At 38.2% G+C, this 288358-nt stretch overlaps 1 protein-coding gene and 1 long non-coding RNA gene across 3 annotated transcripts; one reads left to right on the top strand and one right to left on the bottom strand.

Moving 5' to 3' along the window:
• Positions 1 to 76817: 76817 nt before the first annotated feature.
• Positions 76818 to 239164, bottom strand: KCNU1 (potassium calcium-activated channel subfamily U member 1). Of its 2 annotated transcripts, XM_050801679.1 has the most exons (27): positions 238889 to 239164; positions 235758 to 235877; positions 217436 to 217497; positions 216239 to 216329; positions 215121 to 215232; positions 214087 to 214162; positions 212744 to 212819; positions 207175 to 207345; positions 205514 to 205605; positions 202832 to 202942; positions 185531 to 185636; positions 184321 to 184403; positions 182795 to 182864; positions 182217 to 182369; positions 178576 to 178688; positions 178148 to 178219; positions 173458 to 173547; positions 173225 to 173322; positions 154561 to 154678; positions 112650 to 112746; positions 108891 to 109115; positions 107385 to 107574; positions 93880 to 93954; positions 90217 to 90356; positions 81777 to 81971; positions 79901 to 80019; positions 76818 to 77428 (listed from the first exon to the last, which is right to left on the bottom strand). In XM_050801679.1, the coding sequence occupies exons 1-27, from the start codon at positions 239081 to 239083 to the stop codon at positions 77023 to 77025; spliced, it is 3456 nt and encodes a 1151-aa protein (XP_050657636.1). In that variant the 5' UTR covers positions 239084 to 239164; the 3' UTR covers positions 76818 to 77022. The 2 variants fall into 2 exon arrangements, with proteins under 2 accessions (XP_050657636.1, XP_050657635.1); XM_050801678.1 differs by lacking the exon at positions 76818 to 77428 and having other exon boundaries at positions 79507 to 80019; positions 185531 to 185633; positions 238889 to 239108.
• Positions 239165 to 244155: 4991 nt separating this feature from the next.
• On the top strand, positions 244156 to 264249 carry LOC126961378 (uncharacterized). Its single transcript, XR_007728286.1, has 3 exons — positions 244156 to 244277; positions 263239 to 263321; positions 264015 to 264249. It is a non-coding gene; the product is annotated as an uncharacterized LOC126961378 (long non-coding RNA).
• The last annotated feature ends 24109 nt before the right edge of the window (positions 264250 to 288358 follow it).

Consider the following 288358-nt stretch of genomic DNA (forward strand, 5'->3'; position numbering starts at 1 on the left):
TCAACTTCATATACATATCCAACCTATATATATATATGCAACTATATAAATACATATACATATAAATAACCTATATATGCAACATATGTAAATACATATATATAATATATATAGTATATATGTATATATATACTATATATAATATATATATATATATATGTATTATGTATAGTATATATATGTATTTACATATGTTGTATTTACATATGTTGCATGTATAGGTTATTTATATCTGGTGCATATATATGTTATCTATACATATACATATATAGTATATGTATATATGTATATGTATAAATACTGTATATGTATATGTATATGTATTTACATATGTTGCATATATATAGGTTGGATAGAACCAACTTAATTAATTTTCCACCCAGTAATGGGTCATGACCTTCAGTTTAAAATTTGACTTAACCTCTCAATAGTCTTAGTTTTTTTTCCACTGAAGAATGGGCTTGTTGAAATAATCAAACCAATTGATACTCATGGAAGATTTCACTCACTGAGCACTTCATACATGTTACCAACTATTATTATTATTATTTTAAATTATAACCTACCAAAATTTATGCAACTAGTAAAAGGTAGAGACAAAATTTAAGCATGAAATTGTTGCTGTCTTTCCATTTTAGCACAGTAGGATCATTTAAATTTAATGATTCCTTCTTACCTCTCTTCATTCAATCAATATAGAAAATGTTTATTTAGGGCAAAACATATGCCAGATACTGTGATCGCACTGGGAATACAAGGCTGAATAAATTACAACTGCTATGCAGATGCGGCTTGAGTATCTAGAACTCTGATGCCCAGAATGGTGGCCACTAGCCATACGTGGCTATTTGCATTTACATTTAAATTAATTAAGATGAAATAAGATTAAAAATGCATTTTCTCATTCACACGAGTCACATTTCAAGTGTTCAGCAGCCACATGTGGCCACCATAATAATCAGCACAGACATGGAAAATTTTTACATCATAGAAAGTTCTAGAGAATAAACAAAGAGCCTTGTTAGAATGTCACTTATGCCTCAAATTTGAAGGAAAGAGAAAAGCCATGTGAAATGGACTTTACATGTTGAAGATACTTGAGAATATTTTAGACAGCATTTCTGCAGTGCCACCCCTGGTCCTGCTGCATGCTATTAAGTTGCTGCAAATGTAATTGTGGCTTTTGCCATTGAAAGTAATGACAAAAACCTAAATTACATTTGCACCAAGCTAATACTTTCAGTTTGCCCTGTTCTCACATACTTGGGCAGGTGTCCCTTGTGGCCTGCACCACTCCCTTTTGCTGAAGGAAGTGTCCCTGAAAATTCCAAGTTGCTCTACCTGGATTGGGAAAATAGAACACTACTCGTGATGAAACAAAAGGAACATGCCTGATTCCAAATACAGACTTTAGTACCATCTGGAGTTGTTGCCTGTCCAGCCCTCCCCAGCTGTCAGAGAGAATACATCCCTTTCTCTGGAGCCAGTGAGAGCCAGATGTAGCGGTGTCCTGGGAGCATCTCCTCCACTGGAGTGGAGGTCTCGGAAGTGCCTGCAAGTAAAGTGCTAGTGTCCTCCTGGGGAACCTGGCCTTAAAGATTGAGCACAGAGTTATATCCTCTCTGATCACCACTGTGTGTTCATATTCTAACAGGATCTTGATTGCTGATGAAAATCGAGCCTGCCTGCTCAGCCAGGGAACTTGATCTTCCTCCAGAGAACTTGACCCCCCTGCCTTCAAGGGGTTAGATTCCACTTTGGTGATTCACTGGCTGGACCTCACCTTAGCTTGGACAATTCTTCTTGGACCTGTGGACCTGACATGTCCCTGACAACTAAACTTATCAAAAGTTAGAAGCATCTATCATGATATACTCTCCCCACCTAAAAAGATAACCCTTGCATAGAAGAATTTCCAGAGAGCAGAAACAAGTCTCATTCAGGCTTGATGACCTGGTGTGGATGGGATTCACAGTATTTAATCTAAGGGAAAGAACAAGAGCTTTGGAAACCAGCCTGGGTTCAAAAGCACAGCATTTAGTAATTGTGAGCTTAAACAAGTTACCCATTTACTCTCATTAGTAGGTTCTTCAACCTGTAAAATAAGGATCAGAATGTCTATGTATATTGTTTAGGAATTAACAGAAATGTAAAGGGATTTATACATCATTGGTATAGTTTTCTTTTTCCTTTTCCTCCACATCCTCTCCTGGAGACTTACCTGTCCTGGCCTTGGCTATCTCTGCCCCTGAACCAGTTTTCCTCACAAGCTCTGGGTCTGGGGCCTTGCAAGTTTTGTTCCCTAGTCTCTAATCTTTAAAGAATAAAGAAAAATGTCTAGAGGCAGAGTGATAAAAAGGTTTCATCTAAGTGAGGGTTGGCATTAGATTCTCTAATGGAGTGTGACTAAAGTCCTAATCTGGGTTAGGACAGATGGTGGTTGTCTGTATTTTATGCTAAAGGGTAAGAATCTTTCAACTCTGCAGGCCAGTTCACCAGGAGTTTATGACCTGATTATAGGGGAGCAGATTATAGGACATGAACAATTACACATTTATACAATCAGTCTGCTTATTTACAACTCCATAGCAAACAGATATTTCACATGGGCATGCAGAACATAAGCGAACTCCCCCCAGAAGGAAAACATGAGAGGATTGACAGATGAGTGATGAGGTGACACTGCCCATTTTTCAGGTATTCAAATACCTAAGCTCTTCCCAGCTCCAGGATCTTTGCATGTGCTGTTCCAGAAATGCTCCCCTCCCTCCCAATTGCTTTTTGTACCAGCCCTATTCAACATTCACTTCTCAGCTACCTGTGCAGCCACCCCTGATAGCCCAATGTAAATCTCGCCTCTGCTCATTCTTCTGGATTATATAGATAAGCTTTATCTGTAATGTTTATCAGAATATGGGGTTACTGTATGTTCCTTTGCATGATTGATTACTTGTTTAATATTTGTTTCTTGAACTGGCCTATTAGACCACTTGCAAACAAGGAAGAGACCATGCTTGATTTTTTTTTTTTTCTCTTCTGTAAATACAACGTCTACCCTAGCAGCGTCACCCTTGGTCTCATGACATGCTAGCCCTTGAATGCAAGAAGGCTGTGGTCCAGGGGCACCTTGTTCTTCTTCTTCAGCTACTCACAAGAAGGGAGCTGAGGTTGAAGGGTGAATTAAGGTAGGTGTTGGTCAACAGTCGGGAGAGACAGAATTTTATAAGAGATGAAATTAATGTGTCAGATGATGACCTAGAAGGGAGTGGACTAGAAATTATGAGTTGTAGTGTAGTCACAACGCAGGAAAACTGTTGGGGCCAGCTTGCTATGGGATCTGCTCAATTTGCTGCATTTATCAGTGCAAGGAACACATTCCTCCCATCTATGTCCTCCTAGACTTGTGAATAAGAGTGTGCCTGGCTCAATATATTTCTTGATAGAATGGCAGAGTTCAATGGCTCAAATTAAACTGAAAGTAACAATTAAAAAATAAACAGGATTGCAAGAGTAGAACAAAGACTAGATGCTTTCTGAAGGCCTTTCCAACCAAGAATCTATGTGTGTTCCAATGACACTTTACATTCCTTCTGTTTGGCTCCTGTTTGCTTCTCTCCATGAGAGAGAGATTCCAAGTTCCAACTTAGGAAATCAGGACACATTCCCTCCTCATTGAATAGAGGAATTGGCAGAGGCCTCTTCCAAATAAAAATAGAGGCTCCATTTGGACACATCACTGACCCAGTTAACCCCAGCTCATTCTCAGTGATAAAGACAGATTCTCGGCAAGGTGAGGTGGCTCACGCCTGTAATCCCAGCACTTTGGGAGGCCAAGGTGGGTGGATCATCTGAGGTCAGGAGTTCAAGACCAGCCTGGCCAACATGGTGGAAAGCTAGCTCTACTAAAATACAAAAATTAGCTGGGTGTGGTGGTGGGCGCCTGTAATCCAAGCTACTCAGGAGGCTGAAGCAGGAGAATCGCTTGAACCCAGGAGGTGGAGGTTTCAGTGAGCCGAGATCACGTCCTTGACCTCTAGCCTGCGTGACAGAGCCAGACTCCATCTCAAAAGAAAAGACAGATTATCTGGCATTGACAGGACAAGGAGGTGGGTATAGCTACAACTGTGAGGGCCCACTCCAAAGCTAAATTCTCTGACTTCTTTGTCTCTTAAAAGCCATTTATTTGGTATTTGTATGTCTGAAGATGCCTCTACAAGGAGAATGATGAAAGTGCTGCCAATTTGTATCCTTTACCAACCACTGCCATCAAAGCTCCCTTTGGGACCCAGAGATGCAAACTTCTCTGTCATCCTTTACGATCTAGTTCAATTCCTTGGCCTTTCCTTCCATGATGGCTCCTTGCACCACTTCCAAACAAGATGTCCTCTCTCTTCTTTAACCTCCTAACACTTGTTGCACCTCTTGTTTTTCACTGGATCTTACTCACACATCACATTGTAGCTGCTCTTGCCTGGTTGAATTATATTTCCAGGGTATGTGTCCTTGTAGGCAGGTACCATGGGATTTCATAGAAGGCACTGCAGTAGACAAAGAAATGCTCCCCAGTAATGTCCAGGTCCTATCTCCTGTTACCTGTGGACACATTATGTTACATAGCAAAAGAGATTTTGCAGATGTGATTAAGTTAACCATCTACAGAAGAGAAGATTGTCCTACACTATTTGGATGGACCCAAAATAGTCAAAAGTGTCCCTGTAAGAGGGGGGCAAGAGGGTCAAAGTCAGAAGAGGTGATGTAACAGTGGAAGCAGAGATTGGAGTAATGCGGTTTAGCAATGGAAGAAGGCACCATGACCCAGGGCACACCAGTGGCTTTTAGAAGCTGGAAAAGGCAGGTCATAGATTCTCCTCTAGAACTTCCAGAAGAAATGCAGCTCTTCCAACATCTTAATTTTAGCCCGTAAGACCGTTTTGGATTTCTAATCTCATAAAGTGGAAGATGAAAAAAATATGTGTTGGTTTAAACTATGACATTCATTTTGATTTGCTACAGCTGCCATGGGAAACGAAGGCAGACATGTTTAGCAAACCCTGGACTGCCTGGATTCAGGTCTTGCAGGACATTCCACATTCTGATATAATTTTGAACCTATCTGGAAAACTATGAAACGGCCACGACATTTTTATGCAATCTACAGAAAAAGCGTGGTTACATGTGGAGAGCCCCAGAGGTGAGATAAGAATGCAGCCCTAGGCTGCTCTAGAACTGAGCAGAGTCTGTAGGCCCAGCCACACTTCTGGCTTGAGAAGCACTTGTACAGCGGCATGGAGATGTTTACAAAGGTCAGCTAGCTAGCTGTCACACATTTGGGAAGAAAATATAGTTTATAATTTAGCTTAAAGTGGGCAAAGCCTCTGCCACTCACGTCACGTGACCAGTTCCAGCCAAATGTGGCAGCCTCTTCTTTCCTCCTGGAGACTCTCCAGGACTTTGGTGGAGGCCACGCTGTTATGTGAAAGTCAAACGCCAAGCTGCCCACATGGTGAAGGAATTCAGTTCTGTCTGGTTCACGGTTGAGGGTTGAGATGGCAGCAGTTAAGCACATTTCCTCCAAGCCAAGGAAGTCCAACTCTGCCAGAGAAATCAAATTAAAACAGGAAGATGGAGAAATGATCTTCATTAAAAGCATACCTGCCACACAGTTGCTTCAAGCCAATTTGGCAAGGAACTTTGCCTCTCCTGCTTTTAATAGGTGTGAACTGATGTTTTATTTAACTGTCCACCTTCTCCAGGCTCCTGATTCTGCCAAAAAAATAAAGGTTTTAAAATTTATTTCTGATTTAGCTGGCCATGAGTCCAGGCTGTTTCCAGGGTTACAGCCTCAGGAAGACATTAGGAAGAATCCTTGTTTTTTCAGAATTAGATATTTCATCTAAAAACTCCTGAGTCCCTGTTAATTACGTTTGGAACCATTTGAGTTCTGTCCTTTGTTTGTTTTTTATTATTTTTTGATGGAGGACGCTTATTTTTCTTTGAAGTATTCTTTCTTTTTTTCTTTTCTTTCTTTCTTTTTTTTTTTTTTTTTTTGAGAGAGAGTCTTGCTCTGTTGTCCAGGCCGGAGTGCAGTGGTGTGATCTTGGCTCACTGAAACCTCCTCCTCCAGGGTTCAAGTGACTCTCCTTTCTCAGCCTCCTGAGTAGATGGGATTACAAGTGCCTGCCACCATGCCCAGCTAATTTTTGTATTTTAGGGGGCTTTTGACATGCGGCTTTGCCATGTTGGCCAGATTGGTCTCAAACTCCTGACCTCAAGAGATCTGCCCTCCTCGACCTCCCAAAGTGCTGGGATTACAGGCGTGAGTCACAGTGCTGGGCCTGTTTTAAGTATCCTTAATTTTTCTTCCCAGTGGTTATTAATCAATTTAAATGTTCTTACCTTTGTTGAGAAAATTTGAGTAACTTTAATTTTGCTATAAAATACTTGTTATCCTTTTTTTTAAAAAAAATTTCTTGTATATTATCAAATAAAGTTTTTGTTTTTTCAGTTATCTAATTTTTATTAAATCTGTGAATATACTCCCTTTATCACTTCTAGTATTGCATATTTTCTTTTTTTTTAAATTTCTTGACAACTAGTGGATTTATCTGTTTTATTCTTTGGATTTTATGAAGCACTAATTTATGGAGTTTAGTTTTTGTAAGTGTGAATTCATTTCTTATGTTTTCCCTAGATTTGTTTACTTATTTTTCAAATCTTTTGAATTAAATACTAATTATTTTTACCAATTCTTGTTTGGTAATAAGGTTGTTTAAGGCTATGAATCTCCCACTGAAAACAATTTTGTTTGCATTCATTAAGTTTGATTACAGTATTTTCTTTATTGTTATTTAATATTTAAATTATGATTCTTGACATTCTCATTGACTGGAGGTTTTTAGAGATTAAAATATTTAAGTTTGTCAATTATTTGTACTTCTGTTATTTATTTCTCATTGAGTTGCACTGTGGTAAGAAAAGCGTTGTTATCTTTGAAATTTACTTAAATTTCCTTCACATTTTGTATAATCAACATTTTTTTAAAAATGTAAATTTTTCACATAAATAATAGAAACCTTTATCACCTATGGGATTTAGATATATAGAGTTTGAAATGATACAGTATATATCGTAACTTTGCTGGTTATATCATTCAGAACAGGTATAATCTGTTTAGAACATTAAGGGCATTTTATATTTGAATTTGAACAGTGTTCCAGTTTCCTATACCTGGTGTGTTTCAGTAAAATTTTCACTTCATTTTAAACAGATTTTTATTTTATATAGTTTAATTTAATTTTATGTGGAACATAGAATGAAGGAGAGTTATACATTCATTGAGTGTTATGTCTTCATCAGTAAAATAGGACTCTTTTTGTCCCATTTAATTCTTTAATTTGGAATTCAACATTGCGAGACATAGCTATTGAAAATCTAGTTACTTCTGTTTCAGTTGTATGTGGCTTTACTTTATCTGTTACGTATTTGCTTATCATTTTAGTTTCAGTCTTAATAAATGCCTTCTTTATAGCTATGTGTTTTTGTAGCCTGAAGTTATATCTTCGTTCTAGAGTTTTTCTTTGAATAGGTAAGTTATTAATTACATTTATGTTATAAAATATATATTTGGTTTTATATTGTTATTTTATTTTCTGCTTTTATGCTTTCTCCTTTTTAAATATTGTTTCACATTTTACTTATTTATTTTTCTTTTAAAATATTTTTTTCTGTTGCCACATGATCTGCACTCACTTGTGTATCTTTTGCTATGTTTATGTTCCTTGTTGGGCCAGTTTTTTGAGAACTGTACATTTTCATCTAGTTGTGAATATTTGATGTGTTTAATTGCTAAAACATAATTATTACTTAATACAATTGAAAAGGTAAATAATATTAATTTTTGTCTATTAACAATGGAGAAACCAGGTGACTTAGACTTTAGTGTCTGGGTTTTATTATTATATTCACTTTCCTAGAAAAATTATTACTACATTATATGTCAGTCAGCATTTTCTATGTAATATACTTTGTCTTTGAATAATTTGATATTTATAATATTTTTCTTCAACATAATTAACAAAATTACTTCGGTCCAACACTGTGTTTATGTAGATTAAATGCTCAAAATTATGCTTTTCAAATAATTCTTTATTCATGACTTATTTTGATTAATTTTCTTAATTGGTTAGATGTTATCCTCAAGTAGGTTTTTCAGGGAATGCTATGCATCAACTTTTGAGTTTGCCTTTCTATTGTCAATACACATAAATAGAATTTGGCTGGATATACAAAACTTTATATTTTATTTCCCCTCCTCTTCAAAATTCTACAGATACTGTGCCTTTTTCTTCTGGAATACTTTGTTTTTGAAGATTTGTTTTGAAGTCAACCTGACTATTTTCCTTTGTAAGTTACTTTTGCCACCCTGCCTGTAGCATATTTTTTAAATGTTGTAATTAACAAGATTTATTAGAAAATATATTTAATTGTTGTTGGTAATTTCAATATTTACGGTAAATTCTTTCAGCTAGCAGTTTGAAATCTTCATTAACTTTAGGAATATTTTCTTATGTGATGTCTTTGTATACTGTTTCTGTCCCATTTGCTCTATTTTCTCGTGAAAGATTATTTATTAATCATATGCATGCTTATTTATTTATTTATTTATTTTGAAACAGGTTCTCTCTCTGTCACCCAGGCTGAAGGGCAGTGGTGTGATCTTGGCTAACTGCAACCTCCACCTCCTGGGTTCAAGTGATTCTTGTGCCTCAGCCTCCCAGGTAGTTGGAATTACAGGTACACACTACCACACACAGCTAATTTTCGTATTTTGGGTAGAGACAGGGTTTCACCATGCTGGCCAGGCTGGTCTCAAATGCCTGGCCTCAAGTGGTCTGTCCGCCTTGGCCTCCCAAAGTGTTGGGATTATAGGTGTGAGCCATCACACCTGGCCTCATATGCTTGTTTTCTGCCTATTCTCCATACATATTACTACTTTTAGTGTTTTGTGAGTTTTCCCTACGGTCTAGATGCCTTTGCTGTAAGCCTGCTCCTTCTCCAGTAATGACCCCTGCCCAACCCCTTACTAGTCGTAAAACCTGAATTCATTTAGAATCTACAAAATAGTCTTCATACTGCAAACTTTATTTGGTTTTAAAATTTTCTCTAAAATTTCAATTTGTATACCTGATTCTATCATTGTATTGTTAATTCTGATCTTTGCTAAATTTTTATGTCACTTAAATGCAATGGCATTATCATAATAAATTGTTTATTAATTTCTAGCAACTCTTTTAAAAACTCAGTCTACTAATTATCTCACTCAATTTGTTTCATAAAGTCCATTTTCTTTAATTTCTTTAAAAGCATGATGTTGTCTACATTTTCCTAATATTTTCTTACTAAATCTTATTCCAGAGGATGAATTTAATCTAAAACTTACAATTTATATTCATTTTTATGCTTTGTGTATATACATTTGTCATGCAGAATTTTTGCATAGCTTCTGTGTTTGCTTGCTTGTTTCATTTGTTTTCCTGTTCATTACCTTTTAATGACAGAAGCTCTTTTTGGCTATATTTGCATGACTGGAGTAGGTTCTTCCTTTTTCTATTTTTAGTTTGCTTACACAGTATTCTAATCCTCCCTTTATATTTTAAATGGAGTCTAGTTGGGGGATTGGAATGATTAATTCAGTTGTTCAGTAGTTACTGGGTGAGGAGGTCTAGCCATGGGCAGCTAAGGAACTTAGTGTGCAAATTCAGACTTCATATCGCAGTGGAAACACCTGTACTAGAGGTGTTTCTACCTCAAATCATGTTTCTACATATTAAGAAGAGTTTGTCTTTTTTGCAGAGGCAGCCTATGCCACCATTAGAAAGTAATGTTAGACAAAAAAAAATGTGGCGTGACTATCTAACCTTCTGTTCCAAAAGTTGGGTTTATAAGGCATGTTTGACCTCAGTGCAGAAAGAAAATCAGGGTAAGGTGTTTGCTTTTTTGACTGTAGCCTGTTCATATACCCCGTCTTCATTTTAATAAATTTGGGATTAGATTCTTGTGGAAATTATTATATAGAATTTCTTTTCATCTTCCTACAGCACTGCATAGATTTCTTGGAAAGTGGGTGTGGGTTGTCAGCCTTTGATGACTCATTTCCATTTGGACCAAATTGTATCTTATATGTATTTGTCAGAGTTTGTGACACAAAGTAAGATTATTCTCCAGGATCATTAATCACAATAATGAGTAAAAAAGTATTTTTCTCTATTTTGCTTATTTTTCATTCTTTTGGTCAATATGTAGGAGGGAGATTTTATAAATCTTCACTGAACATTAACATCTTACCCCCAAATTCCCCATGGGATTCTGCTCATTACTTTGCTAAGTAGCTATTAACACAGTAATCTGTAGTGTCCTCTCTCTCCCTTTATCGAATCTTATGCCTTTTCCTTTTTCTAGAAAAATAACTACCTCCCCTCGGTCTATCTGAAGTTTATGTATCACCCAAGACCCTATAGAATCTCACTTGGTATATGAAATCTTTTTTGAACAACACACTCCATAGTAATATCTTCCTCTGCAACATATTATATATGTGCTTACCATTTGAACATAAAAAAATGTAACGTTTGTCTATGTGTTCTATACTCTATTTTCCACCAACTATATTTTAATTGCCCAGTATGTGATTTTGCACATAACAGACTGCTGTAAATTTTTGATAGTTTATAACAACTGTCTTTAAAAAGGAAAAAGAAGAACTATCTTTTCAACTCCCTCCCCAGTAATGACCCCTGCCGAACCCCTTCCTAGTCTGAACACCTGGATTAGTTTAGAATCTGTGAAACAGTCTTCATTACTCCAAAGTTTATTTGATTTTAAGAATTTCTCTAAAATCTCAATTTAAAGGGTCATCAGTAGGCCAACTGTTTAAATATCTCCACCAGCAATGTAAATAGTGAGTCAAATTACCTATTCACTCCGGAGCCCTTTAATTCCTTCTATCCCTTCTTCACTCCTTCCCTTTTTTATTGTTCTCACTCACTTTATCCCTGTGGCAAGAAAAGTGAAATGAGACTGAAAAAAAATGCAGCTGATTAAGGCAGATGAATGGAGCTCAGGGAACTATCTTTCTAAGCCCAATCAAGTCTTTAAAACAGATCAATTTCATTTTCCATAGACAGCCTGGCACCTGAGGTATGGGTGACTTTAAAACCTCATTTGTTTGTGCTTTCTGGCTGAGCTTTAGGTTTCTAATGCCAAAAGGAATAACAGGAAGAAGAAGGAAGAAGCAAGGCTGTTAAAGCCTTGATATTTTCTTGATTCTTCTCACTTCCCTGAGAAATCTCTCGGTAAATCATTTCCACAGGATCTTTGATGGGGCAGTTTTGTGAAGGAGGTGACAATTTATAGCAAAATGAGTCAGAGAGGGAACGAAAGTGTTGAGTCAAATTCTATGCCCTATCTGCCACACACACACAGGGCAGCAGGGTAAGTCTGCTTCACACTGAGCACTCAATGACCCATTAGGTCAGGATCAATCTCTACGATTGCTGCTGCCTTTGGGGTTCCTTTGGTATAGTTCAGTTACCTGCTATTCCTCCTGGACAGAAAATCTTTAGCAATTTATATTCTACTCCTTTTATCTGTGTTTGTTCCTGCCAAAGGCCTGCTTAGGGTCTGGCACTCTTCCAAAAGTAGTATGTCCAGTGTTTAGAGCACTATCTAATTTCAGATGAGGGAAGGGGCAATGAGAAAGTGGCTACATCCTGTGGCTGCTGGTGCTTGCAGGTGGAGGAAAGGCCTGGAGCTTGTGGCATGGCTGCCAGCAGAGAATCTCAAGGCTCTGTTGACAAACCGTGTGTGTGGAAAAACCCCAAGCCCAGCATCAACCATCTAGTACTTATTGATGGCCTAGATGTCAGGCACTGCGCTGGATGCCTCGGATGCTCATAAGAGCTGGAGGAGAGGGGATATACACAAATAACTAGAGTAGGCCAATAGCATGTACTAACAAGAGTAAGATCAAAATCATATGCACATAGTCATAAGTAAATTTTTGTTTCGGGGGGAAGAACACATGTGAAACAAATGGTGAAAGAAGCCCCCAATGATAAAGTAAGATGCTCCACCCAACTAGACAATGTTGTTGTCTTTCTTGATCAGTGGTTAGAATTTTCTGACTTATCATTGCTGGCAGCCCCTCATATGGAAGATGTCATTATTAGGGGGCTCTGGAGAGATGACAAGGAAAGCAGGAGTCCCCAGTTGATTGATTTCGTGAGACTGTGGGAGAGAGGAAGCTGATTATGGATACTTCATTGTCAGCATTCTACCCTCCCAAGGGAAAACTGAGCTAAATATCCCAGGCAGGTCATAGGCCAGCAATTCCAATGGGACAATAGATGATATGTCAGAAGTAAGGAAGAAATCAGACTTCAGCAAATTGGAGCAATAAAGTGTAGTCTCTGCTGATTCCAAAAAGGCACGTCGAGCAGGTCAGGTCACAGTCACACTCAGGATCTCTTGAGCAACAGCATCTGGGTTATGTTATGAGCCAAAATGTACTGGAACTCTAGAAGAACTCTTCTGAGGCCTAGTAGGTGGGTTAGAGGTCCTGACTTAAAGTGTTTCTATCTCATGGCTTGATATTATTATTATTTATATCAAGTCTACTCTCTATTGCCCATTTCGTCATTAATACTCATGATCTTTTGCTTTCTTCCTTTTTCCTTTTGGTCCTGTCTTGTCAATTTGCTTAGAGCAGTCATTCTCAGGTGCTGTTGCCAGACCAGCAGCATCACCATCACCTGGAAACTTACTAAAATACAAATTATCTGGCCCCACCTCAGACCTACTAAACAAGAAACTCTAGAGCTGGGGCTCAGCAATGTGTGTTTTAACAAGTCCTCCGGGTGATTCTGATACAAGCTAAGGTTTGAAAACCATTGGCTAAGAATGAAGGTTATCCTAAAGTAGTAGGTGGCAGCTCTAAAAGAAGAAAGTAGACCTACAGGAGTTGTCAATGAATATTTAACAATATATTTCTGATGCTTCCTGTGATAGAGACTGCTAAGTTGCCTTAAAAATATTTGTTCCATTTTTCTTTCTTGAAGGAAGTTGTACATTTAGGCAGGCACGTTGTCCCCTGGCTAAAGACTAAATTTCTTGGCCTCCCTTGCAGTGAAGCATGGCTGTGTCTCAGTTTTGACCAATGGGATGCAAATGGATTGGTAATGTAGAAGGGAGCGTGCTTATTCACCTTTCTCTACACATCTTGCTACTTGGAAAAGAATGTGACAGCTGCAATTATGGCAACTGTCTTGAACCAAATGAACAAAGACTATAGACCTTGGATTTGGTGAAGCTAAAAGTAGGAAGAAGCTTGATTTCATCCTGACAACGTTGTAACTATGTAAGTCTTAGAGTTATCTAACTCCAAATTCTCTTATGTGACTGAGAAATAAACCTCTACCTAATTTAGATGACCTTTTTCTAAATCCCTGTTACTTAGAGACAAATATAATCCTAAATAAGATAATCCTTACTGAATCTGCAAAACAATACTTCTTTTTCTCTACTTCCTCAGTCCTTGAGAAGACAGGTGATTTTATATGACTCCACTAGTGGTCTCATAGGAATTCAGAGCATTTGGTAGAAAAGTGCATAATTCATCCACATGGTTTAGATTTTGCTTCTTGGCTGTCAAATGAAGCAGTGTGTAAAGGTAAAAATAATTTTCTCATAGGTTACTTTTCACAGCACACTGCAGCACAAGCTGCATTAACACCTATGGGAATGTTCAGCGTCTCAGAAAAAGGTTGAGAGTTGTTCTATTTGTTTTATAGATGAGCAAATTGAGCCTAAGAACAGTAAAGTCACTTTGGTTTTAGATTATGTAATTGTACTATGAGCTCCTTGAGGGTAAGAAGTATGTCTTATTAACATCTATGTCCTGCATGCCTATAAAAATGTGTGGGATATAGCCAAGTCTTCAATAAATTTTGTTGAACATGTAATTAAATGAAAGAGAACTAGGACTAAATTCAGCAGCCTCCTCCTTCAATTGATCTATTTTAGTGAAATAAATCAAGTAGAGATGATTTCTGGGTTGTCCGTGATTTTTTGGACTGAGTTTTAGCCTTAATTTTAATTTGGGGCACTTGGGGAAGACTATGGAGAAAGGAGTAGTAGGGAATGTAGAATTTCCAAACAAGAAGATGTAGTAACTTTTTTTTTTATCATGACAGCTGAAGGTCTCTTTATAGTCCTAATTTTGCCCATGATAAGCTCTGATAACCAAGGTGATTAAGGAAAGGTTGGTCTGAATTTCACTGGTTTAGTCATATTCTATTCTTTGTTGACTGTTGATTATGGGCTGTGTCAAGAGGAGAAAGATGTGATGCTATTAATCTCATCTTTAACCCCAATTCTGCCCCATCGTGGGCATATATCACAAGCCTATTCCTCCCATCATTACTCTGCAAATGGATTTCTCTTCATTTGTAGACTGTATCATTAACATGACACCACAATCAGCTTATTAACCTAAGTCCTTAGTGCTAATTGATGTCTCATTTAAAGGTATCTGGTTTCAATTGCTGGCTTTGTTACCTACTAAGCTGTGTTTATTTGGGTAACATATTTAACTTCTCTGGACCTCATGTTTCTTGTATTTAATATGCAAATAATACTGCATTTGCAGGGCTAGTGTAATAACAAAATTTTAAAAATAGCTTGAATTACCCATTGGGTTATTTTCCACCTTCATAATGCAAGCAAACCCAGATACTCCATATTTTACATTATAGAATAATATTTTATGTGGGGAAGAACTTCCCTAAGGTTCAAATTTGTGTCTCTGGAGGTTTATTTACCTTTTCCTCAAGGATTTATTACTAATTTGTACTCTCACAACCATTGTTCACTTTTAATTAAAGCACAAATCTAAACTTATAGGCTAAAATACTTTTAAAATGACACGCCCACAAAAAAAAGAGAGGGGTAGGAGAACTAAGCATGAAGAGTAGCAGGCAATCCACTTATAAGTTCTAGCTCATTCATTTGCATTCATATGACCAATCTTATTCAGTGTTCACTGGTTGCTAGATGCTGCAAGCCCCTGGGTATTGAGTTACATGAATGAGTGAGTCTTTGATCTCATGGAGCTTATAATCAGAGCATCTCCTTGCTTCAGTACCAACCTGTTCTTTGTGGTAGGGTTCATCTTTCTCTCACCTCCCAGAAACATAAGAAAAGTAGAGGCTTAAGAGAGTGAGGACCAAGGAAAGTTCCTGGGTAATTTCAGGCTGGTTCCAGATTCCTTCCTAAAACCTAGCTCTTCCACAGATACTTGACATTAAGGAAGTCTACTCACTTCAAGTAGAGACTCCACCCTCAACCAAAGGGATGTGGGCTACTCTTGATAGTTTACGTTGTAAACTGTAATGTAAAAACTGATGTAAAACATCAGGACACAGCCAACATAAACTGCAGGTTACATCTATTATGTCTTGTCCTGAGCTCTTCAGTTGCATAATCTGTATATAATGAATCTTAGTTCTATCCCTTATAAGATAATAGAATCCAAGTACCTTTGCTTTGGAGTCTTGGTCTTCTGTCATCTGTTCTAACATTGTATTACATTACTTCCTTACTTGAACTCTCTGTTGCAGCCTAATTGAGCTACTTGTTGTCCCTAAATCAGACTATGCGTTTTGTTCATATTTTTATTCTCCTCATAGAAAATGCTATTTCTTATCTATTTATTTAAGTCTTTGCTCTTCAATATCATCTCAATTTTTGCCCTGTCTAGGAGGACTTCCTTATCTAAATGAGCCCAGTCAGAACTCTTCTTGCTCAGTATTGATTATCACATCACTTGGTTGGTATTTATTTATGCTGCTGCATGCTGCTATTTATATGTTGTGGTCAAGTTAGTTCTCTGATTGGACTGTATTCTCCTGAAGGGAGATGGAGAGTTCTAGGCCATAGGTACAATGTGTTTCCTGTGAAATTTATAAATGTTGAAAATAAGTTCTTGATAAAATTTTGTGTTTTATTGAACACATAGAGTATAGAATTTTTTTTTTTTAAGTTTTAAAACTGTTTCTAGACAACCAAAGTGTAATAATAGCAGGGTCAGTGGACACTGATCCTAGTATTAAAAAGCAGCAGCAAGGTTTTGCTTCTAGTAATAGCAGAGTAGGTTCAATTGGGCCAATTCTTTCACAAATAACACTACTGATTCTGGACATAATACCAAAAACAAAAGTCACCTAAAAGCACTTAAGAATGACCTCAAACATAGAAACTAGAGTGCAGGGCAACATTTGGCAGAGGGGAATGGCATTGGGTGAATTTCCTGATTTTATGGCTCTTTGACTAGGTGTAGGCTTTAGTTTGGCCTCATGTGGAGTGGCTAAAACTGTGGAAACTTGTAGTTTTGCTGACTGAAGAACCAGAGGAATGACCACAGCAATTGGAAAGTAAGGGAGTATATTTTAGAGAGAAGATATTTAAATTCTGTGCAAAAATGACCCAAATATCTGGTTCATCACTGAACTACGTAAGTGCAGGGCAAACTTCAAGCATTTATATCTATAAAAAACTGAACAGAGATATCAGCTGCTTTTTACTATAGAAAAACAGAGTTTGGAGTTTGATTCCTGTCAAGTTAACTGTCTGCTAGGACCAAAACAAACAAACAAACAAACAACAACAAAAAATCAAGACTCTTTCAAGGAATATAAAATATATAAGTTCTACAATCTCTGTGACATATCATTACAATGTTCAGGATAGAATCCAAACATTGCTAAATGTGAAATTACGAAATGTGAAGATAGGGAAACATGGCCCATACTCAAAAGAGGAAAAAGAGCAATCATTAGAGGCCAACCTTAATATTACCAAATGGTGGAACTAGCAGAACAGGGTTTTAAAGCCACTATGCTCAGGGATGTAAGGGAAAATATGCTTTTAATAAATAAATAAATAGGAAATCTCAGCAGAGAAATATAAAATATAAAAAGAAACAAATGAGATTCTAAAATCAAAAAATAAACACCTGAAATTAAAAAAAATCAACTGGAGAGCAATAAGTACACAGAGCACTCAGATCTTGGTTATGAAATATAATTCTTCCAAAATGAATGAATAAATAAACATAAGCCCAGGGCTCTTTGGAGAAATGACTGATTCTAGTGCTAGGACAGAGAAAATACAATGTAAGCCTGGAGCATTTTGTGTATCAGAAAGTAAGGAAGGGTGTGCATGCGCGCGTGCGCACACACACATACACACACACACACAGACACACACGGATGAAGATTTTCAAAAGAACACAGGAGCCCACTGAACGAGCACCTACTGGTCAAAGCAATAACAATTTAAGTAACAAAACAAATAAAGTAGTATTGAGTTGTTACCTAAAATTCAAAATAAATATCCATGAGTTCGTACTGATATAAATAGATGATTGAATTAAAAATGCACAAGAGAGAAGAGACAAATCATACTTACATAAGAATTCCAAACACTGCATGTAGAAAATCTCTTCTTCAAGAGGTGGAGCTTACTCCTCCTTACATCCCCAAGGGTGGGCTAGATTTAGTCACTCTCTTTGAAAGGATATAATAAAATAGGAAAAGCAAAAAGTAGTAACTTTAAGGTGGAGAAACCTGGCAAACAGAACGTCAACCGATGTGGTGAAGGTTAACCACCAGTGGTGTCGTGTAGATACCACGTACCCTCGGGCATGAGCCAGCAAGAAGGATACTTCCTCTCTATTGTATCTTGCCCCAAACCCTAAAGCCCATTTTAATCATAAGAAAACACTAGACAAACCTAGACTGGGGCATTCTATGGGCTAACTGGCCAGTACTCCTCAAGACTGTCAAGGTCATTAAAAACGAAAAACAAAGAAAAACTATCATGGATCAGAGAAAACTGGGGAGACATGACAGTCAAATGTCAAGTCGTACCCTACACTGGGTGTGGAACAGAAAGAGGACACTAGTGGAAAGATGTTAAAATGCAAACAGATTCTAGAGTTTGGTTAATAGTAACGTATCAGTGTCAATTTCTTAGTTTTGACAAATGTACCATGGTAATGAAAGATATTAACAATGAGAGAAATTGGTTGGAAGGTGATAGCACACAGGGGAAGACTCTACTATTTTTCTAACTTTTCTGTTAATGTAAAATTATTCCAAAATAAAAACGTTTATTTTTAAAAAATCACTGGAGAGGCTGAAGAACAAATTGGAGATGACAGAAGTGTAAGTAAATTTGAAGACTGAGCAGTAGGAAATATACAATCTGAAGAACAAAGTTAAAAAAAATCCCCCAAACCAAAATCTTTCATAAATGCATAGAACCGGACACAGCGTGTGGCTCTCTTCCCTTTTGCGGCCATCACCAAAGTGGGAGCAGCCAAAACGACGTTCAATCCCTTTGTGACTTCTGACCAAAGCAAGAACCACCAAAGGCATTTCAATGCACCTTCTCACATTCACAGGAAGATTATGTCTTCCCCTCTTTCCAAAGAGCTGAGACAGGAGACAGAAATGCAACATTTGATCCATGCCCATCTGAAAGGATGACAAAGTTCAGGTTGTACCAGGACACTATAAAGGTCAACAAATGGGCAAAATAGTACAGGTTTACAGGAAGAAATATGTTGTCGACATTGAAAGGGTGCAGTGGGAAAAGGCTGACAGCTCAACTGTACACATAGGCATTCGCCCCAGCAACACTTCATCACTAAGCTAAAACTGGCCAAAGACAGGAAAAAGATCCTTGAACAGAAAACCAAATCTCACCAAGCAGGAAAGGAAATGGGCAAACACAAGGCAGAAACAATTGAGAAGATGCAGGAATGAAGTAATCTTATATACAGGCTTTCATTAAAACTTGAAGAAAAATAACTAATATCAAAAGGTCTAACAAAAATGAAGTGTCAGGATAGGAGAGAGAGAATGGAGCAGGAAAATAAAATTGAAGGAATAATGATTTAAATATTTGCCAAATTTGCTCAGGCTCAGTGGCTCTCATCTGTAATCCCAGCATTTTGGGAGACTAAGGCGGGTGGATCACCTGAGGTGAGGAGTTCAAGACCAGCCTGGCCAACACTGTGAAACCCCGTCTCTGCTAAAAATACAAAAATTAGCCAGGTGTGGTAGGCTGAGGCAGAAGAATCGCTTGAGCCTGGGAGGCAGAGGCTGCAGTGAGATGAGATGATGCCAGCACACTCCAACCTAAGTGACAAAGAGAGACTCCCTCTAACAAAGAAAGAAAAAAAAAAACTTTGCCAAATTTGATGAAAGACATAAATTTACAGATCAGGAAGTTCAATGAACCCCAAGCAGAATAAATAAAAACGCCCTCCCCCCGCAAAAAAATTACCACACATTATAATGAAACTACTGAAATCAAAGAAAAGGAGAAAATTCTGACAAAAGTAGAATGCTGTTTGGCTATGTACCTCAGCATTGGAAATCTTGCTGCAATACTGGACTCGAGGAGAGGGGAGAGAGAACACAGAATTTCTGAGCACATTAGTGCAAGCTGCATCTCTTGGTGTTTGCATGCATTCACTTCGCTGCATCTTGCTTTCTGTTTATGATCTGACTTGGGGACAAAGTTAATTTGCTATGTAGCAGTGGGTGTTCTCTGCTCTTACTAAGTACCATGAGTAAGGGAGGGGAAAATCAGATATTGGGCAGTAGAGTCTTCTCCATCCCATCTCTGGAAGGGTGAAGTTAATGTTCAGATGCTTCACAGGAGTACTGGAAGCCCTCCATGTATAAAATACCACGGAGCTTTCATGAGGATTGCAGGAATTCAGGGAGTATCTGTCAAATTAACCTCTTGTAAGGAAAATCAGGAGATCTGGGCTCTGGCAATACTCAACCTTTCCCCAAATCTTAAACTCCTATGTATTGACACTGGCTCTTGAGAAAACAAAGGACCTCACACATCTTACTCTACCTTTCCTTGTAGTCTTGATCTCTTTGGGTCTTTCCTTCTCCAAGTATATTATTCTTCTGGTGACACTTTTCCTTCCCACATGGCTCTAGGGTACTTAAGAGCCAATATGAAATGATTGGGCTGAGAAGGCTCTAAGGAGCAGGATGGGGCTGGCAGTAGGGGTGACCTTGGCAGGATGTAGCAGGCTGAAGATGGAAACCAGGGCGTTAGACAATCGTGGGAGGAATGAAGGGGAAGCCAACCTCCTCACAAGAGGCTGGTCTGTACTGCAAAGGAAGAATTCCTGACTTTGCTTATACCATCTTATCATCATTAGGTATTAGGTCCAAAGCTCTACTTCTTTGAATATGTATATTATGAATTCCATCCCCTATTCCTGCAATGACAGATTTGTCAGCTTCTGTGGATGTTGGCAACCAGGGAAAGCGTAGGAGAGAAGCCCTTTCATCAAGAGGGCACGCCCCTGTGAAGCTCGCACTCACCTCGTCACACATAAAACTTTTCCCATCAGCAGCACACTTTCTTCTCTTCCCCACCTTGTCTGCTGATCCCCTCTCCTGCCCAGTGACTCTCCTTCACCACCCAGACCGGAATGAAGGCTTCTTTCAGCAAAAGGGATTTTTCCACCTGGTTGACTTGATGAAAGCTTTATGAGTTGACATTATGTGAAAAAAGAACAAAGTGAAGTCAGAATGTGTGTGTGTGTGTGTGTGAAAGAGAGAGAGAAAAAGAGAAAGAGTGTTTTCAGGGGCAGAGGTTGCAGCAGCTAAAAAGAACTGCTGAAAACTTTATTACAAACTAAGAGACGTTAGGAGCAATAAATCACTCATGTGTCTGCCAAGAGGCACAGAAAACAGGGCTGGCTTTCAGGGAGAGCTGGACACGCAGGCACCTCCTCTGTTAACAGTGAGGGTCCAGTTGCTCCTTAAAGCAGGCGTGGGCATTGTTATGGACTTTTTCTTCTTTCTATTTGTCTCTCTTTTCTTAACCCAAAGAATAAATAACGTCACTGGAAAAGCACGGAATTTAGAAAAAGGCCATTAGCCGCCTGGAAAGTTGGGGCTCTAGTTTTCCTTTGTCTCATGAAAGAAAGTTTAAAAATTAGGCATAAGGAACCAGTTGCCTCAATCAGATGTGTGTGTTTCAATTTGCGTGTGTGCCTGCATTCCCGTGCGCGTGCACATGTGTGTGCATGCTTCTTCTTGGGTCTTCTTAATTTTCATAAATAGGGAAGATAAAATACTTGGCCCTTACATCGTTTCCGATCCCTTCCAAAGAAAAATGTTATGCTCATTTAAGTGAACAATAAGGAAACATATAGAAAAGATGCCAAAAATCATCCATAACTCCATCACCCAGAGATACCTACTGTGTTTTTATAACTTGGATTTATATGTCCATAACAGTTGTAAATATAGTATTTGTACTCCTGCTAGTGTTGACATTATTTTTGTGGGAGCCTCATAGAAGTTTGTGCAGTTTCTTTCACCACCTCTCTGATGCCCTCTGGAGCCATAAAAAAGGTAAATCACTCCTTGGTGGCTCGGGGTGGGTGATTCTTCATATGAACAATTTTAAAGGTGGCAACAGGGTTCGGTATTGGAAATTAGAAGGTATCATTTGCAGCTATTGTGACCAGAACACTCTTGACCCAGCCAACTCCATGGAGAGAGGCCTTCAGGGAGAAAATCCATCAGTGCCAAGGATAAAGCTGAAGTTTCTGGAGAGTGTGGTTCATTTTCCTTTTGAAGGGGAATCACTATTATTACTACTACTCCTATTACTAATACCACCCCTGAGTCACCCTGTAATTGTTATTACAATAACAACATTTACACTGCTTTAAAGTTAGGGAAAGTATGACATAAAGAGGATTGGTTGCAAGGTCTTACTAGGTGCTAAACGCAAAGCCAGATCTTAGCCAGTTCTGTCTATAGAGCCAATGCTTCTTCTGCTACCACCTGCCTTGTGGATTCACATATGACCATTTTAAAATCGCATTCACTTATGTTATCTCATTTAATTCCTATGGAAGTTCTTTAAATTATGCATGACTTATCCTGGGTTCTGTCCGATAGTATTGCCTAAGAAGACATGTTACAAGAAGGGTTAAGGGTGAGTCCGTGACCTTCCATTTCATGGAAAGCTCTCTTCCAGTATTGTAAAAAGAAAGAAAGAGAGAGAGAGAGAGAGAAAGAGAGAGAAAGAAAGAAAGAAAGAAAGAAAGAAAGAAAGAAAGAAAGAAAGAAAGAAAGAAAGAAAAGGAAGGAAGGAAGGAAGGAAGGAAGGAAGGAAGGAAGGAAGGAAGGAAGGAAGGAAAGAAAGAAAGAAAGAAAGAAAGAAAGAAAGAAAGAAAGAAAGAAAGAAAGAAAGAAAGAAAGAAAGAAAGAAAGAAAGAAAGAAAGAAAGAAAGAAAGAAAAAGAAAAAGGAAAAAAAGCAATGTGCTCAGACATTGTGGGTTATCTCCTAAAACTAGGCAGGTAAGGAAGCTGAATTGCTGCCTGCAAGGTTTATCCTAGGCTCTGCCAGCTCTCCCAATTCTCCAGTAGAGGTAAATTAGGGAGAAACTCCTGGAAGAGCTCTCTTAACAGACATCTTCACCATCACTTAACTCCCTGTCACCCTCCCTCCCATAATTACCAGCACTGCCAAATTGCCAAGCAAAGCTTTTCGCAATCAACATACAAGATTCCCTCCCTCCTCCTCCAGCCTGTCAGGCTGCAGTGCTGTGTTAGCTATGCCTGCATTCGCCCTGTTCTTGGTCTCTAGGGCGCTACTCTCTGGGATGCATTTTGCAACATAAGCTATTCTCCTGCTCTGTGAAGCACAGCAAAGAATTAAAGACAAGCCTGAAATTAGAGCTACCGCGGCACTGGGATTCAGAAAATCATAAAATCATAGGATTTTGTTTTAGCTGAAAGGGGCCATAGAGATCTTTTCAACCTGCTGATTTTACATAATAAGAAATAGGGAAGGAGGAGATGGAAAAAGGAGAATACAGAAATGTCCAGTACAGGTGGTGATGTTAAGTTTTAGATCATTAGTGGGTGACCAGGGTGGGAAAAATAAGAGGAAACATGTTAAGTCTTACTTAGAGTTTTCTAGTGAAAGTCTGAGTCTTTAATTCTCTCTGAAAGTGCCGTGACTTTGAAAAGGCTAAACATTTTTAGAACTATGATCTAAGTCATGTCATTTCCTTGCCCATCACATACCATTTTCCTCCAAATAAAGTGAGATGGCCAAATGCTTTCATTCTTTAGATGTGGGCAGAAAAGAAAAATGTCCCTTATGTCCCTGAATATCATAGCACATCAAGTTTGGCTCCTTTATTTGTGTTTTTAAGCAAAGCTGATAAAGTAAGAAAAATGCCCTGAGGGGCTCTTCTTTCTGATGTCTCCAAAGATAATAATAATAATTTAAAAATCTGAGGAATCTGAGAATCAAATTTTTTCTCCCCTAAAATAAAGGACTCAAGTACCTTTCAGGGAATATGAGTTGAAACAAGAGCTGCATTATTTATTCCCCCAGATTTTAACTCTTTCACCTGACCAGACCATGAAGGGCCTATCTCTTCAGAAACATCTCATTATCACCTGGAATTTTATTCCCTTTCCACTTCTCAATCATCAATCAAGTTTCCAGGATCCTTAGGGTATTAAGAACCATAGTTAGATCACTGAGGTTTTGAATGGTTTGCAAAATTCTATCTGTATGTGAATTTTCCCAGAGGGTCCCTAGCCTCCAGCACCTTCTCAAAGGGGTGTGTGATCCTCAAAGTTATAAACAAAAAGCCTGGATTGTTAGGGCTGAAGGGGCCCTAGCTCACACCTTCCTGTATTCATTGACTAGAGATGCCATAACAAAGTTCTGCAGTGTGGGTGGGTTAAACAACAGAAACTCATTTTCTTACCATTCTGGAGGCTGCAAATTAAAGATCAAGGTCTTGAAAGGGGAGGTTTCTTCTGAGGCCCCTCTCCTTGGCTTGCAGACGACCCTCTTATCCCCATGTCTTCACATAGTCCACCTTCTGTGCTTGTCTGGTTCCTAATTTCCTCTTCTTGTAAGGACATCAGTCATATCAGATTAAGGCCCACCGTGATGACCTCATTTAACCTTAACGATGTTTCTAAAGACCCTATATCCAAGCAAAGTCACATTCGGAGATACTGCAGGTGAAGACTTCAACATATGAATTTTAGGTGCAGGACACAATTCAGACGACTTCTTTTCTTTATTGTGTAAGTAGAAAATTGAACCTTGGAAAGATCTGAGAGTTGACCTTGAGGATATGGTAGAGCCAGCTTTTGAACCCAGGCCAAAGTCCATGCTCCCATATCTGTCTTCAAAACCCCTGACTTTTATTTTATTTTATTTTTTGAGACAGAGTCTTGCCCTGTTGCCCAGGCTGGAGTGCAGTGGCACAATCTCGGTTCACTGCAGCCTCTACCTCCTGGGTTCAAGCAATTCTCATGCCTCAGCCTCCCAAGTACTTGGGATTACAGGCATGTGCCACCATGGCCAGCTAAGTTTTGTATTTTTAGTGGAGATGGGCTTTCATCATGTTGGCCAGGCTGGTCTCGAACTCCTGACCTCAAGTGATCCACCTGCTTCAGTCTCCCAAAGTGCTGGGATTATAGACATGAGCCACCGCGAGTGGCCCAAAACCCCGTTCTTTAAGGAGTTCACAGTTTCAGAAAGATAGCCTGACACACAAACATCTCAGCAGCCATATACATTGCACAATGCAGTTCTATGTGCAATGCTGAAATGGGTAAGGGCTCGAGATTTATGGGGACTCAGATGATGGAGCAATCACTTCTGCCACATGTTCAAGGTGCTCCTAAGAGTCCTAGTCCATGGGTTCTCTCACTCCATAGGGAGGCCATGTGTAGTGATGAAAAGAAAACTGGAGAAGAAAACTGACATTCATATTCCCGATATGCAATAGCCCTGTGTTTCAATTTTCTGGAGATGTTCGAGGTGGGGATGGGGCCAATCGAGGCAGGGACAAGATGGGCTCCTTCACCCAGTGGAGGTGGTGCCTTCCTTCACTCAGACCTCGCTGACAGGTCTCTGATTCTACAGCCCAGGTCTCTGATTCTACAGCCCGATATCAGGAACTTGTTCTCGGCTTTTGCTTTTCTCAGGGTAATGAGCTTTCAGCCTAGCACTTGCTAAGACTAACAAATGAGGCCAATTGCAGCTCGCTGTGGATCACCTTTCAATAGTGAGTTGACAAGGAGAACAATGCATTTGTTTGCCACTGAGTCTTCAGGGAGGATCTGTCATTGCCGAGGTGAGTGTCAAAAGGGTTTCAGGCTTCCTGTGACTGTCAGAGGAGAGAAGAGGAGGAAGGCGAGTTCAGGCCTGCTGACACTTCTGGGTGGCACTTGCAGCCATCTTGCCCTCTTCGGAGTTTCTGCAGGAATAAACTTTGTTCTGGTTAAAGAGGCTTTTAATTATAATAATAGCATACTGCCAATTAGTGGGTTTTTCCCCCTAAAGAATAGTTCCCCTACACAACACTTACGCATTCATGGCTGCACAATGGGAGAGGAGTATCTTGGCTTCTATATATAGAAATATACATTTCTGCCTAAATAGAGCAATTGTTTTCACCTTCATTTCCCTGTTGGTATTTTCTGGGCTGGAGGTGGTCTCATGCCTCTTGGAAGATTTATACCAGCTATTTGGAAGGCAATGAGCAGAACAAGGTGTTCACTGCCAAGTCTCTGGCGAGGCTGCCCTTCTATTAGCTGGATGACCAGGTGGGAGGCCTGGCAGGGGTCTCAATTATTAGGAAATTTACCCTGAAGCACTGGGCATAACCCACTGACAATAACAGTCCTCTGTATTTCTCAAAGGACAGGAATTTGATGGCATAGGCAAAGCTGTACAGACACATGGGAAAGGGACTTGGTTCACATAAAATTTCAACCTTCGATAATTTAACTATTGGCAACCCCTAGAGGGAGGCCACAGGGGGCAGTGCTGAAATGGAGCCTCTTGTTCATAGGATATCTGTTTTCTTATGATGCTTTGAAGTGATTGTGATATTATTTGTGAATTGGGTATTATGTCATAGTTCCCACTTTCAGATAAAATTTCTATCAGGTTTCCCTATGACCTACTTTTTTGCAAGACCATTAATTTGAGTGTCTTACAATTCCTATCCAGTTTGATGTGACCACCTGCTTATAATTCAGGGATACATGCTTAAAAGAGAAACATTTAGAGAAAACAAAAAAGACCCTTTGAAGTCATTTAAATTAACCCCATACTTCCCCTCTCATCTATACCTTTGTGAGATCACAATCCAAAATAAGGTTTTTCTTCCAGATTTGATTGAAAGAAACCTCAGTATTTATGGATAAGAGATTCTTCACTATGAAAGAGGAAAAAAATACTGCAAAGACCTATGGAAAAGAATGATTAAAGACTGAAGGAGAAGAAACATCATTTCTATGATTTGCTCCTGAACTTGGTTCAGAATTCTTTTTGGTAGCCCTTGACCTGCATATCACAATTCAATTTATAGATTATTTATCCTGCAGGGGAGCCCCCCAAACTGAAGCTGTTGTGGTCCCATTAGTCAAGGGGTGAGAGTGCTCAAACTTTATCTCATTTTATAAAAAAGCAGAATTCAAAATCTGCTGAGATTTTGAATCACTTTTTCTCCCTACACCTCACCAAAGATAGGACTACCCAAGTAGCATTGTACGTTTGAAAAAGCATGTACTACAAATCTTCCTACCTCTAGCAATTGAGACACTAGTTAAAGGTTCTTTGTCTACTCTTTTCTGAAACTCTTTCTGAAAGAGTATTCAATTAAAAAGTCAAGAGACTGGCTTTGTGACCAGCTGACTTGCTATGATTTGAATAGCAATGAATGAATGTCTCCACCCAAATTTCTATGTTGAACCTAACCACAAATTTGATAGTATTAAAAGGTGGGGCCTTTAGAGGTTGATTAGCTTTGAGGGTTCCAGCTTCATAGATGGGATTGGTGCCTTCTACAAGATCTTGAGGGGGCAAATTTGCTTCTTCCACCTGATGAGGCTGCTGTGGGAAAGCACTGACTGTGACAAATGGGTCTTCACCAGACACTGAATCTGCCAGAACCCTGCTCTTGGACTTCCCAGCCTCTTGGACTGTCAGAAATGCATTTCTGTTGTTTACAAATTACCTAGTCTAAAGTATTTTGTTATAGCAGCCCTACTGGATGAAGTTATCACTGTAATTAAGATGTTAAATGGCTCAGTGTTTAAGAGTTTTCTCATCTCAAAATCTTTTTTAATTTCCCCCCAACTGGTGCAATTCACCCCTCTCCTCCACTCAATTCCAACTCTCTTTTTGTTAAGTTGCCACGTGCTGTGCCCTTTCCCTGTAAGGCCTCTCCATTTATTGTGAGTCCTTCCTTTTGGACATGGACTACCTTCTCCTCTGTATTGTTTGTCAACATTGGGCTGCGTCTGTCCTGCTGGATAAGAAGCCGCTGGTCACTGGCTCCTAAAGCCCTCTGAGCATGTCGAGGAGGGAGAGTTTTCATGAGTGGTTTCACGCAAACTGGCATCTGAGGCATCTAGGGTAAATGTGGTCAATCCTCATCCCTGGTGTCATCCAAACAACAGCAACAATTTTCTTCATCTCAAGATTACCACATTGCTCCTATTTATAAATAATAATAATAAATGTATCAGAAAGTGACATTGTAAGCAATAAGTCACTCTAGGATAACAAGTATCTTGGACACAATTGGTAGTACTAATTGAGGGACACAGCTAGTTTTTGTCAGGAGGTGGGGAATAATGTAGAAGGGAGTAAAATTCCATCTTTATTAAATCTTGCAAAAAAGTCTAGGCATAGAAATGAAATTGCGATGCATGTTGAGGCAGGGGTGGAGATGAAAATAATTAGAATTGACGTCTTCTCTTCTGAGCTCTCACCTATCCCTTACCAATGCAAGTAACTTCTAAGGTAACCAACTAAACAGGATTCCTGATTACTAGCCTGAGATGACTTCTGAAAGAGTAAGATGTTTACAATGCCGTTTGGAGCTGTTGGCTTCTCTTAGAACCGAATGGCCACCAGGGGCCTGGAGGACCTAAAGTCCAATGACTTCTTACAAAATCTGGAACTTGCTGCTTCTGGGATTAGGTGGCTTGGCCTTGGACAGTGGTGGATACATTGATTTCTGTGCTGTGATTCTAAGCTGAGGCTATAGCCTGCAATAGGAAACCCTTCTGGTATTCTTCTAAGCTGTGCCGACCTTTCCTTTTGCAAAAGCAGTGTTAACAATATGGCCAATCTATCCCACACAAGGTGGGTTGGCAAACTTTTTCTGTAGAGATCCAGATAGTAAATAATTGAAGCTTTCCAGGCCCACCATCTCTGTCACAACCACTCGACACGGCTGTTGTGGTGTGAAAGCAGCCGTAGACAATACACAAACATATGAGGGAGACTATATTCCAAGAAAACTTTATTGATAAACACCAGCATACATTTCACAACATTTCCATGGGTCATCACTTAGTTTTGTTTTGATTTTTGTACCAACTATTTTAAAATGCAAAAACACTCTTTGCACGTTGTCTGTACAAAAATTAGGCAACTGACCAGGTTAGCCTCTGGGCCATGGTGACGGACCCCTGCTTTACAGGAAAACTATTTACCATGGAAATCTGTTCCTTCAAGTGCTGGGTGCTTACACTGACCCTCACCCTGACAGCTGAATTAGGGTGTCTCTTCAAATCCGTGAAACTAAATAAATGAGGGCAGGCCTCTCTTACCATCCAGAATGCAGCGTGTGTGCACCGGTGTTATTTCATGTATCAGATTCCCGCACGGAAAACACTGTCACATCATTAATAATCTTTGGAGGAATACCTTGAAACTTGACTCGCTGAGGGCATGTTGCAAATGGGCTCTAATGGCTTTTATTTCTCATTCTTGTCACCTCAGATCTAATCAGCTGTTTTGTCATTTTTAATTCCTACTTGGAAAGATTCTCCAACTTCTCTAGCCTTTCAGATAAAGGCTCAGAGGAGAGCCTGAGGCTCCTAGGACTGGGAAACAGAGCAGAGAGATTAGGCAGCTTGAATGGTGGCCTTCAACTGTGGCTGATTCGGGAGGAATGGAGAGGTACCCATATCCTCAAATGACCCCTGCCCCTACATTCCACCTCTCTATGGAGGCTCATCCATGTTCTGAAATTTGGGGACAGGATCTTTCAGTCCTCAATTAGGAATAAGTTTCAAATCTCATATTGTTCTACATCAGTTAGGAAGAAGAAAAAGCACTGAATTAAAGAACTCCAATGTGTAGCCTTTTTTTTTTTTTTTTTTTTTTTTTTTTTTTTTTTTTTTTGAGACAGAGTCTCACTCGCTCTGTCACCCAGGCTGGAGTGCAGTGGTGCCATCTCGGCTCAGTGCAACCTTCACCTCGTGGGTTAAAGCGATTCTCCTACCTCAGCCTGCTGAGTAGCTGGGACTATAGGTGTGCACCACCATGCCCGGCTAATGTTTGTATTTTTAGTAGATACGGGGTTTCAACATGTTGGCCAGACTGGTCGTGAACTCCTGGCCTCAAGTAATCCACTCGCCTCAGCTTTCCAAAGTGCTGGGGTTACAGGCGTGAGCCACCATGCCCGACTGAAAATGTGTAGCTTTTTCTTATGCAGAGCACTTGAGCTCTGGTCCAGCTCCCACAAACCTGAATTTCTATGACCATCTCCCTGTGAGCAACCAAAGCTCCACTTTTGACTAAGACCTTACCTTCCATGGATTGTGAATGATGAAAATAATTCACTTACATAATTATAAATGATGTAAGGGATTGTGAATGATGACAATAAATTTCTTAAATAAATATAAAATTATAATTTAATACAAGATCCTTGAAAATAAATAAATAATGAATAAATAAAACTAATAAGAGCTAAGTGATTTTTAGCATTTATCACATCCCAGGCATGATGCTAAGCATCTTTCTTATACTAGCTCATTTAATCTTCAGAACATTATTATTTTCATTGTATGGATCAGAAAAAGAAACTCAGAATAAAGCGTGTAGTTTCTCAAGCTCCACAGCTGGTAAGTAGCAGATGTGCTTTACAATATGCAGATTCATCTGGCTTTATAGTGTATGATCTTCACAACCCCTTAGGTGGCTGTGTGTCTTTGCCAAATCATCCTACTTTTCTAAGCCTCCATGTCCTCAGCTCAGAAATGAAGTTTCAGACTATAAAATCGCCAATCTTACTTCCAAATCAAAATTCTAAATGTACAATTTTCACCCTTCTCTTTTCAGGAGGGGTACAAAACTAAATATGTAAGTTCATATGGTAACTTAGTGAAAAAGAAAAACCCTAAATTTTCAGGCCATGACACTTTGAGTCAGTGTTTATTTAGTAAAACTCTTACACCCTCTTTGCATAAACTGGAATACCATCGAGCAGTAATAAATAATGAGCGCTCATGCTCTGCTAGATGTGGGAAAGAGACAACATGGGGACCTGCTTTGATCTCTCCTTGCAGAAGCTTGTAAAAGATCCCAAAGGGTACACATAAATCAAAGCAAAGAGCCTTTCAATCAAAAATTCAAGATTCTGAATTATTTAAAAAAGCATTATGCTTATTACACTGTATTTATTAAATCAGAAAAATAGTTGCTACCAAGATTTTTCAGCAGGAGTTGAAGCTCTAGGTGTTTAGGAGTTTAGCAGAAACTTGTCTGATGAATTATTTAAACATGAGCATTTCTGTTTAATTCTGTAATCTAAAGTAACCAATTAACTAAAGTTCCCCATTCCTGGAGTGTTCCAATATTAAGTGTCAGAGATCTAGGGAAGGATCAGGGCTGGAATAATAAAACCCAAAGCCCTTCCCTGAACATTTCCAATTTTAAGGACAAAAGGCTGGAGCAATTGCTTTTCAACCAATTAAAACCAGAAATCTAGAGTTCATCCCGGCAGGGACATGGGGAATAGGTGGAGGATGAGATCTCTGAATCAAACCCAGTGATGTTATCCAATCAGCTCATAGAGAGAAACCACTACCAACCTTCCCAAAGGATATAACCTATGACATTATTATTATTTTTTTAAGTCAAGAGTTAAGTATCCAGCAGAAGACAACTTTCCCTCCCTGTCTAACAGGCCCTAGCAAATGACCTGTTTCTAACTTCATTTATGTGCCTCATTTTAGTCTTTCAAATATTGATTTTTAAAATATTCTTCAGGAGAAAGCCACTTGGGGACCTTTAAGTTGGGGTTCACAAATGATGCATACCCAGAGGCGTTTATTGCAGGATGGAAATATAGACTTTTTTCCTTTCCTCATTTCCCTCCACCTAAGTATCTCTTTATTCATTACTTTAATTACCTAATCGTAAATTTCTTTAGGGGGTTACTTAGAAAGAAAATTAGCATCAAAGCTTGGCAGTAAATTCAGGGGCTTTTGGAGACAGTCCAAGCTGTTTCACCTGTGATTAATTAGATGATTTTTTTTTCCTTTAAGTGCCAGAAGGCTGTTGAGGTCTTTAAGCAGTTACATGACTGCCGGCGGTGCTGCAATTATGATTGATGCATGCGTCTGGAGTCTGAGGCTGCAGCCTGGCTTTTGTTGGCGGTGTGTGTGTGTGCATGTGCATGCGGGCATGCGTGTGAGACTGAGGGACAGAGACAGACTTGGGTAGCTAGAGCTTGGAAAAACTCCAAGGGTTTTGAAAACGGTGAGGTGTCTCTTTAATATTCTTATAAGTGCATGTCTTCTAGAAGCTCGAAGCCAGAATCTTCTATCAAAATATTTCAGCCATTTCAGAAATGTTGGTTTAGTAGGCCTCTTCCTAATCATTGGTTATTGTGGAGTCTAGTTCTCTTTACGGGCGGATACACTAAGGAAGGCATATTTCCAACAATTCTTTTGCTACATATAAAGAAGAGTAGCCAAGCCTATTTTTTTTTTTTTTTAAAGATGGGGTCTTGCATGTTGCCCAGACTGGAGTGCAGTGACTATTCACAGGCACGATCCTTGCACACTACAGCCTAGAATTTGGGTTCAAGGGATCCTCATGCCTCAGCCTCCAGAGTAGCTAGGACTACAGGTGTGTGCCACCACACCTACCTCAAACATTCAAAGAGTCCATGTCTCTGTAACATTTCATACTGCAGAAAAACAAGAGGGAAGAAAGTGGTCTCTTTGGGTACTTCGTTGGTTGTAAAATTATCCCCAAACTCTAGCAATAAAGTCAAAGCCACCTCTTGATAAATTTGGGAAAAACGCAAATACTGCTAGTCACAATAAACATGCTCTCAATGATACAATATAGAAAATTGGTGATTGTTTTATTACTAGTTTCAGTTTATCAGTTTTTCTTTATTCTCTATGTGGAGGGAAGAATTCTGAAAACCATTTGACTCATTCATGGTAGCAGGAAGTTCAAAGTTTTTTACCAACTTTTGCTGAAGTCTTTATGAACTTCTAAGCCTCTAGAAATTGAGGTTATTTATTACCTAACATAGATTCCTCTAGCTGTCCATAGGATCCCATAGGATAAATGCACTTGCTAGCAATGATTTAAGCAGACCCTTAGAATGACCCCGTAGGACAGATGCACCTGCATGTGTGTTCTGAGCTAGGGAATGTGGGAGTGGCCAACCCAGAGATTTGTTCCTTATTTTTGATAAACATCTGAGCCCCGCGCCTGTCCTGTGGAACACATTCTATACAGGGGATTGAGGTCCCCAGTTTTGGGTTAAATAAAGATTGCCAGGTAGAGGTCTTTGGCTGGAGGGTGCAAAGTAAAAATGCCATAGAAACTGCATGATGTTTGCAGGTGGCCATGGTTTTCCTGGCTAGCCTGCTGTCCCTGGACCAAAGAAGGTGGATCTCTTGTCCAGTCCACCACCACTGGACTCTTTCTCCTTATATAAACCCAAAATAAAATCCCACGTCTCTGAGTCTCTTCTTCAGCCTCTCAAACCTGATGCCTTCCCTACTGAGGTTAACAGGGGTTTGACACAACACAGCTATGACTTGTTTATTTATTTATTGATTCGTTTGTTTATTTTTTGAGACAGAATCTCTCTCTGTTGCCCAGGCTGGAGTGCAGTGGCGCAATCTCAGCTCACTGCACCTCTGTCTCCCGGGTTCAAGTGATTTCTGGCTAATTTTTGTACTTTTAGTAGAGACGAGATTTCACTGTGTTGGCCAGGTTGGTCTCGAACTCCTGACTTTAAATGATCCACCCACCTCGGTCCCCCAGAGGGCTAGGATTAGAGGCATGAGCCACCGCACCCAGCCCCTATGACTATATTTAAACAATAAATTAAATATCTGGGGTTAGCCTATCTTCTGAGGATGAACAGAAATGTTTGTCACATGGGTTCCTTACAGAGATTTCCGCCATCCTGGTCAGTGCAGCCTTGAGTCGGGGTTGGCAAACTCTCTCTGTAAAACAGGGTCAGAGAGTAAATATTTTAGGCTTGTGGGCCATTGGGTCTCTGTTGCAAATTCTCTGCTCCTCTATGGAAGTGTGGAAGCGGCCATGAGGAATGGGTAATGGAATGGATATGGTTGTGTGCCAATGAAGGGTGTTTGCTGACCCTTGGCCTAGAGCACGACTTCTCAGACTTTAATGGGCATATAAAACACCCGGAAAGCTTCTTAAACTGTAGATTCCTATTCAGCACGTCAGGAGTGAGCCTGAGGCCTGTCTACCTAGGACACTGCCAGATGATTGTGGTGCCACTGGTCCGCAGATCTCCCTCTGTTACCCAGACTGGAGTGCAAGGGTGCGATCTCAACTCACTGCAACCTCCGCCTCCCAGGTTCAAGCAATTCTGCCTCAGCCTCCCAAGTAGCTGGGATGACAGGTGCCTACCACCACGCCTGCACCACGCCTGGCTATTTTTTTTTTTTTTTTTTTGTATTTTTAATAGAGACCAGGTTTCGCCATGTTGGCCAGGCTGGTCGTGAACTCCTGACCTCAGGTGATCGACCCGCCTCAGCTTTCCAAAGTGCTGGGATTGTGAGCCAACACCCCCGGCCTGGTCCTTCCTTTTTATATCCAGGGCATTCCTCATAACATCAAGGCTCAGAGAATAGACACGGGCTCTTCATTCATCATAAATATTTGCTGTAGGACAATGTTCTTCAAATCTATGATCTTCAAAATTTCCTCTAGCACTTCACCCCTTGGGGAGTGCCCAAATTTCCCTCTCCTGAATGTCACCTTCCTTTTGTCACCTTTAGGATTGGTCGTTGAGGGTCTCGCACTCCTAAATGGACAGATGGCTCTGGCCGTGGTGCAGCTGCACACACACCTCATCAAAGCCCTTCACACCAGCTTCGCTCCCTAACTGCTGCCCTTCCCCACCTCAGCGTGCAGGGCTCTAATGACCGAGCAGAGGGCCCTCTGGCCCCTGCCTAATTGGCTGCAATGCAACAGCTAATGTAGGTTGAGAGACCAATTAACTGGTCTTGTTTCTACCAGGGCTGCATCTGAACATCAATTATGCTAAACAGCAGGCTCTATTAAGACATTTCCCTGCCACTGTCATTTGCTATGGGACCCTTCAGGGCAAAGCAGAGAGAAGCTGCTTCTCCTTGCCTGCCTGAAGGGTTTCTCTCTCATTGTTACAGAGGGCTGGCAGTTGGGAGCACAGTTTTAGAACTAGAAAAACCACAAAGCAGGGAAATAGTCAATAATTGGCTCCTTTATCTGGACCTCAGTTTCTAGACCATGGGGATTAAGGTCCAAGAAACCAGAGAATAGGTTGGATGAGAGATTCTGGTAATGATTGGACCATTCCACTTAGAAATGGAAAATGCCAAGCACTGGGATGTTCGAAAGATCCTTTACCTAAAACTTACATAATAATGACTGAAAGCTGTGGGAAGAAAAAGATTGTATTTTCTTCTAAAGGTTTAGCTAGTTTTGAATTTCATTCCTCCATCATTTCATCTCATCTCAAGCTCCTCCTTTGGAAGGCACTTCTTGATTTCTCACATTCACACTTTGGTCTTTATGTAGCTCAATTTTATTTATTTATTTATTTACTTATTTATTTATTTAGAGATAGGGTCTCACTCTGTTGCCCAGGCTGGAGTGCAGTGGTGCAATTACGGTTCACTGTCACCTCAAACTCCCAGGCTCAAGTGATCCTTCCACTTCAGCCTCCCAAGTAGCTGGGACCATAGGTGTGCACCACCACTTTTGGCTAATTAAAGAAAAAAAAATTGTAGAGGTGGAGTCTTGCCATGTTGCTCAGGCTAGCCTCGAACTCCTGAGCTCAAACGATCCTCCAGCTTCCTTGGCCTCCCAGAATGCAGAGATTACAGGTGTGAGCCACTGCACCCAACCTTTGATTCATTTTAATGCGTCATTATTGTGTAGTTCCTTTGTACCAAACATGCTGAGTGATCCAACCAAGTTTAAGACACAATCCCCACCCTGGAGTTAACAGTTTAGTTGGAAAGACTGGACTAATTTAGACATCTACAGCTTAATCATTCATCCATTCAACAAACATTTGTTAATGATTAATTATATTTCAGGTGCTTTGCTAGGCTAGACACACTATTCCTTCCCTATCAAGGATTACTGCTACATGGAAAGCAGGTAATCAAATAAGCACTAGTAATGCTGTGTGAGCCATGCTATTATGACTTTGATGGTACAGCTACTCAGGGAGACACAAAATAGACAAAACACAACAGTACAATAAAATCATGTATGGGCATTATACCATTAAAATGTAATGTAGGTTTAAAGCAGAGTGTTATGACCTGTTCTATTCCCAACAGTGCTTAATTCAAACTTCTACTCCTCTACTTAAACTTTTTCAGACTTCAAGAGGCAACTGAAATTATCAGGCATAAACACCCTCAAACTCCAACCATTGAAAAGCTGTTCATATTTGCATTTATTTTCACGCCCTCCTTCAGGTCTTGTAGGAAGAGCTGTTATTTCTCTAGTTTAAAGCCATTCCTTCCACCTGTACCCTTGACTGACAATGCTCCTATCACCCCAAGGACTTTGTTGCACCTGGGATTCCCTTTCTCCTTCCCAAATGGCAAGTCCATCTGGATTGGCTCCTTCTTCATATCATAAAATTATGATCAAGCATGTTGTCCATCTTAAAGTTCTCCCCTGATCCTACACCTCCTTTTCTTTTCTTTTCTTTTCTTACCATCCAAGCCTACAAATTCTTGCTTCTTGACTTGTTTTCCATCTGTCCACCTCCCAGTTTTCCTTCTTCAAACAAACTGCAGCTTGGCTCCTTCTCTCCCTGCACTCCACAGAAACTGCTCTGGCAAAAGGCTCTTGCAGTCTTCTCACAGCTACACCAATCCTGCTCTCCATTGGACTGCATCTTCCTTGACCCCGACCCAGCATTTTGCATCCATGGCCATCTGATCCTCTAACTCCGTTTGCTTATCTTCCAGTTCTCCTCCTCCTCCACTGGCCAATCCTTCTGACCTTTGCTGACTCATTTCTTTGTGTGCCCTCTAAACATCATGTTTCCATGTTTCTTCTTTGGACATCTTACTTCATATTGTCCCCCAGCGATTCCCTCTAATCACCTGGTGTCAATTTCCCACCATCTTCTGACTTTGAAAATCCTTTTTGGTTAACCCTGTGCCTCTGAGCCTCAGCCTCCTCTACCTACTGCTCAGGCATCTCAACTTGCTCTAAACCTAAGCCATCAATTTTCCACCAAAATCTGCTACTCCTGTATACCCTGTCATGGTAAATAGCAAGACCACTTGAAATTTGAATATTTTTATTTTTTTTCACTTTGACACTCAATCAACCAATAAGTCCTATCATCTCTGTTTCACTAGCATCTATTATATTTGTCCTCTCTTCTTTATTCCTTCTGCTCCTGCCTTAGTTCAGGACTCATTAACCTTTGTTTGAACAAGGACATTAGATTACCTTCTAGCATTCTTGCCTCTGATATTTTCTGTAACTTTACACCCTTTCAGTCTATCCAATACATTGCAGCCAGGGTTGCCTTTCTAAAGTACAAATCTGGTCTTAAACAAAAGCACACTCAAAAGTTTTTGTGGCTGGTCACTTCCTACCATGGTTGTCACCCTGAAGGATTGGTTCGCTCAAGTGTTTGCAGGGAAAGGTGGGGAGAGAAGGCAATTTAGGGCTTTGAAGTATAGACATCCTTTTTCTGCCCCCAGCCCCTAGCTTAGTATTGTGCTGGCAAATGTTTAACAACCAGCTCCCCAAAAGTGAAAACAAAAACCTCCCACAAAATCCTTATTTGTAGATTTGGCTAGTTTCTATAATACAGACACTCCCACTGTGGTCAATTTCAAACTACCAGCACCATGAGATTTTGCAAGAAATGTGAAGTCAGCTCTAGTGCACCATTGACACCGCCTCCTTGACCATCCCAGGGCCTCAGCCAGAAAGACTCTACCTTTATCTGTCACATACACACTTGGCTTCCTCATGAGCTTGGGATGGAAAATAGGTTTTAAGTCATGAAAACTCTGATCAATTGTTAATAGCTGTCTAGAGGGCTCCAATGAAGAATTTCTTAAATTGCCTTCAGGCTCAGGGAGAGAGTGCTATGATCAATTAGTAATGTCTGCCATGGGCATGGAAAACTACAGTGGCTGCCTATGCTACGTATTTTTACTCCAGCTACTGTAAGTGCTAATGTGAATACAAGAGTCATTAAACAACTATAAAATAGTTTGAAAGCATACAAAACAAAGCCAGAGCTCAGTAGCCTAAAGTACAAAGTCCTCCATACTGGCCTAGGCATAATTCTTTGGTCTTAACTTTTTCTACCCTCCCCCAACACTCTAAGCCTTAATCATACCGAAGAACTTGATGAGCACTGAATACATACCATGCTTTTCCACAACTCTGTGCCTGTTCTTACCCTCCTAAGACCGCTTTGGGTGTGTCCTTTCATGTTCTTCCTGTGTGAAGAATACCCACAGGAATGAGCCCCAGAAAAATCTCTTGAGTTATCTGGATGCTCTAAGCAGTTTAGCTTTTAATAAGGACCTTTCCCCTTTGCTCACCAAACTCTTGCCTAAACCAGTTGAAGCCTGTAAGTCTTAACGATTTAAGCAAGAGAATGCAATGTTGTAATAGTTCAGTAGCTTCACTGCAAATGCCCTGTGGTTTGGGAGGACTTGTGGATTATCTGCATAAATGTGAGTGGTCTGCAAAGGCCTGGCTGCTCTTATCAAGAGCCATGATGTGACTTCTGTTGGCCTCTTGACATAAGTGTGCTGGTCTTTTCTGAACACGCATAGACACATAACAGGACTACATTCTATCCTGTGCTGTTCTTCTTTCTTCTCATCTGGAGAGATGGACTCCCAGTTCCCTCTTGGCTGAAACTGAAACTCTGGGATCAGTGTGTGTTGGGCCCTGCCTGCAGGGGTGAAAACAAATACCCCATCAGCGCCAGGGGACTCTCCTTCCTTCCCACAGGGGCCAGAGAGGTGACAATTGATAATAAAGTTTGCTTTCGCTTTGTACATATACGGCAAGTCTGTGTTTGCTCTGTAAGGGCACATTTGGAAGCTCTTAGTTCTATCTTCTGAACTTTATTACTAGTTTTTAAAAAATATTTAATTGACAAAGATTGCATATACACAAGGCATACAATGTGATTGTTCTATATATGTATCCATTGTGTAATAATTACTACACTCGAATTAATTTACATGTCCATCACCACCATGCTATACATCAGATTCCTTGAACTTGTTCATCTTACAACTTAAAGTTTAGACCCTTTGACCAATATGCCCTGACTTCCCCCACCTCCTACTGTCTAATAACCACCTTCCTACTCTTTGCTTGTCTGATTTTATTTTAGATTTCACATTTAAGTGAGATCATACACTTTGCCTGGTTTATTTCACTTAGCATAATCACCTCCAGGTTTATTTTTGTGGTTGCAAACGGCAGGATTTCCTTCTATTTAAGGCTGAATAATATTTCATTATTTTCTCTATGCATTCACAGATTATTTGTTTTTAAACAGACTATACTTACTTATGTTCATCCATAAAATGGGAGTAAGGGCAGTTTAGTTAATTTTTATGGTCGTTTTTTGAGCACAGAAGACACCACCTGTAAGTACTTAACACAGACACCAGGACACAGTAACTGCTTTAAAATACAATTGTAACAATAAAAATCATAACCATTATCATCTTTCAGAATTCACTTACAGGAAGGCTTTCTTTACCATCTTAATTAGAATTGGCCCCTCCCTTCTTTGTGCATCTGAAGAACACAGTACAGAGATTTCTCCATGGTAATTATTATTTAAAGTATTAACATTTATTAAAAATCAACTAAATGCCCAAATCATGCTAAGGATCACAGGTATGATCCTATTTTGTCCTCATTACAGATGTATGAAGTAACAAAACTGGAGGTACCGAAGGGCTAAGTAGGTAAAGATACCCAGTGAATAGATGGAAAGGTGGAGTCTGGAGGAAAGAAGTCCCTATTTCTACAGCCCATACTTTTAGGCACTATTCATTGCTACCTCCCCTTTGCATTGTGCTTGTTTTTGCAGACTGCTTCTCCACCATAAGCTGGGAGCTACATGAGGTGAGATAGCTTTTTTCCTCTTTAAAACAAGAGTTTTAGCATCTTGTGCCAAGCCTGCCATCATTCATAGAGGCTGAGGTAGAATAGAGGATTTAGAAAGGAGGACATTTTGTTACGAAGCCAACACTGTTCAACGATGGAGAGTGTTTACACCTTTAAAAAGATTGATACCTTCCTTATTTGGTGTTCTCTTCTTTAGACTGTCTCTGATGCGTTTTCAGGTGGCCACTACCAGATGAGATACCTCATCTGAAGAAAGAGAACAAGAGCTATGGGCTGGAAAGATGGAAGCGCTAATGTTTCCCTGGCCACCTCTGGTCCACCATAGAGGAGGCTTTGTACAAGCCCCACCTGGAACCAGCAGAGCCTGGATGGGCACAGGTCTTGCTGTGAACTGCACTGGGCTTCAGGAAGAGGCAATGCTGGGCAGAAACTCAATGCTACCTAATGAGATGCCCGGGCTCTGTAATCAGAAGATGGGGGGAGTCAGTGATCTCAGTAACACTACTCAGTTGCTTGTGCAAATGCCCATTTTTTCATACAGAGGACAGGGAGGTGCAATAAAGGGCTCCTCTTGGTCATGGGCTGACCCACCAGCGTGCTGGTGTCCTGTGGCTGGCTTGCCTAGAAGCAGCCTTCCCTGATGGCACTGTCTCTGTTCTCTAAAGCAATACACACACAACATTTTTTATTGCTGTGACCAAATGGATTACTCCTTTCTGCATGAGAATGTATGTCATTGTCAACATCAAAAACTTCCCTGCTTTACCCTGACAGCACATGCCTTATTGATCAGGTGCCTCTGAACAACTCACTCACACAAAGCACTTAAACCTGTGTGACTTCAAAAAGTAAGGTAAGACAAGCCATGTCGCGCAGTATAGCACACACCTAATATGATTATTTCTCTTCTTCTTGGTGATAATAGAATTAGGCAAAAACGGCCTTGACCCAGTAAGGATTTGCTCTTCAGAACGAAATCTCTGCTCTCCCTTGACTCACAATTCCCCCCGCCCCCCACCCTCCTTGCTTCTGAGTCCCTTGACACAGCCGCACTCATTTTTGTACCATCTGCTAAGTCCAGAGGTTTCTGAACTGTAAAGTACAACAAAACAATGAAACATGTGGCTCTACTATCTAGGAAGTAACTGATGAAGAACAACCTCCATCTTCATTTGTTAACTCATTCTCGATTGTTTATTGATCATCTCCCACATGACTGTATAAGTCAGATTGAGTATCTACATTTAATTTAATGAGTAAGACTCATAGCAACTGTCTCAGGACTCCCCATTTCTTACTTCCCCCAAGTTATCTGGATCTTGGGAAGAGGTAGGCCCTGCCACTGGTGTTCGTTACAGTAGTCAGTTACAGCTGATTGACAGTGGCCAAAAGACAGCCCTTGGAGGGATGACACAGAAGAGTTTTCAAGAGCTTAGCAGTGGCTGGGCGCAGTGGCTCACGCCTGTAATCCCAGCACTTTGGGAGGCTGAGGCAGGCAGGTCACCTGAGGTCAGGAGTTCAAGACCAGCCTGGCCAACATATCTACTAAAAATACAAAAAAATTTAGCCAGGCGTGGTGGCACATACCTGTAATCCCAGCTACTCTGTAGGGTGAGGCAGGAGAATCATTTGAATCGGGGAGGTGGAGGTTGCAGTGAGCTAAGGTTGTACCATTGCACTCCAGCCTGGGCAACAGGAGTGAAACTCCGAAAAAAAAAAAAAAAAAAGCTAACTAGCTCCAAGCATGGGGCCTGAACTTTTCCCCTGTGTGCCCGGCCAGGTAGATTATGCCTACACTTTACAAGGATCTTGCAGGACAGGCATATTGGTAACCTTTCTCAGGTAGGAAAAATGAGATTTGCAGAGAATAGGCTACTTCCTCAAATTCATGCCCCACAAAGCAACAGAGCCAAACCTGGAGCCTGGGCCTCTCTGACATTACAACCAGCTTCTTTTCTCCATCTTCCGTTTTACCCATTTCTGGTACTCAGATTTTTATCACCTCAATAGGAAGGTGATGTTTACCCAGTGGGGTTAGATGAGATTATTTGGGTTTGGGATGATTAACAGGCAATAATAAAATGGCTATAGAGTGAGGAGAATATTTGGGAATTGTTGGAATGACTTAAGAAACTAGGAGATTCTATTAACTGTGGAATTTTAATAATATGCTCTAAATGCATGGATTAATAAAAGGCATAAGTTCTGAAGAATATCTTCAAAAGAATAATTCTTCTTAGACTTCTTGGAGTACTGATTTCTTGAGGAGGACTAGTAAGATCTTCCAGAGGCAGAAGACTAGTAAGATTTCCTTTGAGTCTTCAATCAGAACACCATGAGTGAAGATGCCCAAATGGAGTATCTTTGATAGTAATAAAATAATGAGCTGCTATTATCCTGAACTGCTTTTGCTCATGTTTTCAGTGGTATAAAACGTCAGGACACATGTTCTGACAAAGAATTTATAAATTTATGGGTGAATTAAGTGAGAATTTGTAAAACTATGAAAAGTGCTCTTTTGGTATGAAACCTCACATGTATTATTCATTCATTCAACTAATATCTATTTAGCATCTAATATGCACTATTCTAAATATCAAGAATACAATAGCAAATGGGACAAATGAGTCTTTTACAGAATTCCACCTAAAACAAACTCAATTAAAACTTAAAATAATAACTGTTAGGAGGCCAGGAAAATTGCCCAGTTGTAAAGTGATAAACTTGAGTAAACTAAGAGGTAGTAACAATTTAATAGCGGGGCAATGAGTTTACAGAACCAGAATATATTTGAGAAATAGAAGTGACAGATTTGCTAATAGATTGGATATGGACATGAGGAAAGGAGAGGATAAGGCCTTTCTCCTTTGGCCTGAGCAATTGGGTACATGAGGGTGGAGTTAACTAAGACACAGAGTAACAGGGAAGATGAAGCCTGGGGCCCAGAAAACGGTGGAATTCATTGTTTTTTCTTGACCATATTGAATTTCAGATGCGCCCAACATTATGATGTTGATGTTGACATATGGACACATGGAACTCAGCGGGAGATGTAAGGGCTGAAATATAAATTTCACAGTCATTTGCATTTAGAAGATACTTAAAATTATGGACTTGGATGATATCACCAAGGAAGATAGTAAACATGGAGAAGAAGAGTCAGCCTTGCTCTGATCTGTGGAACATTCCAACTCTAGAGTTTAGATAATGGGATCTATCCAATATGTCTGGGAAGGAGTGACAAGTGAGAAAGGAAGAAAATCAGAAAAGTGAGGTATCATGAAAGTGGGCAAAGCAGTTTTCAGGGGACAATGATCATGGATGTTTCTTTGGAAAAAGCCCAGGGCTTATTGAGTATGCATTTTGTAGATTTACTGCCAAAGTAAAACTTATTTTAAGGCTATTTCGGGGTCCAGAACAACACAATTTCAGGGATTTAGTCAGCTGAGATAGTAGTTGCCTATTTTGCATTTTATGAGAATGAGGATGACCTCACAAGAAGTACTGAGAGCTCTCATATATCGTTCATTCTATTCCCATTTTTCAATAGAATAACAGGCAATAATAAAATGGCTATACAGTGAGGAGAATATTTGGGAATTGTTGGAATGACTTAAGAAACTAGGAGATTCTATTAACTGTGGAATTTTCATCATGACTCTAGATAGCATTGTGCTCATCGGACTCTCATCACCTGACTCTGAGTCAACTGATGTCCTTGCTTGGAGGCTCTTACAGCAGATTCAAGCACCAAACACAGGTAAAAGCCATGTGCAAAATCAATTGACCACTCAGGAGAATTGTTAAACTATTAAGGTGATTGGTCTTTGCTGTTCAAAATAACTGTCAACAAGGAATTTTATGATCACAAACATTCATTTCAATAATAAGGATGAGACATATATTTACAGAGATCCAAAAACTGATAGAATTTATCACCAGAAAATTGCTACAAAAATTTCTTAAGCAACTCTGAAAGAAGAAACATTATTACAGGAAAGTATTTTCAGATACAAGGTGAGGTGGTACAGAGAAAGTAAAGAAAATGAATGAATTTTTAGAAATGTACAACTTACAGAAACTGAATTATGAAGAAACAGAAATTCTGAATGGACCTATAACTACTCAGGGGAATAAATCCATAATCAAAATCTTCAAAAAAAAAAAAAAAAAAAAAACCAAAAAAGTGCAGGACTACATAGCTTTACCGGTGAATTCTACTAAACATTTAAAGTAGAATTAACACCAGTACTTTTTAATTACTTTCAAAGAATTGAAGAGAACAGACACTTCTAAGCTGATTTTTTGAGGCCATCATTCCCCGATACCAAAACCAGACAAAAACGATACAAGAAAACCATAAGCCAGTATTCCCGATGAACACAGACACAAAAAATACTGAACAAAATACTAGTAAACTGAATTCAACAGCACTGAATGGTCATATAACATGACAAAGCAGGATTTATCCCTAGGTGCAACATAACCCATCAATTAATGTGATACACCACATTAATGGAACAAAAGATAAAAATCACACGATCATCTCAATATATGCAGAAAAAGTATTTGGTAAAATTCAACACCCTTTTATGATTTAAAAAAACATCATCTCAGCAAACTAGAAATAGAAGGAAATTACCTCAACCTAGAAAGGCTACCTATGGAAAGCTTATAATTGACATTATACTCAACGGTAAAAAAACTGAAAGGTTTTTCTCTAAGATTCAAAAGCAAGGATGTCCACTCTTACCAGTTTAACTCAACATAGTACTGAAAGTCCAAGTCAGAACAACAGGAAAAAATATAATAATAAAAATAAATAATTGAAAATCATCCAAATTAGAAAAGAAGAAATTATCTCTCTTTGCAGATGACAGGCTCTTACACGTAGAAAACCCTAAGTACGCCACACAGGCAAAAAAAATTGTTAAACTAATAAATGAAATTAGTAAAGTTGCAGGATACAAACTCAACATAAAAAAGTCAGTTATAAGGCTGGGCATGGTGGCTCACACCTGTAATCCCAGCACTTTGGGAGGCTGAGGCGGGTGGATCACAAGGTCAGAAGATCGAGTCCATCCTGGCCAACATGGTGAAACCCCGTCTCTACTAAAAATACAAAAATTAGTTGGATGTGGTGGCACGTGACTGTGATCCCAGCTATTCATGAGGCTGAGGCATAAGAATAGCTTGCAACCAGGAGATGGAGATTGCAGTGAGCTGAGATCACGTCATTGCACTCCAGCCTGACGACAGAGTGAGACTCCGTTTCAAAAAGAAAAAACAAAAATCAGTTGTATTTCTATGAACCAATAATAAATTTTCTGAAAAGGAAATTAAGAAAATAGTATCATTTATAATATTAATATTATCACAAAGACTAAAATACTTAGCAATGAACTTGAGGCGAAAGTCTTATACACTAAAAATGTTAAAATGTTGATGAAATAAAATTAAGAAGGTACAAATAAATGGAAAGATATCCCATGTTCGTGGATTCACGGATTTGAAAAAATAATATTAAAGTGGACCTACTATCCAAAATGATCTATAGGTTCAATGTAATCACTATCAAGTGACATTTTTTACAAAACCAGAAAAAAAAATCCTAAAATTTATGGGAAATGACAAAGAAACCCAAATAGAAAAAAGGTTGCTGAAAAAAATAATACAGCTGGAGACATCATACTTCCTGATTTCAAAATATAATACAAAGCTACAGTATTAAAGCAGTATGTTGCTTGGACAGAAACAGACATGTAGAACAATGGAATAGTATAAAAAGCCTGAAAATAAACCCATGCATATATGAGCAACTGATCTTTCACAAGGATATCAAAAATACATAATGGTGGGGTGGGGGCTGGGGGAATGATAGTCTCTTCAACAAATGGTGTTAGGAAAACTGTATATCCACATACAAAAGAATAAATTTTGACCTTACTTTATATCACACACAAATTAACTCAAAATGAATTAAAGACTTACACATAGAACCTAAAACTATAAAACTCTTAGAAAAAAATAGGGAAAAAATCTTCATGGCATTAGATTTGGCAATGATTTCTTGAATATGACACCAAAAGCACAGGCAACAGAAGCAAAAATAAACAAATGGGACTAAATCAAACTTAAAAGCTTCTGCACAGTAAAGGAAACAAAATACAGAGTGAAAAGAAAATCAACTGAATGGCAGAAAATATTTTCAAACCATACATTTGATTAGGGGTTAATATCCAAAGTATATAAGGAACTCCTTCAATTTGATAACAAAAAACCAAATAACCCAATTAAAAATGGGCAAATAATTTGAATAAACTCTTCCTCAGAAAGGTCATGCAAATGGTCAACAGTTACATGAAAAGGTGCTCAACCTCAATAATCATCAGGGAAATGCGAATCAAAACAAAATGATATGTCATCTCACCTCTGTTAAGATGGCTATTATAAAAACAAAAAATTCAAAAAACAGAGATAGCAAATGCTGGTAAGGATGTAGAGAAATTGGAATCCTTGTATACTGTCAATGGGAATGTAAAATAGTGCAGCTGCTTTGGAAAATCAGTGTGGCACCTTCTCAAAAAATCAAAAATAGAAGTACCATATGATCCAGCAATCTCACTACCTCAATTTCAAAAGAAAGGAAAACAGGATCTTGAAGAGATATTTGCACTCCCATGTTTATTGCAGCATTATTCACAACAGCCAAGATGTGGAAACAATTTAAATGTCCATTGGTAAATAAATGGATAAAAAGAATGGTATATACATACAATAGAATATTTCCCAGTCTTAAAAAAGAAGGAAATCCTGCCATATGTGACAAGACAGATAAACCCTGAGGACATTATGCTATGTGAAATAATCTAGTCACAGATGACAAATACTGCTGATACCATTTATATAAAGTATACAAAATATTCAAACATGTAGATGTAAAATAGAACGGCAGTTGCCAGGAGCTGGGGAAAAAGGGAAATAGAGATTTGTTATTCAAAGTGTATAAAGTTGCAGTTATGCAAGATGATTAAGTTCTACATATCTTCTATGAAACATTGTGCCTATGGTTAACAATAATGTATTGTCCATTTAAAAATTTGTTAGGAGGGTAGACTTCATGTTAAATATTCTTACCATAATTAAAAAAAAATGATACAATGCAAATATAAAATGTTAAATCTCCAGTAAATCCAAAAACATCATCTTTATAAAATTATCGTAAAGATGATTTGAGATGTTTATAGAAAAGACTTATTAGAATTTATCTTAGAATTTAGAAAGCCATAAACAAAAATCAATCTCAAGCTAAAAACAATGCATAAACCACCCCCAGATAATCTACAAAACAATCACTTTTCAAGAAACCCATGGGGAGCTAAGTTTGCAAGGCACCTTGGTGCCCTAAATTCCAAAATCTGACAAGACCCTCTCAGCAAAGACAGGACACACAGATCTTTTCATCTTTGCAGAGCACAGAAGGAAGAAGTGACCCACATAATAGTAGGTAAGAATAAACATCCACATTTTGTAATTCTGAGGGGCAGAATAACATTGAAAATTCCTGAGAACCTCAGACACAAGAGGAGTCCACATGCACTACAAAATTATTTCTTATGGTCCTTCATCAGATGCTCATTCAAAAGATTGTGGACAGAGCGGAGATCTGAGAGAGACTCCTTGGAGGTGCACAGGCATGAGACCTCTCCTCATTCTCCAGTCCCTTTCTCTCTTGCAAAGTACAAACCTTTAACTGCTTGAGGCAAAGCAGAAAAACCTCTTTCCCACAAGGCGTAAGCAAAGATTCATTGTTCTGTGGTAGGAGCAGGGGAAAAAAGCCTTCTGACTCTAGGTAACAGGCTAGGAGACCTTCCTGTCCAGGGTCCCAGGAAAAGGTGAACTGATACTGAGATAAGAGAAGTCAAACCTGTAGGCTCCTAAGGGAGATGTAGGAAATATCCTTAAGCACAGTCCTCGTGCTGAGTAATAAGTGAGAGGCAAAGGAAAATGCATTGAGGGAAGAGTGAAAGAACTGTTTTCCATTGGGAGGGGAAAAACCTCCTGAGTTTGAGGATGTTGCACTGCTGCAAACCAAAGACTGGTGACCACTGGGGAGGGGCAGGAAGTGCTCTCTTGCCCAAGATCTCCCCATAGGCAGCTGGCAAAGTTTGGCAGCCATAGAAGGAAGGGAAAGTCATACTGAGAAAACCCTAACCATGATATCAAGTATGCAGTACCTGATTAAAACTGAGGTTGAAGCAAGAGAATCCAGAATCTCTGCTCCTTCCATACATATTATACCTATTAACCAGTAGTAGCATTGCTTGGGGGAAAGTACTGCTTGGGGGAAAGACAGCATAAAGAGAAATAATCTATGTAGTAGAGCGAAACAAGACCTACAAAAAAACTAAAATTGAAGTAGAAAAAAAGGCTTCAACACCCCATGCCCAACATTGACCACAAAATTACACCCCATGCCCAACATTGACCACAAAGTTACAATAGCTGCTGCTGGAGGAATTTGAGGTCCACAGGGCTTTCAGAGTAACTATTTCAACAACAAAACCCAAATACACTCAATTAACTAAACTCCAAACTCTTTACCTGAAAGAAAAATGTATGTGCTAATTTTCAACACAAAATTTTTGCAAATAATTTTCAACACAAACTTAGCACATAGGCCTCAGCCTCTGCTGTTCTACATACAATGTCTAGCATTCAGTCAATTACTTTGATTATTTTGAGACAGAAAATAATCAAAACAAAAGTAATTATCAAAAGATACAGCAGTCAAAGCCTAGAGGTTGGAACTATCAGATGAGGACTTCAAAATTACAATGATATGTATGTTAAAATAACTCATGGAAAAGATTAACATTGTACACAGATAGAAAATGTCAATAGAAAAAGGAAAGCCAAAGAAAGGAGTCAAATAAAAGTGCTAGAATTTAAAAAACCACAATATGAAAGATAAAAAAACTCAATGATTGGTTTATCAAAAGTTTGATACATGAGTGGAAAGAATAAGGGAATTTAAAAAAGAGACCAAAGAGATGATTTGATCTGAAACATAAGGAGAAAAATAGTTAAATAAAAAATATACAAACAAATAAAAACTGAACAGAGTATCCAAAATCTGAGGGATAATATTAGATAAATAGCATATGTGTAATTGGATACTGAATGGAAAACAGAAAACGAGGCAAAAGGAATATTTGACGAGATAATGGCTGAAATTTTCCAACTTTAATGAAAGACAACAGACCATAAATTTAAGAGTTTCAGAGAACTGCAAGTAGGGTAAACACACACACACACACATACACACACACACATAGACACACACACATAAACCCCTAGTGACATCATAGTTAAACTGCTGAAAATCAAAAATAAAGAGAAAGTCATGAAGGCAGCCAGAGAATAAAGAAACTCCATATCCTGAGGAATACAAACAAAAATTACAGCGAACTTCCCGTAAGAAACTATGAAACTCTGAAGACAATGTCTTTAGAATACTGAAATTAAATAAATAAACATTATTTTTGCCTTCCAATATTTTACTGGATGTCCCAGACAATGCCTTCAAGAAAAAGGTGTAAACATTAGAGAGGAATAAGTAAACCAAGCTTCATTCAAAGATGACATAAATATTGATGTAAAAATACCCAAGGAATCTGGAAAATGTTAATATAACTAATAAGTGAGTATGACAACATCACAGATACAAAGTTAATATACAAGAATCAATAGTACTATATTCTAGCAACAAAAAACCTATAATTCAAACGTTAAAAGTACCCATTACCACTACATCAAAAATTATGAAATACATGGGGATATATATGGCCATGATTTATACTCTAAAAACTACAAAAAAATGTTGAGACAAATTAAGAGTGAAATAAATGAAGGGGTATATCATGGTAATAAAACTTCAACAGGTTTAATTATACATATAATCAAGGTCCCTGAAGGGAGGTAGAGAACAAAAAATTCAAGAAATAATGGTTAAAATTTTTCTAAATTGGAAAAAAACTCTAAACTCACAGATATGAGAGACTCAATGAGTCATCAATTACAAGAAACAGGAAAAAAGCTATATTAAGACATTTCATAATAAAATTATTCAAAACCAGTGACGAATAGAAAATATTAAAAGCAGCCAGAGAGGAAGAAAATTTAAGGAAAAATATCATGTAATGATGGCCACTCACATATTCTACAATCCTGCTATTACATTTTTGATTTCTGGATATATATTCTTGTGATATTATTGCACATGTGTACCACATCAGTAAAAATGTATAAAACTGTTCACAATGATAAATAAAACAAAACAAAAATTTAAATGTCCATTGACATGAGAAGTGATTTTATTGTGATATATTCAGCCATTGGAATACTATACAGCCACTGGCATAAATGAATGAGAAATAACAAAACATCACAAATTAGTCTTAGAAACATAATGTTGAGAGAAAAAGGAAAGTGTTAAAACAACACAATAGAGTTTAAAACCCACCAAAACTAATTTTAAAAAACCATTTCAGAAACACCTTTAAATGTGATAAAATTGTATAAAAGCTGTGCAGAAATAGATGCAAGTTATTAAAATTTTTTAATTCTTGGGTTGGTTGGGAGGCTCAAGGATACTGACTATATTTTGTGTTTCATAATACTCATATCACTTATACTACTTTAAATGTATTCAATATCTTTAAAACATGATACAATGTAGAGAAATAGACTAAATTTATATATGTCTCAATGAATAGATCTATAATATGCTTAATAAAAATAGTAAAATTCCATTTTTGCATATTAAAAACACTGACAAGTATACATAATTCACAAATATATATGTGTGTAAAAGTTAAAAATAAATTAGAAGGGAATACACTAAATTCATGATAATGGTTACCTTTATACACATTTATTAGGAGGACAGGTTGGGATTAGGTTCAGGATCCAATAAAATTTAAAATTTTTTCTGTAATATCTTCTTTTATTTAAAAAATTGAAGTACAACAAAATGCTGATAACAGTCACTTACAAATGATGGAAGCGTAAGTGTTTTCTGTACTATTTCTAAGATTTTATTCTTCAAAATTAAAATCATAATAAATTAAAGATTCTATGAAAACGGAAATCTCGAAGTGTGGTTCCTAAGCCTGGAGTCTTTTTATGTTCTTTTTGTTCTCTCTTTCTCTCTTTGATGGGCCTTCCTTTAAATGTTATTATTCCTTAAAAATCTCTAAATGTCTCCATTAATATGTAGGCTTATGTCACTATCTTTTTTAAACAAACATTAACACTGGATAGGAAGAGGCCATTTATTAAAATGATTGTACCCTGGGGAAAAGGAAATATTCAGGCCTTTAAAAAATTACTAGCCTTTGCCCTTGCTTTGATTCTAGTTCCTAAGGCTCCAGAATGCCATTGTGGTCCCCTGGCCAACCTGGAGGCTTACAGTGATAAGGTAATAGCCAGAGTCCCTCTCTCATTGGCCCCAGTGGGCATGTGGACTCACCCCCACATGTAGTTCCTGTGTGTGTAGTTGGAACAGACATACTTGAGAATTGGCAGAATTTGCTCAATGGCACTCTGGACCCATGGATGTGAATGCTATCATGGTAAAAAGTGCTAAGTGAAAGTCTCTGGAATTTCCTCTCCCTACCAAAGTAGTAAAGCGGGAATAATCCCTCATCTCTGAGAGAGCTGCAGAAGCTAATGCCACAATCAAAAGCTCGAATGAAGTAGGGATTAGCAATACCTATTTAACTCCCACTTAACTCAGAGGGTGGCTTCCTAGAAATTGTATCAGCCCCTCAGCAGGTGACATCCCAGGGAGTTGTGCTGGCACCCAAGTGGGTGACTTCCCAGAGAGTCACACTTCACCCAAGTAGGTTTGTTTCTAGTGATTTTCACCTGCACTCAAGGAGGTGGTTTTTGCTCACAAGTTCCACCCATTGGCACCTTAACAACTTCTCTGGCACCCAGTGGGCCATAGCCACACCCAATGATGCCCACAGTTCAGCTTTGGGGGGCCTTGTGAACTTCTCCTCAGACCTATAAGACAGGTAATGCTTACTTCCTAAATATGCTGTTCTTCTATTCGTCAGACTTCTCTTTATCCCTCTTAACAGTTAATCCTTTGGTATCAGTTTATAATTTATTTTATTAAATCTCTTTTTAAGTTAGGGGTAAGACTTCCGTTCCCTATTGGACTCTGACTCATACAAGAAACCTCCAGATGTTTTGTTTATACTGAAAGCACAATTTCTGATAAATTACACTTTTCAGGGTATTTTTCCCAGTTCATCCATGTTGCCAAATTCATTATATAAACTTGTTCATAGCTCCTTAATATGTAAGATCTATACAATGTTTCCTTTCTGAGTTCTAATACTGATCATTTATGGCTTTGCTATGTTTTTCTTACTCAGTTTTGATAGAGTAAACCAATTCGATTAATGTTAACAAAGATGTAACTTTTGGCTTTGAAAATTTCTTTGTTGTATTATTTTCATTTTATTACTTTCTATTCTTTATAATTTATTTACTATCAGTTTCTTTGGTTTTGAATACCTTTTCTTTTCATAACTTATTGAGAAAGATACTTAGACTCTTAATTTTTAATCTTTCTTTTGAACGTAGCTATTTAAAATGATAAATTTCCTAAGTATAGCTTTAGCAGCATTTCTTAAATTTTGCATATATTTCATTGTAATTCAATTCCCAATGTATTCTAATTTCTTCTTTTATCCTTGCGTTTGTGGATTTTTGGAAGCATATTGCTTGATTTCAAGGCATTTCAGAGGTTTTCTAGTTTTTTAAACATTGATTTTTAGTTTAATTTTACTGTGCTCAGAAAATGTACTTTAAATAATTTCAGTCCTTAGAAATTCATTGAGATGTTCGTTATGATCCAAATATGATCAAATGGTAAATACCCCACATGCCCTTGGAGAAAATGTTTATTCAGCAGTTGTTGCATATCATGTTTTATATTTTTCCATTAGGTTGATTTATTCTATTTTGCTACTTAAATCTTACATATCTTTACTGATTTTTTCTCTTAAATCTATCAGTTACCAGGATATGTTTGTTAAAATGTTTTACCTTGTGTATTTATTTAGTTTTTCTGTCTCTGCTGTCATTTTTTGTTTTAAATATTTTAAGAACATATTATTAGGTAAATATCATTTAGAATTAGAATTTTTAAACATTCTCGTTGGATTAACATATTATTACAAAATGTCCCTGAATATCTTTATTAATGTTTCTTACCTTCAAGTTTGTGTTATTTGCTATTACTATACTATGCCAACTTTCTTTCTATTATTTTTATGGTATAAGCTTTTCTATCCTTTTTTTCAATCTTTTTGTGCCATATATTTAAGCTGTGTCTCATCGGCATTATATACCTTGGGATTGTTTATTCAATCTGAAAATTTTTATTTTTTGAGTAAATCGTTTATTTTTATTTTTAAAGCCTACCATCTTGCTATTTGATTATTAGTAGCTTTTTTCTTTTTTCTTTTTGTCTTTTGCCTTCTTTTGACCAATCAGTTTTTTCCATTTTGTTTTTTATAGTTCATTATGTATTCTTTTTATTATTCTTTTAATGCTTACCCAGTGAATTATAATGAGTATCTTTCACTTAATAAAGTTACTATGAATTAGCATTTTCACCAGTGTTCAGTCATTTTCCAGCAATGCACAAACGTTAGATATCTTTACCTCCATTTAGCAACTCCTATTTTTTTTATTTTAAATCTTACAAGATAATTACTATCATTTATCTTGGTCAGTATTAATTTGTGTTTACCACTTTTTTGCTTTTCATTCAGTACTGTATTTCCATATTACCATTTATGGTCTCTTCTTTTGATTAAATAATTCCCTTTAGTGTTTTTTATAGTATAAGTCTGAAGGTGATGAATTATTTCACTTTCTGTATTTCTGGTAATGTTTGTATTTTGCCTTTATTTATAAAGGATATTTTCACTGGGTATAGGACGCTGGGCAGTTAGTTTTCTTCTTTTTCAAACCTTTAAATGTTTTATTCCACTGACCTATGACTTTCATTGTTTCAATTAAAAAGTCAGCTATACATTTTATCATAGCTTCTTTGAAGACAATGTGTATATTTTGTCTGGATGTCTTTAAGATGTTTTATTTTAGTTTAATACAAAGACATTTTACCACGATGTGTTTAGGAGTTCTTTTTATTTTTCATGTTTGAGGTACAAAAAGATTCTTGAATGCAGGGATCGACGTCTTCAGTTTAGAGTAATTCTTGGTTAGTATTTCCATAAAATTCTATCCCACTTGCTATCTCTTTTCTGCCTTTCTGGGGGCTCTAATTCCATTTCAGGCATTATCACCATGTCTCTTACGCATATTTATGCATGTTTTCTTTTTTTCTTCATGCTATCCTCTGATTTTATTCTGCTAACATATTTTGCAGTTCTCTAATTTTACCTTCTTTTTTACCCAGACAACTGTTAAATGTGTCTCTTACATTTATAAATTTACTTCTTGTATTTAAAATAGGTTTTGGATAAATGATCATTTTCTGGTAAATTTTTCCATCTTGTCATCCAATGTCTTGAACGTGGTAATTAGAGTGACTTTAAAGTCCATGTCTTATGTGTGATATCTAGATCGCCTGTGGTCCATCTCCATTATCTATTTTTTCTCGGTTTCTGGTTTATTATTATTTTTTTGAGTTTATCTGCTGCTGCCATTCATGATAATTATTTACTTATTTATTTCTTGCAGGGGTAAAAAAGGAATGAGATGGTCAACATTTTTATAACTCAGAAAAGAAAAAAACAAAGCTTGCCTCCCTACCTAAAGAGTAAGTAAAGGCAGAGATAAGATTGAGACTAACCATTTTTATTGAGTGTTTGATACTGTGTATACAGAGCATAGAAAAGCTCTGAATAATGTTAACTTCTAGCAGAGAGAATTTATCTTATTTTTTTTCTCATAGGCAGTTACAGTAGGGATTGATCACCTTCACATAGTCAGGGAACAGGAGACATTGAACTGGATTTCGGATGTTGTGAGAACTGCTCCATTCCTAGTTTGATGTAGTCCTAAAGTAGGGCCTCTCAAGGACCCCAGTGAAAACAAGAGATGGTTTTGGGGGTCTATTCCCGTTTCCAGGATTTGAATGCCAATTTTCATCTTTCTAGCACTATGAGAAGGACAAAAGCTCTGCTTAGCTTTCTAGTTTTTTAGCTAATGCTTTCTTCTTAGGTGCTCAGCCTCTCATTCTGAACATATTGGGAATAAATAAATTCCTCAAGGAGAAAAGCAGCACAGGACCTGCTTTCCAGTTCTCTTCTCCTGAATCTAGTCCCCTCAAAACCTGGCTACCTTGATAGCCCACTGTCCAATTGTTTTTTTTCTCCTACGACCACGAGTCCACTGAAAACTAAGAGCCTTACAGTTCAACCTGATCTCTTGTCCAGTACCACGTACTAATTGGCAGATACCCTAAGGAAAAAGAGGCAGAGAATGGTGCGCTCACCTGAAAGTTTTTCTTTTTTCTTGGATCGTAGCCTTTCAAGGTCTTACCGACTTCGTTGCTCTCTGATTACTTCAAATAGATAATTTTAAAAATGCTTATCTAGTTCTAATTTTTTTCTAGAAGTGAGGGTTGGTCTGCTACAGCTACTCTATCACAGCCATAATCTAAACTTTAAAAGGATAATGTTGTCATATAAATACCCGAATTGCCAGTTTCTCTTAAAAATAAAAAATAAAAAAAAAATCTAGCAACACCGAGCCCGCATTCTTGCGTGACAGCAATGGCTAGAGGCAAGTAGCCCCTGTCCTTTTCATTTCAGTTATATGCTCTCCAGTACTCTTTTTTTTTTTTTTGTCTGCCTAACTAAGGGATCCCTGAGAGTAAAAAAAGAAGAGGGTGCATGATCAAACTTTGAGTGATTCCAATACCTAATTGTGTTGTAGAAAAGGAGAATCAAAAGTAATGTGGGAATGCATAGCCAGAGAAGTGAAAGAAAAACTAGACAATTGTTATATCGTGGAAGTCGAGGGAAGACAGTGTTTCAGGTTGGAAGAGGATCAACCGTATTGAGTCCTGCTAAGGCTTCAAGTCAGGCTAGCACTAAATATTCTAGTATCCTGAGTGACATAAATGTCATTGGTAATCCTAGGAACAGCATTCTTAGTAGATGTATAGCCAGGTTGGGTGGTTTGAGTAGTGAATCAGAGATGTTGAAATAAAGTAGTGAATGTAGACAACTAGTTACCAAGTTCGTGACGGGAAGGCAAGAGAAAGGATAGGGGCAGGAGAAAATACGTGTCACTGAGCAATAAATAGAAGAGTGGTCCTTCTTTACTGCCTCCTTAGCACATTAGCTGGCTTTTCCCACTTTTTTGCCAGATGAAATGCTGCAAAGACATTTTCTTGAAGGCAAAGAAGAGTAAAAGAGCTGGTCAGCATTTCCATAAAGGAGGAAGCAAGGCTCGCTGGGCTATCTGGTGGCTAATTTAGTTTGCTAGAGAAAAGAGTAAATTAAGGCAGAAAAAAGACTGACTCCCACCATCCACCTGACCCGAGGAGTCACTGCATCTGTGTTGTACGAAGTCATCTTTCCTGCCTTTAAAAAAGGCAGCACTCAGAAGACAGCAGCACAGGGACTGCCTTATTTTTTCTTTTCAAAAACAAGAGGAGGGCTGGGACATTTCCCCCCTAGCTTCAGGGATCTGTTAATTGGCTCCCCAGTAAAATTACAGAGGCAGCCTGCCTGATAATGATTGTAAATGACAGAGATGATCAGGTTTACCTTGGGACGTCCCCAGGGGACTTGCAGCTAGTTTAGTCTGAACTTAGCATCAGCTGCTCAGGTTCCTTTCTTCTCAGCATGCCGTGGCTGGCCTCATCCTGTAGTCTTTCAAACCTAATTAGTGTTAGGGCCTTTCCTCGCTGGCTCCCTCCTGTCCCCAGCAGCCCTTCATTCTTCTCACTCCCTCCTTTCCTTCTTACTGTTCAGAGCGCCCTGTGCATGCAAATCAAGGAACTGACTTGAGATGTCTTTTAGAGCTCCGGCTCTTGTGTTTCTTTGGCCTGGAAGAAACAACTCAAGTTTTGAGCTGTAAGTTGTTTTTCTTCCAGGAAAATATACATCAACCTGATTGAATTTTAACCTCCCTTAACTCCTTTATGGTTTGAAGGTGTGCAGCTTGAAAATTTAATAATTAATTGGAGGTGTTGGAAGCTATATGTCTTAGATAGAAGTTAACATGCCAAATAGCAGCATGTTGGTGGAAGTCGTTTCATTAACACCAAACCTCCAGATCTTTTTAATTTTTCAGAAACCACTGTGTGTGTGTGTCTATATGTGTATGCATATTTGTGTATATTTGTGTATGTGTATGTGTACTATATGATACATATATATTGCATATACACATTCACATGTATATGTTACTATGATGAGGTAGTTTTCATTGAAACCAAACCTCCAGATCTCTTTAATTTTTCAGAAACCACTGTGTGTGTGTCTGTATTTATGTATGTATGCATATTTGTGTATATATATTAGTATATGTATGTGTGCATGTGTATTATATGACACACATATGTTGCATATGTACATGCACATGTATATATCCCTTGAAAATATTACTTTTCAAACTTTAATGGATAAATCATTTATCAATCTTGTTAAAATCCAGATTCTGATTCAATAGGCCAGGGATGGGGCCCACTTTCAGGTAACATAGATGTTGCTGGTTGGGGGACCATATTTTGAACAGCACATCTTAAAGAGATTTTTACGTATTGCTTCCAGCTTCTTCATCTTACCGTAGTTGCCCTACTCTTCAGTTCTGTTCAAACGTTGCTCCAGTATTTCTCTAGGCTACTTAAACAATCCATTTGATAGAGGATGTTTTCCCTATTTCTCAAAATAACAAATGATTAGCTATTGAGCAAAGCGGAGTCTTGATTTGTGTTCTCGTTTCCTGTTCCAGACAAGTATGTTGGGAAATGTGAAGACTGATGCAAAATTCCTGTAGACTTTTGTCAGTTTACTCTGCCATTCTTTCTCTAATTTACTATAATAAATTGAATGACTAGCTTATTAATTTTTAAGATTTCATCTATTCCTACATATGCATGTAAAGTTACAAATTCACTTCTTTCTACTAATTTATATATATGTAACAATTTATTTTATTGTGGTCAAAAACACATAACATAAAATTTACCACCTTAACCATTTTTAAGTTTACAGTAAAGTGTTATTAACTATATGCACATTGCTGTGCAACAGATCTTGGGAACATTTTCATCTTGCAAAACTAAAACTCTATACCCATTAAACAAACTCCCCTTTACCCCCTCCCCCAGTCACTTGCAACCATCGTTCTACTCTGTAAGAGTTTGACTTTTGATACCATATATTTGTGGAACCATGTAGTATTTGTCTTTTTGTAGCTGGTTTATTTCACTTAGCTTAATATCCTCAAGGTTTGTCTATGTTGTAGCATGGATACAGTATTTTCTTTCTTATTAAGCTTAAATAATGTTTCATTGTATGCCTATACCACCTTTTCTTCATCCATTCATCTGCTGATGGACATTTAAGTTGCTTTCACCTCTTAGCTATTGTGAATAATGCTGCAATAAACATGGGCACATGCAATATCCCTTTGAGATACTGTTTTCATTTTTTTTTTTTTTTTTGGGTAATCAGAAGTGGGACTACTGGATTATATGGTAATTCAAGTTTTAACTTTTTGAAGAACCTCCACACTGTTTTCCATAGTGGCTACAACATTTCACATTGCCACTAACAGTACACAAGGGTTCCAATTCCTCCATGTCCTTCCCAACACTTGTTATTTTCTATTTGTTGCTTGCTTGGTTTTTTAAAGACAGGGTCTCACTCTGTTGTGCAGGCTGGAGTACAGTGGTGCAATCATAGCTCACTGCAGCCTTGATCTGGGCTCAAGCAATCCTCCCACCTCAGCCTCCCAAGTAGCTGGGACCACACCAGGTGCACAACAGGTGCACACCACCACAGCTGGCTAATTTTTGTTTGTTTGTTTTGTAGAGACAGGGTCTTTCTTTGCTGCCTGGTCTAGTCTCAAACTCTTGGGCTCAAGCGATCCTCCCACCTCAGCCTCCCAAAATGCTGGAATGAAAGGAGTGAGCCACCTTGCCTGTTGCACAATTCATGGTCTACAAAGTGATGTTTCAGTACATAAAATGTATAGTGATTAAATTAGGGTAATTAGCCCATCCATCATCTCAGACACTTATCATTTCTTTTTTGTATTGGGAACATTTAAAGTACTCTCTTATAGCTATTTGAAAGTATATAATAATGCACTGTTAACTATAGTCATCCTACAGTGCTATAAAACAATATAATTTATTCTTCCTATCTAGCTGTCATTTTGTACTTTTAACCAATTCCTTTCTACCCCACTCCCACCCCCTCCTTTTCTTACCCTGTGGTAACTTCTATTCTACTCTTTACTTCTGCATCTGAGTGAGAACATGAGGTATTTTTTTTTTTCATGGTTTATCTCACTTAAATTAACGCCCTCCAGGCTCAATCATGTTGCCATGAATGACAGGATTTTATTCTTTGTAAAAAAAATGGCTGAAGAGTACTTCATTATGTATATCTATCACATTTTCCTTACCTGTTCATCTGTTGATGGACACTTAGGTTGATTCCATATCTTGACTTTTGTGAACAGTGCTGCAAACAACATGGGAGTGCAGCCATCTCTACAACATACTGATTTCCTTTCCTTTGGATATATAACCAGCAGTGGGATTGCTGAATCATATGGTTGTTGTACTAGTAATTTTCTGAGGAATCTCCATACTGTTCTACATAATACGTATACTAGTTTATATTCCCACAAACAGTGTATAAGAGGTCCCTTTCTCCCTACACTCACCAGCATTTGTTGTTGTTGTTTGTGTTTTTGATAGTAGCCATTCTAAGTGGGTTGAGATGATATCTCATTGCGGTTTTGATTTACATTTCCCTGATAATTAGTGATGTTGAGCATTTTTTCATATATTTGTTAGCCATTTGCCTGTCTTCTTTTAAGAAATGTCTATTTGGATTATTTGCTGTATTTTTAACCTGATGACTTTTTTTTCTCTTGAGTTTCTTATATACTCTGGATATGAATCTCCTGTCAAATAAATAGTTGGCAAATATTTTCTCCCATTCTGCAGGTTGTCTTTTCACTGTGTTGATTGTTTTCATTGCTGTGTAGACACTTTTAAGTTAGATATAATCTATCTAACTATAGATATAATCTATATTTTTGCTTTTGTTGCCTGTGCCTTTGAGGTCTTATTTATGTAATCATTTTTAATACCAATGTCCTGAAGCATTTATCCTTTGTTATTTTAGTTGTTTTATAGTTTTGGGTCTTACATTTAAGTCTTTACTCCATTTTGAGTTGATTTTTGTATAAGGTAAGAGATGGGAGTCTTGTTTCATTCTTAGGCGTATAGATATACAGTTTTCTCAACACCGCTTGTTGAAGATACTGTCCTTTCCCTCATGAATGTTCTTAGTGCCATTGTCAATAATCAATAAGCTGTAAATACATGTATTTGTTTCTGGGTTATATATTTCATTTTACTGATCTATGTATCCATTTTTATACCAATACAATGCTTTTTTTGTTTATCAGACATAGTTTTGTAGTATATTTTGAGGTCTGGTAGTATAATGCCTCCAGCTTTGCTCCTTTTGCTCAGGATTGCTTTGGCTATTTGGGAACTTTTGTGGTTCCATACAAATTTTAGATTTTTTTTTCTATTTCTGTGAAAAATGTCATTGGTATTTTGATAGAGATTGCATTAAATCCCTAGATTGTTTTGGGTAGTATGATCATTTTAACAAAATGAATTCTTCCGGTTCATGAACGTGGGATTTCCATTTGCTTACATCTTCAATTTCTGTTATCAGTGTATTATAGTTTTCCTGATAGACACCTTTCACCTCCTTGGTTAAACTTATTCCTAGGTTTTTCTTTTTTTAGCTACTGTCAATGGGATTGCTTTTTTGATTTATTTTTCAGCTAGTTTGTTGGTGTATAAAAACACTACTGATTGTTAATGTTTTTGTGTCCTGTAAATTTACTGAATTTGTTTATCAGTTCTAAGAGTATTTTGGTGGAGTCTTCAGGTTTTTCTATATATATTATTATGTTGTCTGCAAACAGGAACAATTTTATTTCCTATTTTCCAATTTGGATGCTCTTTATTTATTTCTCTTGCCTAATTACTCTGGCTAGGACCTTTAGTACTATGTTGAATTAGAATGGTGAGAGTGAACATCCTTGTCCTAGTTTTTAGAGGAAAAGCTTTTATCTTTTCCCCTTTAAATATAATGTTAGCTGTGGGTTTGTAATATGTGGTCTTTATTGTGTTGAGGTACATTCTTCCTATACCTAATTTATTGAGAGTTTTTATCTTGAAAGAATGCTGAATTGTATCAAATATTTCCTGCATCTATTGAAACGATCGTATTGTTTTTGTTCTTCATTCTGTTGATGAGTTATATCACATTTATTGATTTGCATATGTTGAACCATTCTTGCATCCTGGAGATAAATCTCACTTGATTATCGTGTATAGTCTTTTTGACGTGCTGTGGAATTCAATCTGCTAGTATTTTTTTGAGAATTTTTGCATCTATGTTCATCAGAAATATTGGCCTGTAGTGTTGTTGTTGTGTCTTTATCTGATGTTAATATCAGGGTTAAGGTGGCCTTACAGAATGAGTTTGGAAGAATTAGCCTCCCTTCAATTTTTTGGAATAATTTAAGAAGAATTAGTGTCAGTTTTTTAAAAAAAGTTTGGTAGAATTCAGCAGTGAAGCCATTGGTCCTGGGTTTTCTCTTTTGGGGACTTTTTAAATTTTTTTTTTAGATGGTGTCTCACTCTGTAGCCCAGGCTGGAGCTCAGTGGCACTATCCCAGCTCATGGCAAACTCCACCTCCCGGGTTCGTGCCATTCTCCTGCCTCAGCCTCCCAAGTAGCTGGGACTACAGACGCCTGCCACCATGCCCGGCTAATTTTTTGTATTTTTAGTAGAGACGGGGTTTCACCACGCTAGCTAGGGTGGTCTGGATCTCCTGACCTTGTGATCCGCCTGCCTTGGCCTCCCAACGTGCTGGGACCATAGGCGTGAGCCTCTGTGCCTGGCCCCTTTGTGGACTTTTTATTACTGATTCAACTTTATTACTCATTATTGGTCTGTTTCAGTTTTCTATTTTTTCTTGGTTCAATTTTGGTAGGTTGTATGTGTCTAGGAATTTATCCATTTACTCTAGATTTTCAAATGTTTTGTTCTGTAGTTGTTCGTAATAGCCTCTAGTGATTCTTTCTATTTCTGTTGGTATCAGTTGCAACATTTTTCTTCATTTCTGATTTTATTAATTTGAGTTTTTTCTTAGTATAGCTAAAGATTTTTCAATTATTTTCAAAAAAAATTTTTTTAAATTATTATTTTACACTTTTAAGTGCAGGGGTACATGTGCAGGTTTGCTATATAGGTGACTTGCATGTCACTGGGGTTTGGTGTACAAATGATTTGGTCACCCAATAGTGAACATAGTTACCCAATAGGTAGTTTTTCCACCCTCATCCTCCTTCCACCCTCCCCACTCAAACAGGCTCTAGTGTCTATTGTTCCCATCTTAGTGTCCATGGGTACTCCGTGTTTAGCTCCCACTTATAAGTGAGGACATGCAGTATTTGGTGTTCTGTTCTTAAATTAATTCACTTAGGATAATGGCCATCAACTGCATCCATGTTGCTGCAAAATACATGAGTTTATTCTTTTATGGCTGCATAGTATTCTATGGTGCATATATACATTTTCTTTATCCATCCCACCATTGATGGGCATCTAGATTGATTCCATGTCTTTGCTATTGTAAATAGTGTTGCAATAAAGTATGTATTTATGATTTTTTTGGTAGAATGGTTTATATCCCGTTGGGCCTATAGCCAGTAATGGGATTACTGGGTCAAATAGCAGTTCTGATTTAAGTTCTTTGAGAAATCCCCAAACTTATTTCCTTAATGCCTGAACTAATTTACATTCCCACAACAGTGCATAAGCATTCCTATTACTCTGCAATCTTGCCAGCATCTGCTATTTTTTGACTTTTAAATAATAGCCATCTGAGTGGTATGAGATGGTATCTCACTGTGATTTTGATTTGCATTTCTCTAACGATTAGTGATGTTAAGCATTTTTTTCATATGCTTGTTGTCCACATGTATGCCTTCTTTTGAGAAGTGTCTGTTCATTTTCTTTGCCCATTTTAAAATGGGCTTGTTTTTATCCTGTTGATTTAAGTTTCTTATGGATTCTAGATGTTAGGCCTTTGTCTAATACACAGTTTGCAAATGTTTTCTCTCATTCTGTAGGCTGTTTATTATGCTGATAATTTCTTTTGCTGTACAGAAGCTCTTTGGTTTAATTAGGTCCCACTTGTCCAGTTTTGTTTTTGCTGCAATTGCTTTTGGGGATTTCATTATGAAATCTTTGCCAAGGCCTATGTCTAGAATGGTATTTCCTAGGTTTGCTTCCAGGATTTTTATAGTTTCAGGTCTTACATTTAAGTATTTAATCTGTCTTGCATTGATTTTTTGCATATGGTAAAAGGAAGGGGTCCATTACCAATATTCTGCATGTGGTGAGCCAGTGATTCTAGCACCATTTATTGAATAGGAAGTGTTTTCTCCATTGCTTGTTATTGTCATCTTTGTTCAGGATCAGATGATTGTAGGTGTGCAGCTTTATTTTTTGGCTTTTCTAACATGTTTCATTTGTCTATGTGTCCATTTTTGTATCAATACCATGCTGTTTTGTTTACTGTAGCCTTGTGGAATAGTTTGAAGTCAGGTATGTGATGCCTTTTACTTTGCTCTTTTATTTAGGATTGCTTTGCTATTCAAGCTCTTTTTTGGTTTCATATGAATTTTAGAATAGTCTTTTCTAAATCTGTGAAAAAAATGATGTTGGTAGTTGAATAAAAATAGCATTGAGTCTGTAAATTGCCCTTGGCAGTGTAGCCATTTTAGCAATATTGATTATTCTTATCCATAAGCATGGAATGACTTTCTATTTGTTAGTGTCATCTATGATTTCTTTCAGCAGTGTTTTGTAATTCTCCCTGGAGAGATCTTTTACCTCCCTGGTTAGCTGTATTCCTAGGTATTTAATCTTTTCGTGGCAATTGTGAATGGAATTGCATTCTTGATTTGGCTCTCAGCCTAAATGTTATTGATCTATAGAAATGCTACTGATTTTTGTAAGTTGATGTTGTATCCCAAAACTTTAATGAAGTTGTTTTTCAGTTCTAGGAGGCTTTGGGCAAATACTATGGGTATTTCTAGGTATAGAATGATATCATCAGTGAAGAAAGATAGTTTGACTTCCCCTCTTCCTATTTGTATGCCTTTTATTCCTCTCTCTTACCCAATTGCTCTGGCTAGGACTTTCAATACTATGTTGAATAGGAGTGGTGAGACAGGGCATCCTTGTCTCAGTTCAGTTCTCAAGTGGAATGCTTCCAGCTTTTGCCCATTCAGTATGATGTTGGTTGTGTGTTTGTCATAGATGGCTCTTGTTATTTTGAGGTATGTTCCTTTTATACCTAGTTTGTTGAGGGTTTTTAACATGAAGGGTTGTTAAATTTTATTGAAAGTCTTTTCCGCATCTATTGAGATGATCATGTGGTTTTTATTCTTTGTTTTGTTTATGTAATGTGATAGTCTCAGTTTTGTTTATTTCTGCTGTGATCTTTATTACCTCTTTCCTTCTCTAATTTTGGGTTTGGTTTGTTATTATTGTCTAGTTCCTTGAAGTGCCTTCTTACATGGTTTGTTTGAAATAGTTCTACTTTTCAATGTAGGCATTTATTTATTACTATAAACCTGTCTTTTAATACTGCTTTTTTGTGCCCCATAGGTTTTTGTATGTTGTATTTCTATGTCAATTTGTTTCTAGAAATTTTAAATTTTCTTCTTAATTTCCTCCTTGACTCATTGGTTACTCAGAAATATGGTGCTGAATTTTTATGTATTTGTATATTTTTGAATATTCTTGTTAATGATTTCTATTTTGTTTCCATTATGGTCAGAAAAAAATACATGGTATGATTTTAACTTTTTTTTAATTTTTGAGACTTGTTTTGTGTCATAACATATGGTTAATTTAGGAGAATATTAAAGAGAATGTGTATTCTGCAGCTATTGGGTGAAAAGATCTATAAATGTGTTAGGTCAATTTTGTTTATGGTGCACTTTAAATTTGGTGTTTTTATGTTCATTTTCTGTTTCGATGATCTGTCCAGTGCTGAGAGTGGGATGTTGAAGTCCCCAACTATTATTGTTCTGGAATCTCTCTTACTCTTTAGATCTAATAATATTTTGCTCTATATATCTGGGTGCTCTGGTGTTAATGCTTATATATTTTCATTTGTTATATACTCTTGCTGAATTGATCCCTTTATTGTTATGTAATATTCTTCTTTGTTTCTTTTTACAGTTTTTGATGTAAAGTCTGTTTTATCTGACATAAATGTAGCTACTCCTGCTTGCTTTTGGTACCCATTTGATATTCCAAGAAATATCTTTTTTTATCACTCCACTTTCAGTCTATTCATGTTTGTATGGTGAATTGAGTTCTCATAGGCAGCATATAGTTATGTCTGTTTATTTTTTCAACCAATTTGGCCAGTCTACGTCTTTTAATTGGGAAATCAATTTACATCAAAGTTATTGATAGGGGAGGACTTACTCCTATCATTTTATTGTTTTCTGGTTGTTTTGTATATCCTTTTAAAATTTCCTCCTCTATTATTGTTTATCATTGTGGTTTGGTGGTTTTTCTATCACAATAAGGTTTGATTCCTTTTTCTTTTTTCTTGTATCTGCTTTGCAGGTGAGCTTTAGATTTTTTTTTTTGTGTGTGTGTGTGTGTGTTTTCATGATGATTGCTATTGCCTTTTTACTTCCAAATGTAGGACTCTCTTAAGTGATTCTTGTAAGACTGGTCCAGTGGTGATAAATTCTCTCAGTCTTTGCTTGTCTGGGAAACACTACTTCATTTCTGAAGAATAGATTTGCTGGGTGCAGTGTTCTTGGTTGGCAGATTTACTTTCTTTCAGCACTTTGACTGTATAATCCCATTCTTGTTTGACCTGTAAGGTTTCTGATGAGAAAGCTGCACTAGTCTAATGGAGATTCCTTTATAAGTGACTTCACATTTTATCTTGCCATTTTTAGAATTCTTTGACTTTTGAAAATTTGACTAGAACATGCTTCAGAGAGGATCTGTCTGAGTTGAAGGTATTTGGAGATTTTTGCTGTTTCTCAGCAGATGTCTATCTCTCTCCCTAGACTTGGCAAGTTTTCAGCTATAATTTCATTATGTATGCTTCCTATGCCTTTTCCTGTCTATTCTCTTTCTGGAACTCATACAATATGAATATTTGTTTGCTTATTGGTGTTCCACAAATCTTATAGGCTTTCTTCATTCTTTTAAGTTTTTTTCTTTTTCTTTTTCTTTTACATCTGCCTGTGTTATTTCAAAAGATCTGTCTTCCAGGTCAGAAATTCTTTCTCTTGCTTGATTTAGCATTTCATATAAGCTCTGGACATTTTTATTTTATTCATTAAGTTCTTCTGCACTAAGATTTCTGCTTGGTTCTTTCTTATGGCATTTATCTCTGTTGAGTTTCTCATTTAGATCATGGATTTTTTTCCCTGATTCATCAAATTGTCCATCTTTATTCTCTGGTGTTTTACTGCATGTCTTTAAGTTTATTATTTTGATTTCCTTTTGTAGCATTTTGTATATTTCCTTTTATTTGTGATCTGTTACTGGATAATTATTTTGTTTCCTTGGTAGTGTCATGTTTCCTTGTTTTTTCACGTCGTTTCAAGAGTGTTACTCATTTGGAACTGGATTTTTCTTTATTACATTTCAGTTTCAAATTTCTGTCACACATGGCATAAATTTGAATATTACGTCAGCACATGATATGAGCTTGGGGCGTCAATTTCTCATGACAGGTGTTTTTCATACCCAGATTCCGAAGCAAAGATAAATGTTCTTGGTCCTCTTTTGGCCAGTGGAAGGAGGCTTTCTATTGCTTCTTGCTCAGATGGGCTAGTCCTTCCCAGCTTAAAGTTATATTGGTTCTCAGTTCTCATCTCATCTTATGGCTCCTCCATGACATCATAATCCCAGCCACTGACTAAACAGTCTTACATATTAGTCCTGTATCTCCTACAGACACCCTCCCTGGCTATGACTTCCCTCTTGCTTCTGCCTGGGAGTTTTCTTTCTTTTTAAATAACTACTATAGACCAGGTGTGGTGGCTCATGCCTGTAATTTCAGCACTTTGGGAGGCTGAAGTGGGCAGATCACTTGAAGTCAGGAGTTCGAGACCACCCTGGCCAACATAATGAAACACCATCTCTATTAAAAATACAAAAATTACCTGGGTGTGGTGACACGTGCCTGTAGTCTCAGCTACTCAGGAGGCTGAGGCAGGAGAATTGCTTGAAACTGGGAGGCAGAGGTTGCAGTGAGACGAGATTGTGACACTGCACTCCCCTCCAGTCTGGGTGACAGAGCAAGATGCTGTCTCAAAAGAAAAACAAACAAACAAGGAACTGCTATATATATATATTTAAAAGTTATTATAGTTTACCTAGCATTTCTGAGTGTTTCTAGCAGACAGAAAATCCATTTGAATCCAGTTAGTTACACTTCTGAAACCCTAAATGCCACACTGGTCTTTGAAAAATATACAGTTGACCCTTGAACAACACAGGAGTTAGGAGCCCCAACCCGCCACACAGTCAAAAATTCACATATAAATTTTGACTCCCTTTAAACTTAACTATTAATAACCTACTCTGGACTGGAAGCCTTACCAAAAACATAAACAGTTCATTAACACACATTTTTATATGTTATATCTATTTTGTACTGCATTCTTACAATAAAGTAAGCTAGAGTAAAGAAAATATTATTAAGAAAATAATAAGGAAGAGAAAATACATTTACTACTGTGTGGGAGTGGATCATCATAAAGGTCTCTTCCTTGTCATCTTCACGTTGAGTAGGTTGAGGAGGAGTAAGAAGAGGGATTGGTCTTGCTGTCTCAAGAGAGGATGAATAGCTGTATACAAGTGGACCCATGCAGTTCAAATTCGTATTGTTCATGGATCAGCTGTAAATCACATCACTCACTCCAGTACTTAAAATTGTTAAAGAACTTCTCATCACACTTAGAATCAAATGTAGTCTTTTTTGTCTATAGAGTCTTTATTACTTAGGTCCTGCCTGTCTTTCCAGTCTCATCTCATGTAACATTTCCTCTGGTTTATTCACTGTGCTCTAACAATGCTATTTCTTTCTTATTTTCTGCCTCCTTCAACTAGAATGTATGCTTCATGGAGAAAGCAACTTTGTCTTGGTTACTGCTCTATCCTTGGCATCTAGCACAGAACCTGATACATAGTAAGTGAAAAAAAATGTGTTGAATAAACGAAGATGGAAGTAATGCTCAGCATCTTCTAGTTAAACTTTATCCTTTTGCAAACAGTAAAATGAGCTCAGGAAGGTTTTAAGACCTTGCCCAATATTAAAAACAAACAAACAAAAAATCTGTAATGAGATATCCAAAGCATGTACTCAGGTCTCTTGACTTCCCTCTCCTATGTTCTATCTGGTGACTACTCTGCTGATCATAAAAAGTCTGTATCAGGGATTTTGAAAGATAATGAATAGACTATAGAGTGATCCATGTCCTCCTTCCCACTTACATGAGGAATTTTGTGAAATATATGCATATATAAATTTTTCTGTGGAGGAAGTCTGTAGCTGTCATCCAATTTTGAAAGTATTAAAGTGCCCAAAAACTTAAGAACTTCTGGTCCACATATTGTTTGTGAACTAAATTCCTTGTATGTTTTCCCTTGTCTTCATGTCAGTTCTTCAATTAACAAGAATGAAACAATTATTATGAATTAAATATCCACCATATTGCCAAAGAACCTGGTGTTTGTGATTTGTATTATAAAAATGTCACTTATAGGTGAAGAGTTGGGGTCTGGAGCTATAGAATTGTGTGGCACATAAATTTCAGGGTACTCTGCCAACTACATTTATCAAGGCTGACAATATGAATACTTACACACTGGCTGTAGTTGCAACAGATATTTCCTTAGCCAGATTTCCGGTACTCATTTCCCTAAAATACTGGATTTTGAATATCCATAGGGCCAAACCATACTTTCTTTCTCAGGAACATATTGTCTCTACTAAACCTGCTATGTGTACAGACTGGCCAGGGAAATAGGGAAAAGGGACTAATACTGTATTTGCAATAGATTCTGGTGGCACTTCACCCCAGGCCATGGACCCTCCTCCCTTCCCTGAGCACAGTCCTTCATTCAGAGGCACCCTCATCCTCAGTCCTTGATAGTTGGAATGGAGTGGCCAAAGCTGAGCCCATCAAATACTTTTAAAAATTAGGATTGAGATTTAGAGACAGTCAGTTAAAAATTTGATATGCCTAGAACTCTACCTATAAATTTGGAATTGCAGGAAGATATATCTTGCCATATATATGGAAAAGCAAAGTCTATCTGAAAAAGGGGGAAGGATGAAGATGACTTTGGTAGACTTCAAAAAAATTTTTTTAATTTCCTTGGTTCCTGACAAATTTCCTTACAATTACTCTATTTTCCACATAGATTGAGTTGATTTCCTTACAACTAAAGCTTAACTGATGCAAAATTGTATTTCCTCTGGATGGATATTTTTGTGTTTCTTTAGTTTGTTTTACTTTCTTTATTAGTATATTTCAAAGTATAATGTTTACAAGTGCTGGAGTGAAATAAACCAGGTCTGGATGTTGATTCAATCACTTACTAGCTGGATGGAATAATTTGGACATACTTATACTAAATATATTATTTGTTCTTTTATCAGAAATTCATATTTAACTGGGCATGTTTATTTGATCTGGCAACACTATCTGTGACATAGTTTCTTGCCCTGTAAAACAGAAGCAATAATACCAAATCAGCAAATATATTGTTAAAAATGTCAAGGATGTTATAAATGTTATGTAAAACAATTTATGAGAAATGGTTAATTATTTTCTTTCTCCTCCCACCCCCCTTCTACCTGTGTTGTATTGATAATGCAAGGACCTTGCTTACAAATTTCATCATTGTAAGACAACCAATTGGGAGTGAATACATCCTAGATATCCTGAACTTTTATTTACACTGTAAACAGTAACCTCTAGGTGAAATGACTTAATTGTAAGATAAGGTTTATAGAGCAGTGGATAGGTTTGTTTTGGATTATGAAATAGGGAAATGTTTCAGACCTTTTATGCAATGATGTCTCTGTTCTTGAATTAGAGATTTTGGAAGGTTACATACTTTAATCTATCTTATTTCACTCAGGCATCCCATCCCAGGATACTCTACATTCATTTTTATGAAACCTCTACTATGTTCCAGGCATATGCCCAGGTTTTATAGACAAATTGTTTTACAATTACAGTCACATGTCCCCATCTGGTGCTTCTTACCTCCTATAAAAAGAAATGAAATAAAAATACAATGGAATGGGGGTGGAGCAAGATGGCCGAATAGGAACAGCTCCAGTCTCCAGCTCCCAGTGTGAGCAACACAGAAGACAGGTGATTTCTGCATTTTCAACTGAGGTACTGGGTTCATCTCACTAAGGAGTGCTGGACAATCGGTGCTGGTCAGCTGCTGCAGGCCGACCAGCGAGAGCTGAAGCAGGGCGAGGCATTGCCTCACCTGGGAAGTGCAAGAGGGAAGGGAATCCCTTTTCCTAGCCAGGCGAACTGAGACACGCAACACCTGGAAAATCGGGTAACTCCCACCCCAATACTACGTTTAACAAGGGTCTTAGCAAACGGGCACACTAGGAGATTATATCCCACACCTGGCCGGGAGGGTCCCACACCCATGGAGCCTGCCTCATTGCTAGCACAGCAGTCTGTGATCTCTCGGCAAGGCAGCAGCAAGGCTGGGGGAGGGGCGCCCGCCATTGCTGAGGCTTAAGTAGGTAAACAAAGTTGCTGGGAAGCTCAAACTGGGTGGAGCTCACAGCAGTTCAAGGAGGCCTGCCTGTCTCTGTAGACTTCACCTCTGGGGACAGGGCACAGCTAAACAACAACAACAACAAAAAGCAGCAGAAATCTCTGCAGATGCAAATGACTCTCTCTGACAGCTTTGAAGAGAGCAATGGATCTCCCAATGCGGAGGTTGAGATCTGAGAACGGACAGACTGCCTGCTCAAGTGGGTCTCTGACCCCTGAGTAGCCTAACTGGGAGACATCCCCCACTAGGGGCAGACCGACACCCCACACCTCACACGGTGGAGTACACCCCTGAGAGGAAGCTTCCAAAGCAAGAATCAGACAGGTACACTCGCTGTTCAGCAATATTCTATCATCTGCAGCCTCTGCTGTTTATACCAGGCAAACAGGGTCTGGATGGACCTCAAGCAATCTCCAACAGACCTATAGCTGAGGCTCCTGACTGTTAGAAGGAAAACTAACAAACAGGAAGGACACCCACACCAAAACCCCATCAGTACGTCACCATCATCAAAGACCAGAGGCAGATAAAAACCACAAAGATGGGGAAAAAGCAGGGCAGAAAAGCTGGAAATTCAAAAAATAAGAGTGCATCTCCCCCTGCAAAGGAACGCAGCTCATCGCCAGCAATGGATCAAAGCTGGACAGAGAATGACTTTGATGAGATGAGAGAAGAAGGCTTCAGTCCATCAAACTTCTCAGAGCTAAAGGAGGAATTATGTACCCAGCGCAAAGAAACTAAAAATCTTGAAACAAGAGTGGAAGAATTGATAACTAGAATAATTAATGCAGAGAAGGCCATAAACGAACTGACAGAGATGAAAACCATGACATGAGAAATACGTGACAAATGCACAAGCTTCAGTAACTGACTCGATCAACTGGAAGAAAGAGTATCAGCGATTGAGGATCAAATGAATGAAATGAAGCGAGAAGAGAAATCTAAAGAAAAAAGAAGAAAAAGAAATGAACAAAGCCTGCAAGAAGTATGGGATTATGTAAAAAGACCAAATCTACATCTGATTGGGGTACCTGAAAGTGAGGGGGAAAATGGAACCAAGTTGGAAAACACTCTTCAGGATATCATCCAGGAGAACTTCCCCAACCTAGTAAGGCAGGCCAACATTCAAATTCAGAAAATGCAGAGAATGCCACAAAGATACTCCTCGAGAAGAGCAACTCCAAGACACATAATTGCCAGATTCACCAAAGTTAAAATGAAGGAAAAAATCTTAAGGGCAGCCAGAGAGAAAGGTCGGGTTACCCACAAAGGGAAGCCCATCAGACTAACAGCAGATCTCTCGGCAGAAACTCTACAAGCCAGAAGAGAGTGGGGGACAATATTCAACATTCTTAAAGAAAAGAATTTTCAACCCAGAATTTCATATCCAGCCAAACTAAGTTTCATAAGTGCAGGAGAAATAAAATCCTTTACAGACAAGCAAATGCTTAGAGATTTTGTCACCACCAGGCCTGCCTTACAAGAGACCCTGAAGGAAGCACTAAACATGGAAAGGAACAGCCGGTGCCAGCCATTGCAAAAACATGCCAAAATGTAAAGACCATCGAAGCTAGGAAGAAACTGCATCAACTAACGAGCAAAATAACCAGTTAATATCATAATGGCAGGATCAAGTTCACACATAACAATATTAACCTTAAATGTAAATGGACTAAATGCTCCAATTAAAAGACACAGACTGGCAAACTGGATAAAGAGTCAAGACCCATCAGTTTGCTGTATTCAGCAGACCCATCTCACATGCAGAGACATACATAGACTCAAAATAAAGGGATGGAGGAAGATCTACCAAGCAAATGGAGAACAAAAAAAAGCAGGGGTTGCAATCCTAGTCTCTGATAAAAACAGACTTTAAACCATCAAAGATCAAAAGAGACAAAGAAGGCCATTACATAATGGTAAACGGATCAATTCAACAGGAAGAGCTAACTATCCTAAATATATATGCACCCAATACAGGAGCACCCAGATTCATAAAGCAAGTCCTTAGAGACTTACAAAGAGACTTAGACTCCCATACAATAATAATGGGAGACTTCAACACCCCACTGTCAACATCAGACAGATCAACGAGACAGAAAGTTAACAAGGATATCCAGGAATTGAACTCATCACTGCAGCAAGCAGACCTAATAGACATCTACAGAACTCTCCACCCCAAATCAACAGAATATACATTCTTCTCAGCACCACATCACACTTATTCCAAAATTCACCACATAATTGGAAGTAAAGCACTCCTTAGCAAATGTACAAGAACAGAAATTATAACAAACTGTCTCTCAGACCACAGTGCAATCAAACTAGAATTCAGGACTAAGAAACTCAATCAAAACCGCTCAACTACATGGAAACTGAACAATCTGCTCCTGAATGACTACTGGGTACATAACGAAATGAAGGCAGAAATAAAGATGTTCTTTGAAACCAATGAGAACAAAGATACAACATACCAGAATCTCTGGGACACATTTAAAGCAGTGTGTAGAGGGAAATTTATAGCACTAAATGCCCACAAGAGAAAGCTGGAGAGATCTAAAATTGACACTCTAACATCACAATTAAAAGAACTAGAGAAGCAAGAGCAAACACATTCAAAAAGTAGCAGAAGGCAAGAAATAACTAAGATCAGAGCAGAACTGAAGGAGATAGAGACACAAAAAACCCTCCAAAAAATCAATGAATCCAGGTGTTGGTTTTTTGAAAAGATCAACAAAATTGATAGACTGCTAGCAAGACTAATAAAGAATAAAAGAGAGAAGAATCAAATAGATGCAATAAAAAATGATAAAGGGGATATCACCACCGACCCCACAGAAATACAAACTACCATCAGAGAGTACTATAAACACCTCTATGCAAATAAACTAGAACATCTAGAAGAAATGGATAATTTCCTGGACACTTACAATCTCCCAAGAATAAACCAGGAAGAAGCTGAATCCCTGAATAGACCAATAGCAGACTCTGAAATTGAGGCAATACTCAATTGCCTACCAACCAAAAAAAGTCCAGGACCAGACGGATTCACAGCTGAGTTCTACCAGAGGTACAAGGAGGAGCTGGTACCATTCCTTCTGAAACTATTCCAATCAATAGAAAAAGAGGGAATCCTCCCTAACTCATTTTATGAGGCCAACATCATCCTGATACCAAAGCCTGGCAGAGACACAACAAAAAAAGAGAATTTTAGACCAATATCCCTGATGAACATTGATGCAAAAATCCTCAATAAAATACTGGCAAACCGGATCCAGCAGCACATCACAAAGCTTATCCATCATGATCAAGTGGGCTTCATCCCTGGGATGCAAGGCTGGTTCGACATACGCAAATCAATAAACGTAATCCAGCATAGAAACAGAACCAAAGACAAAAACCACATGATTATCTCAATAGATGCAGAAATGGCCTTTGACAAAATTCAACAGCCCTTCATGCTAAAAACTCTCAATAAATTCGGTATTGATGGAATGTATCTCAAAATAATAAGAGCTATTTATGACAAACCCACAGCCGATATCCTACTGAATGGGCAAAAACTGGAAGCATTCCCTTTGAAAACTGGCACAAGACAGGGATGCCCTCTCTCACCACTCCTATTCAACATAGTGTTGGAAGTTCTGGCTAGGGCTATCAGGCAAGAGAAAGAAATCAAGGGTATTCAATTAGGAAAGAAGAAGTCAAATTGTCTCTGTTTGCAGATGACATGATTGCATATTTAGAAAACCCCATTGTCTCAGCCCAAAATCTCCTTAAGCTGATAAGCAACTTCAGCAAAGTCTCAGGATACAAAATCAATGTGCAAAAATCACAAGCATTCTTATACACCAGTAACAGACAGAGAGCCAAATCACGAATGAACTTCCATTCACAATTGCTTCAAAGAGAATAAAATACCTAGCAATCCAACTTACAAGGGATGTAAAGGACCTCTTCAAGGAGTACTAAAACCACTGCTCAGTGAAATAAAAGAGGACACAAACAAATAGAAGAACATACCATGCTCATGGATAGGAAGAATCAGTATCGTGAAAATGGCCATACTGCCAAGGTAATTTATAGATTTAATGCCATCCCCATCAAGCTACCAATGACTTTCTTCACAGAATTGGAAAAAACTGCTTTAAAGTTCATATAGAACCAAAAAAGAGCCCGCATTGCCAAGACAATCCTAAGTCAAAAGAACAAAGCTGGAGGCATCACGCTACCTGACTTCAAACTATCCTACAAGGCTACAGTAACCAAAACAGCATGGTACTGGTATCAAAACAGAGATATAGACCAATGGAACAGAACAGAGTCCTCAGAAATAATACCACACATCTACAGCCATCTGATCTTTGACAAACCTGACAAAAACAAGAAATGGGGAAAGGATTCCCTATTTAATAAATGGTGCTGGGAAAATTGGCTAGCCATAAGTAGAAAGCTGAAACTGGATCCTTTCCTTACTCCTTATATGAAAATTAATTCAAGATGGATTAGAGACTTAAATGTTAGACCTAATACCATAAAAACCCTAGAAGAAAACCTAGGTAATACCATTCAGGACATAGGCATGGGCAAGGACTTCATGTCTAAAACACCAAAAGCAACGGCAACAAAAGCCAAAATTGACAAATGGGATCTAATTAAACTAAAGAGCTTCTGCACAGCAAAAGAAACTACCATCAGAGTGAACAGGCAACCTACAGAATGGGAGAAAATTTTTGCAATCTACTCATCTGACAAAGGGCTAATATCCAGAACCTACAAAGAACTCAAACAAATTTACAAGAAAAAAACAAACAACCCCATCAAAAAGTGGGCAAAGGATATGAACAGACAGTTCTCAAAAGAAGACATTCATACAGCCAACAGACACATGAAAAAATGCTCATCATCACTGGCCATCAGAGGAATGCAAATCAAAACCGCAATGAGATACCATCTCACACCAGTTAGAATGGCAATCATTAAAAAGTCAGGAAACAACAGGTGCTGGAGAGGATGTGGAGAAATAGGAACACTTTTACACTGTTGGTGGGATTGTAAACTAGTTCAACCATTATAGAAAACAGTATGGCGATTCCTCAAGGATCTAGAACTAGAAGTACCATATGACCCAGCCATCCCATTACTGGGTATATACCGAAAGGATTATAAATCATGCTGCTATAAAGACATATGCACACGTATGTTTATTGTGGCACTATTCACAATAGCAAAGACTTGGAATCAACCCAAATGTCCATCAGTGACAGACTGGATTAAGAAAACGTGGCACATATACACCATGGAATACTATGCAGCCATAAAAAAGGATGAGTTTGTGTCCTTTGTAGGGACATGGATGCAGCTGGAAACCATCATTCTCAGCAAACTATCACAAGAACAGAAAACCAAACACCGCATGTTCTCACTCATAGGTGGGAACTTAACAATGAGATCACTTGGACTCGGGAAGGGGAACATGACACTCTGGGGCCTATCATGGGGAGGGGGGAGGGGGAAGGGATTGCATTGGGAGTTATACCTGATGTAAATGATGAGTTGATGGGTGCTGACGAGTTGATGGGTGCAGCACGCCAACATGGCACACGTATACATATGTAACAAACCTGCATGTTATGCACATGTACCCTAGAACTTAAAGTGTAATAATAAAATAAAATAATAAAAAACAAATATTTTAACAACCTTAAAAAAATACAATGGAATAACAAAAAATGTGATGGGGAGAGAAAGAGGGAAATATATACTAGTTTACTGTTTGCCTGTTCTGGGATAAAATAAAATGTATGATTCTTGATTGAAGGGGGTCTCTTTACTTCTTTCCTACGTCTGAGTAATTCTCATTTTTATCTTGATTGCCTGTATTTCCTCATCTGGGGAATCCAGCAAGAACTGGAGGACTTCCTTAATGCAGCACAAATTAACATATTTTCTACTCAAGGGAAACAGAGCAATGAACTTTCCTTACAGAAGCATTGATAATATATTTCTTTATTTATCACACAAGATCCAGTGGGATTAGACTTTTGTCTCATCTGAAACAGTGTGGCCTTCATGAACCACTAAGCAATGGGTAGAAAAATGACATGCTTCCATTTTTATTTTCTTTGTTCAAAGTTAGCATCTCGGGAGATGATTTGTAAGCAGCAAGTTAAGAGCACGTGAAGAATATGGGCAGGTCTATAGTGGCTCTGAATATGCAAAGGGGTCCTCATCAGAAATCTCATCTGAGATTTTCTTTCCATTTTTTTTTGCATTGTCACCTAAAGGTTTCTGGGATGTTATAGAACTGTTTGTTCTAATCTGATTCCGTGCTGTTTGCTTAGCAGAAGAGACGGAGTTAGTTCTTGACGGATAAGAATAGACTGGTGAATACGATGTCTCATCAACTGAATAAATGGTGGGAGGAAAATTTGTGTCTGAATGTGTCTCTGTTGTCTGTGATGCTTCTTTTACAATTTCATATGACTTTTGTGATGAGAACTCTTCATTCCTTTTATAACAAGCAGTGCTGAAGGGTATGGCACAAAACACAAGATCTGAGGGCAGCAGCTTGAACTCATTGGCTGGCCGGGTAATCACAAACCTGTAAGACAAGTCAAAGATAAATGCTGAGCCTCTGCAGCTGGCCAGTGTGGTGACAGGCAGTGACCCAAATAAAGAGGTCATTTTGCTAGGCGCAAAGAGGAAACGTTTTTGTTTTGCTTTGCTTCATGGGTTTCTGATTAATAGTAAATATCTATTTAGTACTTACTCCTGTAGCACAGTGCAAGAGGAGAGGTTCTGGAGTAGGAATGAGGGGGCTGGCTTTCATCCCTGCCTCTGAACCCAACCACTTCTGACTCTGGGCATGGTGTCCTCCCTCTCTGGGCCTTGCTGCACTCATCTTTTGTTCGAGTGGGAAGAGGGGGAAGACTGTGGTTTGGACTGACAGATGTCTAATGGCCTTAAAAATAGGTCTATTTGCTTTTAAAAGATACTATACTCATTAATTCAGCTGGCACAATATTGACCTCGTAGCCAAGCTTTGTCAACAGAAAGATGACATATATTTCAGGTATTTTCATCCTGACTTAGACCTACTCTAACCTAATGCTTATGCCACCAACTTTCACACAGAATGTAGCCTGGCCAATGGAGAAAAGCATTAGAAAAAAACAGTTTCATTTGAAACCTGACTGGCAAGCAAATAGCGAATGTCAATGAACCCTAAAGAATACCCAGAAGCCTTAACACAGCATCAGGTACACAGCAAATGCCCAAAAATGTGAGTTGAAGTAATGAGTGCAACAGTGCTTATGTGGGAACATTGAGGCAGGGTAGCCTTGTATGACTTTCATCCCGCATTGCCTCACTAGTGCCTCAAATGATCACCTCTTTCCTAGCATAGATCTCAAGGTACCACTGAACTTCCTTCACTGAACGACCTACCTACTTTTATCTTTCCCACTGAGTCCTCTGTAACCTCAATTCTATTCTTAAAAAAAATGTGCTGAACAAGATCACATATTCTGTTTAAAACAAAAATATCAATTTTCCCCCTGAGGTCAAGTATTAATATAAGCTGTATATTTTCCCAGTTATCATGTTGCAAGGGCTATACGGAGGTGTTTCGGGGAGGAGTGGAGTTCAGGCAGAGAGGGAGAGAGAGAGCTATTTCCAGAACATCAGTCCTCCCCCATTGTCTTGGTGGTGGGTGCTATAAAGCCATGGCACCTTCCTTCCCCATCCATCAGAGTCATCTGTAGACCTCCACGCTTATTTTGTCATTTGGCACTTGACATGCTCTTCCTTTCAAATTTTAGTGCAGCTATCTTTTTACATGCCTGCAGTGTCTATGTGGTTTACAACTCCAGCATTCAGACACATTGCTATGACTTCCAGTACCCAATGATCTTTACCTCCAAACCACTTTCCTGGCCATGTCCTAGCTGTTTTAATTCCTAACATCGTTCCACTTCTAAAATGTTACATTTCAATAAATCACTGCTGACTACAACTTCTCATCATACTTTCTCTCTCACTCCCTTAACTCTGAGTACATCCACTATTCAATGCATTGAGATTTCCAATCTTTCTTCTTTTACTGTATGGTCTAGGATTTCTTCACAAATCCACAATAAGCTTCCTCTTCCACTCCTCTCAGCAGTTAATCTAAACATTGACTCCTTTCTCAACTCCTGACAATATTTCTTCCATCTTTCTCTCAGCAATGACTGTGCACTGAGAAATCCTAGTGCAAAATAAAAATTCCCATAAACACAGCCCTCACCTAGAGCTAGATCTGCCTTGGCATCTCTTCTTTTCCTCCTTTTCTTCTGTGGGCCAAAAAAATCATTGCTGTTATTTTCTATTCAAGACCGCTCCACTTTGAGTAATTTGGCTTCCTTCTCCTTTCTCCTGGAACAGGTTCCATCGATCTATTTCCACTCTATTCCTTTCAGTTTCTACTTCCCTACTGAATCCTGTCCATTCCCACTGTGAAGATCTTAGTCTGGGCATACACGATTGTGTTGTCTCTAGACTGTAACCTCTCCTTTCCCTTTCCCCTCCACATATATTTCTATCTTACTCAGGGCTGTCAGAGTGGTCTTTCTTTAAATTGAAAGTCAAACATATCACCCCTATGATTTATATGTAAAAAGCATCATGGCTAGCAAAGTAGATCTCAATCAATATTTACCCAATGAATCCAGCAGAAAACAAGTACATCTTTCAAATGTGGATAGTGGCGTTCAGCTTTAGAAAGTTGTACAGACATGGATGAGGAGTAAGTTACAAAACTGAAATGAGCTGATTTAAAATCTAGCTCCACATTTCAATTTTCACTAGGGGACAGAGACTCCATTCTTCTTACATGGTCAATATTAATTGGACCCTAATTATTCAGGTCCCTCTTGTTTATACCCATTCCTTCTTATTCTTACATAGTTCTTTATTTCCCACGCACCCTTCCTTGCAACTATGGACCCTGAGCTCTGGAATTCTCTTTCACATTGAATAAAGTAGTTTTGGTTCTTATGCTTGAATGGGTGGATGGTGCTTTCTAATCTAGCACACTTCCCTTTTGTTTTCTGGGTTAAGCTCCTCTTCATCAATTATTCGGTATAAGCCAACACACAGGATTCCAAACAGATCTAATGAGCCACAGAACAGTTGTCCAAAGGTGTTTCTTGGCTGGAGAGAGAAGAGACAAAAATATGTCTGCTGGGCACTTTGATCAAGCAATTATAAGCACTCACTGGAGTGTCGTTTGCTTTACCTCGTAGTAGAAGCTTGGAAAGTCATTTCCTAATATCTTTGTGGCAGCACTGCCAGGTGGATAGGTAATTAAGAGAATGATTAGTTCTGAAACTCTAATCCCAGCGATTGTTTTTATCATTCTGGCTCTTTCAAGAGCTTCTGGTGTGACATACTGTTGTGCTTGTCCTTATTACCATTGCCATTCTGGTAACCACTATGAATTAACAATGAGCCACAGATTGCAAAATGGAGCTTTTGAGATATATAATGAGTTGGGATGTTAAATGACCTCTTGAGAGTCATCTTATCCTACTGTAAAACAGATCCCAGTCCCAAATACTCATCTGGACCTTATTCTCAGGCTATACCCAACAAGATCATTATGAATAGACAACAATTTCAAGCCCCTGCAGCAGTAAGTGGGCTCAGCAAGGTCAAAAGGGATCAATCCATCCAGTTCTGTAATTCCTCAGGATAAAGAACAAAGGGAGGACATGGCATAAATGGAGAGAGGAGGGAGAGGAGTGGGGACAAGTCTACCATCCTCTTTGATGCCAACAGGAAGTTGCTAGCAATAGTTTCCTGGGCTTATATACACTTACAAGTCCACGTGTAGGTGAGCAACCCAGGACTACGGAAATGTAAAGGACCAGACTACATCAAAGGAACTTCTGGAACGTAGTTCACACCTGAAATGCTAATGCACAGAACATGGGTCTTGCCCCTTTTGGCAGTACACATCGACATGCACCAGGTATAGTGTTCTACCCAGGGGTTTTGCTAATGTCCTCTGAATCAACAAAAGATGTTTCCTTGGAAAAGCCTGCCCCTAGCAGTTAACACTGGACAACTGAATGCAATGCCAATTAAAACCAAACCAGAAGGCACCACGTAGATTTCTCATTTCTTTGCTAGACCCTACTGTGATTCCCAAATGCCTGGATGCCCTGTTGGAATTTTCCAGAATTATTATCTTCTCCCTTGCTGTAATCTACTGTTTACCAGCTCCCTTGGCTAAGAAAATGCAAGTATTTTCCACTGGATAGCGCAGCCAGATTCTTAGACCCATGTACAAAAGTCTTCTGCCTGATTTCAGCTGACCTTATCAGATTTCTTTAGCATTTTAAGTGTGGGCAGAGTAGGCAGGCCCGGGGTCAAACTGCTGTAGCTGGGTCCCTGCTCTGACACTGATTGACAATGTGGTCTCTGGCAAGTCCTTGCTTCTCTGAGCTCCAGTTTCTTGATCTGTTAAATAGAATTAATAATAATGCCTACCATATAAATCCATGGACAGATTAAGTGGAAAAAATACTAAAAAAGACAAGCACAGAGAAAATACTCAATAAACATTAGCTGTTATAATTATTATGAATACCCTTGTCAAGGTACAAAGTTGCCAGGCCTCTCTGATGCTCCCTGTAGATTCGGGTTATTTATCTAGAAGATGGGGATAATAACAACTGCATTATCTACTTCTCATAATTATTATAAAAAATAAATATAACATATGAACACACTGTGATTTGTAAAATACTCTATGAATAACATAAACTTGTATTCGTTTTTTGTTATTTTTATTGTTATTATTTCTGTGCTGTGGGACATCTATGAACCCAAATAGCCTGGACCATTTTCAGAAGCTCAGAGAGGAAAGGAAGTGAAAAACTGAATTCTGAGAAGAGTAGACTCACGTTAACGTCTGATAAAATGGTTTGGTGTAAGGACAGAAGCCCCATTTTACACCGGTTTCTTCCAGACAAGAGCGTCGTGCAGCTATCTGCCACACCATAGACTTTATCCTTATCTAAATGTTGTTCCAGCTGAGAACTTACTCCTCCTGTCACCAGCATCTGAAGCAATTCCAGGACATGATAATTGTAGAAGGCCTGGAAAACAAGGACAAGCCACATACAAAGTCAGAAGAGCCAATATGTAAACTGCGGAGGGGTATAGGCTTGGAGATTTAGCGGGCATTGCTGTTTAACATGGACCTGATGGTGTAGAACAGTGTTTCTCATTATCATTATCTAATGCAGCTGAAGGATGGCAGTTTAACCTAACTGTGCTAGGTTAGGCCAAGTGCAGAGAAAACAATACTGACCCAGTTCCTGTTCCTTGGAGATTACACAGCAGATGAAGAAGAAATTGGATAATGATACTGACACCAGGGAGTCCCCTCTTCCCAAAATGACCAGAGGAGGTATATATGTCAGGCCACAGATACCCCAATCATCATCAATGTATATTTAAAAATACATATATTTACTGAGACATTCTGTAGATTTTCCAGTGGGGAACTAATGATATTATTGTCATCTACACTTGAGCCTTCTGGATGTGAATTTACTTTTAATCCTTTTGTTTGTGACCTACTTAAGGACACATATCGACATAGGTCTTATTAGTATTTGGATTTCCCATAGCTCTCATTATACTTTAGAAATTATAGGTGTTTAATAATTAAATGGATAGGGTTTCAGAATCTTTGGCATCCAAATTAAACCAGAGGAAGACATGGCAAACTTCTTATTTTGAAATGAGCTTGAGTCTGAATAATCCCAGCCATTTTAATAAAGTCTCTTTCTCCAGGATTGCTACCACATTCAGTATGGATCAGGCATTAGCATACATGGAGAAGTCATTGGAATATATTATCCACTAGGCTTTATTTTTCATCCTTCATTTTATCTAAATTAGACTTTTGCTTTATTAAAAATGAGAATTTCCATCTATATATATTATCTAAATGCAATCATTTTGTTTTTATAATAAACATCAGGAATAACTTCAATTGTTATTCATTTACCATTTATTTTCTCTACTTTCAAAATCAGGGATCCATCTTCTGAAACCTGGATTATCATAGGAACCTCTTTACTTCTTGTTCTGCCTTGATTTTCTTCTCATCTGCATCCCACTGTTTACAATGCTTCCACAGCAATTCCCAGAAACACAAATCAGATTATGACCTCCACTTCCTCAACCTTTTAGTATCCTCACATAAAACCAGGCCACCAAGCCCTCTGTCTCCACCGTGGCCTTCAAAACCTTCGGGATCTGATGTAGTCCTTCTTCCCAGGCTTGTTTCCTCCATGACATGTTCCCTCTGGGGCACGCTAGTCTATCTACAGGTACTTAAGCCGTTCTTTTACCGCTTCATGCCTTTGCTTTTGAACTCTGGTTCATCAGCTTCATGACTCTTTTCTGGGTCTTCAAAGCAGAATGAAATTTCTCTTTCTTTGGGATTCCCTGGGCATTGGGTTTTACTTAATTTCATTCTTCTATATTTCACAGTTTTTTACAGTTAGTTAGAAACACTTGAGTTTGAATCTTGGACTGCCGTATTCCAGCTGGGTGCCTTTGGGCAATTCATGTGTTTTGTTTGTTTGTTTTTGTTTTTTGTTTGTTTGTTTGAGACAAGGTCTCACTCTGTTTGTTGTCTAGGCTAGAGCGCAGTGGCGCGATCTTGGCTCACTGCAACCCCTGCCACCTGGGTTCGAGCAATTCTCCTGCCTCAGCCTCCCAAGTAGCTGGGATTACAGGCATGCACCACTCTACCTGGCTAATTTTTTTTTTTTTTTTTTTTTTTGTATTTTTAGTAGAAACATGATTTTGCCATGTCGGCCATGCTGGTCTCAAACTCCTGACCTCGAGTGATCCACCTGCCTTGGCCTCCCAAAGTGCTGGGATTGCAAGCATGAGCTACTGTGTCTGGCTGATTGTTTTTTCAGCAACAGTTTTATAATCTCTAAAGCTGACATGGCAATACTTACCTTCTAGCATTGCTTGCAGGATTAAGTAAAATATAATGCACACATTGCTAAATTCTGTTTTCTTTATCATTGCTTCTTGTGTATCTGGATCATCTGAAGTGATATTAATGAGTGTAGATTTCTGGGATCCCAGATCTCCTGGATCAGAATATATGGACAGGAGTGGGAATCAGAATTTAAAGAGCACCCTGAGTGGTTCTGACACTGGTTGTCCTCAGATCAGACTGAGCAATAATTCCTGAAGATGATGTGCTCCTTCAGAAGATAGGCTATGTCTATATAACACTCATATCCTCAGTAGTGCACTGAACAAGGCATGTGTTTGAAAGCTGTAAGAATATTGACTTCAATGGATAGGTAATTTTAACAAATAAATATTGCTGGTAAAATGTAGACGTGATTGGGACAAGTTGACTTAAGGAATAATATAATCTATATGAATTAGAAGATAATAAAAATAACTTCTACAGTATTTTTTAGGTTAAAAGATGACTTCGCCCTAGTCCCCAGACTAAAGGAATTCCCTGAGTGATGTCTTCTTCCTTATGTTTCTTCTTTGCTACATCCCACTACCAGCTGGGAGGGTGCTTATGGAATAAAGTCCCCGACATCCGGGGGTTGGGGGGGGGGTAGTGGAGGACATAAATTCAGGTTGAACCACAATCCGTTTAAGAACATGTGGCCATAGTGTAGAGTGATCAAACATAATGTGTTAGAATAATTCTCCACTGATTAAAGAAAAGGTGTAAATTCTAGGGTTATCTTGGTGTCGATAACTCTAGGGAAACATGTGCTTTACATATTTAACTGAGAGAGGCTTAGCTTTTGAATATATCATTTCTTCAGTTCTGACACCAAAAGGATTATAATTCTATACTGAGAAAAATAATGGGATTTACATGTCACCCATATTCTGTGAGCTCATCTCCTATTCTTATTATTTGGGGTTTCTGGCACAGACCTTTCTCAATATCTCTTTCTTTCTATCTTCCCTTCCCTTCTCCTCCCTCCCTCCCTCCCTTCCTTCCTCCCTGCCTCCCTCCCTCCGTTCCTTCCTTCTTTCCTCTCTCCCTTCCTCCTTCCCTCCCTCTAGTTCTCACTCCCCGTCTTGTTCTCTCTCCATCCCTCTTGTCTTTCACAAGAAAATCCACAAGTTCAAGGGCACTTGAAATATCTCAGACTTTCAAATTTGGCCAATGTTTCTAATATCGTCTTGTTTACTGGAACCTGGACTTTCAATGTTAGAAAATGTTGATGCCCATAATGTTGTAACTTTTAGCTACTATGAATGCTATGGTCCCTGTCATAACCTGGAATATTACCTAATGGTGTAGATGCTAACATCCTAGCCAAATGCTGCTTTTCATTCTAGAATTCTCAAAGACCTTAAGATCGAACATTCTTGGGGAAATAACTTCTAATCTAAGAGTGAGATTATAGGGTAGGAAAATTGCAACTAACAAGCCAAGTGACCTTAAGAATGTCAAATAATTTGTGTGGGCTTCAATTTCCTTACAAGTAAAGGAAAGTGCTCCCCAAGTTCACATCTAGTTTTGAAAGTCTTTGATTGTAGAACCAGATAGGGGTCCTGCATATGGGCCTGGCTGCTCCACCATATTTGAATTTTTATAGCATTGAACTGATAGAGGATTAAAAGCAAATCTGAATTACATCCTATAGGCATATTTCTTCAGCTAGTCAGGAGTTTAGGGTAGTATACCGGGGTACTTGAAGCCATTCTAATGTCAACTGTATCAGAAGGTGGCAGAGAAAAACCCATCATTTTACATTGAAAAAACTAGCACAGGTCTATCAAGGGATAGAATTTTTTAAATTGCATGAAAATTTAAACAAAACCTTAGTATTTCTAAGCAGTGACAAGTTCACAGCACATGACTGTGGGCTTTGTGGCCTTCTTGGGACTCGCACATTTATTCTTGGTGTTTATTAGGGGCAGTGGAGAGAGAAAGGTGGAACAGCACTATGGAGGTGTCTGAGTACACATGGGAAGGAAGAGGGCCCTTAATATCCGGTTGAAAATACAGTTCACTGGGATTGAAGTAATGGCTGGTGTTCTCATCTTGTTTCATAAACTGCTGAAGCATTAGCAGATACATTCAGGGAGCCTGTCCTGAATGCATCTGCTCTTAGCCTTGACCTTCTGTGTAGTATAGGTATCAGGGAAACCAACGTTGAGAGTCTAATTGTAATCTCTGTAACCTCTATGTTGCAATGGGACACAGATCTCCTGGTGCATTAAGCTAGGCTGCAGGTTGGAAGTGTCAAACCCAGAATACAGTCTTTGTGGAGGGATATTATGGATAAAAGGGACATGCAAAATGGGGCAAAATGACTGACTCCTGCCTCCCACACCAGACTTCTGGCTGGAAATTGGAAAACTGTCTCAGAATAGAGGAGAATAGGATTCTGTTTATGTTATGCCTCTCTGTTGGTCCTGCATCCTAACTTCAAGGGAATGAGTTCCAAAATCTTCTTAACAACAGACGTCTCTTGTGCAATTGAATCTTATGCAGGCACCTCTAATATACCACAGATGAAAGTGGAGTTGCTCTGATGGAGGGGAGAGGTATGGGTGGGCAAGGCAGGGTGGGCACATCTCCTTCTTTCTGCACAGAGCATTGTCAGGGAAGGAGCCCTCTAACCTAAACTTGAAAATCCCTGTGTTGCAAGGACACTGATCATTACAGAAATAGATCTCTGGAGGGGCAGTTGATTGTGGCAGCAAGGAATGACTCTGGGATCACATACACTTGGATCTGAAAACCAACTCATTACTTGTAAATGATGCAGCCTTTGGCAGATTATTTACTCAGCTAAGCTTCCATATTTGACAGGAGAATTAAACCAGGTAATGGAGGTAACGCATTTAGTGAACTCCTTGGCTCTGGGTAAGTGCTTGAAAGATGTTACTCTTCTTAAGATCAATAGCTATTATTTTTGATATTATCTCAACAAGAAAACTCATCAAAATAAATTGCCTAGAGACCTATATAGAAAAAGGTATGATCTGGGGGAGGAGAACTGTGGTCATCAGCAATGTCTGCCTTGGGGGTCTATGGAGGTCATAGCTCCAGGACCCACAACTGCCTTTCTAAGTTAATGGGGAGATCAACGTCATTGCCTTCCTACCAACCCTCCACCAGGAGATGCTCCAGCACATACAGAGAATAAGTGAAGTATTTGAGAATGTATTCAGGAGCCACTATAGTGACTCCAGATGTTGTTACTGGAAGGTGATAAATGTTCTCTTCCTCTCCGAGGGTATTTCCATGTGACCAGGTGGTAAGATCCAGAGTCCACCCAAGATCAAATGGTCCCCAGAATAAAGGAGACAATGAGATTGGAGGCTCAGTCTTGATCCTTGGGTCTTTCTTTGGTGATGGAAAGCCACCCCCACACTGATAAGGGCACATAGAACCAGTAGAATCAGGTGCAGAGAGAAGGGAAACAAGAGAAGGAAAACAAAAATAATCAGCATTCACAATTATTTTCAATGGCCTAGTTCAACTCATCATTAAATAATGTTACAGTGTGTTCATTTTGCTGTGGCGTACGTTATTAAAGATTCAAGAGCTGGGGCAGAAAACTGCTAGGTAGAGATTTAGAGGTTCAAGATTCAGTTGGCACCCTTGACATAGAAGACGCCTTCTTCCCTGATGCTCCATTGCCACCCCTGCCCAAATTCAGTTGAACAAATGCCAGTCCTAAAATAAGTACTTACCAAGAGTTCTGAAGGCAAAGCTGTTGATCCACTGTGTGTTGTGACCTCATGTGATGACTGCAGTTTCAGGTCACACTGTGTGGCCTTTATTCTCTATGTGGCACATTTTGTTTTCCAGCAAGAATCTTCCTCTTCCACCAAGTGAAGACCATTGACCCAATATCTGAAGGCAGCCTGGGAAGAAGCTGCACTCTTTAGACCACCCAAGGCCAATGTCACGATCAGGTGCTGAGTGGTGGGAGGAATTAGGCTCGTGACCAAATCTGTATTCCTCATACTGGCTTGTGCTTGTGTGTTCATTTGTTGTTGTCCCTACTCTTCCAGCCCTTCCCTGTCCATCCTGCCCTTCTGACCAATTCTAAATAGAATCTGTGGCTCTGTTCCTGCCTGCGTGAGCTGGTGGTGTTTAATTAAGTCTCAATTTTAATTTAAGGCATGAAGCTGCCTGACATCTAAGGATCTCTGAAGAGAACTGGGACCTGAAACCCATCTGAAATGTATCTGCAGACAGGTCAAGTTCATCGAAAGTCACCTCCTGCCTGACACTCCAGTCATTAATTCCAGGCGAGTTAATTGACGTATCAGTGACAGACAGTGATATAACACTTTCTCTGACAGAGCCACCTTCTCAGAAAAGTAACCTGACTTGACTTCCTCCAGTACCTCCCTGGCACAGTGAAGGCTGAGCTGCTTAACTCTTTAGGAGCTTTGCACTCTACTAATTTATTTAATGTTAAACTACCATTTAAGTGGTATTCTCTCTCTAAGAGCTTGATGGGGTGTATGAGACCCCTACCACGGCTTAGACAGGCAGGGTCCAGGGCAACACAATCTCATGCCAAATGGCACTGATGTTAGGAAGGGGATGGATATGCCCAGCCATGCTCCCTTAAACTTGCAAACTATGCCTTGAGGCATTCCTGAAATTCAGGCGTGATGCCTCTTCATGTGGACCTCCAGAAGACACAAGTTCATCAACTGTGCTCAGATTCTTCTGCATATAAGCATCTGCATATTGACATCCAGCCATTCTGCAGCTCTTCCCTTGAAAATCCCAAGTAGGAGGAGTGTGGGAGGCAGTGGGTTATGTGGCTTTCCTTTGGAAGAGTTCTTGCAAGTCATTCACCAATGGCTACACACCGATCTCATGAGTCTCAGTCAATTTGAAACTCCTTTAACACCCTGGGGTGTACTCTGTAGAAAGTAGAAAAGTTCCTCTTCAAAGCTCATCTTGGTTTAAAAATAAAATAATAGACACTAGGAATAATAGCTCCTTACTCTAAATCCTCCTATCAACTATTACTTCTTACATTTTCCTCCAGTTAGTTGTTTTGGCTTACTCAGGCATGCCTGGACAGACCCAGGCAAGTCTTAGCTCATAGTTTCTGTACCTTCCTTATGTGAAAATGCTATTGCTTCCTTAAACCTGTCGTAAGCAACTTCCTCTTCTTCTTCGTTTTTCCTTGCACTTACTTATTTAGGAAAGTTTTAGGTTATTAGCAAATTGGGTATCGGTTTAAGACTGTGATGATAGTTCCGGCCAATGAATGCAGGACACAGCAGTAAGGATGACCCAAATGCGTAAGGGATAAATATGTCTGCTTTTCCTTTGTTCAACTGTGCTCTCACCATTGTTCCATCTGCCATTGAGCACCCTTTTTGCAGAAAGTAAAGATTGCCTTGCTGAGAGATCTTTTGTCTCCATGTTGACTTTTCTTCATGGCACTGATTATCTATTTCTAACAGCTCCCACCTCACTGCTTCTGAATCCTGTGTTCTCTTCTCTTCCCCAGAGCTGGGCTCACCTGCCACCTTCTCAGCATGTTATTGAATCTTACAATTCCTTCCCCAAATTCCACATTTCCTATCTCACATCTCCTTAGCCCGTGTAACTGGCATCCTTCTGTGTTACTTATTTATGATGCATATGCCAATACCCTCCACTCAGAAGGCCCCATGTGGGTGAGGCTTTTGTCATTCTCAAGCTGCAGATTCCCCAGCACCACCCCCCAACAGTGCCCTGCACAGAGTAGGTGTTCAGTGGGCATTTGTAGGATGAATTAATTCCATCCAGGGGGAAAAAATTTGCCAGGTGGCTAAAGAGGTGCTGAAAACTAAAGAACAACCATGTAGTCAACAATGCTCCCCATGAGAGGAGGAACATGGAGGGAGATTTGACTTAGCTTTGAACAAAACTCACCAGCAAAGGCCAGAGCTTCTTCCTTGAAACTCTGGATCCCTTTATGGCCAATTTCCACATGAGCCGTTGGAAGGATTTTAGAGAGAAGGGAAAGTAGTATCTCCTGAGCTCTGATCCCAAGGGGCCTGGTCTGCAGTGATGCCTTCGAAGCTGAGAGGCCGGCACTCACTTTTCCTGGCATCAGGGGTTCTGGCTCCAAGAGCCTCATGTTTTTAATCTTGAAAATGTGAAAATGTTGCTTCCCACACCAAGTAGTTATCAGAAAATATAAATTAATGTGTGGGAACCAGCTTGTTTTTGAAAATCAAAGAGAACTTAGAACTGAGAGGTGTTATCATCTACTCAGCTCTATGCCACCTGCTCACTTCTCTGCAGAGGGCTTGGTTTTGTGGGCTCCGTGGCTTAACTTTTCTTACCGTGGCCAGGAGAGAATCCAAGAAGCTGCCAGAAAAAACAGTGCCTGTAGAAAAGGCAGTGCTGAGATGCAGATTTGTTTCTTGGAGGGACCCTTCCAGTCCACCAAGCTGTTCAATAAAGTGAATGTTGGAAGGATTTTCTGCAAGGCAAGAGGCAAAAAGGAAAGATAATCAGATCAAGTTAAGAATATAAGAACCGCCATCCATGCAGGCCAAGGGGCGACCACTTGATCAAAAGATCTGATGTCTTCTTTGGGGTCTCTGTCGGATCTACCCCTATTTCAGTACATTTTTTTTTTCTTTCCTTTCCAAATATCTTCCTTCCCACAAAAGACATAGTTCTGTTGGGTACATTCACCATCAAGGGGACATTGCTGGAGCACAGGCTCAGTTTCTCAAGAAGTGTTCTGATTGTCATCCTCGTATAATTCATCTTTCAAACCAGGATATTTTGGGGGAGCAAAAGGGAGCATGCTCAAAAACTGCCCTGGTATCATAGGAATGAATAGGAACACATGGTCACCCGTCACTTAAGCCTAGTGCCTCTCAAAATTTAATGCACATATGAATCACTTGGAGATCTGGTTGCAATACAGATTCTGATTCACTGAATCTAGGGTGAGGGCTGAAAGTCTACATGCCCAGCCAGCTCCCAGATGCTGCTGAGGTTGCTGATTCATGGATGGCACTCTGTGTGGCAAGGGCTTAGGGAATCATCCTAACTGAGGCCAGTATAGCAGTAGCCAAGTTATCTATCAGCATGTCTGTACTGGCCCCAGGCTCCAACTCAGACCCCCTGTAGGCAGCCTCTGAGGTGAATACAGACATCGTTGTGGTCCATGAGAGGAGAGGCACAGGCTGCCTTTGTTCCTAGACTCTTTTAAAAAAAATTTTTTTTTAGTAAGTCTCATTTCATCACCCAGGCTGCCCAATGGCACAATCACTGCAACCTCTGCATCCCAGATTCAAGCAATTATCATGCCTCAGCCTCCCAAGTAGCTGGAATTACAGGCATGTACCACGATGTCCAGCTAATTTTTGTATTTTTAGTAGAGACAGGGTTTCACCATGTTAGCCAGGCTGGTCTCAAACTCTTGACTTCAAATGATCCACCCACCTCAGCCTCCCAAAGTTTGTTTTAGACTCTTGCTTCAAGAATGTTTGTCTCAAGAACAGCATTGGAAGATAGAGATGATGTCTCCCACAGGAGCAAAGGGAAGGCATGCTTACTGCCTGTTATAAAAGACTCTGGTTTCCTGAGCTCAGGTTCCTATCCTAAAGAGCAATCCACTGTGGGTACAGGTGTTACTCTTCAAGTCACCCGGTGGAAAGCAGGGCTTGGGCAACCAACACAAAAACGAGGATACTCTGGCTGCTGTTATTACTCTGAGTAATAAACTGATTGGTTTTGTTTTGTTCTCTGATCCAGGAGTCTTATATCTTCTGCCAGCATCCATGAGACTGGGGTAGGTGCACCTGTTGGTTTGCAAATAGGATAGCCTTAGACTTTCCACAGTTCTTGACATTACACTTCTTGAAATGACCAATCCAAACAAATATGCTGGACACACAACTCGGAATCCATTGCTTACTATGTCTGGATTATCCCCTAATGCCTTAAATTATTCCTCAGTATGTTTGGGGGAAGTGACATTAATGAATGAAGTAATATTAATGAATCATTTTCTTCTGAGAACAGCATTATTTTTATAAAAGATGAGCAAGGTATGACTAATATCAACCCCCATCTCCTGTGCACTTCTACGTTCCTCTTCTTGCATTGTGAACCCTCCACACACAAACACACACGCACACTCACAGGTGCATGCGCGCACACACACACACACAAATATCCCACGAGCCTTTGTCCAAATCCTGCTGTATCATCCTAAACTAGCGGCCTCAGCTTTCCTGGCCATTTCCTTCAGATTCCCATCCGTTCTGTAACAAAGTGGTACAGAACATCAGACCTGCAGCTCCCATGTCAATGTGACCATTTCCAGTCAGCTAGACAAGAACCTGGACAAGCTAGCAGGTGGGTTGTTAGGTTAACTTGATAACGGCTACTTGCTGCCAGAAACAAAGCCTGTAAGTCCCCAGAGAGTGACCAGATGCACCTCTGGGTCAGTGAGAAACTGGCTGATTTCTTCCAACAACTCTAACTTACACTCTTCTTTGAATTAATGTATTTGATGTATACAGTTGGTCCTCCATTTCCACAGGTTTTGCATTCGAGGATTCAATTAACTGCAGATGGAAACCCATGGATACAGAGGGTTGACGGTACTACACCATTTTATATAAAGGATTTGAGCATCATGGATTTTGGTGTCTGCAGGAAGTAGGGCAAGGGGAGTAGTGGAGAGTGAGTTATGGAACCAATGCCTCACAGATACAGAGAACCAACTGTATACAGCTCAACAGTTAGAGATGGTTCAAAGGGGAGGAAAAAAGTAAAATATAATTAAAAACTGCAGCAGACAGCTTCAAGGTGGTTCCAAATAGGCAGGCAGGTACTAGGATCCAGGGGTCTAGGATCTTCAGAGCTGAACTGCAACAGCCTCTGCTCCATAAAACGGCCAGGAAAGCTAGGTAGCAATGAAGCAGTGACTCACCTCTCACCTTCTACACTGTCACTCCCAGCTCACATGGTGGTGACACCTACTGATTCCTCTCTAAGTTCTCCCACTTTGCAGGACTAAGAGCTCTAGATGTTCATCTAATTTGGGATAAATCCCACTGGTTTTGGTAATCTTGCTCATAAAATGCCAATTATGCATTTTTCTGGTTAGTAAAATAGGTCAAATCACAGCTAGGAGCAGCTTTTAGTGATCATCTCTGAATTGGTTCAATCTGCACTAATGGCACCGTTCTCCTCTTGCCTGAGATTTTCTCCTTTTCTCTTCAACTATACTCAGTAGTAAATCTCAGTGTGTCCCCTGGTGCCCCAGCAATGCACCTTACCAAATGCACTTGGTTACCCTTCCCTGCCTTCCCTCCCTTGTCTTCTGTTCCCAGAGCTCCTTGTGCCTAGGGAAGTTTTGTACAGGTGCTGGTGACAGATAACAGCATATTCTGTTAATTCTTCAAGAGTTTTTCTTTTCTTTTTTCTTTTTTTTTTTTTTTTTTTTTTTTGCCTATTTTAGGAAAGTATCACTCAGGGCTGGGATTAAGGTGACAGGGGGGAAATACAGGGGACACAAAATTTGGGTACACCAAGGGTGAGCACCTTCTCTAAGTCTGTACCCCACGTGCCTCTCCTGCATTACACTGTCCCAGTGCTGGTGTCACTGCTGGAAAGGAAGGCATCTGACCTAAAGTCCTGTGATGGGTTTGACTAGTCAGTACAGGGAGATTCTTTCTAGCAGTCTTCAAATCCGTGGCCCCTCCCTCTGAATAAGACTAAGCCAGTTGCTGGTCCCCCTCTCTCTCCTGGTAACTAGAAGAGTGGAAAAGGCAGATGTCATTTCTGAACCTTGACACCAGATACACTGACGTCCCCAGTTGGATCAAAGCCCAAATGTAACATCTGGGCAAGCACTTGAAGCTCTGAGTCCCATTCTGGTTCCTGAGTCCTTTGTGCATTCTAAAAAGATCCTTGGAACATCAGTTATATATCACAAAAATTTCTCCATTGAATTTTGCCCTCGAAACACCACTTACTCAGTTCTATAAGGATAGGGACTTTTCGGCAGTTTGATTTCTCATTATGTCCATTTGTGTAACTTGCAGTCTCCTCTGCAAAGAAGAAAAGAGGTGATAAATGCAAGCACAATGCCTTACGAAACGTCAAAAATGTAGAAGAATATCATGTAACTTTGTGCTTTATCTTAGCAAAGTTACTTTCATGTGCAAATCCCAAATCCTTTACTATGTTTAGACAAAAAATTATGATGTGGGTCTCCTCAGCATCTCCTTTTGATAAATGTGGGGAGGAGAGTGTGTATGTGTGTGTGTGGGGGGGATCTTTCTTTTCTTTTTTTCTTTTTTTGCATTTTTTGAAACAGGGTCTTGCTCCATCACCAAGACTGGACTACAGTGGTGCCATCAGAGTTCACTGTAGGCTCCAACTCCTGAACTCAAGTGATTCTGCTGCCCAGCCTCCTCCTGAGGAGTTAGGACTCTGGCACATGCCACCATACCCAGCTAATTTATTTTTATTTTTATCTTTGCAGAGATGGGGTCTTGCTATGCTGCCCAGGCTGGTCTCAAACTCCCAGCCTCAACTAATCCTCCTTTCCTGGCTTCCTGAAGTGCTGGGATTACAGGTATGAGCCATCATGCCTGGCTATGTCTGTTCTTTCTAAATGGCGCTTCATATGACTTACAAAAAAGGCAAAGTTCTCCCAGTAGTTGCTTATTGATGTCACAATTAAGATATGCTTACTCTCCACTGAGTGGCTGTGCTAGGTAACAATTCAGTCAGGCAGTAGCTCAAACCACATCAATTTGCCTATAGTATTTTAAGGAAACTGCAAATATATGGGTGGTGCTGTCCCCATGAGTGCTTTAGGACACATTATGAGTGGCTGCTGACTCCGGGTATTCTCTGCTTCTTTAGCTCCTCCCTGGGCTGAGGCATTGCTTTGTCTCTGCAGAACTGGCTGCCTGCCTGTCTCCATATGGAAGGCTGTGGGGTTTCTTAAAGACTGGGCTGGGATGTCACTCAGAACCCTTGATCTCTGTGCTCAGGTTGTAGACACGGTTCCCTCCTGTCTTCGGAGATAAGGCACTGCAGTAGCCTCTGTGAGCTTCGACCCCAAAACAGGGATGCACGGCACTGGCCTGAAAGAGCTTTATCACACGGTGAGTTTCAGAAAGAAGTATGACATCAGAGGTTTAGTCTCCAACTTAAACTAAAAATGTAAGAGGAAAGAAACGGAATAGAAGGTTGGGTGCAGTGCCTCACACCTATAATCTCAACACTTTGGGAGGCTGACACGTGAGGATCGCTTGAGTCTAGGAGTTCAGGACAATCCTGAGCAACATAGAGAGACCCGTTCTCTAAAAAATTTTTTTTTAAAATCAGCTGGGTGTAGTGGTGCACAGCTGAAATCCCAGCTACATAGGAGGCTGGGGTGAGAGGGTTGCTTGAGCCCAGGAGTTCAGAGCTTACAGTGAGCCATCATCGTGCTACTGCACTCCAATCTGGGCGACAGACTGAGAACCTATCTCAAAAAAAAAAAAAAAAAAAAAAAAAAAAGTTGGTGGGGAAAATGGGAAAATAGGGTGCCATTAAAAAATAATTAAAAGAAAAACAAAGAAAAACACTATAATGGCATTGTAAGTTGTGCTTACAACTGTTGGTTACTTTCTTAAAGTTTTCTGAGGATGTAAGAGGAAAAAAATATTGTAAACCTTCAAGATCTACTTGTAATTAAGATTCCTTGCTGCTAAGAAGAGAGCAAAATCTTTGGAAGGTCCTTTGTTCCCCGAATGGGGTAATTGGTAGGGGTAAGAAGTGGAATGAATGGAGGTGAGCTCTGTGCTTAGGCCCTCTGAGAAACAGACAATGGGAATATGACAGGGAATGGAGTCACTGAGGTGGAGACCAGGAAAAGGGGAAACCCAAAGAGAGGTTTGTTTCCAGAGGAAATGCTACATACTACAATATTTCACACCTTTCCCATATCGCTACTGAGATGGAAAAGAACCACTTCTTGTTAATGCAGAGTAGAGCTGAATATATTTCTGATTTCTAGTAAATTTCTGAGTAATGTCTGTAGGATAAAAACTGAAGCTCCTCATGAAGAACCCAAGACATTTGGTTTATGTCTAGAACCATCAGTGACCTCCAGGATTTCACAAAATTGTTCAGTTTTTGGTGAGGAAATGGAAGCGCAGAGGACTAACTGGATTCACACAGCTATTAAAGAGGAAGGTTCACGTGGCTGGTTAGAGATCCTAATTCACTGATAATTCTTACTCTTGATGGGATCTAAATACCTGAAATTATTTTTCCTTAAAAATATGTCTGAGATTTCCATAATGCAAGAAGACTTGGGGGAATTAAAGTTCTATTTTATTCTCAGATTAAGATGCCTTATCTGTTTCATGCACCCTCTTTCCCTTTTCTTCTCCCTTCTCTTCTCTTCCTTTCCCTCCTTTCCTTCCCTTTTTTCCTTTCTAATTTCATTCTTTTCCTTTTATCCTTCCCTTCTTTCTCCCCTTCCTCATTCCCTCCCTCCTTCCCTCCCTCCCTCCCTCCCTCCCTCCCTCCCTTCCTTCCTTCCTTCCTTCCTTCCTTCCTTCTTTCCATTTCTTCCCTCTTTCCTTTCCCTTCCTTTCTCTTTCATTCCCTTCCCTCCCACCTTTCCTTCCTTCCTTCCCTCCCTCCCTCCCTCCTTCCTTCCTTTCCTCTCCTCCTGTTCTTCTTTCTTCCCTTTCCCCCTTCTCCTTTCCTTTCTTTTGCCCTTCTTCCTTTCCTTCATTCTTTTCTTTTTCCTTTTTTCTTTTCCTCCTTCCTTTTTTCCTTCCTTCTTTCCTTTTCTTCTTTTCTCCTCTTTTCTTCCTCCCTCCCTTTCTTCCTTTATAAATATTTTGAAGTATCTACTCCATACTAGAACTATGTACAGTTCTTGCCCCAGTCACATACCACATGTTGCAAATACAAAAGATTTTCAGATATTGATGAGTATGAGAAAACCCCAAATTTCAGAGGATAGTCATTGAGTTTGGAGACATGACTTTAGATAAGGCCCCAAAGGGGGGCTTCTCTGACATTGGGACAGAATCTGAGGAAAAAGGAAAAGTCATCCTGGCAGAAGGGTTATGATAAAGAACCCATGGTGGGTAATAGCCAGTGTGAACAGGATGAAGGAAGAGAGAATCAAAGCTCCCTGCTGGCTTGCAAGATCCTAGATTTTCCTTTAATTGCCATGGGTCAACATTGTAGAATTTAAAGTAAGGAAATGAGATTATCCGATGAATATGTGTAAAAGATCTCTGGCTGCTGTAAGCAGTAGACACTGTAAAGAGATAAGAATTACATGATTATTACATGTACTCTGTGAGTTAACTATAGTGAGATTACCTTTGAGAAAACTGCCACCAGGATTTACATACCATGCCCAAGATCACGTGGCTTGTAAATAATGGAGGAAGCTTCACAGCCTGATCAGTACCAACTTCAAAGCCCATACCCTTTTTCAGTGTACCTACTTAAGTTGTAGCCCTATTAAGATATACAAGGTTTGACTGGAATTTTCAATAAAATATTGAAATCAGTTTTCTACAAAGGGGAAACCTCTGTATGGGGAAATCCCCCTTTGAACCCCACTTTCTGATTCCAGTTCTCTGCTAATAAAGGACTTGAAATATCCTGATGTTTAGAATCCAGTGTTCTAACTGGGTACAGACACATTCACATCAGCTGAAGCAGCTGTATGAAAATCTGCTTCTGACGCCGGCTGAAGGACAGCAACTGAATTTCCACCTTAACTCCATCTCCTTTTCTAGCAATGGTTAATTTGAATGTGTCATATCATAGCCTGGGTACATTTTACTAATGTCAATATTTTTGCTACCTAATAGTACACAGTATTATACCTGAAATCTTCCAGCCTGGCAGGGTGCTATTACAAAAGATTGCTTAATTGTAGGTTACTTCTGTACATTTAAATTTCAGTAGCATATTAAGTTGTCAGGCTTAATTACCGTTGTATGTTTAGATTATGCCACAGATTATTTAGTTTAGTACCTAGGTTTGCCAGCCTGTTCTCCTTGTGATGTGACAGGCCAGTAATTCGTGTATTATGGAAAAACCTAAAATTTCCCATGGAGATGTCCAGGAGTCCTGGCATTCTCACTGATCCTTCAGAAAGTCCTCACTCTGCTGCTCCCCCAAACCTCCCTGCCCCATCCAATTTCCCTGGGTGAATTTCTGCAGGGAATAGCCTTGGTGGTCCTAGCTTGGCTTCACATTTATGTTTATCATGACTATGAAGATGTGGAAACGCCCACTGATCCCTCAAAGGGCTCACCAGATAGGTTAGGGCAGAGTTTCTCCACCTGATACCGTTGACATTTTCTAATTGTGTGAGGCCGTCCTTTGTATTGAAAGATGTTTAGCAGCATCTTTGACTTCTACCCACTAGATGGTGATAGCATTCCCACAGTGGTGAAAATCAAAACTGCCTCCAGACATCATAAGGTGACCTCAGGAGACAAATTGCCACTGGTTGAGAAATACCCTATCCCCGAGTGAAAGTGATAGAAAACTTCCTACCAGCAAATCTTATTTTAGTGCTCATTGTGGACGATGCTTTCTGCCTCCTGGTAGAATCTCACAATCCTTTATAATTTCAGTTCTTGGGGGTGTGTGTTCCTGGTTCTACCTCTTACGTATGGTGGAAGAGGAGTATTATTATGGAATGAGAAGAATGATTAAGAAAGCCAAACAGGCTTCTGTGAAGATTGGGAATTTCTATATTATTAATACAAACTCCAGATAGAGACTTACGATGCCAGAGTAGTTGGGGAAGATTCTGGGTAAGAGCCCTTTGCTATTCACAGGTTGCCACAAAATGTTCTTAAAATGTGACCTCACTGATGTGACAGTGCCAGATAAGCAGACCTGACGCCTTCATTAGGTGGGTCCTTAGAGCCTATCTGGATCTATGTTTCCCCGTCACACAAATGGGTGTGATCCCATCCAAACAAGCCCAACTTAGCACATTCTTCCCTAACCTTGTCTTTTCATCTTTTTGCTTAAGCACACTCATACTCATAATGATTCAAATACTTTGAAATTCCTTCCATTTCTTTTCTCTTTGCCTTTCCATTTTTTATTCTTACTTTTCTCAACCTCCTTCCCGCAAAACCAGTTAGCTTCTCCTTTAAGGGCAACCTTCTTGCCTGTAACAAAGTACCTGACATATCATAAAAAATCAATTTTTTTTCCTGGAGTGGAGCAAGATGGCCGAATAAGAACAGCTCCAGTCTCCAACTCCCAGCACGAACGACACAGAAGACAAGTGATTTCTGCATTTTCAACTGAGGTACTGGGTTCATCTCACTAGGGAGTGCAGGATAGTTGGTGCTGGTCAGCTGCTGCAGCCCAAACAGCAAGAGCTGAAGCAGGGCAAGGCATCACTTCACCTGGGAAGCCCAAGAGGGAAGGGAATCCCTTTTCCTAGCCAGGGGAACTGAGACAAACAACACCTAGAAAATTGGGTAACTCCCACCCCAATACTGCACTCTACCAAGGATCTTAGCAAACGGGCACACCAGGAGATTATATCCCACACCTGGCCGGGAGGGTCCCACACCCACGGAGCCTCCCTCATTGCTAGCACAGCAGTCTGTGATCTCGTGGCAAGGCAACAGCGAGGCTAGGGGAGGGGTGCCCGCCATTGCTGAGGCTTAAGTAGGTAAACAAAGTCGCTGGGAAGCTCGAACTGGGTGGAGCTCACAGCAGCTCAAGGAGTCCTGCCTGTCTCTGTAGACTTCACCTCTGGGGACAGGGCACACCTAAACAACAGCAACAACAACAACAAAAAAAGCAGCTGAAACCTCTGCAGACGCAAATGACTCTGTCTGACAGCTTTGAAGAGAGCAGTGGATCTCCCAACATGGAGGTTGAGATCTGAGAATGGACAGACTGCCTGCTCAGACTGCCTGCCTGAGTAGCCTAACTGGGAGACATCCCCCACTAGGGGCAGACCGACACCCCACACCTCACACGGTGAAGTACACCCCTGAGAGGAAGCTTCCAAAGCAAGAATCAGACAGGTACACTTGCTGTTCAGCAATATTCTATCTTCTGCAGCTTCTGCTGCTGATACCCAGGCAAACAGGGTCTGGAGTGGACCTCAAGCAATCTCCAACAGACCTATAGCTGAGGGTCCTGATTGTTAGAAGGAAAACTAACAAACAGGAAGGACACCTACACCAAAACCCCATCAGTATGTCACCATCATCAAAGACCAGAGGCAGATAAAACCACAAAGATGGGGAAAAAGCAGGGCAGAAAAGCTGGAAATTCAAAAAATAAGAGCGCATTGCCCCCTGCAAAGGAACGCAGCTCATCGCCAGCAATGGATCAAAGCTGGATGGAGAATGACTTTGACGATATGAGAGAAGAAGGCTCCAGTCCGTCAAAATTCTCAGAGCTAAAGGAGGAATTACATATCCAGTGCTAAGAAACTAAAAATCTTGAAACAAGAGTGGAAGAGTTGATAACTAGAATAATTAATGCAGATAAGGCCATAAACGAATGGACAAAGATGAAAACCATGACATGAGAAATACGTGACAAATGCACAAGCTTCAGTAACCGACTCGATCAACTGGAAGAAAGAGTATCAGCGATTGAGGATTAAATGAATGAAATGAAGTGAGAGGAGAAACTTAAAGAAAAAAGAAGAAAAAGAAATGAACAAAGCCTGCAAGAAGTATGGGATTATGTAAAAAGACCAAATCTACGTCTGATTGGGGTGCCTGAAAGTGAGGGGGAAAATGGAACCAAGTTGGAAAACACTCTTCAGGATATCATCCAGGAGAACTTCCCCAACCTAGTAGGGCAGGCCAACATTCAAATTCAGGAAATACAGAGAATGCCACAAAGATACTCCTCGAGAAGAACAACTCCAAGACACATAATTGCCAGATTCACCAAAGTTGAAATGAAGGAAAAAATCTTAAGGGCAGCCAGAGAGAAAGGTCGGGTTACCCACAAAGGGAAGCCCATCAGACTAACAGCAGATCTCTCGGCAGAAACTCTACAAGCCAGAAGAGAGTGGGGGACAATATTCAACATTCTTAAAGAAAAGAATTTTAAATCCAGATTTTCATATCCAGCCAAACTAAGTTTCATAAGTGAAGGAGAAATAAAATCCTTTACAGATAAGTAAATATTTAGAGATTTTGTCACCACCAGGCCTGCCTTACAAGAGACCCTGAAGGAAGCACTAAACATGGAAAGGAACAACTGGTACCAGCCATTGCAAAAACATGCCAAAATGTAAAGACCATCGAAGCTAGGAAGAAACTGCATCAACTAACGAGCAAAATAACCAGTTAATATCATAATGGCAGGATCAAGTTCACACATAACAATATTAACCTTAAATGTAAATGGACTAAATGCTCCAATTAAAAGACACAGACTGGCAAACTGGATAAAGAGTCAAGACCCATCAGTTTGCTGTATTCAGCAGACCCATCTCACATGCAGAGACATACATAGACTCAAAATAAAGGGATGGAGGAAGATCTACCAAGCAAATGGAGAACAAAAAAAAGCAGGGGTTGCAATCCTAGTCTCTGATAAAACAGACTTTAAACCATCAAAGATCAAAAGAGACAAAGAAGGCCATTACATAATGGTAAAGGGATCAATTCAACAGGAAGAGCTAACTATCCTAAATATATATGCACCCAATACAGGAGCACCCAGATTCATAAAGCAAGTCCTTAGAGACTTACAAAGAGACTTAGACTCCCATACAATAATAATGGGAGACTTCAACACTCCACTGTCAACATTAGACAGATCAACGAGACAGAAAGTTAACAAAGATATCCAGGAATTGAGCTCATCTCTGCAGCAAGCAGACCTAATAGATATCTACAGAACTCTCCACCCCAAATCAACAGAATATACATTCTACTCAGCAACACATCACACTTATTCCAAAATAGACCACGTAATTGGAAGTAAAGCACTCCTCAGCAAATGTACAAGAACAGAAATTATAACAAACTGTCTCTCAGACCACAGTGCAATCAAACTAGAATTCAGGACTAAGAAACTTAATCAAAACCGCTCAACTACATGGAAACTGAACAACCTGCTCCTGAATGACTACTGGGTACATAACGAAATGAAGGCAGAAATAAAGATGTTCTTTGAAACCAATGAGAACAAAGATACAACATACCAGAATCTCTGGGACACATTTAAAGCAGTGTGTAGAGGGAAATTTATAGCACTAAATGCCCACAAGAGAAAGCTGGAGAGATCTAAAATTGACACTCTAACATCACAATTAAAAGAACTAGAGAAGCAAGAGCAAACACATTCAAAAAGTAGCAGAAGGCAAGAAATAACTAAGATCAGAGCAGAACTGAAGGAGATAGAGACACAAAAAACCCTCCAAAAAATCAATGAATCCAGGTGTTGGTTTTTTGGAAAGATCAACAAAATTGATAGACCGCTAGCAAGACTAATAAAGAATAAAAGAGAGAAGAATCAAATAGATGCAATAAAAAATGATAAAGGTTTTATCACCACCGACCCCACAGAAATACAAACTACCATCAGAGAGTACTATAAACACCTCTACGCAAATAAACTAGAACATCTAGAAGAAATGGATAATTTCCTGGACACTTACAAAATCCCAAGAATAAACCAGGAAGAAGCTGAATCCCTGAATAGACCAATAGCAGACTCTGAAATTGAGGCAATACTCAATTGCCTACCAACGAAAAAAAGTCCAGGACCAGATGGATTCACAGCTGAATTCTACCAGAGGTACAAGGAGGAGCTGGTACCATTCCTTCTGAAACTATTCCAATCAATAGAAAAAGAGAGAATCCTCCCTAACTCATTTTATGAGGCCAACATCATCCTGATACCAAAGCCTGGGAGAGACACAACAAAAAAAGAGAATTTTAGACCAATATCCCTGATGAACATCGATGCAAAAATCCTCAATAAAATACTGGCAAACCGGATCCAGCAGCACATCAAAAAGCTTATCCATCATGATCAAGTGGGCTTCATCCCTGGGATGCAAGGCTGGTTCAACATACACAAATCAATAAACGTAATCCAGCATAGAAACAGAACCAAAGACAAAAACCACATGATTATCTCAATAGATGCAGAAAAGGCCTTTGACAAAATTCAACAGCCCTTCATGCTAAAAAAAACTCAATACATTCGGTATTGATGGAACGTATCTCAAAATCATAAGAGCTATTTATGACAAACCCATAGCCGATATCATACTGAATGGGCAAAAACTGGAAGCATTCCCTTTGAAAACTGGCACAAGACAGGGATGCCCTATTTCACCACTCCTATTCAACATAGTGTTGGAAGTTCTGGCTAGGGCAATCAGGCAAGAGAAAGAAATCCAGGGTATTCAGTTAGGAAATAAGAAGTCAAATTGTCTCTGTTTGCAGATGACTTGATTGTATATTTAGAAAATCCCATTGTCTCAGCCCAAAATCTCCTTAAGCTGATAAGAAACTTCAGCAAAATCTCAGGGTACAAAATTAATGTGCAAAAATCACAGCATTTTTGTACACCAGTAACAGACAAACAGAGAGCCTAATCATGAATGAACTTCCATTCACAATTGCTTCAAAGGAATGAAATACCTAGGAATCCAACTTACAAAGGATGTAAAGGACCTCTTCAAGGAGAACGACAATGAAATAAAAGAGGACACAAACAAATAGAAGAACATACCATGCTCATGGATAGGAAGAATCAATATCGTGAAAATGACCATACTGCCCAAGGTAATTTATAGATTCAATGCCATCCCCATCAAGCTACCAATGACTTTCTTCACAGAATTGGAAAAAACTGCTTAAAGTTCATATGGAACCAAAAAAGAGCCCGCATTGCCAAGACAATCCTAGGTGAAAAGAACAAAGCTGGAGGCATTATGCTACCTGACTTCAAACTATCCTACAAGGCTACAGTAACCAAAACAGCATGGTACAGGTACCAAAACAGAGATATAGACCAATGGAACAGAACAGAGTCCTCAGAAATAATACCACACATCTACAGCCATCTGATCTTTGACAAACCTGACAAAAACAAGAAATGGGGAAAGGATTCCCTATTTAATAAATGGTGCTGGGAAAATTGCCTAGCCATAAAGTAGAAAGCTGAAACTGGATCCTTTCCTTACTCCTTATATGAAAATTAATTCAAGATGGATTAGAGACTTAAATGTTAGACCTAATACCATAAAAACCCTAGAAGAAAACCTAGGTAATACCATTCAGGAAATAGGCATGGGCAAGGACTTCATGCCTAAAACACCAAAAGCAACGGCAACAAAAGCCAAAATTGGCAAATGGGATCTAATTAAACTAAAGAGCTTCTGCACAGCAAAAGAAACTACCATCAGAGTGAACAGAAACCGACAGAATGGGAGAAAATTTTTGCAATCTACTCATCTGACAAAGGGCTAATATCCAGAACCTACAAAGAACTCAAACAAATTTACAAGAAAAAAACAAACAACTCCATCAAAAACTGGGCAAAGGATATGAACAGACAGTTCTCAAAAGAAGACATTCATACAGCCAACAGACACATGAAAAAATGCTCATCATCACTGGCCATCAGAGAAATGCAAATCAAAACCGCAATGAGATACCATCTCACACCAGTTAGAATGGCGATCATTAAAAAGTCAGGAAACAACAGGTGCTGGAGAGGATGTGGAGAAATAGGAACACTTTTACACTGTTGGTGGGATTGTAAACTAGTTCAACCATTGTAGAAAACAGTATGGCGATTCCTCAAGGATCTAGAACTAGAAGTACAATATGACCCAGCCATCCCATTACTGGGTATATACCCAAAGGATTATAAATCATGCTGCTATAAAGACACATGCACATGTATGTTTATTGCGGCACTATTCACAAGAGCAAAGACTTGGAATCAACCCAAATGTCCATCAGTGACAGGCTGGATTAAGAAAATGTGGCACATATATACCATGGAATACTATGCAGCCATAAAAAAGGATGAGTTTGTGTCCTTTGTAGGGAGATGGATGCAGCTGGAAACCATCATTCTCAGCAAACTATCACAAGAACAGAAAACCAAACACCGCATGTTCTCACTCATAGGTAGGAACTGAACAATGAGATCACTTGGACTTGGGAAGGGGAACATCATACACCGGGGCCTATCATGGGGAGGGGGGAGGGCGGAGGGGGGAGGGATTGCATTGGGAGTTATACCTGATGTAAATTACGAGTTGATGGGTGCTGACAAGTTGATGGGTGCAGCACGCCAACATGGCACAAGTATACATATGTAACAAACATGCACATGTACTGTAGAACTTGAAGTATAATAATAAAAAAAAATTTTTTTTAAATCAATTTTTTTGTTGATTTAATGAATAAAGTAGGAAAATCACTAGATATAAAGGAAACTAAAATTAGAATCATAGGTTTATGTTTTTTCTAGTCCCTAAAGAAGGTGAAATTTCAATAATAGTAATAACAGGAAAAACTATTCACCTAGACCATCAACTAAATGACTTATGGTGTTGTCAGTTATCCTGGGCTTATATTGTGCATGCATTTTCATTGTATATGGATTTATAAACTTTTTTTTTTTTTTTTTTTTTGCTCTGTCACCAGACTGGAGTTCAGTGGCACGATCTTGGCTCACTACAGCTTCTGCCTCCTGAGTTCAAGCAATTCTTATGCCTCAGCCTCCCGAGTTGCTGGGATTACAGGCAAGAGCCACCACACCAAACTAATTTTTGTATTTTTAGTAGAAACAGGGTTTCACCATGTTGGTCAAGATGGTCTCAATCTCCTGACCTCGTGATCCTCCCGCCTCGGCCTTCCAATGTGCTGGGATTACAGGCGTGAGCCACAGCGCCCTGCCTATACTGCTTTTAAAGTGAATACTTGTTCTTTGTCCAATTATGGACAGTTACCAGCATGCACACACACACACACACACACAGAAACAAATGATGAGTGAATCCAAGGAGTGACCCTAACTGCTAAGCTAAGGATTCCTATGGTAGAACAAAACAGCACTTTTATGGAACTTCAGATTTGCTCAGCAGAGGTAGGGTTCACCCCTCCTTAGCCTGGCTGTTCATGGCACTTTGATATTCATGAAGTGCCTTGTTATTAGCTCTGCTTTGGAAAACACCCTGAAAGCCTGGTCTCTGGGTTGGGATTGGTTGCTTAGTGAAGGTCTGTCTAACAGCTAGCTCAGTTTGCCCACCAAAGATTAGATTACTGTTTTATTCCTTTGTGCCAATAACCTTATATTTTCTTTCATAACAACAGTGTCTCAGAATCAGAGAGAGATTTTTGGTTTCCCAGTTTGAATCATGAACATTTTTATCCATAGCCATTATTATGAAAAGCCTTGCAATGTCTTCAATGCTAACTTCTTCAAGTGCCATGCAAAGTGGGACAGCTGTGGTCAGAGGTTGCATGGCCCAAGGATTGAGTACCTGATCTTGATACAGAGAATCAATTGTCCCCAAGGAACATAGTTGGATCCAGGGGATTCCAATCATGACTTACTTTTATTTCTTGAATTGGAAATCTATTTTAGATACAGAAAATTCTTTAGTAATAGTACTTTTAGATTAGGTTGAGGGGATGGTAGTCAACTTTTAGAAATAGACTAATGTATAAGCTTTTTCCCATTTTGAGGGAGAAGGAAAATCACAATTTTGTCACGGGGATTGACCATAGGCACATTTTGGGCATAGTGAAATGTGCAGAAGCACCTCAGGTGTCACAGGCTCATTTGCTGCAATTCAACGAGTATTTGTTAAACATCAACCAAATGACAGTAATTGCAATAGGCACTGAGAGAAATACAAAGGGAAAAAAGACACGATCCCCATCCTGGAAAGACCCTTGTATCTCCCTCACCATCTCTTTCTAGTCTGAAGTTGAAGTATGACAGTTTTAGTCTATAGATGTTAGAAAAGATCTTAGTCTTCTAAAATTCATATACTGAAACCATCTCAAAAAGGAAAAGAGAATCATGGTTCATTCTCTCAACCACAAAACTAACAATTTTAACTTGATTGCATTAGATCTATAAGATCCAATGAGAATTTCATAACTATAGTAGTACCTCATTAATTAAAATAATATCCCACATGCTATGTTCACTGATAACAACAAAAATGATAACACTTCAAAATTGTGTTTTTTCCTTAAAAATGAAAAAATAAAAAACCTGTGTTAAGTGCATTCCATTTAGAAGATGCATACCATTATCCATTTGACTTAGAATTCCAGAGCCCTGAACTGTGGGCTATTTCTACTATAGGATTCTCAGGATTGGAAGGGACCTCAGAGGACATCTGGCCCACCCTCCTGCTCCCCATAATTAAAATACTTCAAAGAGGAGTTAATTCTCTTTTCTTTCTCCATACGTCCTAGCTTCTTGTCAGGGGTGCTGTTCTCACCTGACACTGAGGGTGACGAGTCAGAGGAGGAGTCAATTTGCAAAGATCCGATGGTGAGGGTCGCCAGGATGGCTTCTGCGTCTACCAAAGTCTGGCTGCTTGATGGCTTGGATGGGGGGGACAAGACAACACACATGGAGCATTGCTCTATATTGGCGGCATGGAGGTCTCCAGAATAAAGTGCGCATCCCTAATGAGAGGCAAACAGAGAGAGGAGGCACTTGTCTGATGGAAGGATGCTATATCATGGCTCATGGTGGTAGCTCTTTGTGAGTGATGTAATTTTTCAGCATTGAGCTCCAACCTTCACTGATTTGATTTTAAAACTTAGTTACCTCATATCTGACACATTTAACCTTATCAAACATTAATATTTTAGTGTGAATAAGTTTCATAGATTCTTTCCTGAAAGCAAGTTTGGATGAGACAGAGGAGAGTGGGGAGGGAGGAACAAAAGTCCATGCCACTGACTCAGGTGGAAGAAGAGAGTAGGGTCAGGGTAACAGTGATGAGGCCCTACTTGTACTCCCTGGGTTAACTAGCAAGGTGGCAGTTGCTTCTTTCTTTGGTGGGAAAACAGAGATCGATCTGGTACTGTCTTCCGGTAGGTTGGAGTCTAATATAGGGTAATTCCTAACACTAGCTGGATCAGATTTGCTCTTTTTTTTTCTGCCTTTCAATGGACTTAAGCAGGAGAGGTAGTACAGGGAACCTTACAGTGGCTTTTTTGAAAAGCAAATGCAATTTGCTTCTTGAGAGAATCATTTTTGAAATTTGAAAAATATTTCTTACATTAGATTGGTGCAAAAGTAACCATGGTTTTTGCCATTACTTTCAAATATGTTGCTAGCATTATGAAAATGCTTTGGTGCATATCTCAAGAAAATGAAATGCTTTGGTGCATTTCACAGTGCACATAATGGACTCCTCAACGAGTGAAATGGTGGCATAGAGTGGGACATAGATATACGCAAGTTCTGGGAAAATATAGTTGCAACCACAATACCACATAAGCAAAATCCCTCCTCTCCATACAGCCATCAGGGACCACGTGGCATTATATGGTTCATATAAAATGTCTCCAGAAAAGATGAAAAAGTTAGAGCACAAAGGCTGGCCAGTATTAGTTTAGGTGTAGCCATTAAATTATAATCAGACTCAGAAATGCAGAGAAACTTATTTGTACAAAGACCATAAAACATGGTGATTCAAGCATTAACTCAAGAGCCACAACATCTGGATTTAAATCCTAATTTTGTTACTTACTTACTGGCTGTGCAATCTTGGTCAAGTCACTTACTCTTCCCATGCTTAAAGTTCAATAAATTTAACATCTACTCATAGGGTGGTTTTGAGATTAAATGAATTAATATAGGGAAAATATTTAGAACAGTTTCTGGCATCTGGCAAGCACTGTAGAACTGCAATATTATTATCATTATTAATTCTAGTCCCATTTATATTGAAATCCTTATAATTATTAACTATTCCTTATATGATACTTACAGGCAGAATGTATATCTGGGGAAAATTCCGGAGAAATCGCCATTCTCTCTGTAGATAGTCCAGAGATCCAATGAACACTATGTCCTTCAGCTCCTTCCTGGTATAGTTGCTGGCTCTCAAGGGCATTACAAAGTTCCGAAGCCCTATCAGGGCTGATTGGGCATCTCCAAATACACATGCTACAATGTGGTTCCGAAACTTATGTTTTAACTTGCGACTTCGTTTCTAAGGATAAGGATTCCAGAGTCTGGTCATTTTTATAAACAAGATGAGAATCCCTCCAAATGGACCACCGCTCCTCCTCCCAATTCTTCTAGGTACATCCATAGCTCTACCTTCATAAGGTGAATAGAATTTTGCAAATTGTTTATAAAAAACAGAACTCATGCGTAAGTGGTGCAATTACACCTTTTACTTTTTTTGTGGAATTTCTTTTTTATTTCACTCTCTTTTTAGTTTTCTATTAGCTTGGAGTGCATCAACTAAAACTCAGATTAGCATCATTCTTCAGGGTGTGAAATCATTGGACCAAATGGAGAAAGTATTTCTTGATTTTTATTACATATTTTAGCCTTGTATGTGCCACAGTAAAATTCGGTGAAAACCTAAGAATCCAAATTCAATGCTAAATTAGCATTCAATGCTAATTTCAATGCCAAATTCAATGCTTTTAGTGTTATACAGCAAGCTGTATAACATATTGCATATTCAGTGGGGTTTCATTCATTAATTTGAACCATATGAATTTACCTTTTTATGGGTCAAAAATGGTTGAACAGTGGCAATTTCATATGGTTCAGTTGAATACACTGAACTGGTTCTATAGACTCCTGCATCAAGGAAATTCATCAAACAAAATGTATAAAAGAAAAAGAAATATTATAAAAATTTCATTTCCCCATCCTGTGTCCAAGTGTTCTCATTGTTCAAGTCCCACCTATGAGTGAGAACATGCGGTGTCTGGTTTTCTGTCCTTGTGATAGTTTGCTCAGAATCATGGTTTCCAGCTTCATCCATGTCGTGGGGTTGGGGGAGTGGAGAGGGATAGATAGCATTAGGAGACATACGTAATGTAAATGAAGAGTTAATGGGTGCAGCACACCAACATGGCACACGTGTACATATGTAACAAACCTGCACATTGTGCACATGTACCTAGAACTTAAAGTATAACAAAAATTTTCATTTGATCTCAAACATTTGAATATGTCTCATACTACTATCAGCATTGCCAATTGTTAACATTGTCCCTGTGTCTCTAAGTTGAAAACAAAAGAATATGTATGGAATATATTTAGGTTTCTCCCACAGTTATAGAGACCCATAAAAACAATAAATGTAACTTTTAAAGAATGATATTCCTGTGGGAAACTTATCTTAAGCCTATGTGTGGTTTCTTTCAGAGTACGGCTAATGTCTCCTCTTAACAGCACTGAGATGTGACAGAGAGAACCCTGGACTCGGAGTCAGAAGATGTGATTTTGTATTCTGGTTCTATTGTTAGCTATATGACTGAGCAAATTACTTAACTTCTCTGGTTCTCAATTTCTTTGTGTTTAAAATGGAAAAAAAATAAAACAAAGAGTTAATTTTGTTGTAGGACATAATATATTGAATGTGTTTATTTCTTAACTCACTAAAAGTTGTTCAATAACTATCAATCAAATTTAAAAGTTATTGAATTTCTATATTTTCAAAGGAGGACACTTAGAAGCTGGTACAGAGTAAGTTAAGTGTATTTAAATTTCAGCATGAGCATTTCCTGTATTCCTAGACACATAAAGACTCAGAATACTTCAAATGGATATATCATTCTTCTTTATGCCAGTCCTTTGCTCGGTTAAATGGCAATCTTCTATGAAACAGGCACTGATGAAATTTAACAGGATAAACAAGTAGCATCTGACATTTCAACAATTAAAAGTTTACCAAATTAGCATATACTGGGAATACTGTACTGTACCCTCCTTCCAAGAGGGATCTCCCTGCGAGGGGAAATAAAGCTACTTGTCTGGAGAGCCTTCCTAGAGTGATATGAATCTTAACCAAATCTATTAAATAATTGTCTCTAGCTAATCCCATTAGTTTTAACTTGAATAATGAAGCCTCTAACTGTATTTAATGTAACATGTCTAAAGTCCAACAATTGCTCTTCTGAGTAGAACTAAACAATTAGAAACAAGATACATGGCAGAGTGCATTAATGGGCACAGCTAGAGAGGCAATTTCTCCGAGAAACTGTGGCACAAAACTGTCTCTTGATTAAGAAAGATGGTGGCTATTGGAGGAAGGGGAGGATGTCCTATTTGTTCAAAGTAACTTAAATTGATCATTTCTACTTGACCCTTTTGCAGATGAAACCAAGTTTAAAGGCTCCTCAAATTTTGCAGTCCAGATATTTCTTTCCTAGGGGTACACATTTCAAATTTCTTAGCATTTTTAAAACTAGAAGGCATCCTAAAGTTAACAAAAGACCCAGTTGGTATTCTGAACTATATTACATATCAAGTATCATAAGGGAAATATCAATCATGGCAACCTGTCTGCATTCTTAATAAATATGATCTAATAAAACTTCTGCTATTTCCATCCTTTGGTCTCAAATGTCTCAATCTGCAACCAACTTCCTAACCTTTCTAAAGATTTGCCTCCCACTGAAAATATGTTGTCTTCCTGCTCAACGGATGTTTATTTTGTATAGTTCAGAATAAGACGTAATTGCTAAAATGGTGAGTTTCAGCAACCCTAATAGTCTTCCAGTTGGTATGACAGCTCTGACAGTTTTGTGTTTCTGATCAAATGATGGATCATGCTTTTACAAAAGTTGAAATATATTCTGTCAGGACATTGGCACTGAGCCACAAAGATGTGTATGTATGCATGTGTGCATCTATCAAAAAAGTGAACTAAACTCTTTTGGAAAGCAAGAAAATATATATAAGTATCAATTAGTCATATATTAAAAAAATATATAGGGTTCATACAGCATGCAAACAATCATTTTTATTAGTTAAATTTATCAGCTACTACTTGTAAAGTAAACCACTAAGATTATACTTCAGTTTCCAACTCCAGAAAATTACAGTAGGGGGGCATCTGGAAAGCAGGTGCCAGACCCTGGGTTAGGATACAAGACTTTTTCCATCTTAGCTGCAGGTATTTCTGTGAGTTGAGTTAGTTTGTCTCTTTGAGAAGAGAGACAAGGATATGACTGTAATATCTACAAAGATTCACCCTGGTTGTATGGAGTGTTTAGGACGCATATTTGTGGCTAATGTGTTAAATCTAAGTAGAGCCAGCTTTAAGAAAAACCACTACAGAAAATCCAAATTTCAAAACCAATACATTAGAAAAATTCTTATTTACTTAAAAAAAAAAAAGACTACAGAGTCCTTGTAAACAGTAGGTTTCCCTGGTGCATTTAAATTAATTAGATTTACTAGGAAAACAGCAAAATTTTGAGAACATTATTCTGAATAACTGAGTCAGCCAAACTGTTAAAGGAGAGAGGAAATAGTTGAAGACATATAATTGTTTGAAATTCCAGCATATTACTCATGTAGACTTTGTCAAATGCCTCATGTGTTACTTTGTATATTATTCATATGGCTGGTGAGGGATATGGGTTTTTTTTTCTTTTTTTGACAAATTCATAGTTTACAAAGAGAAGTGACAGGTGCTTATGACTAACATAGGATCATCATTTACCCTAAGAAATGCTTTATCTTATTTGAGATTTGATGATGCAAGATCACCTACCAGAGTCACCTTGTCCAAAGAGATTGGTTTGCACCAGTGAAACATCCCACTGCTATCAAGCTGGTCAGAATCTTGTTCTACATCATGTGGAAAAGTCCTAAATAGGAAGAATGGAGAGTTAGTTTGAGACTATTTGGAGCTCCTCTGTAACAAAGCCGAGATGTAAAACTCATCAGAGCCTTGAGATCAAAGAGGAGAATAGCATAAGTAGAATGACCACAGGTCTGTAAGACTCTAGAATAAAGGCTTAGATGTGAAGAGCACAAAGAGCCCAGACTGTATCATAGCTGAAGACACACTTTGGGCAAAAGCTACATAGGGATTTTTTTTTTTTTTTTTTGCCTTAGATTATATGTACCTTGAAGATAGTTATTTCTGGTTTTAATTTTGATACTGTATGATACTGTTATTCATTGGTAGATATCATGAGCAGTGTTTTGGGCACCTGAATATAGAATTTACATAGCTGTGAGAGATTCAATCATGGGTGATATTTCTCTCCTTAGCATATTTTCCTCCTGTCTCCTTTCCATATATTTTTCTGAATGGTTCCCTGTTGAAACATTCTGATTTAAGTAAATACTTTTTGCATTCTTTAAAGCTTTCATCACTGGTTTGCATTTGCCTAGACTTTGCTTTGATCTTGATCTAAGTCTTGGCAATGCCATCCCCGTGGTCACCCCACACTGCAGTTAGACACAAGTTTGTTTCATAATATATTCAATCCACGACAGGGTTGCATGTTCTTTTGAAAAATCTCACTCTCATCCTAAGGAATGCATATTTGCTTGTGAGAGAATAAGAAAACCATTGTCAAATTACAGAAAATTACCAACCTCACCATATCCAGCTGCTTTCCTTCCTGAGTGTAGGGACAGGTAGGTGGGGCCATGTGACTAGTTCTGTCCAATGAAATGTGAGAAGAGATGGGTCAGGCAGTGAGAAGCTCTCAGGTGAAGTTCTCAGGGTCTCTCCTAGCCTGGCTGCTCCAGTGGGCACCTTGAGCTGAGTGCCCTGGCTTGCTTGGCCTATGCTGGACATGTAATGTGAACAAGAAATAAACCTTTCTTGTGCTCAGCCACTGAGATTTCATAGTTGTTATCAGGGCATAAGTCCATCCCATTCTAACACCAATTCCTTTTGCAAAACACATGTTCCATGGTATATTAGTAACTGGAGACATCCTAGAAGTAACCAGAGTTTGAGAGCAATGGCCCCTCTTTGACAGTCACTGATATGGTCTGGCTGTGTCCCCACCCAAATCTCATCTTGAACAGTAGTTCCCATAATCCCCATGTGTCATGGGAGAAACCCAGTGGGAGGTAATTGAATCATGGGGATGGTTACCCTCATGCTGGTCTTATGATAGTGAGTGAGTTCTTAGGAGATTTGATGGTTTTATAAGGGGCTTCTCTCAAAATTCACTTTGCACTTCTTCCTGCCACCATGTGAAGAAGGACTTCCTTGCTTCCCCTTCCACCATGATGGTAAGTTTCTTGAGGCCTCCCCAGCCATGCTAAACTGTGAGTCAACCAAAACTGTTTCCTTATAAATTACTCAGTCTCAAATATTAGCAGTGTGAGAACAGAATAATGTAGTCACAGTGCACTTTGGCCTGTGAAAGGTTCTGACAACAGCATATAAAAGGATTTCTGCGATATAGAAATCCTTTAAAAATTGTATAACCCAATGTTTCACAACTTATCTGACAAAAGCTTTCACTATTTACTTACACGCTTACTTATTTTATTTATTTAAAAGTATCTGTTATTGTCCCCTAAAGTCTTTTGGAATATACTGTACTGTGTGTCACATTACAGATTCAGTCGTGCTCATCTCAGATGTAACTGATAACAATGTTCTCCCATGCAATTTTACTCTACATCTTGGGAGAAATACAATCTATTCCCCTTCATGCTGCAGGGTTATGGGGTTTCCTTGTGAATTAATACAGTTTATTATTCAACGCCTAGCCCCCAAACTCAGACCTCAACATAATGACAAGCAATTTTGCTTTCCTCAAGCAGTCTAGATTCTAAATTGATATCTTACACCTTATTTTTTTTTCAGACAAAAGAACTTACTCCAACTTAGATTGAAGTGTCATACTTCAAAGTAATAGGACAGAGAGGACCTAGAAGGAGAAGCCAGGATAGGGGGAATGGGATACTAGAAACAGGTTTGGAAAGTCAGAGAGGATAATTCCTAACAAGAGTGGCCAAGGTCTTGATGCAATCCTTAATCTCCTCTTGCACTTAAGAACTACCTATAAACTTAGTGGGTTTAGTTAATTCTAATCATTTGCCTAGTTAGACGATGTAACATATAGGCTTCAAGGTCAGCTTGACCAAAATGGGTTACCCTGTTCATTCAAATTAACATATCTTTTGGCAATTTAAATATCTATAAGCCATGAGCTCCAACACCAAGTTCCAAAAGACCCACAGGCTCTCTTAATTGCACCAGACAGGACCCTGATGACAGCCTTATGACAAGCTTCTTAATGGGACTCACCAGCAAACACAGCTAATACCTGAGTCTGGTCTTGATTTTCATCAGGATTTGGAGAATTGATGAATGGTATTATTCATCCATAGAACCTCTTTGTCTCTATCAGTCGCTTCCTAGACACTCTCCCTAGGATTCCTCAGAACATGTGTTTACATATCATGACCAAGTTGGTAGTGACTGTCTTTCAGGGACTCTTTGAGAACAATTTGGAAATAGCTATGTTGCCTTTTAGGAGGTGGTTCCCTGCTGTCTGCCCTCAGCACTCAAGTCTACAGCTGCTACTACTACTTTCCTTCTGGTCACTTTCTTCAGCTTTTCTCTACTTCCCCTCCTTCTCCACCCTCTCCACCCTCATGATAAATGAAGAGTCTTTGGTCTGGTAATTAAATGCCCTTTTGGCAAATTTAAGGTGATCTTCTCCCAAGCACATTTTAACATGACTCAGAATAGGGAATCAATCACTGTACATTTTTATCATAATAAAAGTGTGATATATGTATACAAGCTGTCACAGGCAACATTTTTCTTCATTCTAATGTTATGAAAAACAGACATGCCTTAAAGGAAACACCTGTTGGAGACCGATATTTAAAAAATTCTGGAGGAAACCCACTTCATCATAAAGGCATCCATCTGGTGTCCTTGCCAAAGCAAAACCGAATGCAATTTACATCACCATCCCTTAACTGAAGCTCCCTTCTGCCATATGCTTTGCAAATGTCATGATCCTCACAGAAACATACTCTCCTACAGAGACTAATAAATCATCTATGAGAATGTTCAGCACCAGCAGTCTTAGAACTTGGAAGCAAGGAATAGACCATAAAGGTTATGCTATAGGAGGAAAAGGTAGCCACGGGGTACCATTCAGGTCAAAAAAAGACCTGTCAAAGTCTGACCAAGGTCGAGGGGGCTTTGTATATAGGAGAGGCTGGCAAGAAATGTGGCGGGAGTTTTATGGGGTTGCCTTCAGCAGGATGTGTTTGGGATAATGGTGGGGTTGGTTCCCTTGGTCACATATCTTGCTTCTTACTGCCCAAGCAACAGCGTGTTGTATTTTTGCCTGGGAGCATCCAGGAAGCAATGAACCTTGAAATGTCTGAGTCCCATCTCCAGCTTTCAGCTTTGGAAGCTGCTGGATAAGAACAGTTTTTGCAGCCTGTCCACTTGTGGCTGCGTAGAGCAGCACGCAAATCAGCGTTCCTTTCTGATGATTGCTTTTCTTTGGATTGCTTTGATATGCATGAAGACTGTGTCTCATGAGCAGAATGTGTTGCCTCATGAACAGAACGTGTCACTTGAACATGTTCCAGCAGGGAAAGGCAGCTCTGTTTTCTGTGACCATTCTGAATAGAACTTCTATTCTCTCATGTTCCTAGCAACTTATTCTGTATAAATCCTATCAGTTAAAGGAAAAAATAAATAAACCTTGTGCCTTTGGTTGCCAGTGGTGGCACCTGATGAAAGACAGACCAAACCATGTAAGAAAACTTCTATTAAGAAGGTAGACTAGGTTTCATTGTGCCAGGTCAGGAGGCATGGTTTCCAAGAATGTAAATTTGTTATCATTATTTTCTCCAACTTACAGATTTGACTCAGATGATTCTTGAAGGTGATCTGCCAAAAAAATGAGATCTTCCACTGTTCACAATATTTATTAGAAAGTTCAAAAAGCCTCTACAATTCCTTTTTTTTTTTTCTTTTGTAGACCTCATTTTCGGCTATGTTAGGAAATCCTGGCTTATGACCATTCTACTTGAAATTTCCTTAAAACCCTACAGATGGCTTGTAAATTCTTAAGAGAGAGTTTTCTGGCCTGGATGCAGAGTAATATATTTTTGGGGCAAGATTTGAGTTTTACAGAAATAACAACTTTCATGAAGTTCTAGCATAGAGAGAAGGAGGGAAGAGCATTTGTGTGTCCAGCAGTTTGAGTGGCTTTCTTGGTTCAATCTTTTGAAAACTCCATTGTGACTGTCTCTTGAACATAATAGTCAAGTTCTCGCCAAAACTCAAGAAAAAAATCCTGTGTCTCAGGATGCCTTTGATGGTTCTGAGATTTTTGTATATCAAAGGCCACATGTGCCCTCTCTCCAATGACTTTATATATAATATAGCAAGGCTATTCAGTTTACACCTGACTTGGAAACACTCACTTATTGTCAATTCTGATGAATTCTGCATGTTATGGGGAAAAAAATCACCAAAAATTGGGGAATGTAAGGACAGGTTACATATGCAGTGCTTCCCACCTGATCCTACTCACATACCCCCTCCCACAGCGATACACATATTGTAGTCAAATATTAAAATCTGAGCCTAATCTTTATGGCCACATTATGATTTAATTTTTCTGGATTTCATCTCATTGCTGTTTATTCATTACGAGGCATTTTATTTTACCTTAGAGGGAAATTTAAGATTTAAAAAAATTGATAATTTTATATAGTTCATTTCCCCAGGAACCTGTGTATGAGCAAGCTGAAAAGAGTTCCTATGAGTGCCAAGAAACTTTCAGGACCAAGCAACTGGGGACATAATTCACCCTCCCTGTTAGAAAGGCCTCTGTGACTCCTTCCTTTCCTACGAGGAGTGAAATGGGCACCAGGCTCTGTGTCTTGCATCCGGCTTGGCCAGTTAATCCTTACTGTTACTCCTTTACTGGGTAAAGTTTTATAAAGACCTGCCATGAAGTCTCATGGGATGTGACATACATTGACAGCAGCCTGGTTACTTCCAAAGCACCAAGCCCCCTTGCTTGCCATCTGGGACAACCTTAGGAAACCATTTGAGAAGAGGAAAATAAACCCACTGTCTACCAGCCATTCTGCTTTGCTTGGGTTTCCCAGGACATGGAGACTTTCAGGACTAAAACTGGTCACTCTGTTGCCCAAATGGAGATACTTCTTTGTGCTAATTTGAAAAGCTCCCTGAGAGGAAGAAGAGGAAAGAAAGAATAAAACACTTGAAATATCATGCCTAGAAAGCCTTCCACGTTGTGCAGAAAACTTTCTACACCTCTGTGTTTATTGATGAGCTCTGTTGATGTTTAATGGAAGAGCAGGCAGAGAAGACAGTTAGGTGGCCAATAGCCCTGAAATGTTTTAAGATAAATAGGTTCTGTATTCCTCAACCTCTCTCCACTTCCTGGTCTCTCCTGATTCTTTGCATACACAGAGTCGTCATGAAGTCATTATTAAATTATAAACTTTAATAGTAGAGATAATAGGTATGATTTTAAAAACATCTGAAAATGGTATTTTTTAAAGGAGGTATATAAAAATTCAGGATATCTTTCTATTCAGTGTAATCTAATTTCAGTCTACGTAGGAGAATGTAAACTGTATTCTAAGGTAAACCAGATCAGCTGTGAGCGGAGCGTTCTGTTTGCCTTTAAATGCTGCTTTACAGATGGGCTCTATCAAACTTGTGGCCTCTGCTTTCAATGTTTACAATATAAAATCTCCACAAAGGCTTTTTTTTCTATCTTCTAGCTTAGAAGTTAGATCCAAGGTCACAGTGGCCCCAGCCCAGGTGAGGCAAGACCAGGATAGAGTTTCTGTTAGATAAACCCACATCTGAGCCGATATTTGAACTTCTCTGTGTTAAGCTTTGCTTTATTTCTGATGAGTAAAAACTGACAGCTTTTCCACAGAGCATTTTCTGTGAAAACACTTGTGTAGGCATCTCTGAGTATAAATTGTTACCAGACGAAAAGAGAAAGATAAAAAGACAATTTCCCTCTTTCTCACCCATTCTACAGATGAACCCTCATTTAAATCCCTTTACATTTCATGGATATTGCATTTGGGATTTTCTATAACATGAGGACAAATGAGATATGACCCAGAGTAGGTTCCTTTAATAAAAGTCAGAGTCTGTGCCCTCGACAAGCCTCGGGCTCATGGCAACCCTCATAGGAGCCATTTCCTCAGCCAATTTTTTTCAGCATAAGGTTATAGTTTTAGGTGCTCTTTCCCACACTCTCCAACACTTTCTAAATATCAACTTGCATAGTAAGTGTAGAGGTTGACCTAAATAAAAAATACTTCCGCCGGGCGCGGTGGCTCACGCCTGTAATCCCAGCACTTTGGGAGGCCGAGGCGGGCGGATCACAAGGTCAGGAGATCGAGACCACGGTGAAACCCCGTCTCTACTAAAAAAACACAAAAAATTAGCCGGGCGCGGTTGTGGGCGCCTGTAGTCCCAGCTACTCGGGAGGCTGAGCCAGGAGAATGGCGTGAACTCGGGAGGCGGAGCTTGCAGTGAGCCGAGATCGCGCTACTGCACTCCAGCCTGGGCGACAGAGCGAGACTCCGTCTCAAAAAAAAAAAAAAAAAAAAAAAAAAATACTTCCCTCCCATAGACAGTTGTGGCATACAGTTTTCTTTGTGTATTGGACAATGAACTGAACAATTAAGTCAGTTACTCTGACACTTTCAATCCTAAAATGCATCACTGAAACAAATGCAAATTTCATACACAAGACTGTATTTTTTTTTCTTTTTTCCATTTTAGTGGGGTATGGAGATGGGGAGTAGGAGCATGAGATATCTGAAAACTACTTCCCTTTTCATTGTATTGATTCACTTCCCAAGGTTTTATGGGATTGAGTTCAGGTCAGGGTTCAACATGACATAAATGCTTTCTTTATGCAGTGGGTTGGGAGGCTTGGCCTTGAAAATTATTAACATTAATATCCCCCAAAAGGAATTGGAACTGGAAAAAGATAGCACCCATCAAAATGTTACTGGTGTGAGGTGCCCATGTGTTTATGTGTGTGAGAGAAGGATACAGGGGGTAGGTATCAAACTCTGCAGAGGAAATTAAAATAATTGCAGGGTATGTGGATATTTTAATGTATTTTCTCTACAAATGGGAAGTTATTTGTGAAGTATTCTTATCCATATTGCTTAGTTTCTCTGAAATCCCTGTGGCTGAAAGTTGAAATGGAGTCAACATAGTGTGCTGGTGATTATGGATTTTTGAAAACATTGGAAGGACCCAATGATGTGTTGAGGACCACAGACTTTAAAAATTTCCTCACATCTGGAAGCCATCACTGGAGGAAAGCCTGTGAATACAGGCATCCTGAGTGTTATAACGTTTTACTTAGTACCAGCAACCTGTCAAGAAGCAATGGAGATAATGGAGATGGAGGCCATTTGGGATCACTCACGACATGGAGTCCTCCCGGTCTGTGTGTTACACAATGGCAATGTGGAGATAATGGAGATGGAGGCCATTTGGGATCACTCACGACATGGAGTCCTCCCGGTCTGTGTGTTACACAATGGCTATTTTTAAAAGGAGGCACGCCTTGATTAAAGATGAAAAGTTAAAATTAGGAGTCTCTTGTGGGAGGGAAAAGGTTATGGACAGTGTTCTTTAACAAGAAGATGTGATTAGTGTAGGGCTGTGACTAGGTATGAAAGGTAAGCATCAGAGTTTTTTAGTGGGCCGTATAAGAAGTGCAGGATGAGATAGCCTCAGTAAGGCAGGGGCACTCATACTTAGATGTTTCCTATGCCTTAGTTTTTTAAATTAAAGGTGAATGAAAATGGAAGGGGGTAAGAAGGAGGATATTCACCCTGCTCTGTTCACCTCTAATTTGAAATGAAGTTTCTAAAGGTCAGTAAGTCCTCAGCTTTCCTGATGTGTGACTCTTGGTCACATTCATATTTGGATTCCTTGAAGCTAAGACCTGTTGCACCAAGAAACTATCTAGATGTTCCACTTCTTATTCTAAAGCTCCAGAGGGAAATACTGGAAGTCATTTATTTCCTTGTAAATGTTTTTACTTAGTTGCAGCCATTTATGGGGGGAGAGAGGAAGACAGACAGACAGAGAAAGAGAGAGAGAGAGAGATATTCTATAAATTTTATGGGAATTTCTCTACAATTTAAAAATCACCACCAAACATACACATACACACAGCTTTTGGCAATAAAATTCTGTCTTATGTCTAATCAAAATGTCTGCACAATGGAACCACTGTGCATGCTGATAAGTGAGTTTTGACTCAGACCCTTTTTGCTATTGTCCCATAGCAAGAACAAAATCACCTCATGGTTCACAACTAGTTATAACTCATGCAGAAGCACATGCATTTCTCTCTTTACTGATCTTGTGGAGTAAATGGAAGATGCAAAATTGTGTACTGTTAAAGTTTTTTAGGTAAGCAACCTTGTCTTTTATAGACTAGAATAAACTGGCATATGTATGAAACTATCTTAATACAAATATAAATAATCTCACTTCCTGGTGATCAGTTTCTTGATTATTTTGCAAGAAAAAATGTTTTCCTATTATCTCTTTCTCTTTCATATCAAAAACTCCATTGAAATAAATTCCCAATCATGTCTCAGCTCTTTTTATTGTTTGAAAAAGAAAATAAACTGCATGTTCTCTGAAATCTTCCTCCAACCTCTTCTGTTTGATCATCTCAAAGGAGCAGACCTTCTTTCTCAGAGTTTCAGGGATAAAAGTCCAACAGTAACCACACCAAATTTTAGATGTCTTAATGATTATCACATTCTATTCTTTGATTCCTTTATCTGCTGTACTATTATTTTTTGTTTCCATGGAAAATTAAGCTTATATAATTGAGTCAATTTCTCTTTAAAAGTATTATTCACCCCTACCTTTTCCCAATTTTCCAACAACCTATTAATCTAAACTCAAAACATTTATTAGTAGTTTGGAATGAAAATTATTGCCTTTGTCAAATTATCATAAATCTAATCTTTATTGTTTCCAGACATCTGATGTGATACTGTTCATTTTAACTATCTAGAACAGAGTTGACAAATTTTATTTTGCAAAAGGCTAGATAATAAATATTTTAAGCTCTTCAGGTCAAGAGGCTACATTGGTATCATGTAGGTACTTACATAACAAGAAAGAAAAAAAGTTTTTATAAATATTCATTGATGGTATTTAAAATATAATAGTTTAGTAATTTAAATTTCTTAAATTATAGGTCTACTAATGAAAACAAAATAATTTTTAAGGAATTTTTAAAAATTGGCATTCATGTTAATATTCTCTATCATCAAAATTAATTGCAAATGTTCATATGTTAATGTTGACACCAACAAAATTTAACATATTTTATCTTTGAAAATGTCTTTTCACACAGATAGGTACTATCAAATACCAATAGTGCTCCAAGAGCATAAGATTCTATAATAATTGAGCATATTTATTGCTTAGAAGTCATTTATAGAATTTTATTAGATTCTTCTTTTGATATTTGCCTTTTAGCATGTCATTATATTGCAGATTAATCACTTGCAATGAAAGTTTAGGTAGAATCTTCTCAATTGCATTGTTAAGTAAACTTTGAAATATAGAATTTTTTTAGCACTTGCATCAAGGTCTAAAACGACAATGCTGAAATTGAGATCAGAAAATATATCTACTGAAATTTGTGTGGAAATATTAATCTCGTTTTTTATTTTAACTTTTGACAGCATGGGAAGTATATAAAGAAGCATGATATTAGTTGTGATTCAAAGATTGATGATTGTCATTGTAATTATGATAGAGCAAGTTTCACATATTAGCTCTGCTTTGACTTTCAATTGGAGATGATGAAACCTGCAGTGAATAATAAGTTTTGAAGTCGTTTAGTGTTCTGAAATAGTGGTCGACAGCACAGTTCTTCTTATTCAGAAACATTTTAATCTTGATCCAGGTTTAAAAAATAACACAAAAGGCTAGGTACAGTGGCTCATGCTTGTAATCCCAGCACTTTGGGAGGCCAAGGCGGGCAGATCACTTAAGGCCAGGCGTTTGAGACCAGCCTGGCCAACATGGTGAAACCCCACCTCTACTAAAAATATAAAAATCATCTGGGTGTGGCAGTTAGTGCCTGTAGTCCCAGCTACTTGGAAGTCTGAGGCAGAAGACTCACTTGAACCGGTGCAGTGGGGAGGGCAGAGGTTGCAGTAAGCTGAGATAGTGCCACTGCACTCCAGCCTGGGTGACAGAGAGAGACTCTGTTTCAAAAAAAAACCCACAAACAACTTTACTATTGTTAAGTTCTTAAACTGATGTGTCGTAGGGTAAGTCAGGATATTCAGCTTTTATTTCTTACAAAACTTTATGGAGCTAACAATGGCAAAGTTTATGAGAGCTAATGAAGTTTACCATTGACACTTCTGGTTCAATAACTCATGATAAATTCATATATTCTTCACAAAATACTTTGTGACGGATAACACAATAAGGACTATAGTCTTTATGCATTTTACATTTTACGAACTTTGTAAATTTGTCTAACTAGGACTGTTTCTGGTCCACGTGTATTTTTGTATCAGGTGTATTACATCTTAGCAGATTCTGCTTCAGATTATACTGAATTAATATTTTCTCAACTTCTTTGAATATATTTTCACAGGTAGTTGTGCCATGCAAACTATTCACAGAGGCCATTTAGGCACTTCAAACTCTGCACTGACTCCTTGAATAAACAATAACTAAGCTGTATCAGTAATGTATGTTAACATATTAAAAGCTGAGGGAAACCACTCACAACTATTTTCCTTATTTTTAAGTGATATTAATATTGCTTCTGATGTCTTCAATTCTTCTAGCAATGATTTTTGCTGAAAGGTTAATAGTGCTAGGCAGTTTTATTTTGTCTGGATACATCTTTTGGTCTTCTGCAATCAAACACAATTTAATTGACTCGCCATCAGTAAATGACTTCTCTTTCTTGGTTAACAAGTGAGTCACTCAGAAACAAACTCTGGTTGCAAATTCTGCTGTGCTAAGATGTTCTTTTAAAATTTTATAATTTTTCTAACCATGGCTTCACCGTGAATTGGGAATATTGTATTAAGTGCCAAGTTTGATAATATCAGCATATATTGTATTCTTTTACCACAGTTATACTTTCATCACAAATGAAACACAATGCTTTGTATGGCAAATCATATAAAAACAGGTAGCGAAGTGGATTTTGACTTCTAATCTAGAAAGCAGACTGATACCATTTTAAAATAGCATTTGCATAGACCAAAGATATCACAAATAATCAGTGGCATTTGTTAATGGAAAATTTTTTTGTGAATTATCTATATTTCTAACATTTTTGGATTTTTGGCTTGCCAACTAAAAGTGTCAAGTTAGAGATGAAGAAAGGCATTGCTGCAAAGAGACGGTCTTAAACCAGCTTGAGAGACCATTACACGTTTAATAATAAGACGAAAAATAACTATAAAAAGTAACTACAAGGGACATTCTTCCAGAATGGCAGAGTTAGGGCCTTTGAATATTCACTATTCTACACAAGCAATGAGAATATTGACAAAAAAATTATCAAAATCAACATCTTCAGAGTTCTGGAAATAAACCAGAGACTTGAAGCAATATGAGGAGTATTTGTTTAAGAAAAAATGATGAGATCTTGGTAAGAACAATAAGTTTCATGGTATTTTTGAGAAGTGTTATTCCCATTCTGCTCTCTTTAGTTCAACAGCAGCCTTCAAGATCAGAAGCCTTACAATAACAGTAGCTCTGAAAACCAGCAGTCTGGCAGCCACCAGAGAGAAAATAATAGATCTGAAGCTGTTAAATATGTTTATTCACAGAATATGTTACTATTTGAGCTTTCTAGCAGCTCCCTGGAAATGCCCACTTGCAGGGCTTATCTTTATTTGGCCTGGGAGCTTCCTCAGTGGAATTTTTTCCTGAGGCATTTTAAAAAAATAATCAGCAGTAATTTTTTAAAATTGCAAGTATCTGAGTTATAGTTAACAATGTGGCCAAAAAAGACTCATAAAAATCTTCAAAAGAAAAAGCTGGAGAATTAGAAGTCTATAGAGAGGACCAGGTGTGGTGGCTCATGCCTGTAATCCCAGCACATTGGGAGGCTGAGGCAGGTGGATCACCAGAGGCCAGGAGTTCAAGACTAACCTGGGCAACATGGTGAAACCTCATCTCCACAAAAAAAAAAAAAAAAAAAAAAAAAAAAGTAGCTAAGCATGGTGGCTCACATCTATAGTAACAGCTACTCAAGAGGCTGAGTCAGGAGAATTGCCTGACCCCAGGAGGTGGAGGTTGCAGTGAGCTAAGATTGTGCCACTGTACTCTGTCCTGGGTGACAAAGCAAGACTCTTGTCTCAAACAAAACAAAAGAAAATAACCGACTTCTTATAGAGGGTATTAAAAGGTTTTGAAACATTCACTGTAGGAAACTAAATAAAAATAAAATCATGTGCATGTGCAGAGTTGTAAATACACCTAGGGAAAAAAACCTGAGATATTCCTAATCTCTTCTGGCTGATATTGAGACTGCACAAACCAAAAATGAAGGCTAAGGCAAAGATGTAAACTGCTAAAATGTCAAAGGAATTACCTCAACATGCACACAGAATCCCTTGGCAAATATAAGAAGACTTATCAGTTGAAGGCATTTAAGGAAATCTCAGTGCAATCATTAGCTGACCATAAAGCTAAGTGAGTAGAGATTTAAGTGTCAATGTACAACAAAGCCTAGCAAAATAGTTTTTAGAGTTGTCATATAATATTATTTAAAATGCCTGGCTTTCAACAAAAAAATTATGAGACACAAAGACAGAGGAAGTATGGGCCATACCTGGCAGGTGGGGTGGGGGATGGGAACACCAATAGATAGATTACAAGAAAAAAAAAACAAATGGAAATTCTGGAGTTAAAAACTACAATAACTGAAAAGAAAATTTTAGTGGAGGAGCTCAACAGCAGATCTGAGTTGACAGAAGGAATAAATGAGCTTAAATATAAGTCAATGGAGATAATGCAGTCAGAAAAATAGAAATAAAAACCTATTGAAGAAATATACACAGAAATTTGACAAAACTGTGGGACATCATCAAGTGTATCAACATACACAAAATGGGAGTTCCAGAAATAGGGGAGAGAGAGAAAGAAGAAAGAATACTTAGATAATGGACATGAATTTTACATATTTAATGGAAACATTAACTTACATATATAAGCAGCTAAAGGAAGTTTATGTAGAGTAATCTCAAAGGTATTCACACCTGGATATATCATAATCAAATTGTTCAGAGCCAAGGGAAAATAGGAATCTTGAAAGCAGCAAGCAAAAAGCAATTCAGCATCTACAAGGGACCCTTAATAAGATTAACAGCTAATTTCTCATCAGAAACCATGAAAACCAGAAGGCAGTGGAAGAGCATATATAAAGTTCTCAAAAAAAAGACATATCAATTAAGAATTCTATATCCAACAAAGTATTATTCAAAAATGATGAAGAAATGGAGGTATTTTCAGATAAAGAAAAATGGCCAGAATTGTTGTTTGCAAACTTTTATTATGAATAATACTAAAGAGTATTACAATTCCTTCAGGCTGAAGTGAAAGGATGACAAACATTAACTTGCATCCACATTAAGAAATAAAGAGTATCAGTAAAAGTAATTACATAGGTAAATAGGAAAGATAGTATTATCTCTCTATGCATCCGTCCATTCATCCATCCATTATTCCATCCATCCATCCATCCATCCATCCTTTTGTATTATCTTGTCTGACTTAAAATACAAGTTTGCAAAGCAATTATAGGATTGTGTTGATGAATCTATAATATTATCAAGATGTAATTTGTATGATAATCATAGCATAAAGGTGAGGCAAAGAATTAGAGCTACATAGAAGTAAAATAGTTGTGTACTAGTGAGTGTTGATGAACCTATAATATTATCAAAATGTAATTTGTATGATAATCATAGCATAAAGGTGAGGCAAAGAATTAGAGCTACATAGAAGTAAAATAGTTGTGTACTAGTGAAAATAAGATGGTATTAATATGAACTATGTGGCTATAAGTTGTTAATTGTAATCTCCGAGGCAACCACTAATAAAATAAAAATATTCTAAAAGAAATCACAAGAGAATTAAAATGGTACAATAGAAAATATCTATTTAACAAAAAAATAAGGCAGTAATTGTAGAATAGATTAAAAATAGACAAGAGACATATATAAAAAATGCCAAAATGGCAGACTTAAATGCTTCATTATTCATAATCAATTTAGGTGTAAATAGATTACACTAATAAAAAGGCAGAGGTTGTAATAATATTCATAAAATATGTATTTCATTTACAAGAGAAAGAATTTAGATTCAAAGCACAAATAGGTTGAAAGTAAAAGGATGGAAAATAACAGCCTGAAAATAGTAATTAAAGGAGAACTGTAGTGGTCATACTAATAATAAACACAACAGACATCAAGAAAAAAGGTACTAAATACAAGTGTTAGCATGATTTATCTTTCTTCATTATTTTATTTTAATCTGTCCAAATATTTATATTAAAAGTAGATTTCTTATATACAGCACATGTTGAGTCTTGTTTCTTTATCAACTCTAACAATAGCGGTCTTTTAATTGTTGTATTTATGCCACTCATATTGAAAAGATTATTGATATGGTTGGATTAATGTCTACCACATTTGTAACTGTTTTCTAATTTGTTACATTTGTTCTTTCTTTCCTGTCTTCTCTGGTTTTGATTGAACATTTTATATGATTTCATTTTATCTCTTTTTGTAGCATAATACAACACTTATATTTATTTTTTTAAATTAGGAGTTGACCTCAAATTTGCAATATATATTTTTAACTGATTTAAGTTTCTCTTTGAATAACACTACACTGCCTGATGTGTAGTGCACATAGCTTATTTCTGACTCATCCTTTTCATCTCCTATGATGCTGCTGTCATTCATTTCAAGTATCTAGGTATATTGGTCACCTCATACAATTTTACTATTAATACCTTAAAGAGTTATATTTTAAGTCAATTAAAAATAAGAAAAATAAAATATTTTAATTCATTTATTCTGTCTTGAATATTCTTTATATAGATCTCAGTTTCTGATCTATATAATTTTCCTTCTGCCTGAAGACTTTCTTATCATCTTTTGACATTTCTTGTAGGGTAAGCCTGCTGGTGATAAACTGCCTCAGTTTTTGTTTGAGGAAGTCTGACTGTTTCCTTCAATGTTGAAGAAAAATTTTACTGCAAATAGAATTTTAGGTTGATGGGTTTTTTTCTTTCAATACTTTAATTCACTCCACTCTGTTCTTACTTATGGTTTCTGACAAAAAGACAACTATAATTATTTTCTATGCTTCTCCATGGGCAAGATGACTTCTTTTTCATTTGGGTTCTTTCATAATTTTCTCTATCTTTTTTTTTCTTAGCAGTTTGAATATGATACGCATAGTTGTATATATTCTATTATGTATCCTACTTGTTTTCTGAACTTTCCAGGTCTGTGGGTTAGCATTATTAATTTTGGAAAGGTCTCAGCTATTACTACTTCAAACATTTCTTCTCCATTTTTTCTTTCTCCTCCTCATATTACAGTTATGCATATATTCACATTTTAAATTTGGCCCACTTTTCTTTTATATTGTTCTTATTTTTTACTCTTCTTTATGCCCTTTTATATGAGTTTGGAAAATTTCTGAAGATGTATCCTCAAGAGTACTTATTCTCTCTCTTTCTTAGTTTAAATGCATTTTATTTTTAGACAATCTACATAACAAGTTTTTTCCTTAAAAGTAATGCTTCCATGCCAAATAAGTCAGAGTCAAAACAATTAAAGAGCTCAAGATGACATCAGTCTCATTTGTCTTAATCTCTGGTGTTGTGTCGATGACAAGTGGCAGCCAGTTATGATGACAGTTGATAGATCCAAAGTAACTACCAAATTTGTTAACATCCTTTAATTTCTAAACCATTCTTTAAAACATCATATATAGGGTCACACTGACCATCCTTATGGTAGTTCAGCAGAGCAACCATGCCAGGTTGATTTAGGTTTTCACCAATAAAGAATTGGTAGTCTTGCTGGGCATGTAGCTCATGCCTGTAATACAAGCACTTTGGAAGGCCAAGGCAGGTGGATCACTTGAGGCCAGGAGTTTGAGATCAGCCTGGTCAACATGGTGAAACCCTGTCTCTACTAAAAATACAATAATTAGCTGGGCATGGTGGTGCGTGCCTGTAATCTCAGCTACTGGGGAGACTGAGGCAAGAGAATCACTTGAACCCAGGAGGCAGAGATTAGAGTGAGCTGTGATTGTGCCACTGCACTCCAGCTTGGGTGACAGAGTGAGACCCTGTCTCAAAAAGAAAAAAAAATGGAACTAGTAGTTTTTGAAATTAGCAAAGATGTGCTTGATTTGTTCTTCATTCCTGTTATAAAAGGTTTCACTCTTTCTGGTCTCTGTTCTTCAAGTTTTTCTTTGATTGATTTCATTTTTCTTTGATTGATTTCTTTGATTGATTTCATTGATTGATTACATGAAATCAAAGTAGACTTCTTTTGTGAAGTTGCTTCCTACAAGTGATGGTTTGTAACAATATCAACACTAGTGATTATCGTACTTGCAGTAACTTCACCCTCAGTACTTTCAGAGGAGGAATCTCTGCCAATGAGTGAGTCATCAGTGTTCCCTGTTGTCTTACTGACCATCTTCTGCTCCACTTCCAGGCACAGCCCATTTGTGATCTCCCAGATCTTGTAAATGTCAGAGAACATCTTATTGTGACTGATGAGGTCCTGGAAGGTAATCGTGATGGGGCTGAAGGGAGATGAAGGTGGCACTAGCTTAGCAGAAGCCTGGAGCTCAGAGCACAGTGCAGCCAGAATGGTGTTGTGGGGGAGGGAGGAGTGGGAGGAAAAGCTACTCTCCTTTTCGTGCTGTCCAGTCTACTGGTGAGCCAATCAAGGCATTTTCTATTTCTGTTACTGTAGTTTTGATTTCTAGTATTTCCTTTGATTATTTCTGAGGATTTCTACCTCTCTGCTTACATTGTCCATTTGTTGTTCCATGTTGTCTATGTTTTCTATCAGAGTCTTTAACATATTAATCCTACTTATTTCAAATTATGATAATTCCAAATTGGTATCATCGCTTAGATTGTTTCTGTTACTTGGTTTTTCTCCTCTATAAAATAAAAATAAAATCCTAAATCCCCCTTCCCCCTACCAACTGAACAGACTCCCTCTTGGCCAAAGGCACCACAGAAAAATCTTTAAAAACTGAGTTCCCAGCCATGACAGGAGAAGAGATCAGATGAGCCTCATGATACCTCCTTCCTTCTATCATTTCAACATGACTACTGACTAGTATTAATGTAAAAATAGAGATTATAAGACTGACAGAACAGACCCTTTGTGGCAATAAGATACCAAATTACAAACAGAACTTAAGGCCATTCTAGGCAAGGGTTATGTCATGTACCCTACCCTTAAGAAATAAATGACATTCGAACTGCTACAAAGCTTTTGGTTTGTTTCTCTAGTAGCTAAACAAGCACTGACCTTAAGATAAGCAATATTAAAACAATTTGTAGCTCACCACCACATTCTGACTAATTGATCCCTGTTCTACCAGCCATAACTACAGCTTTTATGGGACAAGAGACTGATTTCAGCACTTTCTACAGATAAGAAGACCGTCAACCATGGATTGGTTCTGGCCGATTTCCAGAAGCTACACTCTTACATGCATTCATGCCTTGAAAAGAAATTTTGATGTTTAAGGCCTAGTTGTGATACATTTAAATGTCTCATTTCTCCAAAAAAAATACAAATGGCCAATAAACAGATGAAAAAAATGCTCAACATTTTCAGAAAAACACTCAACTAATCATCAGATAAACACAAATTAAAACCACAATGAGATACCACCTTTACTCCAGCCAGAATGGCCATTATTAAAAGTCAAAAAACAATGGATGTGGTGAAAAGGGAGTGCTTCTACATGGTTGGTGGGAATGGAAATTAGTACAATCTGTATGGAAAACAGTATGGAGATTTCTCAGAGAATCACAAGTAGATCTACCACTCAATTCAGCAATCCCACTACTGGGTATCTACCCAAAGGCAATATAAGTAATTATATCAAAAAGACACCTACACACATATGTTTATTGCAGCACAATTCACAATTGTAAAGATATGGAAACAACCTATGTGCTCATCAACTGATGAGTGGATAAAGAAAATGTGGCATATATACACCATGGAATACTACACAGCCGTTAAAAAGAACAAAATAATGTATTTTGTCGCAACTTGGATGAAAGTAGAGTCCATTATTCTAAGTGAAGTAACTCAGTAATGGAAAACCAAATACTGTATGTTCTGACTTATAAGTGGGAGCTAAGCTATGGGTATGCAAAGGCATACAGAGTGGTATAATGGCCATTGAAGACTCAGAAGGGGGACACTGGAAGGAGAATGAGAGATAAAAAACTACATATTGGGTACAATGTATACTGCTTTGGTGACAGGTACACTAAAATTTCAGACTTCACCACGATGCAATTCATCCATGTAACCAAAAAACCACTTGTCCCCCTAAAGCAGACGTTAAAAAATTATTAAGTCTCTACCCCAAGGTAAACATGGGTCTCATGTTGCACGCACATTCATAGCTTTTCCTGTAACCTGTTGAATACATATGTTTTGCCAACCTGTTCAACATAAAGCTCCTAGCTCAACCCCTTTTCCTTTGAAATTCCTGTCTCTGTTTTTTCCTGAAGGCTCACTTCCCAGCTTGTGGGATGGCCACCTTACAGGCTGTAACCTTTTATAAGAAATAAAGTCTCCTTTCCGAATTTATAAATTGTGTGATTTCAAACTGAACATCTCAGAGAGTGTTTTGTTTTATTTTTGGCTTTTTGCATTCTTTGCAACTTTGTTTTACAATGGGATATGTTGTATTAGATAATAAGAACTGAGGTAAATAGGTGTTCAGTGTGAGATTTTATGTTAATCTAGCTGGGAATTGCACTATTGTTTGCTGTAGCTGTAGTTTTCAGTGGCTCCAAATTCCTCTAGTGTCATTGCTTTTGTCTACTTTGTTGTCTTCGGGTTTTCCTAAGAACTCCTTCTTGAATAATCTGTACCTTGCACCTCTTTCAACTATAATTCACTTTTGTGATACTGAAGCCCTATTGGTGTGGTGGTAATGTGTGGGATACAGGAAGATTATATGATTGTATGATGAAGTCTCAGATTTTTAGTGGGTCTGTTTTTGGAGGCTGTGACCATCAGCATGGATCTTAACTCCCCACATTTCTCCATTCTTCTTCAGGTGATACAGGGGTAGAGTAGGAGACATGCCATTCCCTCAGCTGAGGCAAAGCCCTGGGAAAGTATTTTTTTTCCCCTGGAGAGCAGGCCCTTGTAATGGAGAATGTTCTGATTCTATTTCTTTTTACATTTTTTTTAGACAGAGTCTTGCTCTGTGGCCCAAGCTGGGGTGCAGTGGCGCAATCTTGACTCACCACAACCTCCGCCTCCTGGATTCAAGTGATTCTCCTGCCTCAGCCTCCAGAGTAGCTGGGATTACAGGCGCCCACCACCTGACCAGCTAATTTTTGTATTTTTAGTAGATGGGGTTTCGCCATGTTGGCCAGACTAGTCTCGAACTCCTGACTTCAGGTTTTTTTAATTTTTTATTTGAGACAGAGTTTCACTCTGCCACTCAGGCTGGAGTGCAGTGGTGTGATCTCACACACTGCAACCTCCGCCTCCTGGCTTCAAGCGATTCTCCTGGCTCCAAGTGATTCTCCTGCCTCAACCTCCCCAGTAGCTGGAATTACGGGCACCCATCAACATGCCCAGCTAATTTTGGTATTTTTAGTAAAGATGTGGTTTCATCATGTTGGCCAGGCTGGTCTTCAACTCCTGACCTCAGGTGGATCCCTCCGCCTCGGCCTCCCAAAGTGCTAGGATTATAGGCGTGAGCCACCGTGCCTGGCCTCTGGCTGTATTTCACAATGGTTACTCTTTCTCTCACCCTGCCAGAGTCTCTGAGGGAATTTTTCTAGGACTTTCACTGGAAAAATCCTGGAACTTGGTAGAATTCCTGAAGGCAAAACCCTCCAAAGTGTGCCCCCAGGAGTTTCTCATTCTATACCTTATCCACACTCAACCTGTAGTAATTTGGCCCAGTTATCATGTAAATATTCCCACTAGCTTACAGCTTCAGTGCTTCCCCCAGTGAACAGATCTCAGCTGTGATTCTGCACATTTTTGGATTTTGCCCTATAACTTCAGTTTCACTGATGGGCCATGAAAAGTCTCTAATCTCTCAGTTTGTTTAGTTTTTTGTTATTGTAAGGACAGGAGTAATGACTTCAAAGATCTTTACAAGTCAGAGTTAAAACTGGAACTTCAACCACAGCTTTCCTTATTCACTAAGACTGCTTCCCCTAGGCCACAGAAACAGAAGGCTTGGTTTTCTTCCCTTTTTTCCCCCCGTTTTTTGTTGTTGTTGTTTTTTTCTGTTTTTTTTTTTTTTTTTTTTTTTTTTTTTTTTTTTTTTTTTTTTTTGAGATGGAACCTCACTCTTTTTCCCAGGCTGGAGTGCAGTGGCTCAATCTCGGCTCACTGCAACCTTCACCTCCCGGGTTCAAGCGATTCTACTGCCTCAGCCTCCGGAGTAGCTGGGAGTACAGGTTTGCCCCACCACACCTGGCTAATTTTTGTACTTTTAGTAGAGACATGGTTTCGCTATGTTGGCCAGAGTGGTCTGGAACTCTTGACCTCAGGTGATCCACCCGCCTCAGACTCCCAAAGTTCTGGGATTACAGGCATGAGCCACCGCGCCCGGGGATTGGTTTTCAAATGTGGATCACATCACGGCATACCTCCGCCACGCGTTTAACCTGAAAACTCCCCTTTCAGTAATTAAATACACTTTCTTCACGGGTCATTATGATGTGATTTATGACATATGTGTAATTGTCAGAATTACTGTGGGTAATTAAAATATGAAGTGAATGCTGCCAGAGGCTTCAGTCCCTCTCAATGTCCTCATTAAAAATCAGGAGCTGACCAAATTATAAATAGACTGGTTTGCACAAGTTCCCAGCAAAACCTAATTATGAAACTTATCCTTATTCTATCAGAACTCACTCCATTAGTCATGCAAATTCTGAAAATGATTAAGTTATTTTATGTGCCGGAATTGTGGAATTAATAATAAAGAGGTGGGTAGCAGTAATTAGCCATTACTATGAAACTTCATTATCTCAGGTCATTCTGGGTCAAAGTTGCATGTCTTCCCAACCCCACACCTAACACACTGAAGATGCATCCCTACCTTTAAGATAGTTTAATACATGATTTAATGGTTTTAGTGAATTTATGATAACTTTTTTAAATGAAAGCTAAGCTAGGAGAAGGAAGAGGATTTATGAACTCTGTATGAGGTAGTATTTTGCAACTGATTGGACACAGATATTTGGCAATCAGCAGAAGCCTTTTTTTTTTTTTTTTTTAAAACAGGGTCTGGCTCTGTCATCCAGGCTAGAGTGCAATGACATCATCTCAGCTCACTGCAGCCTCAACCTCCTGGGCTCAAATGATCCTCCCACTTCAGCCTCCCAAGTAGCTGGAACTACAGGCATGTGCCACCACACCTGGCTAATTTTTGCATTTTTTTTTTTTTTTGTAGAGACAGGGTTTCACCATGTTGCCCAGGCTGGTCTTGAACTCCTGGACTCAAGTGATCCTCCCACCTCTGCCTTCCCAAGTGCTGGGATTACAGGCGTGAGCCATGGTGCCCAGCCAGTGGAAGTCTTTCTTCCCAGAAAAGGCAAAGCACAACAAGGAGAAATTAGTTACCCTGAGGTTGTTTCTGGATATGGCAGCTGGAACAGGAGTAAATGATAAAGTTCAAAGCTTAGATGATTATGTCTCATTTTCTCTCTAATTTCACAGGTAGGGGATTTAGCTTGGAGAGAATAAATGACTGCCAGTTACTAAGAGAGCCAGATATCAAGCCTAGTGCTATGTGTCTCTTCTTTAAAGCGTGATAGGCAACCAACTGATGAGGAAATTGGTGAGCATCAACTTTCTCAGCATGTTGAGAGAACTTTGATGGCTGGTCACGCTAAATGTTCAGAGGAAAGAAAAGATAATTCACTGATTGTTCAGCTTGGTGAATTATAGCCTCTCATGAGACAAGAAAATAACTATGTGGAAACACAGATATCATGATGCTTATTCAGAAGATGCTAAGAACTTTGATGACTCATTCAATATATCTCTGCATAAGTAAGAGCAAATAAAATGCAAAAGATAAGGAAGGAAAAAAGAGATGGATAGAAAAGGAAGGGAAGGAGAAGAAAGAAAAAAACAGAAATGCATATTTTATAGATTGATTCTATATATAAGAGTTAAACAAATGTGGCGGACCTGGTGGCTCACGCCTGTAATCCCAGCACTTTGGGAGGCCGAGGTGGGAGGATCACCTGAGGTCAGGAGTTTGAGACCAGCCTGACCAACATGGAGAAACCCCATCTCTACTAAAAGTACAAAATTAACTGGACGTGGTGGCGCATGCCTGTAATCCCAGCTACTCAGGAGGCTGAGGCAGGAGAATCACTTGAACCTGGGAGGAGGTTGCAGTGACCGACATCGTGCCATTGTACTCCAGCCTGGGCAACAAGAGCAAAACTCCATCTCAAAAAAACAAAAAAAACAAAAAAAAAACCCAGTGAAATGTTTATGTATCAGTTAGCCTATGGGGGCTCAGTGCTGCCAATTTGGTGAGGACAATGGGGTTTATGCAAATGTCCCTTTGTAGAGGCAATGGGAGAAAAGAAGCAGAGAAGGGCCAAGAGGTATCTCTCACAGGAATACAGAAATTCTAGCTCTGCATACATAACTAATTGACTGCCTTTGTAAACTCAACTATCTGATATTCACACTTTTACACACTCTCTCTCTGGGTTAAGGACAGAAAACTTTCTGTGCTACTCAAGAATGAGATCTCAAATGAGAAGGAACAATGCCGTGAACTTTGCCTGGAAAGAAACAGTCCTCCACAGCCCTGCCGGTTTCAGATGTGACTGGTAAATATGGACTTTTAAATGGGCTTATCCAAATGACATCCTCACATGAATGAGACAAACAGAGAGAAACCCATATGAAAGGTCCTTTTGGAAATGACATAAAAGAAGAAACGATTGAGACAAGGGAGTCAAGAGGTGTGGTAAAAGAGAATGGGTCTCTTTGTGGAGAGGCTGTAGATGACTGTCTGCAAATCACTCCTAGTAAGGTAGCACTTTTAAGAATGATGGCGAAAGGACTGAATATTTAGGGATCTGGGGATGAGGAGATGAGTAACAGAGATTGATAAACTCGTGAAGATGCAGAGCTTTATAGGAGGGAAGGTAAGAATCTGGCTGTAACATGGTGACTCAAATACCTATCTTTGACAAATGTTGGGGCCAGTAAACTTGAATGTGTGTGTGTGTGTGTGTGTGTGTGCTTTGACTTCTCCCAGCAACATCACGAGGTAGGCAGGAAAAATATTTTTATCCACATTTTATGATGAAGAGAAATTAAGTGACTCATTCAAAGTCCCAAGATGGTGAGCAATGAATTTGAATTCCAGACACTCAGGCTTTGTGTCTATTATATGTTCCTCTATAATATGCTAGTACTTTGTACAACTACTCAGAATGAATGTAGTAGTGTGTGTGGAGACTAGGTGAGGAAAATTTCATGTTTCCCCCATCCCCTTAAAAAAGTTGGTTGGCTTGACCAGGTGAAACGGCTCACTTCTGTAACTCCAGTGATTTGGGAAGTCAAGGTGGGAGGATCACTTGAAGCCAGGAGTTTGAAACCAAAGTGGGCAACACAGTGAGACCCTATCCCTACCAAAAATTTTAAAAATTAGCTGGGCATGGTGGTTCATGACTGTTGTACTAGTTACCCCAGAGGCTAAGGTGGGAGGATTGCTCAAGCCTGCTGTGATAGTGCCACTGCATTCCAGCCTAGATGACAGAGCAAGACCCTCTCTCAAAAAAAAAAAAAACAAACCAGTTGGCTGGCCTTTTAGTGAGTTAACTTTCTCTCCTCCTCCAATGGTTGCAAAGCCTCAGAACTTTGCAGAATGGCTCCCGAAAGGGTTGGTGGCTGCCTGGACCTGTCAGTGGGGGCAGCTAATGACCCCTAAAGGCACACTGCCTTCAGTGTGTAGGAACTCTTGGAGCACCATGTTCCTGCCTCCTCTGTGAGATATTGAGAACCTCCAGGGTGCTCCTTTTATTTATTTTATATTGATACCCAGGGCCCTGCAAAGCAATCCACATTACTCAGAATCCTTCATGCCCCACCCCCAAGCCCAACAACAGGATGTTTGCAGTATTAGTCACTTACTCAAAGAATATTCAATTATTTCTGTGCATCTTTCTTTTTGTTCTACCAGATTTTCTTTTTTAATTTCTCAGCTTTTTAGGAAAAAAGTAACATGACACATTTACCTCCAAATGTGGAGGTGGGTGTCTCAGCAAGAGGCGCTCAGGAAAAAAATGCATTTGAAAACTGCAATTTTTGGCTGCTGGTGCCAGATACAGCCACCTCATCTCTTGCTTGAAACCCAAACAGGGTGACTGCCAGTCAGGAATTCCAACCAGCTGGTGGGATTGGCCTAAAGCATCTGACAAAGGGATCCCTTTCCTCAACAGCAACTTCCCCACCTCTTTCTCGCTCCCTTTTGCTTGAGAATGCACAGTTTTGCACTTGTCCTTCATACCAATAACTGGAGGGTGGGAATTATTCAGAAAGCCTGTGTTCGACACCCCATCTGTTCATTTCTGACAGCAATATATAATGTAAGGCTATAAAAACTTGAAAAATAATGCAACATAAAAAGGGATTGACTCAGCTCCAAGAGGCCATAAATGGTAACAAATACCACTGGATGATTTATTTCATGCTGCAATCTTTACAGTAAGTCATCTTTCAGACATTTCCTTGTGACAGGTTTTAATAATATTAATGCCCAGAGCAATCCAAATCATCGCCAATAGACGTATTTATCAAGCTGCCAATCCGAGTAAATGAAATTCTATAAGCAATAATGTAACATGTTTAAAAGAAGCTAATAAAACAAGTCAGCAGAGAAATATTACTTCAAAGTATTCTCTCCCTCTAATCCAGTCCTGCATGTTATACAGCCAAAATGCAAATCTTTCCATACTTGATTTATTGCTCCAAAAATACCAATGACCTTTTCCCAAGCTTCTGTATATTCACTCTCATACATTCATAAAGCCTGCAGTACATCCTGCCAGAGTTGCTGCACACTGGAGTGCTTAGCATTTATTGTTATGTTTGTCCTGCTTTTACGCAAGTACTTGATTGGCGGCTGGAGTGAATAACATCTAAGTTTCCAAACCTTATTAAAATGTAACAAATACCCTAACCATAAACCAATCTTTTACAGTGCCCACTTGAGGCAGGCCTTCCAGAAGATCTGAGAAAGTGACTTGAGCAAAGTCCCAGTGATTTACTATTATAGTTGCCAGGTAAATTTCACCTGAGGGAAAGCCAATCTGCATTTTCCTTCAATCAGGTTTGCTTTGCTTTGTACTAATTTTTTTTCTTATTCCTGCAGATCACAGTACGCCAGCTGTTGAAGCATTCGGCATTTCAAATGCAGCTCAAGATCTGCCTCCTGCAGGAAGCCTTCCTTATTAATTTCACTATTTTTCTGATCTCTAGCACAATACCTGACCCATCCCTCAACACAGCTTTCTCATTCATAAATTCACGAAAGCACAATGCATATCAAAGGCACTCAACAAATATTAGATGGAAATATGCTCTGCATTAATTTATTCAATCGATTCTGCAATTAATTGATGGCTAATTTTGCTTGCATACCAGACACATACTTCTCAAGGTTAGATTTATACCACAAGTGTGTGTTATACCACTGTGTACCTAGTAGGTATAGCAAAAATATAATTTTATACAAAACTATAGCATATTATGTGTATATATATAACATAAAAATATATTTTTATATATCTCATATATTTCATATATATATATACACGCACATGCACACACACACATGCCTGAATTGCACAAGTACTTGATTGGCAGCTGCAGTGAATAACACCTAAGTTTCCAAGCCTTATTAAAATGCAAGAAATACCCAAGCCATAAACCAATCTTTTACAGTGCCCACTCAATGTAGGCCTTCCAGAAGATCTGAGAAAGTGACTTCAGCAAAGTCCCAATGATTTACTATCATAGTTGCTAGGTAAATTTCACCTGGGGGAAAGCCAGTCTACATATCCCTATATATAAAATTGTTCATAAATAATATATAAAACATATATAATGTATTAAAATGTATTATATATTTATATACATATACAATCTTATATAAAATATGTAAATACTTTTAAGCATTATACTGTCAATTAAGGCAGATATGCATGTATAATTATATTTTATATATATAAAATATACACATATGGCCTAATTGATGTGATAATGCTTAAAAGTATTTTTTTACTATGGCTATTGTTTTTGTGTTTATTTGGAATAAATCCTTTGGCGTTTCTTCCAAGTCCGTGTCTGCACTTCTTTACTTCTTTGAGAACTATTTCATCCCCTACCCAATGGTCAAGTTTGTTCCCAATGTCTCCACTTCCTGATATAACACAGAAAGCTGACTTGACTTGAGTCAATCGGATACTCTCGTAATAAGAAACAGAGAAACTGAGAAGCTAGTCACCTAGTTTGTGAGCAGGGATATGAGTTCAGTACAGGGACAACCACCTGCTGCTTTACAGAGGTAAAGAAAGTCTTTGTGCAGTGTGAGGTCTACACAACAGCTCATGTGGACCCACGGCAGAGTGCAGCTGAGAGGGCATCCTCCTTGGGTGGGGCACACAGATTTTCCATTCCTGGTTCCAGTCTCACCTGAAGGCCAACACCACTTTCTCCCTTAGAGTTTTTCTGATCTGAAATTCCTTATCAGAAATTTTCTTGTCTTTATTTTTAATTGGTTTATCTTACTTGCAATTAATTGGGCATTATTTAAAATATTTATATTTTATTGCTAAATTAGCTTTTTAAAATACCACGAGAGGCACATTTTTGTTTGAAAAGAGATCATTCCTTATAATGAGAAGCTAGATATTTTTGGGATGTTAATAAAATACAAAATCCTTTTCATCTTGGTAATCTGGGGTATTTAGAATTGAGTTTTGGAATATCCTTGGATGGCAGGGAGAATTTATTAGGCAAACATGGGAAGACAGAAACACATTCTATGTATACACACAGGACCAAGGCAGATAAGAAGTATAATGCATATTTGGACAAGTGAGAGGGTAGAATATAGTTTGAGTTAAGAGGGCTTTTGAGAGATAGAAACTATATAATAAAGGGCATTGTTAAGGATTTTGATCTCATTCTTAAGGGCATGGAAAAACCATTCCAGGGAAGCAGTATTTCACATTTTCATTTTTGCTGCATCCCTCAAGCTGTGATATAAAAACAGAGAAGAAGGGACAAGTATAGCTATGGGAAGACCACACCAGAGGATATTTCAGTGTTTGTCTAGGAAGAGAAGATGGTAGCTTGATTTGGGATTAGAATTAAAAATGGAAAAACTAGGCCAGGTGTGGCGGCTCATGCCTGTAATCCCAGCACTTTGGGAGGCTGAGGCAGGAGGATCACCTGAGGTCAGAAGTTTGAGACTAGTCTGGCCAACACAGTGAAACTCCATCTCTACTAAAAATACAAAAATCAGCTGGATGTGGTGGTGGGCACCTGTAATCTCAGCTACTTGGGAGGCTGAGGCATGAGAATCGCTTGAACCCAGGAGGCGGAGGTTGCAGTGAGCCAGGATCGCACCATTGCACTTCAGCCTGGGCGACAAGAGTGAAACTCTGTCTCAAACAAAAAACAAAAAAAAAAAAAAAGGAAAAACTAGAGATTCAAGAAATTCTTAGGAATAAAATAGAGAAAGCAAGAGGGTTGACTGAACTGAGGAGAGAAACCCTTCTCACATCTTCCTCACTTGATTCTATGAACCCTTAACCCACCTGCTAGCCCAGGTGTGAACAATCTGCAGCCCCTTCTGGGTTCACATTGATCATCTGCTTTGCCCTTTGTTTTTGCTTATTTTAGAGTGTGTTTCTAAGTGCAGGTAACAGAAAGTTAGAGAGAAATCAGGTGCTTGGGAAAAGTGTTGATTTTATAATTGTATTCTCTAATTTGGTATAGTAAATTATTTTTCCAGAATCCAGTTGCTCTTCCTACTTCTCTGTTTCTTCTCTTGTCTCCTCACCTCCTTTCTGCCTCAGTGCTCCCATCACCAACATCTGGCCTTGTGTACGTGCTATGATTCTTAGGGTGGAAACAGACAAGCGAGGGGGTGTATTATTAGACAAGGTTTTGAAGAAGCCTCTTATCCCCTGACATTTTGATATCCATACCTACATACACACCCACCTTGGAAAGTACTGTTTCATCTCTTCTCTACTCTTATTTCTTGGCTTGAAAAAGTACTAGAACCAAATGTAGTGGGTGCAAGGTGAACTGAAGAAGAGGAAAGGAGGAAGAAGGGGAATGAGGAGGAGAACTTGAGGCAGCTCCACAGATCTGGAGGTAAGAATCTGGTGTAAGATTCTGGGTAAGAATGTCTGGTGACAGAGCACCTCATTAGGAATGCCTACCCTGCCCTGTCTCCAAGAAAGAAGATGGTTCTAGGTGGGAAGATAGACCTTGAAAGACTGTTGGAAGGAGGGATAGAATCAGGGTTGACAGAGATGATCTGCTTGTATAATTATACAAAGATGTTTCTTCTGCGATCTTATTCCTGATTCCCTAAAGATTGAGAGTCCTCTGACATAGCTCTTGGACTTTGAAAAACAGAAAAATGTAAAAGCCACCCAGGATGGTTCCTTGTCTGTTTTCTTTTTTAATACATTCACTCAAATCTTTCCTGATTAGCTTTAAAGAAACCCAGATAGCATCTATGTAGAGAAGTCAAAGCCTTATGCCAGTGGGTTCATAGATTTTTTATTTTTATATATTTATTTATTTTTGCCTAGCTCTGAACTTGTCCTGGGTGGCCCTACGGGATGCATGATGGAAATTAATTAGTTTGAGTGGGACCTGGGTTGCTGTGGGAAGGAGATACTGGTACTGTTCCTGGAAGACTAAACTCACAAGCCAAGCAGATACCTGGCCCTGAAAATCCCTTCAAATTGTCTTTTGCCTCTGACTTATCTCTAAGTCTCTTAAAACTGGTTTCCAAGTTTTAAGATTCATTAAAGAATTCCTGAAAAGAATAAAACAGAAGTCAATTGACAAAAAAGAAGGCACATTGTCCAAGGTCCTGGCAGCAGATAACTATGCTGTGGGCAACAGCTGAAACCAGGGATTTTTAGAAAGATCTCTGCATATTTATATTTATACCTAAACAGTGTAAAATCCAGGCACCAGGCTTGACTGAGTATAAAATCAAACAATATTTCAGTTGAAGCAAAGCCAGCTAATATGCATGAAAATATTTTTCTTAAAAATATTGTTTTATGAACTAGAACAGTGTGGCTATTCCTCAAGGATCTAGAACTAGAAATACCATTTGACCCAGCCATTCCATTACTGGGTATATACCCAAAAGATTATAAGTCATGCTGCTATAAAGACACATGCACACATATGTTTATTGCGGCACTATTCACAATAGTAGTGACTTGGAATCAATCCAAACGTCCATCAGTGACAGACTGGATTAAGAAAATGTGGCACATATACACCATGGAATACTATGCAGCCATAAAAAAGGATGAGTTCATGTCCTTTGTAGAGACATGGATGCAGCTGGAAACCATCATTCTCAGCAAACTATCGCAAGAACAGAAAACCAAATACCGCATGTTCTCACTCATAGGTGGGAATTGAACAATGAGATCACTTGGACACAGGAAGGGGAACATCACACACTGGGTCCTATTGTGGGGAGAGGGGAGGGGGGAGGGATAGCATTAGGAGATATACCTAATATAAATGACGAGTTAATGGGTGTAGCACACCAACATAGCACATGTATACATATGTAACAAACTTGCATGTTGTGCACATGTACCCTAGAACTTAAAGTATAATAAAAAAAATTATTTTATGAACTAGAAATTTTAATGTGCTCTTTACTTGTAATAAAATGCGAATATAAAGGTATTAATCATAATTATTACATGCAATAAGTAAACAAAAACTGGACATTTTTATTTTGGAAGGTCACTTGCATTGTTTTCAATTACAAACTCATATCACTGGATTAAAAGGCTACTTTGAATCAAAGTCTGTAAATTTTGCCACTCCTTATTTTTGGCTCTTCTAGATCTCCCAGTATATATATAATATATCTGTAATGTGCGTGTGTGTGTGTATATATCTGTAATGTATATGTTATATATAACATATATAATATATAACATAACCTATATAACATAGTATATGTTATTATGGATTATATATTATATATAACATAATATATAATAAAATATACAATACATTATATAGTATATCTGTAATATATATTATATATCTGTAATGTATATATGTAACACATGTAAGTATTGGTATGTATGAATAAGTCATACATATGTGTGTATATATATACACACATACATGTGATTTATTTTGATTGTTTCTTATGTGGCAACACGAAAATCTTCCCCTAAAGCGTAATATATCTGCAATATGTGCACTAGCAATTCTAAGAAAATGCATTAAAAGATTTCTTCCATTATCTAAACAGAACATTTTAGAAGTTTGGGACAGACTGAAAATGGCAGCTTCTTTCATACTTATACATGGCCTTATGATTTTTTTTAACTAGCTTTTTCCCCACTGGTACCTCAGATGTAAATGAGATATAATACCACCTACATTCATTAGGAGGAAACCAGGAAGCAGAAGGGCAGCAATCTGGCTGGGTTATGATTGGAACTGGGCTTAGAACCCCTCTGGGAGGAAGAGAGGGGTTCTAAGGAAGGAACAGAACCCCTCTGGGAGGAAGAGAGGGGTTCTAAGGAAGGAACAGAACCCCTCTGGTGGAACAGAGAGCAGGGAGGGAAAGGGACATTCGAGGAGAAGAATTTGTTAAAGGTGCCTTTTCTTAACCTTCTCTCGGCAAGAAAGATTTTCCCAATTAAATGGGGACTGTTACAGACTCCATACTCACTTGTTCTTGATGTTTATTTTTAAATGTATAAATAATTGTGTGAAAGCCAATAATATATTGTGTTGGGTAAGCTAATAATCTATAGTGTTGGGTAAACAGCCTTTATATTTGATGCTAAGTTGAAGAGGACAATGATGGTTGTGTCCTCACCTGACACACAGATACCCCAACACCCCTCATGAGATGAAGCCCAGCTCAGGGATGATGCCACCAAGATCTCCTACCCAGGGAGGGCACGTGGTGGCACCTGTGCCTGGGACGTCACATGAATGTCCTGCCACTCTGTACCATCTTTCAGTGAGGATAGAGTGGCGCTCCCACTATCACCCTGTGAGCAGAGGAAACTCCAGATTTTAAAATGAAAATGAGGGCTTATTTCTTATCTTTACATAAGGACTGCCCCACAGAATTCTATATAATAATCTACTCATTTACAGTGTAAAACAGAACAGCATTTAGGAAAAAAAAATGCATTTCCACATGTTTTAAGGAACATGACTATTGCTTAAAGCGAGATGGGCTTATAAATAAAAAAGAATGGTGACTACTCGGCTTTTCCTGGGGCTTTGAAGAGAATTGAGTAGGTTTCCAGGGAATCAGGTTATTTGGTTTACTTCTTAGCACTATCTTCAGCAATATTTCAGAGTGAAATAAGTAAAATATCTGTTCCTTTTCATTTGGCAGCAGAAAAGATCCAGGGAAAAAAATAAATAAGAAATATGTAATCCCCACGGTGTAATCCCACGGTATGGAAACTTACTTCTCTTAAATACCTCCCTCTGGCATAATTGACTTTTCATGTGCATTTTAATAATGATATTTCAGCAGGTTGCAAGAGATTTTTTTTCCCTCCTGTTGTTGTTGTTGTAAATTATGACTTGGAAAAAAAGTGTTATAAATCTAATTACATTTTCACTTATATTAACAAGTCAGCACAATCTTCCAGCATGTTTACCAAGCAATTCCAATATTTACAGCTGACCTAATTGGTTGTGGGGTAGAGGCAATGAACAATATTTTATTGTCCTGATCGTTGCGCATGTGCTGAAGAGAGCTGCCAAGTTGTAAAGCTGCCCAGCAACCCTGAAGTTCTGCCTGCCTTGTGCTTGCAGTCGTCAGCCAGCTGTGGAACAGAGAGCAAGGAGAGAAAAGGGCGTTCAAGGAGAAGAATTTGTTAAAGGTGCCTTTTCTTAACCCTCTCTCAGCAAGAAAGATTTTCCCAATTAAATGGGAACTATTACAGACTCCACACTCACTTGTTCTTGATGTTTATTTTAAAAGGTATAAATAATTGTATAAAAGTCTATAATATATTGTGTTGGATAAGCCAATAATCTATAGTGTTGGGTAAGCAGCCTTTATATTTGATGCTAAGTTGAGGAGGACAATTATGGTTGTGTCCTTGACTTTCACTATCAAAAGTGGTGTGGTCTTTAGGAGCCAAGCATGGGTCTAATACAGGTGGAGAATTCTTATTTCTCTTATCTTTAAAGAAAAGGTTGGGAGTGGGGGCTGGGGGAAGGAAAGAAAGAAAGTAATTATTCTTAGTAGGCAAGGACCACATTGCTCCCTGGGGAGAATGAGACAGGGTCTACTTCTCTTACTACTAAAAGTGAATTCTGCTGCCACTTTGCCACCCCCACAAGATGTAAATTGTTGGGTTTTTTTGTTGTTGTTGTTTGTTTGTTTTTTGAAATGGAGTTTTGCTCTTGTTTCCCCGGCTGGAGTGCAATGGTGCAATCTAGGCTCACTACAACCTCCACCTCCCAGAGTCAAGCGATTTTCCTGCCTCAGCCTCCCGGGTAGCTAGGATGACAGGTGTGAGCCACCACACCCAGCTAATTTTTTGTATTTTTAGTAGAGACGGGGTTTCACCATGTTGGCCAGGCTAGCCTCAAACTCCTGACCTCAGGTGATTCACCCGCCTTGGCCTCCCAAAGTGCTGGGATTACAGGCATGAGCCACCGCACCCAGCCCAAGATGTTAATTGAAATAACATTTATCTCTAAGTCCTCTGTCTTACCTACTCAAACTGTTGGTGTTAGCACAAATGCAGAATTTTAATATAATTTTAGCAGAAAGCTGCTTTGCGGTGACTCTCCAGACCTTGGGTTCAATTATTTTATGGGACACTCCTGCCTCTTGCATAGCGATAATTGCTAGCATTTATTTAATGCTTACTATTCAATGCTGGGAACTTCTCTCAAAGTCTTATACTTAATCTTTTCATAATTTCTATGAGATTGGTATTACTTATTTTACTGAGTGGGGGATCTGAGCCACAGGACAGTAAGTGACTTGCTCATGGTCACAGAGCATGAGCATCACAGAGTTGTGATCTGACACTTCACAGTTTACTGCTGGAGCCCCCACCATAGTTATAGGGTGGGGCAGTGTCCCCCTTTATCCCTCATTCTGAAGCCAAAAAGCTAACATAGCATAGCATGCGATAGGCTTCGAGATGTGGTATTGGACATACACAGAAGACTCTTGTTGGAGGTCGTCTACAATTATACCTCCCCTTTATGGTGATACCTGAAATCTGTTAGGGCTTTGTTCCTTAGCTGAAGTCTCTGATCCATGATGAAAGGGAAGCTGCCCCAGAGGGGTTAATATTTTATTCTTCTGTTTTTGCAAATGAAGTTTTAGATAATAGATGTTGATGAGGACATTAAAGTGTCTGGGGACTGTGAGCCCCTGAGAAAGACGATGGTAAGGTGTTACTCGGAGGGCAAATAACACAAACTGAAAATCAGTGCCATTTCCCTACTTCACATTTGTTTTCCCTTGGAAACTATGCAAGTCATGTCTCAAGGCCTTGAAGAGAGTTTTACTTAGAAACAGTGACTAAGCTTCACATAATCTTCACCTTGTCTTATAGAGTCGGTCTTTTATATCTGACCCTAAACAGACCAGGTCTCATTCCTGCCTTTTAGGAGATTATAAATGAGATGAAGAATAAAAGCATGCAAATACTAGTTAACTAATGCAAATAAATATATGCACTCAGTAAATGATCAGTCATCCCATCGTAATTTTTATTGCAATGATCTGAGGGCCACTTCCTCATCTTAGCAACCAGCCAAATCAATTTCCATACCCATAATTCCAGGAGAATTGGTTTTTAGTTTTTTAAAAGACCTGTCCACAGACTCACAAAGATATTTACAAAATGCCTTGTCCCTCCTTTATTATAGTCTGTTAAGCTAGGCAGGATGAGGGAGATGAGAGTAATGGAAGAGATATGCTGAGTTTTCCATGATACAGTTCTGATGCTTTTATGAAGCCTAAAGCTATCCTTCTGCTATTTTTAGGCAATAACAATAAAATGTTGTTTGTTAAACTAAAGAATCAGTTTATTCAATACATACTTGATAAATTATTGCGTGCGTGCTCTCTCTCTCTCTCTATATATATATATGGTACTTTGCTAGGATTGTGGCACATTGCTTCTCAAAAATGGCATTTTTGCCTATGAATACAAAATAAGAACTAGAAAAGAGGTATTTAGAGGATCTGAAGGAAAATATCAAGTCATCTTTTCAAAATTCTTATTTCCTGCCACCCTAACTCTTTCATCTGTTTTTGGAACTCAGGCTCATTGTGATTAAAAGTATAGTTTCTATACGTATATGTGTATGTTTATTTTCAATCCTACCCCTAGAATATCCCCCATAATTATATGAGAATGTATTTTGTCCTGCTATCTTCTTTGGTCTTGCTATTGAGACCTGATGAAAATATTTATTAAACTTCATTGCAGACACATAGCCCTGCTAGGGATCCTGGTGGTCCCAAATTACACCATCAATTAAAATGAGAGAAAACATATTTTAGGGGTCCTAGAATCTCAGGTGGAAAACCATATAATGGGAAACATAAGTGCCAATTGGACTCTTAGGGAAAGGTAACTCTGGAAGATGAAATACTGGCCATATAGTGTTACGTGAATGTAGCTTTCCAGAACATGATTTGAAATGCTACAGTAAAGGTACCACTCAATAGGCACATATGAATGAAAGAACCAGAGAATGCTTGTGATTTCCTAGTTATGGGCTATATTACACTCAAATAGGAAAGTCTATGCTTGTCTGGAGGGAAAGTAGTTTTAGAAGCTTAATATGAAATAAGAAGGGATAAAAGGAATTGCTCAGATAATCTCATCTGAACAGTTTCTGTCGAAAGCTCAGAAATGACATGAAAAGAGCCATGTACAGTGATTGGTATCCGATCTTCTGCCCCCCGCCCCCAGGTGGACCCAGAGCCTGGCTCTCAGTAGGAGTTCAGACATCACTGAGGCTAAAAGATGGGGATTCTCTTGCCTGAATAGTTTGGGACACAGAATTCGATAAAGTGTACAGAACTGAGAGTAAAAGGGGAGGAAGGGCTTGGCTTCTTTTCCTGAGACAACATGGTATGTATGGCAGAGGAGGCATGAAAGTGAGAGGTCATAGGAAAAGGTGTCTCAGGAGTCAGGCCTGGGCATAAATTATGTAGGGCTGGAAATAGATGTGCCAGAAAAGAAACAAACAACTTCTCCCAGTTGGATTGATCCTCTTATACCCTTACGGCCAGTGCACTACTTACTAGCAAGCTTCCAGCTTGGCAAAGGCTATCCTGGCAGTCCTTCTGGATGGACTACCGTTTGGTTGGAAATGAAAGACTGCCATGGGATGACTGGAAGGCACTGGAAAATAGCCAAGGAAGGAGCTGGAATTGCCATGGAAAAGAATGTTCTGGAGGGAGAATGGCAAGTTATAGGCAGACTTGGACATGGCAAAGTGACCTTACCAATGCGAACTACTGCAACATAGATCTTCACTGAAAACCCTGCTGATATGCTTGCCAGGCTGGTGGTCTATAGATGGTGATTGTGGACAGTGAATGAAATCTTGCGAGGTCTTGAACTCTGTAACCTCTCCTCTAAAATGTGAAAGAAAGTGGTAGCAAAAACGTAGAAGTCTAAGAACCAGAGACATGATGGCAGAGGGTGACAGGAAATACAATGACAACAACAGAATGAAACATTTTTCACTTGCTGTATTTTCACTATGTATATTAGGCACTACTTAAGAATTGAATCAGTCCTGTCTCAACCAATCCTTACAACATTTCAATTAGATTCTAATACCATGTCATTTTACAGATGAGAAAACTGAAGCTTACAGGCTAAGAAGATGGCAATCTGGAACTCACGTCTGCCATAGGTGCTATTGCTCATGGCTAATATTTGTGGACCACTTATCCTTGAAAGAACTAAGGCTGGCTTGGACACTGGCAAAGAGAGAAAAAAATAGCATTTATGGTCCCTGGTATCTGTAAAAGAACATAGAGAGGATGGAGATGATGTTGATATTATAAATGTGATCTCATTCATAGATACCATCAAGACATGGTGAGAAAGGATGTTATATGGAAAAATATTTAGATTTCAATATGGGCCATAAGGTGACGTAAGCAGACCCAGTGGGGAGAATTTCCAGGGAAAGACTGATAAGGCCAAACAAAACAAGTATTTCTGTTAAAAATGTTTCCCTCTCCTGGCTCAGGTCTGTTATACAATGCTTGGAAATTTCTGCCTTGTTTCACCAATTAAATATCTTTCACCATTCACTTGAGATTATTCACATCTACTTTTTAGAAACTTGGATAATTTATTGTGGTTATGGTGTTATTAGTCACAACATCATACAAATTAGTTGTATCTAAACCTTTTCTTTCTAATATCTAATTAAAATCAGTTTTACCAAAGAAGAGAGTTTTGATAGAGAAGAAGCAGAGAATAGTAAATAATTGTGTAATACATAGAATGGGCAAAACTGTCCTAACTCACCCAAAATGGAATGGCCAAGGTAAAGAAATTGGAAGCTAGGACCAGGGAGCTCCGGAAATGAATGAGATTCATGTTCACTTACAATGAAACACTGCACAGGTCTAACTTTATCTCCCTGAAAAGAAACAGGAAATACTTTCTCGCTCTTATATCATATGATCCCTTGATTTAAGGACATAAAATTCAAGTGAATAGGGCTAATGTTTGTTTACTTATTCATTCAACAAATATATATTTAACTACCATCTATTAAACAGTCTTTTGTGTGCTAGACTGACAACATAGCTGCTATTTATAACACTGCTTATTCTATGGGAAAAGAAAGACACCAGGGATACCATAAAATATTCGACAATAACTTTTGTATAAGTTAGAGCTGTCTGTAGTGCTTTAAGTACTAAGAATAGAAAATAGTAGTTTCTGAACTTACTGGAAAACCCACTGGTGGCCTGAAGATTACATCTTTAAAAATATCAAGCTCATTGTCAGCAAAACTATAAATAATATTATGTTGCTTTTGATTTGTGAATGCAAGACTATTAACGCATAAAAAATGGATCACAAATAGCACATACCACATATTTCACATTTTTTTCCCCAAAATGCCTACTAATCTCTATTAAGCCATCCAGCTTATTCTACCACTCATTGTTGTTATGGCAAACATAGATCCACTAGACACATGTTGCCAGTTTGCTAGCTGGAACTCCCTTTGCCCTACAACATAAACACAAAACAAACACAAACTCTTTTCTATGGTACTAAGAGGGAGTACTATACCACTGACTCGTTAACACGGTATGTAAGTCACCCGAGCTAACCAACCCCATTGATAAAATATCACAGAGACTTACCCTCAAATGGAACATATTTGTTCAAGGATATACCACCATCTAAAAGATTATGCAGTGTGGCCTTTGTTTATTTATTTAAAGCTCTTTAACTCACGCAAACATACCTTGATTTTGAATTAAGAAGTGCAAGGGAATTAATCATCAGCTTTAGCAATCATCTGCATGGGTTACTATCACAGTCTCCGGTCTACTTGGGGTCAAAAGCATATTTAGGGATCCCCAACCAGAAACAGGGCTGACAGACCAGGTCTGCAGATGAACCAGGTTATCTGGATCCATTCTTCTTTTAGACGCCTGCTTTAAACCATTTTCTTGTTTATTACAGACAAGGGGAATTAAAACCAATGGGAAAAATTCTGATATGTTAAATTACTTTTGTTTTAACAGCTGTGCTAAAGAATAAAAAGAAAAGCCAGTGAAACTGAATGGGTAAAATTACATTTGAGAATTTTCTGTGGCGTTTGATTATCCATGGCTTGCCAACCCTTTACCATCACAGAGAAGACGTGGGAGAGAATAAACAAAAGCACAAACGTGATTGGAGCATTTTCTGTGTTATCACATATGTTGTGTTTATGTGTTCACAAACAATTTTCAAATTTGAATCATGTTTTTATGACAACTTTGCATTAACATAAACATAGTGTACACACACATGCATGCATGCACAATACCAAAATCCAAGACTGTGTTCTTGATAAATTTGAGACTTTCCCATGACACTGTACCGTGCATTCTCTCCTCTTGTCAGGCTGGCTAGCTGCTACATGGAAAATGCCACATTCCCCCCAGGCTTTATCCATGTCACACTATTCACAGGAGTTGAGATTCCCACTGTCTCCCACCTTTCCAATTCCCACCCCCCACAGAAAGCTTTCTAGAACAATCTTTCCAGCCCTCATTGACCTTGTCTTCCCCTACCTTCTGCCAGAACCACCAATGTAGCACTTGAAAGAGTACCACTTTATTTGGCCTCTGATTGATTGACTGATTGATTGGGTCTTATTATGTGTTTATTTTGAACTGCAAAAACTTTTTATTGTGAAAGTTTTCCAACTTTTTCCCTTGTATTTTCTAGGGAAGAAAATTAACCTATCTTTTCTGTATATTTGTACTGATGCATAATATTTGTACACATTTATGGTGTATACGTGATATTTTGATATGTGTGTAGAATGTGTAATGATCAAGCCAGGGTATTTAGAATACCCATCACCTCACGTGTGAACCCTTTCTTTGCACTGGGAGCATTTTACATCTTCTCTTTGAGTACTTTTTAAATATGCAATATATTGTTGTTAACTATAGTCAATTTACTGTGCTGTCAAAAACTAGCACTTATTCTTTCTTTGGCCTCTGATTCATTTTATGTGAATTCATCTTGTTTACCCATCTAGACAGCATGGAAGTTGAAACATGATTTCTATATTTACAAAAGCATCAAGCATGGTGCCTACTTAGCACGTACAGGCTACTCAATAAATGCCTATTCACCAACCACTTTTGGAGAAAAAGCATCTTCAGATTCCTGTGCTCATCTGTGACTGTTTTGTTGTTGGAAATAGCCAGGCAAAATCTAGGTCCCTGAAATGCCCCAAGACCTTTCCTTCAACTAGTTCTCAGTGCTTTCCCATAGGCTATCTCATCCACTTTATAAAATCTGGGAATGGAAGGCAGGAAGGGCACAAACTGTAATTCCTGGACTTTTATATTGCTCTTAGAAAGTGCATAAAAGGGAGGGAAAATTGGTGGCTCAGACGTTTGACTCCCACCCCACCTTTGGTAGGATACAGGAAAATTTCCATTAACCAGACCCAACAATCCAGAATCCTCAGGTAAACAGAAGAGAACTGTGTGTTAAAAGAAATAAGTAAATTGTGTCAAAACCAAGTACAAGTAAAAGATTTATTGCGAAATCTACATCATTGGAAGGCTCTGCACTTATTACACTCTCGGCCCAATTTCAAACATCTTCCTGGCTATAAGAATTGATCATTGCAATAATAAGAAGCATTTAATGAGGACATACCAGCAGCCAGGAATCAAGCAAAGTGATTCCTTGGTACCCTTTGATCAACAGCTCCCCATTTCCCCCACCCACCACTTCTGAAAACTACCACTCCACTCTGTTCCTATGGGTTTGGCTATTTTAGAGTCCACATATAAGCGAGATCGTGCAGTATTTCTTTTTCTGTGTCTGGCTTACTTCACTTAGCATAATGTGCTTTAGGTTCACCCATGTTCTTGCAAATGGAAGAATTTCCTTCTTTATTAGGACTGAATAATATTCTGTGTGTGAGTGTATGACATTTCGTTTATCCATTCTACTTTTTTTTTTTTTTTAATTGACAGGCTCTCGCTCTGTTACCCAGGCTAGAGTGCAGTGGCATGAACACAATTCACTGTAGAGTAGAACTCCCAGGCTCAAAAAATCTTCTCATTTCAGTAGCCCAAGTAGTTAGGACTACAGCTGTGTGCTACCATGCCTGACTCATTTAAAATTTTTTTTTTTTTTTTGCAGAGACAGGGTATTTCTATATTGCCCCAGGATGGTCTTGAACTCCTGGGCTCAAGCAATCCTCCCAGCTCAGCCTCTTAAAGCACTGGGATTATAGGTATGAGCTGCTATGCCCAGCCCTATTCCATTCATTTTCTGAATAACACTTAGGTTGTTTCTATATCTTGGCTATTGTGAATAGTGCTGCAATGAACATGGGAGTACAGAATTGTCTTCGAAATACTGATTTTGTTTTCTTTGAATAAATGCCCAGAAGTAGGATTGCTGGATCATATAGTAGTTTTATTCTTAATTTTTTGAAGAACTTGCATATTATTTTCCATACTGGCTGCAGCAGCAAAGTGCTTTAAATACCTAATCTCATTTAATCACTATAAAAAACCTACAAAATATTTATAACATCGTGTAATGCCAGGGTATAATGACTCTTTGATAATATATTTACCCTTAGATAATCACAGTTTTTAATCATCAAAGATCTTCCTGGTATATTATCCCTAATAAACTGAAATGTTGTCAAGATATTACAGAGTTATTTTCACTGAAGTTTGGAATGATAGAACATTTGGATTGCCCCTCTAATTAAAATCAACTAAGTAGATCACCCTCCTCCAACTCTGCTTTCTGGTTAGTGGAGGTTTCAGTGTACTAAAAAGCTGCAAGGAAAAGGGCAGGGAGGAGGGATTTATTGCCCATATTTTGCAGATGCAAAAACTAAGGCAATCACATCTTGAATGTATTGGAAATGGGGGACTGATTAACAACAGAAAAGCTATTTGGAGTTGCTAAAATTTGTCTCTAACTTACATTTCTAAAGTGCCTGAAAGGTGGTCTGAAAGAAAGTTGGGTATTTACCTTTTGGGTTATTATGGGTACGGATGATTTGAGCAATGGAAGAAAGAGGTATATCTGATTAGCTTAATGATATAGGCGAGGTGGAGATGATTTCACTTTGGGGAGGAACGATTCCTTTGGTCAGCATAGGAGTTTATAAATACAATATATTACAATGGTTTAAATACAACATATTACCCCATATATATGTGTGTGTGTGTGTGTGTGTGTGTGTGTGTGTGTGTATCCCACTGAGTCTCAGAAAAACTATAGGAGACCAGGGTTCTCTGCAGCTCTTACCTGGTGGTGAAGTCTGATATTCTTGAAGGGCTTGCATGTACCCTTGGAGGAGAATCCTGCCCTGCCATATGAGAGGAGAGCCCCTTCATACATTTTTTCACTATCTTTACCGCTGGCACTGCAATAGGATAGAAACCTCAGTGAGTTGGCACATCTCTTCACAAGGGATTTTTGGACTATTCCCCTTGGCTGAGTCATTTATAGACCCTTGACTAAGGAAAGGCTGGGGAGTCTCAGCTACAGCCTAGTTCTAAGAGGATGAATTGTAGCAAACTCTTTGGTTTCCTTCTACAGAATTAGGGAGTGCGAAAGGATTTCAATTCCATATGGTGTGTTTAAAATAAGTACCTACTGAGTAGCTGTTGCACCTTTCTAATCCATCACCCCTCCCATTTCACCCAAGTGCATTTGAGGAGCCTTCCTGCTACAGCATGTCTAGAGGCACCTTAGGACGCTAAGAAAGCATCACTCTACAAAAATCCTGTCTCCTTCCTGCAGATGCTGCCCAGGCTTGCAGTTCATTCTGCTTGGACATCACCTCCTTTTGCTTTATGTTTTCTTTGAGGCTTTCTTTATTATTAATTTTGACTTTTGAAGAATCTCGATCTTACAGTAGATGCATATCAAAGCCTTTGTATATTTCCAAATCTGGAAATAACACAAAAGGAAATAATTTTCTCTCCTGCAGTATAGGGATACTACCATGACTTTATGAAGGGTGATTATAAGGACACATGCAAGAATGTTGAAATTAATAGATTCAATGAGCACCATGAAGCCACTTTAATATGGAAAAATGTGACAGGTGAGCCAATACTTCTTCCTGTACCTATATGTTGATATGTAATCATGCCGTTCTTATCCTGGAAACCAGATTCAACCCAAGAATCATTTTCAACCATCTAGGCTAGGTAGGCATTGTCACACAATAAGAATTTGCACTTGCTGTTGTGACTTTTAAAAAACCTATTCTAAACAATGCTTTGCAAGTTAAATATTTCTCTTCAATTTTCAAAGAGCCTGTGTAATCCGCTTGCCAGAACCTGATTGCTTGGTGATCAGAGACGGAGAGATTGTCTGAGCAGAAGTTCCTAAGGAGGTGGACCACATCAAGGGGCAGTCATCACTGATACTCCTCTTCCCCTGCCCACCCAAGTGCAGAAAGCAGACGTGACCTTTTCCTACTGTCTCAACATAAGCATTTTCTCTGTACTTAGACTAACCACAGTGGGGAGTTTGTGTGGGACAAGCCCTTAATCCCAGTTATCACCTCATTTTGATCAGTGGCAGACAGAAAAAGCCATGAAGATGTCTTGGCATCCCTCTTTCTTTTGATGTAATTCTTTTCTGAACCATTCTAATCCATAAAAACATCAACTGAGTCAAAACACACTTCTGAAAGAAGGACATCCTTTGGATATGTGATTTCTCAACTTAAATTGGCAGTGACTGCATCACCCAGGTGTGCTAAGAGATGGGTTTGGAATAAGTTTACCCTACCTGTAATCCTCAGAAGCCTTCACTTGACTGATGCTTCCTTATATCAAGGTTACATTTTGCCCTGGGGGGAATGGCTTGGGAAGGGAACACCTGAAGTAAAATCTGAGGAAGGACTAGCTGTGTTACCAACTGTCAGTCTCTAAAGGCTGGCTGGTTGTGATGGAAACTGAATTATGGAATGTCTAAGACAACATGCCTGAACTGGCCTAGGAATTATAGAACTTTTAGGAAGTCTCTCCTTTTCTCAAAGCCTAATTCTCCAGCCAATACCATTTGTCAGCTGTTAAAAAATGAGGGTTGGGGGAAGGATAAGTGGGAGGGGTGAGTGCTCTCTGTAAAACTCTCAAAATCTTTGCTAAAGCTTTGAATCTTTCCTTGAATCATTCTTAAAACCTCATCTGAAAACGCATTAATGATTTTTATAATTTTGGAAGCTTTCGTAATTATGGAAGAATGTGCATGTGTGTGGGGCAGACAGAACAGCTTGTATGGAGATTGCTGACGTTTCTGATTGGTGTTGACCACCTGAAGATCAAGGACAAACTGGCCCAAGTCATCTCTTCTGATTCCTTCCAGGTCTAAATTCTATAATTCTAATTGCGTTCAAAAAGGAAGTTGAAAATTGTTTATTTACCAGGTTGAAAGATAGGGCAGATAAAGAAATTGCAACAGTTTATCCTCAGTTTCAATATTGCTTCAAATATCTGAGGAAAAAATTTTAAGAAAAAAATAAGAAGACAAAGTCCCTTCCTCAAGGCAGCAGATAAGCAATGAAGTTTCTCTGATTTCATTCTGTTTGATCATTTTATTTATTTATATTTCTTCTATCTGTGTATCTATCTATCTATCTATCTATCTATCTATCTATCTATCATCTATCTATCTATCTACTTACCTATAGCTAACAGTGTGCAATATATTTTAAATCTATTTTAGGCAAGGAAAGTTGAAATAGATTTTTCCTAACACTTTAGCTAAACTGTTAATGTCATGACTTACCATGACTTCCTTATGGATACCTTACAGATTTCTAGATAAAGCATTGGATACCAAAATAAAATAAATAAAAAAATAAATAAATAAATAAAAATTAAAAAATAAAATTAAAAAAAAAATGGGATCTGAGACCTGTAAATGACTAGAAAAAATGAAAGTTCTTCTAAATACATGGCCAACATTTTTGGTTATCTTTCTCTTTCAAAAGGTAATTCCTTTGAAAGCAACAAGCAAATCTTTCCTTTTCTGGAATACATGATAGGACTGCATTTTAAGAAATGCCTCATATGGATAGCAATAATTCCACTTATTTCTATCTCCCTCAAGAAGTTTTATCACAGTTCAAATGAGTGAAAATAATGCCTATATTATTCAGATTATCCCAAATCTTCTCCAATTTTCTAAATAGCTAAATTGTTGCAATTATTTATAAAATGTAGTACTTTACCACTCATTGTGACACGCCTAAAAAGTGATATTACATATTCTAGCTAAAAACCACTACTTTTAGAAGCTGAAAAAGCAACAGGGCAACAGAGCAAGCCCATGCCTTAGTCTTGCAGAAGTGGGGTAACAGTCACCCATTTATTCCTTATTTATTTATGTATCCATTCATGATCAGAATGTCATAAAAATTATTACAGCTATGAAAAATGGCATGGATTGGCATGAAAGGAGACCAGAGCCAGGGATGCCAAGTAGAAAGCTATTGTAGTCACTAGGATGAGAAAGAAGGCCTCAGCTGGGGCAGAAATAATGCTAACAACTGGAAATCACAGAAAGCCATACTCAACTGTACCATTAGAAGAATAACTGCAACTGACACAAATATAGGAGTGCAATATATCTGTGTAGGGTCTTTATAGGTTTGTTACCAAGTTGCTTTTCTTTTTATTGAAATTTGGTGGACATGTAGTCCTGAACTCTTAGAGAAGAAAATATGCAGCAACCATCTCCTATTCTTTTTCCTACCTAACCTAAGACCATTGGGATCTCTGACTGTTCTTCACTGCTGCTTAAATAAGCTAAACTGGGAAGATGAGCTGGTATATTCATTAGGGTAGCTAAATCTCTACCTTTTGAGTTTGGAGTTCTCCTCCCTAGGAAACGTTGGCTGGGGTCGTTCCTCCTTAAAAAGGTCAATTAATAGTCTGGAATGTTTATTTAAAAAAAAGGTGACCCAGGGTCAAACCTAAAGAAAACTATAAAGTAAAATAAATCCGTATTTGGACCACCTACTCAGCCCATTTCTTGTCATTTTTTTTTCCTGTCCCTAACTTTTTTGCACCCTCTTTCCAATTTCCTTTTCAGAATTCTGCTTTCCATTAGATTTGACTGTATTGCAGAATATTAGCATTTTAATGCAGACTCTGAAACAGTTCTCAAGGGGTGAGGATTAGCAGAATTTGGGCACAACTTTCCTAAGGGCTACTTTCAAATTGCCCATTCCTTCTACTCTATTACATGTAAAGATTCTTATGTACCCCTCCTTGCCTTGGTTGGATACTACTATCCTAGGTGTTAGAAACTGCAATGAAGAAATAGCAGGTAGTGAACGGTAGAGTTGAGGCTAGGAAACTTCATGCCCAATAACTTATCTAATTCCATTAAGAAGAAGGTTGGAAAGACAATTATTCTTCCTACTCTGAAGGCTTAGCCCTACTTGTGTTTATGCTGTGAACGCAAAAATCATCAGGGAATGGGTCAAGTGTGGTAGCTCACACCTGTAATCCCAGCATTTTGGGAGGCTGAGGTGGGTGGATCAACAGGTCAGGAGATCGAGACCATCCTGGCTAACATGGTGAAACCCCATCTCTACTAAAAATACAAAAAATTAGCCGGGCATGGTGGCAGGCGGGCACCTGTAGTCCCAGCTACTCAGGAGGCTGAAGCAGGAGAATCGCTTGAACCTGGAAGGTAGAGACTGCAGTGAGCTGAGATCGCACTACTGCACTCCAGCCTGGGCAATGGAGAGAGAATCCATCTCAAAAAAAAAAAAAAAAAAAAAAAAAAAAAACAGAAAAGAAAAAAAATCAGGTAATGGGTTAAAATAAGTATAATCTACTAGGAATTCTCTTTCAATTATTATTTTATCTGTATTTCATTGATTGAAAAAAATAAAAAGATTCCTTTTGAGTTTGTGCTCCCATGGGTGGCATAATAATTATTATATATGCAGAACTTACTAGCTTAATGCTTTTTATATTAATATAAGCAATTTGTATCTTCTTTATATACTGATATTCCCACTTAACTTTCTGAGATATGCAATGTTATTGTCAACATTTCAAAAAACTCTGAAGCACCTTGAAAATTTTAATAATTTGCCTGAAGTCACACAGTTAGTAAATGGCCAATCCAGAATTCATGTTCTTAACCAGCACTCTATTCTGCCTCTGTAAAATATTTGATTTTGAATTTAATTGGAGAACTTCTAGTGTGGTTCTAGTTTAGAAAAATGGACATAATCAAAAAAAGAGGGATTCAGAATTATAGAGCACCAGAGTTGAAAAGGGCATAGAGAGTGAGAATTCCCCTCCTTGGAGGTGATTACACTGAGACCCCAAAAGCTAACATGTTTTTCACCAACCACAGTAATCAGTGGAATAGCTGTGATCACAACTCAAGTCTTCTGAGTTCTCAGTGAGTATGGTAGCGGGGAGAAACTGGTGGGACCAAGGAAGTTTAATGAACTCATTAAAGAGATAACTATTTGAAAGGAGTAGACTGAGGATACTCTTAACTGGCTCTAAACCCATAAAGTATTCAACGTGATAATTGTCCTAATTCAGTCAGTGTAAGGTTTCTATGTTGTCATTTATTGATAAGTTCCTAAGCTCTTTTTGAAAGTCAATTCTCTAAGAGAATGCCCAGATATTATCATGACATTTAAAACTATATGGTCAAGCAACACCTTTCTAAAATGATGTTCTCTTTTGGCACATTTTAGTTAGAACCAGGATCTGCAGATTCAAATTCACACACCAATCTAGTGACCTGTGAGCATTTCATGGTACTCTGCTGCCATCATCTGGCAAATTGAAGTCAGTAACACTTGATCGTTGCCTGCTTATTACTTCAGAATCTCCGTACCAGATTAATAGAGTTCTGGCTGGAGTGGAATGGACTTGGTAATACTGGTGATTGAGGATCCGTATAGGGTAGGAAAAAGAAATTATTCTAAGAGTAATGAAAGATTCTGAAGAGTATGAAGACTACATCGAAGCTAAGAAATTAGATTGTAAATTGAAAGTCTCATTAACTTATCCCTAGACATCATAAAATACATGTCATAGAAGTGGGCAAAATTTGTCAGGTCTACAAATATGAAGGCAGAATCTTCCTTTTTATATAGAAATATTTTAACATTTATAGTAAAGTCACAAAAGTCAGCTAAAAAGGGATGATTATTTATTTTTATAAAGCATTTTTGTTTCCAGAATGACAGAAGTATACGCATGTGTGTGCTTGTATGTGTAATTTCTTTTCAGAAAGTTTGGTTTGTACAGTGTTTAAAGGCATATGTATACTGCATGAAACTATACTAAATTTACATATAATAGGATGACATGTGTAATGAGATTATATTTTTTAGGGTATTATCTTGTTCTTTTTTTTGGGCCCTTCCTTTAATGGGACTTTCTTCCTATTTAGTCAGACTCACCCATTGCTTCAAAAAGATTCACATTTTTATTGAATGTAAGGAGTCCATGTTTAAATTTCCAGTCCCAAAATAAAGTCTTGAAGAAACTTTAAGAAACAATATTCTTCAGACTCAAGCATTCAGTTGAATTACCCTGTAGACAATAGGGATTTCAGGATGTAGATAATAGGGATTTCAGGAAATTACATAGGAACAGTTTATTTATTTATTTATTTATTTTTGGCCATCCTAGAAATTGTCTTAAGACTTTCAAGGGGAAGTAGAAAGATTCACAGAAAATCTTACGTTAAGATAACGTTAAGACAGAGCCTTTAGTTTTGGGTGTGGAATAGCAGCAGAAGAAGCTTCATAAACTTACTCCTCAGTGAAACAGCCCTAACTAGTGAAATTATCAAAACATAAACACACACACATTGAAAATCTCTAGAAATTGTTCTGTGAACATATAGCAAATGAAGAAAACTTGTGGCCGCGTGCAGTGGCTCATGCCTGCAATCCCAGCACTTTGGGAGGCTGAGGTGGGTAGATCTGAGGTCAGGAGTTTGAGAGCAGCCTGGCCAACCTGATGAAACCCCATCTCTACTAAAAATACAAAAATTAGCTGGGTGTGGTGGCAGGCACCTGTAATCCCAGATACTTGGGATGCTGAGGCAAGAGAATCACTTTAACCTGGGAGGTGGAGCTTGCAATGAGCTGAGATCACGCCATTCCATTCCAGGATCAGGGACAGAGTGAGACTCCATCTCAATAACAACAACAGCAACACAAAAACTTGTATTCAGTAAAATATACTAAATCTTAATAAGGGCATCAAGAATCTTTGGCACTTGAACCACAAACTGCTTCCTTTCCTCCAAACCCAGCTAGGTGTGATAAAAGCTTCATTCTGGACAAGTGTGCTCAAGAATGCAGTTTCCCCTCCCTCCAGCTCCCAGTCAAAGGCTGTGCTATGTCCCTGTGAGGGACACAGCGTCAGTATTTCTCATCCCCTTCCCACTCTGTGTTGCAGAAACTAAGTTTCAGGTGAGTGCAGCCTAGAGGATAGAGACTCTCTTAGTCCTCACAGCTCTCATTTATAGGTGAGGCTCTGTTTAGGTATCACAGGATGAAAACAATGAAGTATTAATCTTCCTTACCTCAGCTCACCCTCAAGGCAGAGGTTTCATAGTGGGAGAAGCAAACAAAGAAGGCCAGGCTACTACTGCTAGCAGACACTACTACTAGTGTCCTACTCATAAAACAGGTGTGTCACTTCAACAGAAGCAGACTTCTTTTCCAACACCACCCACCATTCTGCAAGCTTGGGAGCAATGGCTCAGAGATTTTGCCCAGGAGGAGAGGCAGGCCATAAGAACAAAGAGCTCTGAAGCTCTGCCCAAAGGAATTGACTTTACTTGGAACAGAGTATCAAGAATTTCAAGCCCAAGGGTGCTTTTTGACAACAGTGATTTTGGTGTTAAACAATTAATTGGAGGCTGGTATCTCCTTGAGAACAACAAGACAAACAATAAGTCAGAGTTTACCATAGTGAACCAGAAAAAATACAGCTAATAACTGTTCTCTTAGGGACAGAACAAACTGCAAAGACTGGTCTTAGAAACCACTCTTGCAAAGGGGCCCAAATTTAATTGCATAATACCGTGGAGCGACAGATGCCTCAGGCATAGTAAGAAACAATAATAGGCAGCCTGCTAGTATAGTCTAGGAACTGGGTGTGATACCAACAGAGGCAGAGAGCTTACCATAGAGATCAGGGAAAGAGATAATTAAAATGAGCCTGCTAAAACCACCATCAGCCCAATGGTTATTAACCACTGTAGTCCAAGGCTGCACTCTCCAATGTGCAACATCAAAGGCTTCACACTTAGGGGAAACTGATTTTATAAAACAGTTCAGCCAAGTCACTAACCAATTAATTACTCAACCAGTGACAACAATAAGCCTTGGTTTCAGAGCTGCTATAATTATCTACAATATCCATTTTTCAACACAAAATATGAGACATGCAAAGTAACAGGAAAGCATGAGACATGCAAATTAACAGGCAAGCATGAGCTATACACAGGGTGGGGAAAGCAAGCAAAAGAAACTTTCTGTGCAAGAGTCCATGTCAGAGTTAGCAAAAAAAATTAAAAGTCAATATTCTAAATATGTTGAAAGAAATGAAGGAAATCCTGATTAAATAAAGGCATGATGACAATGTCTCCTTAAAGAAACATTATCAATAAACAAATAAAAATTTTAAGAAGAACCAAATAGAAGTTTTAAAGTTGAAAAGTACATTAACTGATGTTAATTATTCACTAGAGGGGTTAATAAATTGGAGATTGTCTCCCCAAATATTAATACATGTCTACCCAGAACCTCAAAATGTGACTGTTGTGGACTAAATTGTACGCTACATCACGAAAAATCTTGAAACCAGCACGAGAAAAATGTGGTTTTCATGTGAAATAGCTGACTTCTTATCAGAAACAAATGGACGGTACAAGGCAATGAGATGTTATAAAAAAGTACTGAAATAAACTGCCAACCAGGAATTTTATACCCAGGAAAACTACCTTTAAAAAATGAAGACAAGGCCGGGCGCGGTGGCTCACGCCTGTAATCCCAGCACTTTGGGAGGCCGAGGCGGGTGGATCATGAGGTCAGGAGATCGAGACCATCCTGGCTAACATGGTGAAACCCCGTCTCTATTAAAAATACAAAAAATTAGCCGGGCGTGGTGGTGGGCGCCTGTATTCCCAGCGACTCGGGAGGCTGAGGCAGGAGAATGGCGTGAAACCGGGAGGCAGAGCTTGCAGTGAGCCGAGATTGCGCCACTGCACTCCGGCCTGGGCGACAGAGTGAGACTCCATCTCAAAAACAAAAACAAAAACAAAACAAAAAAATTAAGACAAGATACCAGAATAAAAAGGTAGAGGAGGGACCTGAGACAGGCTGCCCCTGCATAAAAATAGAATAAAGGGGCAAAACTTGTGAGAATTATTTTATTTTTCAGAACTCTGGAAACTAACCAACAGGAGCCATGGAAACATTTAGTTAAGATAAATAAATAGATAGCAGTAAGAGATACAAGATTTGTGTTGTTTTAATTTACACTAGTTTCATCTCTAGCTCCACAGCTCATCAATAGCTTTCAAAATGTAATACTCCATATTCTTGACACTAGAGGGATTACAGCAGAAATACAGTTCTTCAAAAGCCTTATTTCCAAAGAAGAGTCATTATTGGACTTGTCTGGTGGTTCCCTGGATAACCTTACTTGAATGGCTTGTCTTTTGCAACCTCATTTGCATTTGTCTAGTGTTATAAGCCTATCTCCAGGGAGTGTTATCCAATATGTTAACGTCACATGTGCCTGAGGCAACACATAGCAGGGCAAATTGAAGACCAAATAAAAGCATAAAAGGAAAACTGAAGAATAAAATGTCTTCTTATTTATAAGGGACTTTGAAAAACTCTGGAATGTTAGTGGAAATCTAAATGGCAATGAAGATGCCCAGAACTTTGCAAAACAGTATGCAAAAGCGGAAAGGACTGAGAAGCTCCAAAGCTCTCATCTCTGACTGACCTTGAGGTTTCATAAAAGCAGAAAATGAAGGTTAAACAGAGTTGTCAACTTTTCAGCTGAATATTGAAGGCATGCCCCAACACAAACACAGAATCCCTTGACAAAGACTGAGAAACTTCTTGGTTCCAGGTGTTTAACAAAAATCATTGTCCAATTATAAGCTTACCACTAAACTAACAGAGTAGAAAATCCAATGGCCACAAATGACAGAGATGTAGACTTTGGGAAAGTCTACTGGAGAATCTGATTTCCATAAATAACACATTACAACCTGTGTAATGTCCAATTTTCAACAAAACGTTATAAGACTTGGAAAGAAACAAAAAGATAAAAATACACAGGGAAAGGCTCTCAATAGACACTGTCCTTGAGAGAAGCTCAGACATTGTACTTACCAGTCAAATACTTTTAAAATCAGCTAATTTAAACATATTTGAAGAGCTTTAAAAGCCTATATATAAAGAACCAAAAGGAATATGAGAATCATGTCTCACAAAATAGAGACTATCATTAAATAGCTACAATTTTTTTGAAGTAGAAATCTTGGAGTTCAAAGTACAATAACCGAAATAAAAACTTTACAAGAAGAACTAAAGATCAGAGTTGAGCATGCAGAAAAAAAAAAAAGAATCAGCATACTCAAAGATAGGTGAATGAAGATTATCCAGTTTGAGGGACAGAAGGAAAAAGGAATTAAGAAAAATGAGGACAGCCTAAAGGACTGCTGGGACATTGGGACATTATCAAGTGTACCAAAGGATTTAATGATAGACACAGGAGGAGAGTACAGAAAGGGGTAGAGTGAATATTTGAAGAAATAATGGCCAATAACTTCTCAAAGGGGTTGAAGAACATTAATCTGCACAACTAAAAAGCTTAATAAACTCCTAGTAGGATCAATTTAAAGAGATCGACACGTGGAGACACATCATAATCAAAAATGTGAAACTCAAAGACAGAGAATCTTCAAATCGGCAAGACAGAAGTGACTCATCGTGTACAAAGGATGACCAATCAAATTGAAAGCTATTTCTAATCAGAAACAATAGAGGCCAGAAAGAAGTAGGATGAAATATTTAAAGTGCTGAATGAGAAACAACTAACAACAAAGAATTTAATAGTTAGCAAAACTATCCTCCAAAAATAAAGGATAAATTAAGACATTTTTAAGATTAACAAGAACTTAGATCTTGTTGATATATGACAAACCCTACAATAAATACTAACAGGATTCCTTGAGGTTGAAATAAAAGGACATTAGGCAGTAATTCAAATCCACAAGAAGAAATAAAAATCACACACACACACACACAAACACACACACACCCCAACCTATACTTAACCGACCCTATAAACCAACTATACTTAACAGACATTCATATAACATTCCATCCAACAACAGAATAATACATGATCTTTCCAAGTATACACTGAATAGTCTCCAAGATAGACCATGTATTAGACAACAGAGCAAGTCTTAAAATATTATAAGAATTTGTCATATAAAGTATGCTTTCCAACTACAATGGAATTAAATAAGAATACAATAAAAGAGAAAATTAGGAAAATTCACAAATATGTGAAAGTAAAAACAACACATTTCTAAATAATGGGTCAAAACCATACAAAAAAAAAAGAAAACAGATAACACAGGGAAATTATAAAGTATTTTAAATCAATGAAAATAAAAACATAACACATTAAAAATACACCATGCTCCTAAAGGTGCTTAGAGGGAAATTTTTAGATATAAATGCCTATTTATTTATTTATTTATTTATTGAGAGAAGTCTTGCTCTGTCAACTAGCTTGGAATGCAGTGGCATGATCTTGGCTCACGGCAACCTCTGCCTCCCAGGTTCAAGTGACTCTGCTGCCTTAGCCTCCCGAGTAGCTGGGACTGCAAGCATGTGCCACCACACCTGGCTGATTTTTGTATTTTTAGTAGAGAAGGGGTTTTGCCATGTGGACCAGTCTGGTCTCGAACTCCTGATCTCAGGTGATCCGCCAGCCTTGGCCTCTCATAATGCTGGCATTACAAGTGTGAGCCACCGCAGCTGGCAGCCTAATTTTTTTCCTATTTTAAAGAAAGGAAAAATCTGAAATCAATTACTTCACTTAATGTTTCACCTTAGGTGATACTGAACAAAGGAAGGCAAGTTAACTCAAATCTAGAAGAAAGGAGGAAATAATAAAAATTAGAATGAAAATAAATAAATTATAGAATAGAAAAAATTAGAAAAACATCCATTAGGAAAGTTGTTCTTTTTGAAAAGATCAACAAAATAGATAAACATTGTAGCAAGTTTGGCTGCAAAAAAAGAGAACACTCATGTTACCAAAGTAAAAAACGAAGGACAGATTATTACTACCATTCTGAAAAAATAAAAGAAATATAAAGCAATACTTATGTATATCATATGTACACATAAGTATACAACATGTATACTTATATGATCAGATGTATACTCATATGAATAGATGTATACAAGTCAATAAATTTGATAATGTAGATTAAATGAACAAATTGGCAGAAAGATGAAACTACCAAAACTGTCTTAGGAAGAAGTAGAAAACCTGAAAAACTTATAACATATAAAGAGTTTGATTAATAATAAAAGATGTTAAGTTAGGCCCTGATTGCTTCACAAGTAAAATTCTATTAGATGCTTAAAGAAGAATTAACACAAATCCTTCACAAATCCTTTCAAAAAATAAAAGAGGAGGGAATTTCCAATTCATTCTATGGAGCCAGTTTTAACATGATGGCAAAAGCAGACAAAGACATACAAGAAAAGGAACCTAAAGACCAAAATTTGTATTGAATACAGATTAAAAATTCCTCAACAAAATGCTAGCAAATCAAACCCAACAATGTATAAAAAAGATTCTATACTATGACCAAGTGAGATTTCTCTCAGAAATACAAGGTGGGTTTAACATTTGGATATCAATTAACCCAATATGTCACATTAATATTATAAAATACAAAAAACACACCATTATCTCAATAAAGCAAAAAAAATTGACAAATATCAGAGCCCTTCATGAGAAAAAAATCTCAACAATTTAGGAATAGACCAGAACCTCCACAACCAAATAAAGAGCATCTATGAAAAATTCACCGCCAACATCATAACTAATGGTGAAAGATTGAATGCCTTCCCCCTATGGTCAGGAACAAAGTAAAAATATAAGCTCTCACCACTTCTATTTAACAATGTACTGATGGTTCTATTAGGGCAATTAGGCAAGAAATGAAATAAGAGACAATCAAAAAACTATTACAACTAATAAACACATTTAGTAAGGTTGTAGGATATAAGATCAATATACAAAAATCAATTGTACCCTTATATACTACAAATGAACCATCTGAAAATAAAGCTAAGAAAACAATTTTATTTACAATAGCAATAAAAATACTTACTAATCAAATTAACAAAAGTAGTACAAAACCTATGATCTGAAAACTATAAAACACTGTTCAAAGAAATTAAAGAGGATATAAACCTCGCCATAATCAATCGCCTCTTATCAGGTTCTTCCTTTGACTCATGCGGATTACAATTCAAGATGAGATTTGGGTGGGGACACAGATCCAAACCATATCAATAGATCAGAATATTTAATATAATTAAGATTTTCCAAAATTGATCTATAGATTCAATAGGTTAACAGTTAAAATCCCAGCTAGCTTCCTTGCAGAAATTAACACATTGATCCTGATTCATATGGAAATGCAGAAATCCAGATTAAAAAAAAAATCTTGAAAAAGAATAACAAAGTTGGAGGACTCATTGTTCCCAGTGTCAAACTTACTACAAAACTATAGTAATGAAGACAGTGTGGTACTTGCACAAGGTTACACATATGGATTAATAGAATACAATTGAGACCCAGAAATAAACTCAGATATTTAAAGTCAATTGTTTTTTTGACAAGAATAGTTTTTGAATAAATGAATTTTGGGACAACTGGATAGCCACAATGAAAAGAGTAAAGTTAGATCCTTTTCTTATTCCATAAACGAAAATCACTCAGAATAGATCATAGAGGCTGTGCACATTGGCTCGTGCCTGTAATCCCAGCACTTTTGGAGACTGAGGCAGGTGGCTCACTTAAGCCTAAGAGCTCCAGACCAGCCTGAGAAATATGATAAAGCCCCATCTCTACAAAAAATGCAGGGCTGGGCATGGTTGTGTGCACCTGTGGTCCCAGTTACTTTGGAGGCTGAGGCAGGAGGATCTCCTGAACCCAGGAGGTCGAGGCTGCAGTCAGCCATGACTGTACTACTGCACTCCAGTCTGGGTGATGGAGTGAATCCTTGTCTCAAAGGAAAAAAAAAAAATCACAGATCTAAATGTAAGAGCCAAAAATACAGAATTTTTAGAAGAAAGTTTTGGAGTAAATATTGCTGACCTTAGGTTGGTCAAAAGCTTCCTAGATATTGCACAAAAGCATAAGTGACAAAATAAAAAATACATCATTGAACATCATCAAAACTAAACAATTTTGTGATTCAAAGTATGTAACAAAAATGAAAAGCAAAACCACAGAATGGGAGAAAATATTTGCCAATCATACATCTGATAAGGGCCTATATATTCAGAATATATAAAGATCTTATACAACTCAATAGTAGAAAGACAATAATCAAATTTAAAAATAGGATCTAAGTAGTTATTTCTATAAAGAAGATATGTAAATGGTCAATGAGATCCTCATGAAAAAATTTTAGGAAAATTTAGATCAAAACCATAATGAGATACCACTTTACAACCATTAGGATGACCACTATTTTCTAAAATGAAAAATAAGTGTAGGTGAGAATGTAGAAAAATTGGAACCTTTCTGCATTTCTGGTGGGAATATAAAATGGTGTAACTGCTGTGGACAATAGTGTGGTGATTCTGCAAATAATGAAACATAGAATTTGCATTTGATTTAGTAATTCTACTTCTGGGTGTATACATTAAAAAAATGGAAAGCAGGAATTTGAACAGATATTTTTGTCCCAATGTGCATAGCAGCATTATATACAATATGGAAAGGGTGGAAACCACCCAAATGTCCATCAATAGATAAATGTAGATAAATGTATAACAAAATGAGGTATAGATCTATACAACAGAATATTATTCATCAATAAAAACACAACAGAATAATATTCAGCAAGAAAGGAAATGAGGTTTTTGGTGGTTTTTTTTTTTTTTTTTTTTGAGACAAGAGTCTTGCTCTGTCACCCAGGCTGGAGTGCAGTGGCACAATCTTGGCTCACTGCAACCTGCACCTCCTGGGTTCAAGAGATTCTCCTGCCTCAACTTCCCAAGTAGCTGGGATTACAGGCATGCACCACCACACCCAGCTAATTTTTGCATTTTTAGTACAGACGGGGTTTCAATGTGCTGGCCAGGTTGGTCTTAAACTCCTGACTTCAAGTGATTGGCCCACCTTGGCTTCCCAAAGTGCTAGGATTAAAGGCATGAGCCACTGTACCCAGCTGAAATGAGGTACTGATACATGCTACAGCATGGCTGAATAAAAGGAGCCAGACACAACAAGCCACAAACTATAGCATCTTGTGTGTGTGTGTGTATATGTGTGTGTGTGTATGTGTGTGTGTGTGTGTGTGTGTGTGAAATGGCCAGAATAGGAAAATCTACAGTGACAGAAAATAGACTAGTGTTTTTTTCCAGGGCTGTGGGTTGAGAAGGAGGAGTGACTTCTATTGGTTATGGGGTTTCTTTTTGAGGTGAGGAAAATGTTCTAAAATTTATTGTAGTGATGACTACACAACTCTATTTGTATAAAGAAACTCATTGAATTGTACACTGTAAATGGATATGTATTTATTTCATGGTATTTGAGATATATCTGAATAAAGATGTTATAAAGATAGGACAGAGCCTGATCTCTGAGAAAGAACCCAGTTTTCCACCCCCTCCCCACGGTGCTTCAGGTTGATAAGGGGTGACTAGGCCAGGAAAATATGATATTTGTGTGATGTGCAAGCAGAAAAATGAGAGAAATGCTTCCCTTTTCATATGGATTCTCGGTGGGGTGCTCCTGAAACAGTGTCTAGCAACAACGCAAGAGGATCACAGAAGAAGAAACATGATAGTGTCTGTAAGCAGGGAGAAATGTGGAGAGAAACCCACCGAGGTTCCCACATCCTGACATACAAATGCATATACAGGAGGAGAGTTAAAAATCCTAAACAGCAGAGAGACTAAAATGACATTAGGCCAATGAAGGTGCCACAAACACACCAAGCAGAATGGATTATCTTCAGTAACGGTGCTGGGGAAACTGGATATCCATACGCAGAAGAATGAAACTGGGCCCCTTTCTTTCACCCCATACAAAAATTAACTCGAAATGGATTAAATACTTAAATGGAATACCCAAAACTACAAAACCGCTAGAAGAAAAGAATGGTTCAAGATTTTAAACTAGGCAAATATTTTTATTGCTAAGACTTCAAAAGCACAGGGAACAAAACCAAAAATAAACAAATGGTGCTATATTAAACCAAAACCTGCACAGTCAAGAAAACAATCAACAGACAGAAGAGACACCTGTAGAATGGGAGAAAATATTTGCAAACTATTCATCTGACATGAGACTAATATCCAGAATATACAAGGAACTCGATGGCAAAAAAAAAAAAAAAAAAAAAAATCTGATTAAAATAGGAAAAAGATCTGAATAAACATTTTGCAAAAGACATACAAATGGTATATAAGTATGTTTAACATCATTAATTATCAGAGAAATGCAAATCAAAACTACAATGAGTTATCATTTTACTCCAGTTACAATGACTATTATGAAAAAGACAAAAAATAAAACAAAACAATAGATGCTGACAAGGATGTGGAGAACAGGGAACTCATACGCTGTTGGTAGAAACGTGAATTAGTATAGCTGCTATGGAAAACTGTATGGGAATTCATCAAAAAAAACTAAAAGTAGAACTATCATATGATCCAGCAATTCTACCACTGTGTATCTATAAAAAAAAAAATCAGTGTATCAAAAAAGTATCTGCACTTCCATGTTTATTGTAGGACTATACACAATAGCTAAGTTATGGAAGCAACCTAAATGTACACCAAAAGATAAATAGATAAAGAAAATGTGATATGTATGAACAATGAAATACTATGCAGTCATTAAAAAAGATGAAATCCTGTTATTAGCAGCAACATGAATGAGACTGGAGGACATTAGGTTCACCACATGTTCACCCATACATGGGAGCTAAAAACAATTGAGCTCACGGAAGTAGAGAATCGACTTGTGATGATTCAAGGATGAGAAGGGAAGAGGGAAGGGAAGATGGGGAGAGATTGGTTAAAGAATGCAATGTTACAGCTGGACAGGAGCAATAATTTCTAGTGTCCTTCACGGTTAACTACAATTTATTGTGTATTTTCAAAAGATTAACAGAGAGGAATCTGAATGTTCACAACACGAAAATGACAAAAGTTTGAGGTGATGGATGGACATGCTAATTACCCTGATTTGATCATTATACATTGTATATCTATATTAAAATATCACTCTGTATTTCAAAAATATATGCAATTATTACATGTAAACTAAAAGTAACAGGAAAAAAATTTAAAAAGGAATGAAAAGACAAGGATTACTGAAAAGAGTTTTTACAGACTTCAAGACTAGGAGAATGGATTTCAGTAACAAGTGATAGAGCCTGACCCAAAGCTGGGAGGAGCAGATTCATTGGTTGTTGACTCAGAGGTGACAGAAGGTGACAACTACAGACCAAAGTTAATGAGGAACCTCAGGAGGAATCAGTGAAGCCTTGCGGTTCACTGCAAGAACACTCATGATGCTAAGCCAGCTTACTCTTGCATTTAGATAGCTTTCTGAGAAGAAGGAGAGAATAAGAACCTTAGGGATGAAAATAGTCCTGATAGAAAATTCATATTTTGAATGGACTAAGTTTAAATTCTGAAACATTGGGGTTTTACACAGAGTCTGAATGTACCTGGACGAAGCTAAGTTTTTTTTTTTTTTTTTCGCTCTGCCACCCAGGCTGGAGTGCAGTGGTATGATCTCGGCTCACTGCAACCTCCGCCTCCCGGGCTCAAGCAATTCTCTGCCTCAGCCTCCCAAGTAGCTGGGATTACAGGTGCACACTGTCACACCCAGCTAATGTTTGTATTTTTAGTAGAGACGGGGTTTCACCATCTTGGCCAGGCTGGTCTTGAATTCCTGACCTTGTGATCCATCCCCCTTGGCCTCCCAAAGTGCTGGGTTTACAGGCGTGAGCCACCGTGCCCGGCCAAGACTAAATTTTAAACCAGAAGGGACTAAGTGATTATGAATGCTTGAGATTAATTTTTCCATTTCTGCCATTAAATGGAAAAGGGTGTTGGTAAACTGCTGAGTTCAGTTAGAGAAAAATTACATTCCCTCGGCACCATGTCAGGATGAGTAAACTTTAAACTTCTTACTATCCATTAAGGAAACAGAGTACTCAAGGTATGGTCATGAAGTAGATCCTCATGGCCAACCAAGTGGTCAGATATAGGCTGAATTTTCAGTCTGAAGTTGTGAAAAACTGTGAAATCATGAAAAAGCAATGGGCTGAAAGTCAGCACGCCTGGGATTGAGTTTGGTGATGCCACTAACTGGCTATGTGACTTTGGAATAAAGTGACTGGATCTCTTAAAACACATTTGCCTGCCTTTAAAGGAATTGAATTAGATAACTAGTTAGGTTTCTTCCAGCTCTAAAACACTGATTCTCACCTCTCATGTGGCCAGTGAGGAAATGTCTGCCACTTCCTGGCCAAGTTCAAATGGACATTGCCTTTTAAGAGATGGAACCCTCTTCTCTTTCCTCAGGCAGCTCCCTAGAGGCTGGGCTAAGGACGGCCAGAAATAAAGTGCAATTACCTGTGACGTGCTGCCGGCTTCTGCTTTTGCAGCCACAGTTTGTAATTAGCTCAGGAATAAACACATCATCGTGACAGACCGAACAGTAAAACAAGGCTCTGGACAATGAAAGAAAACCAAGAATGACTTATGTGAGTCTTAACACAAAGGAGGCATGGTGCTGACTCAGTGGGCCTCCCACTAAGCTGTAGTTGCTTTAGTGCTTTTCCCCCATAAAGTAATAAAAAAATTACCTTTTGACTTCCTTTGGTGTTTCAGCAATAAAGAACCCTAGTGTGTTCTTATGTATCCTAACTTGTGCAGGTGGATTTAGTATCAGACCACTGGAAACGAAAAATAAACACACAGTAATGTTTCCCTCTGATTTCAGTGGCAATAGTTGGTGCCTCTTTCTGTTACGATCAACGGATTCTCTAAGTTGCTAAGTTAATCGTATTCAACCTCCTCTTACTGCCAAACACAGTGGAGAGTGTGAATTTGACATTTGTGATTCTTTGTTTGATTGGGGCTGACTATGAAGAGGGCAGCCAGGGAACAACTTGATCAGTGAGCTGAACACACAGTGGACCTGCGGGGAAGCCTCTCCCGGATTCTGTCACGCATCTGAGATGATCCGACCACTCAGGTGCACGATATCTTTTTGATTTAAGCTATCAAATGACAAATATGCTGAGACCACACAGTTTCCAGGATTAGCATCATACTAGTAGTGCTCATCTTTAGGCCACTTGCCATTTAAAATTAATGTTTAACTAACCAGCTGGATTCAAAAGTTTCTTGTATTCAACTATGCAGCTTTTGAGGTTATGCATTTCTTTTGACTTCGGTTTTGTTTATTTTGATTGCCAGATTTCTGAGAGCAGGAACCATGTGAACTATTTCTATTATTATCTTACTTGAACCTTTTGATTTTCTATTTTCTTGTGGTTTATGTGTTTGAAAATATTGTATTATAATTTTCTGTCCATGATACTCTTTGATGCAGTATTCTGCCATGCTTTTCAAATTACCCACATTTCTCCCTGTTCATCAGGATCTCCTGCCTTTATTTCCTTCATTTCAGATGTCTATGGTGAGGTCTTACAACCCTATAATTCCTCTCACTTTTTGCAGAATGGAAATTCTTCTTTCCTCCTTTAAAAATCATCCCTCCTCTTGTATTCACATTGGAATGAGGTGAAGTTTTAATTCTGGCAAAGCTTATTCTGTTGTTGCGATACTCACACCTTTCAAGTGTTAGAGAACCCTCACAAAAGTAAATGAGCTTGCACAGCGAAAGTTCTTCAGTCTCATGCCAAGAACAGACCCAGGCTGTATAGCTGTGTTCAGGTAGATTACAATGGATGGCCTTTTCTGAGTATTTACTGACTTATATTAATGAGTGAAATAATTGGTCTTAACTTTGGAAGGAAAAGAAAATACAACTGTGGCCCCTTAAATATTATTGGCTGATGCTCACTAAGTAGCAGCTGCATGCTTAGTTGTGTCTTACACAGCCTTGTTTTTTTTTTTTTTTTTTTTTTTTTGAGATGGAGTTTCACTCTTGTTGACCAGGCTGCAGTACAATGGCACGATCTCGGCTCACTGCAACCTCTGCCTTCCTGGTTCATGTGATTCTCCTGCCTCAGCCTCCTGAGTAGCTGGAATTACAGGTGCATGCCACCACACCCGGCTGATTTTTCGTATTTTTAGTAGAGACAGAGTTTCACCATGTTGGACAGGCTGATCTCAAACCCCTGATCTCAGGTGATCCACCTGCCTCGGCCTCCCAAAGTGTTGAGATTACAGGCGTGAGCAACTGCGCCCGGCCGCTCCTATTTTTCTTTTTCTTTTTTTTTAAGGAGAGAGGTTTCTCTGAACTCATATTAAATATCTAGCTATGAAGATACTGTCACAATAAAACATATATTTGACTGTATTTGAGAAAAGAGGTGAGCCTCTCTTAAACACTTTCCTAATGTGTTTTTAGTTGATTCCCTCTTTATGATTTGGCCAATTGCTCTATCAGAGAATGTTTGTTCCTGAAACAAAATCATTACAGTATGTGACTGGGGTCAGATCCAGCTTCATCTGTTAGCAGGTGACAAATAATTCCCTAAGAAAAATTCTTATAATTCTCGAAGCCTTTTGCAAGTCTTACAGTCTCTTCAAACTTGCCAATTAGAAGAGGAATTAAAAGGTGAGAAAAGATAGGTTTTCTCCTCAGAATTGCAATATATTTGTTTAAAGTCCAACTATTTAAACGTTCTGTCTTCCTTCTACCAATAATGGCAGCAGTGAATTTACTACAGGATGGTTACAGAAGTACAGCCCTGGAGCCAGAGGACCTGAGTTCAGATCCTGGCTCTGCCACTTGGGTGTTGTGTGAGGTTGGGAAAATCATTTAGCTTTCTGGGGTTCAGCTTCCTCCTCTGTAAAATGAGACTAATAATGATAGTACCCATCTCACAGCACTGTTGTGAGGATTATTCAAGAGTTAACATATGTAACAGGTCTATAGCAGTGTTGGTCACAAAGTATCAATCATGTAAGGGAATGTTCTTATCAATACATTTGCCAAATAAGAACTTAATCCCTTTGATTCACCAGACTTCCAAGTGAGAAGGTAAAGTTAAATCTCTGTTTCCGTAAATCCCCTTTTCATTGGGGTATATGTGTGTTAGGTAGTAAACAGGACCTCTTAAATCTACGTGGGATTAGTTACTAAATAAATATTCATGTTTCTGGTCTGTAATGTCCCAACCATCATCTTAATAAAGTTTACAGAAATCTAGAATGTTAAGAGGTGAAAAGGATCTTAAGGGCATGTGGTTGTAGTTTCCAGATTCCAGTGAATAAACCAAATATATCATGGAGACTTGAGAAAGAATTCTCAGGCTCACCCTTGGTTTTGCAGTCAAAAGTAGGGTTTTGGAATCTATAAGTCTTTAAAACTTATGCAAACAGGCCAGGCACAGTAGCTCACACCTGTAATCCCAGCACTCTGGGAGGCTGAGGTGGGTGAATCACCTGAGGTCAGGAGTTTGAGACTAGCCTGACCAACATGGTGAAACCCCATCTCTACTAAAAATACAAAAATTAACCGGGCGTGGTGCACATGCCTGTAATCTCAGCTACTCAGGAGGCTGAGGCAGGAGAATCGCTTGAACCTGGGAGGTGGAAGTTGCAGTGAGCTGAAATTGTGCCATTGCACTCCAGCCTGGGCGACAAAAGTGAAACTCCATCTCAAAAACAAAAACAAAAAAACTTATACAAGTAATTCTGACATATAAGCCAGGTGGTTGAAAGCCAAAGTTGTTACTAAAACTTGATAAAATTTTGGGCCAGTCTGAAACCCAAACTACCTGGCTTATGATTCCGAGTCTACCCATTTTACTATGACCTGTTTCTAGTAGGAGGCCCATTTATGCAGATGTTTACATTCAGAAGTTTTGATTGTGAGATTTTCTTGAGCACAGCAGGATTTTAAAACAGAACTTAGGCAGACAGACAATACTACTTGTTATTCTCTTATTAATGACTTGCTTTTTACAATATCCCACTGACGTCTTCTACCCAGAGGCCTTCTACAACCTCTCAACTCAGACAGGTCTTTGCTTCTTTCCAAACTTTTCACATATAATAATTCCTTTATAGTCCATCTGATATAATTGAAAATTATTTCATTTTGAATGTTTTCCTATAATTTTACAATTTCTGGTAATGTCAATTTTAGAACAGCAAGGTGTGTTAGAGTTTCATTAACTCTATTTCCTCATTCTACAAATGATGAATCCTTCTCCACGGCCACAGGGCCAGCAAATCAGTCAGGATCAGAATCTAGTCTGTTAATTCTTATTTAGCACAAGTTAATTTTTCGCTAAAAAGTACACATGAGCCAACACACAGTCTTTCTTGCCCTCATCCCATTTAAGCCCCACCCCTTTTCCTTTTTTTTTTTTTACAGATCTTTTTCTCTATATTATAGTATGTATTTGTCTTTCTTTTCTCCCTTTTCTCCCATTTGTTCATGTGTATTTCATTTGCTCTGAATTTTATTTTGCATTACGTGATAACTTCTCTTACTTTCATATTTATTCACTTATGGGTTTTTGGGAAATGCTGATGTCTGGTGATGTAACATCTCCTTTATCTACTCTATCAACAAAAGCCTTTGTCCAGTCAGCTGGTCAGATTCCCTTTTTGGCATATTTTGTGCTTTCCTTTTTTAAAAATTATTTTTTGGAGATAGAGTCTTGCTCTGTCACCTAGGCTGAAGTGCAGTGGCATGATATCGGCTCACGGCAACCTCTGCCTCCCAGGTTCAAGCAATTCTCATGCCTCAGCCTTCCAAGCAGCTGGGATTACTGGCCTAGGTGCACCACCATGCCTTGCTAATTTTTATATTTTTAGCAGAGACTGGGTTTCACCATGTTGGCCAGGATGCTCTCGAACTTCTGGCCTTAAGTGATCCACCCACCTCGGACTCTCAAAATGCTGGCATTACAGGCATGAGCCACCATGCCCAGCACTGTCCTTGGCTTTTCATGGCCAGTGTTTGTGGGAACATTTTTATTACAAATAATTCAATTTTGTGGTATTATTTCATGGTCAAGATCTGGCAATATTGAAAGAAACAGTTCTGAGAAGGTGACCATTTCTTCTCCTCTCTGCTCCTGAGAGAGGACTGGGGTAGGGTCTGAGGAACAAAAGGGAAGTGTTTATCCAAGAGGGTCACCACCCTAACCCGTGCCATCAGAGACAGCACAGCAGAGGAGCCAGGGAGCCCCAGAGGCTTCCTCTCAGCCAATCCACCAAAGGGAAAAAGCTTAGTTATAGCTGCATCTTTGGAAAAAGTCTTAATCACAAAGATTCTCCAGAAAAAAAAAAAAAAAAGAAAGAAAGAAACAACAAAACTGAAGAGATGAGCAGACTTATTGGTACCAGAAACCATCTGTAAAGAGGGACTTGTATTCGATGGCTATCAACAGGAGGTGCATCTTCAGAAAGCAGAGCCTGGGAAAGAAGACGAGGAGTCATAAGGAGAGCAAGGGGTCAGTGAACAAAAAAATAACTAACACTCTGTGCCCTGGGCCTAGGAGGAAACCAACATCTTAGAGGAAATGACTCCCAATATAGAATGATCCCTTGTAAGTGAAACTACCTAAAGTAACCAACAGCCACTGCACCAACTGGGACAGAGATGAAATTGCCCCACCCCAACTGTGAACTGCTAAGTTGCAGGGACCCTGGGCTGTCCCTTCTTAGATCTTCAGTTTGTAATGGAGCCTGGCCTATAGTGGGCCCTCAGTGAACGTTGTTGAAAGAATGTTGTTGTCTGAAGAATGAGGGAAGAATTTCACTTCACTTACCGGGCAACTTCAGGAAAGCTCATTCCAGCAAAGTCATCAGAGAGACGTTGGGTCAGAATATTGTTTTTCATGCTATTCAAGAAGTGTTTCTGCCAGGTCTGTTTAGGTGTAACCTGGAATACATAATCATGCCACATGAAGCAAAGTGACAAGGAATGTGGAACGTTAGAATTCACATTGCATATTCTGCTAAGCACAAATGAGTCTTTATTGCGTGTAAGTCATAAAAAGGAGATTTATCACAGTGCCTAACTAGAGAATGTTAAAGGAATAACTAAAAAGCTAACTCCATCTTAACTATTTTCACCAGAGTTCAGGATGAGGCAGACACATCATTATTTATTTTCTTTCCAGATGGCGTTCAAGTTTCCTTGCTGGCAGTGAGAATTCTCCATCGCCAAGTCCTGATTTCAGCTTTTGAGTTAGTAAAAATCAGATGGGAAAGTTAATGTGGAATCTAAATTATCTCTCTCTGGATATGACTATTCAAGATTGGTTTAAAATATTTTAGTTTTCTACTAACCACATACCTCAATGAAGAAAATACTCATGGCTTCTGTCTAGTATCAGAACCCTTCATAAGTTCAAATGAACTTGAAGGACCATCCTGATGCATGGAAGAGAGAATGGAGAAATCAAGGCAAACAGTAGGTTTCCAGAAAAATGGGAGATGTAAAAAAAGGAGAAAGATATCTCAAAACGGCTAAATGCACTTAACCCAACAGAAAGGCTGTTAGGAACTTGTGGCTGACGTTTGTGTAAGACCCTCTCCTCATCCTTCTCCACCTACTGCCAAGAGAATCACCACCACACTGTTCTGATATAGCAAGACAGTCTTCTTAAAGCCCAGAATCTCAGATGAAAATCTTGAATTTCTAAACATTTAGGAGCACTGTTGCTGTGGAGAGTTATGACTGGTTCAGAAATTCTCTTCAGATGGTCATCATGCAGTTTGGGACAAAAAGCAAAGCAAAACCAAACACATAGACAAACAATTCTGCCCTACTAAAAAGGACAGACTATTTCAGGCAATCCAGTGCCTACTTCCACCACCAAGATTCAGCTGAATGAATCTTTTGCCTTTTCCTACTTTTACAGTCCTCTCATGAGGAGGGCTCTGATCATTAGGTGGTTCATACCACTAATTTCCAATAACTAAAGAAATTGGCTTAGTGTTTCTAATCTAAATGTTTTGATGTTTGAAAGAAGGTAAAAAACGATAGCATGGGGATGGAGAAGACTTCCTGAGATAGATTTAAAAAGATCAGAAAGGAAAACAGGAGGATTTTGGATAGAAGAATCTGGGTGCTCAAGTAAGCCAGTTGGATCAGATCTAATGTAAATTTAAGTTTAAGGCCATGCTCTGAACCGAGGACCAACCGGAAATGTTCTTCGAGCTACAATTTCTCACAATATGATCAATATAATTAAAACACATGGCACTGATTCAAGGCCTTTAGTCTGAGTTCTCAGAAGTTTTACAAATATTAACTCAATATTTGGAAAAACCCAGTTATGAGATTAATAACTTTAATTTTATAGGTAGAGAAACTGACAGTCAGAGAAAGTAAGGGCCTACTCTGAGAGAAATCGGTCATAAAACTCTGGAGTCCCAGCCATTAAACCAAAGTCGATAGTTTGTTTTAGACCCTAAGGTACCAAAGAATAATGCAGCTTTCACACATCTTGCCTGATGCTGTTCAGTAAGGATTCCTGAAAGTAGGTTTCAGACTTCACTCAAAAAATCATTAAGTAGACCACAAATATCTCTGAATTCCTGTAAGCTAAAATCCATCTTGTATAAATAATGACAGGTGATCATCCTCAGTGGGGAGGTTACAACTCTAGATCTTATTTTTATTTTATTTATTTATTTTTTTGAGACAGAGTCTCACTCTGTTGCCCAGGCTGGAGTGGAGTGGCATGATCTCAGCTCACTGCAATCTCCACCTCCTGGGTTCAAGCAACTCCCCTGCCTCAGCCTCCCCAGTTGCTGGGTCTACAGGCTCATGCCACCATGCCTGGCTAACTTTTTTTTTTTTTTTAATATTTTTAGTAGATACAGGGTTTCACTATGTTGACAAGGTTGGTCTCAAACTCCTGAGCTCAAGTGATCTGCCAGCCTCAGCCTCACAAACTGTTGGGATTACAGGCATGAGCCACCATACCTGGCCACAACTCTTTAAATAAGAAAAATACAATAGTATGTTTTTATATCTCTATCTTCTATAGTTTCATGAAGGAGAATAAGTCTTCATATAGAGTTCACATTCCATTTATTTCCATTTACTTTCTCCAGCCATGGAGATTGAAAGCGCAATAATCATAAGAAATATTGAAGTTCTCTGCTACTTTCTAAATATGCAACACAAAGACAATGTCCTTATAAACCATTTTCTAGGTTGTATACAGTGAACACTACATGAAAGTGAAAGCTTGTGTGTTGTAGCTGCATGAAGGCTCATTCCCTCCACCCTGACTGCTATTTCTTTACATCTGTATATTATATCTCTTTACATTCACAGAAGGAATTACAGAAGCTTTCCATTTGTTGCAGTTAGCATACAGCTGGCCAGAGCACCTCTTACTTCTTTTGCTTTTCCTTAAATAGCACCAGGGAAGAAACAGAAAAAGATGCAAACATTTGTACTGAACACGGGAAAAAGAGAACAGAGGAAAGAGCAAGCAAAGAGAGGTCAGGAGGGAAGTCAAGTGTATGAAAGGCAAGCATGGACTCAGAATTAAACAGACAGTAAGGTCATTCTCTGCAAGAGCTTTAGAAAAGGAAGACCAGGACCAGCCAAGGGCTAGCACGCCTTGGCTGGAGCATTTCATGGAAATGATATTTGGAAGACCACCTTTTGTGCTACAAAAATTTATCCCAAGAGTCACTTTTAGCCCCTTACTTTGTCTCAGACAAAAATATCAAAAATCTTGATGTGAGACATTGTGTGGAAATAACACCAGAGACATAGAGCACTATGGTAACAACACTGTGCATCAGACAGTCCTAGCTCTGTGGCTCACTAACTTACTGTATGATCAAGTTAGTTAGCTTCACCAACTCACTGCTGGGTTACTAACTGAACATATTATTGAGGGGAAACACAAGACAGTAGGCACTTATTATGTGGTTACTGTTATTATTCCTGCATGGAATTCTCCCTAAAACAACCTGGAAAAATTAGATTTGAATTACTATTTGATCATTATTTCTATTTGATGAATATAATTATTATTATACCAATTATTTTGGATTTAATTTATATTGAAATATATGAATCCTTCATTAATAATATAACCTTTATTTATATTTTCGCCTTCAATAACTCAATGCTTCTACCTTGATGAATGTACTTTGATTTAAAACATACTGGACCGTAGGTAGGAAGCAGAGTTATAATTTTTCTGTTTTGTAGATAAATATTCTTAGGCAGGAATAAAATAAATGATTTCTTCAAGGTCAGTGTGGTACCTGGGACTTTTAAATCCAGATCTTTTAATCCTTTCCCAGCTCAAGCAGAAGTCAAATCTCATTTCTTGGGGCCTTGATGCTTTTCTCAAATTTTTTTTCTATTTCTGATCTTAATATGTAGGACATGGGGACAGAGCCAAGAATTGACATTAATTTACAAGGTTACCTTTCTGTTTTGCTCCACAAATAGAGATGTTAGGAAGGTACACAAGCCTGGCACCAAACAGCCTTGGGCGATAAACCCAAGCTTTAATTCAGCAAAGCAAATGATGTTGTCTCCGGCATCCCAGTCCCAGCTGGGAATCTTTGGCAGATAAACCTGTTCCATAGCACAAAGCAGGTCAAGTATTAGGAATAAACACACCTCAAGAAAGCTCTTGTGGATGGATGTCTTTCTTTTAAAATTTTCTTGCAGTCATATATTCTTTATTTTTGCACATAAAAGTGGTGCCCAGGTCAATGAAAATGATAAGAACAAATTCAGCATTTGAAAGTGGTTAGTGGTCAATGGCTCTCATTTTTTGAAACAAAAATAGCTAGAGTTGCAAAATTAGGTCAAATGGCTTAAACCTCTAATTCTGCCCCCAGTTTACATTGTTGAGTGATTATCCATCTTAATGAAACTCCAAATTTTACCTGTGATTAGCAAAAACTTTTTATTTACACATCCATTAGAAAATAAAAAAGTTAGTCTAGCTATACAGATAAAAGGAGGAGACTGAATACGCTAGAATGTTACTATACCTTGTTATGGGATTGCAGTATCTGTATGATGATTCTGGTGGTAGAGTCATAGTTCTTGATAGAGAGCACCCTATATAAACCCCAAACATTCTCATTAGTCATGTGTCATAGCCAAAAGGCTTTGTAATATAATTTAATTCAGATTTAAACTGATATGTAGGTAAGCGTAGAAAAACTTGGCATACAATAAAGTTTATTGTTATGCTGTTTTCGAAAAATGTTTTTAGTAGCCTACACAGAAAAGCGTCATTGTTTTCATAACTTTGCCAACCAAGTCTATGGAATGATTATCTCTTGGTATTAGAAGACTGTGTTCTTCTGAGACCAATTCTTGAGGAGGAAATCAACAGTTTCATGTTTTAGCCTTCAAACCCAAACCTAATTATTACAGGTAAAAATAGAAATTTGATAGTTGTCTATAGCTTGAAATAGCTCATAGACTGTCTAATTCAACTTCCTCATTTTACAAATTAAGAAACTAAGATCTACCTCATATTTACTGTATTATGCATGGTACAAATTTTCAGCTGTTTCTTGCTATATATAATGTCACCTTCAGCTATGTGTATTTATTTTACTCTGGAGATTGGAAGTTCATCTGGATTAGCCAAAATGCCATTGCCATCATAATCACAGTTAGAGCTTTGTTATCACAAGTTACATTCTTGCTCGGAGTTCACAGTTCAACATGATAACATCTTGAAAATACTCACCGATGGTCAGGCCAGGCGTGGTGGCTCAGCCTGTAATCCGAGCACTCTGGGAGGTTGAGGTGGGTGGATCACCTGAGCTCAGGAGTTCGAGACCAGCCTGACCAACATGGTAAAACTCCATCTCTACTAAAAATACAGAATTAGCCTGGTGTGATGGCACATGCCTGTAATCCCAGCTACTTGGGAGGCTGAGGCAGGAGAACTGCTTGCACGCGGGAGGTGGAAGTTGCAGTGAGCCGAGATCACACCACTGCCCTCCAGCATGGGCAACTGGGCAACAAAGAGTGAGACTCTGTCTCAAAAAAAAAAAAAAAAAAAAAAAGACAGAAAAGAAAAAAAAAATGAAGGAAAATACTTACTGATGGTCAAAAAGTACATCATATCGGACCATACATAATCTTTCACCATAGCTACTAGAGAAAAATCCCAATAAATAAAGTGTACTAACAGGGATAAAATTGCATCTTTATTTTTGAGGAGAGGATATTAGTTATAATGGTGCTATCTGAACAATAATCAGTTATTTGTATGCTTGCTTCTTAAATTCAGATGGCTACTATACATATGAAACTTCAGGGAATTATATGGAGAAGCACATTCACACTCAGGATGCTCTATTTTCATTTTCCTTTGCAACTGTCTGCACAGTCTTGGGGAGGGGGCAAAAAGTAGGCAGAACCTTGGAATACGATGAATCTAGTGATATGATAGATGGCATTTTCTCCTGTTTATGCTTATGTACCAGGCATTAATTTAAGAGAGATAGAAAAAAATAATCATTACAGCATACAAAATACAATACCAGATTCTTACCTCATAATGTTGGAAATATCTTCAGCATGGGAATCACTGCACAAAGGGTTGGCTATAATCAGGCATGCCTCTGCAGATTCCACCTACCCTTCAAGATTGGACAGGAGCCATGGTGTTAATTATGTGGGAAATGCTCTGGTCTTCCCCTTTTGGGTTTTCTTAGAATTTTGTAATAAAATTGCTAACAAAAAAGAGGACACACTTGGGAATGAGTTGTAATGAGGATGTCTTTTACATCAGGATTGCTGTCCTGCAAATGCCGCAAAAGGCAAGGGTTGCAGCTGATGGGCCAGGGCACAGGGTCTCTGACGTAGGTAAAAGATTGCTTTCAAGTGGGTAAAATACAAAGTTATATTTTTCCTACCATCCATCATCATTGTTTGATGCCTAGTGATAAGCCATAAGACCTTTATAAGCAACTGCCTGTGTATTTATTTGTCTTTCAGGACAGTAAAGAACAGAGGAACTGGGAGTCCACTTGGCTCAAAGTAAACAGTTATTCAATATTGGTGGCGTGTGAATTTCAAAGTTCTAGAAAATTACTGAAGTGGCTCTTACAGTACTAAATTACAGGAAAGAGAAAGATTTTTCTGGGTCTGTCAATTCTTCATGTTTACTCTATAGATCTTGGCTTTAAACAGAAACTTTTCTGTTTGTTGATTCTCCGAGACTAAGAACATGACAGGAAGCTGCCTTTGATCTTAAGCCAAACCTGTCTAGAGGGTTGGCTGTTGCTCATTATTTTTAGTCACAACTTTAATGAGATTTCTACTATTTTTCTTTATGTTTTTCCTATTGGAAAGCATATTCATGCATTTAGGAGGAGAAGTTGATTAAAGCTGACAGACTCAGAGATCTGCCTTCTGGTAAGAATTCTATTTGTGTGGTAAGATCAAACACACCTTGCTATCCATACCTTTTACAGACCTCTTAGGCTGATAAAATAAAACTGATTTAGATAGAGAATTTTGTGAAATAAATAATTTAAATATAAATGTTGGCAAACAGTGAGGTCTGCTTGACATTTGTGAAATCAGATTTGGAGGTCAATTACTACACTTCCTTTACAATTGTTTCTAAAGCTGAGGAAGTTATATTTTCCTCCAGTTAAAGAAGCTGAAATAATATCTTTTCCAAAAGCAATATATCTTGTAATTTTAATTGTTGCAACTTAGGAAAACTACAAGGAACTAAAACAACTAGATCTTACCGCAACTCGCCTCAGATCCTCCCACTTCATTGCAGATCCAGAAATGAATGTTGTGTAGGCCAAGTAGCATTTAAATATGGTTTCAAGTTCCAAAGAAGGAGGGCTCCTCGACAAAAAAGAATGTGGCAGCAATGAGGTAAAAAAGATGACTGATTCTGCGTTTAGAGGTTTTTATAACTTATTTGGTGCATTTAGTAGAATCCCTCATAGTGATATGAAAAAATACAAATCAAGTTAATGCTATTTTTTTAAAAAATGTAATTACTAAGGATGGAGAGGTTCACTATTTAGTTTAAAAAATTGAATTACTGAAACAGGCATAACATTTTAAACAACTATACATTTAATAAAATGGCTTTTAAATATAGGAAGCAAATATGAAAAAAACTAGAAAGAGAAATTGATGAATCTGCCAGTGTCATGAGAAATTTTGACATATCTTTTTAAACTATTGATAGAGCAAGCAGAAAACAATCATCATGGATTTTGAACACACATGTTTAATATTTATAAATTCTGCAAATAACATTTAGAGGAACTAATTTTTATAAAGAACACACAAATATTTATCAAAATGATACTTTACTTGACAGAAAATGAAAGCCTCAACACATTACAAAAACATAGTTATTATGTATAATGATCTTTGATCACAATACAATGAACTTAGAAGTTAACCAAAACACAAATAAAAATAGTTTTTAGATTTAGGAATTAAAAAAAATAGACTGCTAAAAATTTTATGGGCTTAGAATAAATTGCAACAATTCTTTATCATTATTCTTAGAAATATGTTGAAAATATTAAATATGTATGCTTTGGGATACAACAACAGCAATGCTTTAGGAATAATTTATAGTTTTGGAGACATATTAGCATAGGATCAAGGAAATAAGAATAAAAGAAATGATAAAAACAAGAATAAGAAACAATGAAAAAGGAACGAAAAGATAAAATAGAGAAGATACACATCAAAAGTTAGTTCTTTGAAAAATAACCTAGCATAATAGGCAAAAGTTTTGAAAAGTTAATGGAGAAAAAATAAAAGACAAAAATGATGCAAATATTGAATAAAGAAGATATAATACATAAAGTAGATCTAAAAAATAAAAGTAGACAGCAAATAACTAAATGTCAACAGCTCTGAAAACTTAGACAAAATGAACAAATTACTTGAAAGTATATCTTACCAGAACTAACCCTAGAAGAAATAAAAAGCCTAAATAGCTCTATAGCTGTTAAAGAAATTGAAACTGTGGCTTAAAATCTCTCAAAACACAACAAACACATGCACACACACACACACACACACACACACACAAACCTACACACCCAAACACACACACACCCCCATCAAATAAAATGTAGAAAACCACTAGTTCTACATGGTTTCCACATTTAACTTCTACCATACTTTAAAGCAACACATAATCTCATTTTTATACAAAGCCTTTTAAAGTAAAAATAGGAAATAGTTCCTAACCAATACTAAAAAAGACAAAATAATTATGTTATCAAAAATATCGGTGAGATGACCACATTAACAAATTAAAAAACAACAATTATATAATCACCTCAGATGCAGAAACAAATTGACAGAAATAGTTCTTCAGAGTTAAGAAATACAATTCGTGGTATATTAGAAATAGAAGATAATATTTTTAACCCAACAAATATCCTTAAAATAAAAAAGATATCTTTAATGAAAAAATATTAAAGGTGCTTTTAAAAAAGAGAAGTAGAGATATCATCACTGCTCTTTTTCAACATTGTATTTGCTGTCTCAGCAATAATTATATTATTTCAGACAAATAGTTTATTTCCTTCTTTCCAATCCTTATGTGTACAATTTATGTTTATTTTATTATAAATAATTATTTTATTTATAAATCTGGATTAATATTTATTTTATTTTATTAAAAGATAAAATAAAAATAAATTGTTTTAATGTAAATAATTATAAGTATACTTATACAAATATAAATAATATAAATATAATTATTTACATGGAAACCCCTAATATTACTATAGAAAAAAATAAAATTTATGTGGTTAGATATAAGACTAATATACAAAATTTAATTGTTTTTCCTGTACTAAGAGCAAACAACTAGTAAACCCAACTGGAAGATATTACTTTAACTAATATCAGAAAATACCAAGTACCTAGAAATAAAAGTTAGTAAGCTCTCTACCTGGGAAACTATACCGTATTATTAAGGGGTACTAAATGAGAACTAAATAAATGAATAACCCCAGTATAGTAAAAGTTGGAAAAAGTTTGTAGCATAAAGCAGTCAATGCTGCATCTAAAGTTTCAATTAGATTCACATTACATTTCTGCAGTTTTTCATAATAAAATAATACACGTGATAAAATAATTTAAAAATTTATATAAAATATAAAGGGCCAGGTAAAGCTTGTCTACTATAAAAAAACAAAATAAAAGGTTAAAAGACTTGCTCTAGGGATAGATAGAACTAGTTATAAAGATTTAGTAATTAAAAGAGTGTAGTATTAATGCAGTAATAGAAAAATTGATAAAGATTTATACAGATTTATAAATCTTGATTTAAATTTATTTTATTATAAAGATAATAAACATAAATTGGTTTAATGCAAATAATTATAATTACACAAATATAAATAATTATACAATTAATTATATATATAATTATTTACATGGAAATCCCTAATATTACTACAGAAAAAAATAAAATTTATGTGATTAGATATGATTAACATACAAAATTAATTACAAGATTAATATATAAAATTTCTCTTTAAAATAGAAAGTACATTACTCACAGTGGTCACATGCCAGATCAGTGAGGAGAGGGAAGGGTTTGTTCAATAACTGGCACTGGTAAAATAGTTATATCCATATGGAATAAGGTAAAAACTTTCTACATGTATCTTACTCTATAAAAAATTCTAAATGAATTAGAGACATAAATGACAAAAACAAAAATTTTAAATTATTGGTAGGAAATGTAGTTCAACATATTTTAAGCAATGTAATAGGGAGTTTCTAAACAAAAAACAGTAAGTGCTTTAACGTAATAGAAAACATTCAATATTTGACTATAATAATATTAAAAACTTTTAAGCATCAGAAGATATGTAATATTCAGTAATAAGGCAAATTATAAACTGAAAGAAGAAATTGCAGTTCCCACAACTGATGAAGAATTATTGCAAATAATATATTACACATTCCTAAAATTAAATATCAAAAACCACACAAAATAGTTAAGTAAAAAAAGTAAATAGGCAAAACACATGAATGAGTATGTCACGGAAAGAGAAAAGATGTGTGGCTAGTAAACATGGTGAAGCTCCACATCTGTAGAGCTAAAGGGCATAGAAATCAAAACCACAAGAAGGTTCCATTTTACATTGATTTTATTGCAAAGATTAAAACATATAACCATATCAGTTGTTGGAAAGAATGTATATATATGTGTGTGTGTATATATATGAAGAATGTATATATACACGTATATATGAGAAGAATGTGTGTGTGTGTATGTGTGTGTGTGTGTATATATATATATATGAAGTCTCTTACACATTCCTGATAGGCTTGCAAAATGGTTCGAAGACTTGGAAAAAATGATTAATGGCCTAAAAATGAATATTCACATACTTGACACTATTAAGCACACACATGTACCAGCACAAATGCACACAAACATGCACACAGAGACACTATTTCATGTGTCCATAAGGAGCCATATACAAGCATGTTAATAACAAAACTATTTCCAATTGCAAAATACAGAAATAACCCCAATCACACCAAAAGAAGAGTGGAACTGAGGAAAATGAATATCACTAACAAGAACAACCAATTAATTACAGCAACACTCAAAGATACGAAAGCATCTTACTAACATAATATAAACTGAATAAAACCCCAAAGATTACATTGGTATGGTGTTCCTTCTATAAAGTTAAACATGTCTAAAGTAATATGCACACTTTAGATGTGAATATAGATGTAATAAAACATAGGAGAAAGAAAGAATGGTAGTGATATTTTAAAAAACTAGCCATAGGTTGAAATATGGGGAAGATTATACGGTTAGATATAGATTATTGTCCTACGTTTCACCTTGGCAGTGAGTTCACACATTGGTGCTTACAACATTATTAAAAAGAACTAGTAACATAAATAACCAAAATGGGCTTATGTGTAAACCAATTATGAATGTTATGACTAAGAATTGTAATAAATCTAATCCTGATTTTCTAACACTCAAAGAAGAAAACTAAATCCTAGTAGGAAATGTAGTTCAACATGTTGTAAACACTGGGATAGGGAAAGATTTTCTAAACAAAAAACAAGAGGTGATTTAATATAATATAAATTATTCTATCTTTGAGATAATATTAAAAACTTTTAAATATGAAAAACACACAGTATTCAGTAAAAAGGCAAATTACAAACCTGAAGAAGAAATTTGCAGTTCTCATAATTGATGAAGAATCATGTCATCCCTCTACTCAAAGTACTCCAACAATCAGAACTGACACAGAGAAAATTACCTTCCTTAAAGCCAAGTCTCTACAATGGTACAATGGACTCAATACAACTTTATTATCAGGCCCACTATCAATTACAATATTTTTCAAATACTCTGAAATTATCAGTCCTTATGAGTGAAACTTCCCCCTTTTCCTTAGAACACTTTGGATTCAATATGTGACACATGACCATCAACATATGTGGAAAAGTGAGAGCTCTGCTTATGTTTGCATACATTACAATATTAACAGAACTGAGAGCTTCTACTTTCAAGAATAATAAGTTAGGTAACTTCAGCCAACTCCCTTCTGAGGATATATAAAAAAACTGGATGAAATATTAAAAATGTCTGCTAAGAAGTCATCAATGATACAAGCAAACAATGAAGAGTTATCAGGCCAAAACCTGAGAGAAATCAATAACCAGGGGGTTAGGTCCAATTTTCTTCCCCTGAAGGCATTTTATAATTCAGAAGAAGCAGCTACCAATCTGAGATAACATTTGGTGGTCACACAAGTCAAAGGACAAAAAAGTGCAGTTCACCTGACATACAAAATGAAGGGTTTGATATCTTTTCCAAAATAAAAACTGGCATAACAAAAGCACAGAAGCAAAGAAGAAGGGTAAAATTGAATAGACTCGCTTATAAATGGGCTGTCATCCTGAGTTTGTCACCTGGGAAGTACAGAGAGTTTCAAGCGTTGAGCTTGGATTAAGATGGTCCTGAGGCAGAAGTGCCCTGTTGTGTTTCAAAGAAGTAAAGAAACATACTCTCTTGAGGAAGGTAACATCATCTTTCTAAGTTAACAATGTTTCCATGTGTAATTGTGCAATACAGGAATCAGTGCGTAATGTAAGACAATAGGCACATAAACAAGAAAGAAAGAAAACAAGACAGTGTGTGTAACATGCAGCAGAAGCCACAGTCAGTAAAATCAAAGATGTGAGGCATTCAATTATTGGACACTAGCTACAGCATATTTATGCTTATTTTGTTGAAATACACAAAAGGTAAGGTAGAAATGCAAGAAGTAAAAATAAAAACAGGACAGTTTGATAAATAATCAAAAATAACTAATGGGTACTGGGGTTAATACCTGGTACAACAAACCCTCATGACACAAGTTTACCTATATAACAAACCTTCATATGTGCCCCTGAAATCAAAATAAAAGTTAATTTTTTAAAAAAAGAATCAAATGTAAATTCTAGAACTGAATAATATAATAACTGAAATTGAAAACTTAATGGATGGGTTTATAAGTAGATTAAACACACAAAAAGAGCTAAGGTTCTGGAATCTAGGTCAAAACAAATTATCCAGAATGCAACACAGAGATATAAAAAGGGAGGAGATAAGTTCAAAAGAGGGTAAGAAATTCAGGTCATATGGCCTAGCACAGTGGCTCACACCTGTACTCCCAGCACTTTGGGAGGCCAATGTGGGCAGGTCACTTGAGGTCAGGAGTTAGAGACCAGCCTGGCCAACATGGTGAAACCCCATCTCTACTAACAATATAAAAATTAGCCAGGTGTGGTGGCGGGCACCTATTATCCCAGCTTCTTTGGAGGCTGAGGCAGGAGAATTGCTTGAACCCGGGAGGCAGAGGTTGCAGTTAGCCAAGATCACACCAGTGCACTCCAGCCTGGGCAACAGAGCAAGACCCTGTCTCAAAAAAAAAAAAAAAAAAAAAAAAAAAAAAAAATCAGGACATATAACTGGAACAATAAAAAAGAAAAAGGCTAGCAGAGTTAACTGTAATTGGAATCCTGGAAGAAAAGGAGAAACAAAAAGGTGACACAAGCAACATTTGAAGATATAATTAAAGTAATTGAGAATCCTCCAGAAATGATCAAAGACACCAATCCAGAGACTCAGGGAGATCTATGCATCCTAACTGTGGTAAATTGATAGAAATTCAAACCTATACACATCATAGGAAAAGTATAACATACATCCATATTAAGTAAAATGTATGACCTTTAAAAAAGATAGCTCTTTTAACAAGGTAATTCAACAGACTTCTTAATAGTAACAACAGAAGTCAGAAATAAGTGGAATAAGATTTCGTGGTTCTTAAGTAAATAAACTGCCAGTTTGTAACTCTGTATCAGTGAAATTGTCCTTCAAGAATGAAAAAAAAAGACATCTTTACACTTAAAAAAAAACAAACAACACCCAACAGAGTTAGTCACTGGTAGATCTGCATTTAAGGAAAATTTAAAAATTTGGGGGTTGGGAGATGAAAAATTACTTAATGGGTACAATATAAATTATTCAGGCGATGGTTACACTAAAAGCCCAGACTTCTCCACTGCACATCTTTCCACGTAACAAAACTGCACTCGTACCCCTTAAACTCATACCAATTTTTTTTTTTTTTACTTTTTGGCATGAAGAAAATCATTACAATAGGAAGGAAGAGCAGAGGTGCAAGAAGAGATAAATATAACAAAAGGTTAAATGTTAGGGCAAATTTAATGAAATTTGTCATAAAACTTTAAGTTTGTAGATTTTTTTTAACATGAAATAAGCTTAATCATGCATATACCTGACAAAGGCTTGAATCACATATTACCTCATGCAAATAAAAAAGGACTAACGATTCAGCATAAAAATGGTCAAGACAAATGGATCATCATTTAATATGAGGCAGTCCAGTTGGCTTATGGATATGAAAAGATGCTTGGCCTCACTAGTAGTGAGAAAAATGTTAGTTAAAACCACAAGAAAGACCACCATCTTGATAAAGTACTACCCAATGGCTACAATTAAAAAGACTGCTGTTTCTAAGTGTGGAGTTACACTTTCAGTGTTAGTAGGATGTAGGGCACCAGGAACTCTCAGGGCTACTGGTACGGTGCAGATTGTTCAAATCATTTTGTACAACTGACAGTTCTACCTAAGAAAAATATTTAAACTTTATTACCCTACAATTACATTTTTGGGCATCAACATACATATACAAAAATTTGCACCGCACCATTCTTTATAATAGCCAAAGTATAGGGGAGAAATGCCACCAATGGTTGAATGGATTAAGAAAAATCATGGTGTATTCATAGAATACTGTCTACACAGCAATAAAAATAAGTATTATACAACTATTTCCAGTTGCAATATGGATAAATCTCACAAACATAACAATGAGGTAAAGAAATTTATATTCCATTTAAAAAGTTTAAGAAAACAGGAAAAGGCAAATAATATTCTAAATAAACATAGAAGATAAACAAAAAATAATAAGATATAATGTTCGAACTGTAGTTACTTCTAGGAAGTAAAGATGGAGCTTCAGTTGCAGAGGGTTGTGTTGGTGTGCTACCTATGGAATATAGTAATCCATCCTTATCCGAGGGGGATACATTCCAAGATCCCCAGGGGATGCCTGAAACCACAGATAGTACCAAACCCTGTATATACAGTACTGTTTTTCCTATATACACATACCTATAATAACATTTAATTTATAAATTAGGTACAGTATGGCATTAACAATAACAAGTAATAATGAAATAGAATAATTATAACAATATGCTGTAACAAAATGTATGTGAAAGCAGTCTCTCTTTCAAAATACCATATTGTACTGTACTCACTAAGTTTTAGAACACGACTGACCATATATAACTGAAATTGTGCTCAATGAAACTGCAGATAAGGAGGCACTACTTTATTTAATGACTTGAGTGGTAGTTACATGGGTGTTCATTTTATAATCATTTTAATTCTAAGTGAGTTTTTGAATTACATTTTGGTCTAAAAAAGTTTAAACAGGCACTGGGCGTGGTGGCTCACACCTGTAATCCCAGCACTTTGGGAGGCAGAGGCCGGTGGATCACCTGAGGTCAGGAGTTCGAGACCAGTCCAGCCAACATGGTGAAATTCTGTCTGTACTAAAAATACAAAATTAGCTGGGTCTGGTGGTGCACACCTGTAATCCCAGCTACTTGGGAGGCTGAGGCAGGAGAATCACTTGAATCTGGGAGGCGGAGGTTGCAGTGAACTGAGATCGCACCATTGCACTACAGCCTGGGCAATAAGAGCAAAACTCCTTCTCAAAAAAACAACAAGGTTTAAACAAGGAGATTAATTATTTCCTTGCTATTTTAGAAGTGAATAAACGTTCTGGCATATTTTTTTCTATAGTCCAATGACCCATGTGCAACTCTTAAAATTTCTCAGTCAACTTTTCTCCTATTGTATTATTACATATTGGAGAAATTGGAAAATATTTATTGCCACTCATATGGTACCTCTATTATATATACTTACTATATATGATATATATGATAAACATATTATAAAATGAAACAATCATTGAGGATTGAAAATAAAATTTTGAGGAAATATACTGTTATCTTTATACACTTTTACTTGAATCTGCAAGGAACAATATTTATTTGCCACAATGATATAAACACTAATCATGTAACTACAGATTTAAGATCATAATACTGAAACAATAGAAGTGATGCACAGTGCTGACAATTCTCATCTGCAAATCTGATGGTTAATAAATACCATCTATAACCGAGGAATCAAAAAAGTGGTAACATTTAGACTTAAAATTTGAAGAAATATTAAGTCTGAAAGAACTGAAAGCAGTTGTCTCTGAGCAGTAGGACTGGGGAAAGGGAAGAAGGGATAAGCACTTCATGGTAAGTATTTTACTTTTGATGTGTAACTTATGGTTATATACTGTTTTTGCATTACTCTTAATGGCAAAACCACAATTACTTTTGCACCAACCAAATACTTTCTTAATGGTACTTTCTTCGGAATGCATACTCTGGTCTGCCCCATCCCCTAACAATTGCTGAATTAGCTGCCCCCTCTGTTATGACAACACTCACATGCATGCCTCTCTTTATCCCTATGTTTTGATTTTCACATTTCAAGTATATGGAAGTATACATGATTTCTTGTACCTTCTCATCTGAGAACTGATTTCTTTTGTCAAACCTAGAAAGCTCTCATCTTTTAAATTTTGTAAAAAATAGTACATATGCAGTCAGCATAAAGAATGACAAGGAAGTCAACATTTATGTGCCCACTCATAAAACAAATTACTCAAGGAAAGAGGTATCACATTATCACTGCTCCTTGCTATGTAGCCTCTAAGCCTAGTTATCTGGCTTTTGGTGGTTTTAAGAGCTGTGTAATATCTATTTATATATTCTTTTCTGCTTAATTTAACTATAGTTTTTCTTGCGTGCAACTAAGCAGTCTGACTTATGGAAATATAAGTTAATATTTTATTTTCATAATATTTCGTAGAATAATATGTTAGATACTGCTTTGTTCAAGCAATAAATAAGTAACCAAAGAAAGAAAATGATGATATGGTATCATTTATGTATTCTTGTGTAGAATCTCATAAGAACTTTGTAGCTTAAAATAACAAGTTATTATTTTTTGTATTCCTTGTTTTGACTGGGCTCAGCGGGGTGACACTTCTGTTCCCTGTGGTTTTGTTAGAGTCCTTTATAGGACTGACTTCCTTTATAGGAGAGCTTTAGTGGTCTAGAACATCCAAGATGGCATCATTTATATGTCTGCTGCCTCGACTGAGCTAGCTGGAAAGACTGGCAGTGGGATGGGCCTTATTCTCCATCATACATACATATATATATGTATGTATATATGTGTATGTATAGATGTATCATACATATATTATGTATGTATATATGTAGCATACATATATGTATGTATTTATGTATTTATCAATATATTATATATGTATATATATGCATCATACAAATATATGTATGTATGATACATATATACATACATAGATATGTGTGCATTTATTTATTTATAGTTATATTTCAAGATGCCAAGATACTGAAAGCAGATGTTATCAGGAGTCTTAAGGGCTGGCATAACTGGCATACTGTCACGTGTCGATATCTTACGGTTGAAATGAGTTAAAAGGCTAGCCCAGATTCAAGAGAAGGGAGAAAGGACTCCACTTTTGGTAGGAGGAGCAGAATACAGACACTCCTGAACTTATGATGGAGCTACATCCCTATAAACTCATCATAAATTGAAAACGTGGTAATTTTAAAATGCTTTGAACACAGCTAACCTATCAAACATCGTTGCTTAGCCTGGCCTACCTCAAACATGCTCAGAACACTCACATTAGCCTACATTTGGTCAAAATATCTAACACAAAGCCTATTTATAATAAAGCGTTGAGTATCTCATATTATTTACTGAATACTGTACTGAAAGTGAAAAACCAAATGGTTGTATGAGTATACAAAGTATGGTTTCTACTGAATGCATATGGCTTTTGCACCATCATAAAGTAAAACAAAATTGTTTTAAGTCAAAGCATCATGAACCAGGGACTATCTGTATGTATAAAGAGGAATTGCTATTAGCCATCATTAAACTACCACAGTCTGCATCCTGGCTACAAGAATTCACATCTCTCCCTTGTACAAAATATTCTCACATTTCCTCCCAAAGTCTCATCTCTTTACAGAATCAGCTCAAAGTCCTGGATCTTGTCATCTAAATTAGGCCCAGACCTGATTGGGGGCTCCTGAACACATCTGGTCCTGATGTGAACACCTGTGAACTGAATGCAGAAGTGCATACCCTGACTCCAACAGCCAACTCACCATGATGACACCAACAGGGACAGGAAAATTGCAATAGACAAGCCCCATCAAAAGTGGTGGAGGTTGTAATGGAGGGCACTGAGAAATCACGAGTCCACAGAAATTCTGAAATCTGAGCATGTATTATTAGGGGTAGAGAATGTTTCTCAATTATGGCCCAGTTCTGTGGTCACGAGTTAATCTATTGTCCATAATTATTTTCTCTGTCCTCTGATCCTGAGTCATCATATTCCCTTTCTTTAATAAAAGGTCTATGTTTATACTTCAGTAGCTTTCTCTGCCTGATTCTTGTGTGCTAAATTGGGCTCAGAAGCTTATTTTTTTTTTTTTTTCATTTTGAACTATTTCTTTCCCTTTTACTTCAAGTTGGGAGGGCTGCTATCAGAAAAATTCTGTTTAAAGCAGAATTCTATTGAGTAGTTTCTATAAACCTAATTCAGGTTCATGTCATGCTTTAAAAGTCAGATCCATGATTCCTTGCAGACAGATCTCTCTCCACTTTGACAATGTCAGGCTTCCAGGACAGATGTCTGTTAGCTTCTTTGCAGCCCCTTTGCCTGACTGAGAGCCTTTGTAAGTCACCACCTTAAATCTTTCTGAGATCTTAACAAATGATCTTACAGTTGCATCCTTGATTCAATTTTTGACCTTGAGGTCAAATGTTATAGACTGCACCCTAAATTTGATTTTTTTCTTCTCTGAGGTCATTTTTTCCTTTTTTGTCCATCTGGAGAGATTGTTCTGGGCCTTCAGTATTTCTTCTAAGTTCTGCTCAAAAACTAAAGAATTTCTTTGTTTTTTTCCTTCAATTTTTTTTTTTTTTTTTTTTATAATACCTTAGCATGCATGATTAAACTAGAGTAAATGACCTTCCTTTGGGAAATCTTCTTAGCTTCACAATTTCATTAGGTACATTTCCTGTCTTCCACATTATTGCTGGTGACAGTGTTACCAAAATTCTGACATAATACCATGCATGGGCTTTTCTTCCTCCAGCACCCTACAGCAATTTCCTCATTGCTCTTCCAGCCTTTACTGAGTCTCCATGAAACTCTTCTGGCCTCTGTCTCCACCAGTTCCAAGGAAAAGCCCACATTTTGGCTCTCGATATGATAGCACCCCACTTCTAGTACCACTTGTTGTATCAATTATCTATTTCTGCAAAACAAACCATCCTAGAAATTATTGACCTTAAGCAACAATAATATACTATGTTCATGATTTTGTAGGTTGGCTGGTCTTAGCCAGATTGTTCTTCATTCATTTATTTATTTATTTATTTATTTATTATATTTTATGTTCTATGGTACATGTTCACAACACGCAGGTTTGTTACATATGTATACATGTGCCATGTTGGTGTGCTGCACCCATTAACTTGTCATTTACATTAGGTATATCTCCTAATGCTATCCCTCCCCCCTCCCCCCACCCCACGACAGGCCCCAGTGTGTGATGTTCCCCTTCCTGTGTTGTGTTCTCATTGTTCAGTTCCCACCTATGAGTGAGAACATGTGGTGTTTGGTTTTCTGTTCTTGCAATAGTTTGCTGAGAATGATGGTTTCCAGCTGCATCCATGTCCCTACAAAGGACACAAACTCATCCTTTTTTAAGGCTGCATAGTATTCCATGGTATATATGTGCCACATTTTCCTAATCCAGTCTGTCATTGATGGACATTTGGGTTGGTTCCAAGTCTTTGCTATTGTGAATAGTGCCGCAATAAGCATACATGTGCATGTGTCTTTATAGCAGCATGATTTATAATCCTTTGGGTGTATACTCAGTAATGGGATGGCTGGGTCAAATGGTATTTCTAGTTCTAGATCCTTGACAGATTGTCACACTGTCTTCCACAATGGTTGAACTAGTTTACAGTCCCATCAACAGTGTAAAAGTGTTCCATTTCTTCACATCCTCTCCAGCACCTGTTGTTTCCTGACCTTTTAATGATTGCCATTCTAACTGGTGTGAGATGGTATCTCGTTGTGGTTTTGATTTCCATTTCTCTGATGGCTAGCAATGATGAGCATGTCTTCATGTTTCTGTTTGCTGCATAAATGCCTTCTTTTGAGAAGTGTCTGTTCATATCCTTTGCCCACTTATTAATGGGGTTGTTTGTTTTTTTCTTGTAAATTTGTTTGAGTTTTTTGTAGGTTCTGGGTATTAGCCCTTTGTCAGATGAGTAGATTGCAAAAATTTTCTCCCATTCTGTAGGTTGCTTGTTCACTCTGATGGTAGTTTCTTTTGCTGTGCAGAAGCTCTTTAGTTTAATTAGGTCCCATTTGTCAATTTTGGCTTTTGTTGCCATTGCTTTTGGTGTTTTAGACATGAAGTCCTTGCCCATGCCTATGTCCTGAATGGTATTGACTGGGTTTTCTTCTAGGGTTTTTATGGTTTTAGGTCTAACATTTAAGTCTCTAACCCATCTTGAATTAATTTTTGTATAAGATGTAAGGAAGGGATCCAGTTTCAGCTTTCTACTTAAGGTTATCTAGTTTTCTTAGCACCATTTATTAAATAGGGAATCCTTTCCCCATTTCTTGTTTCTGTCAGGTTTGTCAAAGATCAGATGGTTGTAGATGTGTGGTATTATTTCTGAGGGCTCTGTTCTGTTCCATTGGTCTATATCTCTGTTTTAGCACTAGTACCCTGCTGTTTTGGTTACTGTAGCCTTGTAGTATAGTTTGAAGTCAGGTAGCGTGATGCCTCCAGCTTTGTTCTTTTGGCTTGGGATTGTCTTGGCAATGTGGGCTCTTTTTTGGTTCCATATGAACGTTAAAGTAGTTTTTTCCAATTCTGTGAAGAAAGTCATTGGTAGCTTCACAAGTATGGCATTGAATCTATAAATTCCCTTGGGCAGTATGGCCATTTTCACAATATTGATTCTTTCTATCCATGAGCATGGTATGTTCTTCCATTTGTTTGTGTCCTCTTTTATTTCATTGTAGTTCTCCTTGAAGAGGTCCTTCACATCACTTGTAAGTTGGATTCCTAGGTATTTTATTCTCTTTGAAGCAATTGTGAATGGAAGTTCACTCATGATTTGGCTCTCTGTTTGTCTGTTATTGGTGTATAAGAATGCTTGTGATTTTTGCACATTGATTTTGTAACCTGAGACTTTGCTGAAGTTGCTTATCAGCTTAAGGAGATTTTGGACTGAAACGAAGGGGTTTTCTAAATAGATAATCATGTCATCTGCAAACAGGGATAATTTGACTTCCTCTTTTCATAATTGAATAGCGTTTATTTCTTTCTCTTGCCTCATTGCCCTGGCAAGAACTTCCAACAATATGTTGAATAGGAGTGATGAGAGAGGGCATCCCTGTCCTTTGCCAGTTTTCAAGGGGAATGCTTCCAGTTTTGCCCATTCAGTATGATATTGGCTGTGGGTTTGTCATAAATAACTCTTATTATTTTGAGATACGTTCCATCAATACCGAATTTATTGAGAGTTTTTAGCATGAAGGGCTGTTGAACTTTGTCAAAGGCCTTTTCTGCATCTATTGAGATAATCATGTGGTTTTTGTCTTTAGTTCTGTTTATATGCTGGATTACATTTATTGATTTGTGTATATTGAACAATCCTTACATCCCAGGGATGAAGCCCACTTGATCATGGTCCATAAGCTTTTAGATGTGCTGCTGAATTTGGTTTGCCAGTATTTTATTGAGGAATTTGCATTGATGTTCATCAGGGATATTGGTCTAAAATTCTCTTTTTTTGTTGTGTCTCTAGCCAGATTGTTGTGTTCCATGCATTGTTGACTAGCGGCTTCCACATAGGTACATTCATCCAGGAGTTTCACAGGGAGCTGGAATGTCCAAAGTGGCTATACACACGATTGTAGCTTTAGCTATATGACTAGAGTAGCTGACAGCTGACTGGGTCTTCTCTCCAGCAAGGTAGTATGGCTTTTTACATGATGACTCAGGGCTCCAAGTGGAAGCTGGAACTGTCAATCCTCCTAAATGCTAGGCCTGAAGTAGCAAAGTATCACATCTTCTGTGTTCTATTTATCAAATTAAGCCACAAGTCAGCCCAGATTCAAAGGAAGAAGAAAGAGAATTCACATTTAAATGGGAGAAGGGGCAGGAGTATATCATAAAAGAAAGAAATGTTAACAGCTGTGTTTTATAGATTGTGATAATTGTTTTAAAGGAAATAAAACAGAGTAATGAGATACAAGGAAATTAGAGGACACCAATTTAGACAGAATGGACAGGGACTGTCTCTCTGAGTGGGAAGGATGGGAATAAATTGGTCATATAAAGGGAGAAGAAGAGCTTTGGAGCACAAAGGACAAACAAATAAAGTGGCCTTTAGAGAAATTTTGGGAAGACAAGATTTAACTATGAATAGGGTTGTGATAGTGGAGAAGAAATGGTAGAAATAGAATTAGTATTTACATGTGAGACAAAATTAATGGTATTGATGAAAACGTATATAGGGATTGAGGGGAACAGGAGTATCAGAGATAATACTCAGTTTTCTGTTTTAAGGAAGTATATTAATCAGGTCTCATTCACTAGGATACAAAATGTTGTTTGCTTTCCTTCTTTTATTTTTGTTTGTTTGCCTTTGAGTTGGAAAGGAGAACACAAGATCATGAGTTCACTTTTGAGAATGTTGAGCTTGAGGGGCTTCATAATACTAAGTTAAAAATATCCAGGAGGCAATTAGTTGTGTAAATACAAAGCCACAGAGAATGTCTAAGGGAAGATGTAAATTTTTGGAGTCATCGGAGTATAGATGAAATTAACAAAATTCTATATAGATACTTTCCACATTTTTCTCCATTAAAAAATATTATTCATTATCTTGGGAAGTACATACAACAACGCACATTAGTCCATAAAAATGCAACGGCAGGTAAAACATGTCACACATCTATTGATTTCCTCTCTATCTCAACTGGATCATAATAATTAGCTTTTAATCCCTAGTTTTAGTACTCTTTGTTTCTACTATTTTCTAACAAAAGATTTAAATAATGCACAAATTGCTAGAAAGATGGACACGGTGATACTACTTAAACAAAATTCTTGGCTGTCAGTAACATCGTAGAGTGCTTCAAACTGCTATCGGTTATTCCATATATGAGGGCCCAGATTTATGGTGAATTGAACATGTCATAATGTAAAAGCAGAGTGCTCAACTACACAGTGCCCAAAGATAGAGGCGATGCTATATACAATCCCACGTAAGATCAAAATGTCATTTCAAAATCTGGCTGACTTATTTAGTGAATGATATTTGTGTAACTGATGAATCATTTGAGAAAAATAAAGAAGTTAATTCTCTACACATCAGGCAAAACAATTCCATGGATCTTAAACACTAAAAGAATGAGCTGACTGGAGTGCATGCAAATCAAACACTTCTGTATGAAAATAAAAGTATGAAAAAAATTAAAAGGTGAAAGTAGGAAGAAAAACATGTATAACATGTAACACAAAATGACCAGTATCAACATATATTGAGTAGAAAAGTCAGTAAAGCAACAGGTAATCAATCCACCTAATAGGAGGGGATGAAAGACAGAAAAATTTCAAAAAGAAAAGCCAACAATCAAAACATAGAAAATTAGTCAATCTTACCAAATTGAAAATGATAAAATTAAAATATAAGAAATCATTTTGTATACCTAAGCTATGCTTAAAATCTTTCTGTACTAAATATGTATTTCCCAGTGCTCGACAAAATATTTGACTTAGGCTCTGCTAGTGGAAAGATAGACTGCATAGGACAAAAACGGCATCAAGAACAATCATTTCTGTATTGATTTGAACTTCACATTTCTAATTCTCAGAATTAACAGAATAATAGTTACCAAGTGCACCAGGCTTTTGCATAAGATTACAGTCATATATGATAATAATGTGTAGTGTAACCTAAATGTCAAATAGTAATCACTTAAATCATATTAGTACCTATGCAGAAAAACATCTGACAAGATATATTCCAAAATATTTGCAGAGATTAGCGTGGTCAAAGATTTCTTTTTTGTTTTGTTTATGATCAATATCTAATTTTTCTATAAATATTGTGAAGGTGATTTTCTTGCATTAAAAATATTCACTCATATTTTAAGTATTCATTTAGAACCCATGAGCCATACAGATATACTTACTCTCCCAGGAAAACAATTTCGGTATTGATCTCTCCTGACTTGTGACGGAGGAAATTCCTCAGGAAAGCGGTCACACTGTCCACGGTGATGTTTCCACAGACCACAATAAACCTAGGCAGCAAAAACAGGTGAGGTGGATCATCCGAGGAACACAAGCACCTTCCTGTCAGCATTTAGAGATGAATAATTAGCTTAAACTTAGTTTTCAATAAATATGGTATTTGCATCACCCATTTTTTTTTTTTGAGACAGAGCTTTGCTCTTGTTGCCCAGGCTGGAGAGCAATGGCGTGATCTCGGCTCACTCCAACATCCACCTCCTGGGTTCAAGTGATTCTCCTGCCTCAGTCTCCCAAGTAGCTGGGATTACAGGCATGCGCCACCATGCCCAGCTAATTTTGTATTTTTTTTAGTAGAGATGGGGTTTCTCCATGTTGGTCAGGCTGTTCTTGAACTCCCAACCTCAGGTGATCTGCCCACCTCAGTCTCCTAAAGTGCTGGGATTACAGGCATGAGCCACCATGCCTGGCCTACCTCACTCAGATTTTAAACGTTGAAACACTAAGGACTGCATTTCTAATACAAAAGAAGCATCAGATATCCACAGTCTTCTATCTCATCTCAAGTAGAATATGACTCCAAAAATTTAAATTGCACCTAGCTTTTTAAGAATACAAGAGCAACTATTATTATTGCTAGATTTTTCACATTTATTTATAACTTATAATACATTTTTCACTTCATTTTTTCGCTTGATTCCTAGTTGTCTGATATAGGGTTTTTTTTGTTGTTGTTTGTTTTTTTCTTGAGGAGCAGAAAAGTTCATCAATTTTTCCAGAGCCAAATATCATGGCTGAGAAAGCACCACATTCCAGATTGTTTCAGCTTATCTTCCACATTTACAAATATCTAGGAGTTACAAAAACATGAGCCCAGTGGAGGGACATCGAAGACAGGTGCAGAACTCTATGCACGTAGTTTTTGTCGTGAAAAATTTTTTTAGGTTTAATGTATTTAAAGGAACTATTTTCCTCCTATTACTCATTGAAGAAAACTGAAAACATAATTTTAGCCTAAGTTAACGTTAACATTCCCAGACCTATTGACTGATTTCGTATGTGCCCCAAAGGCTTTTCCTGAGACAAATGAGGCCCGATTTTGGCTTATCTAGTTAAATTCATTGCTTCTCACTATTTATTTTTTGTTCATTTCATCATATTTTTCCTTTCCTCTTCTGTTTTTTTTTTTTTTTTTTTTGAGACGGAGTCTCGCTCTGTAGCCCGGGCTGGAGTGCAGTGGCCGGATCTCAGCTCACTGCAAGCTCCGCCTCCCGGGTTCACGCCATTCTCCGACCTCAGCCTCCCGAGTAGCTGGGACTACAGGCGCTGCCACCTCGCCCGGCTATTTTTTGTATTTCTTAGTAGAGACGGGGTTTCACCGTGTTAGCCAGGATGGTCTCGATCTCCTGACCTCGTGATCCGCCCATCTCGGCCTCCCAAAGTGCTGGGATTACAGGCTTGAGCCACCGCGCCCGGCCTCCTTTCCTCTTCATAGTCCTAGGTCAATTATAGTTTTCATCCAACTGTATTAAGAGACTGCTTTGAGGGAGTCTATCTCCATTATGCGTCTTTCATTACAGCAGACAGGGACTAAGATTTTAAAAGGATCACATCTAATTTAAGATCTCCAATTCAGGCGGGGCACGGTGGTTCACGCCTGTAACCCCAGCACTTTGGGAGGCCAAGGCGGGCGGATCACGAGGTCAGGAAATCGAGACCATCCTGGCTAACACGATGAAACCCCTTCTCTACTAAAAATGCAAAAATTAGCCAGGCGTGGTGGCGGGCGCCTGTAGTCCCAGCCACTCGGGAGGCTGAGGCAGGAGAATGGCGTGAACCCGGGAGGTGGAGCTTGCAGTGAGCTGAGATCGCGCCACTGCACTCCAGCCTGGGCAACAGAGGCAGACTCTTGTCTCAAAAACAAACAAACAAACAAACAAACAAAACCCTCCATTTCATTTTTTTTGTCTTAGAAAGGAAAAAAACCTAATGGAAGCTAAGGTAACATGAATCCAAGAAGAAATAATATAAAAACAACTCCACTCCATTTTCCTCCTGGGAACACATGGCTGTGGTATGGAAAAAAAATCAGTCATCTAGGAGGCGCTACAGAAGACAGGGTAGAAACTTCTCAGGCGGGCAAATCCTCACCATAAATGAGCCCCAGATGGTTTAGGGGAGCTTTGGCTAAGACAACTGAATTAAACTAATTATTTTAAATTGGAATCATGGCTTTAATCTTATCCATTATGTAAAATTAGCCATAAGTTACCCATACAAGGAAAATGAGTCAGACAATTGATAATGACTATAGGAGAAGTTAGTGAAAAGGAATGTACAAATAGTGCCATAATCAATAATATTTATTGACAGTGAATTACAACATTATCTGTCATTTTAGTTGATTTAGTATTCTTATGGGCATCTATGTAGCAATTTGTGTCAAGTAGCAAATATCATTTTCTTATGGTATTTAGTTTAGCACAATCTTTTTTAGTGAATGCAGGATGTTACTGATATATTCACCTTGGGTTCTACAGCTAAGCCAGACAACAGATGTCTAGAACGAGATACGTGGCTAATAGAATTTCTTAAACTGTAGAAATACTTAAAACACTACTTACTTCTTTCCTTTGAGTGCTTCATAGGAACTGGTGTATTTCCTCTTGTTAGCAAACAGTTCCACCATTTCAGGTATATAGTTTGCAAACAATATCTAAAATTGATCAGCAAATAAAATCTTAGTTCCAATTATATTGATGAATACTCCAAAAATTTCAAGATTAGAAAGCAAAAGGAGGGTACATAAAACTTTCTGTCATCTAAGAGTACATGATAGCATGTTAAAAGGGACCCCGTTTTTCTTCCTTATTTCAGCCTTTGAATTTTGTTAAAATTTAACATAAGGCTTTTCTGTATTCAAAATGATGAAAACAAAGGAAAGCAGCAAGGTGACTTCTCCACATGTCTTATCATTTCATCACTTTTGTTTTTGTTTTTGTTTCTGTTTTTGAGGCGGAGTCTCTTGTCTGTCTCCCGGGCTGGAGTGCAGTGGTGAGATCTTAGCTCGTTGCAACCTCCACTTCCCAGGTTCAAGCGATTCTCCTGCCTCAGCCTCCCAAGTGGCTGGGGCTACAGGTGCCTGCCACCAGGCCTGACTGATTTTTGTATTTTTAGTAGAGATGGGGTGCCTCCATGTTGGCCAGGCTGGTCTCGAACAGGTCTGGAACTCCTGACCTCAGGTAATCCGCCTGTCTTGGACTCACAAAATGCTGGGATTACAGGCCTGAGCCACCGTGCCCAGCCCTGCTTTTAATTAATTAATTAATTTTTTTTGAGATGGAGTCTCGCTCTGTCGCCCAGGCTGGAGTGCAGTGGCATGATCTCGGCTCACTGCAAGCTCCGCCTCCCAGGTTCACGCCATTCTCCTGCCTCAGCCTCAGTAGCTGGGACTACAGGCGCCTGCCACCATGCCTGGCTAATTTTTTATATTTTTAGTAGAGACGGGGTTTCACTGTGTTATCCAAGATGGTTTCTATCTCCTGACCTCGTGATCCGCCCGCCTTGGCCTCCCATAGTGCTGGGATTACAGGCATGAGCCACCGCGCCCGGCCGCCCTCCTTTTATCACTTAAAACTTCCCTTCTCACTGACTTTATTCTATTTGGAGCTTGGAAAAATGAAAGCATATGGGACAGAGGAGGGTTAAGAGACAATGACTGAAAAAAAGGCATGTGAGACCGTGGATGCGTAGGTATCAAATAAGTGGAGTGGAGAACTCTGTTGTGGAATTTAAGGAATTGAAATGAAAGTCACTAAAAGAAAAGAAGGCTTTTGCCTTTGCTACACCCGTAAGCCAGGCACAGATGTTCACATCTCTAAAGTTAAACGCTGTTTTAGTGAAAGGTTACTCATTTGAGCTGGGAGGAATGGAATTTTCTTCAGATCAAATCTCAAATAGCCTTCCTCTAGAAGAAAGACTTTAGTTTGATGGGCAAACTATGAAGGAAGATAGGTTTGCTCAAATCAATGTAGAGCTTAATCAGGAAAGTCTGCTTCTTTTGTCTACCATCCTTCATCCCTGGAAACCGAGCAATTTTATCCTGAGCTCCAGGTGATGCAGTTTGGAAAATACGGGATCTGTGCATGTTTTCATTTGCCCTTGACACGTGCCCCAAGTAATGCAACATTCACTCTTAAACCTATATTGCTTCATTGATTACCACTAACCAAATATTTTCTGGTTTATGTAACTATATTCAAAATATATTAAAAATACTCTTCACCAAACTCCCCAGTGTGAAGAATATGATGAATGTCCGTCCTAAGGATGTCTTGGCTACCACATCTCCAAAGCCAACAGTTGACGTTGTTGCCATGACCAGGTAAACTGAATCAAAATATGATAAGTTCTGTGAATTTCTACCTTTGAGCCAGGGATCACCAGAATTTTCCACCTGTCCAAAGAGAGAAGACTCAGGAAACGTCTCTGAATAGAATCCAAGAGAAGAGTTTTAAAGAATAGGCAAAACACGAGATTAATTGCACTTCATTCAATCCAAATGAAATACCAAATGGCTTTCAGGTTGCTATGAAGAGTTTACATAAATGGAAGAGTTTGTAAATCACGGGTAGTGAGTGTAAAGTCTTGGTTTCCTTAATTGTGATCATTGCCGAAATCTGAGGGGGCTTGTAGCTGCAGGACAGCATTTGAAAAGCTCCACAGGGCACAGATGCCTCTGTGCTCTCTTTTCAAGTAGGTGCAAGCATTGCATCCTGGAGCCAGGGGACTCCAAAGGCTCTCAGACTGAGCAATTATAACATATTCTCACTTTTTAACCAGATTAGGATTATCATTAAAGAAAGAAGCGCTTAAATGAGCACTTCATTTCAGTAAGCTTAAGCATATAGAATGCTAGTGTCTATGGAAAAACAAACCAATTTTCCAAGTTGTTTATCTCTTTGCACAATGGTCTTTTTGTTGATTAAAAAAAAAAAAACCTTTAAAAATATTTTCTTCTGATTTTTTCTTTGAGTCTTCACCTTTCAAGAAAACTAAATGTATCAGATTTTTTTATATTAGATAAATGAAGTAACTTAGACATTTATATCATATATAAATTTATTATAAATATGTGTAAAATATTATGTAACATATATATAACATACATTTATACATATATAGTTTATAATAAAAAATTTTTTTGTTTTTTCTTTTTAGACCTTTTTTCCTCCTCACCTCACATATTTTCTAGATGTTTACATTTCTATTTAGCACAAAAGATGATAAAATCTTAGAGATGTCTAACTGGGGGAAGTGGGCTTTTTGTTTTGTTTTCAAGAACTAGGATGGAAATTAGAAACCATGCAGTTTGCTCAGATATTTGTTCCCTTTTTAAAAGTGATGTGCCAAGTGCTGACCCTTTCTTAAATTTAATGAATAGGTTAAGAGTGTGGACCCCTATAATACTCCACTCCAAAGTAAGAATGGGATTATATGTCTGTTCTTAAGTCTTATGGCTGATAGTGGATACTGTTGCAAAGTCACTGACTTCTGGAGTCTTCACTATTTTCCAAGATGTACATTACAAGAAAACCAAATTTAAGTCACACAGATTTAAATCATTCATATTTATTTGCAGAGTTCCCTTTAAGCTAAAATCCCATAGTGTCTCTTACAACTCGTAGTACAGGGATTCAATATTATCCCTGCACAATATGTACAAAGTAAAACTAAATTTATTTTAATCTGGAAATATCCTTTACAATTTTTTAAAGAAGGCTTTAAAATTTAACTCATTGTCCTTGGGAGTAATAATTTGGTGTTTCAAATCCCTTTCCACTTCCTCAGTATCTCTTTAGTTTATGGAGGAAGGGAGTTGGCAGCCTTCTGTGGGTCTACTTATTCACATTGTTCTTCCTCTTAACCATGTTAGCGTTGACCCATCAGTCCAAGGTGGGAAATACAGTTAAGGTAAAGTATTACGGACTAATGTTATCAGACTGAATCATTATCTACTTTAACCACATATTTCAAAACTGAATTCTTATTATTTTAAACTTTGTTTCAACTTTAGATGAGATACATTAGGAAGAAGAATATGAGGACATTCTCTCATCTTCTCTTACCTGCCCATCAACATTTATATTAGCTATATTACTTTTACTTTGTGCATCTACATTCTATTCTGTAGTGATAATTACCTTGATTATGTCTTAGCTCTATTTTATATCCATTCAGTAATCACTACCACTACTTTTTTGTTTTGTTTTTGAGAGAAGTCTTGCTCTGTCACTCAGGCTGGAGTGCAGTGGCATGATCTCGGCTCACTGCAACCTCCACTTCCTGGGCTCAAGCAATTCTCTTGCCTCGGCCTCCCAAGTAGCTAGGATTACAGGTGCCTGCCACCACACCTGATTAATTTATCGATTTTTAGTAGAGACAGGGTTTCCTCATGTTGGCCAGGCTGGTCTTGAACTCCCAACCTCACGTGATCCGCCCCTCCTTGGCCTCCCAAAGCTCTGGGATTACAGTCATGAGCCAAGGGGCCTGACCAAAATATCATGATTTTTTTGTTGTTGTTGTTTGTTTGTTTTTTGAGATCGATTCTCTCTCTGTCACCCAGGCTGGAGTGCAGTGGCATGATCTCAGCTCACTGCAGCCTCCATCTCTCAGATTCAAGTGATTCTCCTGCCTCAGTCTCTCGAGTAGCTGGGATTACAGGTGCATGCCACCATGCACAGCTAATTTTTTTGTATGTTTAGTAGAGATGAGGCTTCATTAGCCAGGCTGGTCTCGAACTCCTGCCCCCCAGTGATGCACCTGCCTCAGCCTCACAAGTAGCTGGGATTATAGGCACCTGCCATCATACCCAACTAATTTTTGTATTTTTAGTAGAGATGAGGTTTCACCATGTTGGCCAAGCTGGTCTCGAACCCCTGACCTCCAATGATGTGCCTGCCGTGGCCTCCCAAAGTGCTGAGATTAAAAGGGTGAGCCACCGTGCCCAGCCACTACCACTACTTCTTACCATGCCTTCCCCATTCTTGAATTCTCTTTTCATTCATCTCCTATGTGGCTGAATTTTATCATTAAGCTATTAATACAGATTCAAAAGAAGCTCACTGGTGCGTTACCCCTTGCATGCTTAAAATGACAAGACAGGTTACACTTTCTTTTATGCAAACTTTATAGACACTGCTGTATCATCTTCTGGTATTGATCTATATTGCCAAGAAACCTGAAGCTAGTCTCATTGGTTCCCCCCCTGTATAAATCTTGTTTTGTTCTGCTTGGATTATCTTTTTATCCCTGAATGTCTGTAACTGCTCCAATATATGATTAGAATTAATATCTTAGAATTATCTTTCCTGGAATACAGTCTATCCTTTAATCTCCAGATTCAACACCTTATTCTAAAACACTTTTCTGGCACCATTTATTATTTTCTGTAATACCCTAATGATACTTACAGTAGGTTGAATCAATATTGTCCCACTTTCACGTTTCTTTTTTACAACCATTTGAGTATCTTTGTTATTTTCCATGTCAAGATTTTTGCTCCAGTCCTGTCCATCATGTTTCTGAATGTGATTTTGTCAAATGTATTACATTTTGGTTCCCTCTAATGTGGTTTTTAGCTCTGTAATACTCTTCTTGTTATTTTTCTCTGATGTCTTTTGGCCCACTTTCAATTACTTCTATTGTTTAATAATCCCTCAGTTAAAACCGTATAAATATTCTGTGAAGGATCATTTTCAGTTTTTCTAAAAAAATTATTTATTTTTTTAAATACAAATGGCTTTTTTCCTTAGCTTTTCCTTTGTTCCCTTGGGCAAATTATCTTAATTGTTGCTCTCATAACTGTTTTATTTTGTAACTTCTATTATGCTAATGTTTCTCTCGCTTTCCAATACACCTTCTTGTTGTTTTTAGCAGAATTTAGGCACAGGTGCCATATTGATTCATTTCTAGTTAATATTAATCTTTGAATGATATCATCTTTTAGCTGAAGGATAGTATGAGAATGGGAAGATGGTGAGTTAGGACAACCATAGCTTTTATTTTGGCTTGTCATTTCAAATATCCCCTCAATAAAATCTGCTATCCTCTTTGCTCTGGGATATAGTTCTTCTAGGTTTTTAATGTTCTAGAAATTGGTATGGCTCAAAGTGGCACCATTTAATTCACATGTCATCTGATTGCTTCTCCTTTTTTCTGTGCTTACTTCCTTGCTGGAGGTCTCCTTTCCTGGGAGACCAGATGTCCAGCAGGCAAACATGCTCACATCCTTAGAGAAGTGGAGCAAAACTACAATGATTCAAGTAGGCCTGGCAGAGACTGTGTTAAACCCAAGAGCACCTGCTGTACATAGGGAGAAGATTTTTTTTTTTTTTTTTTTGATGGAGTCTCGCTCTGCTGCCAGGCTGGAGTGCAGTGGCACGATCTCGGCTCACTGCAACCTGTGCCTCCTGGGTTCAATCAATTCTCCTGCCTCTACCTCCTGAGTAGCTGGAACTATAGATGCATGCCACCACGCCTGGCTAATTTTTGTATTTTTAGTAGAGATGGGGTTTCACTATGTTGGCCAGGATGGTCTCGATCTCTTGACCTTGTGATATGAAGCTATTCTTCAGCTATAGCTGTTGGTGGCCTTGGGAGAGTGGGATTATTAGAACCTTATATTTTCCTGAAGAATTCAGAAATTCTGATTTTTATCTGAGCTCTTCATAAAAGTCAGCAAGTGACAAAAAATAGCAAACAAAAAATTGAAACATAATTAGGTCAAATATAATAATATGCTTGTAGGCCACATTTAGGCTTCGAGCTTCTCATTGAAACAGCTATTAAAGGAAAAAGAAAAAAGCCCTAATGACTTTTCCTTTAGCATCCTGTGGTGGCCATGAGGTTTCTAAAGGGACACTAATGTCTACTTGTCCCCTGGTGGGTCCAGGACTCGAAGGTTCAATTCTCTAAATCCAGGAATCAGCCTTTACTGCTGTGACACTTCAGGACAATCTCTTTCCTTCCTGAGTGCTGTGGAGGACGTAGAGAGCTTCAGATTTCTTGAAGGTTTATATCCTTGTTTGCATTTGACATTTTTCTTGTTGAATCGAACAATGGTAACTTTTTAGTGTATTTTTAAATTGTTATTGTCTTCCATTAATTTTGAGAGAGGGGCTCAGATAAAAAAGACCTGTTATGAATTCTGTTTTGTTTATCTCAAAGGCTTTTGCAGGCTTTTAACATTTCCCATCAATTTCTGTATTTGCTAATGACTGCTCCTCAACTGTCCTCAAAAAGTAAGGTCCAGGAGTTCCTTTCCTATGGTTGAGATCCATTTCCTAGATTTCTTATTACGTGGGATAAGAACCAGCCTTTCCTATAGGCAAAGGAGGCAGCTAGGTTTACAGATTGATTTCAGGAGGATCAAAAAAGCCCCCAAACTTCCCTTTGCAACAGTAACTCCTCCCTCATATGTCTCCAGCATTTATAAGTCTGAAATCCTGCAACTGGCTTCATTTCCTTCACTTTTTAATTTTTTTTAATGCTAGAACTCTTATGAAGATACAGTGATACATTTTACTTATTGCTGATACTTTTGGAGCTTACTGGGTCTTTCCCTAAGAGTAGGTTTTGAAAGTTGGAAGAGGAAACAGAGACACCTTGATTGTAGGATATGCATATTTGTGAGAATATGAGGGTAAAGAAAACCTGAAAATGGGAAGTAGAAAGACACACCTCTAACTGGCTTACAGTGGTGGAGACAGGGGCTCAGCAGGTTCCCTTCCATTTTTCAAAAAACGGATGCTGGTAACAACAGACACCACTAGGAATTGTGATGAGATGCTTACCAGGTGAATGAATCCTGCAGCTGTGAACCAGGTACTGAGAACTATTGACAATAGTTTGGAAAACTTCACTGAGTTACTAGAGGAAGAAAGACAAAGAGCTGTTGGGTCTAACAGATTCCAGAACAACATAAACACCTCATCCTCTAAGATGTTGCTACACAAAGTGTGGCTCATGGACCAGAAGGAATGGCGTTACCCGAGAACGTATTCGAAATGCAGCATCCCAGTCCCTGCCCCGATCTCTCAATCTGCATTGGTACAAGATTCTCTGCTTGATTCACATACACATTAGAGGTTGAGAAACACAGCTTTAAAACTCGCCCAGTTACATATACTTGTTTGGAAAGTCTGAATTTTGCTGCGATATCCACTAGCCTCATATCACTTTTAAAATATGCTACATGTGGATCATAGAGATTGTTGTATTGTCCAACATAATAATATGCAATGCATTATGCCAGGAATCCAGGGAGTAGAAATCCAGGGAGCACGTTTGCAAAATAAAATTCTGAACAGAACACAAAAATATAAAGTCACTCAGGCTGCTGAACTGATAACAGGGTCTTCAAGTGAAGAAGGATGAGAGGGGCCCTTGTCACCTAAGGAGAGCCCTAGAGTTTAGCTGAGATCTCTCTGGTTTTCAGGCAGGACCACCTGTCACACAGGAGCAGCCTTTCCTCCTCCAGCTTCTCCATAATTCATAAACACATAGAAATGAAATCCACCTGGCCTCTAATATTTGATGCTTCTAGTTTGACTGTCAAGGCATGGAGATTTTGAGTGGGTAACAGATCAAACTGCTCAAAACTTTACAAGTATTGCTGCTCAAAGGCAGTTTGGATTGTGTTCTTGTTGTCTGGAAATACTTAGGTGGCTATATTTCTGCAAGCAATAGTTCACTGCTGGCTGCTACTGGGTAACATATGCTTCAAGGAATTGTTTTATACTCTAACGCCTGAAGAATTATTTCTTTTTCTTTGCCTAGCCAGGAGAGACGTGCGTTGTTAAAGCAAATATATGGAACCAATGCCTCTGAATTGTTTTGACTTTTTTTTTTTTTTTTGGTGGAGGGACCTAGAATTAAAACCTAAATAAACTTATACACCATAGCTTTACAAAACAAAGACTAAACCAGCTATTTAAAATGATTGCAAAGTTTTCAGCTAGTTTAAGATGCAATATAATGGGAGAATGTGAACAAATAATATTTTGGCAGCTGAGAGATTTCATGATCTTTGCACTGAAATTCTGATAAGAAATGCATTGAGTTTAAGGTCCAGTTAATACATTCATTTTCTAATCCAAACTAGTAAGTAAGCAGTACTTCGGTCAGGGCTATTTACCTGGTCTTGATGGCTCGTAGAATTTGCAAGATTCGAGGGAGTTCTAGCAGCCGCAATGCTCTTAGGAACCTTAAACCTACAAACCAGTGGAAAGAAGAAAGCTGCCAAAATCAGAGGGTCACCCCAGAGGGAGCCTACGTTATAACATCATTGGAATTGCTTACATTCTTTTTCTTCTCGACATGTTCCAAATCTGTTCTGTTATAGGTGTAACAGCTTAAGCTGTAGTTCAAATACTAGCCCTGACACTGTTGTAACCTAAGGCAATCCCCTCACCGTCTCTAGTTCCTTATCTGTAAGATGGGAATGTAAAATGTAAAATGTTACTATTATAATAGTACCAACCTCACAGAGTTGTAGCATCCCTATCAAGCATGTAGAAGCATGCCTGACATATTATGGGGACTATTCATTTTACTCTATTTAACCCTTCTTTAGAACAGAGAGCAAATTTTCCCTTAACCACTTAAACTCCTGACATTACAGTCTCTATGATATGCTTCACAATGTCTGTATAATATTTTACTTTAGGTGGTATGATAATGTTAGCAAGGAATGGAATTCATATTTATTTTATGAAACTGATAAAAGCTACATAATGTCCATGCACTGTCAACACATTCACCTTAAAGACAAAACAATTAATTAAATAATTCTCTAAAATGCCATAGTACATATGGAGGTGATGATTAGCTTTTAAAGACAAAGGGAGGTTTTTCACCTCCCCCAGGTCCTGTGGGATCCCAGCATAAAGGTGTCATGAGGGGAATGAGATGTTGGTACCTTGCCTCTCACATGACAAATGCAGTCAATTCCATCAACACCTATTGAACACCTACTGTGTGCCTGCTGCATTGCAAAGTGTTAAAGTTAAAAGGTTTCTGCAAGTGTATTGCAAAACCATACTATTAAGGTGAGGGGTTTTTAAAATGACAGTCAGGCATTAAGCAAAAATGAAAAATAGATACTTATAAATGAATGTTGAGTTTTTATTTTTTCATAGATATTGCTACCAGTTCCCACAGCACACTTACCTAGCCAATTGCTCTTCAAATAGTAAGAAATAAAGGTTGGTGGGATGGTAAAGATGTCTACGATAGAATTCATCTCCAGCCAGAACTTGATCTTGTCATCAGCTGCCATAAACTATGAAACGGAAACAGAATAACACAAATTCTGTTACCCTCAAGAATTTTAAAGGAACACAAGAGACAGCATTATTCAGCTACATTTTACTTATCAGCTGAAGCCTTGATCTCCTTCTGTTTTACATATACACGGACACATATATTTATATGCTATGTGGATGCTTTGGGAGGCCAAGGCAGGCAGATAGCTTGAGGTCAGGAGTTTGAGACCAGCCTGACCAACATGGTGAAACCCTGTCTCTACCAAAAATACAAAGATTAGCTGGACATGGTTGCAGGCACCTGTAATCCCATCTACCCAGGAGGCTGAAGCAGGAGAACCATTAGAACCTGGGAGGTATAGGTTGCAGTGAGCGAAGAATGCATCATTGTACTCCAGCCTAGGTGACAAAGCAAGATCCTGTCTTTAAAAAAAAAAAAAAAAAAAGATATGTTTTTATATATAGCATGGCTATATATACATACATATATGTGTATATTTTATATACACACATTAGTCTCCCACAAACAAGGAATGAATAAAGAGATTGAAATCTAGATCTAGAAAAGGTCTTAATAAATACCTCTAGAGAGAGAGAAATATTTAACAAATGAGTGTAACAAAATGAAATAAAGATACAAAGTTATTTTCCACAGTTGTATTGCAGGCATGCCACCAGTGGAGCCAAGGACATCTCCAGAGACTTGCTACTCAAGTTCTGCTCCTTTGACTTTATTAGTAAAGATGGGAAGCCAGTAAGGAGGCCATGGGAACACGATGATGGCATTTAACAAAAGAATCACTTTCATGCTGTATTGGAACTTTTAACCTGGTTTAGGGTTTCACGTGCAAGAGAAAGAGTTTTTAGGGATCAGTATATATTTAGCAAGTTAGGGCACAGATGATCTATCTTTAGAGTTTGAAAACTCAGGCAGATTGTAGGACTAACTGAGACACAGTTAGTTCTCTGTATGTTGTGCCTGCGGTGTTTGGATATTCACTCCCACTTTCAGTAGGTACTTACTCTCAATCCAAAATAGAAACTGAAGAAAGCATTGAAAACCAAATCAACAGGAATGGTTTTATCTTCGTATGATGAACAGCTTCCAACAGGGCTGGGAAAGAAAGAAGGACAGTTTGTGAAGATGAACATTTAAAAAGTGATGTCTATATAAGATCAACTAAAGGGAAAGAATAGGAAAATTTTTCTTTATTCACCATGAATCCAGATACTTAAGTTCAGATCTCAAGGAAATTAACTTTTCTTTTGGGAGTAGAGGAATGCATGAACAAAACCAGTGGACTGCCCATGGCACTGGAAATAACAGAAAAATTACCCACAATTTCTTTCGTAGGATGTATTGGTTCTATTTCCATTTTAACAATGGGGATTCAGAGCCAGAGAGATGAGGGAGCTCTTCCTGGTTTGCAAGATCATCTATCTAGTCAGTATATTTCGACTTTATTCTCTTCTGATACAGAGATACTCTAGGTCAAATGGATTGATTTGAACCAATTTCAAAGAAAATCTCCTTAAAGATCTCTTAGGAATGTACAATGCAAAGACAACCAGTTTCCCTAGGTTCTCTAAAGTTGTCTGGCTTTCTGCGGCCCTGCAATCCCAAGTCCATTTTAGCTAGAAATCCAATATAATTCCCAGGTGATTGACATGGAATTCAGAGTAGAGTGGGCTTTGTCCAAAATAGCTGCCCTAACCCTGAGCAATAAGAAGGGGATGCTTTCAGAGACAGCAGGCAACAATTCGCTTCTTTGTCGCAGGTGAGGGCTGGCATTTTCCTTTCTTAATACCATCCGAAGTTGCCTGAAACCTATGAGAAACCCTGAAACTACAACAGAGTTTCTGCTCCAACACCCAAGGAAACCAAAGACATACAAAATCTTTATGAGTGGCCTAAGTGAGGGAAAGAAAGCTGAAGGCTGGTGTCCCAGAGACTCCAGAATAAATCTGGGGTGGGGGTTGCAGACCACCCTGACCCCTAGCAGTGGAAGGTGGCAGGATACAAGGAAACTCTTGTATATTTTGCAGAGCTGGGCTTAGTGCTTACTGGGAGAGGCCAAACACATCATTCTTTATGAGCTTGTGTGTGTGCGTGCATGTGTGTGTGAAAGTATATTAAGCATTATTCCTGAGGAGAAAATTCCAAATTAGCCGAGCAATGTACTGATATAGCAGACAAGCATGGCTGGACATTGTACTCACTCAGCAGAATTGATGAAATAGATAATAAGAGACCCAATGCTTAGTACAAAGACAAGGATCACCTGAAAATGAAAAACAGGAACAAATGTCTAAATCCACTTTATTTGCATTAAACAACATCGACAAAAGCTTGTTTTCTCTTTTTACCGTGCCTGTGCATGTACAGCCATTTATTCACATATTCACTTATGTTAGTATTCATTCATTCATTCATTCATTTATCGATTCAAGAAAAGTTTTTTTTTTGAGACGGAGTCTGGCTCTATTGCCCGGTCTGGAGTGCAGTGATGCGATCTCAGCTCACTGCAACCTCCGCCTCCCGGACTCACACCATTCTCCTGCCTCAGCCTCCTGAGCAGCTGGGACTACAGGCGCCCACCACCATGCCTGGCTAGTTTTTTTGTATTTTTAGTAGAGACAGGGTTTCACCGTGTTTGCCAGGATAGTCTCGATCTCCTGACCTAGTGATCCGCCTGCCTCTGCCTCCCAAAGTGTTGGGATTACAGGCTTGAGCCACCACGCCTGGCTGATTCAAGAAAACATGATTGGACCTTTCCTGACTATTAAAAAAATGAATATGCACCCATTTTACTTACTTAATTTTCACTTGCATACATTTCAGAATACACAGTTTGTTCTTCTTGCACTTCTAGAGGCTTTTAATCTTTGATCTCAAGAGGCCCTATCTTGTGATCACTTATTCACTCATCAAACATCTATTAAGTGCTTAATAGGCATTATGCAACTTATCACACGCTAGAAAAGAAGGGGTTATGGGAAATAGACCCTGGATTTGAATTGTTGGTTATACTATAGAAAAAATTACAGACATGTATTCCCTAAACTATAGCCAGAATTTTCCCAGTAGCGAAAATGCTGCAAGTGAGAAGAAGGTGGTTTTTTCCTATGCCAGTGCCTCGGTAAAACAGGGATAACTCGGGGAATGCAATTAGAAACTGTCCATTCAAAGCCCTGAGGGTGTTTGGATAAAACCTTTGGCGGCCTTAATGCATTTCAGGTTAATTTTAGGTAATTTAACATTCCTCCAGTTATTTCTTGTTTCCAAACGATCCAGCTCTTGAACATGTTCAGTCCAGTGTAATTCTAATAATGAAACTCTGGATTTTTATTTAGGATTAAATCTTCTCTTAATTTTAGCTCAGATATTCCTTGGGTGGGCTATGTATATTGTGAAAGGACTCGGTTTCATCTCTATTAACCATTTCTAGGTTGTTATTCCTGGATTCTGCTGACTAGGCCAGCACTGACCTCTCCAGAATTGTAGCTCCATCTGGGGAGGGATCAGAAAAAGGAGATGAGAGAAAGAACTTGCTTCTCTGACTGGTGTTAGATCATGGTGCTCACACCCTGGGGCTCTCTGGCCATGAAAGGTCTTTAATGTTTACTTTCATGGTGGTCCCATTGTTCTTTGGAGATTCCAACTGAATTCATGTTCAAATTCCACAAAGATTTCTCTCGCTCCTCTTGTGACCCAAGTACTCTTCTGTTCATCAGTGAGCAACATACACAAAGATCCCTGCCCCCTCATGGACATCACAGCCTGGATGACAAATGAAGATAATTAATATGCAAATCATCTGATATGTTAGAAGTGAAATTCTTTGAAAATAAAACAAAGCAAAATAAAGGGGGAAAATGCAAGGGGAAGAAGGGGAAGAGGGAAGACAATCTTTTTGATTTGTGGTTCCCTTATTTCTGTGACGCCTGTTCTCTCACAGCCACTCTTCTCTCGCTACTTCCTACCCTCCTATTTTCCGCAGGAACCCTTATCCTCCCAGATCCCCCGTTCAGCTGGTTATAGAAGTCTCTCCCCTGTGATTCATGTTTGGCCCATGGAAACTCTTAAGTTTTCTTTGCTCCAACAAACACTGGAAGGGACAGATTACGTCCTGGGTGGCAACTCGTCTGACACAAAGCAGCTAGCCAACAGTGAGCCACAGAGGAGGCACAGACCTGTCCTCTGTGCTCCCAAAGTTCCAAGGAAGGCAAATTGAGATTTCTGAGTGGTCCCTCTTCAGCTTCCTGTCCTACGTTTGAGATGAGAGGAAAGTACCCTCACATTTCTCCAACAGCAGAGTCCCTTCCAAAAATGCTCTTCTATTTCAAATTGACCCTAGTTTACAAGTGATTGGGTAAGAGGTTAGGAGCTTCAACTGGTTTTCTTTCAAGAGCTTTGTATGTGGTAGTGCTGGCGTCTCAGCTCTTATTGTAAGTTCCATTTTTGTTTTGTTTTTGGTTTTTTTGAGACGGAGTTTTTCTCTTTTGCCCAGGCTGGAGTGCAGTGGCGCAATCTCGGCTCATTGTAACTGCCGCCTTCCTATTTCAAGCAATTCCCCTGCCTCAGTCTCCTGAGTAGCTGTGATTACAGGCACCTGCCACCACACCTAGTTAATTTTTGTATTTGTAGTAGAGATGGGGTTTCACCATGTTGGCTAGGCTGGTCTTAAACTCCTGACCTCAAGTGATCTGCCTGCCTTGGCCTCCCAGGTGCTGGGATTACAGGCGTGAGCCATGGCGCTTGGCCCTGTGAGTTCCATTTAAAAAATCTAGGTTAAGTGTTGATGAAGATAGTACTAAGTTTGATGGTCTCATGCAGATATTCAGTTGCAACTGTGGTCTGAAGCTCAGAAGAGTTGTTGGGAGTGGAGATATATATGTGTTTGTGTGTATTTATACACACATATATACATTTAACCGCAGCATATTGATAATTATTAATAATTTTAATGAAATCCTTTTACTTTTATTTACATATGATTATGTACATTTTTTCTCTTATGAAATCCCATAGAAGGTTCAAGTAAAAATCACATATTGACAGATTTCTGGAAAGATGATGGCATACATGCCTTACTTTTACAACCCCCCAACCCATGGAAATGAACAAAAACAGGTAAGTAAATTTAAAAAGAAAAAAAAATTGTCAAAACTAAGAATTGAATACCACAAACCCAAAGAACATTACCCAGAAATCATAGGAAACAAACAGCAAAATATATATTAAAACCAAAAGAAGGCACTGGGAGCTGACAGCTTTGTGGACACTAAGGAGAGGAAAGATCACCTGATGCCCATCAAGCAGACCCTCCAGAGACAAAACTCCTTACCCGAGGAATTACAAGTAATTGGGCTTTCCTATTACCTAAAGCAGGCATCTGGTTCCATGTTTCTTTCTCCCAAATTTACAAGTAACCAGAATTTCTATACATCTCTGGATTGCATGCATGTCAAAACTCATTGCGCAACCCTTGTTGACATCAAGGCACCACGATGTCTACAAATGTAATCATTTATGCAGACCTATGGGCTAATATGGTTCAAATTTCCCTTAAGCTCCTGCTTTAAGGTCCAAAACACCCCTAAGGAAAAATCCATCTCAGCATACTCAGTCCTCTTTTGCTGAAGCACCCTGCTGCACACTCAGTCCTGCTTTGTCAAAGCACCTTGGTGCCCACTCAGTCCTGTTGCTACACACTCAGTCCTGCTTTGCTGAAGCACCCTGCTGCCCACTCAGTCCTGTTTTGCTGAAGAACGTTGCTGAACTCTACTGCAGTTTTCTTTCCTTCCGATAACACTTGCCTTTTTCAAACCGGTTATACTGTTGTCAGTCATTCTTACCAACTCTCAAGATGAGTACTTTCCGATGCTAGGGCTCTGACTGACACTGTTCAGTGAGTCGGGTAGAAATGATAGATAATTCTGAGAAGAGCTGTAAATTTTTCACTGGGTTGGAGGAGCAAAATCTGGAAGAGCTGACTGTTCAGAGACGGGTAGAAAGCCCTCTACCTGAGCCATGGAGACCATGGATTGGAGATGGGGCCACCCAGCTGAAAGTGGCGGAGAGGGGACACCCTGAGGCTGAGCAGTCCCGGAGGAGGAACCTCTTGGCTAGTGGCAACAGTTCTTTTTCTAGGAAGCACATTAGAAAGAAATCAAAGAAAAATTAACTGAAAGAGTGGAGACCTCATCCAGACAGAGCCTTGTTTGTAGAGTTTCTGGCCTCAGCCTTATTTCCCACGCTTATCTTTATGAGGAAACACATAGAAACCTGGGACTTTGATTTTCACAACTGGATTTAAAAACCCCTGTTTAGTTAGCGGATAGTTGTGGGGTCTTCAGATAAGAAACAAAATGCAATGCTTTTTAAAAAGGGCACCAGGAGTACTCTAAACCTTGGGAATAGTAACATACCACGGAGAAGTGCCTGTTTTATGAGAAGTATAGGAAAACAGGAGGATCAGGCAAAGAAAGTACATGGAGTGACTTTCATGAAAGAGTTAACACAGAATCTGTTACGATTTAACATTTTAAAGTTACAATTAGAGTTTCTAGTGAGACTTGAGAGGATATTATACTGATGAAATAAATGCAGCCTACAATCAGAAGGAACAATAAGAGAATGAGAGAAGTCTTAGGGCAGGAGGGAATGTGACTGACAAAATTGATATCTCAATGGAGGTACTGAATAGCAGAATGGCTACTGATGAAAGTGAACTAGAATAAAGGAATTCTCCAAAACCACCAAGCAAAAAAACCGAGATAAAAATTATAATTAAAAGGGCAGGGGCCTGGCACAGTGGCTCATGCTTGTAATCCCAGCACTTTGGGAGGCCAAGGTGGGAGGATCCCCTGAGGTCAGGGGTTCAAGACAGGCCTGACCAATATGGTGAAACCCCATCTCCACTAAAAATACAAAAAAAAAAAAAAAAAAAAAAAATAGCCAAGTGTGGTGGCATGCGCCTGTAGTCCCAGCTACTCAGAAGGCTGAAACAGGAGAATTGCTTGAACCCGGGAGGCGGAGGTTGCAATGAGCCGAGATTGCACCACTGCACTACAGCCTGGGTGACAGAGTGATACGCCATAAAATAAATAAATAAATAAATAAAAATAAAAGGCAGGGAGGTTAAATGCAAGAGAAACAACTATAATGGGCATTCTAGAAGGATAAGACAAACACTTCTACCCACCCCTCCCAAGGAAAAAAAAAAAAAAAAGAATAGCTAAAGAAAAAAGCAAAAGGTGATTCCCTGAACTGAAAACTAACCTGAGTCTAGATTGAAAAGGCCCACCAAAACTTGTCAGGGAGGAAACATTGAAAGAAGACACACACACAGCCATATCATGGGGAAATTTCAGATTTTGAAGATAGTCTATACTTTTCTATATTGGAAAATATAAAAATACAGGTTATCTGCAAACTAAAGAGAGTAAGACTAACTTTGTAATTCTCCTTTCTAATCTGTATCAATCAGGATCCGAAAGGGAAAGCAGAAGTCATACCAGTCATTTTAAGAGAATTGAATTTTAAAAGTTTATTAAGTAGGATTGGAGGATCAGAAAGGCAAAAAGAGGAATATGGGCGTAACTCACTGTGAGCTTCTGCACCCCAGTGCCTGCGGGATCAACAAAAAAGAGATTGGAATTCTCAAAATTTAGTAGTTTAAAAGAGGTGCTCTTTGGAGTTGGGATTCAGACTATCGACGATAAGAGTCAAACTCTGTAAAATATTTGAAGTGATTTATTCTGAGCCAAATATGAGTGACCATGGCCCATGACACAGCCCTCAGGGGATCCTGAGAACCTGTGCCCAAGGTGGTCAGCGTGCAGCTTGGTTTTATACATTTTAGGGAGGCATGAGACAGCAATCAAATACATTTAAGAAATACATTGGTTTAGTACGGAAAGGCAGGACTCAAAGCAGTGGTGGGGAACTTCCAGGATATAGGTAAATTTAAACATTTTCTGGTTGACAATTGGTTGAGTTTGTCTGGAGACCTGGGATTGATAGAAAGGAAATGTTCAGGTTAAGGTAAAAGACTGTGGAGACCAAGGTTCTTCTGAAGTCTTATGATAGCTGCCCTTAGAGACAATAGATGACAAATGTTTCCTATCCAGATCTTTAAAACTTGCTGAACTCTTAGTTAAGCTCTTTAGGACTGGGAGGGCCTGGAAGAAAAAGATCTAGCTATGTTAATAGAGATTCTTTACACATGCAAATATTCCCCCACAAAGGACAGCTTTGCAGGGCCATTCAAAATATGGCAAAGAAACATGTTTTGGGGTAAAAATATTTTGACTTTCTTCTTCTGGCATAATGTTATGCCAGTCAGATTGGAAAGTAACTCACAATATATAGGGTTAAATAAAACCTATCGATGAGAATTTACGGTTTGTAGGGCATGACTCCCTACATCCCTTAGATAGGAATTTGGGCAAGATAAAATAATCAGAATTTAGTCCTCAAGATCTAAGAGGAAGGATCCCAGCACAGATGGTAATTGTGCCTCTGCAGTGATGCTGTGAGCTGCTTGTGGCAATGTTGGAAGAAAAAAAAAAGGAAACAAGAATCAAGTACGACAATTGGATTAAAAATCTGTTGAGTAGGTGGGACTGAAAGGAACAGACACAAAACATAGAAGCAACAAACAGCTCCCTTTTCTGACCTCTAGGCTTCCTGCCTCGTCTTATACTCTCTATTGGCAGAGTCTAGGAGCAAGCTTACAGAAGAGACACACTTGCTGAGTTCTGGCCCCGCCTCACAAAACAGAGGAGAGAGGCTATATTGGGAGCTGCTAGACAATAGCTTAGTACCTGGCATGTGGCCCTAAGTGCTAGAAAACACTGGAGCAGCTTTTACAGAGTTTTAGGAAAAACAGATTGCAAGCCAAGAATTCTAAACTCAACCACATTGTTGTTTACTTGTAAGAGCAAAAAAAAAAAAAAAAAAAAAAAAACATTTTTGGACACTCAAAGATTCAGAAAGTATACTACCCACACTTCCCCATGGCAAATGAATATGGGCACTTCTTTAAAAAAAAAAAAAAAAAAAAAAAAAAAGAAGAAAAATTCAGAAAGAAATGGTATGTTATGTAAGAAAAACTGGTACATAATAAAACTGATAAAATTAGGTTTTAGTGTAATTTTAGACTTTAAAGTAAACGTTAAGAAGGAATCATACTACATGTATAATGCTACCTGACCTCCCCTGCAATTATTCTCATACAAAAGGAGCATATAGATACAATAAACACACAAAGATACACAGAGAAATATAGTGCAGATAGTTTGTTCTGCATTTGATTTACATAATGTGTATAATAGTCTATTAAAATTAAATTAGCCACATTAGAGGATGCCAAAAAATAAATTAAAGTAATAAAAAAAATAAAGTAAAAATGTAAATATCAGCCAATGGTCAGTGCTTACTCTGCCTTGAGTGGTTTACATGTATTATGATAGAATTCTCCTTGCAACACTCTAATGGGTGTTATTATAACCTTCTTTATATTCATATTATGTGAATGAATTCCAATTTAGAAAAATTAACTCACTCAAGATTACATACTAGGAAGTGGAGGCGTGAGTGTTTGAACCGAAATCTCCTGAAATTCACAATCACCATGTAGTTCTGCCTCTCTGGTGAGATAGGAAATTCAGACCCTAGCAGAGCTCCTAGTGTGTATCCAATATCTGTTCTCTCTTTCTTTGCTAACAGATCTCCCATTTGTTTGTTTAAGCCACTAATATTTAGATATTCTATTATGCAGTACATTTAATCTCTAAATATTATAATATAAAGACCAATAAAATAGATCACCATAAAGGAAAATGATCACATTCTCCTGGCAAATTAAAAAATAAATGTATTTTTAAATCAACACAAGAACAAAAATCCAGCTATATGACACTTCCAAGAGACATACTTAAGAGGAAATAAGAAAGAAAGATTGAAAGAGAGCTTGGCAAAGATATCCCAGTAGGAATAAAATGAAAACAGGAGGATCAATGTTACATGCTAATATTGCATTCTAAAATATTCCAGCAAAAGCAAAACAAAGCCAAAAATAATACAAAATTTGGCAAAAATGGATATTTCATATTGATAAAAGGCACTATCAACCAAGAAGATGCAATAGGTGACTTTGTATATCAGTGGATATCATATAAGAATATATCATTCAAAGTCTGCTGGAAATACATGACTGTCAATAAAACTAAAAAATTATAAATGAAGCTTTCTGACATGTCCCTTTCAATCATTCAGCAAATAATTAAGGATATGGAAAACACATATAACATAATTAGTATTGCTTATACATCAAACAGATAATATATAGTCTTTCAAAATTCCATTACATGGTAATAAAAATTGATCATGTACTAGGCAACAAAGAATTTCTCCATAAATTCTGTGAAGTAGAAATCATAAAAGCTTTGACATTCTTGGACCATAAATTTCTACCAAAGTAGAAAAGATAGCCACTCTATCCCCAATCGAAAACCCCTCCATCCAAGGAAAGTGAAAGCACACAACATTTCTCTAAATAGATCATGAATCAAACAAGAAATCAAAATTAAAATTTAAACAACTTAAAAGATGAATTATGCATCAATAAAAATAAAAGCATTACTTGCCAGAGTCTCTGAGATATAGCCAAAGAAGTACTCCGAGGAAAAATTCTGATACAATTAATTTCAACTCAAGAAACTGGAAAATGTGGCCAGCCCAGATGGCTGTTTCCACGGTGAAGGCTGTGCAAGATAGTGGGACCTAACCTGGGCTTGTGGTGCTGTCCTGCGCCTCTGGGCTAAGTTGAGGGAGATGATGAATCTCTGGTCCTGAATACGGGGATACCCAGACTGACAACGAATATTACCCAAGCCCACGGCCAAGCTCATCCAGAGGGCAAAGGATGAGCTGGATCTCAGAAAGACACTTATCAAAGCTGCCCCAGTCAAGAACACAAGCTGTGTTGGAAGATCCAGTGGTCCAGTGAATTCATCAACACGATGATGAATTCATCATCATGGAAGGAGGAAGTCAAGTACAGCCAGAGCCTTTAGGACACAGACTCAGGGAACTATGGACAGAATAAGTTTGGAAAGTATCACGCTGCTTCTGCAAAGGAAGGGGTAAGTGTCCAGCCCAACCCCCACACCACCTTCCACCAACCACTGAGGAATTTTCCTGAAGTGCCAGCCTGGGATGGATCAGGTACATACCCTCCAGGGGCCATTTCTACCAAGCCCCTGTGCCCCTCATTGATCAGCCACTTCCTGGCTTTGAAGTGGATGATTACTGACAGCATGGACAAGGCATGAATGTGGATGCCAGATGTGAGGGGGGTTACTGCTAGAGCTGCTGGGTATCTGCAATCAGGGTCAGTGATTAAGAGTAAGTGCCAAGTACATGAGACGTCCAAGACTAGTCACTGCTGGTAACAGAGGCAGGTAGAGGCTCCAGGGGGAAGGAGCCCAGGCCCCTCTGCCAAAGCCAACAGTGTGAGCCACTGCCACTGAAAACCTGTGCTGAGGATGTTATTTTTAAATGGCAAGCTTCACAAGAACCATTGAGCAATGTGTTTATTACCCATTAATCCTTTTTGCCCTGTGGGCTAGAATTAGCTCTCCCTGCCCCACCTCCTTGCAAAGAGGAAATGTGGATTTGGGGATTCCTCTCAAGAAACTTAGGGCCCAACCAGACTTCCCTTTTCTCAGCTTGGGATGGACTTTTGTTTTTTATGGTTTTGTTTGTGTTGAGACAGGGTTTTGCTCTGTTGCCCAGGCTGGAGTGGGTGGTGCAGTCTCAGCTCACTGTAGCCTCAGCCTCCTGGGCTCAGGTAATCCTCCTACCTCAGCCTCTCAATTAAATAGCTGGGACCACAGGTGTGCGTCACCATGCCTGGGTAATTATATTTTTATTTTTTGTATAAATGAGGTCTCACTATGTTGCCAGGCTGGTCTCAGGCTCCTTGGCTCAAGTGATTCTACTGCCTCAGCCTCCCAAAGTCCTGGGATTATAGGAATGAACCATCATGCCTGGACAGGATGGACTTTTGGATGGTAAGAGGAAGCAGTTTGGGTATCAGAAAAAGTTTATGAGAAAATGCTCATCCTGAACTGGTGGTGTAGCATGTGATACATTCATATAACTGACTAGAGGGGGAGAAAAGGAAAATTAAGGTAAATTGGAAAAAACCATATTAAAATTAAGAAGGCTAAGGAAGATATTAATTACACATATATGTGTGTGTATAAATTGTACACACACACTGAAGTATATATATATACACATACATCTATGTAGAATTAATGAATAAAGCTACTTTTCTTCATGAGACTAATGAAACATAAACATCTCCAAAAAGGCTAAATGAGACCAAAAGGAAGGAACATGACCCATGAGGAAAGGGGAAGAAGGGTGCAAATTAGAGAAAAAGAGGCATACCAAACAAAAGCAAAAAAAAAAGGTTCTTTCTAATCAAAGCTGTAATTTAATCTGTGGGGCCATCAAGGAGACAAAATTGTCTTCTCTCTGTTGGCTCCTCTTCTTTGGAAAATGACCTGTAACTTGCTTTCATTTAAAACCAAGGTGACTATATTATTTATTGTCCAAATATATAGACTCTTTTTTTTTTTTTTTAAAGAGACAGAGTCTCGCTCTGTCACCCAGGCTGGAGTACAGTGGCACAATCTCAACTCACTGCAACCTCTGCCTCCCAAGTTGAAGTGATACTTCTGCCTCAGTCTCCTGAGTAGCTGGGATTACAGGCGAGCGCTACCACGCCTGGCTAATTTTTGCATATTTAGTAGAGACGGGGTTTCACCATGTTGGTCTCAAACTCCTGACCTCATGATCCGCCTGCCTTGGCCTCCCAGAGTGCTGGGATTACAGGCATGAACCACTGCACCTGGCCATACATAGATTTTTAAGAATAAAAGAGGCTCTATTAACAATTATACTAGGACAACTAGCAGAAATCTGTGTTTATGATCATCCTAGTTACAACATAAAATGTCATGTTGATTAGTAATTACTGCTTAATGCCTCTAACAAATATTATTTCCAGTAATAAACAAATGGAAAAATGGGACAGCAGGTTTGAAATCTCAAGATAGGTGCAAGAAACTCAAAGGGAATCTAAATTTCCTGACATCTGCCTCAAAATATTATTTTGTATATTTTTTTCTGTATTGAATTGTCATGATAATTTTTATTAAACAACATAAGCTGATCATTGCAAAACATAAAAAGTAAAATTTTATAAAACATTCACCCATGAGATGGACTTTTCAAATTAATGTTGGTATTTATAGATATCACTTATTGTTAGAATGAGACAGGGTTCAACATCAATATTAGTCATTGTTTATGTTTATAGATATAAGTCCTGAGATATTTTCTTTATAAAAATATTAATAACAATACCTATATATGCTTATTATATGCACAACCTATGTATATTTTACACTTATTAACTCATGTAATAATGACAACACTACAGTAATGATTATAATGTTAACTCATTCTTATGTTTTAGCTTGTTTATTGAAATCTATAGATAGCATTTTTCATCCCCACTGTATAATTTTTACATTATATTTCTATGAGATATGTGTCAATTTCCTCATTTAAAAAGGAGGTAATGATAGTGCCTCTCTTGAAAAACGGATTGTGAAATGGTAGTGGGGGAAAGGAAAGTGAGCATGTGGAGTTCGCAGCTTCATCAATGTTAGGAAGTAGAACCAAGGAAAGCTGGAGAACCGTTCCACCTGCTGACCCCTCAGAAACCTGTTGGCATCCCTCCCTTTCTCGCGGGGTGTATCCCTATTTGAAGACAGGATCTATGGACTAACCTGAATTCAGATCTAATTTTACCTCCACTGGCTTCACTGGCCATTCACTTTACTACTCTCCACAAAGAAGTGCCACAAGAAGTAACACATTATTTCAAAATTTATATTTGTAGATACAATTATGGGAGGACAAGAGTATCCCAAGTGGCCTGAACACCTAAATAAAATAAATCTGACAATGTTGCTGAGAATTTGCAGAGCTTTGAAGGAAGAAACTCATGGCAGTAGGTACTTGCTTCTGGGGATAGGGGTAAGGAAGGAACTTAGTTTTTACTTTATACTTTTAAAATACTGTATCATGTGCATGAAAAGATAAACAATAATATCCATAAATGATCAGTGCAGAAAAAAACATAAACAAGGTAATCATCTGCCAAAAACATTTCTAGGACGGTAGTGTAGTGTTTCCTGCCAGTGTTTTCTTTGTTCATATGATAGTGATCTCTAAACTGTATTCTCATCATATATATGTCAAAGTACATTCTTGATGCTTGATGGTATATTCAATATAAAATATGGAATAAGGAAAGGAAGAAAACAAAGATAAAGATACAGCTTATCTCAAGGTGGTGGAAAAGGTTTATTTTATTTTCACATAAACAATGCATATAAAATATGAAGAAACTGATCTTTTCCAGTATGTTTTATGTTTTTCTTATTTTTTTCTCTAGAAGTTGCATTACATTAGGAAAATGAGCAAAAATAGCAAAATAAGTTATTTAGTCATTCCAAACACCATTTTTGAAATATTCTTTCCCATTTCGAAATGAATTATGATGCTTTATTTGTGCATTTAGTTCTTCTTTATACTAAGGTTGACAACTGTTGTTGTTGCTAGGGGCTTAATTTATCTACAGAGAGGATTACATGTTCACAGAAAAAGTTATGCATTTACAGAAAGGATTTAAGGCAGAATATAAAAACACAAATGCTAGATTACCTGGAAAAAAAAAAAAAAAAGAGATGCCAGAGAAGCCAGAAAAACAGAATGTGAACGTACAGTAGTGCTTAGGATGATGCTAAAAATAGATACACTTGCTAAAAATAAGCCGTAATTTTGGTTTTACATTTTCTAGCCACAAAGCAATAGAGAATTACAGTCAGTTACATAATTAACTACAACACAAAATCTCAAAAAGGAATAAGATAATTGTTTGAGAATAGGATCATATTTGGAACTAAATTTAGAAGAAAAATTTTTTTCTGCAGGTAGTTGATATAACACACCTAACCCATAAATGCACTAAACATCAAACCCATAGATGCTACAGAGTTGATCAACACCTTGTCATTCCATTAATATTAATAATATAGGAAGACTTCTAGAGGGCATGCTTGTTTGAAGGGAATCTTTTTATTTTACTGTTGGAGTTTCCTTCTCACGTTCCTTCTTTCTCTTTTCCTCTTTCTCGTTTTCCTTTTTTTTCCCCATCTTCCTAGTTTCCTCTTCCTCCTTCTTCCTTTTCTTAGACTTCTATTGAGTGGTTGCCCATGTATTCTCCCTCAAAGTGTTAAGGGCATTAGTTTTTAGGGTATATAAAATTTGCTATTTGGGGGGATTTTCATGTAAGTACTGTGTCTTCATTGGAAAAGAAAATGTAATGCTTTCTTTTCCATGACCTGGAGCTGTTTAATTAGCATTAGAGAGATCTACTCCTTGATGGTTTTATAGACTAGTCCTTGAAATCATCCAAGTCTCTCCTCAAAGGGGCAAAAAGGGAGGGTGATGATGATTATGGGTCTTTGACAACTTTGTTTTTTCCAGATACTGGTCTGTTTGAATTTCTCCTTTTATGGACAGTTTTGGTAATTCATATTATCATAAGAAATCATCTAGTTTTCAAAATTAATTGCATATATATTTTTTTCAATTTCCTTTTTATCTGTACTTATTTTCTCATTTAAATGTCTTATTTCATATATTTGTTCTTTTTCCTTTTTTTTCCTTGTTTATAGACTAGCTATTGATTTCTCTATTTCATTGCTTGAAGTAATCAACTGTTTTATAATTCATTATTTTCTAACTATCTTTTAAATTTATTCTGCTTAGATTTAATGTTTTTATTCCCTAACTTTTTGCATTTGATACTTAGTTCACTTATTTTAATTACTTTTTCATTTATCAAAATAACTTTTTAATGTTTTACATATCGTTGGGGTTATATTTTTGGTGCAGTGATGTTAATGATGTTATATCTTCTTTGTGGTTTGTTACATTTATCATTTCAAAGGTTATGGTTGAATTTTGTTGAATTTAAAGTTATGTGATATTAAAATTCTACTCCTAATTTCTTTTTTGTGTGTGTGAATATTTTATTTATTTATTTATTTATTATTATTATTATTATTATACTTTAAGTTCTAGGGTACATGTGCATAATGTGCAGGTTTGTTACATATGTATACTTGTGCCATGTTGGTGTGCTGCACCCATCAACTCGTCAGCACCCATCAACTCGTCATTTACATCAGTTATAACTCCCAATGCCATCCCTTCCCCCTCCCCCCTCCCCATGATAGGCCCCGGTATGTGATGTTCCCCTTCCTGAGTCCAAGTGATCTCAATGTTCAGTTCCCACCTATGAGTGAGAACATGTGGTGTTTGGTTTTCTGTTCTTGTGATAGTTTGCTAAGAATGATGGTTTCCAGCTGCATCCATGTCCCTACTGTACTCCTAATTTCTACCATCATTTTCCTGGCTTACTTTTAACAATTCCTCTATTTTCAGCCTTTAGTGCCTGTTGAACCTTAAAATATAATCAGACCATGTCAACTCATGCTTTAAGATTTCAGATATCCCTTTACTTTAGAATAGAGTGATTCCCTTTGAGTCTTTTAGCTCCTCCCTATGAATCTTAAGACATTGAGCCATTTTACAGTCTCTTGTAAGACCTCGCTGTCCCCTGCCCTCCATGTCCCTAGCATAGGAGCCTCCTTCTGGTACTTGCAGTAAACTCTTGTGGCACTCTTTGACTCCACAATTCTATTCTCTCAATCTGGAACTCTATTCCCTTAATTCTTCAATTGCTTTATTCTTTGTCATCATGCTTCAGCTCAAATCTTACCTTTTTAGAGATTTTTTCTATCATCACTGTGATCTAACTCTGTAACAACCATATCTCACAAACACTTCACTCACATTTCCCTCATGGCACTCCTTATCTGAATTTATCTTATTTACATATGTATGTAATTTTCATATCTACCCTCACTAGAATTTAAGTTTCTTAAATGCAAGTTTCTTGCGTGAATTCTCCACTATACCTAGAGTGTTTGCCTAGCATGTACTTGGCAAACAATAAATATTTGCTGAAAGAAGTAAAAGAACTTCCAACACTATGTTGAATAGGAGTGGTGAGAGAGGGCATCCCTGTCTTGTGTCAGTTTTCAAAGGGAATGCTTCCAGTTTTTGCCCATTCAGTATGATATTGGCTATGGGTTTGTCATAAATAGCTCTTATTATTTTGAGATACGTTCCATCAATACCGAATTTGTTGAGCGTTTTTAGCATGAAGGGCTGTTGAATTTTGTCAAAGGCCTTTTCTGCATCTATTGAGATAATCATGTGGTTTTTGTCTTTGGTTCTGTTTATATGCTAGATTACGTTTATTGATTTGTGTATGTTGAACCAGCCTTGCATTTTAGGGATGAAGCCCACTTGATCATGGTGGATAAGCTTTTTGATGTGCTGCTGGATTCGGTTTGCCAGTATTTTATTGAGGATTTTTGCATCGATGTTCATCAGAGCTATTGGTCTAAAATTCTCTTTTTTTTGTTGTATCTCTGTCAGGCTTTGGTATCAGGATGATGTTGGCCTCGTAAAATGAGTTAGGGAGTATTCCCTCTTTTCTATTGATTGGAATAGTTTCAGAAGGAATGGTACCAACTCCTCCTTGTACCTCCGGTAGAATTCGGCTGTGAATTCGTCTGGTCCTGGATGTTTTTTGGTTGGTAGGCTATTAATTATTGCCTCAATTTCAGAGCCTGCTATTGGTCTATTCAGGGATTCAGCTTCTTTCTGGTTTAGTCTTGGAACTAGAAATACCATTTGACCCAGCCATCCCATTACTGGGGATATACCCAAAGGATTATAAGTCATGCTGCTATAAAGACACATGCACATGTATGTTTATTGCAGCACTATTCACAATAGCAAAGACTTGGAATCAACCCAAATGTCCATCAATGACAGACTGGATTAAGAATATGTGGCACATATATACCATGGAATACTAGGCAACCATAAAAAAGGATGAGTTTGTGTCCTTTGTAGGGACATAGATGCAGCTGGAAACCATCATTCTCAGCAAACTATCGCAAGAACAGAAAACCAAATACTGCATATTCTCACTCACAGGTGGGAATTGAACATTGAGATCACTTGGACACAGGAAGGGGAACATCACACACCGGGTCCTATTGTGGGGAGTGGGTGGGGGGGCGGATAGCATTAGGAGATATACCTAATATAAATGACGAGTTAATGGGTGCAGCACACCAACATGGCACGTGTGTATATATATATATATGTATATATATGTAACAAACCTGCACATTGTACACATGTACCCTAGAACTTAAAGTATTAAAATAAAAAAAGAAGTAAAAGAATTACAAAGGAAGGAAAGAAGGATAGAAGGAAGGAAGCCTTCCTTTTAAGCCGTTTTATTCTCTTAAAACTGTACTTGGGATCTCTAAGAGGCTCAGTTTTGGCTTTCAATGCTAGAGTATTTTTTTTTAGATGGGGTCTCTCTCTGTCGCCCAGGCTGGAGTGCAGTGGCATGATCACAGCTCACTGCACCACTGCAGCCTTGACCACTTGGGCTCAAGCGATCCTCCTATCTCAGCCTCCTGAGTAGCTGGGACCACAGGTGCAGGCCAATATACTGAGTTAACTTTTAAATTACTTGTGGAGGTGAGGTCTTGCTATGCTGCTCAGGCTGGTCTTGATCTCCTGGGCTCAAGCAATCCTCCTGCTTTGCCTCTCAAAGTGCTAGATTACAGGCATGAGCCACCGCACCCGGCCTGAAGTATTTATTCTAATCTAAGCTTTACTCCTTGCCTCCTGCTGTTACAACTAGATAATCACCAGCTGTTATAGGTTAAAATAATACAGTTTCCCTTTGTTAAATAAGTAATTTTTATTGGTATGGTAATTTTTCATCATTCCTTTCCCACCCACTTCCCATATGCAATGCTCATATGATGGATGTTGTAAGTTCCCTTCTCCCTCACCCTAGTGACCTTTAATATATTATTCCCAAAGTTTCTCACACAAACATGACTTGAACATTTGAAGAACATTGAATCCTAACCAAGAAATCCTTGATATCATCAGAGAGAATTACAAAATCCTTCTGCAATGGGTCATACCCACAGAGATTTCAGGAAAAGAGATAAAAAACTTTAGAAGACAGAAAAAGGAGAGGCACATTTCCAGATGACTCAACATTCCCTGCAGCTTTTATGAAAGCAGTTTTACTTAATACTTCCAACCAAGCGTTAGCAATGTATGAGATCAGAATTAAACAGTAACTAGAAAAGGGCCATGTTTTTGCTAGTTATAAGAAACAGAGGATAATCTTTAGCTCACACGAACCTACTTCCATTATAAGACCATCTGATGGCAGCAGACCCCTAATTATGAATTTCATCTTTTCATATTTTAGATCAAACCACACTACTGAAAGGATGATCAGCGCAATCTTCATTTACAGGGCATCTGCTATATCCAGATAATGGGAAATAAACAGTTCCATGACATAGTATGGACAGGAGCTCACTGTACTCTGAGAGAGAGAGGCATGTGCACAGATAATTTTAATAGCAATGCTCAACAAATATTAAAGAAGCTAGAGGAGGAGCTCTTAATAAAGAGGTAAGGTTAGGATGCCCCAAAGAGATGATGCCCAAAGTGAGATTTAATATGTTCAAATTACCAAGATTAAAATAGGAAGTAGAGGGATAAATATCATAGAGGGACACTAAAGGCTACTTTGCATAATGATATAAAGAGGTCTATTGAAATCAAAGGAGAGGAAAGTAGCTATATATTTCAGGTCTGATTCGTTTACTAAACATTTTTTGAAAATATCTATGTGCACACCCATCTGCATATATAAGGAGAACCAAACGCTCACAACTATTGCCCTAACAAAGCTTTCTTCCTTGTGGAAAGACTGACAATAAATATAAAATATAATTATAATACATAATTAGTAATTATATAATTATAAATATATATCATTAATTAGTAAATATATAATATTACAATTACTATTTATAAATATATGATTAGTAATTAACTATAATTAGGAAGATTATAATTATTAATAATTATATAATTATTCCATATAATTACATGTTATTACAGATAATGTATTATATACTATTAATTATATAACATTAATAATATATATGATTTACATTAATATATAATAATATAATACAATTATTAGTAATTATATTCACTCCAGATATTAAGCAAGATAATGGGTAAAGAGTGGTAGACACAGGGAGGTGGGGACGGGGAGGTGGTGATATTATAGATAAGACGACCAAAGGAACATCAGTTGTTTACCTAGAGAATCAATTGATTTATACTGACTATAATCACACCTATGGCTAAAGTTTGTTAGCAAGCTAACACTGAAAATGTACTTACCAACACTTGCCCCACAAAGGTCTGGGCCGAAAGCAACATTTCTATACGATCACGAAATCGTCCCTGGAAGTGGAGGCTTCTTACATGGTTCCTAGGGATGCTACCTGATGTGAACAGTTCCTACAATCGAGAGAAAGAAATTGACAATGTGAGCTGGATCTGAAAGAAATCTGTTTTACTTATGTTGATAGAGCCTCTTGTGATGGTATCAGTCGAAAACCACTCTACCTTGTCCAAACCAGGGAACCCTGAAGTTGCTTATTCAATATTTCATAATACGGATTTTACTGGATTTGCATTTTCCTGGTTTTCTGCACAGCTTTTTCTATGCTGAAATTCTGCAATCTTCCTCTATGTCTTTCTCATGTATACTCAGTCCCAGACCCTTCATACTGACATCATTGCAACGATCAGAATTGGGAGCATCATGCTTTCTTCTGCTCTGGGTATAAGTGTAACAGTTTTCATCAAGATATGTGGACAAAGAAAAAAGATTACAAATTGATTTTTTAGGTGATTACTTAAGTGTCTGCATTTTGTGAGACAAGGGAGAAGTTTGCAGCAATTTTGTGTTGCTTTTAGTTTTTTTGGCTGGTATTATATTCTGAAATTATAATCCTTCCTCACATTTATAGAATGTCTTTTTTTTTTTTTTTTTTTTTTTTTAAGACGGAGTCTCGCTCTGTCACCCAGGCCGGAGTGCAGTGGCCGGATCTCAGCTCACTGCAAGCTCCGCCTCCCGGGTTTACGCCATTCTCCTGCTTCAGCCTCCCGAGTAGCTGGGACTACAGGCGCCCGCCACCTCGCCCGGCTAGTTTTTTTGTATTTTTAGTAGAGACAGGGTTTCACCGTGTTAGCCAGGATGGTCTCCATCTCCTGACCTTGTGATCCGCACATCTCGGCCTCCCAAAGTGCTGGGATTACAGGCGTGAGCCACCGCGCCCGGCCAGAAGGTCTTCACTTATTATATTTAAATGTTACAGTAATCTCATATGATAAAGTTAGGCATGACTAAATAAATTTTATATTGATGTGGAAACCAAGGTATAGAGAAATTAAATGACTTTCCTAATATCAGGCAATGAGGAAAGGCTGGGGCCTGAGCTGGCATTCATTGTTTGCTGATAATATTTTAGAACCACCACAAAGAAATACACAAACCACCTAGGACTACCCACACCAAGCTAAATGACTCCCTCTGACTTTCAAAAAAGCTCATTTTATATGAAACCAAGATTTCCAAAATCAGTTAATGTTTCTACTCATATTTTCTGAATGATAAGAAGAGAAGTCTCATTTAAAAACTCTTTGATAAAAGTTTACATCCTGATCAATTATTTGTCCTCTAATACACACAACTCATGTCTGTTTCTAAATGTTGTCTGAGAATTAATTTAAAAAAATACTAGGTATGACATTAATATAGAATACTCATTTGAATTCCATCATAAAATGGAGCTACCTTCTGTGGAAAAACAAATTGGTCCTAAGATATAATAAAATCATATTTATAGATGTAATAAATGTTTTAAATGCACATTTAAGGAGAGAAATTATAACTCTCCAAATAATTTTTAAAATAACTCTTCACAGTACACCTAGATTTCTGACTTTTTTTTTTTTTTGCATTTGTCCAACTTCTCCAAAGGCTTAGAGAAAAACAGGTCACTCTTAATTTGATGAAACAAAACAAATTATTGAAAACTAACTCAACTTGATCAAACTCTTTCCTCAAGATTCAAAAGCAGAACGGTACAGCATTCTGGTTGCTCAGGCTCACTTCTTAACATTTCGTAACATTTGCTAAATATTTGTAATTAAAGGATACACCTGGATTGAAGTGTAGACATAAATTACACCCAAAGTAAGAAATGAAAAATATAGGAAATTGACAAATGTACTCTCACATTTTTGTAATCACAGAAAATGAACATAATGGAGAAGAACACTGCCTAGAGCAGAAGACTAAGAAGATTTAAAAATCCTACAAATTCAGTTGTGCATTAACAACAACAAAACAAGGTAGAAAACAGGAGGCAGATTCATCAAGGCTATTTACCCATAAGTAAGTATCCCAGTATTCTTTCTCCAATTATTGTGCCACTGCTTAAAATCCATAATGTACAAATAATCAATAGAATAAACTTGTTTAGGAACAAAATCTATAAGCTTCAATATTGGCTAATTTTCAAATATGGAAAACAAAATTCTATATTACCAATAACCTTAAAAATTATCAATTTATAAATTATATTTTCTGTAGGTTTTAGTACTAAAAGAAATGTTTTAAGCAAATTTTCAATATTATAATGCACAGGTGAAATGTGTTGTGTTATGGAAATTGCTATAATCTATCAGAGAAAGAAAGTTTGGGAAGCAAAAATGGAAACAAACTACACAGGGTATAATAAAACTCTTCGTCTTTGACCTCTGGTAATAGAACATCCATTACACAGCATTTGAGAGCTTTATTTCAAGCTCTTAAGCAATGCCTTATCTGTATAATACATCAGTTATCCTCATCATCATCATTTGCCAGCTGTTATTCAACAACATCAACTCCTGCTAAAGTTGTTTGGTTATAAGAAATGTCCTTGCATCTATGCCTGGATAGCACAGGCATGTATGCATGAGCTTCTCTGTGTATGTGCAACTCAATGTGTTGTCTTCACATAGCATACAAAAGACAATGTACACATGTCAGTACATATGCATTATGCATGAACAATTTATGAAAGCAAGGTTGACGTTGATGTCTTGTTCCCTTTCACCTCCTTTCTACAACCTAGCACAATTGTCTTGTTAAAATTCAAGATAGAGTCATGGACATAATGTTTATGAACCTTTTTTTCAGAACAGTGACCTCCCTTTCCAGAGCTAACATTAATCATTAACCATACAAGACATTGCTTTTTCCAGTGATGGGAGAAAAAAGAGGCCTGACCCTGTCTCTTCAGGCTTCAGAATGTGGCCTGAGGTCTGGCTTACTACCCTTTCTGAGGAACCAGGCCAGAGAAGCTGACTGTGTTAGCCTGAAAAACTGAATGAAGCTTAGATCTTTTGCTGAACACAAAACTACCCCAAACTCATCTGTCACTTCACACAAAGGGATCCCTAATAAGGAAACTGACCAAGATAATTCCTGTTCCCTTGATGATTTGCCATTTTTTAACAGTTCTCCAAATCAGCCTGAAGATCAGCAGGATGATGAGTCCACTGATGAAGGTCATAAAGGAGGAGAGAATGAATGCTACTTGGATCTCAGTTGTGCAGGACATTTTCTGCAAGTCTTCCCAACTTTCATTTCGTAGCTTAGTCTGAAACATGTTTGAGACATCAGTAGAAGGAATGGCCAGACCATTTGATGACGTCGTGGTCACCTGGTAACAATTCCAGGAATCAGAGTTCACTGTACCACAGTGTTCCAACGTTAGGTGTGATAACCAGTGGGAGGTTCCAGGAACAAGGGTCTGCCAATCCCCCGGTGCCAGCTCATGGGTTGTGGACGAATACACAACTGGAGATGGCTGGGGCCTACAATATGAATAGTCAAAAAATCATAATTCTAGATCTGATTGTTACTGACTTTCTCTATGCCTTGAAGAAATCCCATTATCTATAGCAATGATCAGCTGGTTATCAGTTCAGTTAATGCAGTCAGATAATTTCAAATCAACTCCTTTTGAGTGAAACAACAGCCAACTATGTGTGTGAATGAGTTGGTTCTCCATCTGGGAGGATGCCACGTGCTTAGTAGGCTTGGAAGGACAGAAGAGAGAAGTATTTTAAAGTTTTTGTTTATCCTTTATACAAAGGAGCAGATATGCAGAATGAATAAGTCTAAAAGATTCAGTGTACAGAACAAAGAACATAATTAATAAAATTATTTTATATTCAGGATTTTTGCTAAAAGAGTAGATTTTAAGGGCTCTTGTTACATGCACACAAAAAAAGATTAACTCTGTGAGATGACAGATATGTGAATTTGCTTGACTACAGTCACTGTTTCACTACGCATAAGTATATTAAAAGAGCATTTTGCATTTATACTCATATGTGGAAGCTAAAACAGTGGATCTCATAAAGAAAGAGAGTAGATTTGTGGTTACCAGAGGTCGGGAAGGGTGGCCAAAGAAAGAAGTGGGATAAAGAGAAGTTGATTAATGGGTACAAATATTTGGTTTGATAGAAGAAATAACATATAATGTTCTAAAGATCAGTGAGGTGACTAAAGCTTATGATAATCTATTGTACATTTAAAAATAGCTAGAAGAGAAAAATTTGAATGTTTCTAGCATAAAGAAAATACAAATATGTAAGTTGATTGATATCCCAAGTACACTGACTTGATCTGTACAAATTATGTGAACATATTATCCCACGTGACTTGAAAATATGTGTATCTATTGTGCATCAATCCAAAGAATATCACATTGTACTCCTTAATTACACACAATGAAAATCAAGATTGTCTTGAAACAGAAAAAAAAAAGGGGTTTGTTTACTCTTTACATAAGAAAGGCATAGTATAGAGTGCAGGTATTGAAGAAGGCAATTTAACTAGTGTGGTCATTGGTTGATTGTTATTTCAGCCCATAAATCTGTTCCACTTATCTCTTCTTTATGGAACTCTCTCCTTTCTTGCTTTTATTATTGCCCTGGTAGCAAACCTTTTGGCCCAGCAGAGGTAAAGTTCAGAATGAGAGAAATTTCTTTGATTTTCCCTGATGTTTTCAAAGGTGTAAGAAATGTCATGCCTTTCAGTGTGCACAAGTGGCAGGTGAAATGTCAGAGCCCAGTGGAGGGCCTAGTTCACCCCAGTTATTATGAAGATAACCTAACACCAGGTGAAGAGGCCCAAGAGAAATCTTCACACTGTCCTTGGGAGCCCGCCATGACTCCGAGCTGTTTGGCAGGCTGCTTCAGAAGATAACTGTAGCATTTCCTAGAACTGCTGCCACAGTTACGTTTCCTGCCTTTAAGCTTACCTATCATTTCTACAAAATCCTGTCATTGAGCTAGCTAATAATAAAGGGCGGTGTTTAAAAGAACACTGGTCGAGGAGTTAGGAGCCCTGCGTTCCAGCCTAGTCCTTTTGTTAAGTTACTGTGTGATGTCTAACAAGTCATTTTAATTTTCATAGTCTTTTGATTTTATGTGGAAGATAATACCTACTTGGTAGAATTATTGTGGGGATTCAAGAAGGTAGTGTGAACGTATTTTGAAAAGCATAAAACTCAATATAAGATGCCATTAGCCATTTCAGTTCCTTTTTTGAATGGCATTAATTATAAAGAGAGGAGGAGGAAGAAAGTAAAGGAAAGGAGGGAGAGAAAGAGGGAAGGAGAGAGGGAGGAAGGGAAGAAGGAAGGAAGGAAGGAAGGAAGGAAGGGAAGGAAGGAAAAGGAAAGAAAAGAAGGGAAGAGAGGGAGGAAGGAAACAAGGAAGAGAGGGAGGAAGGAAAGAAAGAAGGGAGGGAGGGAGGAAGGAAGGAAGAGAAGGAGGGAGGAAGGAAAGAAGGGAGGGAGGAAGGAAGGGAGGGAGGGAGGAAGGAAGGGAGGGAGGAGGAAGGAAGAGGAGGGAGGGAGGAAGGAAGGGAGGGAGGGAGGAAGGAAGGAAGAGAGGGAGGGAGGGAAGAAAGAAGGAAGGAAGGGAGGGAGGGAGGGAGGGAGGGAGGAAGGAAGAAAGGGAGAAATCACCTGTTTATCTCTTTCACATGTGTGTGTGTGCATGCACACACACATACACTTACAGCTATGTGGACAAGATCAGAGTTTCTAAGCCAAAATTCCTCCACATCCTTTACTTAGTATTCTCCCTCTTAAGTAATGATTAATCTATCATTATCACTTTAATTTTCTCATTTTCTTCACTTTTGCTATTTACTATTTGTTAGAATGGAGAAAAGAAACAGAGACAGCGGTGGGGAGGGTTGCTCAACAGCAACACAGATTTACTGGACAAAGACTTGCAGAGGGGGAACACCAGACAGCGCTGGAGCCCAGGCCCTGCTTACTGACTGGAGCAGTTGTAGGTCTGGACAGGAGAGATTCAAAATCAGTCTCTTCAAACCCATCTTGAACCTAGAGTGACGAATGGTCCGTTCAGAACTGTCCCAGGTTCAAAACTGAAAGTCCAGTGTCTTGAGAAACCACCTTGTCCTAGCAAACTGCAGCGACTAGTCACCCCGCATCCCGCAACACGTCATCTATGCTGCACTCCAATCCTGCTGCCTCCTCTTAGCTATGAGGACATACAAACCTTTTCCTGGCCCAGGGCCTTACAGCACAATGCCTCTGTTCCCTCTGCCCAGAGCACTCACTTCAGTAGTGGTTGCTATTTTGTTGTTCTTCAGATCTCCCTTGGTCTCTCTTACGGCTTTCTGACCCTTTCTTTTATAGCACTTCATAGTACTCAAGATTTGTTGTTATGTGATTTACTTGTTGCCTGGTTTATTTTCTGTCTCCTTTCACAAGACTGTAAGCTCCACAAGCACGGGATGTCATTTCTGCTTTACTCATCACCGATTACTGTGTCTAGTGTTGTACCTGGCACGTGCCTGGGAATACGTACGGACTTTGTAAATATTTGGCGATTGAACAAATGCATGTTGATCCTCAAAAATATTTGTTAGGTGAATGAAATACTGAATCTACATCAACCTTAACCCAAGTTATCCAGACTTCTCTGCTCCATATTCTCCACCTCTGACTGCAAACTGTTCTTGTGACGGAAGCATCACCCATAGTGTGTAATGCATGGTTCATACTGTGTGTGTATGTGCGTGTGTGTGTGTAGTGAAAAGGGCACCTGATTTGGATCAAGTGTCAAAGTGTCACCATCTTTGCAAATTTAAATTTGGTAATTATGGCCGGATGCGGTGGCTCACGCCTGTAATCCCAGCACTTCAGGAGGCCAAGGCGGGCAGATCACCTTAAGTCAGGAGTTTGAGACCAGCCTGACCAACATGGTGAAACCCCCCTCTACTAAAAATACAAAAAAAATTAGCCATGTGGGATGGTGGATGCCTGTAATCCCAGCTACTCGGGAGGCTGAGGCAGGAGAATCACTTGAACCTGGGAGGTGGAGGTTGCAGTGAGCCGAGATGGTGCCGCTGCACTCCAGCCTGGGCGACAGAGCAAGACTCCATCTCAAAATTAAAAAAAAAAAAAAAAAAAATTGGTAATTATTCTCGGTTAGTGAGTTATTTGGTGATGGGTGGACATGTGACTAGGCATAGCCCTTTATAGCTTAGTAGCAGTTCAGGGTTCAGAACTTGGAAGGTAGAGAACTTTGAAGCAATGATACCCTTCACAGTAATGAAAGATAGTATTCTCCTTGTACTTGATGGTTTGATAAGAATAAAAAACAATAACTATTTTTTTGACTACCAACTGCAAGCTAGAATCTTTGTTGTCTAAGTGTGTGTGTGTTTGTGTATGTTGAACAACTACTTTATACCAAGGACTGGCAGCACCAGGGTCACCAAAATAAATCTAGTTCATTCCCTCACAGAAGATAGAGTCAACTGAGGAAGATATTTACAATGACAAACTGCAAAAAGTGTTTAGAAAATAAACTAATCTAGTAAGGAGCGAGGGGGTCAGAAAAGCTACCTCAAATACATCATGTATGAAGCTGAGGTCTGAAGGATGAGAAGCTTCCCAGGCCAGGACCACAGAAGGGGGTTAAGGAGGCTGGGGTAAAGCATAATTAGGCTGGGAAGGAGAATGCACCTTTTTTTTTTTTTTTTTTTTTGAGACAGAGTCTTGCTCTGTTGCCCAGGCTGGAGTGCAGTGGCGCAATCTCGGCTCACTGCAAGCTCCGCCTCCCGGGTTCACGCCATTCTCCTGCCTCAGCCTCCCCAGTAGCTGGGACTACAGGCGCCCGCCACAACCCCCTGCTAATTTTTTGTATTTTTAATAGAGACGGGGTTTCACCGTGTTAGCCAGTAGGGTCTCGATTTCCTGACCTCGTGATCCGCCCGCCTCGGCCTCCCAAAGTGCTGAAGGGCATTCTTCATCGGCCAGATGAAACGCCGTGACCCAAAAGAAGGCTGGGCGTGTATAAACGTGTTGCAGGACTTTTCCTTGGTTCGGCTAAAGACGGGGTCCTCGTCCGTCCCATGGCCATGAAAATTTAGGCTCGCAGGTGGTTTGAATGGTGAGTAGGAGAGAGTTGTAGTGGGTGAAGAGGAAGAAAAGGGGGAAACGAACTCTCGCAAGGCGAGTCCCTGCTAGGGCGCTTCCCGCCTGCAGCTTGAATCCCAGGTTCCACACAGGAAGAGGAGGGGCCAGGCTCCTCCCTGCTCCAAAGGGCACGAACTTCTGTGTCTCCACCCCAGTGCGCGTTATTCCTAGTGCGCAGGTTGGTTGGAGGTTTTCCGGGATCGCTTCCAACCTGGCTGTCTAAAAGGGAACCAGATTATGCAAGGCTTTGTGTTCCAGCTTAGGCTAAAAACCAAGAACAACTTTATCCTAAGGTCAAGAGGAAATATTTGATAGGTTCTAAAGAAGGGAGGTAAGTGATTGCATTTCCATTGTGAAAGCGTCACACTGGTTTCCATGCAGAGACAGCTGGTCCCGACCCTGACAGAACGCTAGTCCTGGTGGGATGGGGCTGGTGGGAAGAGACACAAGTGCGCAGATGTGAGTGATGTCTGGGGAAAAGTCAGCATTTGGGGCGTGAGGGCCAGGAAGCATCAAAGCTGATCCTGGGTCTCTGAGTGATACCTCTGGGTGGTTCCGGGGGCTTTTCACTGCTATGCCTTTAATAGTAAATCTAAGAAATGAAGACTGTGCTACGGAATCTATTTTTTTTTCTTTTTTTTAATTTCAGATGAATTTTTTAACATGTCAGTGATTTGATGAGAAAAATTGCTTCATTTTGTACACATTTCTGCAATTTGCCTCTGGGCACTCAAATATTCTGGAAAATTATACTTTGTAATGGGATTGAATAAATGTTTAATTTTTAAAAATTTACTCTCTTCAAGAAACATGCCATATGTGGGAAAGGAAAGTAAGAATTACATTTTTTAAGTGTAGATAACAGCACTCATGAATATGTGTGTGTGTGTGTGTGTGTGTGTGTTTGCAATGCGTCCGGAAGTAATAAATTATATTGTAATGTTGCCTTTTAAGTGCCTATCCATTGCACTTAATGCTATACCCCCACATTTCTCTATTTCTACAAGCAGAGTTTTTCTTTTTATATCCTCAGAGCACATTCATACCATTGGGAAATTGCAATGTTGAGAAATGCTAAGCCTCAATCTTCAATTCGTGTGGCCAGTCAATGGCAGAAGCAGGTCTGAAGTTGGGGATGGAAATGGCTGTAATGCCACAGAGCACTAGAGTCATGGCGAAAGCCCATCACAACCAGCTACTTCTGGGGAACTCTCTCCTTGCTGAGTTTTTATATATATCACTAAGGAAATTGACTTAAAGATTAGAGCTTCAGTTTCTCAAGATGTGTATGTGGAGTTGTTTAAGTCACCACGTCTTTACCTTAAACCTCCTTAAGGATTCATTTTTGGTTTGACCCCTCTTTTTACATTTCACCAATAGGGTACATAACATATTAATTACTTTTAGAGAAGTTCCCTCAAAGGGAACATTTTTTTTTTCTCTACAGAATCTTGCTCTGTCACCCAGGCTAGAGTGCAGTGGTGCGATCTCAGTTCACTGTAACCTCCGCCTCCCAGGTTCAAGTGATTGTCCTGCTTCAGCCTCCTGAGTAGCTGGGATTATAGGCACACAACACCACGCCCAGCTAATGAGGGAACATAATTCAATCCGTATTTTATTTAGCCCCATGACCTATTGAGACTTACCCTTTGAAAAAGGCACTGTATTTTCTCTGCAGTCTGTTGTTCCCTGTGTATTCTAAATGGACAAACCGCAGCAAGACGTTCCACTGTGATGTGAATATTAACCCAATAACAGGATGTCTGTGATGCTCTGTTGTGCATATGGATCTGCTTTTAGAAACTAACAACTCTTGAAAGAATATTACAAACAATATAATGCATTTAACATCCATATGGAAACCCTGAGTTTTATTTGTATTTTTTGTTGAATTTGTTAATACACTTCTGAAATATAAGACTCAGAACAAGTTTCTTATGCTCCCTGAAGCATAGTTTTCTCATCAGTGTAAAGGAGAGTCTGAACTGATCTCTGAGATCTCTTCTGGCATTGACATACTACCAATCTTTTATTCTGTAATCTTAGATTATTTCTGTAATAGACTAAACACCTTACCATATTTCTAGAATCTGACCTCATTCTCCAAATGGACTCTTTTAAAAAATGAACACAGAGGAAGAAGCATCATTTCTGAATGGCTTTTTATTGAAGGCATCCTCTTTAATAACATAACTTGAAATCCAATTTGGTTTCTTTTTAGATCTCACAGAATTACTTTTCTTCATAAAGAGAATGTGGTTACCTTGGCCACTGTCTCTGATTTCATCTCTAATGCTACGGCCTTGTTCCCTATGTGGTCTGATTTAAAATATCCTGACTAACTTGACAGAAAGATCATCTCTTAAAAGATCATCTCTTACCATTGCTCTCCCTAGTCTCTCAATTCCTTTTTTCTCACCAATTTGCTTTCTGCAGTACTGCAGATCTGTGCCTCATTTTGGGTGTTTGCAAAGTGCATTTGAATGTTCATGCCTATATCAAATACTTGGGGGTATTCCTTGGGTCTATTGCTAAATATAAAGTAAAACATTGCTCAGTTTCTTTAATTTTTGGATTTGCGATTCCTATTTTTTTGTATTAAATACTTGAAGAGTGGTGTTCATAAATTGTGGTACAAATTCAACAACAAAAGCTAAAACATGAGTCTTCTCCATTCAGCCAGTAGATGGAAGTATTTCATAGGGAATTAGCAAGCAGCAAGCTTTTGTTGTTTTGGGACTTTTTTTGGGTTTTTTTTTTTTTTTTTTTTTTTTGGTGGAGGGGGTGTTGTTTACTTTTTGTTTATTTATTTTTAAAAAAAGTTAGAGGAACCTGTCTGGAATAAAAGTGGAAAGGGGAAATGAAAAAGAAAAAAGAAAAGACTAAGAGAGGGGCACCCAATCCCATAACATGCAGGGCTTCCAAACTGATTCAACCTCAGCAAAAACCTGTTTTCTGTTCAGGCTCTGTCTATTGTCTTCTGTGATTTTGTTCCTTTTGAGAGAATAGGAGGATAAATTAAACTGTTGATAACTCTGGAGTTTTTTTTTTTTATTTTTAATGTAATCTCTATAGATCCTTGAGAGTCCTAAAAATCTTTTCATGAGAATGAATAATGCAATCAGTCTCTTCAGCAATCAGGCCAGCTGAGCATCAAGCTGGTGATTTTATTGGAATGCTTAATGTCCACCACAAAGCAGAGTGAAGGAGACAGCAGTGGAGGCTCACTGTTGGCAGTTCTGACTAGCAACTCTGGCCAAACTTCTGATGCCAGCCCTTTGCCCATCCTCTCCACCACTCCTGTTTGGAATTAGTGGTCTGTCATTAAAAGACTAAAGCAAATCACCAGGCATTGGCCCAGTGGCTGGTTGCATTATTTCCGTGGGTGCTGTGTGAACGTGTTTCCGAAATCCTAATTACCATGAACTGTGTATTTGTTTGAGTCCCAACATGAGGCTTGGGTTAAAAAACAGTTGTCACCCCACAACAGCATAGGAGATGAAAGCCATCTTTTCTGTATCAGATCTTATTGAATTGGCACGTTCATGCAAAAATACTCCTTTCCACAGCCTTCTGTCTCCTTGTGAGCTCTGGCAGGAGTTGAAAGGAGTGGCCATTAGATCCATCTTTGGTTTGAGGATAGCCCAGTAGTTTTTCAATTAAGGGAGAAACTAAAACGCCATAGATAAAATAGCTCTCCATAATAAAATTCATTTTAATTCACATATTTACAAGAAAATACAAACAAATGCTATAAGATGCATGCATGAGGCAAATGAAATACCCTGAAACTGATTAACATATTCTTATGCAGAGCTTATTCACCCAGCTTTGTTCTTTCTACCATCAAAGGGTAATGTTGCCCTCCTTATTGGTATTTCTGACTTTCTTCATCAGTATTGTGATTTTAATTGCATTTGTCTAAAAACTGCCTTTCTATGCAATGCCCTTGATGTGGAGCTGTTTGCATTAATACATTTATTTTCTTTTTTCAGCATGTCCTTGAAGTATGGGTCTTTGGAATATAAAATGCAAAAACTATATAGATAAATATTGGGGTACAAGAATTATTGAGCATTAAATCTGTTTAGCACTTATTCCTGTTCATTCTTTTTAGAAAGGAGGAAACTGATACCCAGGCAGAAGAATTTGTTCTTCAAACTATGAATGCAGAGCTACCCCAATTCATCCACACGCATAGTATTTCGCAGAAAAAAAGAAAACCCTATGATGTCAAGCTGTCATAAGGACTAATGATAAGCTTATTTGGCAAAACCTTTGATTTGGCAAATCCTCTGAGTTTTAAAATATCTTCTAATCTTATTTCTAACAAGCATTGAACTGATGGGAGAAAAGGGAGTACTACAGATGAGATAAAGATCAAATCCTTTGTGGCCAAGAGAGATAGTGAAAGGAGAGAGCATAGCAATTTGGTGGCAAGATTTTATTTGCTTGTCAAGGTAGCAACTCTCTATGGAATGGCCATCTCTGAGCAAGTGACCTCTTCCTCTCCGCATGTATGCTGTGTCCCGAGCGCCCTGTGTCCAGTCCCTGACGAGCCAGTGTCATTGCAGTTTCTTCAAAGCAAAGGTCACTGTTGGGAAATTTTGCCACCAGAGGGCAACACTGTCTAACTTTTGCTCTTAGGGACCTGCCAACACCCCCACCAACTTCCACAACTTCCACCCCCTTTTTAAGGAAAAGTGTGTGTGTGTGTTTTCCCCAGGAGTATGCCAAATAAACCCTTCAGAAATCACATCTTTGCAGTCCCTGATCAGAATGGGGAGAAAGAAATGCAGTCCTGATTAACAATGAGATACAGGAGAGCCCTTGGCAACTTTCCTGGCAATTACCTTGGTGCTCACCTCGATGAAACTGGAAGGACAAGTGTTTAGGGCTATAGATGTGAATCTCGCTAGTATAACTAGGCAGGGTGGTTGCATGTAACACAGGTAACTCTGTTCATTTTTTAAAAGAGTCCATTTGGAGAATGAGGTCAGGTTCTAGAAATATATGGTAAGGTGTTTACAGTCAATTACAGAAATAATCTAAGATTACAGAATAAAAGATTGGTAGTATGTCAATGCCAGAAGGGATCTCAGAGATCAGTTCAGACTCTTCTTTACACTGATGAGAAAACTATGCTTCAGGGAACATAAGAAACTTGTTCTGAGTCTTATATTTAAGAAGTATATTAACATCTGAAAATCCAGAGAGGATTTAGGTTTGCAAAGTTCATTCTTGTCCTGGATCACCATCCTTGGATTAGTTAACTTAGTGAAAGAACTAAAAAGTAAACTCGTTTATTGCATCTCCACTCAAAACGTCTTCCTGAGCATGGACTTTTCTTGCAGCAAAGACCACGTTACAAGATGATCTCAGCCATAGATTATCAAGGTCTAACACAGAAATCAAGATGTAAGTGGGAGAGTCTTAACCATTTTCCCCATTTAATGTGCCCATACAAAATAAAAACGCAGAAAGGTAGAAGGTAATTAACTAATTTTCCCCAGAAAGATTGTGGTGATGTTAGAAGGATCATCCAGGACTTTCTTTCTTGGCTTTGTGAGTTATCCCTAACCCCTTCTGCAGCTAGAAAATAAGATTCTGGGAGCTCTTTTGGTTTCTGGAGTCTTCTTCTCAACCTGTCTGTCACACACTGGCTGTCATTTTCCCTCCCTGACCCATCTCATATCCTTCTCACTGCTGGGTAAGTTAACACTTGGCAGTGGATATACTCAGAGTCTAGTACCTGGCCTGACCACACAACACCCAGATAACCACACTGTTATCCTTCCCACCCAAGCTCAGCCTAAGGACAGTGGCTCCCAGGGAGGCAGATCAGCCGGCTCTGCTTCTCTGTTTGCTGAGAGTTTCCAGTTTGAAAAACACACATCCCCATTTAATGGATCATCTAATGGAAATCACCTGCTCCTCGAATAATCGTTGAACAAATTGATAGCACACAGTAGTGAGGCTTCTGGGCTTCAATACTACCTGACTGATTCCAGTAGATGGAATGAAAACAACCCAAACAAACCCCTGTTCATTGTTTAGAAGCTCATTATTCACAGGGGAATCATGGCCTCTACAAATTAGAGCTCCTCTACCGGAAAGGCAAGAGGGTCCGTGGCCAGGGGAAAAGTGCCCTGAATCCCCTAGGGAGGGCTTTGAGTGCTGGCTTGGCTACTTATCAGATCCGGGGAAAAAAAGAAAAAAAAAAACCCTGCGGAATCCATGGAGATAAAATACCTACCCTACCCTGAAGCCTCGTAGACAGTATGAGGTCAAGTTAGGCATCATGAGGAAAGCTCTTTCGTGTGACAACACTCAGGCACTCAATAATAATACAGTAGTCCCATTATCCACAGCTTCACTTTCCATGGTTTTAGCCACCCATGGTCAGCTGTAATCTGAAAATATTAAACATGAAATTTCAGAAATAAAAGATGTCTATGTTTTAAATTGTACACCATTCTGAGTAGTGTGATAAAATTTTACATTATCCTGCTCCACCTCCACGAAGGACATGAATCCTTTCAACCAGGGGACCCACACTGTCTCTACTCCCGGCCCACTAGTCACTTAGGAGCCCTCCTGGTTATTAAACCGACTGTCGTGGAATTGTAGTGCTTGAGTTCAAGTCACCCTTATGATACAGAAGCTAAAAAGAAATTATTTAGGCAGATAGTGAGGGTAAGAGAGTCCTCAGTGGAATTTCCCTTTTAATAAAAAGCAGTCCCCAAATTATTTCTTTTCTCACAAACAGCAGCCTGAAAAATGGAGCTACAGACATAGGCAAGCTGGAAGATTGCACAGGTGACTGCCAGCAGCTGTGCAAATAGAAAAGGGCTACCTGAAAGCCAGTTATGTTCAACATAGAGGCTCCATTTTCCCTTTTCTTTGTTGCCACGTGTACAATAAAGAAGCAGGCAACATGGCACCCGCCAGGTAGCGAACCCATCTGCATAATAACAGATTAGACTGGGGCAGCCAGTCTCTTTGCACACTATGTAAATGGCATATCTGGTCCAAACAATTCTTTGTCCCCTATGTAAATCAGATACCACCTCCTCAAGGTAGTCTATAAAACTCTGTGCATTTCACCAAGGAACTGGCAGCTCATTTTCTTTGGGACCCCTCTCTGCAGTTAAAGAGCTTTTCTCTTTCTTTTGCCTATTGAACTTCTGCTCTGAACCTCACCCTGGTGTATCCAAATCCTAGTTTTCCATGACTGTGGGACAAGCAACCGCAGGTATTACCCCAGACAAATGACACGGCTTCACTTATTCATAATGGCCCCCAAATGCAACCTTAGTGATGCTGGCAATTCAGATCTGCCAAAGAGAAGCCATCAAGTGCTTTTTTTAAGTGAAAAAGTGAAAATTCTCCATGAGGAAAGAAAAGAAATTGTATGCTGAGGTTGCTAGGAGATATAGTAAGAGCAAATCTTATATCGGTGAAATTGTGAACAAGATATTGCTATAATTGTTCTATTTTGTTATTAGTTATTGTCGTTAATATCTGATAAATTAAACTTTATTGTAGCTCTGCATGTGTAGGAAAAATCGTTGTACTGTATGCACGTATTGGGTTTCAGGCATCCACTGAGAGTCTTGGAACATATGCCCTGTGGGTAAAGGGGGACTACTATAATAATAGCTGTTATTTATTGAGCACAGAGTTCTATATTAAACAGTTTTTGCAGACTGCCTCACTAAATCATCTCAACAGTAAGTGCATAGTAGTGTGAAAGGAAAACAAATCTTGGGACCCCAAAATCACTAAGTTAAAGGGAAAAATCAAGCTGGGCACTGTTGGGGCAAACCGGCCTCCCATTCTATTCAAAGTCATCCCTCTGTTCACTGAGATAAATGCATATCTGATTACTTCCTTTGGAAAGGCTAATCAGAAATCAAAAGAATGCAGCCTTTTGTGTCTTATTTACCTGTTACCTGGAAGCTCCCTCTCTGCATCCAGTTGTCCTGCTTTTCTGGACCAAACTAATGTACATCCTCATATATCGATTGAGGTCTCCTGTCTCCCTAAAATGTATAAAACCAAGATATACCCTGGCCACCTTGGGCACATGTCCTCAGGACCTTCTGAGGCTGTGTCACAGACGCGCGTCCTTAATTTTGGCAAAATAAACTTCCTAAATTGACCGGAGACCTGAGTTAGATATTTGGGGTTCACCGTAGACATACATTGATCCACTTTAGAGATTAAAAATTTCAGGGGCAGAGACACTCATTGATTTGCCCATGGTCTCTGAGCCAGTAAGTGGTGGTTTTGACTCACAGCTCAGTCAAGCAGGCTTCAAAATCGTTGCTCTCACTATTAAGCTTTACAGACAGATCTGTTGCAAGCTGCTGTCTGTATCTGGGACAGTGAAACCTTCAGCATCTGAGGCTGCTTCTCTGTAAAGAGGTTAAACCTCCTTCCTCTTTCTGACCACATGGGTCGTTACAAAGGGGCACTCCATGTTAATGAAGGATCTTTAATGGCTTTAGGTAACTCCTGATTGCCTCTACTACTCTGATTTGGAAATCATGCTCTATCTAAGGAGACCTCTTCAGTCTAACGAGAAAGAAAAGGGGGTGGAAGTGGGAGAAAAGGGAAAAATACAGGAAAGGCTAAAGCCAGTCACCACACCTAATTAGCTGCATTTGCAGCCTGCACAGACAAGAGCTCTCCTGAGGAGCAGCCAGATGAGGAGGGTGTGTTTCTTTGCAGGAAATGTTGTCCCCTAGGAGACAGGAAGAAGTGGCCTCTAGCAGGTGGAACCAAGGTCATCTAGAAGTATTTCAGTTTGAGGTCTGAACTATGGAGACTGGGAATAGCTCCAGAGTTCTGAAATGCATCAGGAAGAGGGTATAACCTATGATACATCATTCGCCATTCCTTGCTTGGTGTACATGTCTGGGATTAGTTTGTCCCTTCTCTTAATATTTTAAAAGTACTATCTCCTTGGTTTGGGTAGGGTAGGAAGCCGAGAGTTTCAGATCTTCTTTTGCAGCCTCCACAACATCTTGCAAAATCTGTTCATATTTTAAACAATGAGCTTGCTGGAAGAGAGAGCTATGCGATGAGAGTGAACACACACGTGTAATGAAAAACTATGAAAAATAAATTTAGTACTTTATTATAACCTCAAGAGTGCAACCCGCAGGAGGGATGTGAGATCTGGTACTGTTTTTAAGGAAGAGACGGTAATAATGACCAGGTAGAATTTAGAGGATAAAGGAGACAGAGTCATTCCAGATGAGAAAATGTCAGGAACTGTAAGAATGAACGTATGTGAAAAGGGAAGGAGGAAGAAATAACATTTTTGGGATCTAGCCATTTTACACTTCCTTTACAATAACAGTCCTAGATAATGAGTGTTATGATACCCAATTAACTCTAGGATCTGAGTTGATGTGCCTAAGATCACAGACTTAATTAGGAATAGAAGGCCCAATCTTGTGATCCCAAAGCATGGATTTTTTTCCCTTATATGATGTCTCCTCTTAATTTTAGAGTGTGATTTACTAATAAATGTCTTTCAAAAAGAAAAAAAAAATTAAAACCAGAAAAAAAAATCCAGTTACTATTTATATGATATGGTAGGAAAAGGACTTTCTAAGCATAAAAAGAATGAAAAAAGTAACCAAAAATAGATTTCTTAGCTTATATGACAATTGAATTCTTTATAGTTCATAAACATCATAAAATTAAAGCCAAGCAATACATTTTTACAACAAATAATTGGTACAAAATTTGGTACCTCTTATAAATAACTCATAAAATTTGTAAGCAATACTGAACAGTACTGGAAAAATGAAAAGAAACATTAACATTCAGTGATGAAGACTACAGCTAATATTTGATAACGATGTGAATACTTATATAAAAGAAAGTCTTCTTTGTCATGAGCACAAAAATGTTACCTCATATACAGCTGTTAAAAATGTAAATATTGCAGAAGTATCAAAATATTTATTTTGTTAACTGAGTAACTTATTTATTTATTTATTTTTGAGATGGAGTCTCACTCTGTCGCCTAGGCTGGAGTCTGGAGTGCAGTGGTGTAATCTTGGCTCATGGCAGTCTCTGTCTCTCAGGTTCAATTGATTCTCCTGTCTCAGCCTCCAGAGTAGCTGGGATTACAGGCATGCACCACCACACCTGGCTAATTTTTTTTGCATTTTTAGTAGAAACAGGGTTTCACCATGTTGGCCAGGCTGGTCTCAAACTTCTGACTGTAAGTGATCCACCCACCTCGGCCTCTCAAAGTGCTGGGATTACATGGATGAGCCACTGAGCTTGGCCTAGTAACTCATTTTTAAGGTATCTATCCTCAAGAAGTAACTAGAACTTCAAAGTAAACTTCAAAAGAATAATTTTTGTTTTTAATGGAAAAATAATAGCAAGTACCTAATTATTAAATGAAAAGAAAATAAATAAAGACATCCATTGGTGGATTATCTTGCCATTCATAGTATGGAAAATTATGACAAAAGAATATTAAATTTTTTTTAAAGTAGCAACATTAAATGTACAATATTATCTTTATAATATTGAAATTTGTATGCTTAGAAAAAAGACCAGAAGGAAATGTAATATAGGGTCATTTACTATCTTTTAGTGTGAAAATATAGGGATTTAAAAAATATATATATTTTTGGCGAGCCGCAGTGGCTTATGCTAGTAATTCCATTATTTTGGGAAGCTGAAGTGAGAGATTTACTTCAGCCCAAAAGTTTGAGACCAGCCTGGACAACATAATGGGAATCCCTTGTGTACAAAAACTAAAAAAATTAGCTGGACATGGTGGCGTGTGCCTGTGGTCCCAGCTACTCCGGAGATGGAGGTGGGAGGATCACTTGAGCCCAGGAGTTCTTGAGGCTACAGTGAGCTGTGAGCATATTAGTAAGCTCCAGCCTGGGTGAGAGTGAGACCCTGTCTCAAAAAAGAAAAGAAAAAAAAAAAGTGAAAAAAAATTGTTAAAATACACTTTATATTGTCTTTAAAATGAAAATGCACTGTATTATGGTACATACTTTAAGTAAAATAATCAACTAGCTTGCCATTGTTCCTTTATTCATTCATTCATTGAACAAGTCATTACAGAGAAGCTTCTATGTGGTGGCAGGCACTTGCCCACTATGCTGCACAGAGTCCCTGCTCCCAAGGAACTTTCAAGTGTATGATCCAGTGTAAAATTACAAATGAAAATAAGTATTATGAATGAAGAGGATACGTTTCTATAAGAATTCAGAGGCTGGGCACAGTGGCTCACGACTGTAATCCCAGCACTTTGGGAGGCTAAGGCCGGTGGATCACCTGATGTGAGGAGTTTGAGACCAGCCTGGCCATCTAAAAATACAAAAATTAGCGGGGTATGGTGGCACATGCCTGTAATCCCAGCTACTTGGGAGGCTGAGGTAGGAGAATCGCTTGAAACCGGGAGGCAGAGGCTGCAGTGAGCCAAGATTGTGCCACTGCACTCCAGCTTGGGAGACAGAGTGAGACTCCATCACAAAAAAAAAAAAAAAAAAGAATTCAGAGTAAAGTAACCTGCTCCAAACTACTTGACAGGAATAGTTCTCAACTCTGATATTGGAATCACCTGGGACACTTAACAGACGACAATCCCTAGCTTGCTCCCCACCCTTCTCTCCTCTGTCCCAGGTCTTACTCTCCAGGTGACATACCCTTCAACCCGGTGGTTGGAGCACAACTGGGCTGAGGTGAGGAGAAGATGCAGACAATGGAACTGGACATGGCTAGAGTCAGACAAAGTGTGCGAGGCTTCTGGGTCCTGGATTTTTAACCTGTGCATTTATTTTCCTGAAAGCACTGGAAAACTTTGAAGCATTTAAGCCTAGATTTGACAACAGATTTACATTTTCTAAATCTTTCCTCTCTCTGCAATGAGAAGAAGAGATTGCTGGGGAACCAGAATGAAAAAGGGTGGTCAGTGCACTATCATAGGACAGTGTGGAAGTGGATGAGGGTCAAACAGAGGAGGGTGGGTGGAATTGACAGATATTTATGAGTAAAATAGTGATGACTTGTTTATGACTGCATATGGGAATGGTCGTAAGACACACTAGTATTTATCATGTGAAATCTAATTGAGATTTATTTCCTAGATGCAAAGAGTCGCTAACAGCTGGTGAGCTTTATCATAATTATGGGAAAAACACCCTTTATAATGTTCCCTTAACCAAAGTGAATTTGTAACAGAAAGATATTCCAAGATTAAGTATAAATAAAAAATAATTGAATTGTTCAAAGTCCCAAATATGTATGTAATAATGAACAGGGCCTGTCCCTAGGTCACCGGTGAGAAGTCTGGGCTTCCAGCACATTAGGCCACATTCTAGACCCTTCATGGTTGTCAGCATGATGAGGCCAGACTTTGTCTTGACACACTTATCCAATAATTCTGAGATGACTGGTATTTTCTAGGTAAGGAAAGAAGAACATGACTATTAGAATGTCCATCTGTATTTTATTTCATGCAAGGGACAGTGAAATTTGATTCCTCAACCATACATTTACGATGCAGTTTCCCCCTTTCATTTGCTGTATTAACTGATATATTTCTCATTCTACTTTCATTAAAGAAAAGACTGGATAGGTCATGGCAGATTTTAATCTGTTTTAATAGAGCAAAGCATTTGCTTTGGGATAATGTAGGAAATCAAAGACTGGGCTGTATGAGACCATAGGGGTATCCCAAGAGCATGCATTTTAGACTTTTTCTGCTTCCATCCTATCAACAATCTGGGACTGAAGTGTTTGCAGATCTTTTGTCAGACAAACAGGTAAGTACTGAGCAACTGGTAAAGTGTTTATCGCTGGGCTATAGACGAGGTTAGGAACACACAATAGCCACCTCAGCTAATTGGAAGTGGGATAGGTAGGCAAAGGAAAATATAAAAAATAAACTCGAGGTGATAAAATGTCTTACTAGGAATGAAACGCTATAGGAAAACAAAACTTGGCATTTTGGGATAACCTTTAAAATTTCAATTATTTTGGAACATAGTAATTAATAATTTTGCGGGCATCATGAATTTTTGTCGTCGTTGTTGTTTATTATTTTTTGAGACAGAGTGGCTTGATCTCGGCTCACTGCAACCTTCACCTCCTGGGTTCAAGCAGTTCTCCCTGCCTAGCCTCCCGAGTAGCTGGGATTATAGGCACCCAATACCACAACAGCGTTATGAATTCGAATTTAGTATTTTAGAGTGATCTTAATAGGTGGGAACATAATTGGCTTCCCTGTATCTAAATCTAGACGTAACTCTGTTCTCTGCTCAGCACTGTCTCTTGGCTGTAGGTAGTGATTGAATTAAACAAAACAACAACAACAAAAAACCAAACACGAAAACACACATTTATTTCTTTTGAAAAAATGACCTGGAAAAGGAAGTCCATAGCTAAGTTTGGGATAAAAGTTAAGTGGTTCTGAAGGTTATACTTCTTAGACAGAAAAAAAAAAAAAAATAGAGTCAAATGCTGAGTTCAACTCAGCATGCCCTCTACAGAGAAACGAGAGTGAGCAATCTGTGGAACTATTTCTGCCAGAATTTATTTTAATAGCTGTGTAAAGCCTTCAGTATTGAATTTATAGAATCATTAATTGTCTAAGGGGGTCACTTAAAATTTTAAGTTATACTTTATATAGCATTTTATGGAAAAATGATGTGTAATAGGGGTATTTTCAGATTTGCAAATTTGAGAAGGCCTAGGGACATTCCCCTCATGAATGTATATTTCTCCCATCCAAGTACTGCTTGGCTTCTGAGGTCCGATGAGATCGGGTGTGTTCAGTGTGGTATGGCCGTAGACATCAATGTATGTTTCTTAAAGTGTTAATGATCTGATGAAAAGAACAAAAAAGAATTCCCTTTACCTAGTCAGATAAGGATTTGGAGATAAGGCAGCTTTAGTAGCCAGAGTCATAATAGATTGATAAGAGTAATAATAATGGAAAAAAAGGGGGTGGGAGGCAGAGAGAGAGAGAGAGAGAGAGAGAGAGAGAGAAATGTAGTGATATAGGTAGGAGGTTGGAAGCCCTTTTTAAAAAAACGCATAAATGCATATTATGGTTAAGAAAAATTTTTGTGAGCCAGTTTCAGAAACATTCAGTGGAGATTTCAGGGACTTCAGAATTCTAGTCCTGGTTCTGCTCCAAACTAACTCTGTGACTTTGAGGAAGTCGTTTATCCTCTCCGATCTTTAATTTTTTTTCTGAACCTTAATTTCTTCATCCATAAAATGATCACAGTGGCCTGGGTAATGCCTGAGGTACAGTTCAGTGATTTTATGGCTTGTAGGTAATCATACTATATCGTTTTGCATCTTTTTTTTCTTCCATTGAACATTATATATTGAATATTTTCCATGTCAGTAACATTACTTTAAGACATCGTTTGAATGACTGCATAATGCTTATTACATTATCTTAATTATTTAGCCATCTCCTACATATTTAAGCTCTTTCTAATGTTTTTATGATTAAAAATGCTGCATAAGCATCTTTGTAAATATTTGTCTCCATCTCCAGTGAGCTCCTTGGGTTGAGTCCTAAAAATAAAATTACTATTTTAAAGACAATGAGCTCCTTTAAAGTGTTTGATATTTGTTGCCAAATCTCTTCTTAGAAAGCTTGAAATATTTTTATGCCTACTGGAACTCCTAGGTCTTCTCCATTTCACCCATATTATTATATTTAACATTTAAAAAGTATAGGCTGGGTGCAGTGGCTCTCGCCTGTAATCCCAGCACTTTGGGAGGCTGAGGTGGTGGATCACCTGAGTTCAGGAGTTCGAGACCAGCCTGACCAACATGAAGAAACCCTGTCTTTACTAAAAATACAAAATTAGCTGGGCACGGTGGCGCATGCCTGTAATCCCAGCTACTTGGGAGGCTGAGGCAGGTGAATTGCTTGAACCCTGGAGGTGGAGGTTGTGGTGAGCCGAGATTGTGCCATTGCACTGAGGCCTGGGCAACAAAGCAAAACTCTGTCTCAAAACATATATATATGTGTGTGTGTGTGTGTGTGTGTGTGTGTTTATGTATGTATTTGACTTTTTTTTTCCATTGGAAAGCCAGTCCTGTCTTTATTTGAGTTAAGAACATCTTTTCCATTGAGGATAATATTAACCCTTTGGTTCTTTTATTTATAGCTCATAGGTGTCTTGACCTCACCTACCAGTGATTACAAATATTTAGCAATTCCAAATTCCACAAATTAGAGTCTTCACCTCCTAATCAAACTCTACTAGGGTTCCCCTCACCCCATTATTCCCTAGAACTTGGTTAGGGAAAGGGGAGGAACTGGCAGGAAAATCAGGCATCTGTTCTTTTCCGTGATGGCTCCTCTTTCTGTCTCATCATCCTTGGCCATCAGCCTGATGTTGTTCTCCACATTCCTGAACCAACAAGGGGATCTTCTGTGTGACTGACTGGCAGCAGCAGCTCTTCAGAAAGGGCTTTCCGCAGCAGTTCACTGGGTTCTTAGAAACAGAATTCCATCTGCTCCTTCCTGCCTTAGGTTTTTCCTTATCAGATAGCAGAGGACTCCAAGAATAGAGGGGCTGCAACAGGCATGACCAGGCCAGCTTCACACACTCCTTTTCACTGATCTTTAGGCTCTGACACTTTTGAAACTGTGCCCCAAAGAGGTCAAGAAATGAGTGGCCAATTCTTGAGGTCAAGAAACGAGTGGCCAATTATTGAGTTTACATGATGACATTATAAAAAATAAAATCAGCTTGCTGAAATGCTAAAACTCCCTCTGCTTATAAAATAACAAAACTGGCTGAAATTGGTTGGAACCAATATGGCCAACTGAAGTTTGCACAGAACAATCTGGTTCAAATGTTGGTTGCATGCTTCATACTAACTCCCTGTGAATTTATGCATACAACCCAGGAGTAGGCATGAAGAGACAACTACACAGGTCCGAGGATTTTCCAGACCTCCCTTGCCTTCCACCAGTCACCTACTAATCCCCAGATCCACCCCCTAAACCTTTTCTAATAAAAATACCAGGCCAGCCCTGGGAGAGAGTTGGAGCTTGACTCCACTCACCTTGTTGGTTGCTCTAAAATAAAAAGCTTTTTTTTTTTTTGCTCAGAAATCCAAGGCCATGATGTTGGCTTCTAATGCATCAAGCAGCAAGCCCTTTCTTCCAGACACACTCCTCCATTTCCTGCTTTCTGTCCAGTCCATCTGTCAGATCTGTGGACACATTTAAATCCTGATTATGCTGAGGGTTGCTGTTCTCTCTTTCTTACTGGCTCCCAGATATTTCCAAGTGATTGGCTGTGTGCAGCCTCCCTTCCCTGTCCCTGAGCATTCTGTGGTGGTGGGGCCTTTGGGAGTTTGATGGCAGGTTGAGGCTGGTCCTGAGGATGGTATGACCTGATTCCTTAAGAGGACTCATAGCCTCTGTCAAACCCCAACACAAATACTGCTACATATTGTTTAACTATTCCCAAGTTTGGTTCTGGTGTTTTGCAACATGCTAAAGTTCTTTCTGTGTTTTGTTTTGTTTGTTTATTTATTTATTTATTTATTTTTTTTTAGGTAGTCTTACTCTGTCTTCCAGGCTGGAATGCAGTGGCACAATCTTGGCTCACTGCAACCTTCACCTCCCAGGTTCAGGTGATTCTCCTGCCTCAGCCTCCCGAGTAGCTGGGATTACAGACGTGCACCACCACCCCTGGCTAATTTTTGTATTTTTAGTAGAGACAGGGTTTCACCTTGTTGGCCAGGCTGGTCTTGAACTCCTGACTTCAGATGATCTGCCGTCTTGGCTTCCCAAAGTGTTTGTATTTTTATATAATCAAATTTAAGTTTTTTTTTTTTCACTCATGATTTACTCCATTGTCATTGTACATTGAAAGTACCCTAATAAGTTGAACTCTAACATCCATATAAAAGAGACTTCCTCTGAAAAGCTTAAAAGGGGAAAAGATCAAGCCTGTAATCCCAGCACTTTGGGAGGTCGAGGCGGGCGGATCTCGAGGTCAGGAGATCAGGACCATCCTTGCTAACACGGTGAAACCCTGTCTCTACTAAAAGTAAAAAAAAAAAAAAAAAAAAAAAAAAAAAAAAAAAAGAATTAGCTGGGTGTGGTGGCGGGCACCTGTAGTGAGGCAGGAGAATGACGTGAACCCAGGAGCTGGAGATTGCAGTGAGCTGAGATCGTGCCACTGCACTCCAGCTTAGGCGACAGAGCCACACTCTGTCAAAAAAAAAAAAAAGGGGGCGGGGAGAAACTTGTCCTATTAGTATTACCAAGTTTATCAAGTCACAGTAATTAAAACAGTTTGGCTTTGCCAGAAAAATCAGACAAATGCATTCAAATGAGAGAGTAGAAAATCATGAAACAGACCCAATATTGCTATGTAATATATCACAAAACATTGCATGTTAGCAGGAGCAAAGCTTACTATTCTATCAATAGCAGTAGGAAAATTGTCTCTTTGGATAAAACATGAAAGTAGAACTTCATGTAACTATGACTTAATTTCAGGTAGGTAATTTTTCTTAAAAGTGTCAGACACTATTCTAGGTACTGAGGTTATATCTGTGAAATAGAAAGATGAGGACCTTGCTTATTCTAATGAGGATAAACATACACTAAACAAATGAATAAAGTAATTTAAAAAACTTCAGAATATACATGCTCTGAAGGAAATGAGCAGGTTGATGGGCTAGAGAAGAAATGAGGTGGAGGTAAAGTGACTTCAGATGGGGTGGCATGGAAGTCTCCTTTAAGAAGTTGGAATCTGAGCAGAGACCACAAGAATTGTGTATTAGTCTGTTCTCATGGTGCTAATGAAGACATACCCGAGACTGGGTAATTTAGAAGAAAAAGAGATTTAATGGACTCACAGTTACACATGGCTGGGGAGGTCTCAGAAGGCAAAGGAGGAGCAAAGTCACATCTTACATGGCAGCAGGCAGAAGAATAAGAGCCAAGCAAAAAGGGAAACCTGTTATAAAACGATCAGATCTCGTGAGACTTATTCACTACCACAAGGCTTATTCACTACCATAGGGGAGAAACTGCCCCCAAGATTGAATGATCTCCTGCTAGGTCCCTCCTACAATCTGTGGGGATTATGGGAGCTGCAAATCAAGATGAGAGTTGGGTGGAATACAGCCAAACCATATTGAATTGAAACTGTGCCCAAAATAGTTAAAGAAACTAATGACTAAGATATTCATGAGTTTGTAGGATGGCAGATTAAACAACAACAAAAGACTTGCTGAAATGCTGAAGCTCCCCCCACTCATGAGATTTCAAAGACTGCCAAACATTGATTACAATTGATTGGAACAAATATGACCAACTGGAGTCTATGCAGAATGGGCTTGCTGATGTCACAGCCCAAATTTCGATCACATGTTTCATACTAATAATGCCCATCAAATGTGCACACGTGACTGACTCATGAGAAGGCAGTGAAGAGATACTTGTGCATGCCTGAGAACTTTTTAGTCCTCCTCTTTCCTCCCACCAATCACCCACTAATCTCAGAATTCACCCCCTAAACCTTTTCTAATAAAATGACTGCCTTAGAGCCAGTACAGGGAGACAGATTTGAGCTAGACTCTAGTCTCCTTGTTGTTGACTTGCAATAAAAAATGCTTTTCTTTTCTCAAAAACCCAGGGATATAATATTGGCTTCCTGTGCATCTAGGAGTAAGCCATTTTACTTGGTAACCTCTTCAGTTAAGAGATGAGAATGAGATGTCTACAGATGATAGCAAGGAGGGAGCAGCATCTCTGGTATATTCTGGTGGCTTCAGTATCGGAGGAGCTGGGATATTGCAGGAGGAAGGAGAAAGGGTATGGAAGAGGCAAGAGGGAGCACAGAGAACACTTATGCTGCCTCATGGCCCTGCGGTGTGGGGAAATGAGAGAGGGAGATAAAAGGCCTCCAACTGGGGGAGTTTTGGAGAAATGGGAAAACCAGCTTTCAGTAAAGGCACAATCAGCAACTGTTGAAGATGGACTTGCTGTTTCCAGGTGAGGCCATCTAATGTGCATAGTGTAGACTTTGCATGGGCAGGAAGGGGAAGGCAATGGACCAGACTATGAGGGGTTCCAAGCAGGAAGGGGACAAGAGTGCAGGTGGTACCTAAGGCCAGCAGGGATGCAAGACATTGTGGGGTTACCTCTGATGGCTTCTAGAGGAAGGGGAACAATTAGTTCAAAGTACAGTTGCAAGAAGTTAAATGATATGGAGTGATTGCTTCCTCTGCAATTTCAGATGATGTCTGTGTAATAACCTTGACTGAGAATAAGACTGAGGGAGGCGAAAGTAGGATGGAAGATTCTTACTGGGAGTGAGAGGTAAGGTGTTTGTCTTTGGGTGGCTACTTTCTCAATTGTTTTCTCTAATAATGGTCAGTCGAGAATGAGGAATTATTTCATAAGACAGTTACAGACATTGATACCACAAGCCCTAGAGGGGACTGTCTCAAAAAAGAAAAGGAAGCTTTTTATGCCAAGATGTCATTGTTATTAGAAAGTCGTGAAGGATATATTTGTAAGCCAGTCTATGGGCTATGATCATTTGGCAAAAATTTTTAAGCCCTAAGAAATGTCATCCAATATTTGTCAACAGTGCTAAAAATGATGTGGATCGGTATCAGTTAGAATTTTACTTGCAAGAAATAAAAGTTGACTCTGACAAGCAGGAGAGGGATTTATAGAGGAATATTGAGTAGCTCACAGTAGCTTGAGTAGCTGGAAGTGCTGTAGAACCAAGCTTGAAAGCCATCTAGGCATAGCAAGACTCAAAATTGTGCCGTAAATCTGGTCTGATGAGATGCCAACATCATTTCCAATTTTAATTGGCAGAATGTATCCCAAAAGATATCCACACCGTAATTCCAGAGCCTGTGACATTGTTATTTTACATGACAAGAGGGACTTTGCAAATGTAATTAAGTTTATGAACCTTAAAATAGGGAAACTATCCCATATTACCCAGGTGGGGCCAATGTTATAATATGAACCTTAAAACAGAACTTTTTCTGAAAGGAGAAAGAAGAGATCTGATGGAGAAGTTGGAGAGATTTGAAGAATGAGATTTGCACCACTGCTGGTGTGAAAATGGAGGCGGCAACATGATGAGGGTTGACTGGAGCCTAATGAGATAAGAACCATTCCCAGCAGACAGTCAGCAAAAATGGGAGACTCAGCCCACATCCACAAAAAAAACGAATTCTGCCAACAACTTGAATGAGCTTGGAAGCAGGTCTCCAAGCCCACCCAAGACAAGGCAAGTCTCATTTACTGTTTAGTAAAAATACAACAAGCCACTTTTTAGATTCAAACAGCTGATTTACTTACATAGACAGCAAGAGGGAGATTAACCAAGGGCTGCAGTTCCCAATGGTCCTCATCCCTCACACCAGAAAGAATTATACAGAAACAAAAGGGGGCTATAATATGGATTGTGGGCTATGGTGTTCCTGGGGAGCTAACTCTATAGCTAAGCAGTCTTATATCCTACAGCTCCATTTTCAGGGGAGCAGAGAAGACATTCCCATGCCTCATCACAACCTGGGAAGCTGCAGTAAACCATATCATCTCATGAAAGCCTCTTGGGAGAGGTAGGTTCAGTGGGAGATGGCCTCACAGAAGCTCCTCATCATGCTCCTAGCCTCTCCTGTTCTGGAAGGATCACAAAGCATTCTTCTAAGGCTCAGGTAAGCTGTGGTTCAAGCCTTTGCATGCATGAGCTACATAAATACATGAAAAGTCACCAGGAAACCATGAAAGAGCTACTCTTCTGCACAGATTCTCCCCAGAGCCTGTAGATATTAGCTCAGACTGGCCACTACCTTGATATCTTCCTTATAAAACCTGGAATGGAGAAGTCAGTCATACCCACCTGGACTTCTGCCATACAGAATGGTGAGAAAATCAGTGTGTGTTGTTTTTCGGACTAAGATGGTGATAATTTTTTATATAGCAATAGAAAATTAGTATGATCCCTGAGCACCATAGTGGGCATGGGGCTCATTGTGACACTCATCACTGGATGCTATTGCTGGCATTTCATGGCTTGGTTACCTGGGAAGCTAGATGCACCTGTCATCTGCTTGCAGAGAAGTTTCCTCCTATCTTAATTCTTTGTTTCATCAGTTTCTCACTCAAATTCCAGAATGAGTGCTTGTTATTAGCTATGCTTAGACCATGTGCCATGCACTAACTACAAAAGAGGCTTGAAACGTGGCTACCTGTAATAATCAGCTTCTATAGTTGGGGCGGGGTGGGGTATGCTGTGCTTCTCATCAATAATTCCCCAAACATTGAAAGGAGATTCAAATAATGGTATTTTCACACTGCTGATAAAGACATGCCTGAGACTGGGTGATTTATAAAGACAAAGGTTTAATGGTCTCACAGTTCCATGTGGCTGGAGAGGCCTCACGATCATGGTGGAGGAAAGGCACGTCTTAACATGGCAGCAGAATGAGAGAGCCAAGCGAAAAGGGAAACCGCTTATAAAATCATCAATCTCGTGGGACTTATTTACTACCACAAGAATAGTATGGGGAAAACTGCCTCCATGATTCAGTTGTCTCCGACCCGGTCCTTCCCACAACCCATGGGAATTATGGGAGCTACAGTTCAAGATGAGATTTGGGTGGGGACACAGCCAAACCATATTCAGTGATCAAGCAACAAGTGTTACTACTGCCACATACCACTCTTTTCATTGTCCAATACAAGATAAAACCTTAGGCTCCCATGGTTTTAAGATTTTAATATTTCAGGAGAATACTGGTGCTTCCAGCAGGAGAATAAACAATGCTTCCATTGTATATGAAGCTGAGACATCCACTTGATAAATGTGGGCTTCTCCAGCCACTAAGTCAACAGGAGGAAAGGAGGTTTATAATATTGGGATATTGGCCAATAAAAGTGATCTTGCTTATCAAGGAGGTATATATTTGCTGATGCACAAGGTGAAATTTTGTGAGAAGACCATTATGTGCATAAAAATAAGAGGGACTCCTTTCACTTCAACCAGTGTATTCTGTGCCTGTGTATCCAGGGGGAAAGAGCCCCTTGTTGGTTGCTGTTTAGAGGGGATACCAAGCCTGTGAGCAACACCTCTGTCTCATGTGGTATTTTCTCCTGATTAATATTGTGCCAGAGTCTTCATATACCATTCTATTTTACAGAGCCAGCTGCTTCTAGACAATTGAATAGAGAGTAAGATCAGTGAAACCCACCAGCTTGATCTCCTTTACTGTAATGTTAATTCACTATAAAGTAGGTTCCTTGTGCAAAAAATAGTGTTCTGTGGGATATTATTTTATTATCTAAAAATATCTGGAGAGTGTGAGGTGTGGATGTGTGTGCAAGTTAACATGAATCTGTACTGCAGGGATGATCACATAAGTAAAGAATGTTACCCAGTAATTTCCATTTCAGGATGCTTCAGAGGTGGTTGTTTAGAATTTAGAAAACTTTATACCACAGTTCACACTTCACAGAAGTAGCTACACACAATGTGTTTCACATATCACAGTCTGATTCAGTACTGGAGGGTTTATTAACTGACATAAGGAATATTAAAAATATATTGTTGGAGAAATAAATAGCATTCAATAGATGCTGTCTGGAAAGGTTTGTACAGAAAAATCTACTCTTGCATGATCAATCCTCTATGATCCCAGCAGGCTAATATTTTTTGAGTAGCACCTCAGCTCTAAAACTCCCCTTATTCCCAACTTTCTCACCTGATGGAGAATTATTTGCTCTATGAGACTAGAAACATTGCTTTTCTGCCATCAGAGTATTTGTAGGGTTGTCTCAGTGTGAGCTATTAGTGGCCTTGTGGTGTGCAAAAGAGAAGAGTGGGAAGGGTGGAGAGCTAGCAGTTCCTCAAGTTTGCAAGACCTCATTGTTTGCATGTTTTGATGCCTGCTCATTGATACATATTGGTACTTGTTTCAGAATTTGTATTTTTTTAAACATAGCATCTAGCAATAACATTGTAGAGAAATCAACTGACTGCAGCCATCACTAGTCACTGGAGGCAACCAATATTTACCAAGGAGAACCTGATGACTCTGAATGGCTAAATTGGCTTAGGTCTATCCTTAACAGAAATTATTAGGGTGAATAAGACATTCAGTACAGCCATGGCTTGTGATGGTGGTAGGTATGTGGTGGGGAGGCATCAATTTTCTGGGAGTTGCCTGCATAGTTTCATTGAGATACAGGAACAAATTGGCTTATATCAACTGTGATCTCTTTGTAGGTGGTGCCTGCTCACAAGTGACTCAAAGTCGATCATTTGGCACTGTCAGGGCTGCCACTCCAAATGATGCTGAAGCCCTGACCCCACCTCCATAAAGGCTGCAGCATCCCAGGTGACACCAAATGAAGCTATATTATCCTTCAGCCCTCCAGGTGCTGGAGCTGTAGAGTAACCAGAAAGAAGTAGAGAATACCAATCTCTTGGCTTGTGTTGACTTTCTCACCCAGGCCCCCAAGCCGCACTTGTACTCAGAGTCCCATAAAGACTCAAGGAAACAGCTATTTTATCCTGTGGTTTTAACATCTTTCTCCACAAGGAGTCAAAAGCCACAGCTCAGGAAGCACTGACAGTAGTAGTAGTTGTTTCATTATCTCATTATCCCAAGTCTCCCTGAATAAGGTGCCCTCCTCCAGCCTAAAACAAACACCTGGTGTGTATAACATCATACAGATAGACCCTGGTAGATAATATCTGTGTGTGTTCGAGTTTGTATTTGGGGAGGGGGTGCTGCTGAGCACCATACAAGTTTGTGTTTAGAATGATGTCTATCCTACCCTCATGCATGCCAAGTGGAAAAATTATATTTGGTAAAGATTAGTCATTACTCAATTTGGGGTAATTTTTTGTTGTGCTTAAAATCTTTTGATACTTGGAATACTTCAGAATGTTTATTATAGATTGAAGTTGTACCAAGGTAACAACTTATTTGCAGATACCTAAAGGGAGCTGGCAATCACATTCAGACCCATAGAAGCATCCAGTTAGGCATTAAAACAGTATTTTAAGTTTTTAAAACTAAGTTGTTATGATTTTAAAATTAAGAAATTTCACTTTAAAATATCTTAATGTTCATATGTATTTGAACAATCACACTGTGCCCTCATTTCTAAATGGCAGTAATGGATTATGACTTTTAGAGAGGGCTTTAGTCTCTGGCTTTGGCACTTTCTACTTGCCTGTTTATTCTGTAGGTATTTATATTTGTGTTGTCTACTTTAGAGTCTCACTCAAATGGCATACTTATGGAGGTGTCTAAAGTAATTCTATAGAAGTCAACTAACTCTACTAAAACCTCTATAAATATCACATCATAATATCTTGATCTTAATTTCATCTTCTCCAGTGATTTCCAAAATTTTATCCATGAACCAGCATCTGAATGGCTGCAGGAAAATTAACTGGGATAGTTTTCTGAATTTGAATTAGTAGGCCCCCATCCTTAAACACGTTGATTTCAGTGTGGGTCAGGGATGGAGCCTGTCTACCTTTTTCACTAAAATATCTGGGCAATTCTCTTGCATAGTGTATTGGGAGCCATTGGTTCCCTGTCCTTCTCACCCTAGGTGGGGAGGGATGAGAGGGCCACAGAAGTACATTAACTACTGCAGCTGAACTGCTGGACAGGTACATTAATTAAATTTATTGGCATTAATCACTTTATTTCAATCTGTCAGAGCATCTCACTGAATGAGAAGGTCAGGACCCAAGAGAAGGGTAGCTGAAGCCAATATTACAGAAGCAGAAGTGGATCAGATGTCTCTTCTGCTTCTTCTATTTTAATCCAACTTATTCTCTGATGAACATAAGCTTCTCTGCCCTGCTCAGCCTCCAAATTCCCCAGACGTCTTACAATTTTTCAAAACCTTTGACGGAGCGGAGGAAAACGTGAGGAGGAGTGAGAAGGGTAGGCACTTGAGTGATTCTTTAGTTTGATATTTCTCTTAACTTCTACTTTTTCTTTAATCTCCTCTATCCACAGATATTCTTTGAGATCCTTACACAGTATCAAGACAGCACACTGACATTCTGATTGTGAATAAATATTTCAAATAAATATCTTTAGTGTAGACTTTGATATTGATCGTTTTTTTAGGTCTTTGTCAGTATTTTTTACTGGATAAGATTCATCACGTATTTCCGGGTATATTGTCTTATACTCAGAGGTGGTGTATGGTAGAGGTAGAGGAAGAAATTAGGAGCTTCGAATTGGGGACCAGAATCCTTGTGTCTTCTGGAATCTAGTCCATGTCTGAGGTGTCACCTCACTCAGCACTCTATTAACAGCTTTAAAAAAATATAGCAGTTAAAAAGGTAAAGTCGTAACACACAGGAAAGCAACAATGTTCTGGTTTGTGGGATTAATCAAAGGAAAAACTGATAGGTGAGACTAAGTAGCTACCCATTGCTGGAAGACAGATGCTGCTTCTGTAGATATGAACTAATGGCAAATGAGATAAACTCTCTTGAATTATAATGAGTTCTTTTGTCTGTAAAAATATTTCAAATCCCATGCATGAGAAAATAGAAGTAATGCAACATAACTTTTGTGTTTTTGCTGAATGCTCCCAATGCAACAGAAACTACGATTAAATAAAATGTAGGTTTAAGAGATCCATGAAAAGAAGTCATACATATGCTCAGGAGCTCTTTTATTTTTTTCTTCCTTCTCTCTTTCTTTTTAAAATCATCCCCCTTCATCTTTAGCATCATCTATCTTTCTCTATGCAAAGCACCACCACCTCAAACTGAGCGGCTTAACACAACAACCATTTGAGACATTTGCTTCAGCATATACCTGTAGTCTCAGCTGGGAGGCTGAGGTGGGAGGATTGCTTGAGAACAGAAGTTTGTAGCCAGTCTGGGCAACATAGCAAGACCCCATCTCTTAAAAGATAACAATTTTATTTTTAGCTCACAGTTCTGTGAATCAGCAATTTGGGCTTGGCTCAGCTGTCCAGTTATTCTGCTCTGTTGTCAGTTATGCATCTGTCAGCTTATGGAAAACCAGGTTGGCTACCTGTTAGCGGGGGTATCGGGGAGAACTGAGCAAGTATCTTTTAATACACAACAGGCTAGCCTGTATTGGTTCACATGGTGGCTGGGAGGATTCTGAGAGAGAGTGGAGGCACGCAAGGCCTCCTGAAGAGTAGGTTTGGAACTGGTACAAATATCATTTCTGCTGCATTCTATTGGTCAAAGCAAGTCACAGCCCAGATGTAAACAATTAAGGAATAGATTCCACCTTTTGATAGGAAGTACTGTAAAGTCACATTGCACAGAAGTGTGGACAAAGGTTGAAGTAGAAAATTATGACAGTGTTTATCATTGTCACTCACCTCTGAAAATTTTCATAAGCCTCTTGGTAATTTATAACCGTGGCAGTGTCTGTACAGGTAGATGCTATAAGGAGTGACAAAAGGAACGAAAAATACTGCTTCTATATTTATGTTGCCTGTAATCTATGGAGAAGGAAAGTATGAACCTCATCTGAGATCTACAGGTACAAGCATCCCCAGCTTATTATTGTCTAACCCATATGTACTAAAGAAGTATGAGTGAGAGAAATCAGTGGGACTGAGGAGTATTCCAACCATTGTGAACTGTGTTTAGCTACTTCAGCTCCCTGTTTGTTTGCACCACAAGTTTCTGCTCTTATAAGTGGTTTAATCCTGTTCTACTCTACTTAGACCTCTTAAATTTTGAGCATTTTATTTTTAATAGTTTCAAATATCTTCTAAGGCAGGAAGAATAGTACAATTACTACCCATATATCCTCTACCTAAATCAAACAATCGGAATATTTTCCCATATTTGTCATATAAATAATCATGGCACATTCAAAGGAAGAAAATACATCTCCAGAAGTTATCCTTAAAAAACACAGGCATCGTGTTTACTAGAAAAATACTTTAAAATAACTGTCTTAAATATTCCCAGAGCTAAATAAAAACATGACAGATAACTAAAGAAACGTAGGAAAGTAATAAATGAATACTATGAGAAGAGCACTTGGACTCAGGAAGGGGAACAACACACGCTAGAAGTTGCATTGGGAGTTATACCTGAAAAATAACCAAACATGGCACAAGAAGTAACCCACAGCACATGAACAACTTAAAGATGTAATCATTGAATTATTTAATAAAAATAACCAAACAGAAGTCCCACAGCTGAAAGATGTAATCATTGAATTAAAAAACTTACTACAGTTATACAACAAGAGACTCAAGCAGACAGAAGAAAGAATCAGAAAATTTGAAAACAGGACATTTGAAATTATCTAGTGTGAGGAACAAAAAGAATTAAGAAAAGTGAACAGAACCTAAGGAACTTATAAGGTACCATTAAACAGACAAATGCATACACTATATGAGTTCAGAAGAAGAAGAAAGAGAGAAAAGGGTAGAGAGACTACTTGAAAAACATAATTGCTGTAAACTTTCAAAATTTGAGGAAAGGTATGGTTCTACAAGTGGAAGAAGCTCAATGATCTACAAACTTGAAGAGACCCACAGTGAGACACATAATCAAATTGCTAAGTCAAAGACAAAGCAAGAATCTGGAGAAGAACAACAGCAGAATGACTATTCATGTCATGAGTAAATCACAGAATTTCCCAATATTATCAGTGTGTCCCCAGATTATCAGTGGATTTCTCAGAAGAAACATCGAAGGCCAGAAGTCAGTGGATTGATACATATACAAAGCGGAAAAAAATAAATAAAACAAAACCATCAAACAAGAATTCTATATGTGGCAAAACTGTTCTTCAAAAAACAGGGAGAAATTGAGACTTTCTCAGATAAACAAAAATCTGTGAAAGTTCATAACCACTGAATCTGCTCTACAAAAATTCCAAATGTAGTCCTTCAAGTTGAAATGAAGGGATGCTGGATAGTAGCTCAAAAGCCATACAAAAATATAGAGTTCTCTGATAAAGGGAAGTACAAAGACATTTTTAAAAATTGTTATTGTAATTTTGGTTTTTAATTCAATGTTTTATTTTTGATAAGGTTTAAAACACAAATGCATAAAATTGATTATAAATCTGTTAACAGGCACACATATATAAAGAGGTAATTTATGACATAAATAACATAAAGGGGGCAGAGCTACAAAGGAGTAGGGTTTTTGTATGCAATTGAAATTGAGTTGGTATTCATTTAAGATAGATTATTATAACTTCAGGAGGTTAAATATAATCCCCATGTTAACCAAAAAGAAAATATCTGTAGAATATACACAAATAAAATGAGAAGGTAATTAGAATGTCACTATAAAAAATTAAATAAGATGTATGAAAAATAAATAACAGAATGTCAAAAGTAAGTGCTGCTCTTTCAGTAATTAATTATAAATGGGTTGAAGTCTCCAACAAAAGGCTTAGATTGATGGAATGAATTTTTGTTTTAACAGATCTAGCTATGTGCTATCTACCACATAGTCACTTTAGATCTAAGGATATGCATAGGTTGAAAGTGAAAAATAAAGGGTGGGAAATTCCACGTAAACATTAACTAAAAGAAAGCAGAGGTTCCTATGCTAATATCAGACAAAATAGACTAAGTCAAAAACCATTACAAGATATATTGAAAGACCTTGTATAATAATAAAAGTGTCAGTTAATCAAAGATATAACAATTATAAATTTGTATGCACCAGACATCAGAGCTCTAAATATATGAAGCAAATATTGACAGAATTGAAGGGACAAATAGGCAGATCTACAATAACAGCAGGAGAGACACCATATGATTCCAATTACCACGCATTAGGATGGCTATTGTCAAACAAACGAACAAAACCAGAAAAAGTAATTTTTGGCCAGAATGTGGAGAGATTGGAACCCTTTTGTCTTGCTGATAAGAATGTAAAATAATGCAATTGCTGTGGGAAACAGTAAAGCAGTTCCTCAAAGAACTAAACATAGAATTACTAGATGACTCAGCAATTCCACTCCTGGGTATAAACCCCCAAAAATTGAAGTCAGTGAGTAGAACAGATCTTTATACACTCATGGTCATAGCACCATTATTTATGGTAGCCAAAAGGTGAACACTACCTAAGTGTCCATCAATGGCTGCATGAATAAACAAATTTGTTATATAATATATACACATTTGTTATATAACATATAACAAATTTTTATAATATATATATATCACCCAATATAAGAAAGATAGTTGAATATTCTTGCAACTATTAAAGAAATTGAATTGTTATGTAGGGGCCAAGGGAAATCCTTCCCCTCCCCTCTAAAGATTCACTAAAAATGAACTGATAATAAGGCAGATTAATAAGAGAAAAAAGCATACAAATAAATTTAATGTGCATAAGCACTGAAGAATTTCAGGATAGTTATCCAATGACCCAATGAGGTACACATAGTTGTATATCCATCTTAATAGGGGAAGGGAGTATTGGAGAAATGTGGCCGTTTTGAGGGTTCATAAATGATAATTTTAGGAGGAATAAATAGGCCCAATGCTCAGACAACGGTCAGTATAATATACACAATGTAATATTATTCATCCTTATAAAGAAGAAAATTCTGACACATGCTACAACATTGAAGCATTGGTAAGTGAAACAAGCCAGTCACAAAGAACAAATATTGTATAATTCCACATATATAAGGTACTTACAGTAGTCAAATTCTTAGAGACAGGAAGTAGGATGATGGTCACCACAACTTTGAAGAGAAGGTAAGAAGTTAGTGTTTAATGGGTGGTAAGTTTAGTTTAGGAAGATAAAAAGTTCTGGAGATAGATGGTGGTGATATTTGCATATCAATATGAATGCACGTAATGCCACTGAACTGTTCACTTAAAAACAGTTAAAATAGTACATTTTATATTGTTTATATTTAACCACAATTTAACAAAGTAAGTTATTGGTGATGGTAGGTACTTCATGTTCCGTCATATCAGGAGGCACAAAATGATTGGTTGATTCATTTTTCATGATAGTAGCAATCAGATTTCTCCATTGTAAAGTTATCTTTTTCCCTTTACAATTAGGAGATTATCTGTGTGGCAGTATTTTTAGCACCATCAACTTGTCAGTTAATGATTTTAGCATTCATTCCTGATCCTTGTTGAATCAAATACCTATTAGGAGCTATTAAATGGTGGTGTTATTTCCCCTGTCATTCCATCTATAATTGTTAGTCGATGTTTTTCTATAATAAAAGTTGTCCCTCATCAATTAGGACTATTTGGTGACATTTTATGGTCAATAAAATAAAAATATAATCGTTTAATTCATTAATTTACTAATTTCCACAGAAGGACTTGGTATAATTGTCATCTCTAATGGGAGCTTTTTTTAATTTATGTGAGTGTGTAGGGGTATGTGTGCATCATTGTAGTCTGAAATTGTTTATATTCGATATGCTTAAATCAAATACCTTTATCTTTATTTTGTCACTCAGATTGTTTCAATTTTGATTGGTAGAATCCCTTTTGACTGGGCCCTGGGTCCTTTTGACAGAACTCCATTGGTCTTGGAATGCTTTTTGCTTTCTGGGACCAAAAAATGTCCCAACACTGTATTTTCCCTATTAGATCTGGAAACAGCTATGTTCAGAAACAAAGACAGTCTCCTTTAGAGACGAATGGTGTATAGAAAGCAAATTTTGGACATAAGTGGTGCCCAATACTACTTAGGTATTATTGCTCTTCAGCCCTTTCATGGATAGATTTTTTAAACTCATGAATTTATCATTTTGTTTTTATTTTAACTTGAACAAGAGATTTACTTAACTTCTTGAACTTTAGATTTGTATCTCTGTTCCCTTACAAATGAAATCTTGATATATAATAACAAACAACTATCTATTTGTAGCATAATACAATATTCACAAAAATGATTCAAAACAAGGAAATAAATATTACCACTGAGGAAAACAAAACAAAATTTCTGGATAAAGTTTTAAATTTATTTTCGTAATTTTTTTTTTTTTTTTGTCTTAGAATATATCCCAGTGTTACATCAGTGCTGTTTTTAATGACACTAAAATAATTATTTGCTCCATGTGGCCAATATTATAAGGTTCATTTGTTTCAGATGGTTTTCACTTTAAAATTTTTATTCCTTTGTTTTTCTGCTTTTATTATTATTTACTTTTAGGCATTGTATGATGTTTACATGGTTTAAAAGTCAAAACAACAATTTCAGAGACATTTAATTTCTATCTCTGTCCCCTCACCCCATAGCTCTCTACCATCTATAGCTGAACATTTAAAAAATGTTTGGTTATTTTTTCTGATGATTCTCATTTTAAGGGTGTGTATAATATAGAAAATCATATACATATATGTTCTTATTTCCTCTCGCTTCTCACATAAATATTAACCCTTTTTACAGTGTTCTTCGTCTTAGTTTTTTAATTAACTTTTTCTAAAGATTATTCCATGTAAGTTTATATTTTCTTCATCCTTTTTATCTGGCCACATAGCAATTTAATGTATAATTGCATTGTTTCTTATTTAACCTCTCCCTTATTAGGATACATTTAGTGTTCTTTTCTGACTTTTACTAATACAAATAATGCAGCAGTCAATAAGCTTGTGAATTATATTTTGGACTTCTGCAGGTATCTTTTCAAAGTAAATTACTCCAGGTAGAATGGTTAGGTGAAAGCATGGATGCATTTGTAATTTAGCTAACTTAATTTTATTTACTGTCCAATGCCTACTGCCTCCTCCACATAAACAGTATAATGCAGTGGGAAATGCATGGGCTTTGGAGTCACACTGGCCTCGACTTGAACCTGGTGCTATAACTTAACTAATAAACTATGTGAACATAAAGATTCATAATTCCTACTTCATAAGGTCTGTGTTAAGACGAAAATAAATGATGTCTGCCAAAAGCATCGAGAACCTTGTCTTGTTGCAGCGGCAATGCGCTCCATAGATCAGTTCCTTTTTCAGTCCTCAGGTTAATAAAATCTGAATGACCTTGACACCTAGATGTTTTCAGAATCTGGATTCCTTGTTACAGATTCTGTTGTGACAGCTCTAATTAAACTTAATACAGCCTTAATTTAGCCAAGAGTATCCTTATGTTTTCTATAGAAAACTTTAGCCTTTGTTATGTTAACCTAGAGTGCCTATCGCTGACCACTTACAAAACTGTATGACATCATTCCTCTCTGTGTCAAAGTTAACCACAGATTTTCAATAACATGCTTTACTGGCCAACCCGTGGAAAGAAGGGCTTATCAGTCTGTACCCGAAATCCTCTGCTACATCTGTTTTTAGGAATCCAGAACTGAAATCTATGTGATCAATTTCTATCTTAAACTATCTCACCATTTTGAATTCTAAAAATTTTCTGAGCTTTAGTTTATCAAACTCTCTCTGTTCTTTCACTACTAATTGCTAGGACACTTCTCATGAATACTGATTGAGCCCAAACAGCCTAGGCCTGTGGATAAAGGAGATTTTTTAAGGTTGCTTGGATCATCCTGGCTTAGCAACACTCATGCATAAAGGTATAAGTCTATACCAAATGAATCAGAGACTAACTTGCTGAGGTAATTAGTGTTTCTAATTTGAGAAAGCAATCATATATGGATTATTCCTATAAATCATATGCTTCAATACAGTAGGGTCCTAGGCTTTTTAAAATCTATTTTTAATTTAAAACATAAATATTTAATGTTTTAATTGTTAAGTGGAGAATATCTATAGAAAATGCTCTTTTTTTTGTATTTCTAATTAAAAGTTGTTTTGGTCACAAATGGGGGTTTCTACTTCTTATTAACAAGAATCACTTCTTACTAGGGACTGCTCATGATTTGAGAAACAGATGAGCTAGCTTCACAAGGTCAGGTGGTCCCGCCCACCTGGTGACTGGACAAATTTGATTAACATGAAAATGAACTCTGGGTCTGGACAAACAGCAAACTCAGAAAATGTCAGGTGATAGGAAAACCCAGAACTGCCTCCTAATTTGGCAGCTGTTCTGAGATTATGATTTCTTCTGGATTGGGCAACATCTTAAATAAACCAGAAATCTCACTTAGTATGAAAACCCAACTCTTGCCTTGGTCTTCAGTGTCCTTTGTTTTGCACCTAAGTCAGAAAACGAAATGAGGATCAAAACCCTTCAAAGTATACGAAGAGCACAGACCATTTTCTCCTGGTGCATTTTTTAAAGAGGATAAGACACATTAAGGGTGATTTATATTCTGTCAGCTTTATTTGAGAGGAATGATAGTCAACATTTCAACCCACTTTTACTAACATTTCTGAAGAGAAATATTTTCTTCCCCTTTAACATACTGAACTAATCTTGGTTTAAAATCTTATAATGATGCCTCAGATATCTGATGGAATTTTAGACTAAGTTAAACAAAGGAAAGAACCATTTCTTAAAAAGGATTATATACAGTGATGTGACTGAGTATATTATTCTAGTATTTTAAATTTTACTTCATGCTTCTGATATGCCACATAATTTTTTTGCTACCCATGCAGTCTTGAATTACAGAATAAAAGAGATCTTCTAGAATCCATGAGGCGAAAGTCACAGCTGTAGACATTTCTCCCAATTACAAAAGCACCTTTTTTTCAAACCATTCTCAATCTCTGGATTTTTGCAGTGCCCACAGAAACCAGTGGCACTTTAGAGGACAAAGGATATGACTACTTCCCACATATTTCCTTCAAGTCAGAAGCCTGCCAGGAAGCTCCTAATTCGACCCTTGGGAGCAGGTTGATCCGGGCAGAAGTCTCTAGGGACTGACCGAACGTTCCAACATCCCTACCTATTTTCTCCATAGTGTTGTATTCACAGGCAAGTGTTACCTTAGCATTAGGAGATTTTCTTTTCCAGTTTCCTCTGTTAACTTTAACATCTCTCTTAAGAATTGATACAGCAACCCAGTGCTAACAAGTTGCTAATGAATTAAAAACTATTTTATTGAGAATTCTAGAAGAGAGATAAAGGGCAAGTTAGAGAAATGGGTACTGAATGGAGGAACACACATCCCCATTTCAAGAGTGCCCTGGGACAAGTGGCCTCACACTGAGAGCACTTGGCCAATAGAAGTGAGTGGGTCAGAGAGGGAGAGACAAACTCTGCAGTGACCAACTGGGCAATTGTTGCCTTCTCATACAATTGCATGCAATCTTACAATAAATGAAGTAGAGTTGGGTGCAGAATGGCTTTTTCCTGCCAACCTTATAAATCAGAGTAAGAAATCATCAGCCTAGAGGGGAAAGGGCCTTTAACTTCATTTTCCTCTAAGGTCAAGTGATGTGGTCATTTTTGTTTAATCCTTTGCACAGTTTCCTTCTAACTGACCACCAGAGGCACTTGGTGTGGCTGAAGGTAGAAAAGAATTGGAGAGTTATGAACTGGATAATACAGGAATATCACATTTTCAAAAAATGAGTAATAAGTATAAGAAACATGAGGACCCTTAGCTAAGTGGATGGCAGAAGGTGATGTCGGGATTCATGAACCCTGGGGAACCCCGGCACCAGGTCACTCCTGCTCTCAGCTGTTCTCTAGTATGGCTTGGCTGTTGCACTTTGCGTCACTGCTATTCATGCCTATGGTGTCCCTATACCTGGACAGTAGCATGTATTTTGCAGGTAGAAGTTTGTATCAGTTTGAGTTCTGACTCTGACTCCTCCTAAATGTGTAACCTTTGGAGAATATTTTCATCTCTCTGAGAGGTAAGACTGTACGCTTAGCTCTTGGATAGTGGTAATGCCAGAATCCTCTTCCTAATATCTGGTTAGTGTTTTCCAGTTGACAAGGTCATTTCAAGTGTTATGTCTTTCTTTTTTTCATGTGCTCTTCCAAGTTGAGGTATATGAGAATATTTTCTGAATTAACCTACAAAAAGATATATTAATATCTGTAAATCAGGTGAATGAAATATATTTGCGTATAAATATATCAAAGGTATGTAAATATAAAAATTTACATATACATACATTTATATAAAATATATAAAGCAATGAAAACTAAAATATGAAAAGCAATGAAGAAAGCATTGAAAACTAAAAAGACAAACAGGTGTGTTTTATTCCATGTGTGCTTTATATTTTTTCTGTGATTTTATTTGTTTGATTGTTTTTAGCCTTTGAAAAAACACACATTTTTCTGTTGCAGATGCATGGCTTTTTTTTGCCCTTTTCCTTGAAGATTTAATACAATTCTGCCTTTCAGCCCTTGGCTTGGGGCTGTTGTCCTGTTATTGCATTGGGTTGGGCCATGCCAGAAAAACTCTTGACCTTGTTCAAAATTGCTACAATAAGGGGCTCTGTCCCTCCCTCTTGAATAGGTATGCTGCTCTAGGACTGACGAGCTGCCTAAGAAAACTTTATATCCACCCCATAAAGTTGTCAGCAGTGAAAACAGAGAGTTTAACAGCAGGAAGTGTGAACATATTGATACCATCCACAGCATCCCGAATGCTGAGGAGAACTTGCCTCTTAAATGTCCAGAGCAATGGGATTGATATTGGGAAATAAAAACATACACTTTGTTTCAGCGAACAGGACATATTGCCCTTTGGATCTAAAATAGCATCCATTCACATTGACCAGGAGGATATGTGAGAACTTCCAAGTCAGCCCCAGGAAGTGGGTGGACAGGAACTGTGAGTGTTGATGTTTTCCAGCAGTGCTCAGTGTGCATGTACCTTGAGGTCTTGCATTTATACTTACTGCTTTTGACTTTGCTTTTCCCCCCAAAGAAGATTATTCCTATTTACCAACATTTACAGCATCGTGAGATATACAGCAATTGGGCCAGTCTCTTTCAGACTTTGGACACTTACCAAGTGGCATATGTATGGCAGAGATTGCTAATTCCCTTCCTCCAACATTTGATCTCTTCTTCCTCGAATGGATAACCCTAATTCTTAGCTGATATATTGCAGCTCAGAAATGAAGAATATATTCAACCCTCGTGTTTAGCTAGAAGAGGCAAAAGAATGTCTTTGCCAGGGAAATGTGAATGGAAATGTGTAAAATTTGTGGAAAGGCTACTTGAAAAATGCTGCCTCAGCTGAACATAAGTCCATCTGTACTCTCCAGCCATTCTTCCTCCTTCTGGCCTCGACTAGCCGTGAATACCACAAGAATACCTTGAAAAAGAGTCCATAGGCTAAAGACGGTGAAATAGACAGGAAGAAGCCCAAATTCCTGATAAAGCCATGGAGCATCTCCTAGCCCGAAGCTGCGGATTCAGGACTTCCTCTCTGCAACAACAGCAACAATAAAAAAAACATTCCTCTCTTGTTTAAGCCATTGGTTGTTGTTTTCTTCGCTAAAGGAAGGCCAATTCTAAATGTTAAATATAGGCAAGATCAATAGCGGTGCTGCACAAGGCCACACTGGAGGCTCAGAGAAGAGGAAACTTTTGTAATACTGATTCTGCCTTTACAGTTTTGATGTTTTATTCATCATGCATTTTTTTTGCATTAATTTCGATTTTTTAAATTATTGCACTGGGACTTGTGCTCCTGAAAAGATAAATTACAAATACTTTCACCTATTCCTCATACTAAGTACAACTAAAAATCTTGGACATACGTTCTATATGTGATGACAGCAGAAGGCAGAAGGCTTCCTCAGGACCAGAGGAGTGACACAGCAGTGAACTCCCTTGATTATCTTTTCACCTCGTGTCACTTGCACATGTAACTGAAGAAGCAGGCAACCCATAAATGCCAATTAGAGCAGAGACAACAAGTCCCAGCAGCAAACAGTTGCTTTCACTACTCAAAGGATCAGGAAAGGGGCAGTCTACTAAGACAGGAAACTTAGAAAATAGCTACTCTGCTTTATCCAAATACTACAGAAAAAGTGTGGCTCCACTCCACCCAAGCCAGCAAAGATTAAATGGGTAACTGAGGGGGGACACTTGTGAAGATGAAACAAGGTGCCCAAGACCCTCACAGGAATTGTATCAGAGAAGGCCAATATGGAGTCAGGTTTAAAAAAAATCGATTTCATTTTTTACAGTAGTTTTACAGCAACAATTATTGCAAGGTATGCAGAGTTCCCATATGCTTCCTGCCCCCACAGACAGCACAGCCTCCCCTGTTACCTACATCCCTACCAGAGTGGTACGTTTGTTACCGTCGATGAACCTGCATTGACACATCATTGATACCTAAAGCCCATAGTTTACAATAGAATTTTTTCTTGAGGTTGTATCTTTTATGGGTTTGACAAATGCTAATGACTTGGATCCACCGTTCTAGTATCATAGAGTAGTTTCACTGCCCTAAAAATCTTCTGTGTTCTCCCTATTCTTCTCTTCCTCCCCCTAATCCCTGGTAACCACTAGTTCTATTACTGTATTCATAGTTTTGCCCTTTTCCACAATGTCATAGTGGGAAACATGTAGTATATGGTCTTTCCAGATTGGCTTCTTCTACTTGGTAATGTGAATTTCAGTTTCCTGTATGTCTTTTTATGGCTTGAGAGCTCATTCCTATTTAGTCCTGAATATTATTCCACCGTGGAATATTATTCAGGACTAAATATTCCACTGTATGGATATATACATACATATATATATATGTAACAGTTATGAACATCTTGGTTGCTTTTAAGTTTTGACAATTGTGAATAAAGCTGCTGTAAACATTGATGTGTAGGTTTTTGTGTGGATGTAAATTTTCAACTCATTTGGATAAACACCAAAGAGCACTATTGCCGAATTGTATAGTAAAAGTATGTTTAGGGTTATAAGAAACTGCCAAACTGTCTTCCAAAATGGCTATATCATTCATCATTCTGACCAGCAATGAATGGGAATGCCCATTGCTCCACATCCAAACCAACATTCGGCATTGTCAGTGTTCTGGATTTTGACCGTTCTAGTAGTGGTGTGAGAATAACTTAATGTTGTTTTAATTTCCCATTCCCTAATGTCATATGATATTGAGTATCTTTTTAAATACTATTTGTTTTTTGCCATCCATGTATCTTTTTTAGTGAGGTATCTATTCAGATCTTTTGGATGTTTTTTAAATTGGGTTGTATTTTTATTATTGTCTAGTTTTAAGAATTCTTTGTATATTTTGGTTAACAGTACTTTACCATATGTGATTTGCAAATATCCTTTTTCCCAGTTTGTGGCTTGTCTTCTCATACTTTTGACAGTGTTTTTCACAGAGAAGATATTTTTAATTTTAACAAAGTCAAATTTATGAATGATTTCTTTCACAGATCAGGCTGTTGGTGTTGTATCTAAAAAGTCATTACCATACCTAGTGTCATCTAGGTTCTCTCCTATGTTATTGTCTAGGAAAGTTTTAGTTTTGCATTTTACATTTACATTTAGGTTCATGATATATTTAATGTTTATATTTGTAAGGGTATAAGTTCTGTGTCTAGATTCTTTTTATGTAAATGTACAGTTGTTCACACCATTTGTTGAAAAGATCTTTTGCTTTATTGTATTGCCTTTGCTCATTTGTCAAAGATCAAGTTGCCTATATTTATGTGGGTCTATTTCTAGGCTTTGTCTTCTGTTCCATTGAACACTTTTTCTGCCTTTTTTTTTTTTTTGGCCAATACCATGCTGCCTTGACTACCGTAACATTTTAGTAGATCTAAAGTAGGGTAGTATCAGTCCTCTGACTTTGTTCTTCTCCTTCAATATTGCATTGTCGATTCTAGGTCACCTGCCTCCCTCTCTAAACATTGGAATCAGTTTGTTCACATCCACAAAATAGCCTTCTGGGATTTAAATTGAGATTGTGTTAAATCTATAGATAGAGTTGAGAAAAACTGACATCATACAATATTAGTCTTCCTATCCATGAACATAGAATATTTCTCCATTTATTTATTTCTTTGATTTCTTTCATGAGAGTTTTGTGATATTCCTTATATATATCTTATAAAAATTTTATTTGATTTATACCAAAGTATTTCATTTTTGTGGGGGTTAATATAAATGGTTTTGTATTTTTAGTTTCAAATTGTACTTATTCATTGCTGGTATATAGAAAAGAAACTGAGTTTTATAAATATTAACTTTGTATTATTGTGCCCCTTGCTATAATCACTTATTGGTTACAAGCAAAGTTTTTGTCAGTTCTTTAATTGTCATTTGTGAACAAAGCCAATTTTATTTCTTCCTCCTTAATCTATGTACCTTTTAATTTTTTTCTTCTCTTAGTTGCATTAGCTAGGAATTCCAGAGTAATATCAACAAGAAGTGGTGAGAGAAGATATCCTTGCCTTGTTTCTAATCTTATCAGAAAGGCTTCCAGTTTTTTTTGTTTGTTTGTTTTGCTTTGTTTTTGTTTTTTTTTTTGTTTGTTTGTTTTTTTTTTTTTTGAGATGGAGTCTTGCCCTGTTGCCAAGCTGGAGTGTAATGGTGCAATCTGGGCTCACTGCAACCTCGTCCCCCTGGTTCAAGTAATTCTCCTGCCTCAGCCTCCCGAGTAGCTGGAAATACATGTTTGTGCCACCATACCCAGCTAATTTTGTGTGTGTGTGTATGTGTTTTTAGTAGAGACTGGGTTTCACCATGTTTTCCAGGTTGGTCTCAGTCTCCTGACCTCGTGATCTGCCTGCCTTGGCCTCCCACAGTGCTGTGATTACAGATTACAGGAGTGAGCCACTGTGTCTGGCTGGCTTCTAGTTTGTTATGATTATGGGTTATGTTAATTGTAGGTTTTGTGTAGATTTTTTTAAAAAATCAAATTTACAAACTTTTTCTCTATTCATAATTTGCTAAGAGGTTTTCTTTTTTAATCATGAATGGTTGTTGAATTTTGTTAAATCATTTTTCTGCATCTACTGATATAAAAATGCGATTTTTCTTCTTTAGAGTTTTGATGCGATGGATTCTATTAATTGCTTTCTGAATGTTGTATCAGCCTTGCATACCTGAGATATATCTCACTTGTTGTGGCGTAGAATTCTTTTTATACATTGTTTGATTTGATTTGTTAATATTTTGTTGAAAAGAAAAGTTTTGCATCTGTGTTCATGAGAGCTATTGGCCTGTAGTTTTCTCTTTCTGTAATGTCTTTGATTTTGATATTAAGGTAATCCTGACCTCATAGAATGAATTAGGATGTATTTCCTCTGCTTCTGTATTCTGAAAGAAATTAGAGAGAATTGGTATAATTTCTTCATTAAGTATTCAGTAGAATTCACCAGTGAACCCATCTGTGTCTGTTGCTTTCTCTTTTGGAAGGTTGTTAATTACTGATTTAATTTGTGTAATAGATATAGGCCTATTGTGATTGTCTACTTCCTCTTGTGTGAACTTTGGAAGATTGTGTCTTTTAAGAAGTTGGTCCATTTCATCTAAGTTATCAAGTTTGGGAGAATATAGTTGTTCATAGTATTTATTTATTTTTCTTTTAATGTCCATGGTATCTGTAGTGATGCCTCCATTTTCATTTTTCACATTTGTAATTTATGTCCTCTCTCTTTTTTTCCTTATTTTTCGGGGTGGGGGCGTGTGGGAGACAGAGTCTCTGTCTGTTGTCCAGGCTGGAGTGCAGTGGCGCAATCTCAGCTCACTGCAACCTCCGCATCCTGGGTTCAAGTGATTCTTCTACCCTAGGTGGGACTACAGGCACTTGCTACCACGCTCAGCTAATTTTTGTAATTTTAGTAGAGATGGGGTTTCACCATATTGGTCAGGCTAGTCTCGAATCCTGACCTCAAGTGATCCACCTGCCTCGGCCCCCCCACAAAGTGTTGGGATTACAGACATTAGCCACTACATCTTTCTCTTTTTTTCTTAGTTAATCTAGTTGGAGGTTTATTGATTTTGTTGGTCTTTTTTAAAAAAAGCAACTGTTAGCTTTGTTGATTTTCATATTAGTTCCCTGTTTTCAATTCATTGATTTTTGCTTTAATTTCTATTTTCTTATGTTTACTTTGGATTTCACTTGCTATTTTTTCCTAGTTAAAATAGAAGTTTAGATTATTTATCTTAGATCTTTCTTTTTCCTAATATATGTATGCAGTGCTATACATTTCCATCTAATGACTGCTTTTACTGAATCCCATAAATTTTGATGTTATATTTTCATTTTCATTTAGTTCAAAATATTTTTTATGTGTCTTGAGATTTTTCCTTTGACTTATGTGTTATTGAAATATATGTTGTTGAATCTCCATTTATTTTGAGATTTCCCAGCTGTCCTTCTGTTACTGGTTTTTAATTTACTTATATTATGGTCTGAGAGTAGGCATTGCTTGATTTCTATTCTTTAAAATTTGTTAATATGTGTTTTATGGACATAAATGTGATGTATTTTGGTGACTGTTCCATGTAGGCTTGAAAAGAATGTACATTCTGCTGTTGTTGGATGAAGTAGTCTATAGATGTCAATTATATTCATTTGATTGATGGTGCTGTTGAGTCCAACTATGTTCTTAGTGACTTTCTGCCCACTGGGTCTGTTCATTTCTCATACAGGGATGTTGAAGTCTCTAAGAGTGAATTTACCAATTTCTCCTTGTTCTATTAGTATTTGTCTTATGTATTTTGATGCATAGTTGCTGGATGCATAAACATTAGGAATTGTTATGTCTTCTTGGAGAATTAAACCCTTTATCATTATGTAATGCTTTTGTTTATCCCTGATCACTTTCCTTTCTCTACAGTCTGCTGTTTGAAATTAATATAGCTATTTATAATTTCTTTTGTTAGCATGTTTCTTCTTCCCTTTACTTTTAATCTACCTGAGTCTTTATATTTAAATATTTCTTACATATGACATCGTTGAGTCTTATTTTTCTATCCACTCTAAAATTTGTGTCTTTAATTGTTGTACTTAAACCATTTATGTGTAAAGTAATTATTGATATAGTTAACATCTGCCATATTTGTTGCTGTTTTCTATTTGTTGCCCTTGATTTTTGTTTCTATTTTTGTCTTCTACTTTTTCTACTTTCAGTGGTTTCAGCTGGACATTTTATATGATTCATTTTCTACCTTTCTTAGAAATATTATTCTTCCTTTTAAATTTATATTTATTTATTTATTTATTTATTTATTTTTTGAGACAGAGTCTTGCTCTGTGGCCCAGGCTGGAGTGCAGCAGTGGAATCTCAGCTCACTGCAACCTCCACCTCCTGCATTCAAGGAATTCTCCTGTCTCAGACTTCCGAGTAGCTGGGATTACAGACATGTACTATGAAGCCTGGCTAATTTTTTGTATTTTAGTAGAGATGGGATTTCACCATGTTGCCCTCAGGGTGTTCTTGAACTCCTGAGCTCAGGCAGTCTGCCTGCCTTGGCCTCCCAAAGTGCTAGGATTAGAGGCGTAAGCCACCGCTCCTGGCCATCTTTTACTTTGTTGATGGTTGCCCTAGAATATGCAATACACATTTACAAGTAATCCATGTCCACTTACAAATATTATGCAACTTTATGGGTCATGAAAGTGTCTTTTAATAACAAAATAATTCTAATTCTTTCCTCTTGTTCCTTGTGTCATTGTTTGTAGTGATTTCATTTATATATAAGCATACAGAATTCTGTGTGTGTGTGTGTGTGTGTGTGTGTATTCAAATATACTGTTGTTATAATTTTTAAGAAACCTATTATCTGTCAGATCAATTAAGAATAAGTTCTAGGAGAAAGTGGCAAAAAATAGATCAACTAATAATAAGAAAAATAAAATTTTATATTTTACCTTTACTTATTCCTACTCTGGAGTTCTTTATGCATGTCTAAGCTTTTGGCTTACATAACTTTACTTCTCTAAAAACATCTTTTAAAATTTCTGCAAGAAAGGTATACTGACAGCAAATTCCTCCAATTTTTGTTTTCCAAAAATGTATTTGTATTTCCTTCACTTTTTAAGGTTAATTTTTTCAAGGTACAGAATTCTAGGTTGGTGTTGTTTTTCTTTCAAAACCTTAAAGAATTTATCCATCCTCTTCTTGCTTTTATTACTTTTGAGTAGATGTCAGATATAATTCTTATAGTTGCTTCTCTTTAGGTAAGATTTATTTATTTATGTTTTATTCTCAGGCTTCTTACAAGGTTTTTTCTTTATCTTTTATTTTCTGTAACTTGAATATAATATGCCCAGGTATAGCTATCTTTGGCTTTTATCCTGATGGATGTCTTCTGAACCTTGTGGATTTTTTGTTTGGTATTTGACACTAATTTGAGAAAATTATCAGTCATCATTGCTTCAAATATGGCATCTCTTTCTTACTTCTGCTCTGGTAATGTTACACCTTTTATAGTTGATTCACAGTTCTTGGACATTATAAGTCTTTTCTGGTGTGTATGTGTCTTTTATCTCTTTGTCTTTCAGTTTTGGAAGTTTCTATTGAGATAGTTCAAAGTGCAGATATTTTTCCTCAGCTGTGTACAGTCAACTAATAAGCTCATTCAAGGTATTATTTATGTTTTTACTGTATTTTTGATCTCTAGCATTTCTTTTTGATTTCAGAATTTCCATCTCTCTGATTACATTGCGCATCTGTTCTTGCATATTTTTCTATTCATTAAAGTTCTTAGCATATTAATCAGTTGCTTTACATTTCTGGTCTGATAACTTCAACATCTTTGCCATATTCAAGTGTGGTGTGATGCTTGTGCGGTCTCTTTAAACTGTGTTTGCTTTTGCCTTTTAGTATGCCTTGTGATTTATTCTTGATAGTTGGATATGATACTTGGTAAAAGAAAATGTAATAAATAGACCTTTGGGAATGTGGTGGTAAAGGCTGGGTATTGGGAATCATTCTATAGTTTTAAAATTAGGTCTCAGTCATTTAGTAAGCCTATGCCTTTGGACTGTGTACTTCACATGTGTTTCTCAGTAGCCCCTTCCTCTCTTCACAGATAGAATAGGATGGTGAGGGTGAGCTGGAATTGGGTACTTTTCAGTTTGTTCAGTTTTTTATTTGTTGTTAGGACAGAGTGATGTCTTCTAAGCTTCTTAAATGTCAGATTTACCCAAAGCCAGGATTCTTATTCCCACTGATTAGTAATGAGTCTCATTCTATGATAGTGTCATTGAAGACCATAATGGAAACCTGAATTCCCATTCCCCACTGACAGTAACACAGTTTTTCTCTCCTCTCCTGGGGCAATGTCAGAAGAGGGCTAAAGAGGTCAGGGTTTTACTATTGCCCAACAGTAATGAATCCTCAACAAATGTGGGATCAGTAGAGCCTACATGATAAACCAGCACTATACTCTTCATCAGCAGTAACAAAAAGTCCTTTCAACTTCCAATGTCAAAGGTATACTAGTAAGAAACTTTGACTTCTACCTACAATTAACAGTAATGAGACAGTGTTCTCCCTTCTCTTGCTGCAGTGGTGTCAATCAAAGCCAGTTA

The sequence above is a fragment of the Macaca thibetana genome, chromosome 8, assembly GCF_024542745.1.
Source record: "Macaca thibetana thibetana isolate TM-01 chromosome 8, ASM2454274v1, whole genome shotgun sequence".
Classification (NCBI taxonomy): domain Eukaryota; kingdom Metazoa; phylum Chordata; class Mammalia; order Primates; family Cercopithecidae; genus Macaca; species Macaca thibetana.

Excerpts from the sequence above, each read along its gene's own strand:
- KCNU1 (XM_050801679.1), bottom strand. The coding sequence starts at position 239,083 with ATGTTTCAGACTAAGCTACGAAATGAAAGTTGGGAAGACTTGCAGAAA. Across the intron at positions 212,820-214,086 it reads CTACGAGCCATCAAGACCAG|TAACTCAGTGAAGTTTTCCA; the intron begins GTAAATAGCCCT and ends TTCTTCCTCTAG. Across the intron at positions 173,548-178,147 it reads CTCTTTACAGATGGTTTCTG|TGGTCTGATACTAAATCCAC; the intron begins GTACCAATAAGT and ends TTTCGTTTCCAG.